General features: G+C 49.1%; 1 protein-coding gene across 3 annotated transcripts; it reads right to left on the reverse strand.

Annotated features, from left to right (window-relative positions):
- Positions 1-12,725: 12,725 nt before the first annotated feature.
- ARHGAP21 (Rho GTPase activating protein 21) lies at positions 12,726-163,873 on the reverse strand. Of its 3 annotated transcripts, XM_066585524.1 has the most exons (25): positions 163,630-163,873; positions 105,350-105,529; positions 98,351-98,375; positions 89,707-89,799; positions 89,545-89,623; positions 87,134-87,188; positions 67,318-67,347; positions 63,824-65,654; positions 48,579-48,737; positions 45,184-45,283; positions 45,052-45,097; positions 42,965-43,090; positions 41,363-41,659; positions 40,002-40,072; positions 39,786-39,904; positions 32,641-32,774; positions 32,409-32,564; positions 32,243-32,321; positions 29,684-29,757; positions 27,011-27,100; positions 25,839-25,964; positions 25,710-25,751; positions 22,903-23,008; positions 16,766-16,797; positions 12,726-15,294 (listed from the first exon to the last, which is right to left on the reverse strand). In XM_066585524.1, exons 1-25 carry the CDS (start codon positions 163,714-163,716, stop codon positions 13,624-13,626), a joined length of 5,808 nt encoding a protein of 1,935 aa, XP_066441621.1. In that variant the 5' UTR covers positions 163,717-163,873; the 3' UTR covers positions 12,726-13,623. The 3 variants fall into 3 exon arrangements, with proteins under 3 accessions (XP_066441621.1, XP_066441623.1, XP_066441624.1); XM_066585526.1 differs by lacking the exon at positions 67,318-67,347; XM_066585527.1 differs by lacking the exons at positions 67,318-67,347; positions 87,134-87,188; positions 89,545-89,623; ... (2 more) ...; positions 105,350-105,529; positions 163,630-163,873 and adding an exon at positions 66,633-66,941.
- Positions 163,874-288,358: the final 124,485 nt, after the last annotated feature.

A 288,358-nucleotide genomic window follows, 5' to 3' on the forward strand; every position in this document is an offset into this window, starting at 1 on the left:
GTACCGCCTCTAGCTTAGATACAAGATGAGATATGGGCGGGAATGAAGGCATATTGTTTCTGTATGCATGAAATGGCATCAGATGGTCCTCCCTACTGGTGGTCTGTCGGAGGTCCTGAGCCCAGTCACCTTGTGTGCCCCCATCCACTGGTCCCAACACCCCCTAACAGTCTGGTCAGACGCTCCTCTCTACTGGTGGTCTGTAGGGGGCGTCCTGAGCCCAGTCACCTTGTGTGCCCTCACACATCTACTGGTCCCAACACCTCCTAAAAGTCTGGCCAGAACGGCCGAAGGGGGACAATTCATCGATACGACCCTCCAGCTTCTCACATCCCAATAATGCGCCCCTCTCAGACTCTGGTAACGGGGTGAAATCTCTTCTCTGCGTCGTAGAGGAGTCTAGTGGTCAACAAGCTCTACACAAGTGGAAGAAGAGGTCACTACACACAAGGGGCCTCCGAGAGCCTCTTATAGGCCAAGGGGGGAACCACTTTTAGGGCCTCTGCTGACAAGACCGTCCATCTAATCACCACAACTCTCATCATTTACAGATCTGCCTGAGCTGAAGCTGCAAGACAGGTTTTACAGTAAAACACAACTTCTTCTGGAGGGCGGATTGTTTTTTTTTTACCAAGTGTATTTGACAACTTTGCATCTCATTTGGATGGAAGATTAGATTGCGGTGTATGTCGTTTGGCGCGGTACTTCAGTGCCATCTAGTGGCCAATTTATAGGTACGGCTGCAGATTGCAAAACTCTCACCCAGGAAGAAAAAAGCTGGCTCGCTTTTTCCTGGGGAGCAGTGCCTGACCAGTACGACTCCGATGCCAACTTGGCAATCTCCACAAGATCTGTTCCCCTCCAGGATCCGGCTATGGGCTCACACCCAGAACCCAGCCCTTGTCCAGCGAGAACACAGAAGGAGCTTCTGGAACATAGAATACAAGCCGGAGTAGCAGAATTCTACATTTAACCCCGTCTTATTCTTTAGGGGGCTTCTCACAGGTATTTTTGGTTAAAAAAAAACAATGATTTTTGATGCAGTTTTTGAGTCAAAGTCAGCAGTGGATCCAGAAGTCCTTCCTTTATATTTGCCCTTCGGCTCAGGAATAATGGTACATACTCCAGCTGTGCAGTAAGTAGAGTGGGGTTGTGGCATGCAGTGCATGGATGGAAGTGTCACTGGTCAGGAAAACACCCTAGGATTGGTGGGGGTGCCAGAGGTCCAATCCCCACTGGGCATGTATGGCATATGCTAGCATCTCAACATAAGTGGGGAGTATCCCTTTAAGACAGGACAAAAGAAAGTTAGACTTAAATAATAGTAGGAAAACCCCTTTTATTCTTTATCCACAGGAAGAGAGATAAATGTCTGATCATTGGGGGTCCGATCACTGGGATCCCTTATGATCTGCACACTTTGAGTCCTCCATGAGGGGGCAGCAGGCGCAACGACCTCTACAGTCACTTCTAGGGGATGGATGAGCTTCACAATCTTCCCATAGAAGTGAACAGAGTGTTGGCCACAGATGTACGGCTGCTGCACTCGTGCAGGTTCAGTGTGCAGATCTCGAGATCGTTAGGGGTCCCAGCGGACGGACCTCCAGAGTCACAAAAAAAAAAAAGTTTGTAAAGAGTTCAGCTATTTTTCACTTGTAGATTAAGTTTCGTTCACACGGCCGTATGCAATTCTGGTCCTTGAGGAACAGACCGCTTTCACTCTCTGCATGCTGCAGCTGTTTTTGTTGCGGACGCCCATTTTTTATGTCCGTGCGTCATCTGTGCGGCATTCGTTTTTCACATGAAAACCAAAAAAAACACTAAAAGGCCCAATTGATGTCAATTTTTTCCCCATTGTCCCCTGGCAACATGTATGAAAACGCAGCGCACACGCGTGTAATGTTTATATTCATTGCATTTTTTTTCCCCACTGCTGTAGAATCTCATGGGCGATTCCGGTCGGTGACTACGGAGCAGACTAGGATATGCTGCCATTTTTTACTCATACCACCGGTAACCACCCGTAGGAATAGCCCAATTTACTGTAATGGGTCCCTGTGCTGTCCGTTAAGAGAACGGACAGGACAGAGCCAGGACCACCACCCATGGAAATGGGCTCTTAGGGACCAAATAGACCACACCGCAACCCGCGCGAAATGCTGCACCAAAAGCTGCCGGCTAAGACCTGCAATTCCACATCAAAGCCTGGAGTCAGACCTGCTGTGGATTTTGGTATGGCGTTCCACAACTGTGGATTTGGCGGTGCAATTCCTTCCCTGGGAAAGGTCCATAAAGGGGTTGTCAAGAATTAGAGAACCATGGCTGTCATCTTCCAGAAACAGCGCCTCCCCTGGCCAGTGGGGCACAAAGAAATCAGACGCATTTATCTCGCTCTGTTCCGTCCCTTTAAATCACAATCTTGGAGGCATTTGTCATATAGTAGGGCTGTGAAGCAACATCGAAAATACATTTACTAGAGGAGGGTCCCAGTGCAAGGACAGGATGTGGCCCCGTACTAGCCAACAACTGAGCTCTCTCGTCAGCCGTCTATCAGATTCTTCATCGTGGACACATTTACAAGTAAGTGCAGTTATTTTGTTTTTATGGCGTTTCCCGGACCCGATGCGGATGCCCCTACAGGACGACTCACCCCAGCAGGCATTACAAGTACTAACCATCGTTTGGTGGAGGCGCACTTTAAATTCTTCTTCCAGCCCTCAGCAAAGGTTGCATGAATATTCCTCTTCCTGCGCAGTATTTCACTTCATGGAGCAGCAGTTTGGACTTCAGAGCTGCTCTTCCTATAGGACTTAAGTACAAGTGTCGATCACAGTTAGCCATCATACAGTTGGTTTCACGCTCCCAAGTGCCAACTAGGAATAGTACATGAGGGAAAGAATTCGCACTTGTGAGGTACAAGCAACCACAAGAGCCAACATGGTAATTTGTATACATACTAGGCACAAAGAAGTAGAAAACCAGCTGCGTACACAGACATGTCAAAAGTCCTGGGTTAGCGGTATGTCAAGTGATGAAGTGGCGCTACCTGTGGGGGCGGCTCGGGAATGTCCACACCTGTATAAGTTGTTATCTTGCGAGTGAGGTGGCACAATCGGCCAGCGGACTCGTGGCAAGGCGACGGGCAGTACCAGAGTCCGAACAAGGATGATAGTCGGTGCCAGACAGATGGGATGTTCCATTTCTAAAGCTGTGCGACATTTAACATCCTTCCATCCACAGTGCACCGCAAAGACATCATAGAAGGGATTACCACCCATAGGGGTCAGCACAGCGGTCGCCCACGGGTGCTTAATGATCAGACCTGGCAGCATCTGGCTAAAATTGTCAGTGAAAACAGACAGGCGACACTGGCAAAAATTCCATTCCCACCTGAGGTCCTGCACCGACAGATACCACGGGGCTGTGGTATGCCTCCAGACGTCTTCCATCCATTTGTGGAATCAATGCCACGTCAAGTTCCTGCACTTCACTAGGCTAGAGCAGGTCCTATATCATATTAGTTCCTGTCCCATGACTTTTGGCATTTCAGTGTATAACATGGGAAGAAATGCAATTTATAAGAATTGGATTTAGCAGGCGGGTCGGTTTTCTGTTAGTCCCAGAGCAACAGATGGAGAATTTCTCAGATAAGACAAGTGTGGGGATTGATACCTGAACACTATATAAAGGTAGCTGTAATCTCTATCAGCACAACTGACTAAGAACCTGATGGTCAGGAAGGCGGAGCTACCTACGGGAGGACAGATTTACATGCTACATGCGGACTTCCCTTACCGTGAAGCAGGGGTGGTTTGATCTAGAGCGGGGGCCCTGTCACTGACTCCCGCTAAGCACAGAGCCTGGGGGTAGTTGGGCCAGGTTTTGGAAATGAGAGCTCTGAGGGAGTAGCCGCTGATGGAAAATGTCCGGATTGGGAAACTACTGGGTAACCTCTACCCGGACCTCCCTCTCGAGGGGCACAAGCATCCAACACCCGATGCACCGCCAGCGAAAGTTCAACTCCAGATATGGACTCCATCTCAATCAATGTGCAATAGAACAGATTTTATTCTGCTTTTCCTCGGTCTCTTATACTGAAAGGGAATGTTCTATACAAAGCAATGAACTCCCCCTAAGATCGGGCCGGACAGACGTGGGGTCAATAGTGAACACATTAACAAAAGTCAGTATAATCCGATGGTGAAAACTCTATGGATGTGCTTCCCTCGGGCCGAGGAGTTTTATGAACCTGTCGGTGCAGATAAATAAGACAACAGAAAACCGTTTGAGCGCTCACCTTAACGGCGGCCGCACCACAGTTCGTTCAATCTCCAACGAGGAAGGTATCCTGGGGAAGAACCTGAGCTGACATTCCAGACTTTTTTCGTGCTCCGGCTTCCCAATATCGTCACACTTTAGAGAAAGGCGATCAGTGTGGGGCAACTAAATGCACGGATACGTTAGGAAGGAACCGCTGTCGCACTTGGCCTACGCTGGAGAGCTGTCCCACCCATCCGATTCGCATCAGGGTCTGACTTGCTCTGAAACCAGGGCACCGTTCCCGCCCGGTCTCGCGCACGAACCCTCGCTCCTCCTCCCATACGCTGCCCATTCTGGGGCCGGAGATGCGCTTTAGCATGAAAATATTTGGTCGAATAAAAGTTTGCATGAGCATAAAGTACACAAAACACGTCTAGGAGGATCCTACAACAGCAGCACAACATGGGGAGAGCAAACACGTGAGACTGCTGATGGTCCATTTACACAGATCTCAATATTGACAGCTAATAGTCTTCATTGTGCAGGGTGGACTTGGTGAGACATTTACAGAAGACCGATTAATGTCTTCAGGGCCCGATTGCTATGGACTTTCTGCAGGGGAAAAATCAGTAGCCGCCAAATCCACATAGCCGGATTTGGTCAGTATTTTGCATCAGTGTTTATAAGCCAAAACCAGGAGAGGATCGGAGAAAGGTAGAATGGAAAGGTTTCTTCTTGGAAGTTTTGGACGTCTCCTGGATCGCTGGCTGGAACCTTAGGAGTCAGTAATCATGATATCCTTAAATTTTAGTTAAAAAAGGGAGCAAGACCCAAGAAAACTCAGACCTCAAGGTTGGATTTCAGAAAGGCAAATTTTGATGAACTCAGAAAGAGGGTAGGAAGAATCCAATGGCTGGATGTTCTTAAGGAGAGAAATGTCCAAGAAGGTTGGGAAATCTTGCGAAGTGAGATTCTCAAAGCACAATCGTTACCAATCCTAAAAGAAGGAAAAATGGGAAGCATTTGAAGAGACCCGGATGGATGAACACAGAACTTGTACACATGTTAACGAGGAAGAAAAATATGTTTAATCATATGGAAAGAGGAGGAAATATCTAAAGAAGAATATAATGGGGTCTGCAGGAACTGTAGGGCAAGGGTCAGAAAAGATAAAACTAATCATGAATTGAGGCTTGCAACAGAGGCCAAAAGCAATAAAAAAGGATTTAGGAGGTCAAAAACAAAAGAAACGTCAAAGATGCTATTGGATGCTTACAGGATGAAAATGGTGAATTGGTTAAGAATGATGCTGAGAAGGCTGAACTTTTAAATTCCTATTTTGTATCTGTTTTCTCTCAGAAAGTAGATGGAACATCAGCTGATCTTCCCTGCGCTAATGGGGGAATACAAGAATGCAGGCTATCTGTAAGCAGAGAGATGGTGAGGGAACACTTAGCTAACTTTAATGAATTCAAGTCTCAAGGTCCAGATGGATTACATCCTAGGATACGAAAGGAAGCAGCGGAGGTAATTGCTGAACCACTCGCCATAATCTTTGTAAATTCCTGGAGAACAGGAGAAGTTCCAGAAGATTGGAAAAGGGCAAATGTTGTCCCTATTTTCAAAAAAGGGAAGAAGGTGGATCTAGGAAACTACAGGCCTGTGAGCCTGACTACTATACCGGGAAAGATCTTTGAACAAATTATTAAACATCATGTATGCAAGTACTTGGATGACAATGGAGTAATTAACCAGAGCCAGCATGGGTTTGTAACAACTACGTCATGCCAGACTAATCTACTTTTCTTCTATGACAGAATCACTGACTGGGCTGATCAGGGAGATGCGGTGGATATAGTAAATCTTGACTCTAGTAAACCATCTGACAAAGTATCTCATACCAGACTTATTGAAAACATGACCAAATATGGGATTGGCAAGGCAACTGTTAGGTGGATTCAACCTGTTCTTGGAGTTTTCCAATGTATTACAATTAGAGATGAGCGAGCATTGTCCTTAGCGAGTACCTGCCCGCTCGGAAGAAAAGGTTCAGCTGCCGGCGCGGGTGACAGGCGAGTTGCGGCGGTGAGCAGGGGGGAGAGAGAGATCTCCCCTCCGTTCCTCCCCGCCCGCCGCTGGCAGCTGAATCTTTTCTTCTGAGCGGGTAGGTACTCGCTAAGGGCAGTGCTCGATCGAGTAATTGCCCTTAGCGAGTATGCTCGCTCATCTCTAATTACAATAAGCTGGAGTCACATTCTGCCCGGGCGCCTGTTCCCAAGTGGCATGCATACTAAATGCCCTTCCTGCGCACCTCAGCTCTCCCTTACTTCCTGAGGCTTTAGGCATACTGCGCATGCACCTGGAAGATAGTTACAGTCGGCTGACCTCGGACGCAGTGGGCATAGCAATGCTCAAGGCGCATACGCAGTGTGGTAAGCCGCTGAACTCACAGCTAGTAGAGGAGAGCTGAGCAGTGCTGGAGCGCCTGTGCGGGATTTGCTGCAGCGTCTGTGCGGGATTACAGTCAAGAGGAGAAATCCCTATGCATGCAAATTAAGAACTGGATGAGCCCGGTGGGTGAGGGGAAAAACTGCCTTTGCAGCTCATTAAAATACAACGCGCAAAAACTTCAAAAGCAGTTGAGAGGCGCAGAGTCGCCCTCACGGTCTCCGGTATCTCCGCTCCTTTCAGCTTATTAGGCTCTTGGGCGCAGTTCTATAGACCGCAGGAAGTCATAATGTCCATGCTGAAACATCGGGGCAGGTTTACTATTCAAAATATGACTTTGCTGTCACATATTGCGCCTCAACGGTCCTGCATGCTTAGTGTCTAAAAAAGAATAGTAAATGTGGCGCAAACAACTCTTACAAGCGCTCTGATAAAGGGGGAGGTGGAAAGAGCAGCAAAAAAATTGCACCAAAATTTTGGCATAAACCCAGACCAGACCCTCTTAAAACTCAACCGCTTTACCGCCTGGCTGTGATGAATGTGGTTTATTTTACGACTCGTAGGCTAGTTTCACACCGCCAATCGGGATGTCTTCGTTCCGGCGATTTTTTGCGTCAGCAGTGCTTTTTTTTTTTTTTTTTTAAATCACACCATTTTTGTTTATCGCGAAAGTCAATAGAACTTTCTAGTTGTTAAAAATCGCATCGCGATAAAAAGGAGGCCGCATGGGGAAACACGGGAGTAAAAAAAACGATAGCGCAGAAAGATTTTTTGGTTCTCTCAACATCGCATCAGTGAAAACATGGAGAATCATTGGTTTCATAATCTGCTTTTTTACTGCCTCACATTGCACGGTTTTCTTGCCCGCGTGAAGCCACCCTTAAGGAGTGCTGTCTAATTATTGGGGCTCACATGGGTGTATGCGGCCCCCGTAATACACAGTACGCACATAACAGGAGGATGTGCTGCATAATTCCCATAACTTATATTGATACATAATAAAACCCAAAACAGGACATTTTTTCCCCATGGGCATTCAAAAAAAAAAAAAAAAAAAAAACAGGCAAGAGGCCCAATAGTAATCAATGGACTTTTTAGCAGCGCCCGGGCCGTGGGCCACAGACCGTCTAAAGGCCCCTTCACACCGGTGTTCTTGACGAAGATAATGGGGCTTATTTACTATCAATTTAATAAACAATATCTCTGGACGGCTGATTGATGGGTGCGGGCCTGTACCCCTTCATCGGTGCCATGTGTAGAGGAGGGGGGGGGGGCTGCTCAGGGGCAGCGGAGCCAAGTGCCTCATTACATGCTTTCTAGCTCAGATTTTTTTAAATATATACACACCCCTTTAACCCTTTCCAATCCAATGCCCTGCCACCCACACAATCCTTGACCCTTGTTTATTTTGGGTGGTAAATTGCTTTTTGGATTCCCTGGAATTAGTCAACAAAAACACATAAAAATGAGCCGTCAGGATGATTTTATTAGCCATTCCTTTGTAGGATGAGACCCAGCACTGGACTGGAAAGGGTTAAAGGTTCTCTTTTGTATGTTCGTCCTGCGTCATCACCTATTTTTCTGGGTTCCCCAGTTTTCTCCCAATCTCCCCAGCACATTGCTTAGATGGGGTAAAGTTTCTCCTCAGCGAGTGTATCTAGACTTATAAGGCCATGCATGCTTCTTTGTAAACTGTATGCAAATGGAGAGATGCAACACAACATCTACAGCGCCACCTATTGGAAAGCAGCATTCATGCAAGTTGCTGTAAGACCTTTTAACAATGAGTGCTTATATAAGGGTTAGACATTGACTTGCAGGAATGCTGCCTTCCAATAGGTGGCGATGTGGAGGTATCATTGCACTTTTCCATTTGCATACATTTCCCTGAGGAGCATGTGGGGCCTTATAAGTCTCCTCACTAGTAGCTCTCCCTAAGGAGAAACCATACTTTTACTGATCCACATCCTAAACATTTCAACCTGGCCAGCCAGAAACCAACCATACACTGATGAGGGGGCAAAGAACCCAAACCAGTCCGTCTGTACATGGTTCTCTCTTTCTTCTGGAGAAGGGTCTGGCTCAGATTCCCACTCATTGTTACTTGCAAGGCTTGTTAAAAGGTGTGACCCTGACTTGCAGGAATGGTGCCTTCCAATAGGTGGCGCTGCAGAGGCATCTTCCAATTTACACAAGCCAAAACTGGATGGACCCCAAATGAAGTAAAGGGTTAACCAGTGTCTTTAACTCCACCCGGTTCGCACGTACAATACTTTTTAGCGCCATACATTTCCATATGTGGTTTCAGACAGTGCGGTCAGCCTTTATAACGAGAACCCTTTCCATTGCCGCCGCACATGACGACTTCTGTATTTGAGGTTGTGTTTCCCACATGGCTTTCTTGTTGCAATTTTAAAAAGGCATTAAAAAAAACACCTCGTTAAAAACCGAATGCGCTTTGTGGACGCAATTTTTAATTTTTCAAAAGCGCCCATGTGAACCCCCGCTAACAGTCTTCATGATAGTTATGAAATCCATTCTGAGTCCCAGTCAGGACCACAGCGCTGCCTTTCAGGTACATGAATCCATCTTCAAGTGAAGACACTCCAAAATATACAACTAAGACATTAAAGTTCTCCACCAACAACTTAAAGGTCTTCAGCGCCTTAAAGGGGCGGTCCCGCCAACAAAACTGTTCTGAGAGTTCTTAAGACTAAATTCATAAAAGTTTACAATTGAAATGGTTTTTAAAAAATGCCCCCGTGTCCAAATATTGCTAAGAAATGTAACATTTAATCACGGGACAATCCCTTTAAAGTGCCTCTCTGGATCAAAGGACAAAACGTGCCTCCAGACCAGCGGAGGGAGTTGTATTACATGCCGGCCCTTAATTCGGTTTTGCTGACAATCCAGTTCTTCCTGAGACCCCACTTCATTCTTCCAACATGGCCATAGCATTCCTCGCTCCACTCCATGCACACAGTTCATTGGTAAACGGACACTGCCTGTAACTGTCTGATTGGCCAGTGCTAGTCACGTGAGCATAGTGGCCAATCAGAGCACAATACACTATGTTGTCAAAAGTATTGGGACTCCCACCAACCCTGTCCCATTAGGCAAAGGACAGATGCAAATTAGATTTGTGATCGTTAGGTATAAATGAGGAGGATCACACAAGTACAGACACCATGAGATGTCCTCAGTTATAGAGTTCACAGACTTCCTACGGGGCCCGGCGGCGGGAGGTCACCAGGTGTAGAGCCGACTACGGGGACCGGCGGGGGGGAGGTCACCAGGTGTAGAGCCGACTAGGGGGACCGGCGAGGGGGAGGTCACCAGGTGTAGAGCCGACTAGGGGGACCGGCGGGGGGGAGGTCACCAGGTGTAGAGCCGACTAGGGGGACCGGCGAGGGGGAGGTCACCAGGTGTAGAGCCGACTACGGGGACCAGCGAGGAGGGCCACCAGGTGTAGAGCCGACTACGGGGACCAGCGAGGGGGAGGTCACCAGGTGTAGAGCCGACTACGGGGACCGGCGGGGGGGAGGTCACCAGGTGTAGAGCCGACTAGGGGGACCGGCGGGGGGGGGGAGGTCACCAGGTGTAGAGCCGACTAGGGGGACCGGCGGGGGGTCACCAGGTGTAGAGCCGACTAGGGGGACCGGCGGGGGGGGGGGGGGGGGGGGGGGGGAGGTCACCAGGTGTAGAGCCGACTAGGGGGACCGGCGGGGGGGAGGTCACCAGGTGTAGAGCCGACTAGGGGGACCGGCGGGGGGGAGGTCACCAGGTGTAGAGCCGACTAGGGGGACCGGGGGGGGGGGGGGGTTTGGAGGTCACCAGGTGTAGAGCCGACTACGGGGCCCGGCGGGGGGGGGAGGTCACCAGGTGTAGAGCCGACTACGGGGCCCGGCGGGGGGGGGGGGGGGGTCACCAGGTGTAGAGCCGACTACGGGGCCCGGCGGGGGGGAGGTCACCAGGTGTAGAGCCGACTACGGGGCCCGGCGGGGGGGGGGGGGGGGAGGTCACCAGGTGTAGAGCCGACTACGGGGCCCGGCGGGGGGGGGGGGGGGGGGGGAGGTCACCAGGTGTGAAGCCGACTACGGGGCCCGGCGGGGGGGAGGTCACCAGGTGTAGAGCCGACTACGGGGCCCGGCGGGGGGGGGGGGGGGGGGAGGTCACCAGGTGTAGAGCCGACTACGGGGCCCGGCGGGGGGGGGGGGGGGGGAGGTCACCAGGTGTAGAGCCGACTACGGGGCCCGGCGGGGGGGAGGTCACCAGGTGTAGAGCCGACTACGGGGCCCGGCGGGGGGGGAGGTCACCAGGTGTAGAGCCGACTACGGGGCTCGGCGGGGGGGAGGTCACCAGGTGTAGAGCCGACTACGGGGTCCGGCGGGGGGGAGGTCACCAGGTGTAAAGCCGACTACGGGGCCCGGCGGGGGGGAGGTCACCAGGTGTAGAGCCGACTACGGGGCCCGGCGGGGGGGAGGTCACCAGGTGTAGAGCCGACTACGGGGCCCGGCGGGGGGGAGGTCACCAGGTGTAGAGCCGACTACGGGGCCCGGCAGGGGGGAGGTCACCAGGTGTAGAGCCGACTACGGGGCCCGGCGGGGGGGAGGTCACCAGGTGTAGAGCCGACTACGGGGCCCGGCGGGGGGGTCGTCACCAGGTGTAGAGCCGACTACGGGGACCGGCGGGGGGGAGGTCACCAGGTGTAGAGCCGACTACGGGGCCCGGCGGAGGGAGGTCACCAGGTGTAGAGCCGACTACGGGGGTCTGGTGGAGGGAATGTCACCAGGTGTAGAGCCAACAATGGGGTCTGGCGGTAGGATGTCACTAATCAATCAGTACAGACATCGCAGCTTCTGGACCTTCCAGAGTCCACTGTTGGCCATGTGATTAGGAGTTGGAGGCCATTTGGTGTGTGCGGTGCCGCCCCGTTCAGTAAGACCTCATAAACTGATGGAACGTGAACAACGAAGCCTTGTAGGAGCTGTGAAGACATCACACACACATTGTCTGCCCTCGATCAGGAGGTCTCACAGTACATTAGAACATCCATTAGTACCAGAACCCTCCGTAGGGAACAGCATGTGAAAAGTGACCATGGATGAGCAGCTGCACACAACATCACAGCAGTGAATGCACAGCGGCGTCTGTGGTGGTGCTTGGAGTGTTGGACAGATGAATCACAGTACACCATCTTCCAATCGGATGGTGGCACTTGGGTGCGGCGGTTGCTTGGTTTCTACGCGACGGCATTGTCCCAACAGTGAAGTTTGGTGAAGGTTCTGCTATAGTATGGGGGTGTTTCTGCTGAGAAGGACGAGGACCATTAGTTATAGTGAAGTCCACCTTCAACGCCAATGGGTAGAGAGACCTTCCGGACAATGTTGCATTACTTTGGCATAGGTTCATGTCTCTACCAACATAACCAAGCAGCATCTCACACAGCATGCATTGTTGAGTCTTGGTTTGCAGACATTCTGCTCCTTAAGCTTCATTTGACAGCTCAAAGTCCGGATCTCAATCCCATCGAGCATCTTTGGGACAAACTAGAACGCCGTATCCACACCCATCATCCCCTGCATCACTATCTAAACCTCTACTTGAGAAATTGAGGCAAATCCCTCCACACTTCTATGGGAATTTGGTGAAAAGCGGCTGCAGAGGATTACCTCAGTCATTGAGGCCAAAGGCGGGTCAACACCGGACTAAAAAAATATGACTAGAATCCAATTTCATCACCTTCTAGGTGCGCCCCAGTACTTTTGTGAACATAGTGTACGTTATCCAAGACCTCCAGTGCTCAGTGTCCATTGGGTATTGAAGAATGAAGAGGGGCCCCAGGAACAGGCAGATCAGTGGCTGAATTAAAGAGAAAGGACAGCAGCTGGTAATATAACGGCCCGCCCATTCAGTCCTAGAACAAAAGTGAGGAAAAAAAATGCAAACTTTTTTTTTTCTTTTTTAAATAACTTTTGTATTAAATACATTTTTTAGAACTTAAAAGAAAAAAAAAATCACCAAAACAATTTTATTTCCAGTGTTTAAGTGGGTATGCACACAGGCATGTACAGGATGGTATTAGATCATCATGCACAATTACGCTCTCTTCAATGAAAAGAAACCAGTTTCCCCCAGCAGTTCCTATCTACATGCCTATCTTACAACATTTATATCAAATCCGGTATCTGAAGAAAAGATACACAATGTAATATATATATTTATATATATTTCTATACACATTAAGTTATTACGGTATCTTACAGAAAAGATTAAAAATTCAAGTCACATAAAACTGTATTAAAAGTCGGTATATAAAAAATCTTGGATCTACCGGAATGCATAACGAATGGAAGCGCTGAGTCCACCTGTTAAAAATCGGTAAAATTTAATGAAATCTGAAAACTGATAAAACGCTCTGTTCACAACAGGTTTCTCCAATTAGCATGTAACAATATGGCACCCTAGCACACCAGATGAATTCATAATGAGGCACTTTTCTTAATGACTAAACAAAAAAAAGGGACATTGTTACATATGTTACATAGCGAATGTCTGCTAACAAGACAACCCGGGTTACAGAAGCCATGATGCACAATCGAGAAGCAAAAAAAAATAAAAAACGACTTGTCCAAATTTTGTAAGTCCTTCCATTGGAGAAGGTGTTTGTGTTGCGGCCACTCTGAAGACTTTCCACAGGGCCCGAGAATGAATTCAGCCCTCATTCAGGCTGCAGACGAGTGAAAATAAAAAAATAATCCAGGCACAGAACAATATAGATTGGAATTTTTACTCATGATATAGGCAAGCTTTAAGCTCACCGACTTGTCATACTACAATACAAGTTCCATCGGCGGCTTCGAGAGACTCAAACCACCCAACATGGAACTCAAGAAAAAATTGATTTGAAGTTCTTTAAAGGTACTGGTAGAAAGTAGATCTCGCTACCTGAGTACCGGAGAGTTTATGTGGGTGAGCGTCAACAGCAGGACTAAAGTTACTTTTGTTCTTGCTCTGGTAGCTCTCCCCATTTAGTTGATCGCTTGACTGTGGAGAGGTCAAGTCGGAAAGATTTTCAGTTCCGTCAGCGGAAGTGGCAGAGTTGACTTGGGATGACGTTGGGTTTGGTGGATTTGGCGTTGATGAATCGGTTAATTTAGTGTTCTGTAAAGCAGACTCCTCTAGATTTCCTGTACTGAGTTCAGATGTGCTAGTGCGTAAACGCTCTCGTGCAAGCCACTCGGAGATGGAGAGGTCTTGCGCTGGACACTTTGGTTTCAATCGATCCACAGCAGAACGTTCATTCTCCGTACTGCGAGATGCTTCGTGGACTTTCCAAGAATTTAAAACACTTATTTCCGCAAAGTCCTGCTGCCCTCCCAGTGTGTGCCGCCTCCTAATATTCTTCTTCTTTCGGTTTTCGTTGGCATGTGCTTTTTGACTTCCTATTCCAAACATATCATCAGCGGACGCTTTAAGGCGCAGTTTAAGCCTATCCGTTATTTTAAGCCTCCATCCGAGTTCGTGCTTTTCTGGGTCACCTTTTATGGACAAGTCTGTGTTGCCAGAAAGCATTCCTTTGTTGACTACTTCCGCAACGCTAGAAGAGGTTGGGGTTTCGTCATTTTTACCTTCAGTTGAACATTCGCTGTCCGTCTTTTGTCGTGTAGACTTTTTCCTTGATAAGGTATCACATTCAATGAGTTTATGAGAACTAAACCGTCGGCTGTCCATCCGAGGAGTTGCGCTCCCCTCGGTGCAGCTGGCACTTACTTCAGAGTTCCTTCGACTAGTTCGAGAGAACTCTTCCCCCTTCCCTCGATTTTGCCTATCGAATACGCTGTTTGAAGCATATATTGGAAAGTCCGTTTCACTGTCTGTTTCCATCGGCCTGCCCTCGCTTATTAATTCACTCCTTTCATCGTCGGCGTCGTCCCCTTTGCTTTCTGCTACAGACTGAACTTCATGGTTTATCAGGGTTGGTTCCAGCCCAACCGTGTATAAAGTGGATGATGTTGTCGAGTAGTCCGAAGTGATGGAGCTCACCTCTGCGGTTAGAAAGTCATTGCTTCTTACATCGGGGCTGATGATGATTTTGGGTTTAGGTCTGTGTGTGGAGGCCTGGGATGACGTGCTAAGTACCGTTCCTGAATCGGACATGCTCTCCAGGGAGGGGAATATTTTTTTGTCTTCAGACTGCACAGTCAGTCTTTGCCTCACGTCTGGAGAGCTGGTGGGCTTTAAAGGAGTCGTTGGCTCATCAGAAGGCGTACTGTCTTTTCTAGGTTTAACATCCACACGTGCATTCGAATCGTTTTTGCTTAGATTTTCTGTTTTCTGTAGCGTCAGTGCTTTGGGTTTTAGAGGCACATTGTTAGTTTTTGGAGTTTCACATTTGCTACCCTCTGACTTTCGCGTTTCGCGAGGAGAATGATCCCGCTTGTAAAATACATTGTCCAGCTCATCTTCGGAACTGCTTGGTTGAGGCTTGTCTTTTTGCTTTTTGCGCTTTCGACTGGCAGCAGCAAAAATAGAGGACACTAAGAGCTCTCTGCTATACTGATCTTTCCCAGATCCCCAAGAACCCTGAAAAAAATGGAGAACAAACTTACATGTAATTATCATTTTCTAGATAGAAGAAAAACACATTTTCACTCTAAAAACTTTGTGACGTTATTATATTCTCACCAAGTTGCCGAACATTGAAGACAAAAAAGGTACCTCTTGTAAAAAGGGGCTGTGCCAAGATGAACCCGTTCGAGAAGGTGGGGCTCGGGGCAATTAGTGGTTCGTCCAAGACACTCTGCACCCCTGGCAAATAACAGATTTTGCCAGGGAAAGCCCGACTGTTCACCCGAAGGGCCATCTTGTAATAACAGGATGGCAGAAGTTCTGCCAGCACAGGGGCCACCCTTACTGAGAGGTTCTCTGTTCCGGGCAATAAGCAGAGCATCGCTGCTCTATGAGGTTTAAATGCCTTAATAGGGCATTATCAGGGAAAAAAAGGATTTTTGCCTCATTTATTAAGGCGGCCTAAACTGGTCTTGTTACATGTACCAACCAATCAGTGCAGCTCAAATTTTAACAAACAGCTTAAAGGGGTTGTTGTGAACTATTATTGGGTACTTTGGGCCAGTTCGCTCATACACTGAGCTTATCTCTCCAGGAAGCAGACAGCTCTGTTCTGTCTGCAGTGACCAGACTTGGTATTGCAGGCTGTGTCCTCATTCACGTCAATGGAAACTTTGCCTGTAATACCAGGTTAGGTCACTGAGGTGAGAACGGAGCTGTCTGCTTCCTGCAAGCCACTAGTACACTAAACCAGAGAACAACTGATCAGCTGGGATCCCGGTCGGCGGGACCTCACTGATCTACTATTGATGACCTATCCAGTGGATAGGCTAATAGTAGTTTACAACTGGTCTCTTTAAGAAATAAAATCTGAGCTCCGATTGGTCAGTTTTTCCTCTGGCGCTTTTCAGTTTCCCCATTTTTTGTTTATTTTTGTCTTTTCTAAAGTTTAAGCCTGGAGTTACACAGCGACTTTAATAAAAGTAACAGGAGAATATATAACGTCCAACCAATTGTGTAACAATGCGACAGCCACAACTGATTCTTTTCACACTTCCATTAGGGCTGTCAGAGTAGAATTCCGATTCCGCACAGTTTTTGGAGCAGAACAGAAAAACATTTCCATTTTTTTCTCCACTGATTTTAATGGGTTTTGAAAAAAGAAAAACAGGAAGCAAATGGGAAGTTTTCAGTTTGCTTCAGTATCAGGTTCCCATTGAACTGCACAGAGCGCTGCAGACGGCCGGTCCGAGTACTGCAGCCCATCCTACTGCATGGAAAAACATCGACAGGGTTGCTCTGCACTCCGGCGGATCACAACGATGGTCTATCCAAACCATCGGCACTCAATGTGCAACCTCCGCAAACCCCAACTACTGGCAAGGGCTCTGCAGTTGTGGTCAGTGCTAGACGAAGACCAAATGGAAACGCCGACATCCGCTGAGGCTACAACCACCACAAATCCATGAGAATCCATGAGACCTACCTTAGATTTTGCTGAGTCACTAGTAGCGGAATCTGCAGAAAGAAATCACAAAAAAACAAAAAAAGGAACAAAGCGTCAGCGGCTTTGGAGGAGATGCACGATGGCGACAAATAATGCTAGGCTTCATGGAAAGGACAAGCACGGAACAAAATGTGTCAAAGCAAAAGAAAACAAAGGGGATAGTCATAGCTCACAGAAGATGCAAGCTTCACCACAGAAAGCCACCGCCATGAAAGGATGCTGTGATTGTAGGCAGAACCAGCTCAATGAGAGGAATGGCAAGGAACCCTGTTCTCCAAAATAACACAAAAATAAAAAACACTGATGTTTAAAGAGACCCAACTAAGCGGCGCTGATCTGCAGCGGGAGACCCCCCTAACGTAAGGTTCAGGCAGACTACTCTACAGACACATCCCTTACAGATACAAATTGCTAATTGGGCTTCATTTTTTAATTTTGTTTGTTTGTTTTTGATTGTAGAACTAATGAGAAATTGATGGTGATAAGAGGAAACATTTAGTATCTGGTATTACAGCGAGTTCCGAAAGTCTGCAGACTCTTTCACGTTGTTTAACTTGCACAAGGCCACAACAATGTTTAAAAAAAGTTCACTTTTCGTCCATCATTCTGCATGCAACACTCCACAATAAAGTGAAAAACAACAATAAAAATCTTAGTTTTACATTTAAAAAAAAAAAATTACAAAAATTTTCCATTGACGAAAGTACTCACACCCCATAGTGACACTTGAAAAGTAGCTATATCTCTTGTATCTCTTCATATTATATTTGAGATGTTTCTATACCTTAAATGGAGTCAATCACCTGTGGCAAATTCAGTTGGACATTAATCATCCCCCCATCTATATGAGGTCTCACCGCTCACAATGCATATCAGAGCCAAATCCATGAGGAGGGCAGAACTGCCTGTAGAGCTCAGAGACAGGATTGTGTGGAGGTGTAGATCTGGGGAAAGGATACAAAAACATTTTGCTGCCATGAAAGTTTTTAAGAGCCCAGCGGCCCCCATAAATCTAACTTGGCAGAACCACCAGGACTCTTCCTAGAGCCTTTGACCCCCAAACTAAGGGGAAGAAGAGTTTTGGTAAGAGAGGAGACTAACAGTCACTCTGGCTGAGCTCTAAAGGTCCAGTGTGCAGATGGGAGAAACTTCCAGAACATCAAACACACTGCAGCCTCCACCAATCTGGGCTTTATGGCAGAGCAGCCAGAAAGAAGCCTCCTCAGTAAGACACATGGAAGCCGCTTGGAGTCTATAACAAAGCACTGGAAGGACCCTCAGGCTGTGAGAAACAAGGTTCTCTGATGCCACCAAAATGGAAATTTTGGAACTCTAAGCGGGGAAAACCGGGCTACGCTCATCACCTGCCCAATACCATCCCTACAGTGAAGCCTGATGGTGGGGCATCATTTTGGGGTAGGGAAGACCGGTTAGGGCAGATGTAAAGCTGAATGAAGCAAATTATAAAGATAACGACAACCTGATCCGGAGCACAAGGGACCTCAGACTGTACAGAAGGTTCACCGTCCAACAAGACAATGACCCTAAGACCCTAGCCAAGAGGAGGGGCTTAGGTACAACCCTGTGAATGTCCTCAGTAGTCCAAGAGCTCTGAACCCAATGGGACATCTTTGGAGAGACCTGACAATGGCTGTTCACACCCAAACCCCCTCCAACCTGACAGAGGGCCTACAATCTCCTAATCCAGAAGTGAAAACCTTGTGGCATCATACCAAGAAGACTGGAGGCTGGAATCGCTGCCAAAGGGGCTTCCACTAACACGGAGTACAGGGGTGTGAATACTTATGGCAATGCAAAAATGTTGGTTTCTCATGTTTAAAACAATGTCCAAAGATTTCTGTTGTCACTTTGTCATTATGGGGTACTGAGTGCAGAATGGGGGGCCTTGTGCAAATTAAAAAAAATGAAATAAAAATGTGTTTTTACCCCAACATAAAATGTAAAAAACGTGAAGGGGTCTGAAGACTTTCCGGATCCTCTGTACGTAGGGATAACTAGGACTGGGCGACCGCTGTTATGGAATGAGGAATGAACACCAAATCGATCATAGGGAAAGAAAACTGAGGCTAGACAAGAATAAAGAGAGTAGAAGGGGGCTCGCTGGAGGGTCTACAATGTCAAATTGAGATGAGAAATTTTTTCTACGTAGGTAAATAATGCAAAAAGCTAAGCCCCATGCCACACCCCTTATAGACACATGGCTAATGCTTGTGACTAAGAAGGACTAGTAGACCATACCATGCTATCTCTCCTCAGGGTCTGCTTCAGAAATAACAAGAAACGGCAGAAAGACTTTAAGAAAGTAGCATTGATCTGTTTAAAATACGCTCAGCAGGAAAAGTAAAAAACTTGTACAGTGCAGGAATTTCTTTCAAATTAACGTCAAATAAAATAAAAGGTGGGAAAATATAAAAAAATGTCCATTTCACAAAAAACGGGGATTTCTGCAGACAAGGCAGCTACAATGTGGGCAGCAATCCTCCTTCTTCCTACAGTTCCAGCTGTCCATAAGTGACATCATAGAATCCACTAGTGACATCACTGTGTGAAAGACTCCTCCCATTTCGCCTGTTTACACATCAGTATAGAGTTGTTGGTGCAGTAAAAGGGAACAAAACAAAAGCAAAAGAAAAAGCCCTTAGAACCGAGATCTACGTGAAGAGATGTAGGTTAGCGCACTCTGCTGTAAAAGGTCCGGTGGACACAGTCATCGAGGACTTCCGCAAAACGAATAAAAGCAAGAGGTGGTAAGCCACATGCTTTTAGATGGGTCACGGAGATCCCAGGTGACGGCTGAGTTTACAATAGGGAGTGCAGTCGTCCTTATGATACACAAGTTTTTCAGGATGGGAAGTGATGACATCACTGCTGTGTTCTAAGCCATGACATCACAACTCATCCGCCGATGAGCTCTGACAACGCTCTGTGAGCAGATATCGATTACAGGAGTTTAGGTGCAACGCTCCAGCACTTGTGTATTGTAAGGGCGATATTGTTATGCAGTAGAACATGCTTGGTTAGTGCGATAGCAGGTAGGGAAAATTGGCCGAGAGCGCCGGTGATACTAGTACTTAGCCAAGGAACAGGTTGCAAGTGGAAAGATAGAAGGGAGAGTAACTTTAGTACACATGTCATGGCTGTCATTACACTTCTCGGCCGCCATTGTGTGGTCAGAAACCATATTCATCAACCTGAAGCTTACGAACATTGCCGAGCCTCAGTAATGTCACCAGGAAGGGGAACGTTCACAAGCTTAAAGTGACCCTTCAATATCAGGACTACACTGTCCCGAAGAGGAGGGTACATTACCTGCAGTTCTCTGCTGCCTCCGATTCGCCAGTTTTGGGCCCCATTTTCAGTTTCCAGGATGGCTACAGCCAATTTCTGACTACCTAATGTACACTGCTCTCTGATTGGCTGATCATATGAGCAGCTCTGGCCAATCAGAGCAGTTCCAGTGGATCAGTAGTCTAACACTACCAACACAAAGTGGAGATTAGGTGGTCTGAACATTGTTGGCCATGCTGAATGCCCAAAAAAGGACCCGGAACCAGCGGATGGGAGGGCTGGCAGAGTACTGCAGGTAATATACCCCGCCTCACCTTCTGTTCCCGGGGCAGAATTTTGTTCTGAAACTGGAGGGTCACTTCAAATGCTGCTTGAGTCTACAAAGTGGCTGACTTATGAGCCATTCACACTGAAACTAAACTATCAGAATTTAAAGCAGTGTTGAAGGATTGCACATTCTGACCCAATTTAGATGTCCAGGACAAGAAAAAAAGGGTATTGTCTTATTTTTCCAGAAACAGCGCCACTCTGTCCAGAGCTGGGCTCGGTATCGTAGCTTACGCATAAGTTAACCCTTACACCCCTGGCCACTGTGGGGTGAAAGGAGCGGACTGCCAGCATTCCGACTGGGTGGTGTGCAGCTGGCCTCCATCACCCCAGGACACAATTGAGAATGCCAATGGTTGCCATGGTAGGGTGAGCATAATGAAAGCTTTCAAGTCTGCCATGGATTGATGCCTACTAAACCCTGCTGGATCTAATGGAGGCGCTAGATCAGTGCTGAATAACGCCACCCTATGGATTCCGAATAAAGAGTTTTCATTTCTCCGCCTTCTCGTGCTAAGAGCACAACCCCTGTTGATGCGCGTCATTAGGGCATCAGAACATGAGAGCAGAGTCCTTCAATCATGACGCCCTCTATGACCCAGAACAGGTAACCGCTCAGGTAAGAGCTCCTCCCATTCTGTCAGACCTACTGGACAGCCGTTCATAGAGTGGCTGTCCTGTAATGCTCTGCGGCTGGTCACAGCTGTCCCTGGCAAAATCTGCTGATTGTCGGGGTGCCGAACCTAGAACCTTGGGCAATCAGCTGTACGCCACAGGCCTCGCATCTTAGCACATCGCCTTTAATGTTTTAGGGCCACCTTAAAGCAACCCTCTGGTCATGATACAGAACCAGAGGGGAAAGGGTACATTAACTAAACTTTTCCTATGCAATTTCTCCAATTCTAGGTCCCATTTTCAGCCATCCAGGATTGCAGACGCACTCTTCAGGCCAAGTAATCCTCAGTGCATTAGTAGTGTTAGACTACCAATGCACTATACCTGCTCGGATTGGCCAGAGCTGCTCATGTGACCAGAATTGGCCTACTACAGATAATATACCCACCGCCCCCTTTTGTCCCGGGACAGTATTTTGTCAGGAAAACCGAGGGTCGCTTTAAAGATACCCTCCAGTCCTGACAAACCAAGATGGCTGCGCCGCTGCTTGACTACACCACGCACACCATGCATTGATAGTCTAAGACGCTGCATGCTGGTCTGACCAGCTGGTGGCGCTCATATGGACAGCAAAGGCCAAAGCAGATGGAGGGTCTTATACTAATGATGCCCCGCGTGCATCAGGTAGTCAGAAGTGGTGCGGCCATCTATGTTTGTGCAGCACTGGAGGGTCACTAACTGCTATAACATAACAATGGCAGTAACATAGGGGTAATCTGGGTAGCACTCATCAGACCCTGAAAAATATTACATCACAAACAAATCTCCCGGGCCAATAGAACCCTGTTTTAGGTTGAACGTTGCTAAAATTTTGGCTTGGCATAAATGCAAACTGAGCTTTTAGCAACGTTCTACCCGAAACAGGGTCTACTAGTTCAGTTCACTCGACACTAGTCCTGAACACTGAAGTAGAACTGTCTAAGAGCCATAAAGCCCCGTATTACACTCAGATGCTCTCTTATGGCTCTTGGGCAGCGTTTTACATCAGCTGGAGGGGTTTTGTGAACTTCTAGTTTGGTGCGAACTATTTTAGTTAGGTTCAAACTTTTCACGAAAGTTCAGTGAAATGGCCAAATCAAACTTTTCAAAAGTTTTCTCATTACTATTTCCTAACCTTCCCCATTGCCTACCAGTAAGTACCCCGGAGCAGCACCCCCTGCACCACACTGCCTAGCAGCAAGTACCCCGGAGCAGCACCCTCTGCACCACACTGCCTACCAGCAAGTACCCCGGAGCAGCACCCTCTGCACCGCACTGCCTACCAGTAAGTACCCCAAAACAGCCCTCTGTACAGTTTCTGCAGCGCCGGCCTCACAGTCAGTCCTGCTGGACTGGATGCCCCACTACTACCCTACTTGCCTCTTCTGGATAAGATCCAGCTGTTCTCCAGCCGTACAACACTGCTTTAAATCCTAAATCTCTTTTCGCCCCATGCAGGTCATCACACCCCGGAGCATTGAAAGAAGAGAATACAGAACTTGCATCTGTAGCAATTATGGAGGATTAATACCAGTAAGCGCAGAACGCTACATTGTATCCCAGAGCAGCTGCGCAGATAACTAAACTAGTCTTAACCATTTGTGGCAAATAAAGGGATAATTCCACCCAAAACTCATCCCGGAATTCCAGGACCGCAGCTTAAGTTTGAGGAGGATCATCAGTATGGCGGCATCCATTGCTAGAGCCGTCCTCCAGCTTTGGGTGAAGTTATCGCTCGCTGTCTACAAGGAGTAAGAGGGATATAAAGCAGGAAGACAAGAGTGAAGAACCTAAGAGGCCGAGTGTCGCTTTAGCCTGCGGGTTACCTGATACGTCTCCGGGGGACAGGCCGGTCCTTCCAATGTTGCTGAGTAAATGATCTATGTTTGGCACTGGCTGAGACTCTACTGTGCTTTCCTCCTGTACAGCGGTCTACAGTCAACAAACAGAGATCTCTTCAACATCATCGCACAATGCAACGCCACGCGTCTAGAAATCTACAACACAGCAGTCACATCGCGGCCGCGAGGGCCATTATGGCGGAAGGGTTGGTCTCAGCACCTTCTGCTCCCATCGCCTCTCCAGACTCCTCTATTTCTTAGAGCTTCGTGTTGTTGCTCTGTTGTTCCTCCTGGTTACCATTCCCCATGTCTTGATGCCTCCTGCACACATCCTGGCATACACTGCTCAAAATAAAGGGATATTCAAAGGGATTATCGGTTACCAGTCATGCCCCCGATAGCGCTCACTGTGCTAAGAAAAGCAGCAGTACTTACCTGTCTGCTACTGCAGCCCCGCTGTGGTCCCGGTGTTGTGGCAGATGTCACCAAGTCAGGTGAAACAGTGTCTGGCTACATGGTGCCCAAAATGCAAGGACTGATGCCAGGAGAATGGGCAGTGGTGGTTCACCCTCAGATTGGCTGCATCTGTTAACATCGGCCACAACATCGGGACCACCACGTGGCCGCAGCTCTGGATCGAGACGGCTTATTATAGCACAGCGGACACTAGGAGGAATGTTGTCTGGTAACTTGGCAGCCACTTTGAATCGCACATTGGATCCCCTTCATGAGAGCAGGTTCACACTGCGCACATCTGTGAACACAAGGGGGCGCCAATGGTGCACCTGCCAGTTCTGATGTTCTTGGGCAAATTGTAACAGAGCTGCCTGGTGCCGAGCTGTGGGCACAGGACCCACTACAGGACGTCGGACCCTCATGGAGTCCGTATGACATTTGGGTCATGGTTCCCCAACTGCTTCTGCTTCCTGTCCGGTCGGATTGACGCCCCCGATGTGTCCGTACGCGGGGTCACACTGCGATGCAGAAGAGCTCCTGACATTTTGAGCAGCGTATACACACACTTCAGAGTCGCCATTTCATGTGGAATGTAAGTAACGACTAAACCAGACGGGTCAGGAGAGCCGACGGGCGCGAGGAGGAGCTCAGACCGCTATATGGGATGTTCTGTACCGCCCAACCCATGGTGGAAGGAAACACAGTGATGGCGGCTCGCACGGACAAGCAAGCAGCCAACTGTGTGCATGCCAAGTGTTCCGGGGAGAGGACTATCAGATGGCATGGAGCAGCCTATAAAACATTGGCTTTCTTGGTGTATAACCCACCGCACCGTAAATTAGTGCTACTCCAAAAATAAGGCGAAAGGCGCCAGCGTGGCCATAAAATGTAAGCGTGGATCACAAGTCACAGCTGTGTGCCGTATGCCCCATAGTGGTAGTAAATGCAGATGCAGCAGAGCTCATTATGCTACCAACACATCACAATATCATCTGTGGCTTAACGCTATATGGCGGCATTTTAAAAAGGGCCACGCGCTCCTCTATAGCTTCACGGGGGCGTCTCAAACGGAAACTATCCCACAAGATAGAGGACAACCAATCGGTGGGAGTGCTGGACCTTCACCGATCAGGAGACCAGGGGTCCTACGTGAGACGTGAGGGACTGAAGCGGTGGTCCCGCGTGTGTGGAGCGGTAGTGCGCAGTCATTGACGGCTGCAGATAGTGCCACCGCCAGGCCTGCGGAATGAATGAAGCTGCAGTGTGCATGCCTGACCGCTGCTCTAGTGATTCCCAGAGGTTTGTGCGATTGGTCGGACCCCCTGCTGATCAGTTAGTCATCCCCCTTCTCCTGTGGCCAAAGATGAAGGACACGGATCAAAGAGATCGGCACTTGTCTACCGAGTCTTTTCAGACGTTGATTCAAGCTCTGTTCGGAGACGTTCCACGATGGTTGTTGGCAGCGCCCGCTCTTCACGCCGGCATGTGTGCTACATAAATCATGCAACCACCTCCCAAACCAGCTTGTTCGTTGGATGGCCGGCAGCAGCTTCACAGGGCCTGATGATCGCGCAAAAGAGCATTCCATGCAATGTTCCTGCCCGATCACTGTGTAATAGGCCTTTAAGGGCCACTCCAGAAAAAACATTTTTCCATCCCTGCCCCCGTAACCTGATTGCCTGTCACATTCTGGAGGTCTTCTCTGTGTACTGCAATCACTTCCCTGCAGTGCAGCCTCCTGTCTGATACTCCTCAGACACCATCTTAAGAGATTTTGTTCTATCCTATGAAACTTCAGCGCAGCATGAGCTGAGGCTATACCATTTCTGCCTGTTGGGGGGACAGTTCGATTACGCCCTTCAATAGTCATAGCTACATAAGCCTACTTTTCGTGTTACAACCCCTTCAAGGGCTCGTTCACACTGCTGCCTTTGGGTTCTGCTCTTCTGCTCCATAAGGAATCATGGCAGAACTGAACGGACCATTAACTATAACAGTGTCCATTCTATTTCTAGCATGCTGCGCTATTTGGTCCCGATTTCTGGAAGACTCCAACGACTTATGTTTTGGCACGAGGGGAGGAGCTCCGTTTGCGGAGTGTTCTTACATTTCGTACTCACAATTCAGACCCAAAGCATATGACAAATTCAGCTCTGCTACATCTGCATTTGCACAACATATGACAGCTCTGTGAACAGAGGTTAGACACATCAGCTTTGCAGATACTTCGGCCGTGGTCCTTCCATTCACTACCACCACCCATCAGATTAGCGCCGTCTGTACGCCATCGGCAGCAGCGCTACATTACTACTCGGGCTGCCGGGCACAATACTTACAATTGGCTCGTCTGCACTTTCATCACTGAAAAACCAATCATGCTGGAAAGACAAAACGATAATAGAAGTGAGACGCGATATGAAGAAGCGGCAGCAGAGACCGCGGCGCAGACGCCCGGCGGCACTCACACATTGGATCAGGGTCTCCACGATCTTGTACTGGTCAGGCATGTGTGTCACCATGTGCGTCATGTTGTCCTCGGAGGTTCTCACCAGCGTTGGACCAAACACGATGGCCAGGTTCCTGGGCTCCATCTAGTCGGGGAAAGCATCAATGTGTCAGTCTGTTCCCACAAAGGAAGGATGCAGCCAACTACTGGCGGAAGAAGGGATTACAGCTTAAACGGGTAAATGCAATACTTCCTAATTAAAGGGGTATTCCGGGACTTCCGGTGAGCTATCCTCTGCTGTTCCTCCGGTCGTTGTCAGTGCAGTAGAGCCAGATGTAGTCATAGGGGCTGGAAGTGTAATAGCAGACTTCACTCCCATTGAAATCAGTGGGAGTGATGGCTCTGGTAACACTTCCAGCGCCTCCCAGAGGCCAGAGCTAGAAGTGTAATAGGAGGCATCTCAAATGGAAGTGAAGCCGGCTATTACACGTCTGCCCCTGATCAACATGACTACATCCAACTGTATGGACTACAGGCCGGACAATCAGCTGATTAGCAGGGACCCTGAGTGGATGATCCCAACCAATCAGCTATTGATCGATCGTAATAGTCCCAATATATCCCTGTAAAGGGGATGTCCAGTTGAAAACTACTGATGTCTTATTCCTTAGGATAGGCCATGAATCGCAGATCAGCAGGGGTTTACCACCTAGAGACCCCTGACAGTTAGCTGTTCGTCTGGGCTGACAGCTCCATTCTCACTACAGTGACCAGGCTTGGTACTGCATGCAAAGCTCCCATTCACTTCAATGTAAACTTGGCCTGCAATACCAAGCCTGGCCACTGCAGTGGGAACGGAGACTGCAGCCCGTTGAGCAGCTGATTGACAGGAGTCCGAAGTGGCAGATTCATGCCGAGAATCCCTTTAAGGTTTCCTTGCAGTTTTTTCTATACAGTATTTTCACTGAAACATCAGCTGTCGCCTTCAATCCAAAAAATGGCTACTACGACTAATGGTCTCTGCTCCCAGAATGCAATGCATGAGGCAGAATGGAGGAGATCAGCTTCCACCTTGGTGGACTCATTGCATGCATTTGATGGGCGGCCATGTATTTCCGTGGCTGCTATGTAATGCTATATGCCCTCTGCATAGTCTGACACCGCAGGGACTCTCCGCTTTGGACCAATTACCTTATTTTTCTCCGAATTTTCAGCCACGGTCTTCAGATGTGTGCAAAGGAACTTAAGAGTTTCATAGTGATGCTCCGGCAGATCGAGGATCTGAAAGAAAAAGTAGGGAATCGTTGTCCATGTGATAAGAGGAGCCGATATACACAACCCGACAGCTCGGCCCTATAGGGGGGTTGGCTATAGGAACAATCATGTATGGGGGGGGGGTCTACAGAAGCATCTGACCAAACCTCCTGATCTGCTACTCGCCCAACATCTCACCATTCGTGAAACCACTCCAATCACTAAAGGGGCTGTCCTACAAAATGAAGTCATTAAGGCAACTATCTTATCAGTGGGTGTCTGACCATTGAGACCCCCACTGATCATGAGAACAAGGGTCCCAACGGCCAAGCATGAGCACTGCTGCTTCATTCACTTCAACAGCAGTGCCAGAGATGGAGTTCAAGGGTTCGGATATCTCTGGCAGCCGCCATGGAAGTGAATGCAGCGACTGCACAGGGGTGATCACATGGGACCCGTATTCACATGATCGGTGCGAGTCCCAGTGGTCAGATGCTTACCTCCATCCTGTGGATACGGGATAACTTGGTTTTGTGGGACGACCCCCTTTAAGGGGATTATACATCAATTGACTTATCACATCTACTGGATAGGCGATACAAGTTTTATTGGTGGGGGGCGTCACTGCAGAGATCCCCACCAATCCCAAGAATGGGGGTCCTCTTTTCCCCTCCTCCTCTCGCAGCACTCCCTACAGTGATGGGGAGAATGAATGCAGCGGTGGTTGTACATGTCGCTCTATTTGTGGATGTGGAGAGCGCCAATGCCAAGTGGACTCAAGTAGACTTATAGGCCATGCAATGCTCCTCTGAGAAATTTGGTATGCAAATGGGAGATGGCGTAATACCTCTGCAGCGCCACCTATTGGAAGACAGCTTCACTACAAGTCAATATCCGATCTTCTAACCTTGTAACGACTGGGGATATAAGCCAAACGAGAGCCTTCTCCAGCGGTCTGCTTGGGCTGGATCCACACTGCACTCCTGCCCTACGTTTAGCTTGGTAGCCGAGAGAAAGCCCCGATGTTCACGCCAAAGACGTCCATCACCTTCCATTAGTAGTTGCAGGCAAAAGAGTGCCGTCTACGCCAGTCCGAGGCCAGGAGTACTCTATCGCATATGCTACATGTATACTTTTATTTATCATGGTAGCCTATGGGGACTGATGCAAACTGCGCTATCCGTAAAACACGCCATCAGCATGTATTCACTAAACTGATACAACTACAGCCTCTGGGTGACTGAGGGGTTAAAGGGGGTTCAGGACATTAAAAAATTCTAGAAGCTTAAAATTGTGTAAAAAATAATAAATCAATCAGCTTCTCCCGGCGGCTCCCGATCCAGCGCTGCAGCCCGCCGCACGGAATCCGGAAGAAGCAGCGTCCCATACAGTGTGTATGTGACCGCGTAACCAGTCACAGGCTTCAGCGGGGATTTATCCACGGCGGCGGGAGTCTGACTGGCTGAGCGGTCACACGGACTATGACCGGCACATGACCGCCCGCCCCTGCAGCGCCGGGCCGCGACCGCCAGAACAGGAGAGATTTCATTTGTTCTTAATTTCACACAATTTTAAGCTGCTGGAATTAGTTTTATCTCCCGGAAAACCCCTTTAAAGACAACCGACCGCGGCGTCCGTCCCCCGTAGGCTAGAATAGTCCCACAGGCACGGCATGAAGAGCTACTGAAACACCATATAAATGCATGCCATCATGGCCTACCGCCAACAACCCGCCGCGGCTTCTGGTTAATTGGGGGTTTTCTCCATTAACGGAGACTAAAACACACAACGGGGCTTATTTATCAATAAAAGGGGTAATTAGTGGCGATTTAAACCAGTTCCCGACACGTGTGACCGGCGCCATATCTATGGACGAAAGGTGAATGGCGTCAGAGGCCACGCCCACCCTCATAAGACTGGCAAAGACATGCGGAAATTTTTGTTCTTAATGGCACAAATCCGATGTAAAAATGTCGTTATTAGAGCAAGAATCTGACGGAAATGACGTCGTAAATAAGCCTCAACGAGAGCAGCGGCTCAGACTCATGGCTGGAGGCATGGCGGCTAGAAGATGTGATAAGATGATGGCTGAGAGGTTTTCGCTACTAACCAGGAAGTTTCAGACAATTATTAAACTTAGTGTGCAGGCGGGGGGGGAGGTGAGCTGTGACATCACCTATTGTAAATGGTGGAGATATATATATATATATATATATATCCATCCCCTCAGTGTAATCCTGTCTGTACAACGAGAGCATCGGCTCAGACTCATGGCTGGAGGCACTGCGGCTAGAAGTTAGTCAAGGCACACAGACAAGACCGCGTTACAATGCGTCAGATTCATCGCAGTCGCTCTGCTGATGATTCATCTATTGCTTTTTAAGCCTGTAGTCTAAGTTTGGACCATTAATTAGTTGGCATCATTTACGGGTAACTTGTGCGGCAAGTTAGGCCACGCCCCCTTTACTTTTGCACAAATCAGAAGAACTGCCAGAGTGTCTAACACATAGTGTGGCGCAGCACGCAAGACCGTTTAATGACGTAATTGACACCAGATCGCTGTCCTATCTGAATAGTAATGGAGCCCCGTCATTGTCGGGACGCACTCACCAGTCTCTTCAGCGCGATGAGTCTCTCCTTGGGATCTTCCTTCCGGTTTGCTTCAATGAAGTCGTTGTATCTGTCTGAAGACAAAACCCATATATTTACAGCTCATGTCGCCCCGGCGCTCTCCGGTCTACGGCAGCAGCAGCTCCGCTCTCAGACCTCTAGGCCCCGGGGCCCTTGGGATCTGACAATCATCTTTTGTTCAGCCCGCTGTCAGTGTGAATGCAGCTGGAAATGGCTCCGTCCAAACTGCAGCCGCCCCAGCTGATAATTAAGGCACAGCGCTAAGTAAATTCAGTGGGAGCTCGCCTGCGGGCCGGAGCCACAGTGCTGCAGATCCAGTTGTGTTGTGCCAGTCATATTAAAATTGCTACATCTGTTCATACAGTTGTCACCTCTCAGTGTAATCCTGCCTGTGATAAGATGATGGCTGAGAGGTTTTCGCTACTAACCAGGAAGTTTCAGACTATTATTAAACATAGTGTGCAGGCAGGGGAGGAGGTGAGCTGTGACATCACCTATTGTAAATGGTGGATAGATAGATATATATATATATATATATATCCATCCCCTCAGTGTAATCCTGTCTGTACAGGGAGGGGAGGAGGTGAGCTGTGACTATTGTGAATGGTGTCACCTCTCAGTATAATCCTGTCTGTACAGTGAGCGGAGGAGGTCGGCTGTGACTATTGTGAATGGTGGATCCTGTGTTATCTACATATAGGTGTCACCTCTCAGTGTAATCCTGTCTGTACAGGGAGATGAGGAGGAGGTGAGCTGTAACTATTATGAATGGTGGCTCCTGTGATATCCATATATAGCTGTCACCTCTCAGTGTAATCCTGTCTGTACAGGGAGGGGAGGAGGGGAGCTGTGACTATTGTGAATGATGGGTCCTGTGTTATCTACATATAGGTGTCACCTCTCAGTGTAATCCTGTCTGTACAGGGAGATGAGGAGGAGGTGAGCTGTGACTATTGTGAATGGTGGCTCCTGTGATATCCATATATAGCTGTCACCTCTCAGTGTAATCCTGTCTGTACAGGGAGGGGAGGAGGGGAGCTGTGACTATTGTGAATGGTGGATCCTGTGTTATCTATATATAGGTGTCACCTCTCAGTGTAATCCTGTCTGTACAGGGAGATGAGGAGGAGGTGAGCTGTAACTATTATGAATGGTGGCTCCTGTGATATCCATATATAGCTGTCACCTCTCAGTGTAATCCTGTCTGTACAGGGAGGGGAGGAGGGGAGCTGTGACTATTGTGAATGGTGGCTCCTGTGTTATCCATATATATAGGCGTCACCTCAGTGTAATCCTGTCTGTACATGTGGGGGGGGGGGGGAGCTGTGACTATTGTGAATGGTGGCTCCTGTGTTATCTATATATAGGTGTCACCTCTCAGTGTAATCCTGTCTGTGCAGGGAGGTGGAGGAGGTGAGCTGTGACTATTGTGAATGGTGGCTCCTGTGTAATCTATATATAGGTGTCACCTCTCAGTGTAATCCTGTCTGTGCAGGGAGGTGGAGGAGGTGAACTGTGACTATTGTGAATGGTGGCTCCTGTGTTATCCATATATATAGGCGTCACCTCTCAGTGTAATCCTGTCTGTGCAGGGAGGTGGAGGAGGTGAGCTGTGACTATTGTGAATGGTGGCTCCTGTGTAATCTATACATAGGTATCACCTCTCAGTGTAATCCTGCCTGTGATGATAATGAGATGACGGCTGAGAAGTTCTCCCTACAGAACAGGAAGTGTCAGATTAGTAGTAGGCCTAGTGGTCAGTGTGAGAACTGCAGGATTTTATATTTTTTTTAATATAGATTTTGACATCAAAAATGAGGGGGAAAACCACCACCCAAAACACTTAAGATTCTGACATAAAACTTGATGCGTACGGGTGGGGGTTTCCAGAAGGCACTCCAGTGCATCCTCTAAGATTAGGGCAGCTAACAGGGTTGTACAGAATTAGAATATGGCGGCTTTCTTCCAGGAATCTCTTTAGCAGTTGCTTGGTGTTGCAGCCAACTCCTGAAGTGTATGGGGCTGAGCTGCAACACCAGGAGTAACCTGAAGACAGGCGTGGCGCTGTTTTTCTTCTAATCCTGCACCATAAGTGACAATGGGAAGTAGAGTGGACCGACTTTCCAACCTTGGTCAATGCCGGTGTCCCTGTGCTTCAGAGAGACCGCAGGGCATCCCAGCAATCACTGCTTCAGGGCCTTCACACGGCAGCCATCGTGAAGGTAGGCAGAGTGACCCGGAGATCGTGCCAGTCGCATAAACAGGCAGTCGTTCAGAGACAGAGGACTGCCTGTTCACACGGTCCGATCGACCATTGATTCTGGACGACGAACGATAAGCAAGAGACTTCTCACTGGTTGGCGAGTCGCAGCAAGCGTTTACACTGAACGGATACCCCTCAGTTCATCACAATCAGCGAGGGGTTACAAGTGGGGGGGAAGGGTCACACCTCCAAGATGTCCGTGTAGCCTAACAGGGCATATGGAAAGGGTTGTCAGAGTCGGTACACACATGTAATGCCAACGTGAGGTCTCCTACCATTAGTAAACAGAGGCTCTGGAAGTTTCCGGAAGAAAGACTTCAGAAGACTGCTTATTACATTCAAGTCCCGCCATTTCTACGGTACAAAAGAAGCAGAGTTAAGAATAAGCGCGGCGCTTCTTTCCCGTTACGTCGGCTCCAGACCAGCGATTGACCAACGTACATCATCTTCCAGATCGAAGTCCGTAAATCCCTTGTTGAGCTCCTCCTGCATGCTGGCAATGGCGGCGTTGTTCCCGGGGACCCTGTAGATGCCGGTGTTCTCCAGCCCGCGCTCTTCCACCAGTTTACAGCAGATGTCCACAATCAGGGGGACGTACTGCAAGCGAAGCAAGAGCCGCATGAAGCGGAGAGATCGCCATATAGGAGCGCCACACGCAGGAAGCGGTACTTACCTTATTGGTCTGCGCCGGGGGACAGTCATCCAGACGAACGCCAAAGGTACCGCCCCCCGCGGGCTTCCTCTTGCGCATGATGTTGTTGATGCCGCGCCGCCACGTGCCTTTGTCTTTCGGCGGGCTCGTCTCGTCTTGGATAAGAAAGGCAGAAGGTTTACATGAACTCCATTACCTTGTAAACTCACTTGACCAGGAATGAGTGAGTCAGCCGCGCGCCGCGTCACCGGAGAGCCAGAAACACTCGTCCCGTACTCAACACCTGCGTTATATTTATTTTACATCACACTGAATGCTACAACAGCGGGCCGTCCGCAGACGTATGCCTACCAGCCAGGCCCTCCGGGCGCGGGGTTTGTGTGGGACCGGAGCCGATCCCACTTCACACGCGGCGGGTGCCGGACGTTTTGACAACCGACACCCACCCACAACAGCCATGAACTCGTATCACAGCTGTTAACCCTTTAAATGCCACCATCAATCACAAGGTGCCGTTCATTAGCTATGGTAGGCCAGAGTCTTCTCAAGACCCCCAGGGCTGCCATGAATCAGTGCATGTGGCATGTCTGTCAGAATGCGGTATAATGCAATACTTCGGTATTACATTAAGCTCTATGAGCGATCAAATGATCACAAATTCAAGTCCCCTGTGAGGTCTAAGAAAAAAGCTAAATTAAGTGAAAAAAAAGTTTATTACAAAAAAATGGTGTCAAAAATAGTTAAAAAAAAATAACCTTCAGGTCACTCAAAGGGATTTGAAGATGTGATTGTTCGCTCTCTGGGATAGTACACTGCATTACTGGTGTTCGCTCTCTAGGATAGTACACTGCATTACTGGTGTTCGCTCTCTAGGATAGTACACTGCATTACTGGTGTTCGCTCTCTAGGATAGTACACTGCATTACTGGTGTTCGCTCTCTAGGATAGTACACTGCATTACTGGTGTTCGCTCTCTAGGATAGTACACTGCATTACTGGTGTTCGCTCTCTAGGATAGTACACTGCATTACTGGTGTTCGCTCTCTAGGATAGTACACTGCATTACTGGTGTTCGCTCTCTAGGATAGTACACTGCATTACTGGTGTTCGCTCTCTAGGATAGTACACTGCATTACTGGTGTTCGCTCTCTAGGATAGTACACTGCATTACTGGTGTTCGCTCTCTAGGATAGTACACTGCATTACTGGTGTTCGCTCTCTAGGATAGTACACTGCATTACTGGTGTTCGCTCTCTAGGATAGTACACTGCATTACTGGTGTTCGCTCTCTAGGATAGTACACTGCATTACTGGTGTTCGCTCTCTAGGATAGTACACTGCATTACTGGTGTTCGCTCTCTAGGATAGTACACTGCATTACTGGTGTTCGCTCTCTAGGATAGTACACTGCATTACTGGTGTTCGCTCTCTAGGATAGTACACTGCATTACTGGTGTTCGCTCTCTAGGATAGTACACTGCATTACTGGTGTTCGCTCTCTAGGATAGTACACTGCATTACTGGTGTTCGCTCTCTAGGATAGTACACTGCATTACTGGTGTTCGCTCTCTAGGATAGTACACTGCATTACTGGTGTTCGCTCTCTAGGATAGTACACTGCATTACTGGTGTTCGCTCTCTAGGATAGTACACTGCATTACTGGTGTTCGCTCTCTAGGATAGTACACTGCATTACTGGTGTTCGCTCTCTAGGATAGTACACTGCATTACTGGTGTTCGCTCTCTAGGATAGTACACTGCATTACTGGTGTTCGCTCTCTAGGATAGTACACTGCATTACTGGTGTTCGCTCTCTAGGATAGTACACTGCATTACTGGTGTTCGCTCTCTAGGATAGTACACTGCATTACTGGTGTTCGCTCTCTAGGATAGTACACTGCATTACTGGTGTTCGCTCTCTAGGATAGTACACTGCATTACTGGTGTTCGCTCTCTAGGATAGTACACTGCATTACTGGTGTTCGCTCTCTAGGATAGTACACTGCATTACTGGTGTTCGCTCTCTAGGATAGTACACTGCATTACTGGTGTTCGCTCTCTAGGATAGTACACTGCATTACTGGTGTTCGCTCTCTAGGATAGTACACTGCATTACTGGTGTTCGCTCTCTAGGATAGTACACTGCATTACTGGTGTTCGCTCTCTAGGATAGTACACTGCATTACTGGTGTTCGCTCTCTAGGATAGTACACTGCATTACTGGTGTTCGCTCTCTAGGATAGTACACTGCATTACTGGTGTTCGCTCTCTAGGATAGTACACTGCATTACTGGTGTTCGCTCTCTAGGATAGTACACTGCATTACTGGTGTTCGCTCTCTAGGATAGTACACTGCATTACTGGTGTTCGCTCTCTAGGATAGTACACTGCATTACTGGTGTTCGCTCTCTAGGATAGTACACTGCATTACTGGTGTTCGCTCTCTAGGATAGTACACTGCATTACTGGTGTTCGCTCTCTAGGATAGTACACTGCATTACTGGTGTTCGCTCTCTAGGATAGTACACTGCATTACTGGTGTTCGCTCTCTAGGATAGTACACTGCATTACTGGTGTTCGCTCTCTAGGATAGTACACTGCATTACTGGTGTTCGCTCTCTAGGATAGTACACTGCATTACTGGTGTTCGCTCTCTAGGATAGTACACTGCATTACTGGTGTTCGCTCTCTAGGATAGTACACTGCATTACTGGTGTTCGCTCTCTAGGATAGTACACTGCATTACTGGTGTTCGCTCTCTAGGATAGTACACTGCATTACTGGTGTTCGCTCTCTAGGATAGTACACTGCATTACTGGTGTTCGCTCTCTAGGATAGTACACTGCATTACTGGTGTTCGCTCTCTAGGATAGTACACTGCATTACTGGTGTTCGCTCTCTAGGATAGTACACTGCATTACTGGTGTTCGCTCTCTAGGATAGTACACTGCATTACTGGTGTTCGCTCTCTAGGATAGTACACTGCATTACTGGTGTTCGCTCTCTAGGATAGTACACTGCATTACTGGTGTTCGCTCTCTAGGATAGTACACTGCATTACTGGTGTTCGCTCTCTAGGATAGTACACTGCATTACTGGTGTTCGCTCTCTAGGATAGTACACTGCATTACTGGTGTTCGCTCTCTAGGATAGTACACTGCATTACTGGTGTTCGCTCTCTAGGATAGTACACTGCATTACTGGTGTTCGCTCTCTAGGATAGTACACTGCATTACTGGTGTTCGCTCTCTAGGATAGTACACTGCATTACTGGTGTTCGCTCTCTAGGATAGTACACTGCATTACTGGTGTTCGCTCTCTAGGATAGTACACTGCATTACTGGTGTTCGCTCTCTAGGATAGTACACTGCATTACTGGTGTTCGCTCTCTAGGATAGTACACTGCATTACTGGTGTTCGCTCTCTAGGATAGTACACTGCATTACTGGTGTTCGCTCTCTAGGATAGTACACTGCATTACTGGTGTTCGCTCTCTAGGATAGTACACTGCATTACTGGTGTTCGCTCTCTAGGATAGTACACTGCATTACTGGTGTTCGCTCTCTAGGATAGTACACTGCATTACTGGTGTTCGCTCTCTAGGATAGTACACTGCATTACTGGTGTTCGCTCTCTAGGATAGTACACTGCATTACTGGTGTTCGCTCTCTAGGATAGTACACTGCATTACTGGTGTTCGCTCTCTAGGATAGTACACTGCATTACTGGTGTTCGCTCTCTAGGATAGTACACTGCATTACTGGTGTTCGCTCTCTAGGATAGTACACTGCATTACTGGTGTTCGCTCTCTAGGATAGTACACTGCATTACTGGTGTTCGCTCTCTAGGATAGTACACTGCATTACTGGTGTTCGCTCTCTAGGATAGTACACTGCATTACTGGTGTTCGCTCTCTAGGATAGTACACTGCATTACTGGTGTTCGCTCTCTAGGATAGTACACTGCATTACTGGTGTTCGCTCTCTAGGATAGTACACTGCATTACTGGTGTTCGCTCTCTAGGATAGTACACTGCATTACTGGTGTTCGCTCTCTAGGATAGTACACTGCATTACTGGTGTTCGCTCTCTAGGATAGTACACTGCATTACTGGTGTTCGCTCTCTAGGATAGTACACTGCATTACTGGTGTTCGCTCTCTAGGATAGTACACTGCATTACTGGTGTTCGCTCTCTAGGATAGTACACTGCATTACTGGTGTTCGCTCTCTAGGATAGTACACTGCATTACTGGTGTTCGCTCTCTAGGATAGTACACTGCATTACTGGTGTTCGCTCTCTAGGATAGTACACTGCATTACTGGTGTTCGCTCTCTAGGATAGTACACTGCATTACTGGTGTTCGCTCTCTAGGATAGTACACTGCATTACTGGTGTTCGCTCTCTAGGATAGTACACTGCATTACTGGTGTTCGCTCTCTAGGATAGTACACTGCATTACTGGTGTTCGCTCTCTAGGATAGTACACTGCATTACTGGTGTTCGCTCTCTAGGATAGTACACTGCATTACTGGTGTTCGCTCTCTAGGATAGTACACTGCATTACTGGTGTTCGCTCTCTAGGATAGTACACTGCATTACTGGTGTTCGCTCTCTAGGATAGTACACTGCATTACTGGTGTTCGCTCTCTAGGATAGTACACTGCATTACTGGTGTTCGCTCTCTAGGATAGTACACTGCATTACTGGTGTTCGCTCTCTAGGATAGTACACTGCATTACTGGTGTTCGCTCTCTAGGATAGTACACTGCATTACTGGTGTTCGCTCTCTAGGATAGTACACTGCATTACTGGTGTTCGCTCTCTAGGATAGTACACTGCATTACTGGTGTTCGCTCTCTAGGATAGTACACTGCATTACTGGTGTTCGCTCTCTAGGATAGTACACTGCATTACTGGTGTTCGCTCTCTAGGATAGTACACTGCATTACTGGTGTTCGCTCTCTAGGATAGTACACTGCATTACTGGTGTTCGCTCTCTAGGATAGTACACTGCATTACTGGTGTTCGCTCTCTAGGATAGTACACTGCATTACTGGTGTTCGCTCTCTAGGATAGTACACTGCATTACTGGTGTTCGCTCTCTAGGATAGTACACTGCATTACTGGTGTTCGCTCTCTAGGATAGTACACTGCATTACTGGTGTTCGCTCTCTAGGATAGTACACTGCATTACTGGTGTTCGCTCTCTAGGATAGTACACTGCATTACTGGTGTTCGCTCTCTAGGATAGTACACTGCATTACTGGTGTTCGCTCTCTAGGATAGTACACTGCATTACTGGTGTTCGCTCTCTAGGATAGTACACTGCATTACTGGTGTTCGCTCTCTAGGATAGTACACTGCATTACTGGTGTTCGCTCTCTAGGATAGTACACTGCATTACTGGTGTTCGCTCTCTAGGATAGTACACTGCATTACTGGTGTTCGCTCTCTAGGATAGTACACTGCATTACTGGTGTTCGCTCTCTAGGATAGTACACTGCATTACTGGTGTTCGCTCTCTAGGATAGTACACTGCATTACTGGTGTTCGCTCTCTAGGATAGTACACTGCATTACTGGTGTTCGCTCTCTAGGATAGTACACTGCATTACTGGTGTTCGCTCTCTAGGATAGTACACTGCATTACTGGTGTTCGCTCTCTAGGATAGTACACTGCATTACTGGTGTTCGCTCTCTAGGATAGTACACTGCATTACTGGTGTTCGCTCTCTAGGATAGTACACTGCATTACTGGTGTTCGCTCTCTAGGATAGTACACTGCATTACTGGTGTTCGCTCTCTAGGATAGTACACTGCATTACTGGTGTTCGCTCTCTAGGATAGTACACTGCATTACTGGTGTTCGCTCTCTAGGATAGTACACTGCATTACTGGTGTTCGCTCTCTAGGATAGTACACTGCATTACTGGTGTTCGCTCTCTAGGATAGTACACTGCATTACTGGTGTTCGCTCTCTAGGATAGTACACTGCATTACTGGTGTTCGCTCTCTAGGATAGTACACTGCATTACTGGTGTTCGCTCTCTAGGATAGTACACTGCATTACTGGTGTTCGCTCTCTAGGATAGTACACTGCATTACTGGTGTTCGCTCTCTAGGATAGTACACTGCATTACTGGTGTTCGCTCTCTAGGATAGTACACTGCATTACTGGTGTTCGCTCTCTAGGATAGTACACTGCATTACTGGTGTTCGCTCTCTAGGATAGTACACTGCATTACTGGTGTTCGCTCTCTAGGATAGTACACTGCATTACTGGTGTTCGCTCTCTAGGATAGTACACTGCATTACTGGTGTTCGCTCTCTAGGATAGTACACTGCATTACTGGTGTTCGCTCTCTAGGATAGTACACTGCATTACTGGTGTTCGCTCTCTAGGATAGTACACTGCATTACTGGTGTTCGCTCTCTAGGATAGTACACTGCATTACTGGTGTTCGCTCTCTAGGATAGTACACTGCATTACTGGTGTTCGCTCTCTAGGATAGTACACTGCATTACTGGTGTTCGCTCTCTAGGATAGTACACTGCATTACTGGTGTTCGCTCTCTAGGATAGTACACTGCATTACTGGTGTTCGCTCTCTAGGATAGTACACTGCATTACTGGTGTTCGCTCTCTAGGATAGTACACTGCATTACTGGTGTTCGATCTCTAGGATAGTACACTGCATTACTGGTGTTCGCTCTCTAGGATAGTACACTGCATTACTGGTGTTCGCTCTCTAGGATAGTACACTGCATTACTTGTGTAGTGCATTCTGCTAAGATATCAGCCCATTAAACTCTGCCGGAGGTCTAATAGGCCGAGTTACATGGCAGACATGGAGGGCTGTGTCATTAGTACCTAGCAATTGCTCTGCATGGTGCCAATTGGTGACAGAAGGAGCCCTGTCCCCCGGACATCTGCTTACATGCTGCAATTACAATTGGTTGCATATGGTATTGCAGCTCAGAAGCACAAGTGCAGAGTGATGAGTTGCAATACCAGCCATGGCCACAGACAAGAGTGGAGCTGTTTGAATGGAGGAGAGTAGATTTCTTCTCTCCTACAACACAGCAGGTACGCAGCACCGTCAGGATGAAGAAGTTCATCGCCATCTAAAATCAATGTAAGCCCCTTCTAGATCTTGGATCCGCACCTTTACTGAGCAGCTTGCGTTCAGCATCCTGCTTGGGGGAGTGTGGGCTGCGGATGATTGGTATACTGAGGGGCTGGCGGGGAGGTTTGGGAGATGGTTCCATTTTGGTATTGGAGGATCTAAAAGAAAAAAAAAAAAAAAAGGTGAATTATACAGTTTTTTTTCTATAAAAAGGAAACAACCATCACAGGGGGGTCTACAAACGACTTCCCGTACTTCATCGCTACGTTGTAGTCCTTGCGTTTCCGCTGTTCCTCTATCAGGTCCCGGCTCGCCTGGTTGGTTTCCTAAGTGGAGGAAAAAAAAAAGTTGCAGTTAGACATCTTCATAAACATGACTGAAAGTATACGACTACTGGGGGTCCGGGGGGGTCCAGGGGGCTCTCACTGCAATCTGCGGCTTTGGTCAAATCATCTTAAAAAGGGCTGACCATGTAACATAAAAAGTACTGGAAATCTTTTACAAGTTTCTAAGTGGAGCGGCATGGGGGGAAAAAAAAATCTTATTTTTACGGCAAACATGACGACGTTCTTCTGTGGTTCTGTACTTTGATAGATTGGATTTTTATGCAGGCGGTTGGGAAGAGGGGAAACTTTCATTAAGTTTTATTTTTTCTCAGTTATTTTTTGTAGTCCCCAGTGGGAAGTTGAAGGTGCGCTCGTCTGTTCGCTCATAGGGATAGTATTGCATTACACGGTGTTCTGACAGGCGGTCTCTATCTAGACATGTCACAGACACACCTTGGCTACCTGTCCTGACAGCCTTGGGGGCCTTCAGAAGACTCCAGGCTGTCAAGGCATCACAACGGCCCCTCCCAATCTCAACCACAAATTCAGACATTTGAAATGCCGCTTTCAGAACGGACAGCAACATTTAAAAAGTTAACAGCCGCAATCAGCAAGAGCGCCGATTGCAGCTGTCGGCGGCGGGTGTCAGCCGTCAAACACCCGCCATGTATGGAGCGGGATCAGCTCCTGCTGCATACAATACAAACCCTGGTGCGTGAAGGGGTTAAACTACCGATTGCCTAATTTCAGGATAGGCCGTCGATACTTGTGATTGTTGGTTGGCACAATACTTGTGCCGATCTGCTGTTCTGGGTATGGGCACTTTGCCTCGGCCACGCATCAGCTCTCAGTTCCATTTCCAGGCTGGTATTAAATGGCAAGGTTTCCATTCACTTCAATGGGAGCACATCGGCCAGCGTGTAGGGTCTAGGGTGGCGGACCCCAACTGGCGGGACTGTTTAAGCTACTCATGGCCTATCTGAGGTATATTTAAGTGGATTTTCCAATGTAAAGGATACCCCACTGTGTGCGCGCCTATATAGTGGGATAAGAGGCTAACACGCTCCCACTATAAACACTGCATACTGCCCAGTAGATGCTTACTTTATTTGGGAACGTGCGATGTCCCTGCGGATGCGAGGCGCCGCCCATCACTTCAGGAAAGTAACGATCGGCAAGTGGTTTCCACTGTTTTCAATGGGAAGCCTTGCAGCGCACTTGTGTTTTTGCCGGCCCCACTGAAAACAATGGACGAGGCGTTCCAAGGGAACCCCCAAACATGGGACATACCTCATCGTTCTGGTTGCCGTTTTCCCGAATTACATTGATCCACGCCAACATCTCATCTCGGTCTTCAGCTTGGAAGAGATACTCCCGGTTGGAAGTCGTTACGCGAAACACGTTCTTCCTCTTCGTTTCACTGTAGGATATATCCGCTAGACAGCCGGTGATGTTTATGGGCTGCTCTTCATCCGACTGCGAGGATGAATGTCCCGTCTGATCCTTCTTGTCCTTGTGCAGACATAAGGAGCTGTTGCGCAAGATCACGTAGACTTGCTTCCACGGCCTCATACTGCCACCGACCTTCTACAAATAGATACGAGAATCACACAAGGAGTATATAGGAGGTTCATATAGAATTGTATCATTGAAGAGGGTCTTCTGGGCTTTGGGAACTGATCACCCATACCTCAGGATCCCCGTCTATCAGCTGATCATCCGGTCCTCTGCACATTGCCATCAGTGGTCACAGCAGGAAGATGGTGCACAGGCGTCACTCCAGTGGAAATTAATGAGTGCGCCGCGATTCTCTAATGGTCACGACATCCTGCCCCAACCGTAAGAGAAGCGGGAAGTGTAAGAGGTGCAGCGCTACCATGGATTTCAATAGGAACGAAGCCGACACGCCCACTTCCTGCCGTGACCACCGATAACTATGTCCGGCCCACAGTGGGCTGGATGATCAGTTGATAGATGGGAGTCCTGAGCGGTGGACCCTCGATCTATCAACTGATGGCTTACTCATAGAATAGGTCATCAGCTCAAAAAAGCCCAAAATACCACTTTAAAGGTCAAATCCCCAGTCCGGAGGTGTGAAGAATGACGGTAACCAACACAACCTAAAACCACTTTACAAAAAAAAAAAATGGAATTCCTGAATCTAAAGTATTTAAACGGTCTCATGGACTTTTCAAACAAATTTGTGCTTAAATGATGGCCGATGTGATAACCAGCAAAAGTGAAAATCACTTCTACACTAATATATATTTCTAAAGTGCTGTCTGTTAGGGGTCTCCCTTCAAGTTTGCTGTCTGACTGTTGTCACAAAGTTCATCTCTAGTGAAGAGGAGAGTGGTAACACATGCTGCCCATAGAAGTCTATGGAAAGGTCAGGCGGGAGGAGACACTCACATACAGACGACGCTGCAGAAGCTAACTGGTAAGTGATTTACTGTCCAGCAGCCTCACTGCTCTGTGCTCTGTGTATAGTAGACATTAGCAGCAGTCTCTTCTCACCAGCTCAGACAACTGATGCAGCCTTCCTCATGCACACAAGGCAGTTTTTTTTTCAGAGAAATTAGGCACCTTTAAAGGGACGGTCCAGACACTGACTTGAGTGTTGGGGAAGAGGGGTTGGATCTCAAAACTGGTCTGATGAAAGTAGTAAACTGAGGAGATTGTTCTAAAGGAAGCACCAGCCCAGTACTAGAGCACCTACACTACAGAACCAGGAACAGGATTCATGGAAGGAGAAGACAGATTTTGACTTTTGCCCCTTTAATATTCTCCACCCTGGATCCCAAATGGGACGAGGCGACAGAAGGGCCAATGTGACCAATAAGCCTTCTGGACAGAATTAAGAAGGCGTTACCGATGTATCCGTTGCCTTACCTTCCCTTTATCAGTGATCAGCTGCCGGAAGTACAGATAACCTTCCTTGTTTGAGTCGATGAAGACATCGGAGGAAGAATCTTTTCTGGACTCGGAGTCCTCGGACGATGGCATGCTGTGGGGGAGCTGAGAGAAACCACATCTTTAGTACAAGCCTTCTTGTGCCAGGAGATGCGTTATGCCGATGTATATAAAGCGGTTGTCTAGGTTTATAAAATATCCTTTAAGCTTCAAAAACGTGGCCAGTTTTGTTGATGGGTTGTGCCTAGTACCGCAGCTCCACTAATTTACTCTAGTGAGGACGGACTGCAATACCAGACACGGCCCATGGACAAGAGAGGCGCTGAAGATTAAAAAGGAGGAAAAATACCCTTTTGCCAATAATTCAAGACAACCCTTTAAAAGCTCACATTCTGTCCGACCGCCGATGGTTCTACAGATCTGAACTCGCGGCACCATAGACCCTTATGGGGTAAATTTAACTCAGTAGAACCATGAGAGGGGCGACGTCTGTAGGTTCTCCTCGTTTACTTGAGTCATTCAGACCCCCCTTCCTGTCCAAAAATATACCGATAAATATAAATGTTAAGCCCCATTAGGGAATATGGACCATAATAGTCTCTGTGCAGCAGAATAGTCATCTTATTGATGGCTGCAGCACACAGCATGCCCGTAGGTCCGCAGACTTAAGATTCCATGAATTTGCTGGGACTCCAGACCTCACAATACGACTAATGCTGTAAGGCTGGTTAAATGGTTGTACATCAACTTATAGGATAGCAACCTTCCAATAGGTGGCACTAGAGAGAGAAGACAGGAAAATGATTTGCATATCTTTTTCCCAGGGATCATTGCATGGCCTTCTCTCCACAAGGAGAAACAAGACCCCATCAGATCTAAGATTAAGTAGATTTCCAATGCAGCAAAGACATCTATCCTCACAAGACCAGTCTAATACCACAAGACTTCCTGCCACAAAGCAGAGCAATGTGATTTTACACTGCATGGTGTGATCTTATTTCCACCTACAGACGCTCAGGCAGCCGAATATTCACCTACCGAAAACAACTGGACACCTGAGCAAGAATCACACATATATTTCCATATGTTAATACTTAGTGGGGCTCCTTTGGCCCTAATGACATTGGATGCTCTCCATGGCATTATCTCTACTAACATCTGATACACATCAGATGGCATTTCCCTCTATTCATCCTGCAAACATCTGTCAAGTTCTTTGTAAGATGGACGCTGTTCATATTTCCTGACCCGACGTTCCAATTTGCCTCAGAGATGTTCAGTGGGTTCAGGTCAGACTCTGTGCAGCCGGTCCAATCGTGGAACATCCATATCCCCAAACCAAAGTAACAGCGTTGGACATGTGACAAGGCTCGTTGTCTTGCTGGAGGTATGGCCGACCATTCCCAGAGTATTGCCACATTGTTGGCAGCACACTATTGCCTAGAATGTCAGGGTCACCGCCGTGTTCAGGGTTCTTGTTGCTACAACCAACAGACTGAGGCCATGCCACGTAAAACATCCCTAGACCATTAAAGAGAAGCTCCGCCGCACTTAACTGTTGGCACAACACACTCAGGCAGAAGACATTCCCCATCATCCTTCACACCCAGGTACGTCCATCTGATGTGAAGATGAAGTAGCGTGATTCATCTATCCATAAAACATTCCTCCATTGCTCAACTGTCCAATGACGACGCTCCTTTCACCACTGTAGACAGGCAGGTGTATCATCTTTGATAGAACTTGCCAGACATTTGCAGGATAAATGGAGGGAAACAGTAGCTGAAGATCTTTGGGATGAACTGGAATGTCTGATCGGGTAATATAAACAGTGTGCATCATCTTTGAGAGAACTCGCCAGATGTTTACAGGATGAATGGAGGGAAATACATATAGAAATAAATACTACTTGTGATTCTTGCTCAGGGGTCCAATTACTTTTGGCAGGATCGTGTATATATGTGCAGACTCTGCAGACAGGCTGTGCACCAGCAGGAAACCTACACAGAGGATACTGGGAGCTTCATGAATGTGCAAGTACTTTGTATATAACAGGTAAGACAAACCTTTATGCTTCTCTGCACAAGGCTGGACACTTGCTTCAGGGCCCGGCTGTAAGGAAGAGAACGAAGCACAATTAGAACAATCTGCTACGGGAGGAAATCCGTGATAAGGAATGAGGGTCTACTGCTACGTACGCCTTCCCGTCCTTGTAGTCATCGAGCCCCTCATCGCAGGATTTAGACCTTTCCGCCTTTGAAGTGGAATGGACATCGAGCGCGTTGGGCCGGGTCGGCTCTGAAATGCAATGAATACATTTATGTTCTAGTCTAAAGACCTTTCAAAAATAAAATACAGATGTAGCAGAGCTGACTGTGTTCTCGTGCCTCATACTAGGTGGAAGCCACAAAGAAGTTGGCCAATGACCAAGTCTATAAAGGTCTCTAACCTTCCATACATTGGATCCTTTGTACCAGAATTACAAGTCATCTCCTATCCACATCACCACCGGAGAGGGAAGAACTAGCAAAATCGATGGGGGTCTGCTAGATGACCACCGATCCCAAGAACGAGGGTCCCATCTACCCCATCCTTACTGCAGTGAGGAGGAGAATGAATGGATTGAGGGCCTGCTGGCCGAGCGTGGTGGGCCGTACATTCATTTTCAATGGGAATGAAAGTTCTCAGCAACAAGTTCTCAGGCGCTCGGATGTTTCGGTCAGCCCCATTGAAATGAACGGAGGGCTGACCATGCATGCTTGGCCTTCACTCACTGTGACGTCACCGGGTGGGAGGAGCGGGATCCCCATCCACAGGATAGGTGGGAGTCCCAGCAGTTAGACCCCCACTGATCAGCAGGTTATGCCCTATGGACATCCCGTGGACGGGGGTTAACTTGTCATTCTAATACAACCTCTTTAAAGTCCGGTGCGAGTCTATGTGGCCTTCATGTGGGCTGATTCAGACTAGTAGCTGACAGAAGATAGTTCATATGATCACTGGTACCCTAGAGAGCTTCATGATTGGCGGCAGCCCGGGGGGAGAAGGGGGGGGGGGGGTGTCACCGGCAACTTGTGCCGCAGAAAAGACTTGGTCACCTGATGAACAATCGTTGGTTATTGGCAGACTGGCGGCACCTTCACAATTACCGATGACCGGGCCGTGTAAATGGGCCTTTAATCTGCACCGGAATGTGGATTAGGCTAAAAATCAGATGCACTACAAAAGGTTTGCGTGTTTCTAAAGTTTTCCTTTGGAATCTCCAAAGTCAGAGGAATATGATGTAACGTCCTGCCGACGGCCGGCCAACACATTTATAACATACTGCAAAATCTGTTAGCTAAAGGGGCTTCCAAGGAACAAGTTTAGAACCACCAATGTCTGATCACTGGGGGCCAACACAGCTATCACACAACAGGCCACCGCTGGGGAGTTCTGGGGAATCCCTCTAAAGGATTGGACATGGAGCCGAGGAGATTGGTAGTTTTATGGGGAAAGACTCTGTAGAACTTGTCATTTATTAGTATTAATTCCTGCTCATTCTGGGCTTAGGAGTCCAGTGGGAGGTCCTATAGGGATAACTCCATGAGTAGGACCGCCCACTGGACTCCCAAAGCCCAGAATCAGCAGGGATTAAAATGAACAAACAAGTCTTACTGAATATTTCCCTACAAAACTCCTCAATCCGCTCAGCTTCTCCCGTTCTATAACGTGCTGCCTGCAGAGCGGACCGCATGGTAAATGGGGTAGGTTCCCCTTTAAGTCATGTGAGAGACAATAGACTTTTTTTTTTTAAGTTTAGGATGCAATAAAAGTTTGTGAACATCCAGATAATCACAGCAGCAAGACAAGAACAGATAACTGCAAGTGTCCGATGGAAGACGGGGCAGCGCAGAAATGTCACACGTGCAAACAGCCCTCAAAAGGATTAGACTGCCGTGAGCTCCGCGTGCCGCTGGGGCTTTAGTCTGTATCTCATCCCTCTAAATTTTATGCTGGTTAGTATCATGTGTTTTAGGACTTAAAGGGGTTATTCAGTTATAAACTCCTGATGGCCCATCCACAAAGTAAGCCATCAGTAGTAGAGCAGGAGTCTGCCACCAATCAGCTGTTCACTGGGCTGATGTGCTTGGGCACTGAGCAAATTTTTGCACGAAGCAGACAGCTCCATTCAAACTACAGTGGCCAGACTTGGTATTGCAGGCCAAGTTCCCATTGAAGTGATCGCCAACGAACTCAAGGATAGGCCATCAATAGTTTACAATGGAACAAGCTTTATAAAGGAAAAATACAAGTCGCAACCAAAGGTCCTCTTAGACAGCCGACTATTAGTCCATTGTAATAGGCACCGATGGACAAAGCATGTCGATCGACTCGGCTGCTTGTCCTCATACAGCTATCATCAGTTGGCTGCACATCCCCCTGTTCACACAAGATGACGAGCAACCATTTTTCTGCTGGCTAAAAGGACTAGATCAGCTGCCGAACGAGCTTCCGCTCGCTCCAGTGATCATTCGCACTCTTACAGAGCCCAACAATAGGGGGAAGCAAACGTTGTTCAAGCAAATATTCGGGCCTGTAAAAGCCTCGGTAGGCACGGTCTACATCTGAGTTGGGGACTCTTTTGGGATCACAAATCCAGTCCAAAATACAAAACAAGATTGCTTTAGCTCCTAGGGATAGTGTGTGCCTACAGTCACCATACAGCCTCGACCCGTCATTGGCTTACCCACATTAAAGATGCTGTCCAGCATTATTAATAATCTATCCTTAAGGTAGTCCATCAATTACATTAGAGAGGGTCTGCTGCCTGGGACCCCTGCCGATCAGCTGTAAGCAGGACCTTTGCTTCCTGCAGAAATCAGCTGAATTCATGAGCACAGACAGCTCTGTTCCCACTGCAGTGGCCAGCCTTGGTATTGCAGCCAAGCTCCCTTTCACTTCAATGCCTGCAATACCAAACCTGGCCACTGCTGTGGGAACGGAGTTGTCTGCTTCCTGCAGAAAGTAGCTCAATGCATGAGCATTCTACCATTAACACCTTGGCTTGAGCTAGCAAAAAATATATCCACCCTTTTTCTGACAAATATTGTCCCACTTTTAGCATTTTGTGGCAGGAAGCAGATTGCTCTGTACGTTGTGCAATGGTCCAGGTTGGTAATGTAGGCTGAGCCCTACTGTAGCGAGTGGGACTGCAATACCAACCTAGGCCACTGTGCAATGTATGGAGCCGTCGGCTTCCAGCAGCAGAACAGCTAGAAGTGGACAACCCCTTTAAGGCACATATAAAAGGAACTTCTGCAGGAAGGTAGGGTTACTGTGCGCTGGACAACTCTTGTCCATCCATATACTTTCATTCCTTAGAACATTCCTTGTAAGCAGAGAAGTTATTTTTGCCATAGTCTTTACCACTAGGTGGCGATGATGTACTCATTAATGTGTATTTTGTATTTCTACTTAAAACCTGTGCAAAATATTCTGCAGTTTTTAAGGAAGTGTGAAGGAGCTTCGCTGCAGTACGAGGGACGGACAAAGTCCTGATTCTGGAAGGCCAGATCTTCATGGAATATGTCAGATTGAAGTATAAGGTTACCGTGATCGTGCGAGTGGAGGCGGCGTAATAAAGGTGCAGACGACGTGGGGCTGGGAGGGACAGTAGTGATGGTCGGCGGCGGCACAGATGTGGTGGAGATCACAGCGGAGGCCGGAATGTTAGCGATCTCGTGGTCTATACTCGGACTCGTCGGCTCATCTGCAAGGGGAGAAGAGAGAACATTCCGGAGAATCACCATTAGCATATTAAAGGTTCCTTCACAGCAAACTACTTCAGTGCAACTTTTTGAAATTTTGTAGAAGAAAACGACATAAAATACAATAAAAATGGGAAATAAAATACAGCAAGCAGATAAACCAAAGCAGTCAGCGACTAGACAGCGGAGCGGACTGTGTCACCAGCTGAAGTGGCTCCGCCAAACCCTTCTCAATATATACAGACAAGGAACCATCACACCTGCCTCCACGTACCGAAATATTGATGTCTTGTTGCATCGCGGCTCTTCGATATTTTCTTGATTATTTCGGCATATCAGGGACAGACGCCGGGTGACAACCAACAGCGGCTGCCATTAGAGCGCCTGAACAGTCCCCGAGGAACCTATCCCATAATGCTGTATACAGTGACCGTAGAAAACCTGCTGATCTCAGTCAACTGCAATGGCTGAAGGGACAGATCAGCGGGGGTTAAAGTCAGAAAAACATTTTCCATTATCTTGCCTGACCAAAAGCGATCATTTTGAGAACTGCACAATTTCAGGATTAAAAAAAAAAACAAACATAAAAAAACAACTAACCTTGGAGGGAAGGGGGGGGGGGGGGGGAGAGGGGCGCGAATACTTCAAAAATTCTTTGAAAGCAATTTTAGCAAAAACTTTATTCTAGAAAGATCCCTTTCTAATGACATTCCCTTTGAGTTGATGTAAGCTGTTAAGCCTGATGGGGGCGCTCTCATATTGGTGGTCAAAAGACATCTTAACAAGGAGTCGCCTGGTTTAGACAACTTTTTTTGTTTAAAGAATACCCCAACAATAAGCTGATTGACGGTGGCGATGAAGGGAGGGATAGTTTGCCCCCACCCACTATTAACAGTTACTGGGGTGAGGGGAGACTCATCAAGTCTATATCGCCTCCATGTGGACCTTCTGCGTAATACATGGATGAGCAGGAAGCTGCAAGGAGAGACCCGCTGAGCTTCGACCGATAATGGAGCGTCCAAATGGGGGCTTTCCTTCCCCCCCACTAAATAACGGGATTGTTTACTAGGCAACTCCTTCATCCACCACCATGGCCCAATTGTGGGGTCTTCTATGACACCCCACAACAAAACTATTATAGGCTCCGTCAATGATAACTTTCCAGCTAGCTCAGTATCTAGGGCGCTCATCGGTATGGACAACCCCCCCATCTGAGCTCAACAAGCCCCAACAGATGACAGATGGAGGCCAACACCCTTATACGATCACCTCCTGACCCCAACACACCTTGAATGAACTTGTCCAAAAATAAAGCTATACCCCAAAGGTCCGAGGACAAGTGCTCGAAGGGCCAACATACCAATGCCATCTTCTAGCAACACTTCATAGAAGTCCTGACAGTCCAAGCAAGTCCAGCAAACGCCGGTTTCGACAGCCAGAAGCGCCATGGTGTCCTCAACAAGTTCTTCCACTCAGAAGCAGAATGACATCCATAGGGTAAAGCGCGGTCCACGGACGCCGCATGTAACGGCTACATTGGTGTAACATAAAGCAAAAAGTAGCAAGAAAAGAATGGAGAGCGGCGTGCGAGCTCCGGCGCATCCGAGGTGATTTCATCTGATGTGCGAGGCTCCACATCCAGTCCGGGAATATTAACAAGCGCACTTTTGTTCTGGCCTCGGCTAGGGATGCATTGTGCTTTTTTTCCACCACGAACAGATCACAAGTTGCTCTGTTTAAAGCGGCAATATAAATGGCGTGCTTCACAAAGCCGGCCCCGCAGACTGCAGCACAAGTTGGTACAAGCCGGGCTCAACGAATTAATGGAACGCATACATTTCCAAGAAGTTCCCACTGATGTATGGTCGGACGGTAGGCACAGCGAAGGTTAAAACACCCGACAGGGGAGTCTAGAAATGTAGGACTACCTGCACCTTTTAAAGGGAACCCATCAGGCACCTTGTCACCCTCACGAAGGGCAGCATATAAAGTCGTCCCGGACGCGCCCCCTTCCCGCAGTCTGCCAGCGCTCTGCAGCCCCATAAGATACAAAGAGAAGCCGCTGCACTCGGGGAGAAACGAGTCCAGAGTAATCTCGAGGCGCCGCTTCACCCACTACTCACCAACCATGGTTGGCGCTTTTCCAGCCATTAGACTGCACACTGACAAGAGTGTCAACCACAGGGGGTGGGCAGGGTTGAGCGGGTTGGTGAGGGCAGTATAAAGTGCCAGATAGGTTTCCTTTAAGAATGTGCCACTTATGTAGACAGTAAAATGTTCTCGGCATGAAGACTGCAGAAATGGGGCCACTCAGGTCCATGGACGGTATTTTAGAGCTGAGCTGCAATACCAGACATAACCTGTAGACAAGAGTGGCGCTGTTTCAGGGAAGGGGAGGGCAGGCAAGAATATCTAAAAAAGGACAATTCCTTTAAAAAAGGTTGTCCAGTTGTATACTATTGATGGCCTTTCCTTACGGTAGGCCACCAATGGTAACTCCTTTGGGGTCTGCCATCTGGGACACCCTTTGATCAGCTACTCTCAACGCCGATGTACTTATGCGCAGAGCAGATTTTTGCAGGAAGCAGACAGCTCTGTTCCCACTGCAGTGGCCAGGCTTGGTATTACATGTACAGCTCATTCATTTCAATGGGAACATTGCCTGGAATACCAAGTCTGGCCACTGCAGTGGGAACTGAGCTGTCTGCTTCCTGCAGGAATCAGCTCTGTGCACAAATGCACCAGTCCATTAAAATAGCTGATTGGCGGGTGTTCTGCTGTGCAGTCTCCCACTTAGTTACGATTGAGGACCTATTCTAAAAAGAGTTTACAACTTGGCAATCCCTTTAGGTACCGTACCACATTGCAGCCATATATAAAAACAATACAGAATTCAGTATCATTTTGGTTTATGCAATTCAATTAGCAGGGAAGTTTTCATTGGCCCCTGATGTGATCCAACAATGCCGTCTGCTGGACTACAGAACCGCGTTAACGTAGCTCCACTCCAATAATAGTCTCATGTCAAAGGGGTCATGGGGTAAAGAAAACTTTTTGGAAAGGTCCTAGCAGAACAATCTGCTTCAACAAATAAGAGGGTGGGCAGAATGGGGTAACCCCAAGAGTGAGAATGGAAACGGGCGCTCTTACACTGGAGGACCTGTTGGCTTGTGTCTTAAAGGAGGACCAATTAGAATTTAACCTTTTCCAATCCAATTTGTATTCTGGTTTTCATAGGGAACTTACTCTTTTTTTTCCCATTATACAACGGCGCTATCTGCTGGCTAAAGCCGGTACTGCATGAGGTGACATGTTGGATAGGCTCTGACAGCAGAGAGGCTGGCAATGTACAGTAAGAGAACCCTGACGGACGTCTTCCAACATCGGAGCTGTATAACCTTAAATCATAATGTCTTCAGACAGTGGATTGGAAAGGGTTAAGAGCCGCAGCATTTAACGTTTAAAGGGCGAGTAAAGTTATTAAAAACTATCATCATAGCGGCACATCAGAAATTTAGACGGGTGCAGAGACCCCCACCCATTGCTAAAGTGACGGAGCAGAAGAGCTCACCCGAGTGCCGTGCAAGTTCAACTGTTCCATCCCCGCTCATAGCGGTATACGGGCTCCATAGGAAGTCTACGGAATCCGTGCATCGCTCACGACGACAGACGAACAGGATAACGCTTGTGTCAGCAACCAGTGGGGGTCTCAGCACCCGGACCCTCACCGATCAAAACTTGTGATGTGCCACCATGACAAGGCAGACGCTTTTAACAAGTTTAGTTATACTTTAATTGCAAATAAATTGCTGACTGCTTCACTGCGGGGTTGAGATTGGCGCGGGTCTCCGCAGTGAGACCCTCATTGATCAACAAGCTATCCCCTAGTCACAGGACATCGTATTATCCCGCATTAACAGGTACAACCCCTTTAAGTGGGAGGGCAAAATGTTAGAAACAAAGGTGAAGTCAATCTGCGTCCGATGGGAGGCGAACGCCAAACTAGCGAACGGCGGTCTGCGAGGTTGTTGGCTACACCAGGCGGAGCGCACCAGAGCCTTCTCCACCCAAAACAGGATTCTGATGAGCCGTCTGCCGGATGACGTTCTGGTGCGACTTCAGTGCAGCGACGCCGTGCGTCACAGACAAGGTGTGGAGGGAGCTGAACCTTGTCCCACACCGCCAGGCGCGGACGGCGACCGTCTGACTCAGCTCGCTGTGCCAGCCTCATGGAGAGCAAACAAAGCAGGTGGCCGATAAATATCCACTTCTAGAAACCCGGAAGACGAAGACATCAGAGAGTTACTTAGTGAGCTCCCAGGGGTCGCAGCATTGCATCGTGGATGTAATCGGCCCGCAGGGATTCTGATAACGGTGTAATAACACGGCGCCATTAGTGTAATCACATATATATATATATATCGCCTCCGGTCCCGTAACGTCGCACGGCACTTTATTCAGATTTTGTTTTTTTACATGAGAAAGTTTTTGTCCAAGAATACACAAAAAAATGGGAAAAAAAAGTCACCAATCAGTATGGCGCCGCCGGGGTCCGTGGGATATGTCCAAGATGGCAGCGCAGCCCCGTTCTAGTGAATATATCAGCGGGCGGGCACGACGGGTTTTGGCAGGGACGGGCTGACTTGGAGGCTCATGGTGCCGCCTCTGAATCCAGACTGATGATTTGCATACTGGGAGAGCGACTATCAAAGTAAGAAGTTCTGCAAAGGAAAACTGTTTTTTGGGGGTAAAAGCATGGGTTCTGCGTGTGTCGAACTGCTTCACGGATTGGAAGGGATTTTTTAGGCGACAGAATCCCCTAAAACATTTTTTTTAAAGGATCACATAGAACTTTTTCTACCCATTAAATTAAAAACAAAGCAGATGGAACCGAACTGACCCCAACTGACCCCCAACTGACCCCAACTGACCCCAACTGACCCCAACTGACCCCAACTGACCCCCAACTGACCCCAACTGACCCCAACTGACCCCAACTGACCCCAACTGACCCCAACTGACCCCAACTGACCCCAACTGACACTTAGAAAACTCACTGAAATCAATGGGAAATAAAACTGAACCCTGGCAGACAACGATGTGAACACACCCTATACCCATGAGTTTTTGGGGTGTGGAAGGAAACCCAAACACCCAGAGGAACCCTAGAAAACACAAGGCCAACATTCAAACTACTTGCAGATGTTGCCCTTGGTTAGATTTGAACCCAGGACCACAACGCTGCCAACCACTGAGCCACCATGCTGCACTCTACGGAGCGGAGGAAAGATCTCAAGCTTCAAGAAATAGTCTTCCTCCACAGCCGCTTATATAGTCAGCTGGAAGAGCGGGACCAATTGTATTCAGCTGTAATATAAGCCATTCATGAGGCTGCGATAGCTGGGCGAGGGTCCTGTGGAAGCTCTAACCATGGCCATTACTAGTCATCAAGCCAATGCCAAGATGACCAAGACAAGGATTTCTGGCTGCCAAAGTTGATTCGAGGACTTGACTACTGATGTGTTTTTGTCTTTGCAGATGTGAAAAAAAAAATGCGAACCGGCGTTGTACGACTATAGATGTTGACATCTGTCACTGAGGGCTCTTCAAGAACATGAAGGTCATACAAGTTTCTTGTGGCCAAGTGTCCTACGGAGGAGGCTGCAGATGTTCACAAGAAGCTTTAAGAGTCACATCTGAGAAGATGATGAAGCACTTTAGGTTGTGGGAAATTCGGGTTGAGTAGTTTCTCCCGCCCGACACGTCCAAATATCCCCAACTCCTCCCACGTATTGTGAAACCAGTGAGCAGGTTAGGGCATTGGACCAAAGTTTCGAAAACTTGAAATTCAGTGGAAAAAAATTCTTCCTTACGATAGGCAAATGGTGTTTTTTTTATCCTGAGGAACAAAAAGAAACCTGTTTGTCCTCTTTGACTTCTTTGGATTATGTAAAAATGTTAGAAGAGCTTTACATCCTCATCTCAATTCACGTTCAGTTACATTTGGGTTGGAGCGGCACTTGACAAAATACAGAAATGAAGTAGAGGTGGAAGAACCTAACCGACAACTTCTGAGGGACCATCCATCCACCTCCGGGGCGGGCAACCGGCTAGAGATGTGCGGCCACTCCAGTGAATTGATTTTCCAACAACTATGCAACTACCCCCCCGTATATGCAAGCCGGCTATTACTACCCTGGTTACTCCTGTCTATAGGAGACTTCCTGGAGTCGTCCTCAGGTGGGTCATGTGAGCTCATTCTACTCGTGCTCGCCCATGTAAATTCGGCCTTGGTGCTGATGGTTAGGAGCTCCTGTCACACAGTTATACTAAAGGAGACCAACGCCATCCTCCTGACTGTATAATTATAGTCTGTAGCTTATTTAGGTGAATATAGAATACAGGAGGAAATGGAAGTTTCCTCCCAGCAGGCAGAGATAGTACGGGCTCTAGCTGGTGAAGTGATGCTGTGCTGATGGGAATGGTGGTAGAGCTTAGAGAAAGTGAGTAGGGAGAAGTCTCAGCATTAAGATGGTACCTGATAAGTATCAGATAGGGGGCTGCACTGCATGGAAGTGACTGCAATATACAGAGGAGAGCTACTGAGTGTGAGGGGTGCAGGGATGGAAGAATGCATTTCCACCGAGGGACCCTTCAACGATTCACCCTAATAAACTGGATTACGGTGAGGTAGTCCCTCTACTAGCAGCTCTCACATGTTGTCCATGCCTAACAGACAGCAATTAATTTGTGGGTAGGTGAGCCTTCCCTCCATGACAGCCAATCACTAGGGGTTCTCACATGGACGATCTTAGGTTTATAGCTACCAACATATTAAAGGGGTGGTCCAGGCACAAAAAGTTTGCAAAGCTGCTCTCCAGGCTGCACAAACCTTGGTCCGTGGTGATCGGACTGTGCAAACAAGCAGTTGTTACTCTATGAATGACTCCCATTTACGGTGTGAGGAGGCGGGCGGACCGACCGAAACGATCTCCAGCCAGCAACGCCTCCATTCACCCAGTGATGATTGCTGTGCATGAGCAGAGGAACGACTACTGCTAGGACGATTGTCGGGCGGATCTCTGCCCAAAACTGTCCCGTGTAAAAGGACCATAAGGCTGGGGTCACACAGGGCGGATTTGCCGCGGCTTTGCCGCCATGGCAAAACCGCCCGCGGCCGCTAAGCCCGGGATTAGCCAGCCATGTGGACGAGGTTTCTCAGAAATCTCGTCCACATGGGACGGCTAATCCGCTGCGGTAAATCCGGTTGAAACCGCGGCTGCGGCCGCCGCAGCCGCGGTTTCAAAAGAAGCAGCATGCTCATTCTTTTTTGCATTCCGCTGCGGCCGCGCTCTCCTCTATGGGAGCGCCGGTCGCAACAGAAGAGCAAGCGGCCGGACCGCTTCAAAGCCGCCGCGGCTTAAACCGCGAGATTTCCAACGGCAATCCGCCCCGTGTGACCCTAGGCTAACTGCACTTCCATATCAGTGAGACAAGTCAAAGGTTTTGATAAGTGGGGTCCCAGGTGCTAAGACCCCTACTGGCCGCTAAAATAAAGAGGCTGCAGCGCTCACATGAGCCCTGTGCCCCTCCGGCTGTTAGCGCTGCCTGTTGGCTCCTCTCTGCCGCTGTGGATGGACACACAGATGTCTATAGAAGTCTATGCATTTGTCACAGCTGCCAAGAGGAGCCGACAAGCAATGATAACCGCCAACGGGGCACGGGGTCGGGTGAGCGCCGCAGCTCCTCCAGTTCAGCCATCAACAAGGGGCTCGGCACGGATGAAAACTTCTGACATGTCACTCTGACAGACACATCGAGTTCTTAAAAAGTACAATTACTCTTTAATTGCAGAGCTCCCATGCCCACAAGAGGTGCCATGCCCACAAGAGCTCCCGGGTGCGGCAGTAGGAAGCGGAGAGCAGTGGGGCAACAGTGGATCAGGGAGGACAATATGGCTTCTTTTAGGTTTGGGCAGCTTTGCAAAACTGTGTGTCCAGATAAAGTCCCTGATCTTTGGTTGACGGTTCCTCCTTATGGGCACTCTTATATGACTTCTCGCTGTCAATGGGACTTTGGGTCTAGTTAGGATAAAAGTCATATCGATGGAGGGCTGACCACTAGAGCAACTGCTCACCTAGAGATTGGTGGCTCCTGGTCCTCAATCCCTGTAGAGAATTGGCTGCACATGCTTTAAGGGGTTTTCCCGCAACTTAAAGGGCTTTTGTCCAGTTGTAAACTATTGCTGGGTTATCAATAGTAGATCGGTGGAGGCCCACCGCCTGGGACCCTGATGCTTAGCAGTTTCTAGGGCCACTACACTTGTGCAATGACTGATTTCTGAAGGCAACACAGCTCCAGTCCCACAGTAGTGGCCAGGTTTGGTATTGCAGGTCAAGTTCCCATTGAACTGAATAAGACAGGCTGCAATAGCAAGCCTGGTCACTACAGTGGGAATGGAGCTGCTGAAACCCGCTTTGTGCACAAGCGCATTGGCCCAGCGGACAGTGGAACTACAGCGACCTACTACTGATAAACTATCCTAGCCCATTTACAACAACTGGACATCCCTTTACAATGGCTACACGACCCCTCTGTCCTTTTGGTAGCTGCTGACCAGAATAAGTGACTGCAGTAACCGTTCCCTTACCGTTCCGCTACCCTGATGCCCGCCGCACGGAGCCCAGAAGAAGCGGCAGACGGTCGCGTGCCGTACATTGTGCACATGACTGCTCACCACTCACAAGTGTCAGCATTGATTCTTCTATTGTTGAGGGTCTGCGTAACCGCTAAACCAATGAACGCCCGTGATGGCCCGCCGCTTCTTCTGGGGTCCGTACAGAGGGCATCAGGGCTGTGGCGCTGGACGAGGAGCAGCTGGGTAGGAGGGTATTCAGTTCTTAACGTCAAGCCCTTTTAACTTTTTTGTGTCTCAGAAACCCCCTTTAACCCACGACTATCCGCGTATTATGTGTGCGGTCACGTGTTACGCTGAACTGCAGCACGCCGCGCAAATCAGAAACAGAAGGACGAGGTTCTTGCTGATTGTCTCCAGGTAGCAAAAGAAAAGCAAAAACTAGAGAAAAAGGGAAAAAATATCCTTCAGGTGTCCCAATGCCTATCGAGCGACACTCCATCTTGGAGGAGGAGATTAACCCGCCGACCGCGTTAAGCAGGCCTCCCTTAATGAAGCTCGCGTTCTACACGGCCGCAGCAGCGAGAGTGAATTGGCTTTTATCTCCAATGGCCCGGCGCCAAGACACCGCAGAGGGCTGAGCTCCTGGCCCGCGCCCTGCCTGTCACACGTATGAAATACTTCTCTACACGCCAAACTCCTTTACGCAACATGTTATCTGTGTGTAACCTGCAGGCCTGTCGCGGCTCGTCAAGGGGGGGGGGGGCGATACGGAGGAATTCGGGCTGCAATGGTGGCATACGTGCCCGAGTGATGGGTGGCACGTGTCGTACATGGGAGGACTCGGACCTGTTTTCTATGTACAGGTGGCAGAGACAGGCCAGTCCCATATGGTTAACCCCTTGGTGACCACTACACGCCTTTACACTGACCTCATTAATAGGCTTTAAACCTGCACATACATCTATCTAAGGCGGTGGCTTGGCTGACAGCCCGGCTCCTGCTCTAACCGCCAGGAGTGGAGAAACCTCAGATCTTAGCAGTTTAACCCCTTAGATGCCACAACCAATAGCAACTGCAGCATTGAGCAGATGAGGGGGGGGGGGGGGTGACCACTCCTGTCATCAATCGGCACACCGTAATGTGATTGGAAGATATCAATGGGTTCCCATGGCAGCCAGAGGCCTGACTTGAAGTCCCCTTCAGGGACTAAGAATTTGAGTTAAAAAAGTTCAATAAAGTTTATTTATTCTTTTCTTTTAAAGAAACCGCTGTTAAAAAAAAACACTTTTCCCCACAAAAGCCCTTTTTAAATGGATATTTTTAAAGCAGCACATAAGTATCAGGTTTGTAACGACCCAGACAATGAAAAGATTTTATTTTTTGCACATGATCACAAAAATACGTTTTTTAAAAAGTATTGCCAGAAGTCATATTTCTTTGGTCGCCTCCTTAAAAAAAAAAACCCGATGACAAAAAGCAAGCCCCAAGTCACATGTACCCCAAAAAGGTGCCGATAAACACTGCGATTCTTCGAGCCCCCACATCGCTCCGTCACTGAATAACAATGCGCTGGTCCTCGGGCGCCGCGATACGGATACAATTCATGTTCTTAGACACGGTTATTTTTGTTTTTAAAGTAGTAAAAGGTTGTCTATAAACCCGGCATCGCGGTCACCGTGGCGATCCGGGGACGAAAACGGTTATATCTACCAAATAGTTAATGCCATGAAAACAAAACCCAAGAACATTGGCGGAACTTCGGGGGGATTTTTCCATCTTCCGCCTAACATTTGTAATACAAGTTGTGCAAAGCTTTATATGTCCCCCAGAGCGCAGCCAATAAAGACAACTTGTCCTACAAAAACATCGCATCCAGCGAGGTCAACGAGACTGGTCTCAGCAATGCAACAATGAAAATCACTTGGGCCTTAAGGCACAAATATAGACCGGTCACTAAGGGGTAAAACAGCATCCCGAACCCGTAAACCCTAGAGATTCATGGTTTGGGGGCTATTTTGGGGTCTTATGGCTTTTGGGACATTTTGGGGGTCTGGTTTAGATATTTTCACATAGTTTGTTATGACTAACAGTTTGTATGGAGGGGGGCGGCAGACTTAAATCAGACCACCCATCAATTAGTCAGAGCAGAAACCAGCTCCAAAGTTGCTCTCTGCGCACTTTACATACAGTCCATTAATTTAAACGAGTCCAGTGTAATACCTCATATGACCTGTGGTGGCACTGCAGAAAATAGACACCTGCTGCAGATTACAATTAATCTTTGATTTTTGAGGAACCCATCTAGCAGAGGGGGATTTTTATGAAAAATTATGCAGGGTGTTCCAAATTACAATATCATGCATGAGGTTGTGTTGTCCACTGGTTGCAGCTCTGCATTACAATGGGATGTAAGCCATCCAGCATACTCAAGGTGCAAAGCTGCGTACCTGCGCTGCCCGACACCCGGCCTTAAATGATCACTTTTCAACAAACTTGTGCTTATGTGAAAGTCTGTATGATGACCAGAGAAAGCGCAAATCACCATTTACCAAAAATGAGACACTGTGCTGGAAAATGCTTCCAAACTGCTGTCCACTAGGGGTCTCCCTTCTAATTTACTGTCCAATGCCTGTTGTCAAATGAAGTCAGTCTCTAGTAATGGAGACTCCAAGGCAGATAAGAGGAAATAAAGGAAGAGGATGCCTCATGCTGCTCATAGAATTCTATGGGGAGTTGAGGGGAGGAGGTAAGAAAGAAGCAGAGAAATACACAGATGTGATAATGGATTCACATGTTCAATGCTTAGAATGGCTGTATAATGTCCTCCATGATGCCGATATGAGCCTGTGTGTGCTATAAAGAGTTAGGAAGCAGAACTCGCTGTTTTCTTCATGTGTCGCGTATAGAAGACCAAGCAGCAATCTCTACACTCAGTGAAAACTGAAAATTTGAGACGCAGCCTGCAGAGTGGAAAATTGTGATAATTGCAGGATACAAGTCACATAATGACCGGCTATAGTGATATTCCTCATATACACACACGGCAGAGAAGTCTGAAAAGTTAGGTACACTGATGGCAACCAGATCCGGTGCACAAAACAACCCTACTAGCCACATCATGGGAGAAAACCTTTAGGTATCCCAAATCATCCTTCTCCAAAGGCACAGGGGTGAGTAAACTGACCCCATCTGTAGCTGCTACAATGAAACTACTTTCCACTGAATTGGGAGAGCTAAGAGTACAACTAACTCGTCCGTCTCCAAGCACTAAATGGCAAGTTCACCTTTACGACATGGGATAATATTCAGCGTATCGTCGTTAGTGCTCATCCCCCTGCACATCGCTCCCTTCTCTGAGACGTACCGTACATGAGGAGCGTTAAAGCGAATGCGTAGGTGGAACCATCGAGACGGACGTGGTAGGACACATTCATCACGGCAGTCAACATGAGATAAGCTGCGCTCACGCACAGCGTGGGCCGGAACACTACATGTAGCGCCGCACTTAGAGGAACATGATCTTGTGAAATAACTGAACCCAATGAAAAACTATTGCCCCACCAAAGGAATATAATGCTAGCTTCACACGGCCGAGCGTGATATGGGACACTGAATCCCAACCCCCATATCGCGCTCCCCACCATGTGAATGCCCCAGGAACCGCGGATGTCACAACTGTGGTAGGAGGATCGCAGAGTTCCCACGCAGCCAGATAGAACACGCCACGATCTGTTTACCGCAATGCATCGCGGTGCCACGCAGGAAGACATCATTCATGTGTATGACCCCATTCAAAAGAATGGGGTTCATATTGGGGTGTCTAAAAATCGCACAGCTGTGGGTGTAATTGCACCACCAAGAGAAGCCTAGAATTAGCAGCCAAGGCCGCCAGCTTGCATTTTGGTTGCTCTTGAACTAAGATCACGGGCTAATAGTGTTGGTGTAACGCTCTTCTACTTGATCCAGATCAACTCTTGCTGATCTTACATCAAAACTTTGGCGAAACCGGCCCTAAATGATGGAACCGCTGCCTGATGGAAAGTGAAATGACAATTACAGAGCCTATATATGGGCAGATGATATAACGACCTAATAAAACAGTCCTCAACCGGACTCCGTATGGTCAAAGATGCCCCCCACTCCGGTGTGCGATGACCATAGCCAGGTATGTGTCCCAGGATGACCTAACCCACCTGGTACATGGTCATGATGGTCTACCTCTGCTGGCACGCAGCTCAGATCAACTACTTCCTCTGTACCTGGTCCAAAAAGGATCTACTTTCTCTGGTATGTAGCCCGAGGTGATCTAGTCTTCGACCCATAAGCAGCCAATATACCTCCAAGTACAGCTCAACATGATTAATACCGCACACTCCACATGATTCTCCCCTTGACGTGTTTATGATTTCGTAAGCCTCTGAAACATTAGTAACAATGAGGTTCCTGTATCTACAGCAGGTGCAGCGATAGAAGATACAAAGTCCCAATCCCCGGTGATGACTAGTTCTGTGTAACCAACCCAGGGACAACGTTCCTTTAGGTTGCAATGTGTGACTTGACCCCAAACCCCGACCTCCTGCACGGCCCTGGTAAATCACAGACAGGGGTTTCTATAGAGTGGAGACCCAACTTGTACATAATATGGGCCATGTAAAAGGAGCCGCTTAGGCAACAGTCTACGGCGCCCGCTCCTTGCAGTCATCTAGGCACAACATCTAAGAGCAGATCTACTTGTGTCTCAGCAAGTGGATCCCACCTGCAATCCTAAAATATCCAAACACTAGTCATTTTAACCCTTTCCAATCCAATTTCCCTGCCACCCTTATTTATTTTCTGTCAAAAAGCACGTTGAGGATTCCTTGGAATTACTCCACAGAAACCCATAAAAATGACGTCAGGATGATTTTATTAGCATTTTTTTTTTTTAATTAATTTCCAGTCCAGTGCCGGCCCCTCATCAGACACCGGATTGGGAGAACAGATGACAAGTGTCATGGTCAACAGCCGCGAGTCCGTATTAGGGTGCTATTACATTGCCCCGGGTAAGACCGGTTACAAATTGCCGGGCTGCATCGGGGCTCGCAACTTGTAAGAAGGGCAAGTCCAGAGAGCAGCCTGGCAACTAGCGGTAAATCCCAAGAGTTCGCCTCAACTGTGTATTAGCACCTCTACAAAGAAAAGGTAGTTTGAGGACTGTGTATCCCTCGGCCAGTCCTGGGGTAGACGTTTGTCCTTATAATGTAGGATTGCTTTAAGGGGCATTCTAGGCTTTAACTGCTGACCTGTTCCCTGGCCCGCTGTCAGTGCGGAGGGTTGGACTTAGCCATTGGTGGTCAGAGGTTGAAGTCAGAGTGCCAGCTCCATACTCCCATTGAAATCAATGCCAGCGCCCATCCTACAATTCCTGCTCAGGAGATCATGTCCCGTCCTGAGCAGAAAGTCTAATAGCAGGGAGGCGCTCCGATTGATTTCAATGGGAGTGTGTAGCGGCCGACTCCCATTCATCATTAATTACTGATGACCTACCCAGGGGGATAAGTCTTTAAAGGAGATGTCCCGCGCCGAAACGGGTTTTTTTTTTTTTAAACCCCCCCCCCGTTCGGCGCGAGACAACCCCGATGCAGGGGTTAAAAAAAACACCCGCACAGCGCTTACCTGAATCCCGGCGGTCCGGCGTCTTCATACTCACCTGCTGAAGATGGCCGCCGGGATCCTCTATCTTCATGGACCGCAGGGCTTCTGTGCGGTCCATTGCCGATTCCAGCCTCCTGATTGGCTGGAATCGGCACGTGACGGGGCGGAGCTACACGGAGCTACACGGAGCCCCATAGAGAAGAGGAGAAGACCCGGACTGCGCAAGCGCGGCTAATTTGGCCATCGGAGGGCGAAAATTAGTCGGCACCATGGAGACGAGGACGCCAGCAACGGAGCAGGTAAGTATAAAACTTTTTATAACTTCTGTATGGCTCATAATTAATGCACAATGTACATTACAAAGTGCATTATTATGGCCATACAGAAGTGTATAGACCCACTTGCTGCCTCGGGACATCTCCTTTAATTAAAAAAGCCTGAAATACCCCTTTAAGGGTCCCCTTAATGTTTTTAGGCAATGTAATATTCCCCTCTAACATGGAGCAATCTGATGGGATGCAAATCACCATAGACATCATATATAACAGCTCATGTACAGGATACTACCACGTAGACCAAACTGATGGTTTTCTGCTGAAGACGCCCTTTAATCCCAGTTTACTATAAAATAACCTCTGACCGCTAAAAGGAAATTGTTCCGGGAACATCTAGTTATCAACTTCCCCAATTATTGAGGAGCCTCCGGTTTTCACAAGCTTCGCTCAAAAGACCCTAAACAAGCAGTAACCACATATAAAAAGAGTGCATCCAGTTCCAGATCCTTGAAATCAGCAACATTAATTAATTCGGACTTACCTATGAAGGGTATGGATGCCAATGAATCTCCCGGAGAGGTGGAACCAACGGCCTTCTTCCGCTCTATACTTTTGATTTTAACTTCTCTCCGGGCATCGTTGGGTAACCAGCAGGTTGTGTCAGTCACGGGTTCCTGATCATTGACGGCAAAGATGTAGGACTGCTGTCGTATAGGCTGGCCGTCAGATGGAGATTTATCCCTCAAGACCACGGGATCCACAGAATTAAACTCTAGACCAGAATGATGGACTTTCGTTGTAGGGCTTTGCCCATTTTGGGCATCCTTGATATCGGAGGTAGCGGTCCCCTGTTTCACAGGTCTGGTGGGAATCGGTGAAGAAGCAGCGATGGGAGATTTGATGACTACATCCAGATGTACATTATGAGCAGCCTCCGTGGGGGATGTTATCTGTACGTTTAATGGCCCGCTTCTGCTTATGTGGTTCGCCGCTTTTTGGTCTTTGACGATTGCATCATCCAAGTGTATATTAAGCGAAAACGGTTTGGGTCCATAGGAAGAACTTTTTACAGAATTAGCTTTAGAAAGTGGAAAGCTGGTTCTTTCCGACAAAGGCGGCCGAGAATGGGAGTATCTGCAAGAGGAACTCTGAAAGTTCCTCGTTAGCGGCGAACCTTTAAGGTCAGCAGGAACCTTCTGCAATGGATGTGCCGAGCCCAAAACTCTACGTCTGTGATCGGTATTATATACAATGGGTCCCATGGGGAAGTTTGGAGGTCTAAGGGACATGTGAAATGAATGTTGCCTAGATCGATCATAAATACCCCGGCGGTCATCTTGTTCAGTAAATCCCATCCATTTATAGTTGTGCTTTATTTCACCATTTGCATCACAAGGGTCACTGGTATAGGGATCTGCATTTTTTGTAAGGTAATCATAGGACCCCGTCCTATTGCTCCTGGGAATGACGGCTGGTGATGTAAGAGTGTCTTGGGAAGCACTACGGGGCCAGTCTTTCCAACCTTTCACAATGACTGGGTCTTCAAGCCTTTCCTGAGAAACGCTCCGCTGCCTGATTTCAGCAGACTGGGGAACCCTATCATGCGATGTACTTCGGCGACGGACCTCGACCGAAGAGCGTATGGGAGAAACTTGGCTGTAGTCCGTCGTATTTTGAGATGCGGCTCTAAGGCTGTCCAGTCGCTCTTGTATGGTCCTATGGCCGTACATCTGCATGCGTCTGTTGTCTATGTACTCTCTGTACGTTTTGTAATTTCTCCAGTCTATGTGCTGGTGAGAAGCTGAAGAAAAGTTAGTGGGAGACGGCGACTCCTCACCTGGGATAATCGCCCCAGGACTGCAAAGAGCGTCAACGTGCCCTCCATAGCTCGGAGGTTTGCTTTTAAGTCCGGCATCGACGGTTCTAGTTACCATCGACATGACAGGGGGAGCTGCAGAGGGGGGAGACGTGGTCCTTGGTTTTAGGAGTGCACAAGGATCACTCCGATGTGAAGGGCCAGCACTATTCGGTCTACTTGAAGAAAGCTCTACCACCTTCCCAGAAGGTACAATAACAGTTCTTACGGCTTCATTGCAGACGCATACAGCAGTGTTCGATTTCACAAGATCGGTTGGCGATGGAGGCACTTGGATTTCCACTCGGTGGTTTCTGTCTGGTTGTGCTGACGTTCTTACCGGCCGGACTGGTTGTTTAGCCAAAGACGTGCCTTGAGGTGAAGCTTCAGCTGGTTGGGCCATCACCGAAGGTGCAGACTTTACACGGGGATAACATATAGGTGGGGGTTCGGGAATATTGTGTGCATTGCCGCTGTAGGCTTCGTTTCCTTTCAGGTAAGCATCTTGGGAATATGCCTGGATGGAAATAGGGTGCAATTAGGAAGCGGCAACGAAAATTGGAAAAACAATTAAGCTACGGCGCCTCGGGTCCACCTGAAAACATTTGTGAAAAAGGAGTCTTCCAGAACAATATAAAAATTTAACTTTTTTTTTTTTTTAAAAAGAGGCCTTAAAGCGTCCCTCCAGGCCCAAGACTGATGGCCATACCAGCTTCTCTGACTACTTGAGGCACACTGTACTAGTATGCATCATTAGTCTAAGACGCTACAACTGCTTTGATTGGTCAGTGCTGCTCATGTGGACAGCACTGGTTAGTCAAATCAGCATGTGGTGTCTGACTACCCGATGTACGTTCTGCAGAGTATGCATTGGTAGACCATCGTCCTTTCTCCAAGCCCAGAGGGTCACTTTAAATTGAGTAAGAAATTGCATCCTCTACCCTATTCTTCCCCCCCGTCCAGCCCCGCTGCATGTAACCTGGAAGAAAGGGCGGTCAGTCATGTGACATTCATTGTGCAAATGACAGCTCAAGCCACTAAAAAGGCTTTAGAGACAATTCTTCCATGTTTGCTGAACGGTCATGTGTACAATGAATGGAAGTGACCACCTGGCGCTTCTTCTGGGCTCCTTGAGGTGGCACTGGGGCTGCGGCGCTGGACGGGGAGTGGACGGAATAGGAGATTAATCAATTTTTCTTCATTTTAAGCCAATTTTTTTTTCTATGCGCTGGGAAACTCCTTTTAATGCAGAACAGATGCCCATAGTGGTCTAGTTACCCTCTAAATGACGTGGCATAAATACTACAAAAATACAAAAATCAGCCAAGCTACATGCAATAAACAATACAAATAAGCATCGTAGTAAACCAAATTATTAATAAAATGGACTGATGGAGACGAGATCTACACAGATTAACCAAAACTGTATTTAGTCCAGTAACCAACAAACGTACGACAGACACATATCCTCCTAGCGCAATAATAGAGATCTTACCTTATGCCGCTTTATGGACTGACCTCTGCGAAAAAGCGTTAGACTAAACTTGCCCCGTTTTACCCATCTTCCTTGAGAATCAAAATGCACTTCAGCGATCATGGCTTAAAAAAAGCTAATTTGTCGTTCAAGGGGGGTGGGGTAGCTACTAGCTAGCTGGGAATGGCAAGCATTGGAACGTACAGAGGGACCGTCTACTAAAACCGCACTAAATAGGTTTAAATAATAAAAAAATAAATATAAAGGTTCCTGTACGGAGCGATTAAGCAAAAAGGGGAAAAAAAAGGCTGACTGCAGTGCCTGGCGACGCAGCGAGGAGAGGAGAAAAAAATGGATTTGGCGTCCTAAGGTATTTATATAGTACAGGTGTGGTATCACATTACAGCAGCCGGTGACACGCTTACTGCAGGGAGCCCGCCCGCCCGGCGGAGCTAAACGTGTGCAACCGTAAGCAGCAGAAACCCCTGAGCAGAGGGCGAGGCTCCGGCTGGAACCAGCAGATACAATGTTGCAGAAATAAACAAAATAACATAACATGGGATGTATAGACGGCGGCACATGCAGCTCCACAAGGCACAGACACGAAGCGCTGCTGGAACCAGTTCCGGTGTTAACGAGCAGGGATGTCAGACATATTAAATGAGGATGATACATTCCATAGAGACACGGCCTCGGTGCGTCTTACCAGAGCGGTGACATCCTTGGGAAACTGCAGCTGGGCAGGAAATAAAGCATAGTAAGAAAAGCTGCTTATTGGTGTAAAAGACTGAATTGTGGCGTCATATGGATGCCGGCGAGCTAAAAATACATCTACGCTGAAATCTGCGGAAGGTACCAACAAGCGTGGAGAGGGCGGCGGAGCAAACGATTCCTCCCATCTCCTCCTGAGGCTGCAGGGTCCCCCTCACATATGTCGCGGCTCTCGCCTGCTGCTGCTGACGGACGGCTGGCAGGCTACAGATCCATCCTCTGCCTTCTCCGGCGCAGCTTATAGATGACGAACAAGAATGCTCTATTATGCATCCCGAACAGCGCGGCTCCCCTACGAGCCGGCGCTCAGCTGACTTCCAAGCTGCCCCTTTCCCACATTCCAGCTAAAATTAGAAAGATGCCAGAGATTTCTTCAATGCAAACATCCAGGGGGAAGCGTGATCTGCGAGGATGGCATAGACATCTGCAGCAGACCTGTGGCTGCAGAGCCGGACTACAAGTCCCAGCAACCAACCAGTGACAAAATGGGACGAGCGATGTGAAATCCTACAGATAGATGCAGAAAACGGTTTATTAGCAGTCGGCTCTGGCATTCGCAGCGCGGTAACGTACGCACGCATTGTCGTAGGTAACAAGCCGATTTTGCCCTCGTGTATACACCACAATGGTTTTATTTTGTAAGAATTTATCACAGTGTGTAATACAGCAGGGGGAGACTGGCAGCATGTATTCAAATCCCCTACAGCACTCTCGCAGGAGAAATGGAGTATTGCACAGCATGGAACGGCAGAGTCCTCCAGGATCAGACTCTGTAGGTGCTCTTTGTAGGCCCCCATACACATTAGAGAAAAGTTGTCTGAACCTAGTGATTTCAGAAGGACTGAAACAGAAATTCTACAGGGGGTTCAAAATACTTTCCCTACAGATGAAATGAGAAAAGGGATCAGCAGAGTGAGTTAACAGCTGATACTCATAGAATGGTAGAGTTTGGAGGGACCTCCAGGTTGATCGGCTTTGACCCCCTGCTCAGTGCAGGATCACAGTCATCCCAGACAGATGTCTGTCCTTCTAGGAGAGAAGCCTGCGAGAAGTCTAGCTGCAGCCTTCTCCATTCAACAAGCTTCATGCAGATAGAGGATTCTGGAGCCAAAGCTGTCAGATGGCATGCAATGGGCCAGCAGCTATTCAGGGTGTATGGGCACCTTAAAGGGTATCTACCAAGATAGACTTATCACCTATCCACAGGATAGCTACAGTCTGATCGGTGGGAGTCTCACAGTGAGAAGCAGATAGAATGGAAAGCCATCATGTATGTGCAGTGCCATTCTTCATCCAATGGGACTACTGGAGACATCTAACCTCCACATCACTGCGGGTGGGTGTAGTGAGCTGGTAATGAGGGTAAGGGGGTCATGAGTCCTCCTTTCTCTGGATCAGTGGGGGTCTCAGCAGTAAGACTCCCACCATCAGTCATCTATCCCGTAGATAGGTAATAAGTCAACCTTGGTACAAGCCCTCTCACAAGGAGTATACAGTATGTCCTTACAGGACACATGAGCAGGGGCATCCTATGGCAAGGGGCAGGTAACCCCTTTAAAGCCTTGGCTGCCATCTATGGTACAGCCCTCCATGCCTCTCATGGGTAGGGTGCCTTTTACAGGTACACCCCTCCATGCCTCTCATGGGTAGGGTGCCTTTTACAGGTACAGTTACAGCTAATGATTGTATGTTGGGGGGTCCTTTGATCTGCGTAGGGGGTATTTGGCCTTGAAGTAATGGCATAAAGTACACGTCCCTCATCTTACACGTAACATTACTAGCGCTTTAGATTCTTACACTTGAAATATTGTCAGAGAAAAACTGGATGACATGCGAATTTCAATGGGGCTCCTCAGACAGAGGTTTCTTGCTAGTCTACACCATATACCAAGAAGTACAGTACTGCAGTGTAGTCGGTTACCATGGAGACCCATTGGTCTGTGCAGGAGCTGTAGACATACAACAGTTTTCTTAATACGATTTGCAAATCTGTTTTAGGTTATCATTTTGGAAACACCGGAGCAACAGAGAACTAGTAGTGAGGATCAACCCTCCCTTAGATAGGAGGCGCAATACGGCTGATGACATATTAAATATATAACGTAAAGATTTATTATTCCAGACCGCGGCGCAGCGGAGAACGCATCCATTAAATCAGAGGATGAGGAGGATTAAATGGACTCTAATCTCACAATAAACTGCGTGCCGATCACAGGAATACTCATACAGTAAACCGTCCACGAGAGAAAGCCGCCAGCATATGCCTGCAAGTGACCGCGGCGCTCCGGCTTACGCTCATCGGGGGGGGGGGGGGGGGGGGGGGGAGGTCTATTAAGAGATTGCTTTGGCATCCGGACCCGGTTTTGCACTTTTCACCATCGCCTGGACCTCCCGGGTACATCATCACTGTACAGCTGTAGAACTTTGCATGCATGAAGATCCATGGAGGTCAGACAGGTTGTCCGGGATGAGGTCACGGTCTCGCCGGGGAGCGCCAAAGTCCATGTGGTAAAGATAAACACATATGTATCCGTATTACACAAAGGCAGATATGCCATTCAGGACACTAGAAAACCTGCAGGACATCCGTGTGGAAGCTGTAATGACCGCTATACGGCCATCACCCGGCTCTCGCAGTCCAAGGATCTAGACTTATTAGATAGGAGGGTTGCTGGTGATCAGCTTGCGCCAACTACTCAAACAGCACCACACGACTCAGCTTCTTAAACTATAGGGAAAGGTGAGACACAGGGCTACCTGCAGTCACACCTGAATCGTAAGGTATCATTAAGCCTCCAGCTTTCAGCCCTGCCTTCAGAGTACAGAACTACCAAATGAGCTTATGTGTGACATACCGCTGGATGCAACCGCCACTTAATTACATGCATGTAGCAATCTGCAGGCCACTTGCACAATACGGGGGTCAACTTTGTGTCAGACGGAGATTTACTGAAAGGGAATGACTATTAGACTGATTGCTACAGTAATGAGAGCCATTGCTTAAAAAAATTTAAAAAAAAACGTCTAACCCTGAGGCAAGAAGCCAACGAGTTTCAGAAAACCTCCGCAGCTTCTGTATTTTTTTTCGCTTTCAAACCCTTTAAGGCCGGAGCTTTAGGATACAGACGGCGTGACTTCACGATCCCCCATGGAAGAAAAAATAGTAGCCATTACTTATTATAACTGCTCTGAAATCCAAGAGGTGACTAAAAAAAAAAGGCATGGTTTCTCCTTAAGGAGAGAGCCTGGAAGGTGTGAGGAGACAAAGGCCATCCATGCAAGTAGGAAGATTAAACAATGCCTCTACAGCGCCACCTATTGGAAGGCAGCATTCCTCCAAGTCAAGGTCAGAGGGAAAACCCTGGAACAGCCCATATGGTTCTCTCTTCCTTCCAAACACTGACTTTGGCCCCATGATGCGCCCGCCTCCACATTCCGCAGCAATAACCCTCCATGGCACGCTATGGAAAACTGCACACGAGCGGAAACCAATGGCGGCGTCCACGCGTGGATGAGAAAAAGTAAATCCCAGCATGCTTCATTCTCCTGCGGTTCCCATTGAAGTCAGTGGAAGCCGTCCGACCCACGACCGGTCTGCATTTGACATTGACGGCGGCCGTGAATTCCGTGGCAAAAGCAGGAGTTTAAAAAAATATATATTAAAAAAACCTGTACTGCGCATGTGCGCTGGGTCATGCAAAAGAGTCTTTAGCCGTGTCTGCAGAAGCTGCTATATCCCTACAAGTGACCCTCAAGTCCCCGCAGCCTCAGAATACAAGATCTCCGCATACATGGGTCCCAACAGGGACACTAACTGGGAACCAGATCCTAAATACAACGTATCACAGTAAGGGCTATTTACCGGAAGAGCCAACGAATCAGCACGCGCCTGTCATTGGTAAACCCTGTATTACTGAAGCTCCTGCACCGATTGGCTGTCTAGTAGCGCCACTCTACAGTGCGGTGCGGTACTACACGTCCTGTACGGGGATGAGCGGCCGCATATTACTGTCTGGTGCGCTGTGTGTTCTGTAGACTCTGGAGACGCTGCTGTCCTCACATAGGAAGTGATTTACATCCTGCAGCAGCTCTCCATTATATGCAAGGACTTGTATTGCCTGTATTCGTTATTCGCTTCATTTTCTCTAAAGTGACCATCCGCTAAGGAGTTTAACATTGATCTCTAAGTCAGTACCTACAGGAGATAATCACCTGATTTGATTTTTTGCTTTTCATCCTTTCTTGCTCCTTGGCTATTTTTTAGTTCATCCCTTTAGAACAGAGCTGTGATCTGTGAGTATAGTTTAGCTCTAGTGCACAATCTGAAGTAGTCTGGGACACACCCCCTTCTCAGCATTGGTTCAGGCTGCAGAGGAGGTCTCCTGAGCCAATGCTGAGACAGGGGCGTGTCCAGACTACTTCAGATTGGGCACTGGAGCTAAACTATACTCACAGATCACAGCTCTGTCCTAATAAGGCTGTATTCACACAGACTGGGGCAATATCGAGAATCTTAGACTGATATCGCGCTGGTAAACATGCAGGTTTCTATGGGCGTGTGATGCTTTTTGTGAGAACTATACGATTTGCATGCATGTGAAAGCAGCGAGTTATTTCAACTACCAGTTTTCCCTAGTATAAGGGGCTAAACATACAATGTTTCCACCATGTAAGGGTCGTCCCAGAACCAAGTAATAGTCTGCAGCAGGTTAATGGACCATATGTATATTACAGCCCGGGCAAGTGACGTACTACTGCTAACAGAGTGCCACCAGCTGATGAGTCAGACGAGCACCGAGACCCCCGGCAATAGCTAGAACAGGTGAGCTATAACCGTTGGATGCTACAGGTCAGACCCCAGGGACATTTGCCATCACCCACTCGGGTGAAATACGCCTTCAGCACTGATTTATCCGAACCCCTCAGAGATAACAAGTTTCGGTCAGATGGTGGAACGTCCCCCAATCCCATCAATACTACGATAATTCAAACTAGTTCTGCATTTAGCGAAAGATATTGGGCGGGCTGTTACTTTGTAGGTCCTTGTAGGGTATGGTAAGGGGAAGGGTAACAGATGAGACTCTGTACTTAACACTGGCTCACTGTAACAAACCCCCAGCCACAAGTGGACAGGGAGCACACGGGGTTACTGTGCCCAGCAGGCGGACAGTCCAGGAGACCCTCAAAGGATGGAAAGAGAACTAAAGGCCGTTTTCTTCAGATGAAGCCATTAAACAGCGACCATCAGAGGCAGATTTTCTGCCATTATAATTGAGACTGCGGAGCTGCGGTTTGATAAATACGCCCCATTGTGCTGAACACAAGGCTACTGTTCTCACCCGCACTGCAGCGGGCAGCGCCGTCCCGACAATTGGACTATAAGAGCAGATTATGGCGACTCAATCCTCTACTGATAAGAAAAACCGCCATTGTGCCCAACGGGAGCCCAAAGAAAAGGCTTCTATCCAAAGTTATGTTGCTTGATTGCTCCAAAACTGTGCTTTCACCCAGACCCCACTCAATGCCCAAGTCCAGCAGCCATAACTCCTCAGTGGTTCTGCTCCCGTCCTCTACAGGGAGGCAGTACTATCCGCACCTCCACGTGCCAGGAGAGACGGGGGGGGGGGGGGGGGGGCACAACTACCCGCACCTCCACGTGCCAGGAGAGACGGGGGGGGGGGGGGGGGGGCAGTACTATCCGCACCTCCACGTGCCAGGAGAGACGGGGAAGGGGGGGCAGTACTATCCGCACCTCCACGTGCCAGGAGAGACGGGGAAGGGGGGGGCAGTACTATCCGCACCTCCACGTGCCAGGAGAGACGGGGAAGGGGGGGGGGGGGGGGGGGAGGAGAGAACTATCCGCACCTCCACGTGCCAGGAGAGACGGGGGGGGGGGCAGTACTATCCGAACCTCCACGTGCCTGGAGAGACAGCGAGGCAGTACTATCCGAACCTCCACGTGCCAGGAGAGACGGGGGGGGGGGGGGGGGGGGGGGGGGGGGCACAACTACCCGCACCTCCACGTGCCTGGAGAGACGGAGGGGCAGTACTATCCGCACCTCCATGTGCCAAGAGAGACGGGGGGGGGGGGGGGGGGCAGTACTATCCGCACCTCCACGTGCCAGGCGAGACAGGGGGGAGGGGGGGGGGGGGGCAGTACTATCCACACCTCCACGTGCCAGGAGAGACAGGGGGGAGGGGCAGTACTATCCGCACCTCCACGTGCCAGGAGAGACAGGGAGGCAGTACTATCCGCACCTCCACGTGCCAGGAGAGACTGGGGGGGGGGGGGGGGCAGTACTATCCGCACCTCCACGTGCCAGGAGAGACAGGGAGGCAGTACTATCCGAACCTCCACGTGCCAAGAGAGACAGGGAGGCAGTACTATCCGAACCTCCACGTGCCAGGAGATACAGGGGGGCAGTACTATCCGCACCTCCACGTGCCAGGAGAGACAGGGGGGCAGAACTATCCGCACCTCCGCGTGCCAGGAGATACAGGGGGGCAGTACTATCCGCACCTCCACGTGCCAGGAGAGACAGGGGGGCAGAACTATCCGCACCTCCACGTGCCAGGAGAGACAGGGGGGCAGAACTATCCGCACCTCCACGTGCCAGGAGAGACCGGGGGGAGTACTATCCGCACCTCCACGTGCCAGGAGAGACAGGGGGGCAGAACTATCCGCACCTCCACGTGCCAGGAGAGACAGGGGGGCAGAACTATCCGCACCTCCACGTGCCAGGAGAGACAGGGGGGCAGAACTATCCGCACCTCCACGTGCCAGGAGAGACAGGGGGGCAGAACTATCCGCACCTCCACGTGCCAGGAGAGACAGGGGGGCAGAACTATCCGCACCTCCACGTGCCAGGAGAGACAGGGGGGCAGAACTATCCGCGCCTCCACGTGCCAGGAGAGACCGGGGGCAGAACTATCCGAACCTCCACGTGCCAGGAGAGACAGGGGGGAGGGGGGGGGGCAGTACTATCCGCACCTCCACGTGCCAGGAGAGACAGGGAGGCAGTACTATCCGAACCTCCACGTGCCAGGAGAGACAGGGAGGCAGTACTATCCGAACCTCCACGTGCCAGGAGAGACCGGGGGGGGGGGGGGGGGGGGGGCAGTACTATCCGAACCTCCACGTGCCAGGAGAGACAGGGGGGCAGTACTATCCGCACCTCCACGTGCCAGGAGAGACCGGGGGGAGTACTATCCGAACCTCCACGTGCCAGGAGAGACAGGGGGGCAGTACTATCCGCACCTCCACGTGCCAGGAGAGACAGGGGGGGGGGGCAGTACTATCCGCACCTCCACGTGCCAGGAGAGACAGGGAGGCAGTACTATCCGAACCTCCACGTGCCAGGAGAGACAGGGAGGCAGCGCTATCCGAACCTCCACGTGCCAGGAGAGACAGGGGGGCAGTACTATCCGCACCTCCACGTGCCAGGAGAGACAGGGGGGCAGTACTATCCGCACCTCCACGTGCCAGGAGAGACAGGGGGCAGAACTATCCGCACCTCCACGTGCCAGGAGAGACAGGGGGCAGAACTATCCGCACCTCCACGTGCCAGGAGAGACCGGGGGCAGAACTATCCGAACCTCCACGTGCCAGGAGAGACAGGGGGGCAGTACTATCCGCACCTCCACGTGCCAGGAGAGACAGGGGGGCAGAACTATCCGCACCTCCACGTGCCAGGAGAGACAGGGGGGCAGAACTATCCGCACCTCCACGTGCCAGGAGAGACCGGGGGGAGTACTATCCGAACCTCCACGTGCCAGGAGAGACAGGGGGGCAGTACTATCCGCACCTCCACGTGCCAGGAGAGACGGGGGGGGGGGGGGGGGGGCAGTACTATCCGCACCTCCACGTGCCTGGAGAGACAGGGGGGGGGCAGTACTATCCGCACCTCCACGTGCCAGGAGAGACAGGGAGGCAGTACTATCCGAACCTCCACGTGCCAGGAGAGACAGGGGGGCAGTACTATCCGCACCTCCACGTGCCAGGAGAGACAGGGGGCAGAACTATCCGCACCTCCACGTGCCAGGAGAGACAGGGGGCAGAACTATCCGCACCTCCACGTGCCAGGAGAGACCGGGGGCAGAACTATCCGAACCTCCACGTGCCAGGAGAGACAGGGGGGCAGTACTATCCGCACCTCCACATGCCAGGAGAGACAGGGGGGCAGAACTATCCGCACCTCCACGTGCCAGGAGAGACCGGGGGGCAGAACTATCCGCACCTCCACGTGCCAGGAGAGACGGAAGGGGGGGGGGGGGGGGCAGAACTATCCGCACCTCCACGTGCCAGGAGAGACGGGGGGGGGGGGGGGGCAGTACTATCCGAACCTCCACGTGCCTGGAGAGACAGCGAGGCAGTACTATCCGAACTTCCACGTGCCAGGAGAGACGGGGGCGCAGAACTACCCGCACCTCCACGTGCCTGGAGAGACGGAGGGGCACTACTATCCGCACCTCCATGTGCCAAGAGAGACGGGGGGGGGGGGGGGGGGGGCAGTACTATCCGCACCTCCACGTGCCAGGAGAGACAGGGGGGAGGGGGGGGCAGTACTATCCGCACCTCCACGTGCCAGGAGAGACAGGGAGGCAGTACTATCCGAATCTCCACGTGCCAGGAGAGACAGGAAGGCAGTACTATCCGAACCTCCACGTGCCAGGAGAGACCGGGGGGGGGGGAGGGGCAGTACTATCCGAACCTCCACGTGCCAGGAGAGACAGGGGGACAGTACTATCCGCACCTCCACGTGCCAGGAGAGACAGGGAGGCAGTACTATCCGCACCTCCACGTGCCAGGAGAGACAGGGGGGCAGTACTATCCGCAGCTCCACGTGCCAGGAGAGACAGGTGGGCAGTACTATCCGCACCTCCACGTGCCAGGAGAGACAGGGGGGCAGAACTATCCGCACCTCCACGTGCCAGGAGAGACAGGGGGGCAGAACTATCCGCACCTCCACGTGCCAGGAGAGACCGGGGGGAGTACTATCCGAACCTCCACGTGCCAGGAGAGACAGGGGGGCAGTACTATCCGCACCTCCACGTGCCAGGAGAGACGGGGGGGGGGGGGGGGGGCAGTACTATCCGCACCTCCACGTGCCTGGAGAGACAGGGGGGGGGGGGGGCAGTACTATCCGCACCTCCACGTGCCAGGAGAGACAGGGAGGCAGTACTATCCGAACCTCCACGTGCCAGGAGAGACAGGGGGGCAGTACTATCCGCACCTCCACGTGCCAGGAGAGACAGGGGGCAGAACTATCCGCACCTCCACGTGCCAGGAGAGACAGGGGGCAGAACTATCCGCACCTCCACGTGCCAGGAGAGACCGGGGGCAGAACTATCCGAACCTCCACGTGCCAGGAGAGACAGGGGGGCAGTACTATCCGCACCTCCACATGCCAGGAGAGACAGGGGGGCAGAACTATCCGCACCTCCACGTGCCAGGAGAGACCGGGGGGCAGAACTATCCGCACCTCCACGTGCCAGGAGAGACGGGGGGGGGGGGGGGGGGCAGAACTATCCGCACCTCCACGTGCCAGGAGAGACAGGGGGGCAGTACTATCCGAACCTCCACGTGCCTGGAGAGACAGCGAGGCAGTACTATCCGAACTTCCACGTGCCAGGAGAGACGGGGGACGGGGGCGCAGAACTACCCGCACCTCCACGTGCCTGGAGAGACGGAGGGGCAGTACTATCCGCACCTCCATGTGCCAAGAGAGACGGGGGGGGCAGTACTATCCGCACCTCCACGTGCCAGGAGAGACAGGGGGGAGGGGGGGGGGGGGGCAGTACTATCCGCACCTCCACGTGCCAGGAGAGACAGGGAGGCAGTACTATCCGAATCTCCATGTGCCAGGAGAGACAGGGAGGCAGTACTATCCGAATCTCCACGTGCCAGGAGAGACAGGGGGGCAGTACTATCCGAACCTCCACGTGCCAGGAGAGACCGGGGGGGGGGGGGGGGGGGGGGGCAGTACTATCCGAACCTCCACGTGCCAGGAGAGACAGGGGGGCAGTACTATCCGCACCTCCACTTGCCAGGAGAGACAGGGGGGGGGGGGGGGGGGGCAGTACTATCCGCACCTCCACGTGCCAGGAGAGACAGGGAGGCAGTACTATCCGCACCTCCACGTGCCAGGAGAGACAGGGGGGCAGTACTATCCGCACCTCCACGTGCCAGGAGAGACAGGGGGGCAGTACTATCCGCACCTCCACGTGCCAGGAGAGACAGAGGGGCAGTACTATCCGCACCTCCACGTGCCAGGAGAGACAGGGGGGCAGTACTATCCGCACCTCCACGTGCCAGGAGAGACAGGGGGGCAGTACTATCCGCACCTCCACGTGCCAGGAGAGACGGGGGCAGTACTATCCGCACCTCCACGTGCCAGGAGAGACAGGGGGGCAGTACTATCCGAACCTCCACGTGCCAGGAGAGACCGGGGGGGGGGGGGGGGGAGGGGCAGTACTATCCGAACCTCCACGTGCCAGGAGAGACAGGGGGGCAGTACTATCCGCACCTCCACTTGCCAGGAGAGACAGGGGGGGGGGGGGGGGCAGTACTATCCGCACCTCCACGTGCCAGGAGAGACAGGGAGGCAGTACTATCCGCACCTCCACGTGCCAGGAGAGACAGGGGGGCAGTACTATCCGCACCTCCACGTGCCAGGAGAGACAGGGGGGCAGTACTATCCGCACGTCCACGTGCCAGGAGAGACAGAGGGGCAGTACTATCCGCACCTCCACGTGCCAGGAGAGACAGGGGGGCAGTACTATCCGCACCTCCACGTGCCAGGAGAGACAGGGGGGCAGTACTATCCGCACCTCCACGTGCCAGGAGAGACAGGGGGGCAGTACTATCCGCACCTCCACGTGCCAGGAGAGACGGGGGCAGTACTATCCGCACCTCCACGTGCCAGGAGAGACAGGGAGGCAGTACTATCCGCACCTCCACGTGCCAGGAGAGACCGGGAGGACGTGTCTATATCATTCACAAGGAGAGAAAGAGAAACATGCTGTCTGTGCTTCCATGCTTTATAGTTAGACAGGGAGGCCGTACGGTATTTTAGGCGGTGGGCTTTACAAGGAAAGAGTTATGCCGTACTGCCTGCGCTTCCAAATTTTTTCAAGATACAGGTACTAATGCCAACATTGGAGTACAACTTTAATACACCCATTTATTAACAGGTTTCAAAACCAGACAGGAAAAGTCATCAATAGTAGATCAGCCGGGGTCTGTCACCTGGGATCCCCACCAATTAGCTGTCCACCGGGCCGATGCACTTGTGTATTGAGCAGATTTCTGCAGAAAGCAGACAGCTCCAGTCTCACTGCAGTGGCCAGGCTTTGTATTACAGGCAAAATTCCTATTGAAATGAATGGAAACCTGTGGCAACACCAAGTTTGTCCACTGCAGTAAGAACAGAGCTGTCCGTTTCCTGCAGAAGTCAGCGGAGTGCACTACTGATAGCGAACATATTGAAAGCAATGTGTCCATTTTTGTGCGCAATACCTGCCCATATCGCAATCGGTCAGATCTGTCATGTGACCATCACCCGTGTGAACGCACCCTCAGTCTCATGCTGAGCTCCGGCATTTGCCCTATGAACCAGGAGGCTCTGGATGAAGAGCGCTTGCAGGGATTTACAGGTTAATGACGCATAAATGTGTTCTGGACAGAGAACATTACCCAGCGCTCGGCGTCTAGAACAACGTGTAACAAACCCGCCAGCAGATTAATAATAAATCACACTACAAGTTTCTTCACCATTTCCGAAAAAAAGAAATTTGCAAAGCATTAAGTAGCCGGACAGAAAGCGAGCGGCTCATGCCTTATTCATGCGGCTGTTACTGGCGGCCGCGGGCCATCAGCGCTTTGGTTATGAGAATCCTTCGGTTCATCAGTTGCTGAAGAGATGATGGGGTTTATCCTCCGGAAACTAATAGCACATAACGTGCAGATGTAACACGCGCCCACATAGAATAAACCACAGCGGGGTCACATGACGACTGATAAGAGGCGGGGCTACAAGAGCGCCGCTGATGCCCCCCACCCCACGAGGGACACTTACATAGATGCCATCAGCAAAGGCAACATAAGGGCAGATTAGATGGACCACAAAGTCCTTTTTGTTGCCGGTTTCTCTTCCGTTGCCCACCCTCACCCCTTTAAGACGTTCGACCACTTAAATTAGTTTTTAAAAAAGCTCAGAATGTTTTCAATTAGTAAAAAAAAGTCATAAAACCTCATCTTATCGATCCCCCCCCACAGATCTCGTTCTGATGCTTCCTGGGGCCCCCGGGGGTTTTCATACCTTTTCTCTCCATTGACCCAGTCACGTGACTACTGCAACCAATCACTGACCGTCCTGGTCTGTATTGATTCAGACATGTGACTAATTCAGCCAATCAATGGCTGCCATGGTTTTTGTCTGCAGTGGTCATATGTCTAGGTCAATGAAAACCAGGGTGGTACAAAATTATTGCACTGCGCATGTGACTAATATAGCCAATCAGTGGCTGTCCTGGCCTTTGTGGACATGAACATGTGACCCCCTACAGCCAATCAGTGGCTGTCCTGGCCTTTATGGACATGAACATGTGACCCCCTACAGCCAATCAGTGGCTGTCCTGGTTTTTGTGGACATGAACATGTGACCCCATACAGCCAATCAGTGGCTGTCCTGGCCTTTGTGGACATGAACATGTGACCCCATACAGCCAATCAGTGGCTGTCCTGGCCTATGTGGACATAAACATGTGACCCCTTACAGCCAATCAGTAGCTGTCCTGGCCTTTGTGGACATGAACATGTGACCCCATACAGCCAATCTGTGGCTGTCCTGGCCTTTGTACACATGAACATGTGACCCACGACAGCTCCGTGTTGCCCAATAGGTGGCTGGGAACCCGCACTGCGCAGGGCAACACCGAGGATGGTCTCAGGGCTTGGCTGGGGCACCTTCACTGCAAGCATCAGTGGGAGCTGGGACCGGTAAACCGCTGCTAATCAGTGATGGCAGAGCCCGGCAATATACCATCACTTACTACAATGACAAAACTACCCTAAAGGCCGGCAACGCACGAACTCACTGAACTCAGACAAAAATATGGGAAGGGGCGGGTGCTGGCGAGAATACCTGCTCTCAGAGTACTTACTGATCAGGATCAGCGGGAGGAATGCAGGGTGTGTAGGAGTAATCAAATAATAAACCGGGACTGTCTGGCCGGCGGGTGACATCAGACATGACTAGTAGATCTGCTGCGCACTCCAGCAAGCATGATAGCTGCTAAAGAGCTTCTGGCACAATTGATGGGTGATCGTTAAGAAATCCTCAACTAGCTTGTCCCCCAATTGTAGACCTCAAGGGCAAGCATGGACTGGCGACCCCATCGTCTGCTATGGTAAGAAGGTTCCCCACCGCTGCAGTACTCCGTTGGGCTTTGGCAGTGGCATGCTTGTATGCCCATATACATGCACACACAGCCAGGCCCAAAAGAACAGGGCAGAGGCGGGTGATCAATGAAGTGTACCAGCTTCTCATTATTTTAACACGTTTCCTGCCTCCACAGTTTTTTTTTCAATGTCTCAAGACAACCCCTTTAAGGGTGTCCGGTGGTATTAACAGGGGGGTGAATAGTAATACTATGCAGGGAATATATGGTTGTGTCATGCGGCCTCCTTCATGGTCAGTCTTACACATGTGTGACCCGTGTGCTCACACAGAACACTGCCTCCCCTACAAGCTGGTGGCCAATCGCCCCCTTATCACCCTGGGCAGAGGATCTTCCTCCTTGCAGCAGTGTCTTGAGGAGCTACATGAATCTTCCTTCCTCTTCTTGACTGTCTTCCCTACTCTGATGCTCAGAGGCGCCACTATCAGCCCATCCGCGTTCTCACTACATAATGATTTGGCCCTGGAGGTGCATCTGGCTGCTTCCTGCACCAGCAGAATACAGTAATACTGCCCATCTTATTACGGCACAGGGGGGTCATCTATCCGGAGGCCGGCAACCGGGGGGGTCATCTATCCGGAGGCCGGCAACCGGGGGGGTCATCTATCCGGAGGCCGGCAACCGGGGGGGTCATCTATCCGGAGGCCGGCAACCGGGGGGGGTCATCTATCCGGAGGCCGGCAACCGGGGGGGGTCATCTATCCGGAGGCCGGCAACCGGGGGGGGGTCATCTATCCGGAGGCCGGCAACCGGGGGGGGGTCATCTATCCGGAGGCCGGCAACCGGGGGGGGTCATCTATCCGGAGGCCGGCAACCGGGGGGGGGTCATCTATCCGGAGGCCGGCAACCGGGGGGGGGTCATCTATCCGGAGGCCGGCAACCGGGGGGGGGTCATCTATCCGGAGGCCGGCAACCGGGGGGGGTCATCTATCCGGAGGCCGGCAACCGGGGGGGGTCATCTATCCGGAGGCCGGCAACCGGGGGGGGTCATCTATCCGGAGGCCGGCAACCGGGGGGGGGGGGTCATCTATCCGGAGGCCGGCAACCGGGGGGGGGGGGTCATCTATCCGGAGGCCGGCAACCGGGGGGGGGTCATCTATCCGGAGGCCGGCAACCGGGGGAGGGTCATCTATCCGGAGGCCGGCAACCGGGGGGGGTCATCTATCCGGAGGCCGGCAACCGGGGGGGGTCATCTATCCGGAGGCCGGCAACAGGGGGTCATCTATCCGGAGGCCGGCAACAGGGGGTCATCTATCCGGAGGCCGGCAACAGGGGGTCATCTATCCGGAGGCCGGCAACAGGGGGTCATCTATCCGGAGGCCGGCAACAGGGGGTCATCTATCCGGAGGCCGGCAACAGGGGGTCATCTATCCGGAGGCCGGCAACAGGGGGTCATCTATCCGGAGGCCGGCAACAGGGGGTCATCTATCCGGAGGCCGGCAACAGGGGGTCATCTATCCGGAGGCCGGCAACAGGGGGTCATCTATCCGGAGGCCGGCAACAGGGGGTCATCTATCCGGAGGCCGGCAACAGGGGGTCATCTATCCGGAGGCCGGCAACAGGGGGTCATCTACCCGGAGGCCGGCAACAGGGGGTCATCTATCCGGAGGCCGGCAACAGGGGGTCATCTATCCGGAGGCCGGCAACAGGGGGTCATCTATCCGGAGGCCGGCAACAGGGGGGTCATCTATCCGGAAGGCGGCAACAGGGGGTCATCTATCCGGAGGCCGGCAACAGGGGGTCATCTATCCGGAGGCCGGCAACAGGGGGTCATCTATCCGGAGGCCGGCAACAGGGGGTCATCTATCCGGAGGCCGGCAACAGGGGGTCATCTATCCGGAGGCCGGCAACAGGGGGTCATCTATCCGGAGGCCGGCAACAGGGGGTCATCTATCCGGAGGCCGGCAACAGGGGGTCATCTATCCGGAGGCCGGCAACAGGGGGTCATCTATCCGGAGGCCGGCAACAGGGGGTCATCTATCCGGAGGCCGGCAACAGGGGGTCATCTACCCGGAGGCCGGCAACAGGGGGTCATCTACCCGGAGGCCGGCAACAGGGGGTCATCTATCCGGAGGCCGGCAACAGGGGGTCATCTATCCGGAGGCCGGCAACAGGGGGTCATCTATCCGGAGGCCGGCAACAGGGGGTCATCTATCCGGAGGCCGGCAACAGGGGGTCATCTATCCGGAGGCCGGCAACAGGGGGTCATCTATCCGGAGGCCGGCAACAGGGGGTCATCTATCCGGAGGCCGGCAACAGGGGGTCATCTATCCGGAGGCCGGCAACAGGGGGTCATCTATCCGGAGGCCGGCACAGGGGGTCATCTATCCGGAGGCCGGCACAGGGGGTCATCTATCCGGAGGCCGGCACAGGGGGTCATCTATCCGGAGGCCGGCACTGGCCTCTTTAATGGATCTCTCCAGGACTGAACTATTGATGACCCGTCCTTGGGATAGGTCATAAACAGTTCATCAGAGGGGTCAGTCGCTCGGGACCCCCAGTGTTCTGTTACGCGTGTATGGAGCTGGAAGCGGATGGCTCGTACACATTACAGCGGCCCGGGTTGGTAATGCAGGCACAGATCCCACAGGTCATCGATAGTTCAGTCCCGGACAACCCCTTTAAGAGGGGGTTATTTGGATACAGTATATTACTTGTTATCTTGGCACTATGTGGCAAGTTTATTTCACCCAACATACGGCCATCTAAAATGACAAGCAGAAGCCCGTTACAACTTCACTTCCCACATCCAAAAAAAACCCTACAGGAAAACCGGACTGGTTGCTATGGGCAACTGCACCACTTTCACTCAAAAAATACCCTGTGTGGGCTATTCATAGTTAAATATCTGGATGAGCAGGAATGGAGAACGACAAGTGTAACGGATCGGGAGGAGATGATCGAGAGGGAACAGGACCATCAAAGACTGAAACGGACCTTTTCCAACAACGGAAACAATGAAACATGTGACTATAATTAAGGGGTCGTCAGGTTAGAAGGAACTCACAGCCAAAAGGGTTAAGACAAAAAAGGGCACTTACCTATCCGGTCTCTAACCGTGGAGGTCAGGTGACCACTGCCCGCCGGGAGAACAGGCAGTGACACTGCGGCTCTGATTGGCAGGCAGCAGTCACCTGACTTCCGCTGGACAGACGAGTACCTTTTGTTTGATTGTTTTAACCCTTTTGGCTGAGATTTCAAGGAGTTAATTCTAAGCAGAGATCCGTTAATCTACCGCCTCGCGCTACAAGTACAGCGGGTAACATGGAGGCGCGGCTCAGCTGCAGAACTAGCAGGTAGCGCCAGAAACAGAGGCGACCGCCGGCGATTCTCGTTGCATCGGTTGATGTACAAAACATACAGCACAAGCCTGTAATTAAGGAACGAGGAGACGAGGTTCGGGTATCCATGGCAACGAGTCCTCTGATTGACGGAGAACACGCTGTGAAGGCAGCTCCTACCAGAGAGTTCGCTTCTCACATGAAGCAAAACAGATCATTTCCGAAGGCTTCACCTGCCGCCGCGCCATTATACACAATCAACGTGGGATTGCCGAGGATTCGTCCCGGCGGAATATAAAGCCGAAGCAAACTAAGCAGTCAATGACATCCGGACATCACCGATCTGCAAACACACCATTGGTCAACGCAGGCTCCGCCCACAACACAACCTGGTTGGCAGGAACGCCGCCGTCGCTCAGGTGCAACCATGAATGTAGCAGTTTGTTATTTAAAACGTTTGCAACTGCAAATCTTCTAACCCCTCCTACTTCTGAGGTCGCGTTCGCCGCTGAAGCTCGTTCCAGACGCGTTCTGGCCGGTAGGTCTCCTTCCCCGCTGGAAGCAGAGCGCAGCGGTGCACCGAAGATATGGCTGCAAACGGTATGGGTGTTTTATGCAATGCTCAGCTGGTTTTAGTTTCTCAGCCCAGACGACCCCTTTAAGGGCGATAAGAGGGGCGGAGCAACTTGCTTGTTTTTTCTCTTTTTCGTACACAAAAAGATAGGAAGGCGCTGCCCGCCCGCCCATCACCAATCATATTAGCGTGGCGAGAGGTGGTAAAGCCCGCAGGCGCAACACTTCGTGCGTAAACGATCAAATGGAATTACCCGTTCCCCTTTGTTTGAAAACAGCCCACTAACGCGTTTCGGGGACGCATCCCCACGCAGAAAGGGAGGTGAAGTGCGGGAGGTCCTTGTAGAAGAGTTTGTCGTCGCACGGTGAAGGAGACTCCATTGCAAACACTTCCCACACTTCACAGCCATGTCTGATGGGGCTGCGCCCCCGAAACGCGTTAGAATGCTTTAGTGATAAAGGGGAACCTGGTAAGTCCCTCATCTGATGATTTATGGACCGGCCATGTTGCGCCCGCGGCCCACGGGTTTTACTTAAAATCCTAAATTCACATGCACTGAGATATTCCACAATGCAGAAGAGGAAAAGGTGGGTGGAGCCTGCAGCTCATGAATATCCAGGACTACTTCCTGTAGTCCTCCATGCATGTGAAGCCACTGATAAAATAGAAGTTTCTCCAGAACTACTGCACAGATCCCCACAGGAGACACATGCAGATAGGGGGGCGCAAAATGTAAAAGGGACTGCTGCAGGCTCTAGGGTGGGCTCACAATACAACTGCTATACTGATTGGAAACACACATGCTAACCATGTGCTTCTTTCATTCCCCCACCCATAGAGGGCGCTTCATTTACACTGACTAGGACTGAAGTTAGAGGCTTTCTCCAGGACTTTCACGATTGTTGAGCTATCCTCCGGATACATCAGGATCAATAGCAGATCAGTGGGGGGGGGGGGGGGGGGGGGGTTCACCGCTCGGGATCCCAGGGCCTGCTCTCAATGTGGACAGCAGATAGTGCTGTCTGTATCACAGTGGCTCAGTTTGGTATTGCAAGTGCAGCCTCGCTTGAATTCAATGGGGGATGTGACTGCAGTACCCAACTGAGCCAATGCAATGTTGACTGCGCCATCTGCTGCCAGGCTTGTCTACGGTGCCAGGAATTAGCTGATCCGCGAGGATCCTTAGCAGAAGACCCCGGCCAATCAACCAACGATGACCTATTCTGAGGGTAGAACAGTAAGTCTTGGAGAGCCCCTTTAATGGGAGCCGTGTCTGCATTACCAGCCAGGGTGGCTGCTGAGCATATGGAGCTTCCTGCTCTGTACAGACAGCCACCAGGGTCCCGAGCGGAGGCCCCCCACCACTCAGCCATTGACGCCTTATCCTAAGGTGGGTCCTCCATAGTTAGCGAGCTCTCTGAGATGTAAATGTGACGCTGGTTTTCAAAAGAACACACTTTTACAACTGCCCATCGGTCGTATCTGGTACTGCAGCTCCATCGGGTCTACCATGCAGCATTATCGCATAGGATCTCCGGTTTAGCATAACCGTACGACAGACCACCAATTTGTCATCTTTGGAGTCTCAATTGAGGGATTACACTGCCCCCTTCAGCTCAGTGGCAGGCAGAGCAGCATTCTATGTCCATGCAGTGGCAAATATTGCAGTGAACCTCCAGCGGTCACTGCGATACCTTCTGAGGTTGGTGTCTCCAAGGGTCGATGCGAGTTAGCGGTAAACCATTTAATGCTATGGAAGAGCATTTCCTCCTCATCTTCTATCAGCCTTAAAGGGGTCGCCCGAGCATTAAAAAAATAAATTAAATGGCCAGGCATATGGTAAAGTAATAAAAGAAGCAGGCGCCGATGAAGATCCAGCTATGAGCACAGACCAGACGTCATGTGACCCCTGCAGCCAATCAGAGGCCACAGCGTCACTGTCCCTAACTCCTGGGCCGATGCCAGAACATTGGATTGGCTGCAGGGGGTCACCTGACAGCAGGATCTTCACCGGAGCGGCTCCGCTGTCCCCAGAAGAGGAGATGCAAGTATGGCTACTTTTATACTCTGACAACCCTTTTAACTCTATTTCCAAGGCTTGTAAGGAGTGACAATGTGACAAGACGACGCTTGTTGGACCCCTCCTCCATATTGTGCATCTAACCTAGTCTGGGCCAAAGGACTCACACTATGGGGTTCAGGACAATCAGAGGCCACCACTATAACCGGTCATCCAACTTTCCGACCAATATGGTGGAGGAGGGGGGGTAGGGGGGCATGCAGCTGCAAACAGAGGCAAGTTTAACCTGCTGTTAGGAGTCTGGAAAAGCTGAGTGACAACTTGCAATAATCTCCAAGACAGTCTGAAGAGCGCATGATCAATCCTAAGGAGAGACAAGGCTTTCACCGCCATCTTGGCACCCCGAGCTACTCACCAGCTGGAGGATGTCTTCATCTTTTGGCATCACGCTAAGTTCCAGGGTGGAATCGCTGCAGAAAAGTGATATTTTACACTGTTAGGGTTGCTCTCCATTGACCGTTGTCTGCACAATTCTCATGTTACTGAATATTTCGCAGGTGCTCGTTCGGCCCAAAGACAACATTCTCCGGATTCTGCTGACTTAATCACCGATTTGCAAAATAAGACATTTTCCTCCTTGGAAACATTCTTGGTATGTACTAGTACAGAAAGCCGACACCAACACCAGGGGCCCGGCCACCATGCGCACAGTAAGGGGACACGTAGAGGCGGACTCCAGGTACTTCATGTTTCTTCACGTTTACACCCATCCACTAGAGCAGTGTTTCCCAACTCCAGTCCTCAGGGACCACCAACAGGTCATGTCTTCAGGATATCCTATGGTAAGAACAGCTGTGGCAATGTCTGAGGACCAACAATAATTACATCGCCTGTGCAACACTGAGGAAATCCTGAAGACATGACCTGTTGGGGGTCCCTGAGGACTGGAGTTGAGAAACACTGCACTAGAACTTTCAGCGTTTCTGAGAATGGGGGTCCCGAGTACCCCCCCCCCCCCCCCCCCCCGCTCCATGCTGCAGCAGCGGTCTCACTGGTGCAGCTTTACTCATTCTCAATGGCATTGCTGGAGATAGAGGACAACACTCCACTGTGTGCGTCAGACCTTATTTACATGAACGGAGCAATGACTTGTTCCATGACATCACTGAAGGTGGGAGGAGCCACTCAGAAGAGAAGGTACACAGGACCCCCGGTTATTTGGATTAGTGGGGGTCCAAGCAGTCAGACCCCCACCGTTCTACCAGTGGATGGGCAAAAACATGAAAAAACGCAAAGTGGAATACCCTTTCCACATCAGGGACATCAATGTGTCCCGTCAGGAAGCAGAAGTGATCGTGAATCCATTTGCGCCTAAACAGGTCAAATGGAAGTGCCAACAGGAGCGCCGGAGAGAAGACAGCAAGACCCCCACAAGGGACTGGAGACACTTCTCTCCCGCCTGACAGATTCTCCTCTAGTTCTGCGTGTTGCTGGTCACTACCGGTACATGAGGGGCTACCGGCAGCCCAATCAGGGTGTACAGGCAGTCCTCCTCCACCAGGATGGCACATCCATACACCACAAGGATGCCAGGGGTCGGGGCGGATAAGCTTGCCAATGCTTTAATGGCTACACGTTTCTAAGACAGATTGTTTGCTTCCTCAGGCCAGCCTACCAGACTCAAAGGCGTAGCCAATAAACGTTTTGCCAGCTTGTCCGCCCCGAACCCTGGCGCCCGTGTGCATGTCTAGTAGCGCCAATTTTCTCCTCTGTGCTGATCGCCTACGGACCGGCTTGTCCCAGAAGGCTGCAGCTTGCGGATGCTTTTCAGTGCGCTGCGCCGCAGCCAGGTGAGGGGCTCCCCACTTATTCTGCCACCACCTAGCTGGGGTTTCTGCACTGCGGAGCGCTGGATTTCTTATTGTAGCTACTGCAACAATTTGAACTATTTTGTCAGATCCGTTCCATAAAATCCAAATTAACAGGCATTTTATGACTTCTTTCAGGATCGCTCATCAATACCGGATTGGTGGGGGTGCAGCTGACCAGTGGGGGTCCCGAGCAGTAGAGGCCCACTGATCAGTCCTATCCTGAGGATCAGGAAACTCCTTTAAAATCTACTATGCTGGGTTCCTACGGGACGGCTTCACCGCGGAAATCTTAAGGTATTGCCATAGAGAGAAAACAGCGAGATTTCCGTAGGATAAGCGCAGCTTCAAAACCTGCGGGTTTTGGAACGGCTTTGCCGCATGCTTTTCGGTTGTGGCCGGCTCTCCCATAGAGAGGAGCGAGGCAACAACGGGGGAAAAAAAGAATTGACATGCTGCGGCCGGGGAATCCGCGCCATAACGCTGGCTAATGCCGGCTTGGTCGTGACGGATTGTCTGTCCCGTGTGGACGAGATCTTTGACAAGTCTCATCTACATGGCTGGCTAACAAGACGGACTCCCCGCAGCAAAATTTTGCGGCAAATCTGCCCCGTGTGAACCCAGCCTTATACTTTCAGGTTGTAATAAAACAAAACATCTAGGGGTGTGAATACATTTGCAAGACCCTATATACACATACAAGTATACACACCATCCGAGGAGCCCTCCTGAAACTTCTGTTTTAGTAGACAATTCCCCATAAACCAAAGGTTTCCTTAGAACTCTGTTTTTCCTCCTGGACACCGGTTGACAATTTTTTCTGTATCACTGTTCCTCTTAGTGGAGTAGTGACACCCAGTTGTCACTTTATTCATTTCCAGGAGGAACAGAGGGACAGTAACACAATTACAATGATTGCCCCAGTACTGTAAATGGCGCAGATCGTACGATAACATACCTGTTTTGAATTAAAGCAATGACTTGAGAATACGTCTTCCCGATGACGCTCTCCCCGTTCACCTTGACGATTCTATCCCCTAGGATCACAGAAGGATAAGCGTCACACGCGGCACCTCCGATGAGAAGCGTCCTACACAATCACACGGGTCACTATAATCACCTGTACACAAGCTGGCTTCGTGCGCTGGGCCGCCCTCCTTGACTTGCTTCACAAATATGGTGTCCATCGGCTCCAAGCGGTTCCTCGGTCTTCCTGTGAAAGGCAAACATACATAGTTAGAGTCGGATCCAGTTCTCACGCACACAACACATTGGCGCAGCATGCGGCTTCATACCCCGCACCAGACGAAAGGCCTCAGCATTCTGGTCGTTCGATGCATCTAAAATGAAGCAGCTTTGCAAAATCATTCTGTAGTTCTGTGCCGACGCCCTTAATGCAAGCCAATGTTTCTATGGCAACAGACTACAATTCGACCCCGTGTAGTCTGGCCCTGCAGTCAGATTGCCATTGGGCCTCTAGTTTTTGCTCACATACCATAGGTAATTTAGTAAGAATTGGGGGACAGGTGGAATCTACAATATGACTTCACTATCAGACTGTACAGGGTTTGATTGTAGTCTGTTACCATGGAGACACAGGGGTCTGCAGGGGAGCTTCGGATACAAAACAGTCTTGATTAGAATGGTCCTATTTGCAAAGCAGCTTCATATTAAGTTTTAGATGCATTGGAGCAAGTTGGTGAACCCCATATTTGAAGAGCAGCCGTACACCTTCAATAGCTGTCGGATTAACGTGCATTTGGCCAACAACTGTCCCGCCGCCTCCAACCTACAATACACATATATGCTCCATGAGCTCTCAAGGGGAGAGTGCAGTAAGCTGCTGACTCCTCTAGTGGCGGCTTATCTCCTGTGAGAACACAGGATCAGGCATGATGAATTTCAACAAAGAGGATGGATAAATATCTGTCTGGGATGATTTCGTGATCCTGCACTGAGCAGGGGGTCGGACCCGATGACCCTGGAGGACCCGATGACCCTGGAGGACCCGATGACCCTGGAGGTGCCTTCCAACTCTACCAGTCTATGATTCTATGATAAACCCAACCTTTCTTTCCACCATGATGCTGGGAGACCCCATACACATTAGATCGTGGGCCGCTACATACAAAACCATGAGGTTTGGCTGACATTTGCCTAATGTGTGTGGACACCTCAAAAGGGGAAAGGGGTTGTCTGAGTTTTTGGTTTTTTTTAACAAAAGGTGTCCCCTATGGCAAAACATAAGGGGCAGATACTAACCCCTCCCCGCTTCAGGCAAGTCCCCCACCGGGGGGTTCGGGCTGCAGTCAGTGTGCCATCCAGTAAACAGGCTGCTGCAGCCAGTAATAGAGCTTAGCAATCATTACTGAGCTCAGTCATTGGCTGCAGCAGCCTGTTTATGGGACCACACAGGGAGCTGCTAGCAGGGGACACACGGGAAGAGGAGAGTATCAGCTTCTTCATTAGGTTTTGCCATGGAGTCATTTGTAAAAAAAAAAATAAAAATAATGTTCATCTTCGACAATTCTTTTAGGGTGACCGCCCACTGGCGATGCGAGAATGAGTGAAAACGCATGATAATGAACCCAAGGATTTTCAATGGTTACAGTGAAACCATTGCTAATGAAAATGAAACTTTGCGCCCGGCCAACATTGAATGACAGCTGAGTGCTTCCTCTGATTGGACACAGCGCTCAGCCAATCAGAGGCAGCGCTATCTGGAGGCGGTATTTTTCAATCCCTGGGCTCCAGAACACAGAAGACTACTTCTGTGGGCCGGAGAGAAGAGCTGAACGGCTCTTCTAGGAGAGTTTTGTTTTTTTTCTTCACAGCTAGCCATGATTTTTGGGAAAGGGTTTAGATTTCAAAATCATTGCCGTGGTGGTGGCCTTCATCCATTGCTTTCAGTGGGGCTGCAGCAGTGCCGGCCCCATTGAAAGTAATGGGATAGCATTGCGGACCTCTTCCACAGCTGTGTACTCCCTATATTCTCAAAGGGGCCAGCGCTGCTGCCGCCGGCCCCATTAAAACCAATGGGCGATAGCGCAGATTTTTCTTTGCGATGCGAGGTTACAGTGAAAACATTGCCAAGGAGAATGGTTTCATCATCATGCTTTTTCCCTCACTCTCGCACTGCAAGGATGTTGTATCGTCAGTGGGTGTTCACACTTAGTTTCCGGTGCGGTGTATGTAGATGCGGACTACCACTATATCGGGCCAGGATATGACATGCATCCTGCATTTATCACCAGGCGCTCTACCCTCAGTTTGCTGCAGCAGCATGTCTGGGTGAGGGAGTTACTGCCTCCCTCCTTCCTCCGCCTCCATAGACTTCTATGGGCAGCATGAGTCACCCTCTACTTCCTGTGTTCCATCTTATGTTACTAGGGATGGAGTTTACATGGCAACAGCGAACAAATGAGAAGGAAGCCCCCTCCCTACTGGTCGGTGGGGCAGGATGGTGGCCTGGCCGGCTGATAAGAAGTCCGGGGAAGAGGATCAGACGGTACACTAAGGGCTCGCTAGGAAAAGGTAGCGGGAGGCATCCAATGGGGCAGCTAACTCCAGGAGATGCTTTTAGTGACAGGGAGTTTAGGGAGCGTTGTAATAAAAGGAGTGTCACTATAGGAAGATGGCAGATCCGGGCAGTCCGCAGCAAGTTATGGAGGTAGTTCTCATTTCCTGTGTTGGGCAAAGTGCTCTATGAACGCTCTGCCCAGACAAGAAGTAGTGGTCAGGGTGGTCTGGCACGGTTGCCCCTTCCCACAACTCTGGAGTATAAGAAGCACGAATGAAACAAGGTTTTTTTCTTGCTAAAAAGCGAGTCTTCTAGTCCAAATACAGCAAACTTTTGTAACCATTGTTTGTGATTTTTGACACAATGATACAGGGGGGGGGGGGGGGGAGCAACTTTGCCAACAGTGCCAGAAACCGTTCTGAGTCTACAGCTCCCATGCAGACAGAAGTGCCCCCATACTAACGTGCTACAAGTGGTCCGATCCTACATTACACCTCCTGTCACTGGACAAGTGCTGAACTTCTCAAAAATATCCACCCTCCCCCTTGGGGCTTCCGGGGTCAGTGCGGAGCGCCGGCCCGTACCGAGCAAATACCGAAGCTTAATGTGACATCATCTCAGGTTAACTGCCGTATCAAGAGTTAATTAATGAAATTTTGTGCATCCGCTCCCAGGGCCTCATCTGTAATCGCTGCATTGACTCGCACGCTCGGATAGGCAAATCCTGGCGACTGCGGATCAGATTTCAATGGATTCCTCGGTCATTGAGATTGATGAAGTGTTCGGGTTAAAGGAGGTTGCAGGCTTGTAGGTTCCCGAATATCCGGTAAAGTACGGAGATGTGGTACGAGTCCGAGAGCCGCCGGGCTCCTTTGAAGGCGCACCTGTCCTCCGCTTATTGCTCATCCCTAATAGAGGCCATTTATACCAATTCCGAAGGTCGCGGTGAAGGACCCACTTCCAGATAATTTGTCTGACTTCCCCTTTCATCTCCAGGATCGGTGACGGGTCACCGCAGCCTCCGGGTCACTTTCATGGGCGGCCAAAGACACATAACTATCCTAACAGGGTTTGCCATTGACTGCTTATCCTTAGACTATCAATATTGTACTGGTCGGGGCCCAACTCCCAGCAGCACCGCCTATGGGCCGGGGGTTTAACCCCTTAGTGACCAGCCTGTTTTTCGCTTGTTGTATTGCCATAACTCGTTGACCGCGCCGTAGGAGGCTTGTTTTTGGGATGAGCTGTATTGTTTAATGGCCACACGCTGGGGTACAGGCATCTAATGCAGAACAAAAAAAAAAAACTTTTTTTTTTTTTTTTACTACTTTTGCCTAACTCACATTTTTAGCGAATGTTTAGTTTTGCCGCCACGGAGCTGTTTTTTTCTTTTACAGGAAGAGTTGTAGTTTTTACTGGTACACCTGAGGTTCGTGTGGCTTTTGGATTGCGTTTTATTGCGTTTTGGGAGGTAAACACAAGAGAATTAACAGTTTATTGAGTTTAAAAAAGGGTTTTTTTGTGGAAATAAATTTTGGTTGGATTTTTTTGAAGTTTCAATTACCTTTCTTGCACGCTGACACTTGACCGGCGAGGTCTTCCCCATCCATAGACCGTATGAGGGCCTGAGCACGGCTGCACCGATTAACCCCCGATGAAATGACTCCAAAATATCACAATCATCTAAAAGGCGCGGACCCTCCAGCGACGGGACATTCCCGAGATGCCGGACTATTCTTAACTGCGACATTACTGACATCGGTAACATGACGGCCCCGCCGCGTCCCGGATCATTAGCAGGAATGCCGTACTGGTCAATAATATCTTATTACACGGCGGCCACAAATACATTTACAAGTAAAACAATGTAGGCTTAGAGCCCTGGAGGATGAGCGAGGGTCCGGGAGCGGCCAGGGGTCCGTGGGTAAGTCCTGGACAGGAGGGACAGCGGCAGCTATTAGACCCCTACGGCCTCCGACCCCTCGTGTGGCTCATCACGGGAGAGCTGTGACCCTGCGTCCCGGTAATGGACAATACTGCGGACACATTCAGCGCCAACTCAGGTGGCCAAATAAGAGTGTCAAAATGTAACGCTGCCATATCGGGGCACGAATGGTTTGTAATTTTCCCAAATTCCCGCTCTCTGTATTTACGCTGCGGCTACACGGCGACAGACTGAAGCCACAACTCGCACCATAGCCGCCGTCCGCGGCATCCTTACGTGAAGGAGCATGTCAGCACTGCAAGCTGCTGGGACCCGACCAAGACGTCCATCAGCTGCGGATTTCTTCTGATTGTCGGGTTGCAGTAACTTGGGGCTTAAAGGTCAGGGAACGGGGCCCGCTGGTTGTATAGTCACTGGGTGCCCCGTTGCCACGCTGCGCCCTCGTGACGCTCCCGCAGGGAACGCGACTGATGTCTCTCCCAGCATTTCTATGGGACTGTGTGGAGAGCGGCTGCGTGCGCACAAACTTCACGGGGACCGCAGGATTATTGAACAGCGCCCCGACGATGTTCACTACATTATGGGGCTCAAAGGCAAACGTGAAGCCCAGGGGGCGCTGTATGATACTCGCCAGACTCCATGTTCCTGCGTAATTTATGGGCCCTAAGGTCATGACCGCTCCCCTCCAACGGTGCGTCACACGCTGCAAAAATTGGTGGAATTTCTGCAACAAAGTTAGAGTTCCAGTCCAGTTACAGGAGAAAATCCACTGTGTTTTGTGGAAAAACTACAGCGTTTCTGCAATGTGTGAACCAACACTAAATGGGTTTTCTGAGATGACCCACCCTTAAGATAATGTATCTGCAGTCGGCTGAACAGGAGACACTTCAAACCAGGAACAGTGCTGTACACTTCATAGTGGTGATGCCCGGTATAGCAGCTTAATACTGCGAACTTGAACCACAGTGTCTCAGAGGTTCGCAGGCTTTCCTCGTAGCACTGGGGTCCCGACTTCAAGTCTACCCAATGGTAAACTCTGCATAGGGGTTGGTAGGTCCTCCCTGCCAGTGTGCAGGTTTCCCTTCAAATAGTTCAGTCCTCCCAAAAACATCCTTACAGACAAATCTAGACTGCAAGCCCGGGGGGCCCAATAATAAGCAGCAATCTGTGTACTGCACTACAGCATTTACATCCATCGCTATAAAGCTGATGTCACATGTAGCTGCTTCAAACTGCCCAGGGTCCCAGCCGGCGGCCCCCCACGATTCAACATGGAGGACCTTCCTGCGCAAACGCCAACAATACTTTAGTCTTGAAAAATCTTTTAATGCATTTGTGTGAAATTCTTAGAATGCCAACAATATAAACTTTTGCAGTAAGAAGAACATTTGGCTCCACCGGCCTTCAGATGGGCTTCAGTATCGGGGCTCATTCACGGAAATACCCTCCGTTTTATGCGCTCACTTTTTAGGCACGTAATACGGCGTGAATAAAACACGGTTACTTTAATGATTTTATTCACATCTGCAGATTATTCACGTTTTTCGATCACGTGGAAAAAAAAACATGCAGCATATTTTGGGCCACAGCAAGGACTGATATAGGCCATTGAGGTCAACGGGACCGCGGAAATCCGCACGCTACACGTATTCACTGCATATTAGCGCATAAGAACTCACGGGCGCAGCTGGCATGTCAATACGCAGCAATTATGCACACAAAAACCTTCTAGTAGGGCCAAAATAGGCAGCGAACAGGCGATTCTCTGCCCATGAATACCCTCCGTGATCACGAACTGCAGCCGGCATGCGCCTGTGTGAATGAGCCCTTAAGTGCGCCTCATGCGTCGCTGATTTGCTGCAGACTATCGTGGATCCGCAGCACATCGCACCCTTAATTGAAATGAAATTTTATGGGGTGAAACCAGCTGCAGATCGGCACCGAAATCCTGCGCTCATTTGCCTGAATGGCCACTAGATGGCGCTCCATCTCTAACAATAAGTCTAAAAGAAACAGAAGCAGCGATGAACAGAAAACGCGGCGACTTTATACAGAGACGTAGAAAAGAATCGGGCCGAACCCTCTAGACGACATCGTCCACCGAGCGCCTAATACCCGGAAACCAAAGGACAAATAGGGGGCTTATTCTCTAAAAGTGAAGATAGACGCGTCTTGGACCTAAACTCATCAGGAATTACAAGCAGTCGCAGCATCCTCCTCCTCAGACCACATCCACAGGCGCCCGGGAAGTCCAGGTATAGGAATCTAGGGGCAATACAGGGAAATTCAGAAAGAATGGCGCAAAAAAAGGAGATTTCTTCAAACACAAAGTGAGATACAACGGGCGGAAGCAGCTGGAAAAGATAGGACTCCAAGTGTTGGCGCCATTGGCGACAAGACATAAAATGCATCTCGGCTGCCATGGAATCGCTAAGACAAGATATGGCGGGACGGGAGCGCCACAGGATGTATATGTACGCCGAAGTGTGAGGGATCCCTATGGCTCCTGCCCTATACACGGCCAGCGTAAGTTGTCTAACAGCTGACACCCGGCCACAAACGTTGCGATCAGCTTTCACGCCGATCGCAGCTTTTAACCCTTCAATTCTGACAGCATTTAAATGCCCTGATTGGAGTTAGGGGGTCCCAAACTCATCCACCCCTTCCCATGATGGAATCCCGAGCTGCTGCCTTCCAGATGTCATGACAGCTAGAGAAGCCCCCAGAGCTGGATCTCTGCCTATTAAGCCGGGCCTGTAGCAAGACTTAATAAATTGCTTACTGCAGTATATATTTCTGCCAGTGATCAACCCGTTTCTCTTTAGTCCCCATGAGGGGCTTGAACTTGCAAAGTTTTAGGGGGAAAAAAGGGGGTGGGGGTCATTGCAAAAAAGAGAAGGATGCTAAAAAAGTTAGACAGCGGACCGGACCGGACCCCTGAGCGGCAGACCCCCGTCCCACTACTGATGGTCTATTAAGGGGATAGATCAGTTAAACTCTGGAATACCCCTTTAAGAGCCTTTTACAGTATAGAAGGAGCGTGCGATACTGCGATGTCGTATTTTTGGTGTTCACATGTTCGATATAAGCCGCGCCGGCGCGATAACAGGATTCAGCCACCGCAAGAGCCGCTCAGAACCTGTAAGAGGGGTGCATTAACCCCGCGTGTTGTCCATTGTCACCTGCTCTCCATATGGTAATTGTCAAGAAACAAACATGGCGTCGCCGCGGCCCGACGCACTAGAAGGAAGTCAAATAGACGGCAGAAGCTTTCAGACCTCTAAGTGGGGTTTTGCTTAAATAAATGGAACCTCCCTGAGAGGACAGGAAGGAACAGGAGATGCCGGACGAGGCTCTGCGCGCCAAAGACCTCTACAGCAAATATCCTACACGAAGAGGAGCCGTCGGCGGCCGCACATCACCACCCCGGCCTGTCAGCGCATCCCCTGCCAGCGACGTATAGGGGAAAAAACCAGAACATTTCGTGTAGGTGCAGACTGGCGGCTCGGCTTCCCTTTGGGCTACGGGTCCATGAAGTCAATGAAGCCGTCCGTGCGGGATCCGCACTAAAATAGAACGTGCTGCGATTGGTTTCCACGAATGCGCAGGAAGAAGCATTTTTACGTAGCATGTTACGAACTGCATGTGCTGCGGATCGCGGTCTGCAGTGCGAATCCGTTCATTTGCAGGCGGCCTAACAGTTCGTTACACCCCCAAAGGATTTTTGAGAATTTTTTTACTCAATGTAAAAGACAAAGACCTTTCAGCAGCTTCGGCCGACTCAAAAACCACCCGACATTCTGCTTGGGGCCCCAATCAGCTTTTAGCAAAGTCCGACCCAAAACAGCATTCGACTCTGTTGGGTCACTCAACACGTTTCCTTAATAAGTGGTCCCCTCTAGTACTGAAGGGGCCCGGTCATGTGATGTCTTAGGGTTCTATGCCCGCTTCACCGCTCTAGCTTTGTGAGGAAGAACGCATCATCTACGCCGGCACCGCCGCAGTCCACGTTTCTCCTCCTCTGCACCGTGTAAGGACAGGGATGGAGGACTATGGGACCGGCGTGGCGTAATTCAGCACACATGACCCTTTCTGATTTCTACAAGCAGAATAATGAATGCAGCTCTGAAGCTTACTAGAGACTGACAAGTATGTATAGTTTTCCTGTATGTGACCGGTTGGCGGATGTGCTTCCAGCCGGGGATATGACTCCATCCGGACCGTCTTATTGGCTGAAGCCCGGAGACACAACTATTCACTTTACATGACTGAAGCAAACAATCTGGCAGCTGAACTCACCTCCGCGGCCGCCGGAATCTTCATCCTGCAAGACATAAGAGGGGAAAAGAATCAGAACTCGGCTGAAACTCCTACAGTTCCTAATCAGTAAAACTTCAGCTGCAATAAGTGACAGACCGCAGTATGCGCAGCATGGAGGCCGCGGCACGACATGAGCAGCGGGCGGACCGGTCCGCTACAGAGGGGGACACTCCAGCACCCTCCCCCACAGCAGAACACGCAGGCCTTTCCATGAGTTGTGTCCGGTATCACAGCTTATCGGCTACAAGTCCCGAAGATGTTCTTTCTGGATTACTGAGGACCCACCGGGGTTCAGAGGGGTCTCATCGGGAGCAGGACTCCCCCACAGAGGCACTGCACCCTTATAAGGCACGGGTTTTTACTTATCTAATCACCAGGAACAAAGGTGTTTTTTTTTTACCTTTTTCTTCCATCATCTACCTCTTTAAAGGGGTTGTCCAAGTTACAGAAGTGCTTCCCGCCGCACCGGGAGGGCACCGCTGTGTCGTTTACAGGCTGCCTGTGACATCCCGTAAACCTGCTGCTGCAGCCAATGACAGCGAGGATTACAGAGTTCAGCCATTGAGCAGTCTACAAACAAGCTGCTGCAGCCTGTAAAGATGAAGTAAGCAGGCAGCACCAGCTGCGCGCCGGCGGCCGGAGAGGAGCAGGCAGCACCAGCTGCGCGCCGGCGGCCGGAGAGGAGCAGGCAGCACCAGCTGCGCGCCGGCGGCCGGAGAGGAGCAGGCAGCACCAGCTGCGCGCCGGCGGCCGGAGAGGAGCAGGCAGCACCAGCTGCGCGCCGGCGGCCGGAGAGGAGCAGGCAGCACCAGCTGCGCGCCGGCGGCCGGAGAGGAGCAGGCAGCACCAGCTGCGCGCCGGCGGCCGGAGAGGAGCAGGCAGCACCAGCTGTTTGCTATAGGACCTGTTCAGAAGCATTTCATGTAACTTGGACAACCACAAGGAAAGGCTGCAATAGCAGGCAGAGCTGATAGAAAGGCGGCGCAGTTTCTTTTCTGTAGATGGATTCATCTGCCCTATCATAGTTGTGTCATCCCTGGATACTTTCAATCACAGTCAACGAAGTTTTTCGCAATTCTCTTTATAAAATGAATGCCCCCCCCCCCCCCATGTACAACGCCTGACGCAATATACAAATGACATCCACACACCTAAACCGCGGCTCCGGATCACCCGCCCTCCTTGGACGGATCTCCATCTGGCAGGCGTTCTTGTTTTTACAGTCCGAGTCTCGTGTCATCAGGGAAATAAACATAAGGAGCTTTTCAGAGTTCTTCAGCAACGACACCAAGAAGCGGTCGCTGACTAACAATCCGCAGAAGGAAGAATCAAAAAGCCTTGGCAGAACGGCGAAGTACCGGAAGGGATTATCGCTTGTAAGACGGGAGCGTAAACAGCCGGAGCGGAGCCGCTGCATTGGAAGCTGACATTACTGCTGGAGCGTTTACATCCGATGACCCTCCATCTACAATACGAGGCTTTCCTGCCGCAGGATGTCGGAGCGCCGAGAGAACAAGCGGGGGAAGCGCTACAGTCAACAGATCAGCCAACTCTTGGCAGGCAGCATCCCCCGGGGTCCGCACACACCTGACCCATTACCTCACCTGTCTTACGGAAGCAGGTTATTTAATCCCGTAGAGGTGAATGGAGACCATGTGTGTCTATATACCCCAATGGCACCACGAGCCTCACCGGCCGCTCATTGCTTGGAGGTTGCCGAAAATGTCTACAATGTTCAATTCCACATTGATGTGCCAAAGGTCATGGGACAGGAAGGTCATATAGGACCCCTTGAGCGTGAGGAAGTACAGCAATTCGACATGCCATCAATTCCACAAGTGGATAGAGGATGTCTGGATGGATGTTGAGTGTCTCGATGCCCCACAGCTCCGGGGTATACGTAGTGCCAGGATCTCAGGTGTGAACGGACCTCTCCACCGGGCCCCATCTGAGGATCATGCAGGCCGGACCGTTCATAGAGACTCTTCAGAATGTTCAACCAATTCTGGACAACTTGAGCTTGAAGACCCGGTGCATTACCCTGCTGGAATATCCCACCATTGTAAGGGTACATGAGGTCCATTACAGACTGCAAATCGTCACCAAGCAGTGAAATGTAGTAGGGCTTTGGTCAATAACGTGTTAAGGTGGACCGGTGGACCTAATCCATGCTGCGAGAACACACCAGCCTGCCTAGTGCCTTGACGACCGCTGGCCCCCATGGCTTCATGGGGTCTGTGCCACAAATGAACCCTACCATCAGCTCAAAACAAATCAGTACCCCGAGTCATCGGACCACGCCACGTTGCAAGTCCTTTAGCGTCCAGGTGAGGCGCTGTGTCCGGCGTTGTGATAACAGAGGTGCTCTAATGGGCCTTCTGCTTCCATATCCTATGGAAGCTTAAAGAACGCTGCACTGACCTACATTCCCAAGCCGTCCCCTAAGGCAACACCAATTCATCATCACTTTACATACTGCTATCCCAGGACTTTTGGCACGTCCGTGGAGTATATTTCCTCCATCTGGTCAAGCAGAGGTCCAGTCATCTGCCCCCCCTTGCACGGACATACCATGCAAATTCAGGCAAGGAAACCGTACATCTTATAACATGTGGGGCAGATTCTGATAGGACAACCGCCATTGTACCAATCTCTGGGACAGTTATGTCTACCGGCAGTCTTGTGGTTACCATGCATGTAAAAACCATCGGCAGAACCCAAAGGCTGGACACCACAGTACTTATTAGATGGTCAGCCAGTGCCAGAGAAGCCTAACCCCCCCAACAGCAGACGACAGGGGGAAGGACCGCCAACACACCCAACCCTTCATTCTCATGGCGGTGGAGCTTTAAAAATGGCAAATTCTGCATGGATTCTGGGTGGATTTTTTCGGCACCGTGTAAATGATTTTCCTAAATCTCATTCACATCACCGCTACTCTAAGTGCTGCCGATTGTCTGTGCGGACAGCCTACAGGGAAAATCCGCTGCAAATCCAAGCGATGTGAACATGGCCTCAGGCTTCATGCACAGCGCCCTATTCAGGACCCGCGTCAGGTGGCATTTACAGGGTCATGGATCGCTTCAGTATAACACAAATGCATCGCAACACCTGCCATATGATGGAGGGATTCTCTGCTGAAAGCAATGCTACAGCGAGCCCCCCCCCCCCCCGCTACTGCTACAGCGAGCAACCCCCCCCCCCCCGCTACTGCTACAGCGAGCCACCCCCCCCCCGCTACTGCTACAGCGAGCCACCCCCCCCCGCTACTGCTACAGCGAGCCACCCCCCCCCCGCTACTGCTACAGCGAGCCACCCCCCCCCCCCCCCGCTACTGCTACAGCGAGCCCCCCCCCCCCCCGCTACTGCTACAGCGAGCCACCCCGCTACAGCGAGCCCCCCCGCTACAGCGAGCCCCCCCGCTACAGCGAGCCCCCCCCCCGCTACTGCTACAGCGAGCCCCCCCCCCGCTACTGCTACAGCGAGCCCCCCCGCTACTGCTACAGCGAGCCCCCCCCGCTACTGCTACAGCGAGCCCCCCCCCCCCCGCTACTGCTACAGCGAGCCCCCCCCCGCTACTGCTACAGCGAGCCCCCCCCGCTACTGCTACAGCGAGCCCCCCCCGCTACAGCGAGCCCCCCACCCCCGCTACAGCGAGCCCCCCCCCGCTACTGCTACAGCGAGCCCCCCCCCCCCCGCTACTGCTACAGCGAGCCCCCCCCCCCCCCGCTACTGCTACAGCGAGCCCCCCCCCCGCTACTGCTACAGCGAGCCCCCCCCCGCTACTGCTACAGCGAGCCCCCCCCCCCGCTACTGCTACAGCGAGCCCCCCCCTCCCGCTACAGCGAGCCCCCCCCCCTCCCGCTACTGCTACAGCGAGCCCCCCCCCCCTCGCTACTGCTACAGCGAGCCCCCCCCCCCTCGCTACTGCTACAGCGAGCCCCCCCCCCCTCGCTACTGCTACAGCGAGCCCCCCCCCCCTCGCTACTGCTACAGCGAGCCCCCCCCCCTCGCTACTGCTACAGCGAGCCCCCCCCCCTCGCTACTGCTACAGCGAGCCCCCCCCCCTCGCTACTGCTACAGCGAGCCCCCCCCTCGCTACTGCTACAGCGAGCCCCTCGCTACTGCTACAGCGAGCCCCTCGCTACTGCTACAGCGAGCCCCTCGCTACTGCTACAGCGAGCCCCTCGCTACTGCTACAGCGAGCCCCTCGCTACTGCTACAGCGAGCCCCTCGCTACTGCTACAGCGAGCCCCTCGCTACTGCTACAGCGAGCCCCTCGCTACTGCTACAGAGAGCCCCTACGGGGGGTGCAGAAGTCCTCACAATCGTGTAGGCGCAGGGCAAGCACACTAGTCTTACATTACACCCCCAGGCTTTATGGGCTTCGGCTTATGATGAAAATCCTACACAATCCCGTCAATGAAATATAAATAGATAGCAATGATGACATTAAAGCGACGCGCCGTCAGTCAGGGTGGCGATCGCTACTGTGAGTGCAGTGCTATTCTTCCCAAAGCCTCACTGATATTACAGGTACCTGTTCTAACATCACTATTAAACATCTAAGTGTCCCTTTGAAGAGCGGTGATCTGCATTAATGGCATCTGCGCAAACACTGACATTCTACGGATCTGAAGTCCGGGCGGCCATGATTGTGGCTTTGAAGCCTTTGACCAGGGCTTTCTACAAAGGAAACAGCAGATCATGCGTCGAGCACGTTCTATCCCCGAGGAGGCAACCAAACCGCCGCACGTCCAGAACGTATTGGGCCGCTCGCACCAGTGTTTGCAGGACGCCAATTGGAAATTGGAAAATGCGCTCTACATGCACGGGCATGCGAGTAAAAACGTGACAATACGCAGTTCCAACAAATCCTATTCACTTTTCCAGAAAGTGTCGGCCGATGCAGAGAAGAAAAAAAATGTGCTTGTGCAATTAACAGCGACTTAACGGCGGCAACAGAAGTAAAAGGCCGTTTTATAGGTTTGTCCGCGCGTTTCGCACTTCTGCCGTTCTATAATCCCAACCCCTGATGTCAGAAGGAGCCGTTCTGTTAGGAATATGGAGATCCAGGCCAGCACTTACTTATCCATGTCTGCGCACTCCTCGCTCATCAGTGTAGACTGGAGGCGAAGAGGACAGGTCTAAAAAAACAGAATGTTTCCATTCACTGACAGCAAGGTGTAATGCACTAATGGGGCTCCTTTAGGGCAGGCAGCAATACCCTATATATCACCAGACGCTAGATCCTGCAGGCGTGCAGATTAACGGCATTCCAGCAGGGCGCAGGAGAGAACTGTGCGACTAATGACGGAGCGTCTACACAGAGACGAAGGGTTAATCACCCAGCAGACACTTGTGCTGATGACATTGGGTCACATGGGATAGGAGTCCTGCTCCCTGCAGCTGCTGGAGGGGCGGGTAAGAGCCCGAGGGAGCGCTGGGTGGCAAGAATTAAATGGTGCATAGAAGAACGTCATCCCTGCTGACGGCACGGAACGCAGAAAGATGAAGAAAACCTCGGAAGACGGAGCGGTGGGCGCGACACGAGGGGAGAATGAATGAATATATATATTATACACATACATAAGCACATACATACACACATAAGCACATACATACACACATAAGCACATACATACATTCACACTCACTAATGGGTATCCATGCCAAAAGTGCCATCCCCTAGGCGTGCCTACAGTTAGTGTCTCCAACCTATGGTTTGCAAGCGGTTGCAACAACTACAACCCCCAGCATGTCCTGAGACGGCTGCAAGGAGCTGCAATTTTACGACAAGTTGGAGAGGACTAAAGATTAACCCGTTAATGTCGCAGCACATATCTGTACCCCCCGAGCCGAGCCCACTCCGTACACAGCCAGTGTCGGCCCTTTCACAGCGGACGTCCCATTTGCAATAGCCACAACCAGCGTTCACGTCAATCGGCTGTTAACCCTCTAAAGGGCCGCTCCGGTGACACAACGGAATGCTATAACAGTGCGGACGAGGCCTGAGGAGATTAGCTGTCATCGACAATAACTGCCTTGAAGGGGTTTTACAGGTCTACGGTCACACGGGGCAGAACGCGCTGAGGAGCGCCCACAGCGACATTCCGCAGGAGATGTAAATTTTGGTACAAAAAACGCGCCCCTCTTCAAATCCGCACGGTAAATCCACTGCAATAACGGACACGCTGCGGATTTAAGTTCCGTACCACAGATCTATTTCCGCAGCGGATTTTCCCCACAGTCCCACCCGTTGTGCTGCTGCTGTAGACGCTGCGGATATTCACAGCGGCGAGTCCAGAAGGAAAATCCGTGGCAAATTCGGCCCATGTGAACAGCCTAAAGCAATCCAGCGACCGGCTGCAGCGCCATCCAGTGGACAGGGAGATCTGATTCTCCGACTGCACCGGTAATGCCGGACTCACATGAATGGGTCAGATTCTGTACGCTGGAGCCTGGCCAGTGACCCTGCGCACGGCGCCAACATATAATGTGGGTGACCGCAGAGGATCTCAAGTGGTCAGGTTATTTTTTATTTCATGTGCCATGGCTTAGCGAGGATGTGGGTACCGGTGGCCCATGTGCAAAACAGACCATGCTGCAATTTTTCTTCGGCTCACTGAATAGGCATTTCATATCCATGAGTGTGAAGGAAAGATCGGAGACCCACGCCTTTCCATGCCCGCGTTTTATCGTGATCATCGAACACAGAATCCGCAATTCAAATCGGATCATGTGAGACCGGCCTTAGTCCAACACCAAGAACCGCCAGTATCAGGCAAACGGGCGACCCTCCGTGCTGCCAGCGTGCCCCCGGAGCAGCCCGCTCCAGGAGGCGGCACTAAACAATCCAGCTACAAATTACTTATTAACTGATTACTTCCCACCTGAAGACCCCAGAAAGGAAGTCTGCTAATAAAGCAAGCAGAGTGCGGAGGCGAGCGGGTCGAGACCGCGGATTATGGCGCTCACCTTTATCGAGGTCTGGACCGCAGACTCAGGCGGGTAAACAATGAAGTGCCTTAATGTAAAACCGAAGCCCTCCGAGGCCCTTCTCAACATGACCGTCTTCGGACCGGGCCAGCAGAAGACTTCCTCCTCCGTCGGCGATACCATCTCGCTGTGTTCTCGACCATCTTTGTTTTTCGACACCTAAAAAAGAGACACAAGAGGCGTTAAAAACCACTAAAGATCAGCAGTAAATAAAAACAAGTTGTCGTCTTATGAGGTCCAAGGAGGAAAAACCGACACATGCAACCGAATCCTAAATTCTCCTTCCGGTTGCGGTTGGGATTACGAAGCTTCGCAGCTGACACCCCTTTGTTCCATCCTGGGCTGAGGAGACTCCTTCCTCTGCCATGTCCAGAGCGCTGCAGACGGCAGCTGCTGCCCCGGCTCAGCGCTGACCTTTCGCCCCGCATCCCTCCCCCTTGAAAACAAGCCTGCATTCTGCAAATTCTGTCACCGGAGATAACAATCTGTATGTAGAACAAGTCATTAACTGCATCGGCTGACTACAGAGAGACACCGGCTGATGCCACGTCTCAGGGGGCCACAACTTGAATAAGACGTCTGAGATCCTGAAATTAGGAAAGTCTTCATCATCGTTACCAGAACTCCCCTCTAGTTAAAGGCGCGCTTCCAAATCCTTCAACTATTGTTCTTTAGAGACGTCCATCGACTCCCGGAGCGGCGCTCCTCCTATACAGCTTTTACTATATGTATCCTTCAAGACTGAGCCATACATCAACTTCAAGGGCATTTACTATTGATGAGGGGTCTACCGCTTGGACCTCCACCAGTCCGGGCTTCCGCATAGGTGAGCGGGGCCAGAAGTGTAATACAATGGCTTTGCTCCCACTTAAGTCAATGCCTTCTATTACACTTCCAACGCTCACCGTAATAAGAACCCAGAAGTGCAATGGAAGGCATCCCTCCCATTGGTTTCAAGTGGAGCAAAGCCAACGATCACACTTCCATCCCCGCTGCAAGTACGCACAACACTCATGTGAATAGAAAAGGGATTCTTCCTGCACACGAGCGGGGGAAAAAAAAACAACCAAAAAACGGCATGCTCCGATTTCCGCGAGGACAGTTTCCATTGGAAAGTCAATGGAAGCCTTCTGATCCGCGTCCCTTCCACAATTGCGGATTCCGCAGCATTGCTAGGTGATGACGCAGGAAAAGGAGTTAAAAAAAAATCTGCACTGCACATGCCCTACAAGAATACACTTATCGTGACCCCCGGGTCTTCAAGGTGTTGGCAGCCACTTCTTTACTGTGCAGTTTCCTTCGACTTAAATACACATTAAAGGAGTCCATTGCTTTGGACAATCCCTACTTGCTAGAAGGTTATGTTGACAATAAGCTGATTGGTGGAATTCCTAGCACTTTGCAATCAGCTGTGATCTGCAGGAAAACCTGCTAGTATGAAGTGTTCAATTTTCTTGCAGCTCCCCCAGAGGGTAAATGAAGCATTACATAGTGTCCATATACATCAATGGGTTGCCTGTGTAATTCATTACAGGATGGGTCCTCCAGAGCAGCATTCCCTCTTTGCAAATGTTCTCCGCTTTGACCAGGAGATGAGCGTCCTGAACAGGAGACCCCCTCTATTAACTAAGCATCCCTAATAGTGTATATGACAATGACTTTTCTAAAGTAGACACCCCTTTAAAAGAGGACATGCCATGGGATAGAGTCAGGAGGGCGGACTGCATGGTCACGGCTCTATGGCCATTAACCAGCGTACCCTATGCCGCCTCTTATTTTTTTCTATACTTATCACCCTTCGCCAAGACTGGCTCTGCTACCTGGCGCTGTCACGTGGGTGGTCCCCACCGCTCCCACTCAATACGTGGCACTGGACTGTCAATCAAGTGGGACATCACCCAACTGAGCAGTGGCGACCACCCATTATACACATTGGCAGGACTGGGGAACGAGCCCAAGAAAGGTGTTCCAGTGGAAAGGAGTAGAGTATGGAAAATAAATGGCTGCGGCTACAGAGCCATACACCCCGCCCCGCTGACTAGATCCCGTGACGGGTCCCCTAAGTGGAATGGAAAGGTGCACAGGGGGCGGTTTAATAGCCGGCTGAAAGGCCTTTTATGCCTCAACATTTGATAATTAAATCTGATGTCATTAGTGACATTATTGAACCTCTCAGCAATCCAGATGGGATTAGGAGGCGAGCGCATGCCGTCATAGAGGCTCCCATTGTTCTCCACACCCGAGGAAGTGGAAAATAAAACTCTTCTTTCAAACGTGTGATCAGTGCGTATCAAACACCGTCCATGCCAGGGCGCCACACAGCGGGCACAACAGGAGTCCAGAGTCCATCAGGTCTGGAATAAGTCACGTCGTCATCGGAAACGTTAACGATCTCGTTGGTTATTCCGGGCAGATTGCTTCTCGGCGAGAAATGTTCATTTGGAGTTTTAGAACTACGGTACATCCCAGAAAGAACCTTCGGTATTGGCGTCATACCACCGAGGAAGGTCACTAAAAATGGCGCAAACAGACAGCAAATGTGGTCCTTGGGGAGAATATACTAAAAGGGGGTAAAAAAAAAAAAAAAAAGAAAACAGAATGACTTGTACAAGTAGGAGCACTGTGTGCCGCCATGTGGTGCCACCAGTCTATAAGCAACGCTGCCAGTAAAACCACCGCTATACGGAAGCCACAATGAGCCTCATTTTGGTGATTTGTATGCCAGAAGACAACATTTAACATCACCCGTCTACATCAGGGTGGTCCTCAGTTGAGGGGCACCCGGCACCATGGGCCGCACCCCGATTTGTATGCCAGAAGACAACATTTACCATCACCCGTCTACATCAGGGTGGTCATCAGTTGAGGGGCACCCGGCACCATGGGCCGCACCCCGATTTGTATGCCAGAAGACAACATTTACCATCACCCGTCTACATCAGGGTGGTCATCAGTTGAGGGGCACCCGGCACCATGGGCCGCACCCCTGGGAGATGTCCGATGCCCTGATATCTTGGTGCAAGAGCTTAGAACATTCTACAGTCGCTTCGTCCTTCCACCAGTAGTGCCCCTCGGTACCCCAAGTATCTGCAGACTCCACCCATCCTGGGTATTACCGATCCTCGGCGGCCATGTTACTACAGCAATCCCTCCCCGCCTTTGAATACTGTTGCTGGATCCTGTGCAGCGCATGTAATATACAAGTTATATTGTCCTTGTATCACACGAGCTGCAATATAATTCAGGGCAATGCAAGAGAAAAAGATTTGCTATGATTGCAAATTATGTCGCCCAGAGGATGCCACGGCGGGCAGAACGGCGCACATACGGCCCAATACACGCATGAGCATCCAGACACCCGACCACCAGCTCCGTGCAGAAAACCTAGAGGTACATTCATCGTTACATTCTTGGATCACTCGCGGCGTGACCCGCGGCACAGATGACCTGTTCACACGGCCGATGGCGTCTTGGTGAGACGAAAACCAAGTGACTCGACAAGTGGGCGACTTCCCACTTCGTGTCGTTGGATCCCGTGTTTACATGAAGTGACAGTTCCTCGTAAGTCGCGCTTTTGAGTGATTTCAGTGACTAAAAATACCCTAAAAGAAAAAGCACGTTGCCCGTGGCAACCAATCACCGTGCAGCTTTTATTCAACAGCAGACTGCATGAAAGCTGCTTTGTGATTGGTTGTTATGAGCAACAAGCATTTTTCACTTCAATGTCTGTTGTCCATAGCGACCAATCACAGCGCAGACTTCACTTCACATTCTGTTCATTAAAATTAAACGACTTTGTGATTGGTTGCTACGGGCAAAAACCTTTTTTTTTAGCCCCTTTTAGTCCATAAATTTCCGCAACGGGCTCTTGTGATGAGCGGCGCTCCAGGAGGGCCCCTTCCATTTTCATCATGGCCGCCTGCAAAAGTGTAACGGAAACCAAACTCACAGAACCTAAAAGGAGCAGGCAAACACCATCGCCATAGCAACAACTAATACAGGCGAGTTAGTATGGCGGCGGCGCTACGTATACGGCACGGTCTAAGAATAGTAATACATAAGGTAGGATTTTTGCCTTTGGAGACGAGCTGCAGGTGACAGGATGCCATCTTCCTGCAGCTCAGCCGGATCTATTGGCAGGCGGCGCAGAGCTCCCCGATGGCTGATCGCATTGCATTGTGTCTCCATGGCAACAAGGGCCGGAGCCAACAATGTGGGAAGAACGCTGGCAGTCTCTGGTGACAAGGCCTCCGCAGCACAACGCCACCTGAGACGGCGAGGAGACAGATCCCTTACAGAGCCGCCGCGAACAATACTAGAGGCCTCAGGCCTCCGCCGTGACAGGGCAGATACAAGGAAGACACCCAGTGAGGCGAATACTAGAGGCATCCGCCATGACAGGGCAGATACAAGGAAGACACCCAGTGAGGCGAATCCTAGAGGTCTCCGCCATGACAGGGCAGATACAGGAAGATGCCTACCAGAGACAAATACTAGAGGCCTCCGCCGTGACAGGGCAGATACAGGCAAACGCCTACCGAGACAAATACTAGAGGCCTCCGCCGTGACAGGGCAGATACAGGCAAACGCCTACCGAGACAAATACTGGAGGCCTCCGCCGTGACAGGGCAGATACAGGCAAACGCCTACCGAGACAAATACTAGAGGCCTCCGCCATGACAGGGCAGATACAGGAAGACGCCTACCGAGACAAATACTAGAGGCCTCCGCCATGACGGGGCAGATACAGGAAGATGCCTACCAGAGTCAAATACTAGAGGCCTCCGCCGTGACAGGGCAGATACAAGGAAGACACCCAGTGAGGCAAATCCTAGAGGTCTCCGCCATGACGGGGCAGATACAGGAAGACACCCAGTGAGGCAAATCCTAGAGCCCTCCGCCATGACAGGGCAGATACAGGCAGACGCCTACGGAGACAAATACTAGAGGCCTCCGCCATGACAGGGCAGATACAGGCAGACGCCTACGGAGACAAATACTAGAGGCATCCGCCGTTACAGGGCAGATACAGGCAGACGCCTACCGAGACAAATCCTAGAGGTCTCCGCCATGACGGGGCAGATACAGGAAGATGCCTACCAGAGTCAAATACTAGAGGCCTCCGCCGTGACAGGGCAGATACAAGGAAGACACCCAGTGAGGCAAATCCTAGAGGCCTCCGCCATGACGGGGCAGATACAGGCAGACGCCTACCGAGACAAATACTAGAGGCCTCCGCCGTGACAGGGCAGATACAGGCAGACGCCTACCGAGGCAAATACTAGAGGCCTCCGCCGTGACAGGGCAGATACAAGGAAGACACCCAGTGAGGCAAATCCTAGAGGCCTCCGCCATGACGGGGCAGATACAGGAAGATGCCTACCAGAGACAAATCCTAGAGGCCTCCGCCATGACGGGGCAGATACAGGCAGACGCCTACCGAGACAAATACTAGAGGCCTCCGCCGTGACAGGGCAGATACAGGCAGACGCCTACCGGAGACAAATACTAGAGGCCTCCGCCGTGACAGGGCAGATACAGGCAGACGCCTACCGGAGACAAATACTAGAGGCCTCCGCCATGACAGGGCAGATACAGGCAGACGCCTACCGGAGACAAATACTAGAGGCCTCCGCCGTGACGGGGCAGATACAGGCAGACGCCTACCGGAGACAAATACTAGAGGCCTCCGCCATGACGGGGCAGATACAGGCAGACGCCTACCGGAGACAAATACTAGAGGCCTCCGCCGTGACAGGGCAGATACAGGCAGACGCCTACCGAGACAAATACTAGAGGCCTCCGCAGTGACAGGGCAGATACAGGCAAACGCCTACCGAGACAAATACTAGAGGCCTCCGCCATGACAGGGCAGATACAGGCAGACGCCTACCGAGACAAATACTAGAGGCCTCCGCCATGACAAGGCAGAAACGGGAAGACGCCTACCGGAGACAAATACTAGAGGCCTCCGCCATGACAGGGCAGATACAGGAAGACGCCTACCGGAGACAAATACTAGAGGCCTCCGCCGTGACAGGGCAGATACAAGGAAGACACCCAGTGAGGCAAATACTAGAGGCCTCCGCCGTGACAGGGCAGATAAAGGCAGACGCCTACCGAGACAAATACTAGAGGCCTCCGCCATGACAGGGCAGATACAGGAAGACGCCTACCGGAGACAAATACTAGAGGCCTCCGCCGTGACAGGGCAGATACAAGGAAGACACCCAGTGAGGCAAATACTAGAGGCCTCCGCCATGACTGGGCAGATACAGGCAGACGCCTACCGAGACAAATACTAGAGGCCTCCGCCATGACAGGGCAGATACAAGGAAGACGCCTACCGGAGACAAATACTAGAGGCCTCCGCCGTGACAGGGCAGATACAAGGAAGACACCCAGTGAGGCAAATACTAGAGGCCTCCGCCGTGACAGGGCAGATAAAGGCAGACGCCTACCGAGACAAATACTAGAGGCCTCCGCCATGACAGGGCAGATACAGGAAGACGCCTACCGGAGACAAATACTAGAGGCCTCCGCCGTGACAGGGCAGATACAAGGAAGACACCCAGTGAGGCAAATACTAGAGGCCTCCGCCATGACTGGGCAGATACAGGCAGACGCCTACCGAGACAAATACTAGAGGCCTCCGCCATGACAGGGCAGATACAAGGAAGACACCCAGTGAGGCAAATACTAGAGGCCTCCGCCATGACAGGGCAGATACAGGCAGACGCCTACCGAGACAAATACTAGAGGCCGCCGCCGTGACAGGGTAGATACAGGCAGACGCCTACCGAGACAAATACTAGAGGCCTCCGCCGTGACAGGGCAGATACAGGCAAACGCCTACCGAGACAAATACTAGAGGCCTCCGCCATGACAGGGCAGATACAGGCAGACGCCTACCGAGACAAATACTAGAGGCCTCCGCCGTGACAGGGCAGATACAGGCAGACGCCTACCGAGAAATACTAGAGGCCTCCGCCGTGACAGGGCAGATACAGGCAGACGCCTACCGAGACAAATACTAGAGGCCTCCGCCGTGACAGGGCAGATACAAGGAAGACACCCAGTGAGGCAAATACTAGAGGCCTCCGCCATGACAGGGCAGATACAGGAAGACGCCTACCGATACGAATACTAGAGGCCTCCGCCATGACAGGGCAGATACAGGAAGACGCCTACCGGAGACAAATACTAGAGGCCTCCGCCGTGACAGGGCAGATACAAGGAAGACACCCAGTGAGGCAAATACTAGAGGCCTCCGCCATGACAGGGCAGATACAGGCAGACGCCTACCGAGACAAATACTAGAGGCCGCCGCCGTGACAGGGTAGATACAGGCAGACGCCTACCGAGACAAATACTAGAGGCCTCCGCCGTGACAGGGCAGATACAGGCAAACGCCTACCGAGACAAATATTAGAGGCCTCCGCCGTGACAGGGCAGATACAGGCAGACGCCTACCGAGACAAATACTAGAGGCCTCCGCCATGACAGGGCAGATACAGGCAGACGCCTACCGAGACAAATACTAGAGGCCTCCGCCGTGACAGGGCAGATACAGGCAGACGCCTACCGGAGACAAATACTAGAGGCCGCCGCCGTGACAGGGTAGATACAGGCAGACGCCTACCGAGACAAATACTAGAGGCCTCCGCCGTGACAGGGCAGATACAGGCAGACGCCTACCGGAGACAAATACTAGAGGCCGCCGCCGTGACAGGGTAGATACAGGCAGACGCCTACCGAGACAAATACTAGAGGCCTCCGCCGTGACAGGGCAGATACAGGCAGATGCCTACCGAGACAAAAATACTAGAGGCCTCCGCCATGACAGGGCAGATACAAGGAAGACACCCAGTGAGGCAAATACTAGAGGCCGCAGGCCTCCGCCGTGACAGGGCAGATACAAGGCTGACGCGCAGCAAGGCAAATATTAGAGGCCTCCGCCATGACAGGGCAGATACAAGGCAGACGCCTACCGAGACAAATACTAGAGGCCTCCACCGTGACGGGGCAGATACAATGCAGACACCCAGCGAGGCGAATACTAGAGGCATCCACCATGACGGGGCAGATACAATGTAGACACCCAGCGAGGTGAATACTAGAGGTCTCCGTCATGACAGGCAAATACCCAATGAAGCAAATACTAAAAGCTTCCGCCATGACAGGGCAGATACAAGGTAGACGTCCAGCGAGGTGAATACTAGAGGCCTCCGCCATGACAGGGCAGATACAAGGCAGACGCCCAGCGAGGTGAATACTAGAGGCCTCCGCCATGACAGGACAGATGCAAGGCAGACGCCTACCGATACGAATACTAGAGGCCTCCGCCATGACAGGGCAGATACAGGAAGACGCCTACCGATACGAATACTAGAGACCTCCGCCATGACAGGGCAGATACAATGCAGACACCCAGCGAGGTGAATACTAGAGGTCTCCGTCATGACAGGCAAATACCCAATGAAGCGAATACTAAAAGCTTCCGCCATGACAGGGCAGATACAAGGCAGACACTGAGTGAAACGAATACTAGAGGCCGCTGCCATGACAGGGCAGATACAATTCAGACACCCAGCGGGGCAAATACTAGAGGTCTCCACCGTGACAGAGCAGATACAATGCAGACACCCAGCAAGACGAATACTAGAGGCCTCCGCCATGACAGGGCAGAAACAAAGCAGATACAGAGCGAAACGAATACTAGAGGGATCTTAGATTCCTGGGGTCAAGTATCCTCTAAATACGACCCCTACCAATAAGAAGGGAGGCCGTACTCTATCTCTAGGAGGCTCTCTCATTGGCAATCTTGCAATATATCTGACATCTTCAGAATCCTTGAGAGATGTCTCCCTTGGCATAGACCAAATCTCGTCTCTTTATTTTTAGTTAGACGAGTATCTCTAACCTTCCTTTTGTAATGAATGTGAAGAAACACACATCCGAGTCACTATAATCGAATTTGGTTTTGACGTGTGGGTTACACAATACGAAGAAACAGCAACCGGAGATATTCTACTCTTATGTACCCGGTGCGAGAATATATAATCAAGTTCCGGTCAACTGCCCAATTGGCCACAAGCAGGACCTGAAACTTTGGGGTCATCGTAGAGCACATATTTTTGATACCCACACACATAAGAGTGTGATTAAACACTTACCTTGAGTGACTGCCTATGGTGTGGTTGGATGGTCCACACCACGTCCTTTAAATCACCTTTGTTTTGTTTTACGTGTTGTGCCCCTACATGTATATTTTAATCGTCTGAATAAAAATAAACCTTTTACTCTAAGTCACCACTGTGATAGGGAATACTAGAGGCCTCCGCCATGACGGGCAGATACAAGGCAGACACCCAACGAGGCGAATACTAGAGGCCTCCGCCATGACAGGGCAGATACAAGGCAGACACCCAACGAGGCGAATACTAGAGGCCTCCGCCATGACAGGGCAGATACAAGGCAGACACCCAACGAGGCGAATACTAGAGGCCTCCGCCATGACAGGGCAGATACAAGGCAGACACCCAACGAGGCGAATACTAGAGGCCTCCGCCATGACAGGGCAGATACAAGGCAGACACCCAACGAGGCGAATACTAGAGGCCTCCGCCATGACAGATGCAATGTAGACACCCAGCGAGGCGAATACTAGAGGCATTCGCCATGACAGGGCAGATACGAGGCAGACGCTGGCATCCGGATGAGAACTCCCAGCAAATCTCGTCCATTCACATTTTTTCTACAAAAATGGATGCGGAAGTGTCGTAAAACATTTATTAAGGTGCGTTCAGACACGCAGATTTTGTTTGGGTTTTTGAAGCCAAAATTAGGTGAAAAATGATAAAGGAGAGAAAGACTAAGCGGGCCTCAGGGGCCCCAACAGGTCATGTTTGCAGGATAACCTTTATGCAGCTTTGACGCGGCCATGAAATCACACAGATCTCGCTCGACGGTGAGCCGTATTGTTTGTACTTGTATACATGAGTGGTTTTGGGTGGAATGACCGTGTTCCCCATCTAGGGGCGTCCCTCGGAACGCATCACCCGCTGTGTTTTCTGGCCCCATCAATAACGTCTCACGGAGTGTGATGAGAGGTTTCCGATTGAAAACGATAAGAAACGGTTGCCGACGCGGCTGGAAGCCGGAGAATCACAACCTGCCTGAAGTGATGGAGCCGTGGGTCCAAGGCACGCGCACAAGTGTGATATCGGGACAAGTTTAACTGCCCAACATCGCGCCCCGCCGGGTGACACTAGCCTAGGCCAAATACACATAGGCGGAAATCCTGTGGCGAGATTCCGGCATGCAGGATCCGACCGCCGTGTGCAGGAGGCCTTCATCCGAATACCTGCGGCAACGTCCGAGACGCTGACCAGAATTACAGTACTGAGGAAATCCTGAAGACCTGACCTGCTGGGGTGCGCTGGGCATTCAGTAGGAGCTACCGGGGGGCGCTATTGGCGCCATGTACTCTAAGGTGGGGAGGGGTAGCTACTAAAATCCACTGTGGATGCACAGCTGACGGCTGGTCAGAATTCGCCCCAACTGCGCGGGTTGAGCATAAATCCTACAATGTGCAGCCGTATTTCCTACAGCGCGTGTAAACGACCCCAGGAGGTCGGGCACTTTTTTTTGGGATCCATTCCTGGTTTTGTCTTTAATAACTGTATCAAAAAACCTCAACAAAAGCTGCCCGTGTGAACGCAGCCTTAAAGAAGCGCGCAGGCGGTTTTTCAGCTCAATCAGTATGGTAGTTATTGTCCGCCACACCCACTGGTTCCCAAGATGGCAGACCCCGCTGCAGAATTCACAGCACACAGTCTGTAGCTACCCTTACCACGGTTTATGCTGCGGGTCCGCACGCGGGTTTAGTCCTGTCCGCATGCAAAATCCACGTGCAGAATTACCGATGATTTTCCACATTAGTGACGTGACTTCTTCACACGGCAACACATTGGTAATTCTGCACATTGACTGGACTAAACCCACATGCAGATCCGCGCTGAACATTTCTGCCACGCTATTACAGGCGGTTCCTGAGCAGAAAAGGGTGCAGTCAGACATGGGGGTTTGGTGCAGATTTTGAGGTGGACTTCAAGCAGTGAAGACGCAAGGTGCCATTCGGTTGTGATGGCAGCCTTCTGCCTGTCAGAACGCAGTATAACATAATACTATAGCATGACATTATGAGCGATCAGGCGATCACAAGTTCAAGCCCTGTATGGGGACAAAAAAAAAAAGTCAAAATAAGTAAATTTAAAAGAGATTTTTATATAGATAAAAAGTTTTTTTTAAAAAGCCTTTCCCCATATTTATAATAAAGTAAAAATTCAAACTCTTAGTAGGCATCACTGCGTCCGTAACAATCTGATTAAAGTAGCGCATTATCTGTCCCACATGGTGAATGTAGTCAGAAGAAAACACCAGAATTGTGTTTTTCTTGAGCACCCGTCTCCAAGAAAAGAATTTAGCACAACTATGCCAAGGAAAAGCTACGGGCAGCAGAAAAGGTTGGTTTTTTTTTCCAAAGAGATTTTTATTTTGCTCTACTGCATAAAAAATAATAATTAAATGCTATATAAGTTTGGTATCATCGTAATCATACTGAATAAAGTGGTCATTTTTGCTGTAATGTGTACGCCATAAAAACAAGAGACCCCTCCCCCTCCGATACGCAGGGCCACAAGCCAGGGTCAGACTGAACCTGCTGCAGGCCTCCATGGGGTTAAAAATGGGCGCCCAGCCCAAGGGGTTAAACATGCTCAAGAATTGGAACGGAGTTGGAAAGTTGCAGAATGTTTCATTACAGAGCGATACAAAAATCCTGCGAGACGAGAAGCGGTAGCAGCGCTCCACCTTCCTGTAGGTCCCCAGAGCCTGCCGTGCCCGACAGCTGCCCACCTGGTCACGTACTGCAAACCCACTTTACATGTTCTCCCACATATCGCCCTCCAATAGTCATATTTATGTCCCCCTCCCCCCCAGTCAGTTAACAGATAAATTACTCCGATTAATTCTGGGCTGCAGCTGCAGCGCCCTGAGGAATCCCCCCGGGGGAAGAGACCAGCTAGGGCATATCCAGCCCATATGATATTACAGCTCGCTGAGGGGCTCCGATCAATACGGATCTTCATGTTCCACAGCTCAGCTGGCGGAGACTCCCAGCCACATCATATATACTCCTTCCAACAAGTATACAGCACTTCCCAGCATGCAAAGAGATGCAGAACAGAGACCACCGCACAAGTCTACCCGCCTAGTGTAATAAAGGCTTCAACATCTTCATTAAAGGGAAGACCAGCTCATTTAAAGGGAACCTGTCACCATGTTTGAGCCCCATAAACTAAATTATGTGGCTCAAAAATAAGGGAACGGGGGTCCGCAAAGACGTTTTATACTCACTAGGTCCCCCTACTTGCACTGCACCCCGAGATATCTGCGTGTGCACACAAGGCTCTGTGCACACACTGGTCTCTATGAGAGCGCACAGAGCCTTGTGCAGAGTCACGTCGATTTTTTGGGGGGACCCAGTGAGTATGAGACTGTGCCACAGACTTCCCAGTTCCCTCACCTTGGAGCGCCATAAGAGTTTATGGGGCTCACACATGCTGACAGCTTCCCTTTAAAGGAGTTGTACAGTTGTAGACTATTCGTTGTGATCCTCAGGCTAGGTCATCAGTAGTAGATCAGCAGGGTCTGCTCCCAGGAACCCCTGCCAATCTGATCTTCAGCTCAGTGTAGGATAGCACCGGCCCAGAGATTTCTGCAGAAGGCAGCCAACTCCGTTCCGTCTACAGTGGCCAGGCTTGGTACTGCAGGTCAAGCACCCATGAAATTAAAAGGGAGAGAGCTGTATTACCCAGTTTGTCCACTGCAGGGGGAACGGAGCTGCCTGCTTCCTGCAGAAATCAGCTCAGTGCATCACCACATTGCCCCAGAGAACAGCTGATCCGTGAGACGGACCCCCACCTATCTAGAATTGATGGCCTATCCTGAGGTTAAGTGATCAATAGTTTATGAGTGGACAACCCCTTTAATGAGGTCTTGGCTAATAGACTGGTGAATGCACCTGCACCCAAGAAACGTGCCCTGGTCATGTCTGGGTCTTCAATTACAAACTTATGTAGAAGGCTGTAGAGCAGCACATGGAGTGCCCTGTAGCTCCAAACTAGAGAGCCGCAAGGACTCCTTGTGCCACCCACGATACTCCATCAGATGCGGTATGTGGGAGCAGACACTCCCTTCCCTTCGATGCCATGCAGTAACTAATAAAGTTGGCCATACACCTTTACAAGCTCCATTCCTCCCAATCTCCCTAATAAGCATGTGGGGAGAAGCCGCTGCCGAGCCCCTCTAGATGTAGCTTATCTCCCCGAGAACAAAAGGATCAGGCACACTAAAATACAACTCCCTGATCATTACCACCCACGACATCTGCCAATGAGGGAGAGGGAGTAGGAAAGGGACAGTCCACACCCCCCAACACACTAAGCGATTGGCCAATCCTGCCAAAATAAGCGGGTTCAGCTGATATACAGCTGATGGGTAAGGCCACCTTAAAGGGGTTGTATGGCTAGAATTTCACTCTTTAAAATCAGAGCCGGAAGGGTTAAAAAAAAGGCTCTGATAAAAAGTTATATTCTAACCAGACAACTCCTTCCAATGCCATTGAGATACAATACTGCACAAATACTGGAGCTCAATGGCATTCTCTCAGCAGCTTCATGAAGTTTGACTGAGTCATGGAGGAGGGCCGCGTCCGCTTCACCCCGCCAGCAGCATGCAGTCTGCATGGGTGGGGGGCTGTCAGTCTGCATGACGGGGCAGGGAGAAGCAGGCATGGCCCCACCTCAATGACTGGGAGCTCAGCTCTAAATCAAACATGAACCTGGTGACAGAATCCCTTTAAAGTAATTACATGCCTGCAGCTTTAAGACTGAGAGGATAAAGCCGAAGAAAGTGGTCATGTGATTAAAGAGCTATCTAAATAAGTGAAGGAAACGCAAGACAAGCAAAGCGCTCAGAGCAGCCAACAGGGGGATTAAGCCGATCATCCGCGAGGCTTCAGGATGCTTCTTCACCAGCAGCTTCCCAAGAAAAAGATGGCGACGGTAACCTGCATGGACGCCCCTCCAAGCAACGCAGGGACGCTGCAGAAGCCATAGAAATAAGTGCACTACCAGGATCTGACCGACCACAACACATCCTTACACTAACATCTGCCCACCCAGAAGCCGGAGCCTCCCGGAGCGCGCTAATTAAAGGGCTTCTTCAATCTTCTCTAAAATTAGCCGGTTTCTCTTTATATTCCTGATGACAACGAGAGCGGCAGAAACCGAATATCTGAGGACATCTGGTGCCGCCGAGGGTGTCAGAACTCTACTGCGCTGCAGCGATGCAACCACGTGGGATGGGCGGCAGGTCCTCACCCCGGCAATGGTAGGAGGCCCAGTGACAACCACGCAGGGCGCTCTGCACTTCCCTTCCCCCGCAAGGTGAATGTGGCCAATATGATCATCAACTGCATTTAAAGAGATTGTCCAATTGTAACCCTTCTGCTGCTTTATTCTTAGGACAGACCATCAATTGTAGATTAGTGGGGGTCTGCCACCTAGGAGCCCCACCAATCAACTATCCCAGAGTGGGTGTACTCAAGCACTGAGCCGATTTCTACAGGAAGTAGACAACTCTGCTCCCACTGCAGTGGGCAGGCTTGGTATTGCAGGTCAAGTTTACATTGAAGTGAATAGGAACTTTGCATGCAGTACCAAGCCTGGTCACTGTAGTGAGAATGGAGCTGTCCACTTCCTGTAGAAACCAGCTCAGTGCAGGAATGCATCAGCCAGGCAAACAGCTGATCGGTGGGGATCATGGGTGGCAAATACCCACTGATCTACTATTGATGAACTAACCCGAGGATAGACCAGAAATAATCTACTAATTGACAACCCCTTTTAAATGTACTTCTAGGGCTCCATCCATTGTGAAACAATTCCTTATGTAAAACTATTTCCCTTTTGGTGAAGATACATCACAGCGGATTTCCCTTGCATTTATGAAAAGGTTTCTCCTTTTCAATGAGTATGGAATCTGCAAGATCCTCAAGACCCAATTTACACTAACAGATGATCGCTCAAAAGTTGCTCCAACGACAGTTTGAGTGATAGTTTTGGGTGATCCTCTCTGCATAGTCTATAGTAGCTAATTAGCTACTTAGGAGCTATGCAGGTGGGGTATTAGTGTATCTTGACGCCACCGGAAGTTAGGGGTTTCGTAGAATCCTAGAATGGTAGAGTTGGAAGGGACCTCCAGGGTCATCTGGTCCAACATCCTGCTCAGTGCAGGATCATTTAATCATCCCAGACAGATGCCTTGACAGGGTTTGACAGGAGGAATGCCCCTGGCACACCCCTAGCTCCCAATTGGCTCAAGAGCTGAAGGTCCTGGAAGGAGGTAAACTGGCTCCATGTCCTGCTTTTTAAGTGTAGGGAACCGCTGCCGGCTCCCTGGTGTTGTGCTTCAGTTGGTGTACAGCATGTGCGAGCTCGGGGACCGCCGCCGCTCTGTCCTCCCTGCTGCCAGCCGCTAATACAGCTGTAGAGGTGGGGGTGGGTGCCTTCTACGGCACGGCCGACAAAGCTGCTTCACGCCCCTGTGGCCTCCCTCATGCCGACCCCGCTGTGCACTTCAACACAGATGGGGGGTGCTGGCTTCTGGCTGCTGTCGAGGAAGGGGTTTCAGCTGCTTCAATGCTTGGCTGCAGCAGGGGGCCAAGATGCAATGGAGGTGCAGGACGGCGTGGAAGGGGTTTAAGGTGCCCATGTGTGCACCTGAAACGGTGGGCGGCCTGGATTACAGCAACTACAGCATTCTGGCCTGCCAGGATGTGCAGCCAACCCCGATTTCTAGCGAATAAGCTACAGGAGTTACCCCCCCCCCCCCCCCTGTCAATCTTGACTCCACCACTTGTTGATGGTGGTATCCAGATACACTAATACCTGCAGGTGGAGCGGGACATTGCTGCTATTGCTCGGCGAACAAAACAGCTGTTCTGCATAAGCAAACAGTTGTAATGTTCTCTGGGGTTACAGCTCACGCCCTGCTGTGAACTACCAGTGGGACACGAGCTGAAAGAATCTGATTACCGCTGCCGACTGTGATAACATCAGCAGTGCAGGCTAAGAGTTCATTGCTCAATTCTAGAAAACTAGAATTGAATGATGAACTCCTCGTGCACGAAAACTGCCCTCAAGTAATCCGCAACAGAATCGAACATTTATTGCGGATTCTGCCTTCGCCTCTGAAGTCAATGAAAAAAAATCTGCTACAAATCTGCAACATAAGTTGCGTGCCGCAGGTTTAGGGGAGGTTCCACACCTGCAGTGGGGGTTCCACTTTCATGCTTTGAGCCGGATTGGTGATGGAACCTCCATCTGGACGTCCAAAGCAGGCGTGGACGCGGCCGACCGTCTTCCTACCGAGGAAGATGAACTTATGTCCTGGGTGGGAAGCAGTTCTTGCAAACTAATGCAAGTTCACATCTTGTGGATGGGCGCAGAAGCCTGCAGTGAGAGCTGGCTAGGACTGGCAGCCGGCCACTGTTAACCACTTACATGCCACCACCAATGTTGATCATGGCATGTAAAAGGTTTTACAGAGTGAGGGCACGACCTCCAATGGCATTAGCCCTCCGCTATGTAATGGGGTCCGGCTCGGCCATGGCCAGTGATTGCTATTTAAAAAAAAACAAACCAAAAAAATGGCTTTTGAGTAGGAGAGATGAAAATCCTTCAAGAAATCATCACGTCTTTAGGTCCAAAATACGCCATAACACCAAGGGTTAAAAAAGATGCGCCGCAGGTCAAGCACTATGTGGAATTTAACAGAAATGTGTTAATGTCTCATTACTGCATCACAATCCTCTGCGCAGTTTTTGTGCGGCGATCCAAACAGAAAATCCACTAATCCGTCTCGTCGGCCCTCAGCTCAGAAGTAAACTCAGCAAGCAGAGATCTTGAAAACTAAGGAAACTATACTATGCTGGAGGATGGCAGAACGGTCACTGGGAACAATAGGAGGCTCCGGAGTGGCAGGGATCAGCTGCACTGTCAGACAGGTTTTACCCAGAAGTCTGTTTCAGAGGAGGAAGAGAGCAAACAGTAACAGTGGACGAATTCTACAGGATGGGGTGAACGTCTTCATCCAGAGACAGGTCGGGTCAGACCTGCTGACAGCTGTATGAAGTCAAGGCTAGACTAAGGGCTCAGTCGAGCGCCCGGCACAGGGGTGCAATTAGTTTTGGCTGCAGATGACTGGTTTCACTCTTTAAAAAAAAAAAAAAAAAAACAGACAGCCTGGAAGAGTTCAGTTTTGAATCTTGCAGAATTATGAATGCAGCTCTGGAGTATAATACAGCATGCAACTCAGGATCAGTACAGGATAAGTAATGTATGTACACAGAAACTCCAGCAGAATAGTGAGTGCAGCTCTGGGGTATAATACAGGATGTAACTCAGGAGCAGTACAGGATAAGTAATGTATGTACACAGTGACTCCACCAGCAGAATAGTGAGTGCAGCTCTGGAGTATAATACAGGATGTAACTCAGGAGCAGTACAGGATAAGTAATGTATGTACACAGTGACTCCACCAGCAGAATAGTGAGTGCAGCTCTGGAGTATAATACAGGATGTAACTCAGGATCAGTACAGGATAAGTAATGTATGTACACAGTGACTCCACCAGCAGAATAGTGAGTGCAGCTCTGGAGTATAATACAGGATGTAACTCAGGAGCAGTAGAGGATCGGTAATGTATGTACACAGTGACTCCACCAGCAGAATAGTGAGAGCAGCTCTGGAGTATAATACAGGATGTAACTCAGGAGCAGTGCAGGATAAGTAATGTATGTGCACAGTGATCCCACCAGCAGAATAGTGAGTGCAGCTCTGGAATATAATAGAGGATGTAACTCAAGAGCAGTACAGGATCGGTAATGTATGTACACAGTGACTCCACCAGCAGAATAGTGAGTGCAGCTCTGGAGTATAATACAGGATGTAACTCAGGATCAGTACAGGATAAGTAATGTATGTACACAGTGACCCCACCAGCAGAATAGTGAGTGCAGCTCTGGAGTATAATACAGGATGTAACTCAGGATCAGTACAGGATAAGTAATGTATGTCCACAGTGACTCCACCAGCAGAATAGTGAGTGCAGCTCTGGGGTATAATACAGGATGTAACTCAGGATCAGTACAAGATAAGCAATGTATGTACACAGTGACTCCACCAGCAGAATAGTGAGCAGCTCTGGAGTATAATACAGGATGTAACTCAGGATCAGTACAGGATAAGTAATGTATGTACACAGTGACTCCACCAGTAGAATAGTGAGTGCAGCTCTGGGGTATAATACAGGATGTAACTCAGGATCAGTACAGGATAAGTAATGTATGTACACAGTGACTCCACCAGCAGAATAGTGAGTGCAGCTCTGGGGTATAATACAGCATGTAACTCAGGATCAGTACAGGATAAGTAATGTATGTACACAGTGACCCCACCAGCAGAATAGTGAGTGCAGCTCTGGAGTATAATACAGGATGTAACTCAGGATCAGTACAGGATAAGTAATGTATGTACACAGTGACCCCACCAGCAGAATAGTGAGTGCAGCTCTGGAGTATAATACAGGATGTAACTCAGGATCAGTACAGGATAAGTAATGTATGTACACAGTGACTCCACCAGCAGAATAGTGAGTGCAGCTCTGGGGTATAATACAGGATGTAACTCAGGATCAGTACAGGATAAGTAATGTATGTACACAGTGACTCCACCAGCAGAATAGTGAGTGCAGCTCTGGAGTATAATACAGGATGTAACTCAGGATCAGTACAGGATAAGTAATGTATGTACACAGTGACCCCACCAGCAGAATAGTGAGTGCAGCTCTGGAGTATAATACAGGATGTAACTCAGGATCAGTACAGGATAAGTAATGTATGTACACAGTGACTCCACCAGCAGAATAGTGAGTGCAGCTCTGGGGTATAATACAGCATGTAACTCAGGATCAGTACAGGATAAGTAATGTATGTACACAGTGACTCCACCAGCAGAATAGTGAGTGCAGCTCTGGGGTATAATACAGCATGTAACTCAGGAGCAGTACAGGATAAGTAATGTATGTACACAGTGACTCCACCAGCAGAATAGTGAGTGCAGCTCTGGGGTATAATACAGCATGTAACTCAGGAGCAGTACAGGATAAGTAATGTATGTACACAGTGACACCACCAGCAGAATAGTGAGTGCAGCTCTGGGGTATAATACAGCATGTAACTCAGGATCAGTACAGGATAAGTAATGTATGTACACAGCGACTCCACCAGCAGAATAGTGAGTGCAGCTCTGGAGTATAATACAGGATGTAACTCAGGGTCAGTACAGGATAAGTAATGTATGTCCACAGTGACTCCACCAGCAGAATAGTGAGTGCAGCTCTGGAGTATAATACAGGATGTAACTCAGGAGCAGTACAGGATAAGTAATGTATGTGCACAGTGATCCCACCAGCAGAATAGTGAGTGCAGCTCTGGAATATAATAGAGGATGTAACTCAAGAGCAGTACAGGATCGGTAATGTATGTACACAGTGACTCCACCAGCAGAATAGTGAGTGCAGCTCTGGAGTATGATATAGGATGTAACTCAGGATCAGTACAGGATAAGTAATGTATGTACACAGTGACCCCACCAGCAGAATAGTGAGTGCAGCTCTGGAGTATAATACAGGATGTAACTCAGGATCAGTACAGGATAAGTAATGTATGTACACAGTGACTCCACCAGCAGAATAGTGAGTGCAGCTCTGGGGTATAATACAGCATGTAACTCAGGATCAGTACAGGATAAGTAATGTATGTACACAGTGACTCCACCAGCAGAATAGTGAGTGCAGCTCTGGAGTATAATACAGGATGTAACTCAGGAGCAGTACAGGATAAGTAATGTATGTGCACAGTGACCCCACCAGCAGAATAGTGAGTGCAGCTCTGGAGTATAATACAGGATGTAACTCAGGATCAGTACAGGATAAGTAATGTATGTCCACAGTGACTCCACCAGCAGAATAGTGAGTGCAGCTCTGGAGTATAATACAGGATGTAACTCAGGAGCAGTACAGGATAAGTAATGTATGTACACAGTGACCCCACCAGCAGAATAGTGAGTGCAGCTCTGGAGTATGATATAGGATGTAACTCAGGATCAGTACAGGATAAGTAATGTATGTACACAGTGACCCCACCAGCAGAATAGTGAGTGCAGCTCTGGAGTATAATACAGGATGTAACTCAGGATCAGTACAGGATAAGTAATGTATGTACACAGTGACCCCACCAGCAGAATAGTGAGTGCAGCTCTGGAGTATAATACAGGATGTAACTCAGGGTCAGTACAGGATAAGTAATGTATGTCCACAGTGACTCCACCAGCAGAATAGTGAGTGCAGCTCTGGAGTATAATACAGGATGTAACTCAGGAGCAGTACAGGATAAGTAATGTATGTGCACAGTGACTCCACCAGCAGAATAGTGAGTGCAGCTCTGGAGTATAATACAGGATGTAACTCAGGGTCAGTACAGGATAAGTAATGTATGTACACAGTGACTCCACCAGCAGAATAGTGAGTGCAGCTCTGGGGTATAATACAGGATGTAACTCAGGAGCAGTACAGGATAAGTAATGTATGTGCACAGTGATCCCACCAGCAGAATAGTGAGTGCAGCTCTGGAATATAATACAGGATGTAACTCAGGATCAGTACAGGATAAGTAATGTATGTACACAGTGACCCCACCAGCAGAATAGTGAGTGCAGCTCTGGAGTATAATACAGGATGTAACTCAGGATCAGTACAGGATAAGTAATGTATGTACACAGTGACTCCACCAGCAGAATAGTGAGTGCAGCTCTGGGGTATAATACAGGATGTAACTCAGGATCAGTACAGGATAAGTAATGTATGTACACAGTGACTCCACCAGCAGAATAGTGAGTGCAGCTCTGGGGTATAATACAGCATGTAACTCAGGATCAGTACAGGATAAGTAATGTATGTACACAGTGACTCCACCAGCAGAATAGTGAGTGCAGCTCTGGGGTATAATACAGCATGTAACTCAGGATCAGTACAGGATAAGTAATGTATGTACACAGTGACTCCACCAGCAGAATAGTGAGTGCAGCTCTGGGGTATAATACAGCATGTAACTCAGGATCAGTACAGGATAAGTAATGTATGTACACAGTGACTCCACCAGCAGAATAGTGAGTGCAGCTCTGGAGTATAATACAGGATGTAACTCAGGGTCAGTACAGGATAAGTAATGTATGTCCACAGTGACTCCACCAGCAGAATAGTGAGTGCAGCTCTGGGGTATAATACAGGATGTAACTCAGGATCAGTACAAGATAAGCAATGTATGTACACAGTGACTCCACCAGCAGAATAGTGAGCAGCTCTGGAGTATAATACAGGATGTAACTCAGGATCAGTACAGGATAAGTAATGTATGTACACAGTGACCCCACCAGCAGAATAGTGAGTGCAGCTCTGGAGTATAATACAGGATGTAACTCAGGATCAGTACAGGATAAGTAATGTATGTACACAGTGACTCCACCAGCAGAATAGTGAGTGCAGCTCTGGGGTATAATACAGCATGTAACTCAGGATCAGTACAGGATAAGTAATGTATGTACACAGTGACTCCACCAGCAGAATAGTGAGTGCAGCTCTGGGGTATAATACAGCATGTAACTCAGGATCAGTACAGGATAAGTAATGTATGTACACAGTGACTCCACCAGCAGAATAGTGAGTGCAGCTCTGGGGTATAATACAGGATGTAACTCAGGATCAGTACAGGATAAGTAATGTATGTACACAGTGACTCCACCAGCAGAATAGTGAGTGCAGCTCTGGGGTATAATACAGGATGTAACTCAGGATCAGTACAGGATAAGTAATGTATGTACACAGTGACTCCACCAGCAGAATAGTGAGTGCAGCTCTGGAGTATAATACAGGATGTAACTCAGGGTCAGTACAGGATAAGTAATGTATGTCCACAGTGACTCCACCAGCAGAATAGTGAGTGCAGCTCTGGAGTATAATACAGGATGTAACTCAGGGTTACAAAAGCCGCAACGGAAAAAAAAAAAAAATTACATGCTGCGGCCGGGAAATCGGTGCCGTAGCGCTGGCTTTACCAGGACAGATTCGCTGTTCCTTGTGGACAAGATTTTTAACAAATCTCATCCACATGGCTGGCTAATTCCGGGATTAGCGGCCACAGGCGGATTTGCCACAGTGAAATTTTGGACGGAATTTCCGCGGCAAATCCACCCTGTGTGAACCCAGCCTTATACTCCTCTCCTATGAGCGCCACGTCTACGGGAAAGCACTGGCCCACAATATAGTCGCCTTTTATGCAGGGTGACAATGTCTGCTAAACGCCACATAAATCGGTAGTGCCGACACTTGAAAAACAGCTTTTGCATCTTCAGTTTTCAGTAGAAGCCAGGCAGAATTTTTGGGGGCCATTCAAAATGCAGAATCAACGAAGCTAATAAACAAGAGTATCATAGGGGGGACACGATGTAGGACAGACAAGCCTACAGATGCAGCATGGATGCAAGACGGGGGGGGGGGCACCGCACGCTGCCACTATTCACATGGGACATTCCTGCCTATCTTGGGATCGCCGGGGGCCAGTGATTAGTCCTTCAGTAATCAGACATTTATCCCCTTTCCTGCAAATAAGCAATAAATACATTTAAAATGGGAAAACCCCTTTAAAGCAACCACTCAGTTTCAGTCCCAAATTCTCAGGACCAGAGGACGGTGCGGTATTTGCAGTAGTTCTTTACCAACCCTCTGATTTGCTGGTGGGGATCCAAGATGACCAACACACTCTTCAGACTACCAATGATCTATACCTGTTCTGATTGGCCAGAGCTGTGATCAATACTGGCCAATCACAGAGCAGTGTGTGCATTAAATAGTTAGTAAATTGCTGCACCATTTTGCACAAATGAAAAACATGGCCTTAAATTGGTGGACGGGAGGGGCGGCAGAGAAGAGCGACTGCAGGTAATGTATACTCCCCGGCGCCTCTCCTGTCCACAAAGCGGTGTCGGGACAGAGGGTCGCTTTAAGTATCTTAGCCATTAGCAGCCGTGCAGTGACGCACCCACAGGACTAAGCAGCGAGACCAACGAACAAACACATCGCCATCAGCTTGCCGACACTTTGCAGGGAGCAGCAGAAGTTCTCTACATTTCACAAGGAAACCTGAAAAAGAAGTGACAACCAGAAGAACGAAGATTACAAGAGGGCAACTTTATATTAGATGACTAATGCTGGAGTCGGAGACGCTCTGGGAGCATTGGAGATGGAGAACCCATCCCGGCGCCCAAGACCAAACCGTCTCCAGGAGACAGATACTTGGCAGATCAGGGCCGGCAGACGTGTTTACTAGCTGGCGTGTAGCAGGCAGATAATTACCATCTTACAAGACACTCTAATTAAGAATTCACTCAAGACTGCAGAACTAGAAGCCCTGACAACTGGAACGGGGGAAGATTCTCACTGGAAGCGGTGAGACAAGACCAGCCATCCTGCTCCTTACCGGACATACCTCCTCCTGGGGCGGCCATAGGCTCCTCTTAAATAGTGTGAAAACGCTTCACCGCCCACCGACACCCGCGTTACATGACTCAGCCGGCGCGTCGTGTGCTGTACTGCGCATGCGCGCCAGCATGGGATGCGGGACGTCGGGCAGCGAATCCAGAGGAGAGTATGGGGTCTCTGGGAGGGGGGTGTCGTGACGGAATCCGCTGCGGAATTCTGCTTGTGGAGCCCGTCACAGCCGTGGGCATTAGGCCTTATGGGTCCCCTGAGCAAGAATCACAAGTAGTATTTATGTTAAAACTTAGTGGGGCTCCTTTGCCCTAATTACAGATACTCTCCACTTCATACTTTCTACTAATGTCCGATGCACTTCAGCTGTTATTTCCCTCCAGTCATCCTGCAAATGTCTGGCAAGTTCTGTTAAGGAAGATGCATTGGCCTGTCTACAGCGATGCAAGGAGCGTTGTCATTGGACAGTTGAGCAATGAAGATTATATGCCGTGACAAATCACACTACTCCATCTTTACATCAAATGGAGGTACCCGGGTGTGGAGGACGCCTGGAGAACAACCTTTACCCAAGTGCGTTTTACGTGGCATGGCCTCGATCCGTTGGTTGTAATGACAAGAACAATGAACACGGAGGTGACCCTGACATTCTAGACAATAATGTGCTGCTGATAATGTGGTAATACTCTGGAAATGGTCGGCCATACTTCCAGCGAGACAATGCGGCTTGTCATGCATCTGTGTTATATTGGTTTGAGGATGTTCCACGATTGGACCGGCTGCACAGAGTCCTGACCTGAACCTACTGAACAACTGTGGGACAAACTGCCATGATGGTCAGGAAATATGAACAGCATTCATCTCCGTTAGATCTCACCAGATGTTTGCAGGATGAATGTAGGGAAATACCAGCTGAAGTGTATTAGACGTTAGTAGAAAGCATGAAGTGGAGACCATCTGATGTCATTAGGGCCAAAGGAGCCCCAGTAAGTATTAACATATGGAAACAAGTACGATTCTTGAGCAGGTCCTATTCTTGCGCGTGACATCCATGAGTCCTATTTTTGCGCATTGTGCGCGTGTATTTTATGCGTACAAGAACGCAGGCAGATTGGGCCGTTTGAGCGCCCTGCACAAAGAAAAGGATCTAAAACTCAGTTGCAAGAGAAACTAAGTAAATGTAACCACAAAATAAGCCATTCTGGAACGGAAGGAAGGTCCTAGCGCCTTATCTCAGCTGAGTCGTCTGCTTCCGATAGTCTGAGGCTCCTCGCTATATTGCAGCTCTGCGCTGGATTATCAGACTTTCTGGATGAGAGGCATTTCCCTGTGTGCCATCTAGTAACATAGTATGTAAGGCCGAAAAAAGACCCACGTCTATCAGTTCAGCCAATAAGCCCCCAAAGGCCAAAAAACCCCAATGAGGTAGAAGCCAATTTTCCCCATTTAAAGGAAAGAAATTCCTTCCCGACTCCAATATGACAATCCGAATAGTCCCGGATCACCGACCCTTCTGACGTAATCAGTGATACAACATGTAATATTGTAACAATCAAGATAGATGTCCAGACTTTACGGTCTGTGTTTCCCTGAAAATAAGACAGTCTTACATTAATTTTTGCCCTAAAAGAGGCGCTAGGTCTTATTATACTTACCTAGCAGGCTCAGTTCAGTTCCCTCCCCCGGCTCTCCGAGCTCTGACGCACTTCTTGCAGAAGATCACTTCCAGGGTATGAGATTCTTAAATCCCATCTTCAGGAAGCGATGGCTCCAATTGGCTGAGAAGTGTTCCAGAACCAATTAGTGCAGCGCTCAATGAACCAATGCGATGGCTGCTCAGCCAATCACAGCCATCGCATTGTGGAGGCCGGATTTATAAATTGGCTGAGCTGTGGCAATGATTGGCCAATTCATAAATGCCGCCTCCACTAGACTGTGATTGGCTGAGCAGCGGTCAAAGAACCAATCAATGCAGCGCTCGATGAACCAATCACAGCCATCACATTGGTTCATCGAGCACTGCATTGATTGGCTGGGAAGCCCTTGAGAACCAGAGCCATCGCTTCCTGGAGGCGGGATTTAGGAATCCTGTAACCAGAAAGTGATCTTCTGTGGGCAGCCGAGGACTGCAAGAAGTGCGTCGGAGCTCTGGAGAGCAGTGGAAGGGACCCGGACCGAGCCTGCTAGGTAGTGTATTCCTTTAATGTAATGCAGCTAGGACTTATATTTCAAGACTTCCAAAAATCCAGAAAAATCAGGGTAGGGCTTATTTTTGGAGAAACTGGGTATAAGTAAATCCGATTATGCTCAATGATCTTGCACTGCAGCGGCCGCTCACATCTAAATCGATAGTCCCACAGGACGCAGAGAACATTTACGGCCCAGCACAGGCAGCAGCAGACTTCACACAAGTTATAAGTTACAGGATCGAAGCACCATCAGGATGCATCATCATCATCTACTTAGAATCCGCCTTTCTGCCCGGCTGACTAGTTTACAGAACGGCGAATCGAATGGCTTTTAAAACAGACTTTGCAAAAGGCAATAATGCAGTTGCACAAGGAGCATCGACTTCCAATGTACAACAGTGAAAAAAAGCTAATAGTCATGATTAAGACAAAGCATCCGGCATTGGCCAATTCCCATCGACGGTATTATGTGTTAATCAGCGCCCTGCCGGCCCATTTAGGGCGCCATTTTAAAGTCTACTCTGGTGTATCGTATTGGCCGCAGCTGAAGCCCCATAGCGCCTTAAAAACAGGACCTACCAATAACTTTGGAATGAATCATTTTTCTTGAAACTGCACATTGTGACGTTCCCTCTGTTATTCCTCTTGGAAATGTATGAATAAATTAACCAGATGTTACCTTTCAGAGGAGTGCCCTTCACAGTGATACGGCCTCCACCGATTGGACAGAGTCAGACTATAGAGGATCACACCCCACTGACAAAGAAGCGTAACCTCCAGTTCTCAGTCTAGCGTTGCTACAATTGCATGTATGTGAAGCCCATGCCTTCCTATGGGTTCCTTCACACGAGATGTTTTGTAGCATGTGACAACCAGACACAAAAACCTCACGGGTCCCACAATATGCATGTGACCCCTGAGGTTCTGTAGCCCACGTTTCCCTGTGGAGTCTTCTTCTCTGCCACATTGCATCACACGAAAACGCGGTTTTTGTGCGGTACGATGCAACTTTGACAGTAGGAAATCTTACGGTCAAAGCCTAAACTAAGCCCTAACTGCAGGGAAAAAAGTAAAAAATACACATACATCACCCTAGACCCGCCGCATCTTATCCCCGGGTCCTGGCATGTTCTACTTTCTCTCTTTTGGCCGGGGAATGAAAAATGCCTGCCTTCTTGAAGCGCTGGCTGTGATTGGCTGACGCTTCGCCAATCACAGCCAGCGCTTCCAGAAGGCGGGGATTTTTCCATCCCCGGCCAAAACAGAAGGGGAAGATCAGTGCCGGGACCCAGGGAGAAGCTGCGGCTGGGCTGACAGCGCGTCTAAGGTGATGTACGTGTATTTTTTACTTTCTCTTCTTCAGCTACACAGCGTATTCTTGGGGTAGGGCTTATATTCTTATATTTTAAGCCTCCCCCGAAAATCCTGGCATGTAATGCTACAAAGTCGCGCAATTGCGTCACATGCGCGTTCGTAGCGCTACAAAATCGCACGATTGCCGCGAGAAGACGATGCAATATCAGTGTAATGAATGGCATCCATCAGCAAGGACTATGGCACCTTTTACAGGGCGTCCGTCAGATGACATGCATCATCGGGGCATCTGGGAGACGCAAACTTAAGGTGGTGGAAAGGTGGAGAACGGGTTCATACAAGATAGAGGCTCCACACAGTCTCCATCCTAGTTCACCGTCGGGAACACTCGTACATCGCAGTACAACCCCGAGCCACTTAAAGGGGTTGTCCCGCGCCGAAACGTTTTTTTTTTTTATTCAATAGGCCCCCTGTTCGGCGCGAGACAAACCCAATGCATGTGTTAAAAAAAAAACAAAAAACGTTTAGTACTTACCCGAATCCCCGCGCTGCGGCGACTTCTTCCTTACCTTACTAAGATGGCCGCCGGGATCTTCACCCACGATGCACCGCGGGTCTTCTCCCATGGTGCATCGTGGGCTCTGTGCGGTCCATTGCCGATTCCAGCCTCCTGATTGGCTGGAATCGGCACACGTGACGGGGCGGAGCCACGCGATGACGAGTAGAAGGGGGCGGAGCCAGAACACCGCTCGTGCCGAGACCCAAGAAAAGGGAGAAGACCCTTCTGCGCAAGCGCGTCTAATCGGGCGATTAGACGCTGAAGTTAGACGGGGCCATGGAGACGGGGACGCCAGCAACGGAGCAGGTAAGTGAATAACTTCTGTATGGCTCATATTTAATGCACAATGTATATTACAAAGTGCATTAATATGGCCATACAGAAGTGCTGAACCCCACTTGCTTTCTCGGGACAACCCCTTTAAGGGACATCAATCTGTGGAAGCAGAAGCAATTGGGAATCCATGTCACCTGCTCTGGAGTGCAGAAGAGACAGGAAGACCCCCAAAAGAGACTAGAGACAATTCTACTCCTTGCTGATTCTTCTCTAGTCGTGCTGGTGTCCTTGTACCTCTTGGTACATGAGGCACTACCTGCAGCCCAACCAGGTTGTACAGGTAGCCCTGCTCCTCCGGGCTGGCACATGCATACCTGCCAGAGAAAGGTGGTTTGCTGAGTCTTCCAGCACATGACTCTGGAGCAGATGGTGGGACACAGACTGTTACATGAGGAGAGCCAGACAGACTGGCATCAACCCGGCATCAGGACTGGATGAACAGGAGGAGCACCGCCAGAGGCCTACAGAACGACCTCCAGCGGCTACTGACCCAAGTGTCGTGCAGACTCCATGAGGGTGGCCCGAGGATCCTGCATCCTGTAGTGGAACATGTGTTCACAGTGGAGCAGCGTGATTGGCATTGGCCAGAAACCACCAAGACCGGCAGCTCCGCCGTTGGCACCCGGTTCTCTTCGCAGATGATGGCATGTCCACACTGAACATGTCTCCCGTTCTGCAAGATCTGCTGTGTAATTTACACATTCCATCATTTGTCTGAGCATTGTCCTAAGAGGCAAATTACCGTGTAAACGGCCGCGCCGCGCATAAATATTCCATCTTATTGCACTTTCCGAAAGTAGTTTGTGTGTTTTTACTCTGCAAATTGGTCCAAGAAGAGAGCATTTTGAGAAGCCACAGGTATCGCTCTGGCGGATATGGAAGAGTAATATCCGCCTGAGTATTCTGACCGTTAATTGCTGCGCTCACGGTAAAAAGCTTTGGTTCACTTAATGCTGCCTAATTACTTCCTGGCTCCGAGCGATGGAATGGACCTGCAGGAACGGCACTCGGATTATTCACGTACGGTATGAATAAGCAGCTGGCAAACATAATGGCTTTCAACACAAATAAAACCCATGGCGAGAGGCCACGGTATATGGGAGTATGGGAGAGCGTACAAACGTATCCGCGATCAATACCACCATCTATATAGAGGCGAACCGCCTGCACTTAGAGGGACAACTGCATTCGGCAGCCCTCCCTTATGCAGGTCGGAGTGGTGCAAAGTCCCAGACTAATCGGTATCGGAAATAAACGGTTGGAGGGCGCACACTGCAGTATTTGTGAAAGTCAAAGGTTCACATAAGGCAACGTTTAGGGCTCAAATGCCCTTTATCAAGCATTAGAGGAAACATCCAAAAGTGGATACAAACAAAAAGACTCCTGTGACCTGGTACGAAAAAGGGGACCTCAGTCGCCACCGAGTTTATGGTGCTCATAGGTTTGACGAGGTCCCTTTTTAATATATTCAACAGACAACGTGTTTTGAGAGTCAAAAATAAATAAAGATTCTCCACCTTATGTTGGTGGACCTACGAGAACAGAGGAGATCTACTCATGGTAGGCTGGGAACCCATCTGCAAGTTGCCCACATCCATGCCATCTAGAAGAGCCATGCCCAGCCTCAGCTTCATGAAGCAAGTGCCATAAATGGGATATCATTTGAGCTTCTTACTGCTTTGAGAAGGAACATTGAATTATTCTTTAAGGGTCCGTACTTCTACAATTCCACTCTAGCATTGCCAACTTCAGTCGTACACAAGACTGGTGGCATCTCCATAGACTAATCTGAACTCCAAAGGCATTGAGAGACGACACACAAGGGTTAACATGATTGGTGGGCCTTTTATTTGGTCTTTGAGCACTCTTATACCTACATAGACCCAGCCAACTAGATCAACCCGTAGTGTTAGGCTAAGGCTGCGTCCACATTTGTGCTGGAGGCAGGTCACACGATTATCCTTAAAGCTATGGAACCTCACAGTAGGGCACATTGTATGCCAGTAGGGTCGACCAAGTGTAGGAAAGCCACAACCCAACAACCCAAGTCTAAACATGGCACAACAAGCAATTTCCCATTAATTCAACACTAGTATCAAGTTCCTCGTTTTGATACAAGTTCTTTACTTATCATAATCACTCCGGTCCCAGGCACAAAATCAGATGGGGGGGGGGGGGGGGCTCTAGCACCTGGTTCAGTCACCAGTCCAGTAGTCACAGGGCACTGTAATGACTTAGACTACCCATGCCTCACCGGGGCTCCGTGTGCTCCAGTAGTCTATGTCCGCCTGGGGGCCCCAAAGAATATACAGATCAGGGTCCGAACTGGGGAAAGGCTGGGACCAGATGAAATACCCCCCACCGCGAGGGCTGCTTTAGGACAGGAGTTTCCTGTGACTGTCTAAATATGAAACATACGTCCCAATACATTTGGGGCATCCGTTGGAAGAAACCTCAAATCCACGCCAGCTATAAACCGGCGTATCTTTGGGTTGTTTATTCCGATTTCTTGCATTGGGTGGCATCAGAGTGCTGCACTAGTTTGTGGCAAGAGCCGTGCAAGAACAAGAGTCGCAGATTTTTACGCAAAAAAAAGCATGAACCAAAATGTGTGACTTTATGCCAGCAGACTGGGGCAAACACCTGGATAAACTCCCCCTAGAAAGGAGAGCAATGCTACAATCATCAGCAGTCAGCGCACCAAGCAGATCACTTCCAACGTGACTTCAGGGACAACTTTTTAGCAGTTTCAAATGGAAAAAAAATATTTTAAAAATCGTCCAAATTAGGCAAACTTTTAGGTAAAATGGTCAAAAGTAAACTTCACCATATTATACAAGGGGTATTCTCATCTTAAAGGGAACCGATCACCTATGATCTCCATAATCTAAGTTAGAAGGTCCCGAGGGGTCAGGGATGTGCTTTTGATACTCCTCATTACCGCGCTACTACCCGTGGAAGTTGGCACGTGGACGGTGCAGCGGACCTCTGTGCAGGCACCCAATGTTCTCTATGGGTGTGTAAAGACAAGTCCACTACACAGTCAGCGCATCGACTTCCAAGAACAGCAGCACAAGACGGGGGAGATGGGTAATTATAAGTAGATCCAGAGACTCCTCGGGACCATAAACTGACAGGTTCTCTAAGGCCCTCAAACCCAAACCCTGCGGATAACAGTATGGCCGGTGACTAACGTGTACAGGGGGTGGATTAACCTTCACCCAACAGAGAACGGGTTGAAAAAATATCGGTAATGCAAATTTCATCGATCCCCTTGCTTCCTAGGAGATAAGTCAGTACCAGAGCTCTCTGACTGCTGCTTACCTCCCATAATACAGGAACACTGTTTTTGCGCAGTAGGGTGAACCATTGCCAGACGATCACTCGACCAGTTGATGAAGCCCCATGGGCACCTTGAGAGATTTGTGGGTCCCACCTCCCGATCTCTGGATTCGGAGAATGAACGGCTGCAGGAGACTCTCCAGGTTTATGTACATAGACTGTAATCCTAGGTAATCCCATGCAGCTACACAACTTTCTACTATTTGCTTTCCAGGATCTGAGGTTGGTGAACAAACACATCGGAGGTCAAACCCTGCAGATCTACTTCTCAGAGGACGGCTCGCTACATTGTATCTGGTGGCCCATACAATGTATCCGTGCAGGTGAATGTAAACGACCGGATACAATGTGTTTGTTCGCTGGGATGAGAATTCGCTCTGGACTGATTTTCAGCCTTTGGATGTAAAGAAAAAGTTTTTTTTTTTCCCAATTCACTGCCAGCAAACCGAGATCTTGAAATTGTTGAGGAATTAGAGTAGAGTACACTGTTGACAAAGTATTGTTCCCCGCCAATGCTGCACTCCGGTGATGAGTATAAGAATTCACACGACCGTGCTTTCGGCACATACTACGCCTGTGACGCGCGGCCGCGTGACACGCAGTGAATGGAGCCGATGAAAGCAAGTGGACTCTCATTGATCCATTCATGTGTGTGTAAACACAGCTTGTAGAAACGCGAGGAAAGTTCACAGCACACTTTATTTCTCTGCCCACCGTGTAGTGTGAGCGAACGCAACGCTGTCCCTATGCAATACATTGCGTATTGGAGGCGATGAGAGAGTGTGGGGAATTCACGTGGGGGGGGGGGGGGCTGTTGGCCATGTTACTGTAAGTGAGTGGAAGCAAAGTGCTGTGGATAGCTAAATCCACAGTTCACCATCTTCCAATCAGATGGCGGCACTTGGGTGCGGCAGTTGCCTGAAAAGCATGTGACTGCATGGTCCCAACAGTGCGGTCTGCAGGAGGTTCCGTTATGGTTGGGGGGGGGGGGGGGGGGGGTATTGGCTGCTGGGAAGGACTAGGGCCATTGGTTTTAGTGAAGTCCACCCTCGGGTACAACATCCTGGACAATGTGGCATCACCTACCCTGTGATAAGATTTTGGTGCTTCCTAGGCTGTTCCCAACATGCCTGGGCACCATGTCATACGGCACGCAGCTTGTTTTGAGGAGCAGAACGTCTGCAAACTTCATGGTCCGGATCTTAAACACACTGAACATCCTTGGGACGAACTAGAATGCCCTGTCCACTGAACGCGCCAACATCCTCTGCATCACTTTCTGAAGCTCCTCCAGCATTGGAGACAAATCCCTTCGGACATCCATGGGAATCTGGTGGAGACCAGCCGCGGAGGGTTACTGCAGTCACTGAGGCCGAAGGAGGCCAACACTGGATGGAAAGAGGTCAATAAAACCCAAACTGCACCCCATCTGTGTGTCCAATACGTCTATCAACAATCTAGACCACAAAGTTACAGAACGGTTCACCAAGCAGTCAGTAAGCCTCATTACCCTACATCCACAGAGCCCCTTTAACTCGAGCTGCTAGTGACTCTGCAGTCCTGTACGAGACGCAGCCCAGCAAAAACCAGCACAGCGCCCTGCAGCCCCGAGCCGAAATGCATCCTAATCCTGAACAGCAAACTCAAAGTTGCTGCGCAAACAAGACATACGAGGACTTAAAGGCACCTTGATTACGATTGAAAGGAAACTTTAGGACTAAAGAAACCCCCATTAACAGAGGAGCCGCATGCAGCAGCGGCGTGAATCCCAGAGCAATCATACGTGAAATTAAGTAGCATCACCGCCATCCTAATACAACGATCAGGTAAATAAGCGTCGCGGGCGCCGCTTGGCATCCATCACAATCTATCCCACTCAAGGGGATGAAGACGTGAAGGTCATGGGAGCAGCAGATAGCCCACCGCTGCACTGACCTGCTTGCTCCACGCGCAGTACAGATTGCAGAAGAGGCTCCAGTTGGGGTTGAACATGCAGTCGAGGATCCTGAGCTGGGCCATGCTTCCCCACGGACGCAGTGTGCATCTCTGACTCAGCCGGATGGGGATAACAGAGCGATGCAGAGCGCAGACCTTCCTCTCTCTGACTCCATCCACTCAGCAGCAGCAGCAGCACTCGTTACCAATCAGAGAGTCCAAAGCAGGAGAGCCTGGTGGGCTGCGGGACGGGGCAGCTGATGGCTCACTGCTACAGTCAGGAGGTAGCAGAGCTGGCTCCCTGCAGTCCTCTGCAAAAGTGATAGTGCACCAGTATCCAGCCCCCCTGCATCGCTGTAGAACTTCATGTCCTAGAGACATTTTCTGCAGGTTCTAGCTGTCCTGCACCATATAGCAGAGCGGACCCCGAAGGGAGATAATCTACGGTCACCAGCTCTGCGCAGCTCGTTGCACATGACTGCAAGTTTATTATAAACTTTATTATGTATGATCGCACCAACAGCCGCTATTGCATCAAAAACGTATCACGTTTGGACACGCCAACCCGTCACCGTATGTTGATATAATGGAAAAAAAGTTTGGTCCGGTGTCGCCAGTAGAGCAAAATGTGATTGTTCCCAGCAAGAGAAACCAAGTCATATGGTAGATATGAGACCTTCTTAATAGCTAACAAAAATACATGATGTTATTGCGAGGTTTCGAACCTCTCAGGGCTCTTCCTCAGGCAAAATGAAATCGATCTAAAGAGGCATTATATATACACACATACATCCATACAAGGCACAGACATAGGTGTGATTAATTTGAGAATACTACAACAGGATGAGTAGTGAAATATGAAATAGTCACTGATAAACGGTATGAAGGTTTTATGGTCTCTGAATTAGTGTTAGGGGGTCACCAGGCCAGGGTGTTATCTGTGCTATAGATTTCTCATACTTCTCTCCCCCCCCCCCCCCCCCCACCCCCATTCACACATGAATCCTCTTGAAGAATTTAGGTTTCTGTTAAAAGTGGGAGTACAAACTTATAACAGCTTTTGACATTCTTTTACGGCTTTGTGATTTAAAATTGCCTTTAAGTATAACAACTTTCATATATTCTATATTGTGTCCAAGACTAGAGAAGTGCTCGGCCGCAGGTAATTGTCTTTCTCTGTTGTGTGGTGGTGACATCTCCTCCTCGCTCTCAGTTTTTGCCCTGTTTCTCCGACATCAAGGCCCCCAATCAGGACATTTACTGCCCCGGATCAGGTACACAACATCAGACGTGGAACATGTGAATGTCCCGGGACCTTATAGTCCTGCTGTGTGTTGGGCATTTGTATCCTGTCCGTGGTCAATATATGTGAGCAGGTCTTGCAGCTCCTTACATTACAAGGATAGGTTCCTTTTTGTGTGTCGGAGGGCAATACACTCCTGATAAGGTTCCTTGGAGACTTGGAGGTTCCTGTAACACAGAAGGGCATCCTGGTGGCTCTGGCGATTCCTGGGCATCCTGGTGGCTCTGGCGATTCCTGGGCATCCTGGTGGCTCTGGCGATTCAGTTTTCATTTGAGGTGGGATGGCCAACCTGATTTATGAATGTCCTTTTAAGATGGTATAGATGTTCCTCTATCTGTTGGGTTGGAGCAGATCCGGCTGTAGACAATGGACTTTTTGATGTGTTTAGGATGGGAACGGTCCCATCTGTGGTGTGTGGGCCGATCAATCGGTTTTCGGTACAGGGATGTCTGCATCGAGTTGTTCGAAATTTATATGGTGGTGTCCAAAAAGTTGATTTCTGTATGCGAGTAGCTTAATGTCAGGTTTATGGTGGGGTAAAATTGAATTTTATTAGTTCTTGTTCATGTGTCCAGATGGCATAACCCTGTCATCAATGTAGCGGAAGTAGGCCAATGGGTTGCTGGGACAGGAGGCCAGAAAGTCACTCTCCAGTTTTGCCATGAAAAGGTTGGCATATTGCGGTGCCATTTTACTGCCCATAGTGGTTCCAGTGAGCTGCAGGAAATAGTTGTGTGTGAGGATGAATCTAGTGAGTTGTAACACGGATTCAGCGGCAGCCCCATTGGCCTCTAGGTGTGCCTGGCAGGTGGTCAGCCCATCTTCATGTGGGATGTGGAGTCTTAATACTCCAACATCTATGGTAGTCAAGATGGCACCATCTGGGAGGGGACCTATGGCTGACCGCTCAGTAGGTCTGTGGTGTCCTACAAGTAGCTGGTTGTATTCCTCACCAGTGGTTTGAAGACGCCTTCCACCCATCCCGAGATTCCTTCAGTGAGGCTTCCCACACCTGAGATAATTGGCCTCCCTGGTTGCCAGCTTTGTGAAGTTTTGGAAGCATGCAGAATGTTCCAACCCCGGGGGTCTCCGGTATCAAGTCCGTACGTTGATATATAATGTTCCCCACGTTGCTCCTGGGTGTGCATATTTGTGCAGTGAAGTCCGGCCAACTACAGCAGGTGCCGGCACGTTGCACCCGCTGCAGGGAGGTAATCTGGCAAAGTGAGATCGGGAAGAAAATCTGTGAATTGCAGGGAAGGAAGCAGGTGTAGAGGGAATGACCAGACTGCCACAGGTAAGTACTCAGACTGGATCCTTCAGGAGAACTTACAGGGACGATGCACCCAGAAATGCACAAGGAATTCTGTACATTACTGTAGTCGTCATGTAGCAAAACGAAGATTTGCAGAGGAACACCTGTGAGGAGGGGTGACAAGTAAAAGAGAAGGAAGATTGCTGCTGCAGCAAGCCACCATCCAGCTGATATCAGGTCACTGCAGAGTCTGAACTCTTTTCTCAAACTCTGCAATAGTCGCACTGACCAGTAGGCCTGATAAAAGTCTAACACAGCTCCCCTCCTCCCCTCCCTGCACACTGACCAGTATGCCTGAAGTCTGATGCTTCCTGTTCTGTAGAGCAAACACAGGATCTACCGTTCACAATAAGTGAGGTCACAGCTCACCCCCCCCCCACCCCCCATCATAGACAGGTCCCTGAGCATGCCCACAACATTCTCCCATAAAAGTCAATGGGTCCCTTTCATTTCCGTGGCAAAGGCGACACTAACTGTGCGGATTCTGATGGAGAATCTAGTGAGGATTTCCTGCTAGGGCCTCATTCACAAGGGCATCAATACGCTCCGTATACTGATCCCCATTGGACCGTTCAGACCAGCATGAAAGAGTGCAGTGTCTGCCATTTTGGTCCATATCACATAACGAAATAGCCAATTGCAGGCAACAGGATTGCGCAAATACACAGAAACTAGACGCACGCTAAACGTGTATTCACGCATACAGTCAATGGGATTGGCTTGTGTTTTTTTTTTTTTTTTAATGCATGCAAAATCACTTCCAGAACTAGCGGCAGATGTGGGGGGGGGGGGGGGGGATACGCAGCTTTTCATTCTGTGATTACGCTGCATATTCACACACAAATTTGCACTCGCCCGTGTGAATGAGCCCTTAGGCCGCTCTTGCATGAAATCGGCAAAACGCCACAATTTTATCGCCATTTTTGGACGTAGGTTCTTCTAATCGGGCTCCCTGGGAGAGCTATGTCACAAAGTGGGTGACCGCTGGAATGCCCATGCTGCTCCAATTCAGACGGCTGAGGAGTCCGCGGACGTACAGCGCCAGCCAGCCGGGGTACTTCACACCAGAAAGGCTTTAGGCTGCGGTCAGACGGGGCGCAAATCCTGCAGAATGACTGAAGTGCGACTGCATGGAAATTTCACGAGATTTCCATGGCAGAAAGACAGCTTCAAAACCCGCGCCGTTCGCTGTATTCTGCTGCGGCCACCTCTCACCATAGAATAGCGATACAATTGACATGCCGCAGCTTTAAAATCTGCGCAGCATGTCTCTTTCGGCGCAGTTTGGCCACAACTGTTCGTCCACAGCATATGGATGAGATTCTTGCAAATCTCACCCCCTTTGGCGCTTCGGCTCAGGTTTAAGATCGCCAGCGAAATTTCTTTGTGGAAAGTTTGCACGAAAATTCCGCCCTGTGTGAACTGGCTTTATTCTCCAACTTTTGCAACTGAAAGATGGGGGGAGGGGGACATCTCGAGAAGGAAGGTCGCTTTATAAGACACTCGTTGGAGATGGATGCACCTTGATGGTCCAATACAGTTTCCACCGATCTGCCTTCCAGCTTAGTATTGGCTCTCGCGCCCGGGATCTGAAGCCTCTCCCTCCATCCATGACTTATGGGTCCTGCAGCCCTTGCAGAGGCAATTATGTATTTAAACCTCATTAGATTTCTATCAAAGGAGCCTTTGATGAAACAATGATTCAACGAATGGCTGTGATTGGTTCCTTGAGCGCCGGCTCTGATTGGTTCCTAAGTTTGCGTCTCAGCCAATCAGAGGCAAAGCTTCCTGGAAGCGGGGATTTTCAGAGTCCCGACCAGGCAGCTCTGCAGGAGAACTGCAAGCAACTGCGGGGAGACGACCGGAGAGGTGATGTATTTATTTTTTTCCCCAGCTAGGGCTTCAGTTTAGGGCTTGTACAGTAGGATTTCCATGTGGCTCCAGGTGTCCATGTTATCTCTATAGAGGGAGATAAGGAGTGGCAGCAGGATGGCCCAGAGGCGGCGATGCCCCAGGCACCAGAAACCCGATGAGGTGGTACTTCAGACGCCATGAAGTCGAAGAAAACGGGGTTAGAAGAAACCATGAAGCAACCACAGCTGGAGGGCTCTGTAAAGGTCCACAGAAGCCCCCATCACCCGCCCGGCCCCCTCCCATCGGCACGCCATCATCCCTGGCACGCCACGCTTACACAGATCATACGTGTGAGCCGCTAGCACTCTTCTCTCAAGCACGAGGGCAAATAATGAAATCTTCATTTGTAGCAGAAAGCTGCCAAAGCTGAAGGAATGCAAGATGAGAGAAACCACGGAGTAATGAGCGTTCCAGAAGAATGTGCGAATGTGGGAGGGAGACGAAAAAATCTGCATCTTAATAACATAGTAGTCCAAGTGGCTTCTCAATTACAAACTTCAAATTAAAGGGCTCAAATAAGCCAATTTATGACTACAGAACACAAACATACAAGAGGCAGCCCAGCAGCCATCGGGAGATGGTGGAGCGGCCCGATGCCCACCGGCGGATCTGGATTGCGGAACCCGCATCAGACACCCACACGAACGATCAGCAATTCAAGCCGTCCTAGGCCGCGCGGGCGCACACACCTCCCCGCCGGCGCGCACACACACACACACACACCTCCCCGCCTACTAGGCCGCCCCGAGCGCGCGCGCGCACACACACACCTCCCCGCCTACTAGGCCGCCCCGAGGCCTCGCGGGGGCGCGCGCGCACACACACACACACACCTCCCCGCCTACTAGGCCGCCCCGAGGCCTCGCGCACACACACCTCCCCGCCTACTAGGCCGCCCCGAGGCCTCGCGGGCGCGCACACACACACACCTCCCCGCCTACTAGGCCGCCCCGAGGCCTCGCGGGCGGGCGGGCGGGCACGCGCACACACACACCTCTCCGCCTACTAGGCCGCCCCGAGGCCTCGCGGGCGGGCGCACACACACCTCCCCGAGGCCTCGCGCACACACACCTCCCCGCCTACTAGGCCGCCCCGAGGCCTGGCGGGCGGGCGGGCACACGCACACACACCTCCCCGCCTACTAGGCCGCCCCGAGGCCTGGCGGGCGGGCACACACACCTCCCCGCCTACTAGGCCGCCCCGAGGCGTCGCGGGCGGGCGGGCACACACACCTCCCCGCCTACTAGGCCGCCCCGAGGCGGCGCGGACACACACACACACACCTCCCCGCCTACTAGGCCGCCCCGAGGCGTCGCGGGCGGGCGGGCACACACACCTCCCCGCCTACTAGGCCGCCCCGAGGCGTCGCGGGCGGGCGCACACACACACACACACACCTCCCCGCCTACTAGGCCGCCCCGAGGCCTCGCAGGCACGCGCACACACACACCTCCCCGCCTACTAGGCTGCCCCGAGGCCTCGCGGGCGCGCACAAACACACCTCCCCGCCTACTAGGCCGCCCCGAGGCGGCGCACAAGCACGCACGCACGCAACCTCCCCGAGGCCTCGCGGACACATACACCTCCCCGCCTACTAGGCCGCGCCACACACACACACACACACACACACACACACACACACACACACCTCCCCGCCTACTAGGCCTCGCGCACACACACACCTCCCCGCCTACTAGGCCGCCCCGAGGCCTCACGGGCGGGCGGGCAGGCGCACACACCTCCCCGAGGCCGGGCAGGTGCGCGCACACACACACCTCCCCGCCTACTAGGCCGCCCCGAGGCCTCGCGGGCGCACGCGCCTCCCCGAGGCCTCGCGGGCGCACGCGCCTCCCCGAGGCCTCGCGGGCGCACGCGCCTCCCCGAGGCCTCGCGGGCGCACGCGCCTCCCCGAGGCCTCGCGGGCGCACGCGCCTCCCCGCCTACTAGGCCGCCCCGAGGCCTCGCGGGCGCACGCACCTCCCCGCCTACTAGGCCGCCCCGAGGCCTCGCGGGCACACGCACCTCACCGCCTACTAGGCCGCCCCGAGGGCACACGCACCTCACCGCCTACTAGGCCGCCCCGAGGCCTCACGGGCGCACGCACCTCACCGCCTACTAGGCCGCCCCGAGGCCTCATCCACCTCGCCGCCTACTAGGCCGCCCCGAGGCCTCGCGGGCGCGCACACACCTCACCGCCTACTAGGCCACCCCAAGGCCTCGTGGGCGCACACACCACCGCTCACTAGGCCACCCCAAGGCCTCGTGGGCGCACACACCACCGCTCACTAGGCCACCCCAAGGCCTCGTGGGCGCACACACCACCGCTCACTAGGCCACCCCAAGGCCTCGTGGGCGCACACACCACCGCTCACTAGGCCACCCCAAGGCCTCGTGGGCGCACACACCACTGCTCACTAGGCCACCCCAAGGCCTCATGGGCGCACACACCACTGCTCACTAGGCCACCCCAAGGCCTCGTGGGCGCACACACACCACCGCTCACTAGGCCACCCCAAGGCCTCGTGGGCGCACACACCACCGCCTACTAGGCCGCCCCAAGGCTTTGTGGGCACACACCTCCCTCACCGCCTACTAGGTCGCCCCGAGGCCTCGTGGGCGCACACACCTCACAGCCTACTAGGCTGCCCACAAGTCTCATGGGCGCACACACAATGCCACTTGCTAGGCCACCCTGAGGCCTTGTGGGTGCACACACCTCACAACCTACTTCTGTTGCCTTTAGCATTTCACAGGGGAAGGAAGAAATGAAAATATTTGGAGACCATGTGATTTTTCTTGTTTTGGCCAAGTATCTTCTGCAGAGACAGCGAGCAGCAGCCCACAATGTGTTGTCATCACTGAATGGAATTCTGTTCCCCTGCTCAGACTTGCAAATTGCGCCCCCCCCCCCCCCCATAGTGCTGCTCCCCCCCCCCCCCCCCCATAGTGCTGCTCCCTCCCCCCCCCCCATAGTGCTGCTCCACCGCTCTAACCACAGCGGGCAGCGCACCAAGGATGCACAGCGAGCGCAGCCACTGACAAGTTTGGGAAAGAAAAAAAGGAGCAGATGGTGAGAATAGTAATACACTCAATAGATCTTTATTTTAGCATACTCCCCCCTCCGCTGCCCAGAACATTTATTTGTGACCTGCTGTCAGCCCCTCAATGAATGCGCTGCAAGAATAAGACGGCCGGACCCCTCCAGGTCCAACACAATCCCCACAGCGAGGAGTTGGCACTGCGGCCAGTTTGTATTCTGTAAGGTAGAAGCGGGCAGGCTGACCGGGTACAATGCCAGGAAACAATGGCGTCGGCTGCACCTGCTCCGGAAACATGGCAACAGAAAAACCGTGCAACTTCACATCCATCGTCCCAACGTGCCGCTCAGAGGGTGGAAGAATCCGTGACCGTCTCAGGCTGCTTCTTGGCATCACCCTAAGTGACCTCTTGGCTCCCTCACCAGCTGATGTCACGGCAAACTACGTATTCCTCCTCGACGCGCGACAGGCGAACTTGGATGTGGCACCATGCGCCCCGGGGTCTAATCCCGTTTGTGAAGAGCAGAACAGACGACTTTTAGGGACCCTTCACGCGGGGTGGAAATGTTCCGAAGGACGCAGCGGAATGCCTCATCCAGATCCGCAGATCTACAGTAAAGACGGATTTGGATGCGGAAGACTTTGTTCATATGGTGGCATTTTCCATGCGAATTTTGCCTCTAAGACTGCGTCATATTCTGCATCTTTCTGACACTGATCTGTGCGCGGATTTGGCGCTGTCAATGGGCACAACACCAACACTTTTTTTTGCGCTTCCCTACTGTTAGTCCGCAGGACAGTCCAGTGTAAAACCCATCCAAAAACGGTCATCAGAGGTCCTGTGTGCGCCGCACCGCCTCCGCCAGACGGGCCACGAGGCGGAAGTTAATAAGTTACAAGACTGACACGAGGGCTTATTCTGAGCACTTGGTGGTTTTGCAAAAACCAGATGTTTCCTTTCAAGACTCACCGCAATTTACATATTCTGGTCAGACCTCCTCAACAGGAGACATCAAGAAGTGCGAGGAGCTCGAGGACAAGTCTCCAGGGCCGCTCTCTAGGAACATCGGAATCGTTCCATTTATCGGATTCCCTGCGCAATTATGAGGGAGGACTGGAAAAGTCCAGGACGAAAATAAGGGCCCCCCCAACCCCACCCCACTTCCCCCATCATTGTCCCGATGCAAGGACTCTCCAAGGCAACCATTCCAAGTCGCCATTAGCCGACTATCCGTAAGCAGTGCATGGCGTGTTAGGATGGGGATGGTGCCCGTTGGGTATGAGGGGGAGGCCGCTGGACAGTAAAGGAGCGGGCACACGTAGCGGCAAATATCTGCCTGTATATGAACATTTATGCCTGCAGAAACCAATTAGCAGACAGATCGCTCGTCAGTCACATGATCTAGTGAGAATCCGAGCGATCATCATCCCATGTAAGAGGGCCCTAAGGCCGCGTCCGCACGTAGCGAAGTCGGTACAGACTTTAGTGCGGAGCTGCAGCATATTGCACCCTTCAAGCTGAGAGGGTGAAAACTGCTGCAGACAAAAAAAGGGGGCAATTCTGGCGTTTACTAACCGTGTCGGACAAGCAGTGCGCTCCTTAGTCTGATCGGACTTTTATGGACGCACTGATATAAAACTTTTTAGACTCCCTTATATTTTTAGAGTCCCCATAGAGGATTTGAACTTGTGATCGGTGGATCGCTCCTCCAGTATAATACCATGTGATTACATCATACTGCTGACAGGCTGCTGTGGCAACTGAACAGCACCCCGCAGGCAAAACAGACTTGGGCATTTGAAGGGTTAACAGCCGCAATCACAGAGCGCTGATCGTGGCGGGCAAGGGGAGGCTGTCAAAAACCACTGGCACTCGTCATGTTTGAAGCGGGATCAGCCCGATCCTGCTCTATACAAACCCCGCGCCCCCATGACTAGATATATGCCCTGTACCGTTAAACTTCTAATACTTCGTAGACGCAAAGATCCTCCTCCCCGATCCGCCAGTCTTCACCTCGGGGCTTCAGCCCATTTGCAGGTGAAGAGCTGAAGCTCAGCAGCAGTGAGCAGCTACGCTTCAGGGGCTACTCCCCCTTCCTCAGGCCGGAGGAACTCCATGATGGACACAGATAGGATTCCTGATGCGGCAGAACAATGGCGCCACGCCTGTGACTACCGCGCAATAGACAAACTGATGAGGAGGAACAAATGCCTTAATGTGTTAAGCTTCACTGTCTTAAGACCCTTTTATACACGCAGATGTGCTGCAGGCAATCATGGCATGTGTGTACCGATCGTCACCCGGTCTACCTTGACGGACAACCCACTGGACGTGTGATATCGCCAGCTCCGCCAGGGAGGACATCCAGTGAGGCATAATGGACCTAACTGCAGCCAAGACTGAATGACTCATTATCACACTGGCTCCGCCCACATGACTCTTAGTGAGCAATCTACATATATCAAGTGTCTTATTATAATGCTTTTTTATACAGCATTCTGAGATGGACAGTTGACACCAAACGCTGAGAACAGCGCCATCCAGCGGCACAGAACATGGCGGCGGGTTAGATGACTGCAACCTAGTGACAAGTTACCTTTAAGAAAGCATTGTAAATCCCATCTACGCTTTCCGCTAAACTTGCCCGCTGCGTTCAGCTATTCTGCACGACTCGTCTGTCAATCTTCTGTTGGTAACAAATGTCATTTTTAATAGACTGGTTGTCTAATTACCGGAGCGGCTGCGAATGCGGCATCTGCGATGACATCTACGGACGAGAAAGTCACTGTTCATTAGGACTGGAAGCCCGACAAATCCATTACCGCCACTGACAGATCCTGAATGGGCGCCGTCTGTCCCCTATCCAGGGTACGGAATAATTCTGATCGGTGGGACCCCCAATGACTGAGAACGGGGGTGCGAAGGTCCGTGCATGGGTCCGGCACTGCAGTTCCATTCATTTTAATGGGAGCGCTGGAGATTGTGAAGCGCTTGGACTCTGCCATCTACTGTGCGCCAACTGAAATGAATATGGCACGCTACCCCATTCATGCAGGGACTTCCTGACCCTTGTGCTCAGAAAGGTTAGGGGGTCCCGGCCCTTAGACCCCTACCAATCTGAAGGTTATTCCCTGCCCTGTGGCTAGTCTACTGCGGCACAACTCCTTTACAGGCACAGTCACATGTTGCAGTATTGGCGCGGACGGTCTGCAGCAGAAAATCACCAAAAACTACATCAAAATACTCAATACAAATAATTGAAATCTGCTGAAAATCTGTTGAAACATCAAGAAATTGCCCAAAACGGTGTCGATTTTGATGCGAATCCGCCTTGAAGTCCACGTAAAATACGCGGCGGAGTTTGGTGTGGATCCACTGCAAAAATATACGATATACGAATGAAGCCCTAAAAAGATCGGTGATAAGTCTGATCATGGGGGTCTCATTGCAGAGACCCCCACAAACAGGTAATTGTACCCATCCGCAGATATGCCGGAGTGAATGCAGGCGGTTACATGGGGGCAGCAGCGCCATTCCATCTCCTCACCGCAGCGAGAGAGGGGGACCTGCTCTTGGGATCAGCGGAGGTCTCCGTGAGACCCCAATGGTCGGACTTTCCTTTAAGGCAGAGGATGTTGTGAAGCTTCTGGAAGTCACACGAAGTCGATTCACCCAACTGCTGTAGCCACCAAACCCGTCCGATCGTCAAGGTCCTACTGAGAAGGCGAGTGCGCCTACGAGGCGCAGGTTGGCGTTTAGCTGCGCCTCGTCCAGTATCCGTATGTTCCCTCTTCCCTAATAGAGCTGAAAGCTACAGAAATAGAAGTGAAATACAACGCAGAACTAGAACTTCGCCGCGCCGACAGCTCACAGGACGATAACGGCCGAACCGGCAACAATCGCCAGCAGCCACATAAATCAGACGGAATTCCTGGTTGGTTATGAATAATCATCCGGTCCTCCGTCCCGCGTGGAAACATTCCTTCACCCTCATATCATGCAGGAGTATCACATCCCGTCAGCCCCGGCGCGGCCAACGGACCCAGAACAGCCCCCCCCCCCCCCCCCAACGTAACAAACGGGAAGTAGCAGCAAAAAAGTAGCAAAGTGTAAAAGAGTAACAGTTTAATAGCAAGAATCGGCGCACGAGGCAAAATACACGGCCGTCGGCAATCTGCCAAGTTTTTAGTTTTTTTTTTATGTTTAAGGTTCAGATTTAGGGCTCATGCAGACGGGCGCATACAATCCCAACTTGTTAGAGCACGGTTTTTACGGTGTATTTGCGTTTTTCATGCGCGTGCGGTCTTTACGTCAGTACTGCATCCTCACACTGGGCAGGTTTTTTTCTCCACAACCGGTCCATGAAAACTAAACGCTCATCCACATATACCAGTGGTGGTGTATGCGGTCCGTATTACTTCCATAAAATATACAAAGACCCCCACTGATCCTGAGAATGGGGGTCCCTCTTTCAGCACAGGCTCCGGCACCCACCCGCACTGGCGTGGAGATGAGCGGCGGTCACACATGCATCACTCATTTCACGCCCCTCGCATGTTCAACCGCAGCGCCATTCCATCTCCTCTTCAGTGCAGGGGGTGCTGTGAGGAGAGGGAATCCCCGTTCTCAGGATTGGTGGGGGTCTCAGCAGCGAGAACCCACCGGATTTTTATCACCCATCCTTTAGATAGGCCATGAAGGCCAATCTTGGCACAAACCGATTAAGGCCCTCAAACATTAGTGCTTGGCAATCTGAAGCCATGGATAACAGCGGGGCGAGAGGAGACTGATGCAGACTGGGGCGGATGGGGACGCTGAAGCTCAATGCCTGATCCTTCAGTTTGCTGTGTGATGAACCAGCCCAAGAGCCGATGGCCGCGGCCCGCTTCGCTAAACACGCAAACGGTCAGCCGGGCCTTCCTACATATATAGGGGAAATAAAATAAATGGCCGACAGCAGTTGAAGACGTACGGGCACCATAAGAACCAATAAGTTATTTACCTGCGATCGAGTCCATCCCCATATTATACCCTTTGGGTCCCAAACACCCACCTGTACTACAGATCCATGGTGCTATGCCTTAGACTTCCACATTGAACAGTCACGGCATTAGGAAGAGCTGGTGCGCGATATCTAGTGATCAGTAACGCGGGACACGTGACGGCCGCATCGCGATCTGCTCTCAGATAATGTGCCAACCCATGCACCACGCAGCAGAAGTCAAGACTTGGCAGTCATGGGTCAACGTAGTGACTGACTACGGGTAAGTTGATGGTGCCCAGAGGTTTGGAGCCAGTACTTCTGGAACAGTTGTACTTGTTGACCATTTTTGAACTACAGTATCAGGAGTGTACAAGACTGGCTGAACGACAGAAGATCACAGCGGCAGGCCACATGTGGTTGATCCTAGAAGCGAGCATTGGCTGGCACCCCTGGTATCTCCACAACAACGTGCCACAGTGAGCCACCCAACAGCTGTACAACCGAGGGGAAGCTAGAAAAATTTCCACAATGACCATACGGAGGACTTGTGTCAACTGGGGTTAAAAAGCTGAAGATAGACAAGGGCGTCCCTTGTGACCCTGCGTCATCGCCAACAATGCCTTGATGGGCCCTGGAAAGAAGCCAATGAACCTTGGACACTTGGTTGAAGGTCACCTGGAGTGACGAGTCCAGTTTCCTACTGAACCATACGGATGTCAACTACACATCTGGTATAAAACAGCATGAAACTGTATCCTGTGGGTATGGCATTGGGGCTCAACAGGCCAGTGGTGGCGTCATGGTCAGGGAAGGTTTTCCTGGCATGGCCTAGGACCATTGGCCATCATAACATAATCCTTGAATGTTGAACACTACAGTTGGCTGACCATCTGCACCCATATCTTCAGGAAGTCCTCTACGACCACAGTGCCATCTTTCAACAGGACAACGCCATCAAGCTTAGATCACCCAGGAGTGGTTGGAGAAACACAACAATGGATTCTCCACACTCCCTTGACCCCCAGACTCACCAGTAGAGCCCATTGGAGGTCTAATGCAATACACCTCTTCTGGACAACACAAAGAATTTAGTGAGCGACTCCAACGAGCCACCGGGACTTCTTAATAAAGTTGGATGTCGGCTGCGATTATTCCAAAAAGGAATATGAGCTACCTGGCATCCCAGGACGCGTCCCACCCTATGACATCAGATTCCTAAGAAACAAGCAAAGAGTGAGAGTGACTCACCTGTCGACCAACGGCGTGCCAAGGTTCAGTGAAAACAAGCATCGCCAAGTGGCAGATCTATACGTCGTGTGCGGCGAGGCGGCACTAGATGGAGCACGTCAGCATTCTGACACGGATTCTGAATGTTCTCTGCATCTGACTAATGAGTAACAATCTTCCCACGCGAGCACAGAAAGTGTCAAACGCCAAAGCTGATAATTGCCAAAAGTTAAACCACTCCCTTTTTTATTTACAGTCTCCTATTTTTTGCTTTTAAGTCATGGCCTCGCACATTATACTTATTCCTTGTGCAACTCTCATTACAGATCTGCATAAATAGAAACCGGCCCAAGGCCGAGACTACACCTGCGAGGCGAGAGAGGAGAGCAAGGAAATATTAGTGGAGGCAATCGGGATTCTCATCCACAGATGTAGCTCCCTGCCCGCGAGGGGCGGGTGGAAGGGTCGCACTCAGATGTAGCTCCCTGCCCGCGAGGGGCGGGTGGAAGGTTCGCACTCAGATGTAGCTCCCTGCCCGCGGGGGGCGGGTGGAAGGTTCGCACTCAGATGTAGCTCCCTGCCCGCGGGGGGCGGGTGGAAGGTTCGCACTCAGATGTAGCTCCCTGCCCGCGGGGGGCGGGTGGAAGGTGCGCACTCAGATGCAGCTCCCTGCCCGCGGGGGTCGCACTCAGTAGAGGAGACGCTGGGAAAAAACAACTTAACTCATAAAATTCAGCCATGAAATTATAGATCCTAGCAACAGGAACGAACAGACGTTTGACGGGAGGCCCTTGCCGACTAATACCCTGTTTTCCAGGAATACACATTGATGATTGAAGGCCCCCGCACCCATTAGACTTGAGGGTATATTTACACGTAGAGGAAATGCTGCAAAATAAAAGCAAATTCTGCAGCATTTCCGTATCCTAAATGGAGTCCGCAGCGGCGCGGCGCTCATTAGAGGCCGCCGGATGCCTGGTTTAGGAAGCGCCAAGGGCGCAAAGACTTCAGAGGTGAAAAGGGGTGCAGTATCTTCCGAAATAGACAGCAGATGGTGCAAATTCTGACTGTCTTTTGCGGAACTTATGTGGATTTTGCCTCAGAATTCTCCGCTGTGGATTTTATGCATCAACATACCCTTAAATGTCCAAACCCACCGACAATGGCCGAGCCGGACGTCTAACCCGCATGTGAACAGCTCAACTTCTCCCCAACAGAGTAGGAGACGACGCTTTGGGGACGTTACATTTCAGCGCCAGATCCTTTTATTGACCGAGACCCAAACGTTGGGTCAAACGTTCATGGGTACGGCGTCTTCACCAGGAGAGGGGCTGTCCCACAAATGCCACTTATCCCTTAACCTGTTGCTGATTGGTGGTGGTCTCTGCCATGACCCTCACCGACCTCAAGAATGAGGGTCGCATACTTCCTGACTGAGGGTCTACTGCCCCTCCACCTACCAGTTACCCGGTAAGCAGACAACCTCTTTAAGAACCCTTCCACACGGGCCAAAGAATACGCCTCCAACCAGCCGATGAACGAGCAGACAGCCCGGAAGATGCCCTGCTGTACGGTGAGGAACCATTTATACCCACATTCGCAATCCTGCAAATGGCAGAACAAGCGCCCAACATGCTATATTGTCGATCGAGTATCGGCTAATATTACACACCAGCAGAATGAAGCAACAGCGGATTCTTAAGCCTTGTCGTAGACACGCTCACATCTATACTCGCGGCTGCGCCTCATGCTTCAGATGTCCGCGATCCCAGAGACAGGACGGTATTGTGTCACCTCGGAAAATCGTCACAGCATAAGAAGTTGGTTGTCACTGTGGCTCACAAGTAACCCATCCCAACCACACTGTCCGGCAAACCTATACCCTCCTGGGAACTAGAGCCAGCCCTTACAGGGAACCCTCTCAAACCTTCAAAATGGCGACTTCCGTTATATTAAAGGTGATCGCTGTGCTGAGTCGGGGACATCCCTTTCGTTACTCGCGGGGAGACGGATAGTCACAACACTCATGAAGGGTTTCCTATACACGTTCTCTGTAAGGAAGCAGGTGAGGCCGCGCATCAAGGCGCCGCACAATTCAAGGAAGCTTGTACTTGGTGATGTAACGTTCGGCCCTCAAGGGTATCCATGTCTAAAACTATCATGGAAGAAGCAATATAAGAACTGTGTGACTTACTGAGGTCTACGGTGACATTACTAACCCGGAAGTAGTCAAAAGGGAGACGCAGAAAAATAAATTATTGCCAACCATTTACTTCTCTGCACAATACTGATAGTGAAGGCCATTTATTTTACTGCAGGCTGTAAAGTGAGATGTTTGTTGGTTGAACCGGTCTGCATTGTAGTTCAGCTGGCCGTCAGATATCAGCATGTGGACGGGCTTTAAGACGATGGCGCCCCTTCGATACCAGGCATCATCTCTCAGAAAAGGAGCAAAACAGAGCATTTGCCCATTTACTCACTTCTCTGCCATTTAACCCCTCAGGTGCCGCAGTCACTGCTGACCGCAGCATCTAAGGTTTCTTGCAGAAAATTATTTTTCACCTTACAGAAAGCTTTAAATATTGAAAAATAAAATGAAAACACTACAAATAATTTGTGTTGCCGCATCTGTAACAAGCGGGGCTAGGAAATATCACGTGTATCCAGCACTGGAATCGAAAAAACTGAAGAAAATGCCAAAATAGCTGTTTTCTGTTTGTCTCACTTCCCCAAAAGAGGAATAAAAGTGGATTTAAGAAAGTCCTAAACCCGAACCGTCGGCTTGGTGAGAGTTTAGTTTTCTTCACTTTCATAAACTTTCTTCCTAACAATTTACAAACAAGTTTGCACTTCTCCGCTCTGCAGAAACATCAAACCTGGAATGTCATCCATCCTCGTTACCAACACGACAGAGTAAACTCTCAGGATAAACACTGAGCACGATTGTCTAAACATCCCCAGCAGGTATCCCCCAGAACAATGGGGTGCGAGTATATAAGGAGCTGCTCCCTCCCGCCCCATATATCCGCCCTCACACATCCAGCCAGCCGCTCAGCCATTGTTTGCTCAGACGCCTTCAGCTCTTCACAATCTCTCTAGTAGCCGAGCAAACTTCATATCCAGAACTAACAGCTCAAAAGTGAAATCTGCGCCTCCGCCACTCACGGATGGACCGCCCGGGCAATGCCTCATGGTATAAAGAGGGCAATGACACCGTCTGCAGTGGAGGATCCCAGATGTGTATCTCCGACACCAGCCGCTGTGAACGCACGCATCGCGCATAAGCTGCCATGTACGCACGGTACAGATTATTTTATTGGATGCCTCCATATAGAACGGCGCAGAATCTGAGTACAATATTGGTCCGAGTTTCACGGCCCGGTATCACACTCGCCCCTGTGTGAAACTAGCCCTGGGTGACGCTCCCAGCGGACAGACGCGCTGAAGATTTTCCATCCAGATTATCCAGTTCTCACCCGGACGGGCAGAGAAGCTCCGGAGCAGAAATCGTTAGTGGAATCGACGGTAACTGCAGATTTTGCAGCAGATTCCCTGGTTGACCGGAACGTCTTCCTTTATCTTTCCCATTTCTTTTGGATCCACTCCCGGCTTTCAGTAATCAAACATTGCCACAAAAAAACTGTGTGTGATGCCAGCCTGATGCCAGCCTTCTCCCATCTCCCAGTGGCGAGGGAGTCACATTACAGGCAGTTTGTAGGGTCGCTCTGGTCTGGAGGGTTCTTCGGGCTTTTTATATAAACTGCATCCCATCAGCACCAATCCGAGCGCTTGAGCATCACTTGGCCGCACACAGTAGACCGCCGTCCGCTGAGCAACGGATTGGCCAACAGCTATCTAAAGGGATTTCTACACAGCCCTCTGATCAGGCAAGAACGTTCACAGGAACACGCAAAGCCGACAGCCATGAAACACTACAACGAACAAATCTCATGACCGACGGCCCCTCGGACGTCCTGAACTAGCCTGTGTGACGGCCAGGCAAAGAGCGCCAATCTCATTGGTTGGAGCTTCTTACACCGCTTAGACCAAGAAACGTAGAAGTACCACCATCACAAAGGACGGCCGTCGGGCACAGAAGCGCCCAACAGGCCACCCAACGACCATCGCTCGTGCCTTCATACCGGAGACAGTCATCCAGTGATCGGAGGTGGAGCATCGGGGATCTCAGAAAGCCTTTGTACAGAGGATCAAACCGCCCCACCAAAATCAGCGGGTACGACGCCTCTACGGTCCCATTTGCGCAGGCAGTTTCATTGTGTGAAATATGCAGCTTTTCACACCAAAACAGGATATTTGCGGTGGATTTTTTTGTTCTTGCCTCTTTTTTGTGCACGTATTCACAGCGCGTTTTTAAAAGCACGCAAAAAGCACGAGATGGTCGCACAGACTTCCCTCGCTCCAGGCGGACATATACGCGTAATCCCATGGACTTTAATGGGCCAAACAGACCGCAACAAGCTGCATATCAGCGGGGTTTATGTTGTCCGTATGACGCAGTCTGACAGTGTGAATGAGCCCCACATCTTCGGCTGGGCTTCTCGCCAAAGCTACTGCTCTCCTAGGTCAATCTGAATGACAAGTCTGGGATGTTGTGAGAAGCCAACAGACGGACCCCCTTCACGATTGTGGGGTCTACCGGGCTTCGGTACACAATTCCATGCTTTACCGGACAAAACTGTGCGCCGGATGTCCAGGAAACGCACGATGCCCGAAGTCACCTGTACGATCGCTCTACACCAGGCGTGCGGATCAACGACCCCTCCGCTCACCAGCCGCGCCGACCGGCGCTACGTAGACACAGATAGTTCCCTTTCCCCAGAAAGAAGCCGGAGGAGATCTCAGGAACGTCTCCAGTAGCTGCGGATCCGCAGGGAATCGCCTGAGCGCCGCTAGAAGCCGCGTCCATCACAATAATCATCCAGACTTGTTACTGTAACCTCCACCCTCCGCTGACACTTCCAGGACCGGCGAGCCGCACATCTGCCAGGTCACCGCGGGACGCCGCGGCACACCCTTTACGGGTCAGTGACATAATAAGCAGCAGCCTGTCGACACATCCATATCTGCTCAGTGGAAGCGCCCGACACCTCGTACAGCGAGGAGGATCCAGCAGCAGACGATGCCATCGCCCCTCACTAGTACTCATTACGGGTGAAGACCGAGCCGCTGTGAAGCGAGATAACCCCGACAGCGGCATACCGGTGGGAAAGAGCGGTTACGAGGGTCGGAGAACAAGGCTGCTTTCTAACAGCGCCGCACCCGTCCGTGTCTGCATCTCATTACAGGTCATTCTTAAAGTGAATGGAGCTGAGCGCAGTACCGCACACAACCTGTGGCCTGGTATGGCGCTGTTTCTAGAAAGCGGCCATGTTTTTCCTACAGAACATAACCCTACTAAAGTGTAATGCCTGATAAGCGCTTGGTCGGCAAAAGAGCGTCAGGAGAGACGGCCGGGAGAGCGGGGAGTCGTACGACAGCAGAAGCCTTTCGCCGGAGGCAACTGGACTGCGTACTCCGGCAGCATCAGCACGATATGGTAGTACGGCCAAGCAGTCGGCCCCTCCGCCCGTAATCACAGATGTCTGGCAGTCCACCCGCCTCCAGTCGCTGTAAACAGGCCGTCCTTCATAGATGAGCGATAAGTTTGTTTGAACGGAGCGGCCCAGGTGAACAGGCAGTTGCCCATCTATGAACGACGGCCTGTTTACTGTGCATGGAGGTGGTGGGCCGTTCACTAGTGATGATGGTTCATGGGCGGTAAATCACAGCGCCCGAGGGGTCGTCCTGGGTACCATCACCCGTCCGGCGGGTTCACACATTGCGGATTAGTTACAGAATTTCCAAGTTACAGCAGAAATCCGCAGCGCCCCCCCCCCCCCCCCCCCGCTACATGTGGGCAGGACCTGCTTCAGTCCCACTCACTAGTAAGGCATCCATAACTCAACTGCGAAGGGAGACGAGCGCTCGCTGCACCCGCCAGCCTGCATGCAGGGATGCGCCAACCCACGGAGTGCAGGCATGCAGACCAGGACTCTGCGGAAGCACATGGAACACTCTGCTGCTGCTACAACATGACATTTACAAGCGAGCGTGACGCCGGTCAGCGGGCGCCGGGTACTTTATAGTGAACTGGGAAAAGTCCCAAACCAAATCCGGCTCCGTGCAGATTACTTCCTCTCTGGTTTGGCAGCAGCCGCAGTCTGGGTGTTATTGGAGATGGAAGCCTGAAAACGTGTGTGAAGCGAAGTGACCGCGGCGTCCTGACTCAGCCGGTCGCACCTCCGCACAACCTTTGGACGCTCCTTTTGTCAGCCGTCAGTGTGAACCGCCCCCTCCGCGGAGGGCAGACAACTTCTTGCCTCTTCCATCAGGCACTTGTGTAGAGGATATAGGGAGGGAGGAGAAGGGACCCCTGAAGAAAGGACCCCTAGAGACCACCCATGGCCCTCCTGCTAGCTCCCCAAATCCATGCCACCCCTTGGGGGCTTAATCACACCTCAGCAGTAGGATTGTGCGGGGTCTCTGTCTACCATCCTCTCCAATCACATAAGTTGTGGTCAAGGTAACATCCGAGGTCAGGACAGGAGAGGATGGGAAAGTTGAGTGTGAAGGCATGGGTCAAACTACGTCAATCAGGAAACAATCACACCCTTCCAGACCCTCCTGTCCAAGCATTCTCCAGCAGGGGAGGGGGCCTTAAATAACCAGGAAAGTGTCCGGACTGAATGGGGATGGAAAAGCTGGGTGCACATGCTGGCCCTTTAAGGAGAGCACCAGGCACAGGCGCCTTGTAAGCCTCACTGATCGCACCAGCCACACAGAAGGTTAGGAAGAAAGCTGCAACCGGTGGGCAATACAGGGCAGTGAGAGGAGCCCCTGGCTGTGGCCCGCACCATGCGGACCCTCTGAAGCAGTTATAGCCTCACCCACAATCTGCGGAAATTAGCCCAAAACTCGTGTGAAAAGGGACATGTGGTGCGGAAGTCGATTCCGCAGTAAGGAAACTTTAAGCCCTTTTCCGGGGTCGGAAGGAATACACGAGAAAACCCGCATGGGCAAGTCTGGAGGGTTTCCGCTGCGGATATTCCCCGTGTGGCGCCGGCCTTACATTACGTAATGGACCTTCTCCAAATATACCCGGCACAAATAAAATACCCCGGCGTCACGACTGGGGTACAAATGCTGCAGCCAGTGCAATACCTGAGACAGCCTGCAGACAGGAGGGGCGCTGTTCTCTAGTCCCATACAATCTATATATTAGGTGCATTAGAAATATGGTCCCCAAAATACTGAGCTACCCGTCCCAACAGCGCTGGAATGGAAGCCGCCGCCACTGACGGCTTCTCGGAATCTATACACAATCTATTTTGGCGTTCCTCGGACTTGAGGTGCGCGTTACGTCTTCCAGCATGACGCCCGCGGCGGAGGAAATATCACCGCATTCATCTAAGTAACCGCGATGTTTCCTTGCCGGATTCAGCGCGAGCGGCAAGAAGGACGCCGCGCACTTGCCGAGTCTTCATGAAAGAAGGGTTTATCCTTAAACGGCCGGTACCGCCACAGACGGAGTTCACCAGATTATGTCAAGCAGTTAACCTGCTTCGCTCCCCCCGCCGCCCAGGGCTGTCCGGGTCACAAGTGATATGCGCCAAAAGAGAGTGACGAGGCGCTGAGCATGTGACAGCGTCGTGCAGGCCACCGTGGAAGATGCGCAGCCGCCGCTGGCGAGTGAGGGGTGTGAAGTCACTGGTGTCTCCCGACAAGTCAGCACAGATCCGTCCTGACAGCCGTCACAGCACATCCGTGTAGCAGAGCCGCGGCACGTGAAGGAGGCGGCGCGGACTGGCAGTCTCATCAACACAACGTGTCCCATCAGGTGTGTGGAGGTCATGGAGGCGGCCACCTACCTGCCGCACAGAAGCCGCTGATTACAGGCGCCGCTGATCGTCCACCGGTAATTCTCAGAACAGGACAGATCATTAAGGTGATTTCCATTAGACGTTCAGACGTGCGGCAGGGACATCCGCAGACGCCTTAACCCCTTAGTGACTCGGCCAGAAGGGCCTGTTCTCTGCGCGGCGAACTGTGGTTTTTAGTGGCACCAGTTTTGGGTTCAGATAATGCATTGTACAAGTTATTTTTTGGGAGGGAGAACCCCTCCCCCCCCTCCCCCTCAGTTCTGCACATTTTATTACAGCGGTAGTCATGCAGCACAAATTACGCATTTTTTTCCTGTACGATTACAGCGCCAAAGCCATATTTTTTTTAGGTTTTTTTTTTCCCCCCTTCTTATACACAATACAACCCTTTATTTGGAGTGTTTTTTTGCATCCCTGCGCCCAAAGTCCCAGAACGTTCTCCCTGTAGAGGACTGCAATGCTACAATCACACTGATAATACACCGCAGTACCTCTAACATGGATTGTGACGTGAGAAGGGTTACCAGCGGGGATCGATGTTCTCACCAATCCCTGCTGTTGGTGGGATGCCAGCTGTCACTCATAGCTGGCTCTAACTGCGGATGGCACGGGCGCAGCGTCTGGGCACATGGGATGGAAGTTTGCGTCCATTCACGGGTGACCTTTTCCAGGCAGGACGTATATTACCGTCCAGGGGTAGGAAGGGGTTAAGGAGAGCGATAAGCTCTGGACCCTCCAACGCGGATAGAAGATTCCAGTAAGGGCGTTGTCTACACGGCCCGTCGTTTCCCCATCAGCCCCTTTGGGACATCAAGGAGCCATCGCTCATTCATCGGCTGACGGCGTCTTCTGCGCGACCCTAAAACCGCTCACTTGTCTGCCCCCCTGTGTAACCTGGAAGACTGCAGCCGACTGGCGTAGGGGGACGGACCACCGCAGTAATAGCCGTTTGTCCTAAAACGCATCAGGGCGCCAGAGGACAGACTGACCCCATTACAGACGGGGGTCCGACCGATGCCATTCAGTAGCGTCATACGACATGAACGAGCGCTCCTGTTCCGGGCGCGCGAGGGGAACAAGTTTTGGCTGAGGTGCCCGTTAGCGCCAGCAGACTTGCCCGTGTGAACGTACCGCAATCAAGACTTGTGAATCGTCAACCGTGAATGCCGGGCTGCAAGTGATGGGTGGCACTACCCGCGCTGGTGGTCCGGCCTGCAGACCCCACAGAGGCATCTTCTGCTCCAATAGGATTGCTAGATCTGCTGTGGGGCCTGTAGGTAGTACCCGGCGGCGCTCCGGACTGATTCCTGTGGTGGGGCACATTGATCCAGCGCCCAGACAGCGACGGGTCACTCGAGGCGAGACGCCGGAGCCTCCTTCACCTGCACTTGGCACCAAACAGAAACACAGGAAACAATGTAACATATGGCGGAGCGCAGCGATACAATGTAACAAAAACATGACAGCCGAAGCAACAACCTGTCCACACGACCCCAAGAGCCATCCGGGGGAACTACAGATGTAGCAACAAACCCCTCCAAGAGGTTCTGCAGCAGCCGTACACAACCAGGCAATGCATGCCGATTACTCCTTTAAACCCTCCTTACGGGGGTCTTCACTAACGCATCTTATGTCCCCCCATGGTGTCTTTCCAGAACGGCATCCAGAGAAGTGACAGCAAACTAAGAGCCAGGAGGGAGATCCGTGCGCCCACAAACAGCGCCACTGCTGCCCACAGGTAGAGTCTGGTACTGCGGCTCAGCTTCACGAACCTGCAATACCAGACGCAAACTACGGAGAAGAGGGGCGCCGTTTCTGGAAATATGAAGACTATTCCAGTGCGCTGCTGCACTACTACAACAGCAACCAATCGGTCGCAAATGTCATCTAATCACCAACCATGATGGCCGCCGACCGCTCCCGCGGACAGTCACAGAACTGGCGCTACACACTGACCGCCCTGGGCTTACACAACCAGGGACCGCTGCGTGGCCCCCGACCGCCCCCATGGAGCCCCGGAGAGTCGCAGAAATCCATCAGCGCTGAGTTTTTTGCAGCATTTGACTCCGCCGGTTTTGCGCAGTCCCATGGCAGCACAGCGGTCTTAGCCTGTGACTGGGGTCATGTGACCAAATTCAAGATCGCCTGCGACCGCCCAACCGGCGCTGAACCTGGCGGAGGCACGGGTCACAAAAAGATAATAAAAATTCAGCCGGATGGATTTCTGCGATTCCACGGGGATCCGTGGCGGCGTGGGGGGAGGGGGGTGTCGGTCACCGGACTGCGCAGGGATCATTGGTCACATGACCCGGTGTCACAACGGATCAGCGCCAATACGACTACAACCCTCATCGGAGCAACCAGTCGTAACGAAGCGCTTAACACCCGGACGGAGAACTGGCTTCTGTCCAAGAGCGATTCAGTGACATCATTACACGGCGAGCGCGAGATCCGTACGAGAAACGCCGATATCGCACTTATAACCTCCCGAATCTTCTGCATGTGAGATAAATATCGCGAGACGCGTAAAAATAGCGCGATGTCTCCGCAAAAGCAATGGAAACCACATTCAGCTCGCATTTACAGGGCCGACCGGCGTCGCACTCAGACCGCAGTTTTGCCCGGGCGCGTTTTCTACGGCATCGCAGACAAATAAACGCTGCGGTTTTTCAACGGTGTGAAAAAATAAATAAAAATACGACCGCCCCGTAAAGAGACGCAATCAGGGCGGCGCGATCTTCTCACGGGCGATTATTGGGCATTCCGCAACGCATAAGAGTCAGCTATAAAATACAAGCGGCCGGAAACATCCGATCAGAGACCAGCGGGGCATCAGCCGGCGGCACCTGCTGGCACCAGCACAGGAACAACGAGGAATGAAGCAACCAAGAGGTTCTGCAGCAGCCGCTGCCCCTGCAGCCCGGGCACACCACTTGTCTGATTGCACCGGCTGCCCAGGAATAAAGGGGAGGAGCCACAACTTCGGGGGGACAATGGGGGCCATTCTGGCACAGAGGCCACACAGGGGGCAGCTTTGTGTAGCCGGGAGCTGCTAGAGAACTACAACTCCCAGCATTCCCTGCAGGTGGCCTGTTCAATCCCTGGGGAGAAGGAGGGGGGGTTCTCACCTCCTCGACGCCCGAACTGCTAACGTGCGCCTCCTGCTGTTCCCTCTCGCCGTCCTCCTCAGGTGGAGCAGTCCGGCGGCTCGCCATGGTGAGGATTCCCGCTGAGAATTACAAAGGAGACGCGAAGGAGTCCACATTGGAGGGAAGGGGAGAGCGCGGGGACCCGGGGGAGGCGGCCGGCTCACCGGAGAGGAGCGGACATCGTGTCACCGCCGCCCGGCCACAGAGTGTGTGTGAGCCAGAGGCGCTCTCACAGTGGGAGGGGCGGGCCGGCGGAGCGTCGACCAATAGGGAGGCGGCGAGCGTGTCATCCGCCCCGCCCACTCCTATTAACCTCTGGGGGGCGGTGGGAGGGGAGGGTTTAACGCTTTCACGTGTGAGTATGGAGGGATGCGGGAGAGAAAAGGTTAAGGAAAAAAGAGGGCGGGGAAAGTGACGTCACACACCTGAATGTTTAAAATGTGGGTCGGGGGCCGCAGAGAGCGGGTGTGCCTGCAGTACGGGCGGAGAGAGTGGGAGGGGGCGCGCCGGGGAGTGGTGGCTGCGGCCTGTCTGCTTGCTGTCAGTGAATGGAAGCGCTAAGCCGGGAGTGCGTTCACACGGAGGTGCGGACAGCTGGCGCTTGTAGACCTGCGGCGCCCCCTGCGGCTCGTGGCAGGATTGCATTGCTGAAAATGTGTCAAACTTACTTGGAATTAATAGGAAAAATGTATCAATCCCGCTGGCGCAGGAAGCTCCCGCGTACGAGGCGGCGCCGCCCTCTGGAATCAGCGTGCTCAACTTCCACGGACGGGAGAAGAACCACTGAAAACCGCGGCTATCCCTGTGCGCGCCGTGCGTCAGCCTGCAGGGGGCGGAAATGCTGCGGAATGTGCGCCGCAAATTCTGCAGGATTCTTGCATCCAGAGCCGAGGGCCGCCTGCACACGGGCGGATTGGAAATGCCGCAAATACCGCCTGTAGCATGCAGCGCAAAAGTGATTCTTCCTGTGTGAGAGCGGAAACAAACCGCAGCTCGCTTCATTCCCTTTAAATTCCGCCTGTCCGCATTTGACGCTCCAGACGGGCCGCGGATTCTGCAGGAAGAGCAGAAGTTTAAGATAAAACAAAACCCGTACCGCGAATGTCTCACGGCGAGCCGTGCGAAGCGTCCACGGTACGGAAAAGAAGAAACCGCAGTACGCGTGGATGATGGCCGGGCGCAGGGGCGGATCCTGCTGCGGGCTCCCGAGCGCTGAATCCCAGCCAACCGCGTGCAGCCGGTCAGTCGGCCCTATCGCTGCATATTGCGACTGGATATCGTCGCCGCGGCTCTTCTGAAGGTGCAGCGTTCCCCTCCGAAGTCTTCGGCTGTGCGCCCCTCCTTCAGCGCCGCTGGTCAGGTGATGTGAAAGGGACCCGCGGCGCTCACTACGTGCCACCGCATCCCCGTGTGTAAACGTGGGGTGCGTCCACACGGACAGCAGAAATCCGCACGGACGCCCCCGGAACGTGTTCTACTCCTCTGTCAAACTCGCGCAAAAGTAAAGCGTGCTGCGACTGCTCCGTCTTGAAGCCGCACTGAGATCAGTCGCCATGTGACCACACCCATTACAGATGAAGGCGCCGTGCGCATTGCAACGTATGAAACACGCAGTTTCCTTGCCCGTGTGACCACGCCCTCTGCGGACGGCGCCCGTGTGACCACGCCCTCTGCGGACGGCGCCCGTGTGACCACGCCCTCTGAGGACGGCGCCCGTGTGTTGTGCGTACTTTTCACACGTGTAATAAGTGGCACATATGTATCTTACATGCGTAAAATGTGGTAATAAATGGCTCATACTCTGATTGGACCACAGTCACTAGCGGGGTGCCACAGGGTTCAGTATTAGGCCCCACTCTGTCCAACATATTTATCAACGACCTGATAGAGGGGCTGCACAGCAAAATATCAATATTTGTAGATGACAAAAAATTATACAATATAATCAATGCAACGGAGGACAATGTGCGGCTACAAACGGACCGAGATAGGCCGGGGGATCAGGGGGGGGGAATGGAGGTCAGTATCGATAAGACTATGCACATGGGCAGGAGGAACGGATGTCACCAATATACACTGAATGGGGTACTGCTAGGGAAAAGGGATATGGAAAAGGATCTGGGGGTATTAGTGGATAATAGACTAAACTGGAGTAACCAATGCCAGTCAGCTGCTGCAAAGGCAAATAAAGTCTTGGGGTGCATTAAAAGAGGTATAGGGGCGAAGGACGAGAACATTATCCTCCCTCTATATAAGACACTTGTCAGGCCTCACATGGAATACTGCGTACAATTCTGGTCACCGGTGCTCAGGAAAGATGTCACAGTGCTTGAGGGAGTTCAAAGAAGAGCAACTAAACTAATACATGGAATGACGGGACTGGAATACCCAGAGAGGCACCAAAACTGGGATTATTCACCCCGGAAAAAAGATGGCTAAGGGGCGACCAAATAACCCTGTATAAGTACATGAGGGGACAACACATGGATCTCTCCCAGGATCTGTTTATACCCAGGACTGCGGCGGTAACAAGAGGGCATCCGCTACGATTAGAGGAAAGCAGGTTTCATCACCAACATAGAAGGGGATTCTTTACTGTAAGAGCAGTTAGGCCGCCTGCAGACGAGCGGGTCGGATCCGGCAACGAGAAATCTCTCCGCGCGATCCGACCCAAGCGCCTGCAGGGACGAGCGCGTACTCACCCGCGCCTGGCGGCCCCGGCTCTTTGATGTGCCGGCTGCCGCGCAGCCGGCGCATGCGCAGACCGGAGCCGGCGGCCAGGTGAGTGCGTGCCCCGCAGAAAATTAGAACATGCCGCGGTTTGTTTGCCACGCGAGATTTTGCGCGGCCAAACCGTGGCCGTCTGCATAGGAGTGCGTATTGTAATGCACTCCTATGCAGACTTTCAGCGGCGGAAATCCCGCGGCGGGATTTCCGCTCGTCTGCAGGCGGCCTTAGACTGTGGAACTCTCTGCCTGAGGACGTGGTGATGGCAAAATCCATAGAGGAGTTTAAAAGGGACTAGATGTCTTTCTGGAGAGGAAGGATATTACAGGATATAAATCTTAGGCTAATTGTCAATCCGGGTATACAGGCAGATAGGAACTATTAGGGGTTGATCCAGGGAACAGTCTGATTGCCATTAGGGAGTCGGGAAGGAATCTGTTCCCCAAAAGGGCTAATTGGCTTCTGCTCTGGCCGTGTATAGTGCGCCCGCGGTCTGGACCGTCTGACTGTACATCTCGCCTCACAGCGGCTCCTGCTGGAGGATATAGTCGATGCACTTTATAGCGCCTGTTGTTGACGGGGTCATTCGCACGGGCGTCTGCATTTTCAGTCCATAAAATCCCCCTCTTCACTCATTTGCGCGCTGCGTGTATTTTTTAATACGAGGGCGCCGTTTTTATTCCGTCTACCACATCTGCATTCACTGCCTTTCTGTCATTGATATGACTGCTTCCTGGCCCCGTGAAACGTAAATGCGTATTTGCTGCGTTTTCACAGTCCACTTTATTGCGCGAATATCGTCTGTAAATATGACCGCGATCAGGACGTCCCGCGTGAGAAGAACGCACAAATGCAGATCAATGCTGATCGGATTCCATCCGTAAGAAAGTGCAGCAAGCTCTGCAAAAGGGATTCTTCTGCACACGAGCGGACGCCAATTGTGGCAGCACGCTCCATTTTTGCACGGCTCCCGCACGGACGACTTCCATTGAAATCAATGGACGCCGTCTGACCCGCGGCCACAATTGACATTGCGAACAGACCACCGATTCTTTGGGAAAAGCCGGCGTTAATGATGTAATATAGTGAAAGGGATTGGAGGTGTGAGCACAGGCTGCTGGTATAGGACCTGTGATGACATCACTGTCATTGCTTACATGTGTGTGTCACACAGCACACACAGCTCTGCTACATGTGCATGACACACACACACCACACAGCTCTCCTCCATGTGTATGACAAACTACGCACGGCCTTGCTACATGCGCGTGACACACACAGCTCTACCAAATGTGTATGTAACAGCTCTGCTACATGCGTGTCATACTTGGCATGCGCGGCTCTTACATGTGCGTCACATATAAAACACACTCTGCTAAACACGTTTGACACACAGCTCTCCTTCATGCACGTCACACACAACATAGACAGCTTTGCTACATGCATGTCACACACAGCTCTACTACATGCGCATCACACATAAAGCAGAGTTGTGTGTGTGTCACACACACAGCACGCATGGCTCTGCTACGTGTGCGTCATACACACCACACATGGCTCTGCTAAATGGGTGTGACACACCACATATGGCTCTTCTACATGCACATTACACATGGGATACATGGCTCTGCTACATGCACGTCATACACAGCACGCATAGCTCTGCTACATGCACGTCATACACAGCACGCATGGCTCTGCTACATGCACGTCACACACAAGTCTACTACATGCATGGGATATTCAGCAGACACAGCTCTACTACCTACATTGTTCATTGGCCTCTGCTGGTATAGAATCTGTGATGACTTCACTGTCTTGTGATCAGGGTGGGCAGGGCTAAGAGACGGTGACTGATTACATGACGGGTAATCACAGGTCCTGTTGACACACGGCTGCTGTCAGGCTCTGCATGTTTTATGCTTTAGGACCTGCAAGGATGTCACTGTCATGTGATCAGGGGCGGAGCATGTGAAGCACTCACACACCTACAACAAGTGGTCGTTAGCACTTCGATAGACACCAATTATCAGTTACATCCCTCCCCTAGAAGGAATATATATTATATACACACTCATTGTCAGTATCACCCGACCCCTAGATGTTGTCAGATGGATGAAACCTTCTCTGTGATTGTAACATTGATAGAAGTGATTACAGTATCAGAGCAAAGGCATCATTTATTATGAAAACTGACCCCTTGTAGGGAGGCTCTAGTATCCTGTTGTACCGCCTCTAGCTTGGATACAAGATGTGATACAGACAGGCATTGAGCCTCTAGTATCCTGTTGTACCACCTCTAGCTTGGATACAAGATGTGATACGGGCAGGCATGGAGGCTCTAGTACCCTGTTGTACCGCCTCTGGCTTGGATACAAGATGTGATACAGGAGGGCATGGAGGCTCTAGTACCCTGTTGTACTGCCTCTAGCTTGGATACAAGATGTGATACAGGGGGCATGGAGGCTCTAGTACCCAGTTGTACCGCCTCTAGCTTGGATACAAGATGTGATACGGGTGGCATGGAGGCTCTAGTACCCTGTTGTACTGCCTCTAGATTAGATACAAGATGTGATACAGGTGGGCATGGAGGCTCTAGTACCCTGTTGTACCGCCCCTAGCTTGGATACAAGATGTGATACGGGTGGCATGGAGGCTCTAGTACCCTGTTGTACCGCCTCTAGCTTGGATACAAGATGTGATATGGGGGGCATGGAGGCTCTAGTACCCTGTTGTACCGCCTCTAGCTTGGATACAAGATGTGATGCAGACTGGCATGGAGGCTCTAGTACCCTGTTGTACCGCCTCTAGCTTGGATACAAGATGTGATACGGGCAGGCATGGAGGCTCTAGTACCCTGTTGTACCGCCTCTAGCTTGGATACAAGATGTGATACGGGCGGGCATGGAGGCATACAGGTTCCATATGGTATCCAGTGGCATATCGCTCCATATTTGCTGTAACTGAGCCTCTAGATTGTCCATAGTCATAGGCCGTCGAAGTTGGCGTCGCAGATGGTCCCATACATGTTCAATTCATGTAGTGACTGGGCAGCCACAGAAGTGTGACAATGTTGTGGGGGCTCCTGGGACCCCCTTGTGTGTGCGGCCGAGCATTATCAGGCTTGGAAGTCGCCATGAGAGGAACACGTGGCTGCAGGATGTCCTGAACATATTGCTGAGCTGTCATTGTCCCTCGTACCACCACTAAGGGGGACCCCAGGCCATCATACTAGCCGTGGGGGCAGTGTGCCGCTCCAGAGCAAAGGGAGGACTGGGGTGCTCCCCCCGAGGTCTCCAGACATGAACACGGCCGTCATCAGCGCCCAAACTAAACCTGGATTCATCGCTGAAGACACCCGGTTCCCCTGCGTAGCGTCCGGAGGGAGGTAAAGTACTTCCTGGTGGGGTTGCTGCATCACTGGTGGTACTGGGGGCACTACTACGATTAAGGCCCACCAGCGAACTATGAAGTATCTTTATCCTATCTTCTGTTGTGTAAATCGGGTGCATCTTATAGTCTGAAAACTACAGAACTTCATACATTCCAAACTGTAGGATCCATTTAATGAACTCTTGCAGTTCGGTGACATTTGTCCAATCTGCATATATACAGTACGTGTAGTGCGCTCTGTGCTGACAGCGCTGTATGGGGGCGGCTGTAGCATTTTGTGGCCATTCTGTATATTTCTTGTCAAAATTCAAGTGGAGGAAAGTAGATTACGCTTCCCCGTACAGATCGCCGTCACCTCCCGCTGCAGCCAAGTCATCCACATTGATGCTTTTCTGTCTGAGGCGCAGCGTCCCCCCAGACAATGGCTGTGCCCATACAGGAGGCCACATTACCTTCTGATGCCGTGTGTCTGGGATGCCCGCTGTGCTGGACCCATGTCTGCTTCAGCTGTGACTGGCAGCAGGTGCAGAGCGGCGGCTCCCCGGGGAGGTCTATCCCCTCCGCTCGCACCGGCTGCAGCACTTGTGGCCAACACAAATCTGCAGGAGATCAATCTTACAATCCTTCGCTAGCTTTCTGTGACCCATCAGCACCAGCGCCCCCACCCGAACCGCGTCCGTTACACCCTGAGGTCTCCTGAATCCAGGCATGAAGTTAGTTAAAGGGGTGGTCTCGCGAAACCAAGTGGGGGTATACACTTCTGTATGGCCATATTAATGCACTTTGTAATGTACATCGTGCATTAATTATGAGCCATACAGAAGTTATTCACTTACCTGCTCCGTTGCTGGCGTCCTCATCTCCATGGTTCCGTCTAAATTCGCTGGCAGCTTGCTTTTTTAGACGCGCTTGCGCAGTCCGGTCTTCTCCTTTCAGCACGAGCCGCTTCAGTGTGCTCCCCGCTACAGCTCTTCTGCGCATGCGCAGACGAGCTGTCACTGCTCGGGAGCGCGCTGGAGCGGCCATTCTGTACCTTCCTCTGTTAGAGGAAGGTGCAGAAACTGGAGCTGCCGTCCGGAGAAGCCGCCCAGCTGTCCTACCGTCCAGGTAAGTGATGGGCCGGGGGGGGGGGCTGCCGCTGCGCCGGGGGGGGGGGGGGGGCTGTCGTCGCTGTGATGCGCCGGGGGGGGGGGCTGCCGCTGCGATGGGGGGTCTGTCGCTAGGCCGGGGGGGCTGTCGCTGCGATGGGGGGGCTGTCGCTAGGCCGGGGGGGGCTGCCGCTGCGATGGGGGGGCTGTCGCTAGGCCGGGGGGGCTGTCGCTGCGATGGGGGGGCTGTCGCTAGGCCGGGGGGGGCTGTCGCTGCGATGGGGGGGCTGTCACTAGGCCGGGGGGGGGGCTGTCGCTGCGATGGGGGGTCTGTCGCTGCGATGGGGGGGCTGTCGCTAGGCCGGGGGGAACTAGCGCTGGGCCAGGGGGGTAAGTGATGGGTCGGGGGTGATGTTCACTGACAGGTGAAGGCCCCGGAGCCCAGCGCTGGGCTCCGGGGCCTTCACCTGGGCTGAGGGTCTAGCGCTGGGGAGCCGGGAGCGTAGCGCTGGGGAGCCGGGGGCTAGCGCCGGTTACCTGCTGCCTGGCGGTGGGTGACTGGTCGGCGGCTGCGGGGCGTCTGGTCGGCGGCTGCGCGGCGTCTGGTCGGCGGCTGCAGGGCGTCCGGTTGCCATGGAGACACAGCTGGCAGCGTCTCGGGAGCGCGCACGTCGGGCTGCAGCGAGCGACGGGGAAAGAGCCGGCGGCCATCTTGGGGAAACTTTTATAAGTTGCTGAAACGCTGGAACGGTAAGTACGAACCAGCTAGGAAAGTCATTTACAGGGGTAATTAGTAATGTATGTTTAATTAGGGGGATTGGGCAAAAAAAAAAAATCACTGCTTCCTCGAGACATCTCCTTTAAGAGAGAAGCTTACTGTGTGTAAATCAAACACATGGCTAGACTAACGCTGCACTTCCCGCTGGGACCGCGGCCGGGCGCGGCGGCATCTGGCTGGATATTAAATATTAACATTTATGAGGCGTCTAATTACAGGACATTTCCAATGCAGGACAGTTAGGAGGTAATAAGCTAAAATGAAGAATATCTATCTATCTATCTCACATCTATCTATCTAATATCTATCTATTGTGTTTCCCCGAAAATAAGACAGTGTCTTATATTAATTTTTGTTCAAAAAGGTTTAACTTTTTTACATGTATAGCTTCCTGGACACTATTTAAATTGACTTTTTTAATTAACTGTTAGCAGGGCTTAATTTTGGAGTAGGGCTTCTATTTCAAACATCCTCAAAAAGCCTGAAAAAACATTTTGCATCCTCAAAAATTCTGGAAAATCATACTATGTCTTATTTTCAGGGAAACAGGGTATCTATCTATCTATCTATCTATCTATCTATCTATCTATCTCTCTATCTATCTCATATCTATCTATCTATCTATCTATCTATCTCCTATCTATCTATCTATCTCCTATCTATCTATCTATCTATCTATCTATCTATCTATCTATGTCATATCCATCTATCTATCTATCTATCTATCTATCTATCTATCTATCTATCTATCTATCTATCTATCTATCATCTATCTCCTATCTATCTATCTATCTCCTATCTATCTATCTATCTATCTATCCATCTATCCATCTATCTCCTATCTATCTATCTATCTATCTATCTATCTATCTATCTATCTATCTATCTATCTCATATCTATCTATCTATCTATCTATCTATCTATCTATCTATCTATCTATCTATCTCATATCTATCTATCTATCTATCTATCTATCTATCTCATATCTATCTATCTATCTATCTATCTATCTATCCATCTATCTCCTATCTATCTATCTATCTATCTATCTATCTATCTATCTATCTATCTATCTATCTATCTATCCATCTATCCATCTATCTCCTATCTATCTATCTATCTATCTCATATCTATCTATCTCCTATCTATCATCTATCTCCTATCTATCTATCTATCTATCTATCTATCTATCTATCTATCTATCTATCTATCTATCTATCTATCTATCTATCTATCTCCTATCTATCTATCTATCTCCTATCTATCTATCTATCTATCTATCTATCTATCTATCTATCTATCTATCTATCTCCTATCTATCTATCTATCTATCTATCCATCTATCTATCTATCTATCTATCTATCTATCTATCTATCTATCTATCTATCTATCTATCTATCTATCTATCTATCTATCTATCTTCTATAGCCGTCTATCTCATATCTATTTCTCTGTCATATCTGCCTTATCTCACATCTATCTATCATATCCTTCTCATTTGTATCTGTCTATCTCATAGACCTGTCCTATCTCTATCTCTGTCTCCTGTCTATCCATCTATCACTGCAGCCTCCACTAATCTGGGCTTTATGTCAGAGGGTCCAGAAAGAAGCCTCCTCAGTAAGATACATAGAAGCCGCCTGGAGTTACCAAAAAGCACCTAAAGACTCTCAGACTGCGAGAACCAAGATTCTCTGATATGATGACACCAAGATAGAACGTTTTTGGCCTCAAGTGTTCTCTCTGGAGCAAACCAGGCGCCGCTCATCTCCTGCCCAATGCCATCTTTACAGTGAAGCCTGGTGGTGGGGCACCATGCTGGGCGAGGGGATGACTGATCAGGGTAGATGGAAAGCTGAATGGAGCAAAGTACAGACATAATGACAGCCTGATCCAGAGCGCGAGGGACCTCAGACTGGGCAGAACGGTCACCTTCCAACAAGACAATGACCCTAAGACAAGACAACACAGGAGGGGCTTAGGGACAACTCTGTGAATTTCCTTGAGTGGCCCGGCAAGAGCCCTAAACCCAATGGGACATCTCTGGAGAGTCCTGACAATGGCTGTCCACAGACGGCCCCCATCCAACCTGACAGAGGGCAGAAAATCCCCAAATCCAGGTATACAAACCTTGTGGCATCATCCCCAAGAAGACTGGAATCACTGCCAAAGGCTTCAACTAATGCTGCGTTTGACGGAACGATTAGCTTTCAGAAAATCATTCAAATGAATGAAACTGAATGATTCTACAGTTTGAACGCGAGCCAACAACTGAACGCCGAGTGAGAATCGCGCTCTTCTCGTTCGTTGTGCAGATTCAGCCGGCATACAAACTAGCGCCGATTCGGGCTCTTCTCGTGTGGGTGAAACACCGATGGCTGACATTGGGATGGGAAATACGGAACGACTGGTGAACGGTAATTGTGCAATCTAAACAGGCCGCACGAACGCGGACGGGCGGATGATGGTGTCACCCGCTCATTCGCTGGGGCAAACGAGAATTGTGAGATTCTCACTCCCGTAAAAGGTGCGTAAACTCTGAGTACAGGGGGCGAGAAGGTCAATGAAAAATGTTACCCTCTCATTAAAAGTACAAAGATTCCGCCCATTCCGCTGTCACTTTGTCATTATGGGGAACGGAGTGCAGAATGAGGGTGCATTCACACGACCGTATATCGGCTGGGTATTCACGCCGGCCGATATACGGCGTCTCTCTCTGCAGGGGGAGGAGGCTGGAAGAGCCGGGAGCAGTGCTCTGAGCTCCCGCCCCCTCTCTGCCTCCTCTCCGCCCCTCTGCACTATTTGCAATGAGAGGAGGCAGAACGGGGGCTGGGCTAAGTTCTGGGAATTAGCTCCGCCCCTGTCCCACCTCTCCTCATTGAAAATAGTGCAGGGGGGTGGAGAGGGGGCGGGAGCTCTGTGCACTGCTCCCGCCTCTTTCAGCCTCCTTCCCTGCAGAGAGTGACGCCGTATATCGGCCGAGCGTGAAAACCCAGCCGATATACGATCGTGTGAATGCACCCTGAGGGAGGAAAACCTTTTATTATTTTTCACTGTGACACAAAGTAACAAAATGTAAAAAAGTGAAAGGGTCTGAAGAGCTCCCAATTTACCGTAATTACAGATAATATTATTTAATTATCCTTTTTCCCAAATTGGCCCCAATAAATGCATTTTTAAATAATTCCTTTCCTATATTTTCCTTTCTGCTTCAGACGATGCCTGGATTACGCCGCGGTCATAGAGCCATACATCAAGTATGAGGATCAGCGATTAATAAGCGGGGGCTTCTACGGGTTTTATGCCACCTTTTTGTTTCCCAGGATCCTCAGGGAACAGTTAGAAAAAAAAGAGGACCGATCTTTCTTTCTTTCCTGCAAAGACCAAAATGCTCTGTGAATTAATGAGAGCAAATAACTTCCACTTTTCAGCCTGACAGATCCCCCGCTGCCTCCCATTCTGTGGACTGCGCTCCTCCAACCATCGCTGCCACAGTCAGCGGCAACCAAGGAAGCCAAGTCGGCTACAGAAATAGATCTTTTTAGCACCTTCCTTGAAATTTGTGATCCTAACATTAAGAATAGCATCATACCCGTCACCTGATAATGATCTTCAGGACACATTTCGGAATGATGATTATCACTTGGGGCCGGTGGGGGAGGGGGGTGTCCTGATTAGCTGTTCCATTAATCAGGTGGAGCAATTTACATATTATAGTATTAATAAATTGCTAAATTAATTGAGGACAGGATGACCGCAGCGCGGACGATGCTTATCTGTCCAGCCTTACATAGTAACATGGTATGCTAGGCTGAAGGGAGACCATGTCCATCTAGTTCAGCCTCTTTCCACTTCCCTGTCCCCCCAAATAAGAAAAAAACAATATATATTGTACTGATGTTCTGGAGCTACGAGGGTTAATATCCTATTATAACGACAGATGCTTTCCTACTATTTACAGAAATTCCCAATAAGGCCCCCTGTCCACAGTAGTTTATTCGCCGGCGGTAAACGACCAGCGAATCACGCCGGCCGACGCTTCCTATAGCATTGCTATGGAAAGCGCCGACACCTGTCCATGAGCAGAGAATCATTGCGGTTACCTGCTCGTGGCCAATTGCCCTCATTCTCCGCGGTCAGCCTATCTATTAGATAGGGCTCCTGCAGCAGAGTTTGCCGCGAGGATACCGCATCGCCCGTGGACAGGGGGCCTAAAGGTGTAGTGGCCCAGTGGGTCCTACGGAACACTCACAACACACTTGTCCTGTCTGTATGCTGTCCATGGATACAGAAGGTGCCATCTGTGGGAGAGACCCTGTGTGTCCCCTTCTGCTCTAAGCATAGAGTTCAATACTGATGTCAGCTGGTCTCTCATTGGCTGACAGACAGGTTTAATTTCACTGGTGCAGAGTCCAAGGGCGGGAAAAAAAGATTAGTCCTCATGCAAGAGTGGGAGGAGTTCAGAAGTGCGGGAAAGAAAGAGGTGATAAAAGAGAGTGAGAGTGAGCCAGACTCCATCAGTTGTGAGTAAGGAGACGTTGCAGTTCTGCTGTTGGAGAGCAGGTGTCAGTTTCTTCTCGTTTGTCACCCGAGGTAGAGTGAGGTGAACAACCCACTCCCTTGGCATCCCACAGCAGAGAAAGAGAAGGACGTTTTAGAGGTTCATCTTCCACAAACAGTGAGTTATATAGCTACCCAGTGAAATCAAAGCCAGGATTAGCATACAGCCACTTGTCCCTCTGCCGCATAATATTATTATTATCCTTCAGTTTAACTCAAATCAATCATTTATCTAAATCCACTAGTGGGGAAATTGTCTTGTTAACCATTCTACAGTAAAGCAAGGGAGAGAGCTTAGAAGTCAGCTTGTCATCAATTCAACACTGCTACATCTTCTTGTACTCATTGCCTGAGTACTTGCTACAAATACGTTACAGAGCACTGTTACCTAAGTTGTTACTGAAGTTAGTAAATCTGCACACTCAGATTACTGAACTACCCCTGTGACTAGTCATGTGACTTTGTAGCACTTCTTTTGCCAGTATTTTTGAAGGAGCTTAAAATATAAGTCCTGGCTACATTTAATAAAAGCAATACATTACCTAACAGGAAACACTGGCTGAAGACTACAGACAAGGGGGCTGGAGCTTCAGGAGGAGAAGTGCGGACAGCGACTGTTTGGTAATATATTGTGGTTTTTTTTAATGCAGTTAGGGCTTATTTTAAGGACAAACAGTAGGACTTCCTACAGTAAAAGTTGCATCGCACGAAAACCGCGTTTTCATGAGATGCACTGCAGCACAAAGGAAGACTCCATAGGGAAACATGGGCTACAAAACATCACAAGTCGCGGCTGTATAGTGCATGCCATGATTTTTTTTCTCTCGCACTTAGCAGCCTACAAAACATTGCTCATGTGATGGAACCCATTGAAAAGCACGGGCTCCACATACATAAGATTGGTAGCGCTGTCAGATCGCGTGATTTTGTCGCCCATGTGAAAGAAGCCTTAAAGCTGTGTAACACGGGTATTAGATTAAACTCCGAAATATTACATGGACGGTTCAGATCTGATGCATCTGATCGGGGATTGGGCAAAGTTGTGTCAATTTTAGAATGGGATACTAGAGATAATGAAATATATAACTAATTATAGGTCCATCAGCTGTTCGCCAGGCTGCTGCACTGAGCTGATGTCTGCAGACCACTCTGTTCCCATTATAGTGGCCAGGCTTGGTATTATACCCATTACCTTCAATGGGAACTTTGCCTGTAAAACCAAGCCTGGCCACTGCAGTGAGAATGGAGCTGTCTGCTTCCTGCGCAAATCGCTCAGTGCATGAGTGCACTGTCCCAGCCAACACCTAAATGGTGAGGGTTTTGGGTGACCGACTTGCACCGATCTACTATCAATGTCCAATCTTGAGGATCAGCTATCAACAGTTCACAACTGTACAATAATTGCAGTATCTCTCTTGTGGCCCGTAGAACTGATTACCGTTTTCTCTTCAGCGCATTTCTACTCAACTATGATTAGGTCCTGCATCGGCAGCGATCGCTGGGGCGCAGCCGTGGGGTGCAGGAACCCGTAATACCACCTGCATCTTGATTTGCACTCCGGCTTCAGGCCATAACCTGCGAGAGACCACCATTATTAGCTGGGTTGGGCACATACTCACCTCCTCCGTCACTCCTCCGCCGGCTGCTGTAATTGGCGCTGCTGTCTCCCGATGGCCTCTGGGTTATGCAATGATGTGACAATCACATGATCGCTGAAGTCAATTCCGCAGGAATTGGGACAGTATTACTGAATGGAGGCAAAGGGGGTTTTATTACTGAGTGGGGGCATGATGTTGCTAAGTGGAGGAACGTTTACTGCGTGAGGGTCACTGTAAACAGCATTTACTGTGTGAGGCCTACAGGGGGTACAAATATTGGGTCACTACTACTGTGGGGGGTACCACAGGTGGCATTATTACTATCTTGGATAATATAGAAGGGAGGATTGTGTAATGGTGTAGGTAATGTAGGGAGGGTGATGGAAAAGCAAAAAACCAAAGATGTCTGTGTGTCAAATTTTGCAGAGACAAGCATTGGCTGGGAGAAGTTGTCATGGCGGTGTGGGCCAGATACAAAGAAAAGGGGAACTAAATGACTTCAGTCAGAGAGGGCATCACTTGTGATGTCACTAAATATAACTGTACTGTAATCACATATATGGTCTGCAAAGCACATATGTACAGCCGGTATATACCATTATAGGATCACCGTGTGCTCTGCTACAGATTTACTGCTCCATGTGTCATAACACACTGCAAAGGGGCCACTGAGACTCCATCGCCCAAAGGTCTAAATAAACCTGGAGCCGACCCTGAATACTGGAAACCTAATAACCAACCAAACTTTCTAATGAAACCTCCGGCATCGCATGAAGAACGTAAAATCCAGAAGAGAAAGAAAAGAAACTGTTGGCGGATCAGAGAATGTAGCTTGAAAATCAGGGCTGCACATCTCGGGGGCGAGAGCGGACAAGATGGTGCAGCTGAGCGACCAATTCATCACAAGTACATGGAGCGCCGAATTAGAAATTCCGCATTAACATATCAATGCATTGCAGCCCCCTGAAACACAGAGCGGATTAACAGAGCGCCTCACACAAGACCCTCCAGCACTGAGGGGGGGCGGGAGAACAATGCCTCCTCCACAAGCTGAGGGCTGGAGGAGCGCAGCTTTCCCTCCACTCGTCTGGCTTATAGGACGTTGGACAGGAGTGGCGCTGAAGGCATCAGAGCTGCTTTTTGTGTTGCTTCACCATTCAGTATAAGAAATCCTAAAAATGAGCCCCACCATATGTCCATTACAGCTTAACGAGGGTTGCATGGCGGTATATGGTGCCGCCCTATTCTGCAGCTCTGCACGCAGATTGCATTCAGTCACATCTATTCCGCACCACCATGGGACGGCTAAAGTCATTATATTAGACAGATACAAAATCGGGAGTCATCTTCATGCAAAGCCCTTTGTTTTTGAGGTAGAGGAAGAAACACACCTATACATGGGGGAGTCAGAAACTCCATGGAGATACTATTAACCGTTGTCACAAGCAGAGGCGTACCTTCAAGCTTCTGGGCCCCAATGCAAAACCTGTAACAGGGCCCCCAACTATAATGCTTTATTCATAGTACTGGGCTCCCTATATGGAGAAGAGAGGCCTTATGGGCCCCCTAAGGCTCCTGGGCCCGGGTGCAGCCGCATCCCCTATAGTTACGCCCTTGGTCACATGCATGGGCAGCCTTAACTACATGCAACCCATGTGGTCGCACAGGGTGATGGCCACCAGCTTGTATGGGAGGCACCAGGTGGATGTAAGGTTTAGGTTCACCTGGCCAGTTAATGGTTTTGTTTTTCTTTGATGAAATCATGGAGTTGGAAGGGACCTCCAGGCAGGGGGGTAACTATAGAGGGCGCAGGGGATGCGGTTGCACCCGGGCCCAGGAGCCTTAGGGGTCCCATAAGGCTTCTCTTCTCCATATAGGGAGCCTACTACTATGAATAAAGCATTATAGTTGGGGGCCCTGTTACAGGTTTTGCATTGGGGCCCAGAAGCTTCAAGTTATGCCTCTGTGCAGAATGGTTTAGGTATGGCTACGGGTACAGATACAGATAGAGGGGGGCCCAGCTTACCTTTTGCATCAGGGCCCCTGAGCCTTTAGTTACGCCCCTGCCTCCAGGGTCATCGGGGCCAACCCCCTGCTCAGTGTAGGATCACTAAATCTTCCTAGACAGACATCTGTCCAGCCTTTGTTTGAACACTTCCATTGAAGGAGAACTCGCCACCTCCTGTGGTAACCTGTTCCACTCATTGATCCCCCTCACTGTCTAGTATCTAATCTGTGTGTCCTCCCTTTCAGTTTCATCCCATTGCTTCTAGTCTTTCCTTGTACAGATGAGAATAGGGCTGATCCCTCTGCAGTGTGACAGCCCTTCAGATATTTGTAGACCGCTATTAAGTCTCCTTTCAGCCTTCTCTTCTGCAAGCTAAACATTCCCAGATCCTTTAACCGTTCCTCATAGGACATGATTTGCAGACCGCTCACCATCTTGGTAACTCTTCTCTGAACTTGCTCCAGTTTGTCTGTGTCTTTTTTTAATTAGGGTCTTAAAACAGAATTTTCTGAAGCTACATAAATCATCCTCCTCCTCCTGGCTTTGGCTTCTCCCATCTGATGTTGTGAAGCGCTGCTATCAGCCATTCTTAACTCCATAACACAATTGCTTGGTTCTAGTGCTGTATTTATGTTATTAGCCTGATTCTGGTGCTGTATCTATGTACTGAGCTTGGTTCTGGTGCTGTAATTATATATTGAGGTTGGTTTATGCTGTATTTATGTTATTAGCCTGATTCTGGTAAAGTTTTTATTTACTGACCTGTTCTAGTGTCAGTATGCTACTACGTTGCTGCTTTCTGCATACAGACTGACTATCAGCGCAATATATGTTTTTTTTCCCCTTATGACTGGGGTGTGGAGGGTACCAAAAAAATTAAATACTAGGGGCATTTAAATTAAAGCCAGCCCTGGTCACATGACACTGCCACATTATTTGTACTGGAGTCTTTCACCGGTCTATTTTCTTAATGGGAAGGTCATGTGACACCAGACAAGATTCCGTACGACCCAGAAAAGTGGTTTCCATTGCTCTTTACAGAAAACAATTATCATTCGAATTTAAATGCTAATCGTTCAGTGTGAACGCAGCCAACGCTGAGCCATCATTCATTCGCTTATTACCCATCATTCATTTCATACAGGCGTGAAAATCATCGTTCACTAATCATTCGGCTTAAATACTGATCATTCAGTTGGTCTCATTCCTGGGAACAGAGGATGTGAACGATTTATCTGCCTGTATAAACCGGCTGCACAAGCGGATGAGTAAACTCTGACATCGGACGTTGGTGTGAACTATAAGTCTGTGCGCGGTGTGACCGTTGGTGTGAACTATAAGTCGATGCGCGGTGTTACTGCTGCGGTGAACTATAAGTCGGTGCGCGGTGTGACCGTTGGGGTGAACTATAAGTCGCTGCGCGGTGTTACTGCTGCGGTGAACTATAAGTCGGTGCGCGGTGTTACTGCTGCGGTGAACTATAAGTCGGTGCGCGGTGTGACCGTTGGGGTGAACTATAAGTCGGTGCGCGGTGTTACTGCTGCGGTGAACTATAAGTCTGTGCGCGGTGTGACTGTTGGGGTGAACTATAAGTCTGTGCGCGGTGTGACCGTTGGGGTGAACTATAAGTCTGTGCGCGGTGTGACCGTTGGGGTGAACTATAAGTCGGTGCGCGGTGTGACCGTTGGGGTGAACTATAAGTCGGTGCGCGGTGTTACTGCTGCGGTGAACTATAAGTCGGTGCGCGGTGTGACCGTTGGTGTGAACTATACGTCGGTGCGCGGTGTTACTGCTGCGGTGAACTATAAGTCGGTGCGCGGTGTGACCGTTGGGGTGAACTATAAGTCGGTGCGCGGTGTGACCGTTGGGGTGAACTATAAGTCGTGCGCGGTGTGACCGTTGGGGTGAACTATAAGTCGGTGCGCGGTGTGACCGTTGGGGTGAACTATAAGTCGGTGCGCGGTGTTACTGCTGCGGTGAGCTATAAGTCGGTGCGCGGTGTGACCGTTGGTGTGAACTATAAGTCGGTGCGCGGTGTGACCGTTGGGGTGAACTATAAGTCGGTGCGCGGTGTGACCGTTGGGGTGAACTATAAGTCGGTGCGCGGTGTGACCGTTGGGGTGAACTATAAGTCGGTGCGCGGTGTGACCGTTGGGGTGAACTATAAGTCGGTGCGCGGTGTGACCGTTGGTGTGAACTATAAGTCGGTGCGCGGTGTTACTGCTGCGGTGAACTATAAATCGGTGCGCGGTGTGACCGTTGGGGTGAACTATAAGTCGGTGCGCGGTGTGACCGTTGGTGTGAACTATAAGTCGGTGCGCGGTGTTACTGCTGCGGTGAACTATAAGTCGGTGCGCGGTGCGACCGTTGGGGTGAACTATACGTCGGTGCGCGGTGTGACCGTTGGGGTGAACTATAAGTCGGTGCGCGGTGTGACCGTTGGGGTGAACTATAAGTCGGTGCGCGGTGTGACCGTTGGTGTGAACTATACGTCTGTGCGCGGTGTGACCGTTGGGGTGAACTATAAGTCGGTGCGCGGTGTGACCGTTGGGGTGAACTATAAGTCGGTGCGCGGTGTGACCGTTGGGGTGAACTATAAGTCGGTGCGCGGTGTTACTGCTGCGGTGAACTATTAATTGGTGCGCGGTGTGACCGTTGGGGTGAACTATAAGTCGGTGCGCGGTGTTACTGCTGCGGTGAACTATAAGTCGGTGCGCGGTGTGACCGTTGGGGTGAACTATAAGTCGGTGCGCGGTGTGACCGTTGGGGTGAACTATAAGTCGGTGCGCGGTGTGACCGTTGGTGTGAACTATAAGTCTGTGCGCGGTGTTACTGCTGCGGTGAACTATAAGTCGGTGCGCGGTGTGACCGTTGGGGTGAACTATTAGTCGGTGCGCGGTGTTACTGCTGCGGTGAACTATAAGTCGGTGCGCGGTGTGACCGTTGGGGTGAACTATACGTCGGTGCGCGGTGTGACCGTTGGGGTGAACTATAAGTCGGTGCGCGGTGTTACTGCTGCGGTGAACTATAAGTCGGTGCGCGGTGTGACCGTTGGGGTGAACTATAAGTCGGTGCGCGGTGTGACCGTTGGGGTGAACTATAAGTCGGTGCGCGGTGTGACCGTTGGTGTGAACTATAAGTCTGTGCGCGGTGTTACTGCTGCGGTGAACTATAAGTCGGTGCGCGGTGTGACCGTTGGGGTGAACTATAAGTCGGTGCGCGGTGTGACCGTTGGGGTGAACTATACGTCGGTGCGCGGTGTGACCGTTGGGGTGAACTATAAGTCGGTGCGCGGTGTTACTGCTGCGGTGAACTATAAGTCGGTGCGCGGTGTGACCGTTGGTGTGAACTATAAGTCTGTGCGCGGTGTTACTGCTGCGGTGAACTATAAATCGGTGCGCGGTGTGACCGTTGGGGTGAACTATAAGTCGGTGCGCGGTGTGACCGTTGGGGTGAACTATAAGTCGGTGCGCGGTGTGACCGTTGGGGTGAACTATAAGTCGGTGCGCGGTGTGACCGTTGGGGTGAACTATAAGTCGGTGCGCGGTGTTACTGCTGCGGTGAACTATAAGTCGGTGCGCGGTGTGACCGTTGGGGTGAACTTTAAGTCGGTGCGCGGTGTGACCGTTGGGGTGAACTATAAGTCGGTGCGCGGTGTGACCGTTGGGGTGAACTATAAGTCGGTGCGCGGTGTGACCGTTGGTGTGAACTATAAGTCTGTGCGCGGTGTTACTGCTGCGGTGAACTATAAATCGGTGCGCGGTGTGACCGTTGGGGTGAACTATAAGTCGGTGCGCGGTGTTACTGCTGCGGTGAACTATAAGTCGGTGCGCGGTGTGACCGTTGGGGTGAACTATAAGTCGGTGCGCGGTGTGACCGTTGGGGTGAACTATAAGTCGGTGCGCGGTGTGACCGTTGGGGTGAACTATAAGTCGGTGCGCGGTGTTACTGCTGCGGTGAACTATACGTCGGTGCGCGGTGTGACCGTTGGGGTGAACTATAAGTCGGTGCGCGGTGTGACCGTTGGGGTGAACTATAAGTCGGTGCGCGGTGTGACCGTTGGGGTGAACTATAAGTCGGTGCACGGTGGGACTGCTGGGGTGAACTATAAGTCGTGCGCGGTGTGACCGTTGGGGTGAACTATAAGTCGGTGCGCGGTGTGACCGTTAGGGTGAACTATAAGTCGTGCGCGGTGTGACCGTTAGGGTGAACTATAAGTCGGTGCGCGGTGTTACTGCTGCGGTGAACTATAAGTCGGTGCGCGGTGTGACCGTTGGGGTGAACTATAAGTCGGTGCGCGGTGTTACTGCTGCGGTGAACTATAAGTCGGTGCGCGGTGTGACCGTTGGGGTGAACTATAAGTCGGTGCGCGGTGTTACTGCTGCGGTGAACTATACGTCGGTGCGCGGTGTGACCGTTGGGGTGAACTATAAGTCGGTGCGCGGTGTGACCGTTGGGGTGAACTATAAGTCGGTGCGCGGTGTGACCGTTGGGGTGAACTATAAGTCGGTGCGCGGTGTGACCGTTGGGGTGAACTATAAGTCGGTGCGCGGTGTGACCGTTGGGGTGAACTATATGTCGGTGCGCGGTGTGACCGTTGGGGTGAACTATACGTCGGTGCGCGGTGTGACCGTTGGGGTGAACTATAAGTCGCTGCGCGGTGTGACCGTTGGGGTGAACTATAAGTCGGTGCATGGTGTGACCGTTGGGGTGAACTATAAGTCGGTGCGCGGTGTGACCGTTGGGGTGAACTATACGTCGGTGCGCGGTGTGACCGTTGGGGTGAACTATAAGTCGGTGCACGGTGTGACCGTTGGGGTGAACTATAAGTCGGTGCGCGGTGTGACCGTTGGGGTGAACTATAAGTCGGTGCGCGGTGTGACCGTTGGGGTGAACTATACGTCGGTGCGCGGTGTGACCGTTGGGGTGAACTATACGTCGGTGCGCGGTGTGACCGTTGGGGTGAACTATACGTCGGTGCGCGGTGTGACCGTTGGGGTGAACTATAAGTCGCTGCGCGGTGTGACCGTTGGGGTGAACTATAAGTCGGTGCGCGGTGTGACCGTTGGGGTGAACTATAAGTCGGTGCGCGGTGTGACCGTTGGGGTGAACTATACGTCGGTGCGCGGTGTGACCGTTGGGGTGAACTATAAGTCGGTGCGCGGTGTGACCGTTGGGGTGAACTATACGTCGGTGCGCGGTGTGACCGTTGGGGTGAACTATACGTCGGTGCGCGGTGTGACCGTTGGGGTGAACTATAAGTCGCTGCGCGGTGTGACCGTTGGGGTGAACTATAAGTCGGTGCATGGTGTGACCGTTGGGGTGAACTATAAGTCGGTGCGCGGTGTTACTGCTGGGGTGAACTATACGTCGGTGCGCGGTGTGACCGTTGGGGTGAACTATAAGTCGGTGCGCGGTGTGACCGTTGGGGTGAACTATACGTCGGTGCGCGGTGTGACCGTTGGGGTGAACTATACGTCGGTGCGCGGTGTGACTGTTGGTTGCAACTTCTTGAATTCTTAAAATTGAAAATGTCAAAAGTTCTGTTCAGTTTCTTTGGCACGATGTGCATGAAATGAAATATTTCTCTTGTGACAGATTCATATGACTGATCCCCGGGAGGTGAGGAGGAGCCCATCAAACCACATAAATGACGCTCTTTTGTAGACACTCCGGACACAAGGTTGCCGATTGTCGATAATTTGTTTCTTCTCTAAATATGTGTGGAGACCTGGAGTCACTTTGTGTCCCCCCACCTCTCAAGCTACTGGAGTGAGTTTGCAACAAAGTTACAGCAAACATAGAGTGATATGCCTCCCTGCCGTCTGTATCACATCTAGTATCTAAGCTAGAGGCGGTACAACAGGGTACTAGAGCCTCCATGCCTGCCTCTATCACCTCCACACCGCCAGCTTGATTCCTTTCAGAAGGCTGTGCGCTCATACTTGTAGATATGATGGGTGGAGTATAAGAAGAGGCTCCTCGAACTCCATGTCACTTAATATAACAGGGTACTAGAGCTTTCATGCCTGCCATTATCACATCTTATATCCAAGTTAGAGACAGTACAACAGGGTACTAGAGCCTCCATGCCCCCCGTATCACATCTTGTATCCAAGCTAGAGGTGGTACAACAGGGTACTAGAGCCTCCATGCCCCCCGTATCACATCTTGTATCCAAGCTAGAGGCAGTACAACAGGGTACTAGAGCCTCCATGCCCACCTGTATCACATCCTGTATCCAAGCTAGAGGTGGTACAACAAGGTAGTAGAGCCTCCATGCCCATCCATATCACATCTTGTATCAAAGCTAGAGGCAGTACAACAGAGTACTAGAGCCTTCATGCCTGCCCTTATCAAAACTTGTATCCAAGCTAGAAGTGGTACAACAGGGTACTAGAGCCTCCATGCCCCCCGTATCACATCTAGTATCCAAGCTAGAGGCGGTACAACAGGGTACTAGAGCCTCCATGCCCCCCGAATCACATCTTGTATCCCAGCTAGAGGTTTTACAACAGGGTACTAGAGCCTCCATGCCCCCCGTATCACATCTTGTATCCAAGCTAGAGGTGGTACAACAGGGTACTAGAGCCTCCATGCCCCCCATATCACATCTTGTATCCAAGCTAGAGGTGGTACAACAGGGTACTAGAGCCTTAATGCCCCCAGTATCACATCTTGTATCCAAGCTAGAGGCGGTACAACAGGGTACTAGAGCCACCATGCCTGCCAGTATCACATATTGTATCAAAGTTAGAGGCGGTACAACAGGGTACTTGAGCCTTCATGCCTGCCATTATCACAACTTGTATCCAAGCTAGAGTTGGTACAACAGGGTACTAGAGCCTCCATGCCTGCCCGTATCACATTTTGTATCCAAGCTAGAGGCGGTACAACAGGGTACTAGAGCCACCATGCCTGCCAGTATCACATCTTGTATCAAAGTTAGAGGCGGTACAACAGGGTACTTGAGCCTTCATGCCTGCCATTATCACAACTTGTATCCAAGCTAGAGGTGGTACAACAGGGTACTAGAGCCTCCATGCCTGCCCGTATCACATTTTGTATCCAAGCTAGAGGTGGTACAACAGGGTACTAGAGCCTCCATGCCCGCCCGTATCACATCTTGTATCCAAGCTAGAGTTGGTACAACAGGGTACTAGAGCCTCCATATCAGGTGTCGATTCTCCACAATAAATGATGGTTTTGCTCTGTTATTGCGATTACTTACTTATATCAAAGTTAGAATCACACAGAAAATGTTTTGTTCAACTCCATCAACTTCTAGGTGAGAGATTGGTTTGACAAGGGGTGAATATAAGGGGACCGCCAAAAAATAAATATATATATTGTGAGACAGGCCTTCAGGGGGTGGGGGCAGCACAGACACTCTGGACTAGACAGATGATAAACTTACTTTAGTTTATTTCAGAAGACAAATAGAAAAAGTCCATTTCAACATAATAAACAAAAAGGTGCACCATGCAAGGTGCTCAGGTCCACACAGCAGGATGGTCAGGTCCACACAGCAGGGTGCTCAGGTCCACACAGCAGGGTGCTCAGGTCCACACAGCAGGGTGCTCAGGTCCACACAGCAGGGTGCTCAGGTCCACACAGCAGGGTGCTCAGGTCCACACAGCAGGATGTTGCTCTCTCCTCAGCTTGCCAGACACTGACTCCCTGGAGCTGCAGTCTTCTATGTTGCAGTAACGGGGTCAGTGCCTACAGCTGAGCTTCCTGAGAACTAGGGTGAAGTTGTGGACTGGACCACCACCCTGTCCAGACTAAGAGCCTGGGAGGGAGATATATGCCATCCACAATGTCACCCTTTAACTGCCTACATAATATATATATATATATATATATATATATATATATATATATATATATATATATATATATGAGTGTGTCATCTCATGTAAGGCCGGCACTGAGTCTTGGTACAGAGACGTCATATGGTTGTAGGATAGCGCCTCCTTAGTTAGGACCTGTAGGGGCTGCATGTATAGATGCACGGGGTCCATGACCGGGGCTCTGCCGTGTAACACTTAGGATTGGTAGACGCTGTGTAAAGTAGCGCCTTCTCGTGCGGCTCGCTAATGTCGGCTTTATGTGTAGTTACACCAAGAATTAGCTTAGTTTGCTTTAAGCATTTGACATTTAGTGTGAGGCTGGAATGTGAGTTATATAACTGCCTCCCAGGCAGCGAAATGTGCAGCTGAAATTCTTATTTCTCAAGTTTTTAAGTTGTCTCCTTACAGAGCCGACCGGTCATTAATAGCTAATGGGCGGCTGCCAGCGGAGGGGGAAGACATTGCAATAGTTAGTGGATTAATAATAAAAGGGGCATGCATCCAAAGGAAGTCCGTTAGTGGGCGCTGTAGAAAGGCGTACGGGCGGTCATTAATGGGTTAACAGTCTCCAACCAACCTTTATATTAAGTATGCCTCTAATATATCCAATAAACCCGTACAGTTAAAAGTATGTGAACCTGCTTGTTGAGCATGCTCACTACCACCAAGGCTGTTCACACTCCAGTAATAAGAGTCAGGGTGCGATCACATGATTTACTGCGGATTTTGTCGCAGATTTTGGAGCGCATCTGCAGTAGATTTAATCCTTTCAATTGAAATCAAATCGACAGGGTGAAATCTGCCGCACATCAGCGACCCGTGAACGCACACTAATAGTGCAGTTGAGTGTTGATGTGTAACGGGTGGAGGGTACGTGACGGGCGGCGGCGACAGGCCAAGGCTGAGGTAGCGCTTAAAAAAAATGTTAATATTCACTTTACTGAATGGATAGAATTAAATGCTGTCGCTCCATTGGAGGGTTTGATACGTAAACCTTATGTACTGTTTAACCGGAATCCACACGTTAGAATATCTATATGAGGGTTCACGACAAGGCACTTCAAACATAAGTAACACCTGTCCTCCTAGCACTCCAAACTTATCCTCCTACTCCCTACTATATTCTCGAAGCTCCGCAGCGTGACAACATCGCGGCTTCATGTAGTGCATCAGAGTACACCACCAACAAAGGAGTCCCGCGTCATTGCAGAATCAGCGCACCGTAGGTGGAAAAGAACATCTCACCTACACTTCAATTAGCGCTGAAAGCCCACTGCTACAAAGTGCCTCGTCCCCCGTCACGAACACATAACAACATAAACCAAAAATTAGCATCGCAATTCCCGCTTTACACTGGATTCCAGTCCCTTTGGGGGAGATACTATCCCATTCTACATTCGTCCGTCAGTCCCTAGTGTGCGCACACTAAATGGTCGTTCGACCTGTCTTATGTGTCCTGCAGCTTGGGCGTATCTGGATCCATGGCGCAGAATGGCGCTGTTTGCTTCTTCAGGGACCAAGTCATCTCCAGTCACTGAGACCTCTTTTCTTTCCACCTTATTTTATGTAATTTTCAGCCCCAGGTCATCAGGCCCTTCTGTCCGATCAGTAGCTAGCACTGCATTGCAGCAGCCCGAGTACATATTGCATCTAGTTAAATGGGAGCTGAGCCTGCAGCACCAACCTAGGCCACTGTAATAAGGACTGAGCAGTCTGTCTCCAGCGCCCTCGGCACCGACAACGGGCCCAGCAAACCGCTGATTGGCTGGAATATTGATTGACGGATCCTTGCTGATCAACTATTGATGATCCATCCTGAAGATAGGTTATCAGTGGTAATAGGCGTTGTACCAGGATCACAAGTTAGACCCTATTTATAGGATAGGGGGTCGGGGCTCTCACTGCTGAGACCTCCACCAATCCTGAGAACGGGAGTCCCTTGTCCGTCTCTGCCTGTCCCTGCAGGTCACTTCACTCCTCCACAGTGACTTCAGAATGAATGGAGTGCTGGCGGAGCATGTGCCGCAACCGTCGCTCGCTTCATTTCAATGGGTCTGACAGAAATACCCAAGAGCTTGCCACCCGGCTATCTCTGATAGTTCAGTTGAAAGTGAATGGAGCGCAACCGGCACTCCATTGAGTCTTCTCCTTACTGTGGTGGTGGTGGGAAGGAAGGGGGTGCAGTGAAGAAGACAGGAGACACGGAACTCGTGATCTTGGGATTAGTGGGGGTCTCAGTGATGAGTTCCCCACCTATCAGCAAGTTATCCCCTCTTCCCTGGATAGCCTGTGGATAAGGAATAACTGGTAAACCCCTTTAAGGGCTCATGGAAACAGTCCTATTACTGCTACATAGAAGCTGCTTATTGTATGGAGTCATACTAGGACACCCATAGAGGTCCACCCCAACACTCTCCCTAAAGACGAGACCCGGTCACTGGATCCGTCTTACCGGCATCTTCGCATTTTGTGGAATGTAGAGTTTGTTGTTACTTGTGGCATTTTGATGAGTGGAAAGATTCAGCAGTTGGCAGAGGGGAGAGATGAGCAATGTGGTGAGATGGCGCTCACTAATTAGATGGGAACATGAAATTTCACATCATTTACAATCTTAGTTAAAATGAGTCATCCGGCAATGCAGATTAGTCGCTGACTGGGAGTGTAAACACCATGTATGCTAACGAGCCGGAGCCCAGAGATGCGCCCACACTTCCTATATTTCCCCGGTTACACGTAGGTTTTGGCAAGTCATAAAGATGAAAAATCACCAACGGTTGTGATTTCAGATTATATCCCACCAAGGATGGAGACCCGGAGCAGAGGTATAACTAGGAGCTGTTTGGCGAAATCTGAAAAAAGTCCACTTACCTACTATGTGCCCTTTATAATAGTGGCGTCTTCTTATGTGATAGAGGGACTTTTAGGCCTCCTGAAGCTCCAGGGCCCGGTAGTGACTGCAACCTCTGTTATTGCTATGCCCCTGCTCAGACACCTTGTATAGACTCTTCCTGATCAATATTTTATGACACATGTAGTGGATATACAACTGGATTCAGAGGCACATTCAACCATTGTAGTCAAGTTACAGCTTCTGCTACCAAAACATTTAGCAAAAACACTCTTGGAACGCACCTTGTCAAGATACCCTAAAGGGGTTCTTCCAAGAAGACCATCCCTGTCCATATACCAATGAGCCCTTAAATCTCAGTGTAATCCTGTCTGTAGGGAGGGGAGCTGTGACTATTGTGAATGGTGAATCCTGTGTTATCTATGGTGGATATAGTTTTTCTTGACCTTAGTAAAGCATTTGACAAAGTATCTCATACCATACTTATTGAAAAAATGACCAAATATGGGATTCACAAGACAACTGTTAGGTGGATTCACAACTGGCTGAGTGATCATACTCAAAGAGCGGTTATAAATGGCTGCACATCCAAGTGGAAGAATGTATCAAGTGGGGACCACAAGGTTCTGTCCTAGGCCCAGTGTTGGTCAACATTGTTATAAATGATCTGGAGGAGGGAATTGTGGGAAACTGATCGAATTTGCTGACGACACAAAGCAAGGAGAGATACCTAATGCTAGGGAAGCGAGAGAAGGGATTCAAAAAGATGTAGAAAGGCTTGCGCAGTGGGCAGTGACTAACAGAATGGTATTTAACAAGAAGAAATGCAAAGTCCTACATCTGGGCAAGAAAAATGAAAAAAAAAACACAGAATGGGAGGAATTGGGCTAAGCAGCAGCACATGTGAAAAAGACTTGGGTATACTAATAGATCACAGACTGAACATGAGTCAACAATGTGATGCAGCAGCCAAAAAGGCAAACACAATTCTGGGATGTATTAAGAGAAGCATAGAGTCTAGATCACGTGAGGTCATTATCCCCTCTACTCTTCCTTAGTCAGACCTCATCTGGAATACTGGGTCCAGTTCTGGGCACCCCACTTTAAAAAAGACAGACAAACTGGAGCAAGTTCTGAGAAGAGTTCCCAAGATGGTGAGCGGTCTGCAAATCATGTCCTATGAGGTACGGGTAAAGGATCTGGGAATGTTTAGCAGAAGAGAAGGCTGAGAAGAGACTTAATAGCGGTCTACAAATATCTGAAGGGCTGTCACACTGCAGAGGGATCAGCCCTATTCTCATCTGTACAAGGAAAGACTAGAAGCAATGGGATGAAACTGAAAGGGAGGAGACACAGATTAGATATTAGACAGTGAGGGTGATCAATGAGTGGAACAGCTTACCACGGGAGGTGGGGAGTTCTCCTTCAATGGAAGTCTTCAAACAAAAGCTGGACAAATATCTGTATGGGATGATTTAATGAATCCTGCATTGAGCAGGGGGTCGGATCCGATGACTCTAGAGGTCCCATCCAACTCTACCATTCTATGATTCAGTGTAATCCTGTCTGTGCAGGGAGAGGAGGAGGTGAGCTGTGACTATTGTGAATGGTGGCTCCTGTATTATCTATATATAGGCGTCACCTCTCAGTGTAATCCTGTCTGTGATGATAATGGGATGACAGCTGAGACGTTTTCTCTACAAAACAGGAAGTGTCAGACTATAATTAGGCATAGTGGTCGGAGTGAGAACTGCAGGATTTTTAATAAGTAAGCAGTCATGTTTTTCTAATCCAGTAAACCCATTTAAACTGCTTCCCAAGTAGCGCCATACATGCATGGCACATGTCGGGTGTCACTGTATAGATCTGGCTTGGGAGCTGAGACCGCTCCATGTATGTCAGGTATTGGCGATCTTTAACAGCTGACACCTACCTGCATGATTAGTGATTATTCCAATCGCAACTGTTGACCCTTTAAATGCTGCTGTCAATTTTGACATCAGCAATTAAATGTCCCGATCAGAGACTTCACATTGGGAAATGTGAAATAAGAAATGTTTCATTTGGGTATCAGGCAGCCTGGGGCCTTCTGAAGACCTCTAGGGCTCTGATGAGTTAATGTGACCTGTGGCACCTCTTAATAGGATGCCACTCAGAATACAGTAAAAGCAATAAAATGATCCACAACTCCCCTGAGGACTAAAAAAATACAAACTTAAGTAAAATATTTTTATTGTTAAAAAAAATATTAAAAGTTATAAAAAAAAAACTTTCCCCAATTATTGTATAAATGTTTAAAAAAATTAAAAATTGGTATTACTGTGTCTGTGAAAGCCCAATTTATGAAAATGTCACTTTATTAATCCCACATGGTGAACACCATCAGAAACAAATAGGCAGCGGCTCTATCTCCAAGAAAATACTGAATTAATAAGCTAACCAAGACTCACATGTACCCCAACATGGCACCAATAAATCTACACACAGTCCTCACACAGCCGATCAACAAAGAGCTAAAAAAGGTCCGGGGTCAAAAAATAGAGACAGAAAGTAAATTGTTTTTTAGAAGTTATTTCATTTTTTTAGTCATACTACATAAAAAAAAATACTGTATATACTCGAGTATAAGCCTAGTTTTTCAGCACTTTTTGTGTGCTTAAAAAGCCCCCCTCGTCTTATACTCGAGTCAGGGAAAGGTTTAAAAAAAACTCCATACTCACCTCCCAGCCGACATCTGTGTGGTGCAGCAGGCTGCTTGAATTCTCTCCGCTGTCATTCCCCGCCATCCAAGCTGTGTAAGTAAGAGCTGTGATTGGATCGAGCGCCAGCCAATCACAGCCGGCACTCGATCATTCACAGCCAATCAAGCTGCTTTAGAATTCTCCCCACTGTCCTCTCCCTGCTCAGCTTTCAAATCCCCTGCCGTCAGCGCTGTGTACGTAAGTGCTGTGATTGTATCGAGCGTTGGCTGTGATTGGCTGGCGCTCAATGCAATCACAGCGCTGACAGAGCCAAGCAGAGAGTACGGCGGGGGATGATGGCGGGGAGAATTTAAGCAGCTTGTCGCATGGACACAGACACCAGTTGGGAGGTGAGTGTGGAGGTTTGACTCGGCTTATACTCGAGTCAATAACTTTTCCCAGTTTTTTGTGGTGAAACTTATTGTCTCGGCTTATATGCGGGTCAACTAATACTCGAGTATATACGGTAAATTTGGTATCGCTGTCATTCTACAGAATGGAGATAACGCAGCATTTTTACTGCATCGTGAACGCTTTAAATATAAAATGCCGCTAAAAATGATGCAGTTGCATTTTTTTCCATTTTGCACATCTTAATTTTTTTTACATTTTTTTCAATACACTATACGGTACATTAAATGGTATCACTGAAAAATACAAGTCGTCCTGCAAAAAACAACAAGCCCTCATGTCGATGCATTACCGGAAAAATTAAACCAGTTATGACTTTTTGAATGTGGTTAGATAAAAGGCCAAAGCAGGAAGGGGTTCATTGTATTTTGCCGATTACATCATCTTCTTAGATTCATGCCCTAATTTCTTGCTTCTTCGCTCCGGGACTCTCCTTCCATAACGTCTCCAGCCATCCCCGGTGTTCGGTGCGCTCCTCCTGTAATGGCAGATAAAACTCCCGTCTTATTTCACAATGTCTTCTTGGCTGGTAAGGGTCTGTTTTCTGTCACGATCCAGTAGGATATGGATTTATTGTCAGGCAGGATCAGACAGGAGCGACTAATTACCCATCATAGAAGTATTAGAGGTCAACAGACAACACTGGCAATGTCAAATCTGTCATCTCCTTGATTACCGTCAATACAATCCTGCAGACCGCGCCGGTGATGTAGCGCTGGGCTCGAAGTGCACGCTTACCTTTGGTGGCTTATTAGTGGATTGCAGAAATAGCGATTCCTTCATATCTTATTATTGATATACAGATACACGACTGCAGAGAGACGCGTTTCGAGCACACGGCCTGTGAATCCTTCTGTAGCCCATCAGCTGCTGCTGACCATTGCTGCTCGTCTTGACTGGCCGGGCAATAACATTGGGCTGATATTTGCAAAATCAGATCATGTGTGTTCAACTGGGGTCCCAGATTCAAAACGCATCAAGGACTTCATCTGCATGGACTTTAAAATACTCCATACAGGTGTTACACTTCATCAGATGTGAGCCTAAAACTCCAGTACTGCAAGGCTGCAGTACTAACAACTGAGTCACCACACTTGTTATTTCTGCTCCAGAGGAGAAGAACAAGAAGAATAAATACAAAGAGAACATTAAAAAACTCCATCCAGATGTTTTCCCTGGTTAGAGCTGAACCTAGAATTCCAGTGCTGCAAGGCAAGAGTGCTAATGACACAACCACCATGCTTTTCTTCCTGCACTTCATTCTTCCTGCTTTCTTCTTCTTCCTTCCCCTCCTCCTCCAGAGGAGAAGGAGAAGAAAAAGTGAATGAGAAGGAAAGGGGAGAAGGAGAAGAAGAATACATATATGTAAGAGGGAAAAGGAGGAGAAACTGAAGAAGGTGATGAAGGAGAATGAGATCTTCGTTTGTTTCTTCTTCTCCTGCTCTGGAGAATGCAGGAGGAGGAAGAAGGAAGAAGCTTGGATTCCAGGTTTACGTCTGACTACGGACAATATCTGCATGGAGTTTGTATGTTCTCTTTGTGATTATTATTTTTCTTCCTCATCTTCTCATCCTCTGCAGAAAGAAGGAAGAAGTGTGGTGCCTTAGTTGTTAGTACTGCTGCCTTGGAGTCCTGGGTCCAAATCTGTCTAACGGCAACATCTCTATTGAGTTTTTATGTTCTATTTGTGTTTATTTCCCTCCTTTGGAGACAAAAGAACAAGTGTGGTGGCTCAGTTGTTAGCATTGCTGCCATACAGTGTTGGTGTTCTATGTTCAAATCTGTCCAAGTGCAACATCTGGATGGAGCTTCTTCTTCTCCTTCTCCTTCTTTTCAGTTGCTGCACTGCTGGAGTTCTAGGTTCAAATCTATTTAAGGGCAACATTTATATCTCACAACAGGCCTGTTCGACTGTTTGAATCACTTGTAGCGTGCACACCTGCCTTCAGTTTGAGGCCGGCCTCACTTACAATACGTCACGTGGGATTACTCACTTCTAAGGACCCAGGCTAGTCCAGGGTCAGTAGCGCTCCTTTACAATGGTTTACAAAGATCCTTGTAGCAGTCATCTTACCTCTCCAGGTTGGGCCGTAGCAAGGTCTCTCCAGACAGTGTCAGTTTTTCTCAGGCCTCCTTTTAGCAGGCTATTGTGCCTCTCCTGGCAGCTCCCTTGCAGACTATTGCACGTTTTTCAGCAGCGGCTCCTCCGCTCCAGCCACCACACTCTGTCTCAGGTCCCCTCTGGCAGCCATAGCAGCACCTCTGCTGACAAGTGCAACTCACTGCCTGGTGGTTGTTGTGCCTAAATTCACAGCCGTGCACCTGAATCTAGTGCATGGCCAACCTTCCCTTCACTCCACTCTCATGTCTGATAGGAAGGGACAAAGCTGTTCCAAGCTGAAGTGGCCGCTCATCAGCTGCTGGGACCCGCTATAGTAAGAGGGGAAGAGCATGGCATCCCTACCCCACTTACAGTTGCACTATGGGTCCCTACAGCCTGGAGCTGGTAGAGAACTGTGCTGTGGTCGGTGCATGAGCCCAACCTCAACTGACCTCCATCATAAAGGGAGTGATTTGGACAGCTGATAAAAAGCTAATTCTTAAAGTCATTTTCAGCGGGGTTCCTTCATTGTAAAGTAATCTTGCACTTTAATTCTACACTTTAACTTCTCAACCCAAAAGTTAATTTTTACCAACACAAGAGCCACATTCCAGAGTCGCTCAGTACTTTTCATTCCCTTTAACCCGTGCCGTCAGCTGTGCCACATTATACACCCCAGTATGAGGAATGAGGCAAGAATGCAGACTCGGGAGCTGCAAAAGGAGGGAGGAACCAAATCATCCATTCTGGCTTTCCAAAAGCATCCCTAAATCTGTTATCCAGTCATCAAGCACATACATGTAAACATCGCCCACCCCAAAGCAGACATGGAAAAATAGTAACTCACATGACACCATCAGGGCTTAAACTTCTGTTCATAGTACAGGACTAAGAGGGTCGAGTAAGCAGCACTCCACACTGTATCAGTCATTGGGTCTCCAAGTCATAACAACATTCTTCAGGGTCACTTCTTATTAGTGTGCGAATGACATGAGCAGAGGGCTGGTGACACAAGTGTCGCGGGGTGTGGTGCGGATGCAGATTTCAGGATACGGTGCAGCAGACGGAGTTACCAAAAACATACAATATTTATTTAGGAACACAGGAATGTAGGTGAATAACAGTATAGGAATAAGTGAGCAATCTAATTGTCACTGTGTGCTTACGTAAGGCTATCTACACAAGCGAAATACTAGGAATAATACTCAACGCCGGAATGACGATAATAGCAATACTTCAGCAACAATATTAATGATGCTTGGTGAAGGTCAGTCCTTGTGACTGAAATACAGTTCACATAATACAAAAACACAGCCCTGCGGAAGGTTGTCACTTCACGACTATTAACTCAGTGCTACATAACCGGACACACAAGTGAACTCTGCGTCTCTATTCCAAGGGCTCGTATTGGTGTATCACTTTTGTCTCAGTCCATAACCTGCAAGCAATGTCCCTTTGCTTAGTAACTGCTGCAGTGTTTCCCTACACAGCAGGCCAGTTGTGTGGCTGATCTAGTCCCTAACAGTGTGCACACTTATTGCTTGTGTTGAAGTCAACCTCACTTACAGTTTGCCGCTTGGGATGAGAAGAGTTGCTGTCCAGATGCTCCCCTTAGCCGTTCTCAGGTTGCTCAGTCCAGTGACACGAGGCCTCTTGTAAGAGCACTTGCTGCCTCTGTCCTCTCTGCAGATCAGTGCACATTCACTGCACAGCACCCACACTAGGGTCAATGCAGCACCCAGATGCTGGTCTCCTCAGACTTCTAGGCATGTGTCCAAATTTCTATGCCTCCCATAGCACTGACAGTCAGAGCTCTGCAGACTATGACGTCTCTTAAATGGCCCCTCCAGTAGCACCTCGAGCTAAAGCAATGCTATCTATATTCTCCCTGTGGAGCAGCAGCAGTAATTATTTTTTATGTTTCCAGTATTAACCAACCATCCAGCTCCCTCTGGGCATGCTCAGTTCAGATTGTTGCAAAATTGTTGCAACTCACAGCAGGGCCATTTCTGTGGCAACAGTTTAACTCTTTGGGGAAGTACCTTACACAAGTAGCAACATACGATACAGAGGATGGAGTAAACTGAGAGCAAAGAGATACAAGCAAACTGAATTTTCACCTGCACTTATTTAGACACTATATGTTCCCATTTCTGCCTGGGGCGATGGTTAGTGGCCGGATTACACATAGACTATAGAGTTGGCCTTTGTGGCATTGATATTGCTAACAACCACTCTGTAGGTTCCCTACAGAGAATAAAAGACAGTTTAGTTATATCATGCATTGTCTTGTTGGCAGTATGGCCGACCATTCCTAGAGTATTACCACATTGTCAGCAGCACATTATTGCCTAGACTGTAAAGGTTCACCTTTGTGGTTCCTGTCACTATAACCAACGGGCCGAGACCATGCCACGTAAAACACCCCCAGACTATAATGACACCTCCACCGTACTTAGCTGTTGGCACAACACACTCAGGCAAAAAGCATGCTCCACACCCGGGTACGTCCATCAGATGTGAAGAACGAGTAGTGTGATTAGTTACTCCATAGAACGCTCTTCCATTACCCAACTGTCCAATGGCGACGCTCCTTGCACCATTGTAGACGGGCCGATGCATTGCACTTCGTAATGGACGACTTGTGTGCAGCAACATAACCCATATACCCAATAATGTGCAGTTCCCATCACAAACTATGGCTGACACCTCCAAGGGTCGGCATCTCATGTAGCATGGTGGAGGACACGTGACATGCTAATACGACAAAATCCATTCTACTGCTAGAGGGGGTCCAAAAACTTCAGGTAGGATAATGTACGAAATTAGAGGCATGGTATGGACCACAAGAGGTATGTGGGTGACTTAGGCTGTGCAGAGCCACCATACAGCAATGTCCGTGAGCCCAAACAAGTTCTTTTGGGTCTGAAACTTCTAGGTTTGATAAAAACTGGGTGATAACCATCTTTAACAGAAACGAGTCTTTGTAACATTCGACCTATTTGTCCATTACAGTCAATGGAAGAATTGAACGATGAGGGATGTGGATGGATTTGCTGCAGACGTCGCACAATGTCTTCTTGTAAGTCACTTTCATATGTTTTTGGAATAACAACAAACCCGTTTGCTCGGCTCTGACATTCTGGGACAATAGTCTGGCTGCAAGACACTGGAATGTTATGAAAGCAAAATAATTACATTCCACTGGGGCTGATTTCCTTTCTGGCTTGATATTTGGGGAATATTACTGAGAAAATAACAAAAATAAAAACAAAAAGTTTAGGCAATGTAACTAAAAACCATGTATACAGTATGTTCAGCCTACTTCATACATTCTACATCTATGGTCCATGCAAGGAAATGAAAGATATTCAGCTATAGAATGTAGATATTTCTACCTTTTCGGGAGTATTCTGGGATTTTTACTATTGATGACCTAACTGGGATTCACTATTGTAGACTTATGCTCAGGATAGATCATGAATAACTGATCGTCAGAGGCCCGCTGCTTGAGATCCCCACCGATCAGCCGATCCTTCGGACTGTTGTCTGTGCAGCGGTGCCCAGTAAAACAGAAGATATCGGTCCCATTGATTTCAATGGGAGTGTAGCCGTCTATTACGTTTCCCACCCTGACCACTGATACGAGCGTCCAGCCCCACTGAACTGACAACAGGCTGGAGGATCAGATGATTGTCTGGGATCCCAAGCCACAGATCTCCCTCCAATCAACTGTTAATGACCTATCCTGAGCATTGGTAAGCAAGAAACAATCCAAGAGAGGTAATCAATATTAAAAGCTCTGGAACATACCTTTAAAGATGTTGTCCCACAAAAGGAACTCCCCTCCTATCCATAGAATTGTGGATAAATATCTGATGGATGGGGAACCAACCTCTGGGCTCCCACCAATCATGAGAACCGGTGTCCTGAGTCCCCGAATGACTGGAGTGTTCATCACACATGTGCACTACCGCTCCATTCACTTCTACAGGAATGACGAAGGTAGCCAAAAACTTGTGTATCCACTCCTTTTCAAACCAACCCCTCTGCTTAGAAGTTGTCGGAGGGATGAAACCTTCTCTGCGATTGTAACATTGATAGAAGTGATTACAGTATCAGAGCAAAAGCATCATTTATTATGCAAAACTGACCCATTATAGTACCCTGCTGTACCGCCTCTAGCTTGGATACAAGATGTGATACGGGCGGGCATGGAGGCTCTAGTACCCTGTTGTACCACCTCTAGCTTGGATACAAGATGTGATACGGGGAGGCATGGAGGCTCTAGTACCCTGTTGGGAAGCCTCTATCTTGGATACAAGATGTGATACAGGGGCATGGAGGCTCTAGTACCCTGTTGTACCGCCTCTAGCTTGGATACAAGATGTGATACGGGTCAGCATGGAGGCTCTAGTACCCTGTTGTACTGCCTCTAGCTTGGATACAAGATGTGATACGGTGGGCATGGAGACTCTAGTACCCTGTTGTACTGCCTCTAGCTTGGATACAAGATGTGATACGGGTGGGCATGGAGGCTCTAGTACCCTGCTGTACCACCCCTAGCTTGGATACAAGATGTGATACGGGTCAGCATGGAGGCTCTAGTACCCTGTTGTACCACTAGTAGCTTGGATACAGAATGTGATACGGGTGGGCGTGGAGGCTCTAGTACCCCGTTGTACCACCCCTAGCTTGGATACAAGATGTGATACGGGTCAGCATGGAGGCTCTAGTACCCTGTTGTACCACTAGTAGCTTGGATACAGGATGTGATACGGGTCAGCATGGAGGCTCTAGTACCCTGTTGTACTGCCTCTAGCTTGAATACAAGGTGTGCTGTGGGAGGGCATGAAGGCTCTAGTACCCTGTTGGGAAGCCTCTAGCTTGGATACAAGATGTGATACGGGGCATGGAGGCTCTAGTACCCTGTTGTACCACCTCTAGCTTGAATACAAGGTATGCTGTGGGAGGGCATTGAGGGTGTAGTACCCTGTTGGGTAGCCTCTAGCTTGGATACAAGATGTGATATGGGGGCATGGAGACGCTAGTGCCCTGTTGCACCGCCTCTAGCTTATATGCAAGATGTGAAACAGGCGATCATGGAAGCTCTAGTATCCTATTGAGCTGCCTCTACATTGAATGCAAGATGTGATACAGGGGGGCATGGAGGCTCTAGTACCCTGTTGTACCACTTTTAGCTTAGATGCAAGATGTGAACCGGGGGCATGGAGGCTCTAGTACCCTTTTGTACCACCTCTAGCTTGGAAGCAAGATGTAATATGGGCCGGCATGGAGGCTCTAGTACCTTGTTGCATCACCTCTAGCTTGGATGCAAGATGTGATACAGGCAGGCATGGAGGCTCTAGTACCCTGTTGTACCACCTTTAGCTTGGATACAGAATGCAATATGGGTCAGCATCCAGGCTCTAGCACCCTATTGTACCACCTCTAGCGTGGAAGCAAGATGTGATATAAGCGGGCATGGAGGCTCTAGTACCCTGTTGTACCACCTCTAGCTTGGAAGCAAGATGCAATATGGGTGGGCATGGAGGCTCTAGTACCCTGTTGTACCGCCTCTAGCCTGGATGCGTAATGTGATACAGGCGGGCGTGAAGGCTCTAGTATCCTGTTGGGATGCCTCTAGCTCGGATACAAGATATGATACAGGGGGCATGGAGGCTCTAGTACCCTGTTGGGCTGCCTCTAGCTCGGATACAAGATGTGATACAGACTGGCATAGGGGCATACTGGTTCCATATGGTATCCTGCTGCATATCGCTCCAATTTTGCTGTAACTGAGCCTCTAGATCGTGCAAACTTGTAGGCTATTGAAGTTGACATTCCAGATGGTCCCATAGACGTTTTTTTGGCGATCTATCTGGCGACCAGCTGTCATTGTCCCTCAACGGCTACTAGGGGGGACCAACTGTCATATGTGATGGCCCCCTAGACCATCACACCAGCAGGGGACAGAATGCGGCTCCCATCAAAGGCAGGATTGGGGCGCTCACCCTGAGGTCTCCAGACACAAACATGGCCATCGTCAGCACCCAAATTAATATGGGATTTGTTGCTGAAGAGAACTCCGTTCCCCTTCATAGCGTCCAGTCTCATCGTTCACGACATCACTGCAAATAGAGACGATGGGGGGTGTCAAAGGCCGAACACGTAATGGGCGCCATGAGACCAAATGATTTTCAGCCAAGTGCCTGGAAATGATTCTAACATACACAGGGGTGTAGCGATGGCGCCCCCTGTCTCTGGCTGGCAGACAACGAAACAGTTGGAGCTGCTGGTGTTTGTCGGTCGATCAGATGATCCTCTCTACTGGTCTGTCGTATGGATAAGGAATAAGTTCTTTTCATGGGACAACCCCTTTAATCCCTTTGTGCAAGAGGGAATACATGAATGCGTCTGGCACCGGGGGGCTTGTATGGAACAAGGCCAGGCGCTGAGCCCGTGTAACAGAGGCGACCATGTACCCAGTTGTTTTGCTATATTTCCTGCACTATTACTTTCAGGCTGCAGTCATATTTCCAGAAGCAGCAGCGCGATCACACAGGAACAGTCGGCAGGGTCGAAAATAGGTGGCCAAAAGTGAGGGCTGCATATAATAGACTGCTGAGGTGTGCGCTGCGTGACCGAGCAGAAAAAGGGAGCACCAAAAAGGAACAGTTGAGTGACCTTATGGACAAAATGGGCAAGCCGGAGTGTTTGTGCGGAGGAATTCAGGTCTCAGCCATAAAGCTAGAGGCGGTGAAACAAATTGATGTGGACTGTTCCTGTTAGGTCATGTGATGTCACCCGCTGCTGCTACCGTTGTTGACTACTGAAACATTTCTGCCGATTTGTACTGTTCTATTGGTAATAACATTTCAAGCAAAGCAAGATGTGGCCTAGATCGAGTTCCCTGCCACCACTCTGTTTTCTACCTTGGCACCCACGCTCATGGAAATTCCACTGGAGGTATTCCCCCATTCCAAGAGACCTCCATGCTGACCAATGTGATAACTTGTTGCACCTGCTCCATAACCGTCGGTAGACAGCTGAATCCATTAGCAATGGTTGCAATCAGCGCTAGAGACGACTGTGGCCGGCAATACCGACCCAAGCTGCTGCAATGTGGATAGAACTGTCTACTTCTGGCTATATCGGCACTGACGGAGGCCCTGCAAACTGATGATCGGCAGGGATTCAAAGCGGCAGACCATCGCCAATCAACTATTGATAATCTTTCCAGAGGAGATGTCATCAATAGTTAAAGAGATATGCCAAAATTGGCTTTTATCACCTATCCATTGGATGGGAAATGCAAGTCTGATTGGTGGGGAATTCACTGCTGAGACCTCTTCCAATCCCAAGAATGAGGGTCATGTCCTCATCCCTGCCTTACAGCAGGCCTATTGCACCCCCACAGTGGGCAGTGGTTGGACGGTTGAGCTGTCTCCCGCAGTGCCACAGACAATGACTAGAACTGCACTGCACATGCTCCAGCACCGCTTTAGTCAATCTCCCCCTTACTGTTGGGGGTGCGGTAAGTCTGCAGTGCCAAGAAGAGGAGAACATGGGTTCCCTGTTCTCAGGATCAGTTGGGGTCTCCGTGGTAAAACCCCCACCGATCAGACTTTTATCAGCTATTCTATGGATAGGCAATAAAAATTTGGGACAACTCCTTTAAGTTCCAGAAAATCCCTTTAAGTGCTGCTGTTATTTCACAGGTTTTCCCTACACAGCAATTAGTCAAGTTTAACAAGGTCCAATAAATTTCATTACAGATTGGACATCTTATCATCACATTTTTGCCTACATTTTAAGGAGGACCCATCAAATTAAAAATGCTGTCCAAACTACTGGGATAGAGCAGGAGGAGCCGAGTAGACTGATATATACCTTATGAGGAAAGAGAACTTGTGCTTTGTACATTTACAGACCTGCTCTTTCTATGTTTAGGAGTCCAGTGGGCGGAGCAATCAGTGATTGATAACCTTCCCTGTAAGAGTGCTCATTCAAAGATAACTGTCAAGCAGAAAGCAGGACCGCCCACTGGACTATTAAGTATAGCGACCATGTTCCCATGGTGGGCAGCAGCCAGGTAACTGCTGGGGAGAAGGAGAGCACTGCAAGCCAAGGCCAAGTAACTGGAGGACCAGAGGGCCCTAATGACCCAGGGGCTGAAGTTGCACCACTTGGAAGAAGAGGGAGTTTGCCTACCTGTAAGGGACTCGGTCCCAGAAGTCTGCCGCTAACGCCATGAACCTGTGACAGGGATCAAGCTGCTAGATATATATGAGACTGGTCTCCAACCGGATGTTGTAGTTCATCCCCTTAAGCGACTGTGGTGATCCGGGGCTTATGATGACGCTCTGCTTTATGGTTAACCGGTTATGAGGAGGCTACATATTAGTAATAGTAACATAATGTGATCTGTGGAATCCCAGGTGACGGGAAGACGAGGCACTTAGTGGTAGGGGTGCTAGGCACCGATAATAATGTATGGCTAAGAGAGCGATGTTCTGCATTCCACGCAGAGTCTTGCACTTAGGGTGCGTTAGCCCGCCATGTGTCGTACGGAGTATGATGATGATGGTGGTTAGTTACGGATGAAGATGAAGTGCTTTGCCAATCGGGAAATGATGTAGATGTGAGTGTCCAGTCTTGTTAAAACACGTAACATTTTAGTAATTTGCGCCTTCCTGTGAAGTAGCACCATGCGGCGGTAAAGTTTATCTTAGGTCAAGAAGTATCCTTCCTCCGTCTGTCAGCTGCCGCGCCGTCACAGGACCTGCCATCCGGGCGCTGAACCGCGACCCGTCTCACCTGCAGCTTGGATTGAAGTCTCCTTCTGATGGATTCCCTGAAGTCTCCTATATTTGGACATAAGAAATAAAGGAAAACAATCACCAAGTATTTTAATCCTCGGCTGATGACTTCACCATCCCTCTATGAAAATACAATGTACGGACGGGACATGCCGCGCTTTGTTTTAAAATGAAGTTTCCATCTTAGACTTTCTGCAGGGATATTAGTCAGCTTCCTGTTTGGTAATTCCGATGTCAACAGGTTAATTAGCCCCGCTCTGCAAATGTTTGGTTTGTAATTAGCTCTAACATGGAATGCCATTGATCACTGCACTAGTACTGCACTACATAAGTGTAATGGGTGACCCAGGTCAGAGTTCACTTCCCCAGGATTGGCTGATGGGTGTTGTAGTCTCTGGGGGTCATGAGCCTACCTGTAGCTGACCAGGATCGGCTGATGGGTGTTGTAGTCTCTGGGGGTCATGAGCCTACCTGTAGCTGACCAGGATCGGCTGATGGGTGTTGTAGTCTCTAGGGGTCAGGAGCCTACCTGTAGCTGACCAGGATCGGCTGATGGGTGTTGTAGTCTCTAGGGGTCAGGAGCCTACCTGTAGCTCAGCGTTCTCCAAAGGGTGTCCAAGTCATCCGCGCAGCTCTGGCTGTTCACGACCGGTCTCCCACTATTGGTAACCGCCACTCCTTCCGGCTCTCTGACTCGGAGCTGACATCATCAACTTAATGGGTTTTAATGCAGTCTATGGGGTGATTGATTTCTCCCTGGTCGCTGGGGTGGCACAATCGGTTGAGTACAGTCAATCGTCCCCAATTCACTAACTCGTAGGCACATAGGATGTCTCTCTATCAACTCTCAATATCTCTAACCTGACTCACTCTGCCAGGGGACGGGCACCGCTCTGCAATATATACCGGACCCTGGTAGGGTGGTGGGGATTTTTGTTGCATTGCACCAGCCATGGGTTGCCCTTCCCAGCTTCCAGGGGGCACAATAATAAAACTAATGTTACTAATAGTTTTTAAAGATACAGCACAAAGGAAATGGCCAATGGCTATACGCTCGACACCGTCTTACACAGCGGCTGGTCACTGGAAGGGCCAGCATGGGTTGGTTGTTCTTCCGTTGGGCAGTGTATGCTTACTATTAGTGTTGCTCATTGTGACCAATCGGGCAATTGAGTCAAACCAATTTTACAAAATTGAATTTGGTCATCCTGACCCCAATTGTGCTAAATTTGCCAGAAAACTGTTCTACAAATAAATGGGTAGAGATGTGTGTTCTATGAATGTGGCTCAGTTGCTTTCTTGAAGGGTGGGGTCTTATGTTCAAATCCCATCAAGGATAACCTCTACATGTATGTTGCACTTGGTCAGATATGAATCTACAACTCCAGCACAGCAAAGCAGCAGTGCTAATACCTGAGCCACCACTCTTGTCTGTTCCAGTGGAGGAGAAGAACAACGCCAACAATAAACACAAAGAGAACATAAAAACACCACCCAGATGTTGCTCAGATGTGAACACAGAACTTGAGCACTGCAAGGCAGAAGCTCTAACAACTGAGCCACCATGCTTGATCTTCCTTTTCTGGAAGAGGAGGAAGAGAAGATTGAGAAACGCAAAGAGAGAAGCCCATACAGATACTGTCTTTGGACAGATCCGAACCTAGGACCTAACGCCACACTGTGCAGTCCTGCTTGGGTGAATGGTAGGTCTAAGGCTAGCTCACCAACAGTTTTGAACCTGGAAAACCTCTTTAAACCTTTGCAGACCACGAGCTTGTATGAGAGGTCACATTTATTAGGACTCCACCATTCGTTCCACCCTTAATGTTGTGCAGATAAATGGCGCAGCCCGGCCGCATTACATGACTCAGAGCTTGGCAGATGAATGCAGTTAGACAAATCTGGACCGTAAACAAATCTGTCATTTTGTGCTATTTTAGTATAATGTCTGTTCAGCTTGTGCGCTGCTTCACCCCCGGGAACGCAATTATGTCTTTAATATTCGCATTGCGCACCTGCTGTAAGAATTTGTACCTTATTTAGCTGTTTTTATAATTCCGTCCATATGCTTCACTGGAGTCTCATATTTTCTACTCTTTACTTCATTATGAATTAACAGGATTCCCCATATATCGCTTTTATTGCTTGTTTTACGTACTCTATTGATGAATATGCTTCCCTTTCTTTATCGGCTGATTATGTACTTTTGATTTATAATCTTTGTTGAAAAACAATCCAGCCCCCAGAAGAAGTCATCTTGCTGTAAACCCATCCTGTGAATGATGGGAGTTGTGGTGATTAGATGGACGGTCTTGACAAAGGCCCTATATTGGACCAAAACGTCGTCATGGGAGAATAAAGAGTTCTGTATTTTTCTTCTACGTCTTGATGCTGCCATTCTTTATTCATTATTGACATTTGATACGGAATTGGTCTTATCCGTAGACGGCTGCTGCATCTCCTACCAGGATCCAACCACAGGTGTGGGTTTATGTTTTTGTGCTGCTAGCAACTTACTATATAGATGGACAGTCTTGTCAGCAGAGGCCCTAAAAGTGGTTCCGTCCTTGGCCTATAAGAAGCTCTCGGAGGCTCCTTGTGTGCAGTGACCCCTTCTTCCGCTTGTAGAGCTTGTTGGCCACTGGACGCCTCTACGACGCAGAGAAGAGACCCCGTTACCAGAGGGGGGCGCATTATTGGGATGTGAGAAGCTGGATGGTCAGATCGATGAATTGTCCCCCACAGGGAAGAATAATCCTCGGCTGCACACACAAGGGGATCACAGGAAGCCCCGACAACATTGTCACACTTACATGGCTGCCTGCTCACCCGATTTATCAGCAATATGGAACCATCTAGGATGCCAACTTCTGTAGTTTACAAGTTTGCACGATCTAGAGGCTGAGTTGCAGCAATTGAGGAGCGATATGCCGCAAGATACCATGCAGAACCTGTATGCCTCCATGCCCGTCCGTATCACATCATGTATCCAAGCTAGAGGCGGTACAACAGGATAAATTTAGCAATTCTTACATAATAGGACATATGATGTGCGGAGTCCCAGAGCTCAGACAGCACACAGTCAGGGCATCTGTGAGCTGTTCAATGCAAGTTGTGGCAGAGCACTTCAGGTACAACTCGCATTGTACATGTAAATACAACCTTAGAGATACAGACAGGCAAGACTCCAGCGGCAAAAGAGCGCAAAATTTGCGTCATTGAGCAGCAACAAAACATCTCCGGTCAGATGGATCCAGATTTCTGTTGCTCTGTGCTGAGGGGAGGTCATAATTTGGCACAAGAAGCATGAATCGCTGACCCCTTCCTGTCGGCTGGTCAGAACATGTCAGCACCGTCATCTAATCTGCGGCCTCTACAAGAAGCTTCCTGTCCGCAGGGGCCGATATTCCTGCAGAACACTGTAATCACCCAGTGGAATCTACTCCACGACGAACTGCTGCAATCCTGAAGGCTAAAGGAGTCCAACGCACTACTAGATGGGGGCTCTAATAAGGGGGTCACTCAGCGTATATAGTCATGCTGTTCAGTCTACTGTCATATAATCATCCATAGTTGTATCTATTAGAACTAGAATCTAGTACCGTTCACATGAGCCTTTAAGAAGTTGTTGAGGATTAGAAAAAAAACATGGCTGCTTTCTTCCAAACTCAGCGCCACCCTTGTCCGTGGGTTGTGTCTGGTATCGCAGCTCAGCCCCCATTCACTTCAATGGAGCTGAGCTGCAATACTACACACAATCCTGTGAACAAGGGTGGTGCTGTGTTTGGAAGAAAGCAGCCATATTTTTCTAACTCTGGACAACCCCTTTAAGATAGCAATCAGGAGTTCTGGATCCCGTGGAGTATGTTCTATCTGTACCAGCCAAGTGGAGATTTTATTACAATGTTCCCATCACTAAAATAGTTAAAGAGATATTTGGAAGTTCCTCCATTGACTTGTTCAGTGGATTCCAAATTCAAGACGGCTCTGCTGCATTCTAAAGAGAGGGCAAAAGAAGTTCAGCCAAAGTTTAGAGGGGCAGAAAATAAAAGCACAGGCTGTATGAAAAAGAGAGAGGAATGAAGAAAAATAGAAGAGACCTTTGTGGACCTTGTATCTGCAACGTGTGTAATTACAATGGGGTATATTATCCTGGGTTTATTACACGCTAATATAAAAGGTCATTCCGTGATAACTGCACGTGCAAATCCCTGAGAAGTAACTCTGGTCTGCAGGTACTTCACATCAATGGAAGAGCAACTCTAGAATATCACAGAATTCACTATTATTACCTGAACTCCGTGTGATTTAATTAATGGTGTAGTAAATCTTCACTCAGCACTTCAGTAACAGCGGCCATCACACCTCCCAAGTATCGGCAAAAGCTTAAGGATTCTTCTGGTTGGGGGTCATTCCACTGTTTCCTGCTGAGTGGTCTCAACACTGAACATTTCCATCTTGCTCACTAATATCCTTGGGTCTCTGTGTTGCAGCCGCCTCCTTCGCATCCCACCAAAGACTTCCTATGGGTTCAAGTCAGGTGACTGTGACAACACCCCACAATCTTCCAGGACTTCTTCTGAAGCCTTGGTGGACGCTGAGGTCGTCTTGGGATGGTTGTCCTGTTGGAAGGTCCAATGACACCCAAGCTTCAGCTTCCTCACAGAAGACATGACAATTTCTTCCAGGATTCCCTCATACTTGATTGAATCCATCTTACTCTCCACACATTGCAAGATTCCAGCGCCAGAGGAAGCAAAGGATCCCAGAGCATCACTGACCACTGCCATGCTTCACTGAAGGCATGAGGTTCCATTCATGCTTCATTCTTCCTCCTCCACGCACACCACTGATCCAGAGGCCTAAAATGTTCCAGATTTGTTGCATTGCTCTACAGAACATTTATATGGTTTTGAGCATATTGGAGGCAACTTTTCTTGTTCTTTGGGTTAGTAGAGGCTGACATCTTGAAGTTTGGGCATGTAACTCTTAAGCATTTCGGATGTGCCCTACTATCCACATGGAAACCTCAGTGCTGCCACCAGATCTTGTCGCAGGTGTTTTGCAGGCACTGGAGGGTTTTTGATCACCAGCCTCCTCAAAAATCTGGTGCAGCCGGCGATAGCTTCATTTTTCTTCCATGTCCTGGTAGTGTAAACATTGTCCTTTGACTATGAACTTCTGAGCTGCTTCCTGCTGTATCTCTGGAACATTCACCACCGTTACTATCTTTTTTGTATCCTTTTCCCTATCTATATAGGCTAATGATCTGTTCTATAATTATTTGGACCCCTCTTTTGACTTAGCCATATTTCTAACATTCAATTAAATGTCACAACCGACAAGTCCCTCGCCTGTCCAGGTATTTGGTGTGTTTTATCTCAAGCACACCTGATGCAACTTATGCAGCCCTTGATAAGGTCGGTGTGCTTGCTATAACACCTGATTTGCAGAGGTGTGCCCTTGTCGCGGGTGTTGGTATCACAATGTAGAATCAAGATACGGTGCAGCAGAAGGAGTTACAAAACTATACAATATTTATTTACAAAGAAATGACATTATGTAATGTTATATCAATAAGCAGTTTAACTTTTACTGTCGATTCACCTGAATCCTAGGATCAGTAATACTTCATGCAGAATACAAATTAACAGTATTGTCGAAAACAATATCAATAGAACTGTAAAGCGATCAGTCCTGTTACACAGAAATATAACTAACTTTGTCCTTTATGCCACTTACACACATGACGACGGCAAAACGCTGCGATTTTACAGCCATTTTCAGACTCCAATAGCAGTTTTTAATGCATCCCATCATTGTGATGGGAGATGGGTGACGAGGTGATAAAAAGTGTGCAAAATAGAGCAGACAGCGCTATGGTAGTCTTAGAAAATACCACGTTCGAGCGCAGATCTGCAAGGCCCAAATTGAAATCAATGGGAGCATTGTACTGCGATTCCATGGCGATCAAAACGTTGTGGTAATCGTGGTAAAAAGTGCATGTGTGAGAGTGGCCTTAAGGGGTTAACGCTCTACTGCTAGCAATACAGTGCACTTGGCACAGCATTCATACCCCCAGCCAGTATAACTGTATCCTTAATCACCGCAGGCCTCCAGGTTAACTATTGTAACCTAGTGTGCACATGTATTTATTGTAGACCGGCCTCACTTACGGTTGAGTTGCGCAGAAGTCCCAGTCGGACACAGTCCCGATGTCTCTAGCAGGTTGCGGCTGCAGCACTCCTTTTTGGTAACAAGCTGTGACCGTCTGGTACTGGGTTGGAGTCTCTTGCATTGCAACCTATGTAGTAGGGCGTAGTCAGGGGAAGCCAGAAGTCGGAGCACGATTGGTATCTGTTCGGTTGCAGAAGAGCAGGCAGGCGGACAAAAGAGCGCAAAACTTGTATCACTGCGCACCATAAAAACATTGTCGGGTCAGATGGATTCAGATTTCGGTTGCACTGTGCTGCGCAAGTCATGTGTGCGGCAACACATGGCTACCTACAACAGATTGGTACAGCGTATTATGCACACAAGACCCACCTAAACTTTTAGGCAGTCACTGCCGCTTCCCCAATGTATAGAGTGCAAAAACTGGCATAAGAACAACCATGAGCTGCAATATAAAATGAGCCCAGTTGGCGGGTACCTCGCAGTTGACCTGTCTTTGGCATTATAGTCCGAACTTGCTTGGATCTCTGGAAGACAGTAACATCTATTTGGCAGGTTAGCATTCATACTGTAGTTATTAGCAGCTGTATATGGGCAGTGTATGCACTACTTACCTGGCATTATCTGGGCACTGTATGGAATGGTATAACCAATTTTGTCCAGTGTAAATAAACTGACGGGAACAGAACTTTTGTGAGACAAGGACTTCAGAGGTGACCGTCTCCCATATTCACCCCTGTGGTGCCGTCCAGGTTCCGTCATGGTTTCCATCCTCATGAAGTTTTCATGCATTGACAGTGAAGAGCTGGGATGAAACCAGTCTGAGATAAGCCTTACCCAGCCACTGTATGGCCTTCTATTTAAAGGGGACGGTATACTCAGTTTGGATATTGTTCAGACAAAGTTTAACTTGTCAATGCGTTAATACAAAGTTCTGTGTCTCAATATATTTGCCTTTTCGATGGAAGATAAGATAATTTGTTGTAGAAAGTTATCACTGTTAAGTTAAACTCTGCTACATCCGTGCAGTCATCCTCGTGGTGTACGCACTGTATGGACAGTATGGCACAATATAGTGTAGCTGATGTGTAGTCTGGATCTGCTTCTGTATCTGGTTGCTGGGCGGCCCAGTTGGTTTGGATACAACATTGCAGTTCTGTAAGCTGTGGGATAATATTTATCTGAATGCTGTAAGTGTCTTTAAATACAATGTTGCAATTCAGCTGTCATCTGCGGCTCACTATCCGAGTGCTGCATAGCAACCGATTTGGATACAGTGTTGCACTTCACCCATGCAGGTCACCATTCATCTGGGTCTGGTGGCACTATCCATGTGGATGCCGTAGGTTACATGCCAGCTGTTAGTCACTATTTTAGTGTTGCATGGGGCTGCTTAGTTAGTTGTAATTCACCTCTGTAGGTAAATATTTATCTGGGTGCTGCGTGACAAAATGTATGCAGTCATATTGCTGTAATTAACCCATAATCCGGAGATGACTATTTGAGGGCTGCCTGGCAAAATTCATTTAGCTATAGTATTGTAACTTACCTCTGAGCTGTAGGTCACTATTCTTCTGCGTGTCGCATGCTACTCATGTGGATACTCGAAGTAATGGAATTTACCATTGAGCAGCTGTGCTGGCCTTAAGGTGCTTTCATGCAGGACAACCTGTTGGGCGCCAGATGCCGACAGGTTGTCCCAGCGATAATCGATCTTTTACACGGGGATGATCAATAAAGGTGGCCAGGCATCGTTCCGACCCGCCTGCCTCCATTCACAGTAAGCAAGCAGTTGTTAATAAGTGAACACTCCTCTTACACATCCATAGGAAACACTGTACTTCAATGGAAAGGTGATTGGCTGACTGGACTATGACAAAACAGACAGACAGCCGAACAGTCCATACTGCTTGCCAAATCACACCGTAACAGACAGCCCCAGAATTAAGCTGATATAAATACGGCTCCAGAACCAAACTCATAACATAAATACAGTACTAGAGGCAAGCTGATAAATAACGCATGGGAACCAAGCCTTTAACATAAATACAGCTCCAGACCCAAGCTCTGTACAAATACAACCAAAATTCAGCTCGTAATAGAAGTACGGCACCAGGGTCGAGTGCATAACATGATTACATTAACAGAATTAAGCAACTGTGTTGTGGGAGTGCTGATGTGTTTACAGCGGCGCCCCCAGAACATCAGAGGGGAGAAGACAGAGCCAGGAGGAGGAGGACGACTCATGCAGCTCCACAAGACCCTGCTGCACAGAGGAAAAAGATCATTTGCCAGGCGAACCTAAGGGGGCAGAACGTCTCTGGTCTACACCCACCTGGTCCTGCCCTATAAGCTGGTGGCCGGTGCCCTGTGTGTCTGCAGTGGTCACACGGAGCTAAGGCCGGCCATGAGGCAGGAAGGTCACTACCGTGTTTCCCCAAAAATAAGACAGTGTCTTATATTAATTTTTGTAGAAAAGGTTTAACTTTTTTACATGTATAGCTGCCTGGACACTATTTAAATTGACTTTTTAATTAACTGTTAGCAGGGCTTACTTTTGGAGTAGGGCTTATATTTCAAGCATCCTCAAAAAGCCTAAAAAAATCATTTTGCATCCTCAAAAATCCAGGAAAATCATGCTATGTCTTATTTTCAGGGTATGTCTTATTTTCAGGGAAACGGGGTATTTATCTGGGTAATACATGGCAGTATTCACTTGTCCAATGTAAAATACTAATTTGGGGGGGGGGGGCATAGCAGTAGATTCCTCTGCTGGAGGAGTGTAGACGGAGATATGCCCTAGTTCTTCTAACAGAACAGCCAGACGTACGGCTCGAGATCGCTCTACGGCACCTCGTCACCTACTTCCATCTTCCAGGTTGTAGACTGCGCAGCGCTGAGATTCTACGACGAGATGCATTGCTCTATGGGAATACTTTCATGTATTTGGGCGGTTATAAGACCCAGAGCCAAGAATTGTTTCAGAAACTGTATAAGATCTTCCATTTACGGGTCATACAAAGGTTTGCGCTGATAACTATCGCCATTCTCCGTTTGTCCGGCGTGAATTAATAAAGGAGCTGCGCTGAGTCCGAGTGATGCTGCTGTGTATAGAAGCCGCGCCATGAATGAGCAGAGCGCCGTCATAGCTCAGTAATGACAAAGATGCCATTAAACAGGAGTGTGATGTCTGCAGTCAGGCATCTGATGACCGCGTCCTGCATGCCGCCATTTACTAATGAACGGCCCATTATGTGTTGATACTTCTGACCTCTGTTTATTTTCTTTCTCTGATTTCATTTGTTTTGGGTGTCGTACGCGAAGACGAGCCGGAGCATGAAATGTCAACGTATGTGGAAATACCAAGGCATGGTGATGAGACAGGATGGCGGAGTTAGCGAGTGACACGGAAAAGCTATACACCGAACAGCCACTTTATTAGAACCCCCATCTAGTACTGCGTAACAAACCGCAGCTTTTCGTCGTGGCTTCGTTGTAGATTCCACTAGGTGATGAGGGAATATCAGCGTCCTCCATCACCATATTGTGTCCGGTGATCTGATATCAGCGGGCTGTCACTGCTATTAGTTATTGCCTCCAGAAGTATTGCAGTGTATTATACAAGTGATAAAGCAATCACAGACCCAAAATAATAAGACTGAAATTGCACAGAAATAGAAGACATTGATCTGAGTGGAGATATTCACATGGGCGGTTTTTTACTTGAATAGGCAGTCTGAGTAAAAAAAAAAAAAGATACTCGACGAATGGAAATCGATGATAATAGCAAAAATCCATGAGAATTACGAGAAAATTGTACAAAAATCTGAGTATTTTTTAATGATATGAATTGTCTGTGTGAATACAGCCTAAGGGCTTATTCATAGGAGCGTATATCAGCCAGGATTTCACGCCCAGACTATATGTGCTGCCCCTCTGGTACATTGGCTTGCAATGCATCAGTGCACAGGGGCGTATATCTGCGGCGTAAAAGCACCCAACTAGGAGCCCCCAAACCGCCGCCGGCAACTGCATAATTTCCTATGGGAGCCTATACTAGCTGCCGGAGAAGGGAGCTGGGAGGAAGTTTAGCAGCGTGACTGCTAAACTCCCTCTCCCTTCTCTTCTCCTCCTCCTGCCCCTTGCGGCTGTTTGCAATGGGAGGGGTGGGACAAGGGTGGAGCTAAGCTCCACCCCCTCCCATTGCTGCCTGGCGACAAGGGACGGGGAGGTGGTGGGAACTTAGCTTCGCCCCCTCCCAGTGCAAACAGCTGGAGGGCAGGAGAGAGGGGGGGAGAAGTGGGAAATGTAAAAGTTGTCCTTGAGATTCTCTGGCGCAACTTGCGTCAAACAGCACTCAGACTTCCCTTCGATGAGCTGAACACCTCACATTGGCATGCGCTATTCTCAGACAAAAATCGGATATGCTGCGTTTTTTTTTTACTTGGCCTATCAATCTCAGTAAATCGTAGTCTGTAGGCATACTGCCATTCCAATGAACGGGTCCTATTTGTGCAAGTAGCCAAAAAGTGATAGAAAGACATATGTACCCCAATGTAAAGTACAGCTCCCTGCACACAATAAAGTCCTCACACAGTTCCGTCAAAAAAAAGGTAAAAACGTATTTAAAAAAAAATAATATTTGTTTATTTTGCAAAAGTAGTGAAGCAGAATTAGCGCCATACATTCGGTTTTGCACTCATCCATATCATTTAATGCACAGTGCATCCCATAAAAACAAAAAAGGAACAAGAGCCAAGACAGTATGAACCCCAATCAGCTGGCAAGGGATGGCTGGATCCCCCCTAAGGCCTCATGTCCACTAGCTAAATGGAATTGCGGATTCCGCAGCGGATTTTGCGCATAGGGAATCATTGGCCATCCGCGGTCCATTAAATTGATTTTTGCACCCGCGGATGGCATTTTAAAAGAATTGTGTTTTTCACACAAGGGAGAAAAAACGTGGCATGCTCCATTTTGCCGCGGATTCCGCGCGGATCGGCAACATTGCTATCACATTGATAGCAATGTGTGCGGATATCTGCATGCAAAAAAAATACCATTTAAAGCAAATCCGTGTGGATTCTGCACCAATTGTATTTTTCGAGTGGACATGAGGCCTATGAAGCCACCCTCTGTCCCCGCACTGGAAGGTGCAGGTGGTATATTGCCTGCGGTTCTCTTCTGCCATTCATCCGATCTGCTAGTTTTGGGTCTCCAAGATGACCAATGCAATCTGCAGACTACCCTATCCCTATATTGCATTGATGATGTGAGACTACTAGAGATCAGCGAGCGTACTCGGTAAGGACAGATGCTCGAGCACCTGCCTGCTCGCAAAGATTTGGGTGCTGGTGGGGGTGAACGCTGTGTTGCGGGAGTGAGCAGGAGGGAGCAGGGGGAGAGAGAGAGATCTCCCTCCCTTTCCCCTCCGCTCGCCCCCGCCGGCACCTAAATCTTTGCAAGAGCGAGCAGGCAGGTACTCGGTAAGGACGGTACTCGCTCGAGTATCTGTCCTTACTGAGTATGCTCGCTCATCTCTAGAGACTACCAATGGATTACACCTGCAGTCTGAGTGGCCAGAGCTGCTCATGTGATTACAAATGGCCAATTAGAGAGCAGTTCGCAGTCTGCATTAGCTAAATAATGTTGGAGTAGTCCTTTAAATGTAGAATAAGCAATAAAGTTACCGGGATCTGAGTTCTCTCATGCCTCCAAATTAATTAGTGATGATCATCGGAGAAAGAACAGCTTTGTGAAGTCACCACTGTGCCCTTTCTGAGGAACCAGCTCAGGGTTAACTTTATTCATAGTGCAAAGCAGAATAAAGAAAAATGTAGTGCTCCAATCTCAGGGGACAACTCTCTAAGTTACACCCTGTTGCAGTAGAAAAGTAGTGAATCATTACCAAAGTTTAGTACTGATAAATCAATAATGTGAGATGTGCATTAATTACATTGGTAAGAGTACAGAATGTGGACACTGAGTAAGTATGGTCTCCAGAAGACACTCAAGCTCCCTTCTAAAAACGACACGCAGCTTTTAGGGGTTTCAGACTAAATTGTATTAACATGATATAGCCAGAGGTCACCTAATCGCTGCAACCAATCACAAACTGCAGCGTCACTGGCATCATGGAGCCCAGGATGAGGGCTGATGCCAGGAGAATGGCGGGTGACGCTGCAGTGATTAGGTGATTTCTGGTTACATCATTTTCCACAAGGAACGCCAGGATGACGGCGGTGCTGCTGTGGCGTCAGATGATGGGCAATGACTTCTATAGGGTGATGTTGTCCACCCTTTTAACCTCTGCTTGCCCAGCCTCATCATGACCGCACTATGCCCAGCTTCTGGCCTAGCTCCATGCACACATGACTGCCGCCTCCGGAGGTGCAGTAGGCACCTCGCACCTCTTCTTCACCGGAGCCCAGAACAGACCAGCGCCTTTCTTTTCATCTCTCCTTTATTTCCCTCTTCTCCATCTTCCTCTAAGTCCTTTCATAATTGTTATGTAAATCAGAAAATCGGTCACACTTAAATTTGTAAAGCAGATGGCACAATCCGGGCATTAGGGGGATTATAGGGGCGATGCACGCCTGAATTTAATGAAATGTTATACTCGGGATTATATCCGCTCGTTTCCAGTCATCTCGGAATATTATGAAAGCGTCCTCTTCTATAGCCGCCGATTCTGCATCTCAAAGGTCACTAACGTCTATTCTTCTCGGCTGACGCTGGATTTGCCACAATGCAGTTTTACATATTCCGATGGTACAGGGGCGAAGAAAAGCCGCGCAGACAGTGTATAATTCTGCATGACATTACCTTCCTGGGGCGGCACGGAGTTACCCGCGGGCGAATCTAAGGAACGGAACGTGCGGACGGCCGAGACATTTCTTCAATCGCGAGAACATTTTCCTTCAGAATAATTATGGCGGCGGCTGTAACCTTTTATAGAGACCCCTCCCCCACATCGTTACATGGCGCTTCTGTCTAACCGAAGAAATGCTAAATTAGGCGCTAAAGCTGATTGATGATTAAAGGATATTCCACTCGTATGTAAAATAACAGCTGAATGGATCCCATCGAGGCTGCCATGTTACACTTCTCTGAAGTGAACCAACCAGTCTTAAGAGATGAAATGCTGCAGCAGTCCGTAGTAACAACATGAGGCGCTGCAGCAGACTGTAGTGACAACATGAGGCGCTGCAGCAGTCTGTAGTAACAACATGAAACGCTGCAGCAGTCCGTAGTAACAACATGAAACGCTGCAGCAGTCCATAGTAACAACATGAAATGCTGCAGAAGACTGTAGTAACAACATGAAACGCTGCAGCAGTCAGAACAAGAAGCACTGCAGCGGTCCATAGTAACAACATGAAACGCTGCAGCAGACTGTAGTAACAACATGAAACGCTGCAGCAGACTGTAGTAACAACATGAAACGCTGCAGAAGACTGTAGTAACAACATGAAACGCTGCAGCAGACTGTAGTAACAACATGAAACGCTGCAGCAGACTGTAGTAACAACATGAAACGCTGCAGCAGTCTGTAGTAACAACATGAAACGCTGCAGCAGTCTGTAGTAACAACATGAAACGCTGCAGCAGTCTGTAGTAACAACATGAAACGCTGCAGCAGACTGTAGTAACAACATGAAACGCTGCAGCAGACTGTAGTAACAACATGAAACGCTGCAGCAGACTGTAGTAACAACATGAAACGCTGCAGCAGACTGTAGTAACAACATGAAACGCTGCAGCAGACTGTATTAACAACATGAAACGCTGCAGCAGACTGTATTAACAACATGAAACGCTGCAGCAGACTGTATTAACAACATGAAACGCTGCAGCAGACTGTATTAACAACATGAAACGCTGCAGCAGACTGTATTAACAACATGAAACGCTGCAGCAGACTGTATTAACAACATGAAACGCTGCAGCAGACTGTATTAACAACATGAAACAGCTGCAGCAGACTGTATTAACAACATGAAACAGCTGCAGCAGACTGTATTAACAACATGAAACGCTGCAGCAGTCAGAACAAGAAGCACTGCAGCGGTCCATAGTAACAATATGAAACGCTGCAGCAGTCCATAGTAACAACATGAAATGCTGCAGCAGACTGTAGTAACAACATGAAACGCTGCAGCAGACTGTAGTAAAAACATGAGGTGCTGCAGCAGACTGTAGTGACAACATGAAATGCTGCAGCAGTCTGTAGTGAGAACATGAGGCACTGCAGCAGTCAGTAGTAACAATATAAAATGCTGCAGCAGTCTGTAGTGACAAAATGAGATGCTGCAGCAGTCTGCGGTCAGAACATGAAATGCTGCAGTAGTCGGTAGTAACAACATGAAACACTGCAGCAGTCCGCAGTAACAACATGAAGTGCTGCAGCAGTTCACAGTAACAACATGAAGTGCTGCAGCAGTTCACAGTAACAACATGAAGTGCTGCAGCAGTTCACAGTAACAACATGAAGTGCTGCAGCAGTCTATAGTAACAACATGAAGTGCTGCAGCAGTCTATAGTAACAACATGAAGTGCTGCAGCAGTCTATAGTAACAACAGGAAACGCTGCAGCGGTCTGTAGTAACAACATGAGGCGCTGCAGCAGTCCGTAGTGACAATATGAGGTGCTGCAGCGGTCTGCAGTCAGAACAAGAAGCACTGCAGCAGTCCATAGTAATAACATAAAAAAGCTGCAGCAGTCGGTAGTAACACAAAATGCTGCAGCAGTCCACAGTAACAACATTATGTGCTGCAGCAGTCCACAGTAACAACATTATGTGCTGCAGCAGTCTGTAGTACCAACAGAAAACAATATAATATAGAAATAAAGATGATGACTACAGCTCCATCATCGCAGTGTAACCCGGCTCTGCCAGCGGCGGCGGCTGCTCATACCTGTCACTTTGCTCTGTCCTTTATACTGCGGCGAGCCGTCGGACATTTTTTTAACTACTGATTTTCTCACGTCATCGCCCGCAGAATAAAGACGTTACTTTTACTGCACCATGAATGCCATAACAATTAAATCCCCCCCCCCCCCCATAGGAGAATTGTGTTTTTTTTCCCCCCATTTTATCCCATTTAGAGATTTTTTTTAAGTTTTCTGATATGTTTTTTGGTACGTTTAATGGGATCATTGAAAAATACAACTCGCCCTGCAAAAACAAGCCCTGTCACCCAGAGGGTGGGAATACCGGAACTGCAGCATGTGACCTGGACAGGCGCATCGATGACCCGCGGACATGAAAGGGTTAATCAAGCGCTGCCCAAAATCCCGGAAATTACCGTTGAAATCTTGCAGCTGCACGACAAACGCCACAATAGAAATATAGACAAAAACTGTTACAGCGTAATCACAATAGAAGCCGACATCTGAGAGAAAACACAAGTCTGCTGTCAGATCTGCGTAGAAGAGCGCAGCGTGTAACCGCAGAGCCGGAGTATTATGACACATTCGCCACCGAGGGCCGCCTGGAATAAAGACAAGGAGCAGAGAGCGGCGCACAAACACTATTGTCACAATGAAGGCGAACATCATTACCTCAGATCAAAGCTGATAACGGAAGGCGCAGACGATTGTGACATCATCAGTATGATGACATCATCAGATGACAGCAGGGGGGTGAGACTCATTGTCACTGAGGGCCACATCAGCTTTCTGGGTGCCTTCAAAGGGACGTTTATAGGGGCTCGATCACACGGGCGTATTTGCACTCCATATAACGCACATAATACGCCCAGCATTGATTTGCATCGGGGTATCAGACATGACTTATGTCACGCACATGCGCTTCTTCAGATCACCGTATTTGCATGCGTAATATATACACGTGCGAAGCGCCGGGAATAGAATCCATTAACGTCAATGAGTTCCTTCTCATGACCGTGTTTTGCGTGTACATTTCGTGCGCACGCAAAAAAATAGGACCTGCTCTATCTTTCTGCATATTGTGCAGCTAAGGCCCTAAAGAAGTCTATTGGAGGTGCGCAAATGTGCAAAACGCTGTGCAATTCTGTGAAAAACAGAACACATGAGGACCTCATTACACTAGATAGCATTAGGAATCAGGGTGGGGGTGTTTTGTACGCGCATGTAAACATGCGAAAGAAGTACGATGCTGCATCCCAATATGCAAGCAAATCTACCTCGTTCATGGCGCAGATGTAATTGCGATGAAGCGTGCGCAATTGTGCATATCATCGCCTGAATAAGCCCTTATATTGGTCCGTTTAACGGACAGAAATCGCTCATTAAAGTCAATGGGATTGCGTGAATGCTCAGTGACACTCAGCATACTTGCGAATACACATGAAGGTAGGAGAAATCTACGGGACCTTCTGGGGGGATTTTGCGCACGTAAAAAAAAGCAGTGAATACGAATGCTACAAAAAATGCAAGAAGGTCCAAATACAGTGAATACAGACAGTTTTGGTCCATGAAAACACTGTGTATTTCACGAACGAAAGCTTCATACTCTTCTGCGAATGAGCCCCAACTAACTAATTATTTAGATGACCGAATGCGCAAAAACGCTTCCCGCAGCGCAACGTATTTGCACATGAACGAGGTTTTTGAAGTAGGTTTCCGTGCATATTGGCGCATAGTGATGTACTTTCTGCGTACGCAGGGTCAGTTCCCACGTGCGGCACATTTCCGTAGATTGAAAGACTATTTGGCCTAATGAGGCTCAGAAGTGTTTTTTCCCACATTTTGCGCAGTATTTCACGCTTCCGCTTGTGTATTTGCGCACCTCTGTTACATCATAAAAACCAATGACTACTAATAATTACTGTTGTTACGTAAAAGAGCTGTTAATAGCGTCCAGAACGGATGTAAATATGTACGCTTCTACCTAGAAGTGGGGAGAACACTGATGCCCACTGTTAACCCCTTACAAGGTTGATTGCAGCATGTAAAGGGTTTCACAGAAGGAACATCATCAGCCCACCACAATATCATGATGGAAGGCTGAGGTTGCCAGGATGCCGATGCCCGATATCTGGGTCTGCCATGGGCTCTGATTGCTGGCAGAAGTATCACTGAGGTACTGCAATATATTATCATAGCGATCATAGGATCATGGGTTCAAGTTCACTGCAGGAACATAAAAAAAGTGTCAAAAAACTTTTTCGCCCACTTTCCCAGAAAAAGAAATGTCTATGCTTGGTATTACCGCATTCATAACAGCCGGTACAATAAGTTGGACACCTTAAAAAAAAAACAACTTAAAGCAGATCCAAAATGCTTATTTTGTTTCCCAGAAAATGCAATAAAATGATCAAAAAAGCCGTATGCACCACAAAATGGTACAAATAAAAACTACCATTCGTCGTGCAAAAAATAAGCCCTCACGGGGCTCCATCATGGAGAAATAAAAAAAGTTCTGGGACTTTTAATGCAGTAAAGAAAAAACAAAATAACAATTAAAAAAGAGGGTTTTTACTGTGCAAAAGTGGAAAAACCTAAAAAATTATAACATATCCCGTCATTTATGCTGCATGTTTCATGCTGTAGAAGTAGACACAAAAAACAATGGCAGGATGGAGGTATTTTTTTCCCTTCCCTCCAAAAGATGTATTAAAAGTTAAACAATACATTATATGTACCCAAAAAATGGTACCAATAAAAACTACAGCTCGCCGCGCTAAAAACAGGTCGGCGTCCGATCAGGTCGACGGGAAGAGAAAAAAAAGTTATGCTCTTAAAACGTGGAGATCTACAAACAATAGTTGCATCCTTAAGCCCCAAATAGGCCGTGTCCTTAAGGGGTTAACATAGTGTGATCAGAGCCAGATCAGACCAAGGGAATAACCGGCGTCCGCTGAGAGGAGGAGCCGGGACAAATGTTCACAAAATAAAGGCAATTGGCTGGCTTTATTGTCCCACCCCTCATCCAACCAATCCACCCATACATAAACAGGGAAGTGCCTCCTGTTGGTGTCTAACACCAAAACCACAGTGAGCAAAGAGAGGGTCCTGTGCACCGGGGCTGATGGCGTGATGTCACCCGTCCCTGAGTGCCAGTCGGTGCTCCTCCTTCTCTTCCTCCTTCTCCTATTCCTCTTCCACTTCCTTCTCTTCCTCCACTAAAACCACCTCCTCTTCCTCCTCTTCCTTCACTTACTCCTCCTCCTTCTCCTCCTCCTCTTTTCTTCTTTCATATTCTTTAGGCATAGGGCAGACCTTGCCCATGCACCGGGCCCCCTGGCAGCGGCACCACTCTCAACTGTATCCGCGTCCTCAGGCTGCTGATAGAATTAAGAAGTATTGAGGACCAATAAAACAAGTTCTTCCGCTCTCTTGTGAGCCCCATCGCTCTGGTCACTGCATTTCCCCTCACTTCTGGGTTCAGTGGTCACGTGTCTGTCTAAGCATGATTGCTGTGGCCAATCTCCTGTCTCAATACCCGTTGAGGCTGTGGATTGGCCATGTAAGTCATGTGCTTAGATGAATGTGTGACTGCCGGACACCGAGGAGTGCGGTCTACTGGATTCGCTGAGTCTTAGTGTCAATTATTTATTTTGCTACAAACAAGTTTGTGGGCGGAGGGCGCCAAGCGGCGGTGGAGGGGGGCCGTTTCAATCCCCCCCGCACTGTGCACATTTGAATATTAATACGGTCCTGATGAATATAGTGATAACCTCCTGTTATATTTACAAGGAGCCCCATGAACTTGGAGCAATTGTTTTCTACTGAATAGACCGTGTAATCTAAACCACATGAGTGCCCATCCCCCACCCTCGTACCATTCCAGCACTTCATGAAAAATGTCTCTCTGTTTTTCCTCTAAATATTTGGCATTTCTTTGGCGCAGACATAATGATGAACTCTGGTAGTGAAGAACAATAATGAGGACATTGATGAATAATATAACTGAACGCGTCTTGTGTTAACAGATAGAGCGTTCTAAGTCAGACCGTGTCCGCGTCGCCCGCCAAGTCACATCTTCAATATTCAAGAGCCGGAATTATGTTTTTAGATATTTTAGAAATTAGCTTGTTCTTCTTAGTTATTTTGGACCTTAATTTACTTAATTTTAAAATATAATAAAAAATAAATAAAAACCCTCCAACCTTATCTAGAGAGTTTCTATACAGCCCACTTGTAACATACGTGTCACATAGTGCATCACATCCCAGTGACTGCAGTGTATGGTCCCACGCCCTATACTGAGACTGCACAGCGGCACATATTGTAGGGTCATAGACACTTTGAGGTAAATTTCCTTGGACCAGCATTTTAGAGGTTAATCTAAGTTGATGTGGCACTACTGTTACGGTCAGATGGCACCCTGTGCAGAATTATGTCTGTCCCTCCCCACATTATAATAAAAAACAATATATATTGCACTAATGACAGTCTGTTTGTATAAAATACCAGCATATCCACACCAGAACAGTTGAGAATTAATACTGTACCAGAACCAAGCTCATAACATAAATACAGTACCACAGTCAACCTCAGTACATAGATACAATACTAAAACCAAGCTCATAACAGAGTGTGAACCAATGTCAGTACATAGATACAACACTGGAACCAAGCTCATAACATAAATACAGCACCAGAACCAACCTGCGTACAAAAATACAGCACAGAACAGCTCAGTAACTAAATACAGCACCAGAACCTAGGTCATAATATATATGTCACCAAAATCAAGGTCATAACATAAATACAGCACCAAAACCAAACACAGTATATAAATACAGCACCAGAACGAAGCTCATAACATAACTACGTCACCAGAACCAACCTCAGTACACAGATACAATACCAGAACCAAGCTTCTAACATAAAGGCAGTTGCAGAACTAAGCTATTGTGCAGCCGATGGGCTGACTGAATATCAGAATGAAGGAGACAGAGCTAGGAAGAGGAGGATTCATATAGCCCCACAAGACGCTGCTGTACCCAAGTGTGAGTATTGTCCCTCGCCTGGTGCAACTCTCTACAAGCTGGAGGCTACAACAACTGTGAAGTGGATTCTCATGCTCCCTACTCACCTGACCTTACACCTAATGATTTTTGGATTTTTCAAATGATAAAGGACGCTCTCCGTGGAAGTGTTCGCAGCGGCCATGCAATCAATCAGACGGATTTCATGAAAGTCATCATGAATCAGGACGGTCGATTTCAACTCCCATTTAAGTTAATGGGAGAAAAATAGTTTTCACTAATCTGCCCTGAGAAAGTCCCCAATGCAGCCAAAGCGTTGTCAAAATAATGTACCGTGGTGTAAGGTTCAAGTGTAGCCCCGGGGTGTCACTGAATACAAAAGGCGGCCCATATAGGGTGTCTTAGCTCAAAAGTGTACTGCTTGTTTTGAAAGCAATGGCGGCTGAGCATCCGGTACTGTGGGTTAGCATAGAGCATCTCATTGCAGAAGGCGTCTGGGTACACTAGCTCGAAGGCCAGCATTTCCATTGCCAGCAGCTGTGTAATACTTGCGTTCCGGCTCTGCGCTTGTGGATGGTTGGGGGTGGTATTTTCTTGGACAACCTAATTGAGTCCAACGAAGAGTCTGCTTAATGCTACCATGAGTGGGGGATGGCAACAATCTGTTATAAATCACAAAGATCAGCAACACACTTCACACGTGGTAGCACCACCAAATGTCTCAACCCAGCAATGGCGCTCACCTGCACATAGTCCGAAAGTAATGCAAGTGTTGTCCAATAACGTGTCCACAACTGGCAGACGAATATGTGTTCCTCTGGTGTCAGCTGGAGCTCGTGTATTTTAACTGTCAGGCCTGTGTTTAAATCACTACCCGCGAGCACATGTTAGGCCTTTTCCTGAGGTCCTACCTCACTTACATATCTCCAGGTTGTTCGTACTGTAATGTAGGTGACAGGTCTTTGGATGTCTATTGGCGGACCCCAATTCACAGAGCTGCAGGACACTGAATCCTTTGTTGCAGTCTCTCGAGCTGTAGTTCCTGCAGCTTTACTGTCTCAACGATGTTGGTTCTGGTGTGTTATGGAAGTGCACTTCTCAAACACCAGCTGCCTCCTTTCTTGTGCCACTGTCCCTCTCCAACATGTACAGATTCTCCAGGACACCTTCTCTATGCCTCCCCAAGCCAGCTCCTTGCTCTTTAGGAAGCTCTCTCTTCCAGCAATGCAGTCTCTCTTAGGGCTCACTACGACTGTAATTGCTCTCCAGCTTGCAGCTCTCTATGATCTCAAGTCCTCCAGATCTCCCACCTGACCTCTGCAGCCAATGGGAAGTTGCATACAATAGTTCACAGAAATACACAAACTGCAGTTATGTATGACAGCCAGTAGAGGTCGCCCTTATACCATCCAGATTACATAACTATAGGAACCATAACAGCACAAAATTGAACCTGGGCCCCCTCCTTACACATTCAATGTCCTGGTCTTCTCCCTCTGGTTGTTTGGACAGCCTGGTTGAAATCCATGAACTGAATAATCAAGAAGCTCTTCAGACCACGTGGACTGGTTCAGAGGGCAAGCTGTCAGACAATTTACTAGATAAAAAAGTACTGCATTCAGCACTTTTTCTTCTGGTATTTTGTGTCGGATCAATGACAGAATCTCCTGCAAATAATTTGTAGTGGCCGGACTGGCGACTTTGAATGGTGCCTGAGGCTGCTGACATGCACTGTGTGTATTTACTGTTTCCCTGTTTTTTTTTGTTTTTTTCTTTTGTTTTATATTAACCAAAAAAATCACTGCCAACTAAATAAGCTGCAATCCCTGGGCAGTATGATACGTGAGAACAGAAGGCCACACAGTGCAGCTTGTATATTTGTGCACTGTCCCTGTTTGGCACAGTGTAATTGAATTCTCTAAACCCCACTGCTAGCTGCGTAGGGTCTGCAAATAATTTGTAGTGGCCAGACTGGTGACTTGGAACAACATCTGAGTCCACAAACAAAGAACTGCAGTAGTCTCCATGCAAAAGCGTAGTTTGTCTGTCTGCTTTACACCTTGACAGCAGCAGAAATACCTCCTCTCCCAGTGTACAAACATGATGCAGCTTCTTTCTCTGCTCCCTCCAATAGAACCTGTTTTAGTTCTCTGCTGGTATATGAGCTTTCACACCAACAACAATATATCCTCTGTAGAATATCCGTCTCTAACAACAGACCACATATTATAAAGGCGGTGCAGCTTCCTATCTTGTGCTCACCTGAAAATAGCTGCTCGTTACACTGTGCCTATGTTATATATGGCCAGGTCATGTGATACAGGCGTCCAATGAAACTGCTGCCCATATGCAGGATGGAGGACACATTTGGTGACATCCGCAAGGCGCCCTGGCTGCCTATTGGTTCCACACTGACCTCTGCAGCAGGCATTATGGGAAAACAGAATTACTTTTCTAGTGATTTTCACCAAAATAGGTTCAGACTAACCCCATTTCATTTTGCCAATCAAGATGAGCAACACATATCAATACATTAGTCTCCCTTTAGCTGGTTTCCACCACAAAGCAGCTCCATGAAGCAGGGGTGCACCTCCATGAACCAGGGGTGCACCTCCTCCATGAAGCAGGGGTGCCGCTCCATGAAGCAGGGGTGCACATGTTTTTGCATACAGCTGCATAGTTTACGACCAATAAGTTGCCGGAGTCACTTCCATGAATGTCTCTCTTTGTTACATCTGAGTGTTATTTGGATGTTTCATCCTTTGCAGCATCAAAAGCTTCTCCAATCCACAACGTGACAACAGCCAAAGATTCTCACTCACTCCCTTTCATAACCCATCTGTGCAGCGATGGCGCCAAAATCATCTGGAGGTAAAACTCAATAGTAACAAGTCTGAACAGAAAACCGAACAGATCCTCCCGTTACATCACACACACTAGATGCTTCTGAACTGCTTTAGTGTAGTGCGCCCGACAGTCAACACTTAGCCCCACCCCCTCCTTGCTGGGCGGCGGAGTGGGGAGGGGCAGGAGGCTGGCACCCGCCAGCGCTAGTCTCAGAAGCGCTGACAGGTGCTGTTTGTTCTCCTCCGCTGGGCCAGAGGCATGTCCTGGGAGGGGAGCAAGTAGCAAGGGTGCCCGGTGCCATGTAGAAGCCCCTAGGCACCACCATTTGGTGAAGTTAGGAGATCCTGCTCCCACCAGTGAGGTAGCGGTGACATGGCTAGCGCTTAAGTACTACAAAGCAGGGGCGTAACTATAGAGGGCGCAGGGGATGCGGTTGCACCCGGGCCCAGGAGCGTTCGGGGGCCCATAAGGCCTCTCTTCTCTATATAGGGAACCCAGTACTATGAGTAAAGCATTATAGTTGGGGGCCCTGTTACAAGTTTTGCATCGGGGCCCGGGAGCTTCAAGTTACGCCTCTGCTACAAAGACTTGTCTCCTGATAGGGAGTAGTCAGGGCCCCATCTCACCCACCTCGGGAGAAGTGTTTTGGAGCCACAGAGGCGCAATATAAATAGAGAGGCGCCACGTCACTGCTGCAGGACAGCAGAGTGCAGCAGAGCTGTCAGTGCCCACATCCTGGCAGCGGCCACGTTTGGGGCAACAGAGCGGGCCGTATCTCCATCCTTGCGTGCAACGAAGGACCAAAAAAAAGACCAAAAGGCCCTGATGTCCCTGGGGACTGAAAATGACGATCTGGACGCATGTCTGGGGTGAAGCGCCCCACAGAGTGTGAGAGGAGCGGGAGTCTCCCCCCCTGTATTGCCAGACACTGTGGCGGCGGTGCAGAATATTCGCCATGGTTGCTGCAGCAGGAGAGCGAAGCAGCGAAAAAGGTTTGCTTTAGCCTAACTGGACATCGACCCCCGGAACAATATAAGACTAAATCTCTGACCAGGGTAGGGGTGAAATGAACTCCTGGGAATGTGGTATGTTTAGCTAAGGTGACCAGATTTTCTCAGGGTTGAGGCAGGACAGAGGGGTGCGGTCAGGGGCGGGCGTTTCACTGTCATAAAATGGCCAGAGTGGTTTCATAGACAGGGAGCAAATTCTGCAGCATTTCCTCTTCCAAAAAACAGTCAAAATCTGTACCATTTGTGCAGATATTGGCTGGAGATAAGCCGCGTACCTGCAGCTGAACGTATACTATGCGGCGCTCCCCTTCACCTCCTCTGAGCGCTCCCCACTATCCCACTCAAGCAGATGCATGTTCTATTACAGCCACTGGACCGGGTATCTACCATTACTACATACATGACGCGGCTCTCATTGGGTCGGGAACGCTCAGACCTCCTCCATCGCCTTTCATGTGGCCGTTCAGCTTTACTCGCTCAGTCAGTAACATGCATAGAGCTGCGGAGGGGAGAGGTGATGCTTCGGCTCACAGATGGCTCGCGTGGTTTGGGATTATATTTTCTGTCCGCCTGCCATGATTTTCTCATGTAGCATTGGATGGGTTCCATCCCTCCCAGCAGACTCCTCTAATGACCTCCAAGTGACCATTTCATACATATTGTCCAACATTTTGGCTTGCAGCGGTCCGGACTGAGGCTCCTTGCTTGCTGTGAATTGCTCCGCTTTTCTTCGCTGCTCTTTGCTGGCTTTTAAATGGCTTTACACAGCAGAAAGGTTTATGGATGGAAACACGGAACATTATAATGACCTCTATTATACAAACTACACATATAATAGAGACCGGAGGGCTGGGGGATCGGTCACCAACAAAGGCACAATCTTCTCACTAACAAGCCTTTTTCAACATTGTTCAGCTATGTAATAATAAATATTTCCTACTAGAAGACCATTTTCTGGAGACAGAGGATATTTAAAGGGAACATGTCACCATTACAAATGGCCGCGAACGAGTATGATGTGTGGATAGCTAAAGAGACACGGAGTCCAGTGACGTAATCATCATCTATGAACTCACTTTCACTCCCTTTGCACTAAGCCAGAAAACGTACCATGCTCTGTATAGCAATACATCCCCCAAGGCCTTCAGAGATCTAGTACAGCAGGACTTCTAGATGCTTCCCTAGTATGGAGAGTACAGAGTATAGAGAGCGCAGTACAGAGTATAGAGAGCGCAGTACAGAGTATAGAGAGCGCAGTACAGAGTATAGAGAGCGCAGTACAGAGTATAGAGAGCGCAGTACAGAGTATAGAGAGCGCAGTACAGAGTATAGAGAGCGCAGTACAGAGTATAGAGAGCGAAGTATAGAGTATAGAGAGCGAAGTATAGAGTATAGAGAGCGAAGTATAGAGTATAGAGAGCGCAGTATAGAGTATAGAGAGCGCAGTATAGAGAGCGCAGTATAGAGAGCGCAGTATAGAGAGCGCAGTATAGAGTATAGAGAGCGAAGTATAGAGTATAGAGAGCGCAGTATAGAGAGCGCAGTACAGAGAGCGCAGTACAGAGAGCGCAGTACAGAGAGCGCAGTACAGAGTATAGAGAGCGCAGTACAGAGTATAGAGAGCGCAGGCCATTTGCTGGACTGCAGTTGGGTGAAAGTGAGTTTGGAATCTGTCTCTTCAGCTGTGTGTCACACAGGGGATGTGGATCTGCTGAGCCTCCAAACTGGTGTGACGTGGGGCTGGATCCAGGGCCAGCACCTAGGGGTCCCCAATATTCACTCCTCAAGCCCACTAGTTGGGTTCTTGTCTTTGCTGAGGTGATTCCCAGACCGTTACCCTGGAAATAGTCTCAGTTAGGAGGTAGCTGAGATACTTAGTCAGGTTTTTCCATAGTGGTGGAGATAGAGATATAGTCGAAACAGGTTGAGGTCAGGGCAGTGAGATAACTTGCAACAGACAGAAGAATGTGTCGTCAGATAACAAGCCAAGGTCAGGAATGGAGAGGTCAGGAAAGTTGGATAGTTCAGACATGAATCAAATACCAGGAGATCAGGCAGAAACAAACTTGCACCTTTGCACAGCATGAAGACTGATTGCTGAGGCACCTACTGGTGGGTGGAGTAGCCCTAAATAGCCCAGGACACGTCAGGATTGGTTGGAGATGGGAAAGCTGGGTGTGCATGCTGGCCCTTTAAGGCTTGATGTACACGGGCGGGTTTGAACTGTGGAATCTGTGCGGGTATCCCGCACGGACGTTCCGCAATTCAAGCTGCCCATAAGGATGCATGGGCGTCCGCAGCTTCATTAAAGCATCCAGTTTTGTTTTGCGGAGCTTCTGGTGTGGAAAGCAAATCACATTTTGCTGCGGATCCCGCATGGACAGCTTCCATTGAAGGTAATGGAAGCCGTCCAATCCACAGCCCGTTCGCAATTCAATTGCGGACAGGCCACGGATACAGCGAGAATGCAGGAATTTAAAACACGTGTCTGCAGTACAGAAGAAAGAACAGCTGATCAGTGGGGGTCCTGGCCGGCGGAACACTGCTGATCTACTATTGAGGGCTTATCCTAAGGATTATCCATCATAGTTTACATGTGAACAACCCCTTTAATGTCTCAGACCCGGAGCCCACTGGAAGAAGCTCTGGTACCTTGGGGTCTGACCCTGCTGGACGCCCAAAAGAATCCCGTATATATCATCTTTCAGGAGGAGTGGGGATATTTGGGCTACATGCAGTCACTCCTAGTTTCTCCGATCGTGAGTAACTTTGGGCTGTAACTTTTATATGATATTAAAACGAAACATTTGAACGTGAGCTGATCTGCAATATGGAACCTGGGGAAGTGAAAACACTCCATGTCAGTATAATAAGTATCCCCGTTACATCATATCAGTTATCACTGACCGGTAAAGGGCAGCCGGCAGCAATACAAATCAATGTAGTTGGGGAAAAACTGCACTCATATGTGTTTTATAGCTTACTGAGATCAAGAGATAATCACAGTACAGATGGGGGAACACTTTTATGGTGCTTAGACAGTGTTATACACCAGCTTTTGGGGTATTGGTGAAGTTTTGGTTCAAACTAATATGGCCGAACCAAAATTTGACGAACTGGCTGAAATGAACTTTTCAAAAGTTTGCTCAGCCATAAGGGGGACAGAACCCAATATCAAGCTGATTCTGCCGCAAGCCTTGACCTTGTAGCCAAGATTCTGGAGTCACTGAATGGTAAAGACTTCATTGCCAAAGTACTTGAAGAACGTTGCAGCATTCCTAATCTGTGTGCTTTCCCACATAGCTGGTTTTGTGCAGATTGTGTCCCAGATTTTGGTGCAGATCCGCAGCAGATTTCACTTGTTTCGTTTGTGCAAGTTGCATGTACTGTGATCCTCACAGACGTCAGCAACACGTCAAACCTTGACACGATTAATGTCTGCAATGGACCAATATACGAAGACACCAACATGTGGAAAACACTGATATAGGGGAGGGAACGCTCTCAATAACCAACTTCAGCTTGGAGGGTCCTGCCTAATGCCATGTGATCATCCCAATAGGGGCAGCCCCATGTCTCAAACCTAGGGGACCCCTAGTTGGAGAATAGGGGAGGGTATATAGTGGATGGATATGCTATCTATAGATTTATCAGAGGTAGGGGCCAAGGTGAATAAGCTCTAGAGTAAAAGTATCACCACTGGTACTTACCTAAAGATGACCGCTGCCACACCAAACACCACAGGCAGGAAAATAACCAGCGCCCATGTAGAGACTGATTGGCTTCCATTATGGCTGGCTAGGGGAACACCTCCCTGTCTACTAATCAGTCTATACACCACAGGAGATATTATAGCAGAGAAGAAGGGAACGTTAAACGCTGAGGAATTCCTGGCACACAACACCTAAGGGAACTTCTGCAGTGACAGGAAAGAGGCAATCATCAGTGTCAAGTGCTGAATGACTAAGGAACATTTGCCGAAGGTGCGATTACATGGGCCGGGGCTGGCGTAGTGATGCCACCCCGGCTCCACTTTCTGATTGCAGCCAGTGCGCCGCAAATCACCCTTTTAGTTGAATTCAAATTGAAAGGGTGAAACCTGCTGCAGATCCACAGCAAAATCTTCAGCAAATCAGTGAGATGTGAATGCATCCTAAGTGCGCAGTTGTACTCATATGTCATATATGCACCACTCAATATCCGAATCCACATTCAAATCAAATTTTAAGCCCCACCCTTATTCACAAGGTACACCCACAAAACCTCCAAGAAATGTTCATTTTGGGGTGCAAATGTATAGGCCCCACCCTTCTGCGTACTTGCAATGGTACCAAAAGGTCCATGACTTCCGGACTCACTGAAGGGTTGATGTTAGCATGTCACCCTGGATGATGTGATGTGCCGGATGGCACATGTGCACTGTAAGCGCTGGACACTGAGGGAGTTACATCTCCCTCTGGTGTCAACGCTGATCAGCCGGCTGGGTTGCCTTTCAGTTTAGTTCAATCCTCTAGTCTTTAGTTACAGGGTATAAGTTAGTTTAGTACTAGTGGTTCACTTAGGTTCTTGGTTTTAGTAGTTCTCATAGTGATTGCCAGTTAGTCTCAGACTGGTTCCAGTCTCTCTCTCTCCCAGAGTGGGGTTGTCCATTTTTGGGCGGGTGCTCCGCTTAAAGGACCAGTCCAGTCTGGGTGATTCTGGCAAAAAGACTCATAAAGTTTTCTATATCCAATCATTCACTAATCTAGTATTTTAAGTCAGTCCGGTGTTCTCGTTTTCTGGTCGGACCTTGTTTGTAACTCTGAAACTTGTCACCTCCAGTTGTGCAAACTATCATTTTAAATGTGATAGGACTGTTTCGTAGGACAATCCTGCAGAAAACTAGCCTTTTAGAAGGCATACGAACATTATGCCCAAGTTAGACCCCATATGTTTGTCATTTACGCCACATTTATCTGTTAACCTCCATTAAATATGGTAATAAGATTATAAAAGTATAGAGAGAAATAAAACCACCATAGCAGAAGGATATGAGAATAGAAAGTGTCAAAACAATGTAAATTGGCCGCAAAAATATCATAAGCTACAAAAACCGCCCACAAGATGCCATATTAATACAATATGTTACTGTTAAAAGATAAACCACCATAAGAAGAGAGACGAATGTATCCACACTAATATTAGAAATGCGGAAGTCACTCTGTCCGTCTGTCTGTCCGTTACCTTCTCACGGCTGAAGTGATTTTGCTGAAGTTTGGCAGGGAGATCGCTGCATCCTGAGGAAGGGCATCGGCTACGTTTTATCCCAAATTTATAGAGTTCTCTAGAGAGTGCGACAAGACAGACTTATTTGGCGATGCACAGACACACCTCCACTCCGCAGCCAGCACCATGTGGCGAGACGGAGGGGAAAGGGGTGCACATTAGGGGCATAACCATAGGGGATGCAGGGGATGCGGTTGCACCCGGGCCCAGGAGCCATAAGGGCGCCCATGAAGCCTCTCTTCTCCATAGAGGGAGCCCAGTACTGTGAATAAAGCATTATAGTTGGGGGCCCTATTACAGGGTTTGCATGGGGCCCAGGAGCTTCATGTTACGTCTCTGGTGCACATCATAAGCTAGGCCTACACAAACGGGCAGACACGTGAGGGCAGACATAGTTGCCACACGGATCTGATTATTAAACTGGCAGGGATATCCCGGATTAAAACTTGAATGAAAGACACATTAACATGGCTTGAGATTTTAAAGAAAATGCCGGTAGCAGCCAATCAAGCTTTTATTATACCTCAGCGGTATAAGAAATACCAGCCAATCACAGCGCAGCTTTTATTATACCTCCGCAGTGTAAGAAATGGTTTCCTTTTGATAACTGTATTTCCTATCGATTTTTTGGTCTTCTTTTAATATACCACAAGTCAGATCCATCGAGTAATTCTAGAGGACCTCCAGCTGTGGAGCTTACTAGAACCCAAGAATCTGATGACCTCCCGAGGCAAGAAGGCATCAATAAGATGCTCTTAGAGCAGTAGAGACCTCAGATCATCTCAGGCCCAGCGGAGTTTAGGTTATGACCGTCACGCGTCTCTCAGAGCTGCAGAGACATTGTAGCAATGTCAGGTCCGCTGAACCTTATATACTGACCATCACACATCTCTCAGACCAACAGATACATTGGAGCAATGTCAGGTCCGCCGATCCTGAATGCTGACCGCCACACTTCTCTCAGAGCTGCAGAGACATTGTAGCAATGTCAGAACCGCCGAACCTTATATACTGACCGCCACACGTCTCTCAGACCAACAGATACATTGGAGCAATGTCAGGTCCGCTGAACCTTATATACTGACCATCACACATCTCTCAGACCAACAGATACATTGGAGCAATGTCAGGTCCGCCGATCCTGAATGCTGACCGTCACGCGTCTCTCAGACCTACAGATACATTGGAGCAATGTCAGGTCCACCGATCCTGAATGCTGACCGTCACGCGTCTCTCAGACCTACAGATACATTGGAGCAATGTCAGGTCCGCCGATCCTGAATGCTGACCGTCACGCGTCTCTCAGACCTACAGATACATTGGAGCAATGTCAGGTCCACCAAACCCCAGATGCTGAGCGTCACGCATCTCTCAGACCTACAGATACATTGGAGCAATCTGACGCCCGCCGGACCTTATATACTGACCGTCACGCATCTCTTAGAGCTATACAGCAATTCCACGCAGACGAAGTCGCAGGTGACAAGCTATATAACTCACAAATAGGACAACAAGTCATATATAGATACAGGGACAAATAAAAGCCCAAAACAGCTAGTAAAATAAATCATGTAAACGTGTGAGCAAAAATGTAAAGCAGAAGAATATTTAGCTCAGCAGTCGGGGGCTCCTCACAGCAAGACATCGGCGTAGATCGCCTTCATGTGGGGGTGGAGTAAAGATGAAGGCAATCTGTGCCGAAACGTAAACCAGGGCTGATGTCTTGGTGGAGGAGTCCTTGACTACTGAGCTAAATATTTCTCTCCTTTATATTTTTGTGCATACATCTAGATTATTTGCTGCTAGTTGTTTTATACTTGCACTACAATTTGTCCCTTTATCTATGTATGACTTATTATACAGGGGGTGGACACAAATATGGAAATACCATACGAGATTCATGCCTTACATGGGATTATAAAGCATACTTCAATAAGACATGTAGAGACTAATTTTAAGTGGAGATAATATGACACTGATGCTGCCGGGCAGAAGTGAACAGCCGAGCCACGAGGTTCCATTGGTCAGGGGTTTGAGCCACTCAGCTGCTGTTACCAGCCGGATCCCAGAGCAGGGCAAGAGGTGAAGTAAACACAAATTTGGTGAAAGATCTCAGCCAAGCTGAGGTTAGAAGGGCAGCTCTAATGATTAAAATCCTATTTTGTACAATGTTTCCATATTTTTGTCCACCCCCTGTATATATATGATATATTTGTCTGAGGGTTCTTCATCTCGTCTCCACGCTCTTCTTATGGTGGTTAATCTTTTTCAGATATTTTAATGTGTTAACCATAAAATATTGCTTTAATACGGCATCTCGTGAAGGTTTTTTTCTTGGTTTTTGAATATGGGAATAGTATGAGATCGGGGCAACTTGTCTTCCTTTCCAGCAGAATTATGTTTTATTTTTAACCACTTGAAGAGATTTATTCACAGAGCCGATTTCTTTTCTCACTTCTGGGCCTTTGTGCCAAAAATAAATCCCTTTTCCCCGTATACATTAGTGTATTAAGGAAATCTCTGCAGCACAAAAAAATGCCGCCTGGAGTGGAAGCGGGCGGAAAATAGACAAAGTGTAATAATTACTCCCAGAGTCGTCATTTATAGAAGTTGGCCGAGAGAGAAGCTGAGAAGTCTTAAACCTTCTCCGCCTTGCGTGAGTCAGAGCTGAATGCACTTGATAAACATTAGGGCGTAGTCCTCCGGTCGAGCACAATTTGCCGTGCCAAGGTTATTTGTTTTCTCTATGAAGTACGACCCGATGGTAATATCCCAGTGCAACGTCTTATTGTTAATTGGTTTTCTCCTTTCTTGCCCATAGCAAGTGCGGTGACCTTCACTCTTCAGCTCGTAAACACAGGAACTGCTTATGTAATAGGTGACGATGACATCATCGCTCCACACTGCCACCCTGCCTGCCTACTGCTGCGGGTGGCGTTGGGTGTCACAAGCCCTGCCATGCTTATTAGACCAGCCGCTTCGGGGAAGGTGCAGATAAAGTTAGTTGCATGTGGTATATACTGATTCGAGTAGCTATGCAGCATGAAGGTCGTGTAGGAGCAAGCCCGGATAAACCTACATGTCTTCTGCGCCGGTGACTGAATGTAGGGCGACCCCGTTTTTGATGTGAAGGCGGCAGGTGTGTCGATTTTAATGATGTGAGTCAATGTTTTATAAATAGTTCACTTTGTGACAGATTCCTACGCGATCCTTGACTCCCGTCCGGCTGTATTGGTGGATGATGATGATGTCATCAAAGCATAAAAAGTCTAATATCCAGCAGGGACCAAATTAAAGGGATTATCACATAATACGATTACATGGAAATACGAGCTCCTGAGACGCCGTCTTGGATGAAATCTTTTAGAAGGGAGGTCCAATTATAACAAGCCTAGTATATACTATCCTACCCAAAGTTATTGGACACCTGAGCAAGGCTTACATAGGCTTGTATGGGAAAGTGCGCACACGGCACTGCGGGGAGGGTCGAATTTGTAGTTCTGGCGCGATCTTCAGAGGGGACGCCACTGGATGACGGAAGCGGATGAGCATAAAAAATACATCACCCGACTTCCTGTCATGTCCCATAGCAGCAGCATAACTTAGTTGATAGTGCTGTGGGGACGTGACAGGTTCCCTTCAACACATTCAGGAAAAGCTTACTCCACACCCAGGTATCTCCATCTGATGAAGACTGAGTAATGTGATTCGTCACTTCATAGAAGGTTCTTCCATTCGTCAACTGTCCAATGACAACGCTCCTTGCATCATTGTAGACAGGATAATGCATCATCTTTGAGAGAACTCATCAGACATTTGCAGGATGAATGGAGGGAAATACCAACTGAAGTGTATTAGTAGAAAGTATGCCACAGAAGGTATGCGATGTCATTAGGGCCAAAGGAGCCCCATTAACTATTAACATATGGAAGTAAATACTACTTGTGATTCTCGCTCAGGTCTCCGATTAGCTTTGGTAGGATTATGTAGATTACAAGTGGGACTGGAGAAATGAAAGAGTGTTGACAAAAGCAGGGCTGTGCACCGAGGACAGGGGGGACATTTAAACTTTACATATTAAATTGTAGAACATTGGAGAAAATGGACACAGAAAAGGACTTGTTGGTGAATAATCAACTGAAATGTGTCGACCAATGCCAGGCAGCTGCTGCAAAGGCAGGTAAGACCATGATATGTACCAAAGAAGAACAACTCTGCACTGAGTATTCCCTTTATTAGATCCCTGACTCTCCCACGGTTGGCAAAACAGAAACACACACTTATGGACAGCGCTCCGTGCTATAGGCGACAATGTGCCACAAAAGGAGAAGTGTAAAAGGTGGGGACTTACCTGGTGCCTAGTGGAGGTACCCTGGGGAACCCTCCACTAGCACCTAGATGTCCCAGATCGCATGTAGACGCATGATGGACCTCTGTGGTGGACCTAATCCTGAGGACCAGGAGAGCTGGCCGGGACAATCCGCTAAGTAGAGCAGTTATGGGCAACCTTTTGAGCTTGGTGTGTCGCCAAAAAGACGAGCATAACTTGGGTGTGTCACTTCAATTCATGGTGAGATGGCGTTCCTTATGTAAATTAAGATGGCTGCTACTATTTCTAATAGCGGGAAACGGCATCCATAGCGCAGGCCCTCGCCTCTCCTAGGCTCCCCTTCACTTATCTCAGTAAGGATGCTGGTGGTTGCTGGTAATGGCGATCACAGAGCCCCCAGAGATGCGTCCCACATGGCATTCCGCTGCTCCCTGCTCTGCCGGCCAGAAGTGAGGTCAAAGATTCCCCAGCGGCCTAACTGGAAGTCCCAGAACTAGAGGCTCTGTGCCGGAGTTGTGTTGTTTTGGCCTACGGACATCCGACACAGTGTCTCTACACTGACGCTCACTCTGCTGCGGTCCCTGCCTCTTCGGATGCCGCCGATGGCTCCGCTGCCGACGCTGGCTCTCCTCAGCCCACAAACGCCCCCAGCCAATCACAAGATGAGAGCGCTAATGAATGTCAAACTCCTGTATTATGTCGCCACCCCTAACTTCCGGTGGCAACATAATACAAGAATACTGTTTTATCCTCAGCTACTGCACCTGGCTGTGCAAGAGCAGAGGATGAAACATCCTTCTCGGCATGCGGCCCCTTACTTCTCTGTATGCGGCTGCGTTTCAGCGAAAATGGCTACGCGTGTCAGTGCTGACACGCGTGTCATAGGTTCGCCATCATGGAACTAGAGACTAGTGGCAGGCGGCAACAAACTGTGTAGATAGGAGGAAAAGCACCCCGCGCTCCTTGTAGACCACGTCTAAATATCCACACACAAGGCTGGATATAATCTTTTTATTGGGTCATGGGACCGTAATGCAACGTGTTTCAATGCTTCCAATAGCGTCTTTATCAACCTCTCACCATTGGAGCTTCCCTATATTGGAAATTCTCCCCGTGACGCCGGAGTGCAGCATAAAATCACATGACACAATTTCTGTGGATCAGTTTCAGTGTAAATCCACATTAGATGGGAAATCCAGCGATCGGAGCGACATCCAATGAGGCCGGTCATCGGTGCGGGACTAGCCAGTGCCGGGAGTTCACTGCCAGCCGTGGGGGGTTTCTTGTGTTACGGTTTGGAGAGTATACAGAGAATGGCGCGATCGAGGAAAAACATCCACTGAAAGTGGGTCCTGTGGACAGAAACAACTTAACACCAAAAGGGGTCGGAGGAGGATGTCAGGAATCGTTCTGATGAATAGGAGCTCCAACAAACGTGTCTGAAAGCACAATTCACTGTTCCTCCGCACGGATGGGTTATAACAGCAGGCGACCAGTTCCAGCGCCATTGTGTTTAAGAGAAACAGAAAGACTTCAGCGGGCAAAAGAGCGCAAAACTTGTATCACTGAGCAGCAGGAAAACATCTCCTGGTCAGATGGATCCAAATTTCTGTTGCTGATGGGAGGTCAGAATTTGGCGCAAGCAGCATGAATCGCTGACCCCTTCTGGTCGGGCAGTCAGAAAATGTCAGACCGCCACCTAATCTGTGGCAACTACAAGAAGCTTCCTGTCCGTGGGGGCCGATATTCCTGCAGAATGATTTCATCACCGAGTGGAATCTACGATACGATGAATTGCTGCGGCTCTGAAGGCCAAAGAAGGTCTAACGCTACTAGATGGGGGGTAATAAAGGGGCGGTCAGGGTGTACATTCAGGCTCTACAATGAATATTCCATTAACTAGAAGATGCTTTGAACACTATAGAAGCAAACATCGGGCCCCGCACCTCCACACGGGGCCCTCTACACCCCCCATAACATGATAATCCAGCAGCCATTAATCCAGAGAGTACAGATAAATCAGCGCGGTGTAATAATGTAATATAATATCATCCACCAATGAAACGACTGCTGTGGGCGAAGTCCATGAAGAAGGGCGATAATGGAGAAGCCTGAATAATTAATAAGATATGGATTTTATTCCACTACCATGAAAGATTCATCGAGGTCACCACACATGAGCATGATTACACTTTTATGGAGTGAGCCTCCCTATTAGGAACAATCAGGGCTGTTTATAACAATATTGTTTGAACATAAAATCCTTTAATCCAGCATCTTGTATTCCGGCATGTTTCTACCGCAGAACAGCGTGAGCATCTTTATAGGCTGGGGACACTTTGGGAGGCAACATTTTTCACTTGCATGTATTCTGGGCTGACACTCATTTTTATAATGTTTTTTTTTTAAAACATTTTTATTTGTCTTCTGCAGCTTCTGTATATCACTGTATGTATAAACTGCAGTCTGAGGCTCCAGGAGGTCCGGCAGTGAGGCTGGACTGATGGTTCAGATTCCCTCTGTTGTCTCCTCTCCTGCATCTACTTATCAGCTCATTTATAAGATAATCTGGACTGCTATTTCACTTCTGCAGTAAAGTTCTTCATTCTTTAAAGGGGTTGTCCCGAGGCAGCAAGTGGGTCTATACACTTCTGTATGGCCATAATAATGCACTTTGTAATATACATTGTGCATTAATTATGAGCCATACAGAAGTTATAAAAAGTTTTATACTTACCTGCTCCGTTGCTGGCGTCCTCGTCTCCATGGTGCCGACTAATTTTTGGCCTCCGATGGCCAAATTAGCCGCGCTTGCGCAGTCCGGGTCTTCTGCTTTCTTCTATGGAGCCGCTCGTGCCAGAGAGCGGCTCCGTGTAGCTCCGCCCCGTCACGTGCCGATTCCAGCCAATCAGGAGGCTGGAATCGGCAGTGGACCGCACAGAAGAGCTGCGGTCCACGAAGACAGAGGATCCCGGCGGCCATCTTCAGCAGGTGAGTATGAAGACGCCGGACCGCCGGGATTCAGGTAAGCGCTGTGCGGGTGGTTTTTTTAACCCCTGCATCGGGGTTGTCTCGCGCCGAACGGGGGGGGGGGGTTTAAAAAAAAAAAAACCCGTTTCGGCGCGGGACATCTCCTTTAACCCTTGGTGACGCGGCTATTTTTGCCCGATTTTCATCTCTATTTTTCAAAAGCCATAACTTTTTTATTTCTCCGTCTCTGCAGTCGTATGAGGGCTTGTTTTTTTGCATAGCAAACTGTAGTTTTTATTGGTGCCATAGACTGTATTGTAAAACTTTTATTACATTTTTCATGATCGCAGGGAGAGAAAACGCATCAATTCTGCCATAGATTTTTTTAAAGCGTTAATTATGCAGCATAAATGACACAATACATTTTTTATGCGGTCCGCTACGGTTACAACAATACCAAAATTCTTATTTTTTTTAGGTTTTTCCACTTTTCCGCAATAAACCCCTTTTTTTTAAATCATTTTTTTTTCTAAATCGCTGCATTCAAAGTCCTGTAACTTTTTATTTTTCCATTGACGGCGCTCTGCGAATGCTTATTTTTTGCGAGACGAGCTGTAGTTTTTCTTGGTACCATTTTGGGATACATACAGCTTTTTTGATTACTTTTATTGTGTTTTTGGTAGGAGAATGCTAAAAATTAGCCTTTTCCTCAGTTTTTTAGGGTTGTTTTTTTACACTTTATGCCGTGCAGGATAAAAAGCAGGTTCATCTTATTGTATGCGTCGTTAAGGATATGACTATACTGAATATGTATGATTTTAATTTCGAAAAAAAAATTTTATGCTAATATGAAACAAAACAAAAACATATATTTTTAAAAAATATTTTGTACATTATATTTATCTTTTTTTTTTCACTTTTTATGTCCCTGTGGGTGACTTGCACCATAGCACCTATGCTCGCTATGATAAAGCATTGCTTGACTTCTGTCCTGCAATGCCTTATCGCTTGTTACAGCGATCACAAGCACTGGCAATGCAGGACGCTGCTATCTGATGTCCTGTAGCCATGGTAACCCGTCGGGCTCTCTGCGATGATATCACGAAGGTCCGATGACGTCATAGAGGGAGCACTCCCTCTGTGAGCCCTTCACATGCCGCCATCTACATAGATCATGGCAGGCAAGGGGTTAACAGCAGGGCTTGCTGTCCCGATGCACCCCCGCTGTTGCAGGTGGAGGCTGGCTATCCACGACAGCCTACTCCCGCTGTCGGATAGTGCGAGATCTCTTATGATCTTGTTCTATCCTCAGGGCATAACTGTACGCCCTGTTGCTCCAAGTACCTCTCTGCCAGGACGTGCAGGTACACCCTGTGACGGGAAGGGGTTAAAGGAAGTTTGTCACCTAAATTTGACCTGGTAACCCAATATACTGTTCTGCATGCGATGTCATAAGGAACCCAGCGTACCTTTACCTTTTGCCAAATTTCTCCTATGTGAAGACATTGCCCAATAAGTTTCTCCTGCGCTACATGCCAATGAGCCCCAGATCATCCGATGAGCCGTCCGCCTATGCCAGGAGTCCGGCTCTCTTCCAAGCTTTTCTGCTAAAAACTGCCCCCTTTCTTGCGGTGTGACGCATCTAGCTCCTCCCACTGGAGACATCATGTGTACCACCTCCAATGCGCCTGCGCCACACACCTGCGCAGCGACTTAGTTCTCAAGTCAGACTAACGCCATGCGCTTGTGCTGTCATCAGTGTGGCACAGGCGCATTGGAGGTGGAACGTATGATGCCCACAGTGGGAAGAGTTGGTGGCATGACTCAGAAAGAAAGGGGCGGTTTTTAGCAGAAAAGAGCCGTACCGCTGGCAGAGGTGGACCGCCCATCAACGGTCTAGGGCTCATTAGCATATGACGCAGGTCAAACTTATTGACAGATATCTTTGCATAGGAGTCACTTTGGCAAAAAATATCAACATAAATATAGAAAACACGAAGGGATCCCGACTCCATCCCTTACACTACAGCCGTGCTACATCGCATCCTAACGGGAGTGAGTGCGGGCGCAGTATTGACTCAAGAAATCCATCATGGGCACCAATGTAAATTCTGTAACAGGATTCCCACCCAACATGCTCCATTTATATTACTGCTGTTCGTATGTGGCAGGGGGGGTTTGGGCACCAGGGCCTGGATGTGAGGGCTGCCACTGTAGCTATGCCCTGCTAGACCACCACCGACCGCTGCACCACAGCTTGTAGAAGTAAAATTGTTGCCTTCCAAGAATTGGAATTCACGGCAACAAATCTCCTTCTCTATGCATTATTCGCCAGAGATCCGAAGACGTGGAGAAGGACAAGGTTTATTGGTGGCAGAAGACGTCTCAGGAACCTGCAAGTCACGTCGGCTTTGCTGTATCCAGCGAGGCTTCGGCTGCTGGCCTTCACTACAATGCATTTTGTTGATGATCCCAAGCAGAGGCGTAACTTAAAGCTTCTGGGCCCCAATGCAAAACCTGGAACGGGGCCCCAAGTATAATGCTTTATTCATAGTACTCGGCTCCCTATATGGAGAAGAGAGGCCTTATGGGCCCCCCAAGGCTCCTGGGCCCGGGTGCAGCCGCATCCCCTGCATCCTCTATAGTTACGCCCCTGATCCTAAGTAAGCCCGACTGGACAGATCTTATGGGCCCCCCAAGGCTCCTGGGCCCGGGTGCAACTGCATCCCCTGCATCCTCTATAGTTACGCCCCTGATCCCAAGTAAGCCCGACTGGACAGATCAATGCCAACAAGAAATAAGCCTTCAATAAAGTAAGAAGTGCTTCACTATAAGGAAGAAGCTTCAATACCTTACTGACTGTCGATGACATCGACTGCTTACTGTTCACTAATTCCTCACTACTCTAGTCTTTCATTCTATGCCCCCTTCTCAGCCCCCTTTTTTTTCCTTCACCCCTTTCCTTTGCCCCCTCGTTCCCCTCAGCTCTTCCCCTTTCTTTACCCCTTTGCCTTCTTTGAGTGGACATCGGACTGGCTTGATTCCTTTTGCAGTTGGCTCACACAGGTGGATTCTAATTGCGGAATCCGTGATCGGCGTCTGCACGGAGGATCAACGCAATACGTGGGCATTGAAAAGCATGTAAAAATCGCTTTTTCGCTCACACTCGCAGATACGAATTGTGCATCAACGAACGGCGGAGGAATCACAGCATGCTCTATTTTGCAGTGGATTCCGCACGGACGGCTTCCATTGAAGTCAATGGAGGCCATCCATCTCACAACTCATCTGCAATACAAGGAAAGAAAGTCAAAGAGCCGCCGGCCGGGTTCACAGTTGGTATCTGCTGCGGGCCTCCCACATATGGAATCTGGTCCGCCCATGTGAGCCCGGCCTCAGAGTTTTGGTGTAATGAAAATGAAGAGGATAGGAGTTAGCATAGTACCTGTATTATATATATGGTTACTTATAAGGTACAACAATGAAAACCATTATTAGAACGGCTCTTCACAGGATCTGTATCTTGTAATGCTGCTGTAGACTAAGTGGTGGGTCAGCCCCAGTCATGTATGCAAATATAAGTGGAGATATAGAATTGGGAATTATATCCTCCTTTTGAAGGGTGGTAAGCTAAGGATTTATTCCAGAGACACATTGGAGGGGTCCCTAAATATAGGAGGTGCAGCTCACCCCAAATGATGTTATACTCAGCTCGGTAAACGTTTTAACCATGCAAACAAAAGAATTAAGCATCTATCTTGGATTTATGGCACGACTTCCAGGCATAATATAATTATATAAGATTGTTTATTGCCAAAGATCTTTCTTTATTAATAGAGATGAGCGAACGTACTCGTCCGAGCTTGATGCTCGTTCGAGTATTAGCGTGTTCGAGATGCTCGTTACTCGTAACGAGTACCACACGATGTTCGAGTTACTTTCACTTTCCTCTCTGAGACGTTAGCGCGCTTTTCTGGCCAATAGAAAGACAGGGAAGGCATTACAACTTTCCCCTGCGACGTTCAAGCCCTATACCACCCCCCTGCAGTGAGTGGCTGGCGAGATCAGGTGTCACCCAAGTATAAAAATCGGCCCCTCCCGCGGCTCGCCTCAGATGCGTTCTGACATAGTTCAGGGACAGTGCTGCTGGTGCCGGAGCTGCTATAGGGAGAGTGTTAGGAGTATTTTAGGCTTCAAGAACCCCAACGGTCCTTCTTAGGGCCACATCTAACCGTGTGCAGTAGTGTGGAGGCTGCTTTTTGCAGTGTTGCACTTTTTTTTTTGTATATCGGCCGTGCAGAGCATTGCGCCCTGCAGTAATTATACATAGTCCAGGGCCAGTAGTGGTGAGGCAGGGACAGAAGACATATTTAGTGTATATAGGCAGTGGGCCTTTCCAAAAACATTTGGGAAAAAAATCTATTTGGGCTGCCTGTGACCGTCCTCAGTGTACTGGGTCTGTGCTGGGGGTAGTTGTCCTAATTCATACGCAGCCAGCTAAGTGTTACAGCAGGCTTGCGCAAAATTATTTCCTGGCTCTGCTGTGCGTTCCATAAGCGAAGTCAGCCTCCAACCACAGGCCAATAAGCGGCACATTTAATTACAGCGTTCTGTTTCTGCACTACTGGTAATACACCATGCTGAGGGGTAGGGGTAGGCCTAGAGGACGTGGACGCGGGCGAGGACGCGGAGGCCCAAGTCAGGGTGTGGGCACAGGCCGAGCTCCTGATCCAGGTGTATCGCAGCCGACTGCTGCGGGATTAGAAGAGAGGCACGTTTCTGGCGTCCCCATATTCATCTCACAATTAATGGGTCCACGCGGTAGACCTTTATTAGAAAATGAGCAGTGTGAGCAGGTCCTGTCGTGGATGGCAGAAAGTGCATCCAGCAATCTATCGACCACCCAGAGTTCTGCGCCATCCACTGCTGCAACTCAGAATCCTCTGGCTGCTGCTCCTCCTTCCTCCCAGCCTCCTCACTCCACTACAATGACACATTCTGAGGAGCAGGCAGACTCCCAGGAACTGTTCCAGGGCCCATGCCCAGAATGGCCAGCAATGGTTCCTCTCCCACCGGAGGAGTTTGTCGTGACCGATGCCCAACCTTTGGAAAGTTCCTGGGGTCCGGGGGATGAGGCTGGGGACTTCCGGCAACTGTCTCAAGACCTTTCAGTGGGTGAGGAGGACGATGACGATGAGACACAGTTGTCTATCAGTGAGGTAGTAGTAAGGGCAGTAAGTCCAAGGGAGGAGCGCACGGAGGATTCGGAGGAAGAGCAGCAGGACGATGAGGTAACTGACCCCACCTGGTTTGCTACGCCAATGAGGACAGGTCTTCAGAGGGGGAGGCAAGGGCAGCAGCAGGGCAGGTTGCAAGAGGCAGTGCGGTGGCCAGGGGTAGAGGCAGGGCCAGACCGAATAATCCACCAACTGTTTCCCAAAGTGCCCCCCTCGCGCCATGCCACCCTGCAGAGGCTGAGGTGCTCAAAGGTCTGGCAGTTTTTCACTGAGAGTGCAGACGACTGACGAACAGTGGTTTGCAACCTTTGTCGCGCCAAGATCAGCCGGGGAGCCACCACCACCAGCCTCACCACCACCAGCATGCGCAGGCATATGATGGCCAAGCACCCCACAAGGTGGGACGAAGGCCGTTCACCGCCTCCGGTTTGCACCGCTGCCTCTCCCCATAGCGGCGGCGGCCCCACGCTACTCAGTTCCCAGTCGCCACTACTTTTCCCGATGTGCTGTCCCAGCCCTGCACGACCACATCTCCCGCAACATTGTACGCGCCCTCACCAACGCGGTTACTGCCAAGGTCCACTTAACAACAGACACGTGGACAAGCACAGGCGGGCAGGGCCACTACATCTCCCTGACGGCACATTGGGTGAATTTAGTGGAGGCTGGGACAGAGTCAGAGCCTGGGACCGCTCACATCCTACCCACCCCCAGAATTGCGGGCCCCAGCTCGGTGGTGGTATCTGCGGCGGTGTATGCTTCCTCCACTAAACCACCCTCCTCCTCCTCCGCAACCTCTGTCTCGCAATCAAGATGTGTCAGCAGCAGCACGTCGGCAGCAGTTGGTGTCGCGCGGCGTGGCAGCACAGCGGTGGGCAAGCGTCAGCAGGCCGTGCTGAAACTACTCAGCTTAGGAGAGAAGAGGCACACGGCCCACGAACTGCTGCAGGGTCTGACAGAGCAGACCGACCACTGGCTTGCGCCGCTGAGCCTTCAACCTGGCAAGGTCATGTGTGACAACGGCCGTAACCTGGTGGCGGCTCTGCAGCTCGGCAGCCTCATGCACGTGCCATGCCTGGCCCACGTCTTTAATTTGGTGGTTCAGCGCTTTCTGAAAAGCTACCCCCACTTGTCATACCTGCTTGGAAAGGTGCGCCGGCTCTGCGCACATTTCCGCAAGCCCTACACGAACGCTGCCACCCTGCGCACCCTGCAACATCGGTTTCATCTGCCAGTGCACCGACTGCTGTGCGACGTGCCCACACGGTGGAACTCTACGCTCCACATGTTGGCCAGGCTCTATGAGCAGCGTAGAGCTATTGTGGAATACCAACTCCAACATGGGCGGCGCAGTGGGAGTCAGCCTCCTCAATTCTTTACAGAAGAGTGGGCCTGGTTGGCTGAAATCTGCCAGGTCCTTGGAAACTTTGAGGAGTCTACCCAGATGGTGAGCGGCGATGCTGCAATCATTAGCGTCACCATTCCTCTCCTATGCCTCTTGAGAAGTTCCCTGCAAAGCATAAAGGCAGCCGCTTTGCGCTCTGAAACAGAGGCGGGGGAAGACAGTATGTCGCTGGATAGTCAGAGCACCCTCCTGTCTATATCTCAGCGCGTTGAGGAGGAGGAGGAGGAGCATGAGGAGGATGAGGAGGAGGGGGAAGAGACAGCTTGGCCCACTGCTGAGGGTACCCATGCTGCTTGCCTGTCATCCTTTCAGCGTGTATGGCCTGAGGAGGAGGAGGATCCTGAAAGTGATCTTCCTAGTGAGGACAGCCATGTGTTGCGTACAGGTACCCTGGCACACATGGCTGACTTCATGTTAGGATGCCTTTCTCGTGACCCTCGCATTACACGCATTCTGGCCACTACGAATTACTGGGTGTACACACTGCTCGACCCACGGTATAAGGAGAACCTTTCCACTCTCATACCCGAAGAGGAAAGGGGTTCGAGAGTGATGCTATACCACAGGACCCTGGCGGACAAACTGATGGTAAAATTCCCATCCGACAGCGCTAGTGGCCGAAGGCGCAGTTCCGAGGGCCAGGTAGCAGGGGAGGCGCAGAGATCAGGCAGCATGTACAGCACAGGCAGGGGAACACTCTCTAAGGCCTTTGACAGCTTTCTGGCTCCCCAGCAAGACTGTGTCACCGCTCCCCAGTCAAGGCTGAGTCGGCGGGAGCACTGTAAAAGGATGGTGAGGGAGTACGTAGCCAATCGCATGACCGTCCTCCGTGACGCCTCTGCCACCTACAACTACTGGGTGTCGAAGCTGGACACGTGGCCTGAGCTCGCACTGTATGCCCTGGAGGTGCTTGCTTGTCCTGCGGCTAGCGTCTTGTCAGAGAGGGTGTTTAGTGCGGCTGGGGGAATCATCACGGATAAGCGTACCCGCCTGTCAACCGACAGTGCCGACAGGCTTACACTCATCAAGATGAACAAAGCCTGGATTTCCCCAGACTTCTCTTCTCCACCAGCGGACAGCAGCGATACGTAAGCAATACGTAGGCTGCACCCGCGGATGGAAGCTACGTTCTCTCTCACCATCAAAAACGGGGACATTTCTGCTTCATCAATCTGTGTATTATATTCATCCTCCTCCTCCTGCTCCTCCTCCTGAAACCTCACGTAATCACGCCGAACGGGCAATTTTTCTTAGGCCCACAAGGCTCACTCAAATAATTTTTCTAAACAATTTGTATACGTTTTAATGCTCATTAAAGCGTTGAAACTTTCACCTCCACCAATTATAATTTTAACTGGGCTGCCTCCAGGCCTAGTTACAAATTAAGCCACATTAACCAAAGCGATTAATGGGTTTCACCTGCCATCTTGGTTGGGCATGGCCAATTTTTCTGAGGTACATTAGTACTGTTGGTTCACCAATTTTTTGGGGGCCCTCGCCTACAGTGTAATCCAATTAATTTTTTGCCCACCTGCATTAAAGCTGACGTTACATCAGCTGTGTTGGGCACTGCAATGGGATATATTTATGTACCGCCGGTGGGTTCCAGGGAGCCACCCATGCTGTGGGTGCACACAAAATTCCCATTGCGGAGTTGTACCTGCCTGTGACTATTTATAAAAAACCGCAGTCTGACTGGGCCATGCAGACACCTTGACAGAATGAATAGTGTGTGGCACATAGGTTCCCCATTGCTATGCCCACGTGTGCAGCTCCTGATGGAGGTGGCACAGGATTGGATTTCTCATTGCTTCTGTACAGCATTGTGGGCTATCGCCCCGCCCCTTTTAAAGAGAGTTGCTGCCTAGCCGTGCCAACCCTCTGCAGTGTGTGCCTGCGGTTCCTCCTCATGGCAGACGCACTTATAAATAGACATGAGGGTGGTGTGGCTATGAGGCCAGCGTGTGGCATGAGGGCAGCTGAAGGCTGCGCAGGGACACTTTGGTGTGCGCTGTGGACACTGGGTCGTGCGGGGGGGGGTTGGGCAGCATGTAACCCAGGAGAAGTGGCAGCGGAGTGTCATGCAGGCAGTGATTGTGCTTTGTTGGAGGTAGTGTGGTGCTTAGCTAAGGTATGCCATGCTAATTAGGGCTTTTCAGAAGTAAAAGTTGCTGGGGGGGGGGGGCCACTCTTGCCGCTATTGTGGCTTAATAGTGGGACCTGTGAACTTGAGATGCAGCCCAACATGTAGCCCCTCGCCTGCCCTATCCGTTGCTGTGTCGTTCCCATCACTTTCTTGAATTGCCCAGATTTTCACACATGAAAACCTTAGCGAGCATCGGCGAAATACAAAAATGCTCGGGTCGCCCATTGACTTCAATGGGGTTCGTTACTCGAAACGAACCCTCGAGCATCGCGATAATTTCGTCCCGAGTAACGAGCACCCGAGCATTTTGGTGCTCGCTCATCTCTATTTATTAATTAAAACCAGCCTATAAACGCGTTTCGAGGTTTAGTGAACCTCTTCCTCCCTACTTGCTGGGGATACAAGTCCGGATGCTGACAGTCTATCTACCAGGGAGGATCATCCAGACTTCTATCCCCAGAGAGTACAGAGGAAGAGGTTCACCAAACCTCGAAAAGCGTTTATAGGCTAGTTTTAATTAAGAAATAGAGATTTGGGGGCAATAAACAATCTTATATAATTATATCATGCCTGGAGGCCGCACCACATGCCCAAGACATTTTTTGTTCATAATGCTGGTTGGAGTGACATGGCGGTTGGGGGTTTTGTTAATTGTTTTTCTTCAGTGTGGTGATGGCTGCAGGTGATCGGCCAACACTCCTTACTTGGGATATTAGAGGAATGGGAGACCCGGCCATGTTTATCTATATGATGCCTTTTCTACCAGCAGTTCTGTGTCTTTGAGAGACCCATCTGCCTGCAGACACTCTATGCCGCCTACTCCTACAAGCTATTCTGGGGGGTAAGTGTCCTTATCCGCAAATCAATCCCTTTCACTTGTATACAAATAGACATTGATGACGAAGGGAGATATATTAGTTTATATCACGTTGGTCAAACTCAAGGCTGGTGGGCTGAAACTTTCCGGATTCAATGTGAGAGGCCATAGTTGTTAGCAGACTCATATAGGCTGATCTCCCTATATGCTAGTAGTCATTAAAATAATTGCAAAGCCTTGGGCTGTACGTCTCTCCCAAGTGATAACCACTATTATTCATCCAGATCAAAGTGGCTTTATACCTACAAAGTCTACAGCAATCAGTCTGCGGAGCCAGTATGAGTCTACAGATTCCTGATGATGACTCCGGTCAAAGAGGGATTTGTTCTTTGGATGCAGCCAGGACCTTTGATAGTGTTGAGTGGGAATTTCTATGGGCCGTGTTGTTCAAGACGGGCTTTGGGGACTTTTTCATACATACTGTAAGATTATTATATGCTAGACCGATGGCTACAATACAGATTAATAATCAACTGACCGAAGTGTTCGCGTAAAGTAGGGGCAGACGGCAAGCTTTCTCCTAGATCCCCTGCTTTTCACGATTGCAATAGAACCTCTAGTTATATACATACGGGCACATGCTGGCCTTAGGGGCTTCTGTCATGGGGTTGTGGAGGATAGAGTTGCTTTATATGCTGATGATATATGTCTGTATTTGTTGGATGCACACTCTTCACTCCACAGTGCTATAGAATATATACAGGGTTTGGGGCAATATTCTGGATTATCTATAAATTAGTCAGAACTGTTACCAGTAGATAAAGAGGATGCAGAACGTGATGAAGAGAAAACTCCATTGACATGCACTGGAACGAGGGCCCATGCAACTAACGGCTCACACAAATATTGGTCGATGACCACGGTAAAAGAAATTCTTTGTGACGCCAGTGCCTCTAAGTATGACGTAACATCAGGACAAAATAAAGAGTCAGTAGTCAAAGCGTTGTTTGAACCGGAGGCACACGGTTTACTTAACACTTGTGAAGTTGGGTTCCAATACATACTGCAATAGTCTTGGGTAACAACAATTTCACAAGTTTTGCCATAATGGACAACGATAATCCTTTGCTTGCTAACTCTCCTTGTTAGGCACCTGTATCCCTAGAGGCCCCTTCTTTAAGGGAGAGGTACTGTAAGGGTTGTGCTGGCTGGGATCTGTTGTACCACATAGGTTTCTAGCAGCACAGCCCCACAGGTGTGGAATGATTGAGCTGGCTCGGTGTGGTGTTCTCCTGCTAGCCAATCACCACCAGTCTGCTTGCAGATAACTATCTGCCCTCTGCCTGTTTGGTTTTCCTGCACACTTGCTATAGCTGATCTGTATCTTGTCTGACTCTCTGTTTTGGGTCTGTTTCCTGACCTTCTGTCCTGTATGAGGCTTCCTGTATATCTGCGTCTGTTCTTACGTTTATTTTCTGTCACCTTTATGTCAATTAGTCTCCGCTCTGTCCTGCATCTGTCTGCTGGCAGCTCCATCTGGTTCTGTCTGTGTGCCAGTTCTGTCTGGTTTTGTGTATGACTCCTTCAGGGATAGTCAGGTCTGAGGCTCCAGCACGGGGCGAGGTGATCGCCTTGCTTACAGGTAGGGTTCTACCATTCTCCCTGCAGCTTGGGGTCAGTTGTCTTGCTAGTGTTGGGTCCCGCAAGACAACGAGGAGTCTTGTAGTGGCTTGCAGGCTTAAGTGACTTGGCCAATCCATGAACCAATACCTTATACTTTCATAGCATTTCTATCTATTATGTGTGCTAGTATGCAAGGTGAGTGTTTGGGTCCAGTTGGCAGTCATTCTCTCTGGTAACGTTCGTGTGGGCCCAGTGCCACTTGCCCACGTGAGCGTAACACGTTGTGGCCGTCAGTCTTAGTTATCTGAGAGCGAGTATCGGGGAGCGTACTTGGGCCACTGGAGGGAAAACCAGACCAGCTCAATCTGTTTTACAGACCTTCTAACTGTTGACCTAGTCAATGTGCCGTACATTCACTCACACTAGGTGCATCCTCCAACTTGAAAATGTGGAGTCTGCTCTGACTTGAAGTCTCAATTTAAGCAGGAGAGTTCATAGAATTCTCCGATGGACCTCTCTCTCCGCTCCTGTCCCTTCTCTCTTTCCTCGGAGGGGTTGCTACTGACCCTAGGTGGGGCAGACTTGAGCTCAGCCTGCACGACTTTGTGGAGGCCTAAGCCCACTCCATATATCTCCCTGCTCTGACTACATCTCTCTTCTCTCTTTTTCCTGCTTCATTCCCCTACCCCCTCCAACCAAAACCCCCCTTCAAAAACACTGACCATTGACGCAACACAGCGCAGGTTAGGGTAACAGAGGTACCGACGCATTTAAGTTCGGTAACACAGACACCCGACATTGACCTCTGGGAACCTGAACAGGCAAACACACCGCCATTACCGACAGACACACATAGACAGTTCACATGAGGAAGCCAAACTAGTGCTGTGGGGCCCCTGACTCTGGGCCACTACACGTGTGTCCATATCTGTGCTAGACTAGCAGCCATTAAATACAGAACCGTTGTTACTTAAATTACATAGCATTTTCATGGACTGAAACTGTCCGTATTCAATGTGGTCTTTTTTTGCACACGTATTCACATAATCGGGCAAAACTAGAAGGAAAACTCGTTAATATATGTCTATGGAGGTAATTTTGTTTGCTTGTTTTTGTACTACTGTTAAGGCCCTTTTAGACACAACGATTATCTCTCAAAATTCACTCAGAGGTAATCTTTTGAGCGGTAATCATTGTGTGCATTTACATGGCAAGATCATCGCTTAAAATTCGCTCAAACGTCACTTTTCATAAGCTCTTAAGTAGCTAATTAGCTACTTAAGAGCTTATTAGTGTGTAAGTGAAGGCTCCTACTGTATACAGAAGCTGGAGCGCTGTCTTCTGTTTACAGCCTCTGAGTTCTCGGAGCGTTCAGCTGGTATCCAGCTGAGCGCTCCGAACGAGGTATGCAGAACACAGCTGGAGCACTGTCTTCTGCATACCCCTGCTGTGTTCACGGAGCACCCAGCTGGTATACAGCTGAGCGCTCTGAGCAGGGTATAAAGAAGACAGCTGGAGCGCTGTCTTTTGCATACTCCTGCTGTGTTCTCTAAATGGGATACCAGCTGAAACAATAGTATCTGCGGTATCCCGCTGAGAACTCAGCGGCGATCCTGATAAGACTCAGCTTGCTGAACGACAACGATGAGCGAATTGTTAACAAAAACTGCATGATGTCCGTGCGTTTAGGCACGATTATCACTCAAAAGACGGCTTTTGAGCGATAAGCGTCGTGTCTGAATGCCACATTAACTATAGACTATATATACTCACATACTGTGTATAAGGACACTGACCAGCTTCTCAAATCTAGATATATACTCCAGTTTATCAGCAGGAAACGATTGCAATCCACCTCATCGGGCATCAGTAGGGGAGTCACCCCTCGTGGAACGTCATGACATCGGACTTCAAAAACACATCTGAAATTTTTGCAATGAGACGAAGTCGTTGGTGATTTTTTGGAGTCTTTGCTTATTTCCTTAAATAATGATTTCTTAAACAATATTTTCCCAAAGTGTTATGCAGGAGCGGACATCTGGCTGCACTAAATATCTTGGAGATTAACATCTCAGCGCTCCTGTCATCAGCTTTATAATACCCACACATGGAACAGAAAAGACTTTATCCAGAAAATAAGAGCGGATGAGCCCACCAGCTGCTACAACGCGACTCAACATCATCACCTCGCAGCGTCCAAGGGATGATTGTGTCTCTGAAATAAGATTATCTGCCATCTCGCTCCACTGTAAAGTTACAGCTCCCACTCCTCAGCTTTCACCACACACCAATATACAGGGTGAGGCAGAAGTCTGGACACGCCCATTGAACTGCTGTAATAATAAGAAAATTGACTTCCAATGTGTGAAAGTATTGGGAGGAAAGCTACATTTGGTGCAGGAGACGTTTTCAGTGGCCATTTTGAACTTTGCTGTACTGAATTCAGCTCAGATTTTTCAAATTGGAAGGGGGGTCATGTGATAAATTAGTCTTGATAGGAATTAACTCGGAAATACACGGGAAGTGCCAGTTTTACCCCATCTTTACTTGTTTAGAAGGCAAATGAGGGCAAAATGTGCTAATGTGCTTCACTTGATGTTTCCATCCTTCTGCCGGACGCACATGGATAAAGCATCATTTATGCGGGATGACTGTCGGGCAAACGATGCCTGACACTGAACCCTGCATGTACTCACTCACGTGTTGTTGCAAATGAGCGAGTATTGTTGGCTTGCAGCGGGGCGGCTGGAGGAGATTTCACTCCTCGCTCTCCCCCTCCCCTCTTCATTAACTAAATACAGCGGCTGTTCAGTACTGAATGGCTGCTGTTTACACTGAACGATCATCACTCATTGTTTAGGCTGCATAAAATCCTGAACGATGATCGCACTGAACGGCCGCTGTGTTAAGTGAATGGAGAGGGGTGGGGGGAAAGCGAGGAGTGAAATCTCCTCTAGCCGCCCCGCTGCGAGCCAACAACACTCGCTCCATTGCAGCAGCACGGTAGCGAGTACATGCGGGGACAAGTGTCGGGCAGTTCACCGTGCAGAGGTGCATCTGCATTTACAATGTAATAAACCAGGAATAGCCTATCTGTTATAGAGAAGTAACCCATCCGGTTCTGCAGGAGAACTTGTCTATCTTTCCACTCCATGAGTAATAAGGTCCCTGCTACCAGGATAGCTCCCATTTATAGAATTGGCTGTCACTCCTCCTGACTTGTCTGTTTTGGTAAATACTTGAATTGATCATAAAGTAGCAATTCGAAAGTATCATTTCCCAGAACGGTGTCCTCTGTGATCCTTCCTAAAACATATGAATACATTGACAGAGCATTCCTCTGGCCAGCGGTGTAGCAATAGGGGTTGCAGTTGTGCCCCTCCTCGCTACTAACGGTAACACTGCTGGGCTGTCCGCTCCCTTGGTGCTCTGTGCCCGGCTGTGCGGTGTGAGCATGGACGCTTCCTGCTCCATTACACAGTGCTGCAGCAGCCTGTGAGGTCCCGTAAACAGGATGACTGCAGCCTGTCAGCACAGACCCGCTGCAGAGAATGGAGCTGCGGTGTTGGAGCCATCGGGATATGATTATTATTTTTATACAATGGGAACCGGGAATTTAGAAACAATTTATAATAAAATAAGAATAAATGAACTCAGACTAACCCCTTAAGGGCCACGAACGGACCTCTATTACTTTGTGAATATTGGGAGGTATTATGACTTTTCTGGGGCACACAGTGGGCATTATTACTTTGTGGGGGGCACAGAGGGGAGCTATTACTATTTGGGAGCACAAAGCAGGCACTGTGTCTTGAGGTGGTGACTATGGGGGAATTATTGCTGTGTGCAAGCAGTATTACTTTGTGGGGCGCAGAAGGGAGCGCTTTTCCTGTGGGAGACATTAGAAGCGTTGAAGGTAGCGGCAGGATGGGAGGGGGGTGCAGAGATGAGTTATAGCTTTAGGAAATCTCTATGACCAGATGGAGAAGAAGCAGAAAGGGATCAACACCAATCAGAGAAGATGTTACTTGTGATCGATGGAGGTAACTGCACTGTAATCACTATTACTTTGTAGAACTGGTATCTGACTTTTATATGGTGACTGCATTATATGGCAGTTACTAGAGCTGGGCTGCTATATTTAAGGCCGACTGCACATGAGCGGGTCAGATTCTGGATGCGGGAGCCCATAGCAGAATCCGACCCTGTGCCCAGCCGTCTTCTACGCGTACCTGCTTCTTGTCTTCTTTTCCTGTGCTGCGGATGGTTCACACGGCTCGCCATTGGACGTGCGCAGTACACGTTTTGTTTTTTTTTTAACCCTGCTTTTCCCACATTGTCGCTAGGTGATGACGCAGGTACCTACAACCTTTCCGCAATGCCAATTGCGGAAGGACCGCAGGTGGGACGGCTTCCATTGACTTCAATGGAAGCAGTCCGTGCAAAAATTGAACATGCCGCGATTTTTCCTCCGTGAGCTGAAATCACAATTGATGTCCTCTTGTGGGCAGGAAGAAGCGCTTTTCCATAGCATGTTACCAACGGTATTTGCTGCGGATAAGCAATGCGGACGGCTGACGTGGATTCCGCAATGCTAATCCATTTGTGGGCAGCCGGCCTAAGTTGTTGTGTTATAAGGGTCCTTATAGATATGCTGTCTGATTACATATAATATGTGTATGTATTATCAATCATGGCCTGTAGCCATGCACAGTAACTGCAGGAAGGAGTTTGGGGGGGAAAGTGGCCATAGGTGGTCCAAGCTGACCCTTTGCACCCGGCCCCATGAGACTGTAGCTCCTCTGACATATACAAAAAGCAGCGCAACGTCATTAAGGATAAATAGGATTGATCATTAAGGAGTTAAATGGTAACTAACAGCTTTGCTCTTATATGATAGCCAATGTGATAACTAGAAAAAGTGCAAATCACTTTATTTACCTAAAATGTCATTTTGTGCTGAAAAATAGCCACAGGAGGTTTCCCTTCAAATTTGTTGTCCACTTCCTATTGTCAAGTAATGCCCATGTCTAATACCAGAGATAACAGGATGTGAAGAGAGAGATGACTCAGGATGCACATATATGTCTATGGAGAGAAGAGGGGAGGAGTGAGCTGCTTGAGGGAGAGAGAATCACAGCAATCTTGCTGCAGCTAATAGTAAGTGAATTACAGCTACTGAAATCACATCTCTACTGCTCAGTACTTCTACATGCTGACATAATTCAATTGTGTGTGTTACTGACAGAGAGCAGAATCTGTTATTTTCTCCTATGTGTGCAATGTATGGAGACATCATCGCAGCAGTCTACATCCACCAGCTCAGAGAGTCACGCTCCTGGTCTGGGACAAGATCAAGTCAGAAGTAGCTATAGCTCCTATGCAACAATATTTGAGTGAGGCTCAATGTGTGCAGTGTATGGAGATGACATACATAGCAGCAGTGTAGACCCACCAGCTCAGAGATAAGGAAGTAGACATTCTGTTCCCATATGTGTACAGTGTATGGTGACATGATAGCAGCAGTCTACACCCACCAGCTCAGTGAGAGAAGAGATCCTGCTCTCCTATGTGTACAGTGTATGGAGACATCATCACAGCAGTCTACACCCACCAGCTCAGAGAGAGAAGAAGAGATCCTGCTCTCCTATGTGTATAGTGCATGGAAACAATCATCCCAGCAGTCTACACCAACCAGCTCAGTGAGTCACGCTCCTGGTCTGGGACAAGATCGAGTCAAAAGTAGCTATAGCTCCCATGCAATAATATTGGAGTGAGGCTCCCCTATGTGTGCAGTGTATGGAGAGGACATACATAACAGCAGTCTACACCCACCAGCTCAGAGATAGAGAAGAGATCCTGCTCTCCTATGTGTACAGTGTATGGAGACATCATAGCAGCAGTCTACACTCACCAGCTCAGAGATAGAGAAGAGATCCTGCTCTCCTATGTGTACAGTGTATGGAGACATCATAGCAGCAGTCTACACCCACCAGCTCAGAGATAGAGAAGAGATCCTGCTCTCCTATGTGTACAGTGTATGGAGACATCATAGCAGCAGTCTACACCCACCAGCTCAGAGCTAGAGAATAAGAGATCCTGCTCTCCTATGTGTACAGTGTATGGAGACATCATAGCAGCAGTCTACACCCACCAGCTCAGAGATAGAGAAGAGATCCTGCTCTCCTGTGTGTACAGTGTATGGAGACATCATAGCAGCAGTCTACACCCACCAGCTCAGAGATAGAGAAGAGATCCTGCTCTCCTATGTGTACAGTGTATGGAGACATCATAGCAGCAGTCTACACCCACCAGCTCAGGGATAGAGAAGAGATCCTGCTCTCCTATGTGTACAGTGTACGGAGACCTCATAGCAGCAGTCTACACCCACCAGCTCAGAGATAGAGAAGAGATCCTGCTCTCCTATGTGTGTAGTGTATGGAGATATCATAGCAGCAGTCTACACCCACCAGCTCAGAGATAGAGAAGAGATCCTGCTCTCCTATGTGTACAGTGTATGGAGATATCATAGCAGCAGCCTACACCCACCAGCTCAGGGATAGAGAAGAGATCCTGCTCTCCTATGTGTGCAGTGTATGGAGACATCATAGCAGCAGTCTACACCCACCTGCTCAGAGATGGAGAAGAGATCCTGCTCTCCTATGTGTACAGTGTATGGAGACATCATAGCAGCAGTCTACACCCACCAGCTCAGGGATAGAGAAGAGATCCTGCTCTCCTATGTGTACAGTGTATGGAGACATCATAACAGCAGTCTACACCCACCAGCTCAGGGATAGAGAAGAGATCCTGCTCCCCTATATGTACAGTGTATGGAGACATCATAGCAGCAGTCTTCACCCACCAGCTCAGAGAGAGAGAAGAAGAGATTCTGCTCTCCTATGTAGGAAGACTACCTGGGGAGGAATAAGTAAATATTGATTTTTTTCTCTAATGACAAAACCTTACTAAGGAAAGGTGAGAATTAGATACACAGCCTGTAGAGGGGAAAACTGATAATTACTGTAAGATGCAAGTCATATAATAGCCTGGTATAGTGCTCTACCTCACCTACACCCCTAACAGTTTATTCTGAAAAGTCAGGCACGATTTAAGAAATTAGATCTGAATTTCGGACCTTAAAATGAAATGCTTTGAATAAGCAGACTTTCACAATAAGATGTACGTAGCTTCTAATAGCGAGAGAATTTTCACCCAAAGCTCTTTCTACAGTAGATACAAATTGGGGCTGTTGTGTTAGAGATTTCCTCATGCAGAAGTCATCATAAACAGAAGTAAAGTCTTCCAGTCCTGCTAAAACCATTGGGTTAGGATGCCAGGATGTGATCTTCATGGAGAGATGTCAGTGTAGGCCACACAACGAGATGAGATGCCATCCCATTGCCTCCAGCCATGAATGATTGCCAAGGCATTGTGTTGTATCCACCTCATGTTAGGGGAAAACATTTATTTTCGGCTGGGGATACTCACCTCCATATACTGGACCCATCAGTTATACAGAACATGTTTATGTTCACTATTTATTGCTTTACAAACTGGGTTCTTTTGGTTGCACCCCGGCCCTATCATCTAGAAATACTAAGGAGCAGGTAGTTTGCGTATTTACTGTAAATTGCAGCATTTTTTAGGGTGCATGCACACGTGGCGGGTTTGTTGTGCATTTTCAACAGTTGAAAAATTTTTGAAGCATCAAAACTTGATCAAGCGTAAATATAGGGGTTGGCCGAGGTGGTGGTTGGGGTATGTACCTTACCACCAGGGAAATCGATGAAGCCAAGTCCACTGGCTGTGAGGTGGGAACCTTGTGTTGGGCCTCAGACGCTCTCCTCGGCGTCATAGTCCCCTTCTCCACAGTAAGGGTCTCATGTTCAGGTTCAGGCTACCTGAAGTCCACTGGAGGTCTATGGTGGGACTCGTTAAAATGGGCCCACAAGAGCTCCACATATACAAATGAAATTCAAACTCCCGACTCATCCTGGAACGCATTTCAACTTTCATTGTGAACTTTATATAACAGGAGTGTCCGGCTCAATAAAGCATAACAAAGGCATACATCGCCCCACTTTTCCTAGACCATAACTGGCTGCAAGTTCTATGAACCGCAGGGACTGCAAATAAGATACAGTCCCTCTTTAACTCTGCAGGGCTCCTTCAACACAGAAATTGGTTGTCCTTTTCCAGGATCACATGCGCAGCCGCTCAGTAACAAAGAGGTGAGGAAAAGACTTGATCCGGACATTCAGGAGACGGAGCTGAGAGTCAGTGCAAAGGGGCCACTCTGGATTACCCACTCTACGTTCACCCACAGGGTAGTTGGGTCTGGTGTCCCCCTAGGGGAAAGATCCGAAGTCTGCATTGTTGCATGCTCTCTTCCAAAACTTATACTACATTCTGGCCGGATTCCGACCCGAGAGCTCTGCAGACATCGGGAGGAGCGCCGCTCCGCAGCCATCGGGAGGAGCGCCGCTCCACACCACAGTCCTAGCTACCACTCCAGGCATTATTAAAGATATATTACACATAATACAACATTCCCGAAGCCCTGTATGTCCCCCCCCCCCCACAAGAACACAAAAACGACTTTGCCATTCAGATTGTATCAGATAACCGCGAACTGCTATAAAAGTATCCATTTCCGACAGAGCGCCACACGTTGGCACACAGTGTCCCTACTGCCCTTCAGTGTCATCGTACAGCCCATTGCACACCCATGGGACCTTAGTCAGCGATGTCTCCAGCGCTAATCTCAATATCAATGGATAACATGGAGATTCATTATTGAGCCGCTAAATATTATTAATGATTACGAGTTCGGCGTGGAATGTGTTTTCTGAAGGTGGAGCTCCCTCCTTGAAACAACCATCATGACACTCCTAGAAACCTTTTAACAGTGTCATTTGCTTAATCACATCTTCCCTGTATATTAATCTCAGTTGATCATTAACCCTTGGCTAACAGGCACGCTGTTGTCGCCTTAGCTGAAAAATACCATAGAGCCAGCAACCTGCGCCAATTAAGAGAGCCCCAATCAGAAGTTGTCATGTGACACTTGCTTATATTTAGGGGGGGGGGGCGTTTGAGAGCGGCGCTCTGTAAGAATGTTACAGGGCTGCTTTCACATTCTATTTTTCTGTCTTTCGCTGGTTCCGTCCCGGAACAGAAACATAGAGGTCAATATATGAGACGGAGACCTTTTTGGTCTCCGTTTCACAAGATTTCTGTCCTTGTCCGATTTTTTAGCGGGATAGCAAATTGCTGAGGACAAGGCTTTTCTATCCAGCTATAAAGACTGGCAGGAATGGAAAGAAGTCTCCACTTCACACAATAAACTATGTGGTTCTCTCCAGGTTCTGTCCTGGTTTCGGACGTTGCACCGTCTGCTGCGTACAAGTTGGAAAGCTGAGATGGAACTGAAGCTGGACGGCAGAACCTCGTGTAGAAGAAGCCTAAATCGTCAGAATATCATGAATATCGCATCAGTGTTACAGATCAGTAAGGGCTTAAACACCAATAGAACAGAGCTTGAAAGGTCAGAAGAAGAAAAAAGCTCTTAACCCTTTGCAATCCAATTTTGGATTCAGGGTTTCCTAAGGGGCTCTCTCTTTCTGCCATTATACAATGGTGCCATCTGCTGGCTAGAGCCAGTAATGTGGTATGGGACATGCTAGAGAGACCCCCTGACAACAGAGCGGCCAGTAATACCGTGTTTCCCTGAAAATAAGACAGTGTCTTATATTAATTTTTGTTCAAAAAGGTTTAACTTTTTTACATGTATAGCTGCCTGGACACTATTTAAATTGACTTTTTAAATTAACTTTTAGCAGGGTTTAATTTTGGAGTAGGGCTTATATTTCAAGCATCCCCAAAAAGCCTGAAAAATCATTTTGCATCCTCAAAAATTCTGGAATATCATGCTATGTCTTATTTTCAGGGTATGTCTTATTTTCAGGGAAATGGGGTATACAGTAAGAATACCCTGCTGGATGTCTTCCAACATCAAAGCTGTACAGCCTTCAATCAGAATGTCTTCAGACGTCAGACAGTGGATTGGAAAGGGTTAATGAATCTGATGGAAGAGGCATGCTGGGTTCTTAATGTATTTGATACACCTGTCTGAATAGACCCATAGAGTACATTAGCTCCACACTGGGGCTCATTCACATGTGTATATTACCGATGGGTGTTCAGGTTTTTAAAAAAAAAAAACTGCGCCAATACATTTAAATGGTTTTATTTACATTTCTGCTTTTTTATGCACTTGGTGTTTTTTTTGCAACATGCAACATATTCCAGCCGGTATTAAGTATTGTTTTTAGCCCATAGAACTCAATATGGTGTTCATTTCTGGTATAATTTATGCCAATTTCTGGTGTAATTATACATAAACGTGTTGTTCTGGAGCAGCTACGCCTCCTCCTGAAAGCCACGCCCCTATAAAAACATTAAGATTGCAAATTTTTCCACAAATACCCACTTACACAAAAATTTGGGATTTTCTTTTTTCACCAGAATCAGTTTTTAAAAGGTTTTGTGAACTGCCCGTAATGTCAGGCCTCTAACCTTCCAACATCAGACCTTAGTGAGGTCAGCTATGGCTGCGGTGTTACCACATAGAAATAAGACATCTAGAAATGTAAAAGCAAAGGGATTAAAAAGAAATAACTGGACAGAGGATGGAATAATACAGATTCCAGTACTCACCCATTATCTCTCTTGCCACTTTAACACAGCTGCTGCGGTTACTTGCAGTACCCCCTTTCACCACTACCAGTAGAAGATATTTTTCATAGATAATAATGCAACAGCGCCCCCACTTCTAACTTTTTAAAACTATTTCTTATATAACGCTAACCAAGGCCATAACTACAGGCTCAAGGGCCCAGGTGCAAAAGTTTAGCTCGGGGCTACCGTGCTGCCTATAGATGCAAAATGAATTTGTATACATGAACTAGCCCCTTGGCGTTATCTTTCTAGACATAACTCATTTCCTGGGCTACATGAAAATTTGTTTGTAGCCCCTTAGGCCACTCTCACACACACACCACTTTTTGCCACTACTAGCGCGGCGTCCCAAGCGCCATGTTAACTGCAGTATAAGGGTGACTACCCACTACAGTTTTTTTTCACTGCGAAATTTGCTGCTTTTTTTCTCTGCAGGGGTCTATGGGACTTGTAATGTTAAAATCGCGATCACGCAAAATTGCAATTTACCACGAAATCGCGATTTTGCGCGATCGCGGTTTTAAAATTACAAGTCCCATAGACCCCTGCAGAGAAAAAAACCACTGCGAATTTTGCAGTGAAATAAACTGTAGTGGATAGTCACCCTAAGGCTGCCATTGATTTTAATGGGGTTACTCAGACCTGAGCTCAAAGCGGTGTTTCTAATGCTATGATTTTCGAAAGCTGGCTGTTCTATTTTTGTGTTTTTGTGCTTTTTAATGCACCTCCTCACCCATCACAATGACGGGGTGCATTAAATAGCGCTGTCAAATGCTGTACCATGCATTCAAAAGCGACGCTCAAAATTGCGGTAAAAAGCCACGATTTCGAGCTGCGTTTTCTGGATGCATGTGTTAGAGTTGCCGTAGGGTGTTTTCATGTTTTTTGTTGTATTTTTGAGTCATATTTAAGAAAAACATATAATAATAATAATCTTTATTTGTATAGACAAGCTTACATATTACAAGTAATGGGGGGATACAGAAGGTAAAGGGGCTGGAGATGGGCATGGTATGGCAGGGTGGAGTGTGAGGGATTCTATACACATAGACAATGGTCAGACATTCAGCCATGTGATGGCAGTATCATTATGACTGCAGGAGCGGTTTATGATGGCTAGCAGGGATTGCAGTCAGTAGGTCAGGGAGCATGTTATTAGGCAGAGTACAGAGGGGTTTGTTTAGGGGATGCGGTATGCCTCCCTGAAGAGGTGAGTTTTTAGAGCACGCCTGAAGTTCTGCGAGTCCTGGATTGCCCGGGTAGCCTTTGGTAGTGCGTTCCAGAGGACAGGTGCTGCTCTGGAGAAGTCTTGGAGGCGGGAATGAGAAGTTCGAATTAGAGGGGCACGCAGTCTAGTTTCGTTAGCAGAACGGAGAGCCCGGGCTGGGTGATGGATTGAGATGAGGGAGGCGATATAGGGGGGCGCTGTACTGTGGAGGGCTTTGTGGATGAAGGTAGCGAGTTTAAATTGAATTCTGTATTTAACGGGCAGCCAGTGCAGTGACCGGCACAGGGCAGAGGCGTCCGAGTACCGGCTGGACAGGAAGATGAGCCTGGCTGCCGCATTCAGGATGGATTGGAGAGGGTAGAGTCTGGTGCGGGGGAGGCCGATCAGCAGCGAGTTGTAATAATCGAGCCGGGTGTGGATGAGGGCAGTAAGTGTTTTTAACGTGTCCACAGTGAGAAAAGAGCGGATTCTTGCGATGTTCTTGAGGTGCAGCTGACATGTTCGGGCCAGAGATTGGATGTAGGGGGTAAAAGAGAGATCAGAGTCAAATATGACCCCAAGGCAGCGGGCGTGCTGGGAGTTATGGTGGCGCCACACACTGAGATGGAGATGTCAGGATGAGGTCGGTTAGTGGAGGGTGGAAATACCAGCAGGTCAGTTTTAGAGAGGTTTAGTTTTAGGTAGAGAGAGGACATAGTGTTAGAGACAGCGGACAGACAGTTAGTGATGTTTTGGAGTAAAGGTGCAGAGATGTCACGGGAAGAGGGGTATAGCTGGGTGTCATCAGCGTAGATATAAAAAATGCATGTGCTATTCAAAGACCACATACATTTTTAAGAAACTGCATGCACTGTTAATGTATGTGTATTTTGATGTGTTTTTTTAATGGTGTAAATTGTGCAATTATATACAGTATATACAGGGAGATGCATTACTTATACCAGTGATAGATAGATATGAGATAGATAGATAGATGTGAGATAGATAGATAGGAGATAGATAGATAGATAGATAGATAGATAGATAGATAGATAGATAGATAGATAGATAGATCGATCGATCCCCGGACCACTTCTCTGTGCGAGGAGAGCAGCAGAGCACATAGATGTGTCCGCCATACACTGTGCCAACAGGAGCAGCTAGGTGATGACATCATCATCCTGCTCTGCTCACTCCGTGCCGTGCATCTGCCTCCCTCCTCCTTTTTTTCTCTGCTTCGGCTTCCTCTCCAGCTGGTTGCTGTCAAAGAGCTGGGGTCCAGGTAACTGGAATTCCCTGAAATTACCCACAACCCCTGTTCCTACCTACTTGCCCCCCTGGGCTAGGCCTCAGGGCGACAACTGGGCGACAGTCTCTAGGCTCACTAGGAATGCGGGGCAGGGAGTCAGACTAACAGACAAATATAAGGAAACAAACAAACACAGAAGCAGGTGAGGCAATCCGGGTCAGCAACTAGAGAGAATGCAGTACAAGGGGTCAGGCGAAGATGAAGTCAGGGTCCAAGCAGCAAGTCAAAACAGAGCATCAAATCAGGCATACTCGGGTGTATTTGGAGACCAAACATACACTGGCAAACCTGAAGGAAGCTGAGCAGTTTAAAGGCTGTCAGAACTCCTTCCCCAACAGCTGATTGGGGCGGGGAGCCTGACAGCAGCAGAACCCAATTACAGGAGGCTAGGAGAACAGCCCCTGCACCTGCAAAAGTCAAGAGGACAGAGCAAGCACGCCCTGAAGTCAACGAGGACGCGGTGCGGCACGGCCCTTGCCACGTCCCAGCAACCCGGCTACCTAGGAACCCGCCCCCTGAGCACAGGAGCGCATGCCCAGAGCCGGCGTCCTGGACTATGGTGGCCAAGGGAGGTCACCAAGCTCCTCTGTGCCGCACCACTGCAGCCTGGGTAATAGGACCAGCAGTGCGGGCACGGAGACCCCAAAAGCTACTGGTCCTGACAGTCACACTGTCAGACGCGTGATTGGTGTGGTGCTGCCGACAGTGCGACCAGCTGGCAATTCACTGAATGTGCATTTGTATTTGGCGGAGGGTGGCCTCTGGGCCCACTCAGTGCAGGGTCCTGGTCGCCATTGCGACCCCTGACATTATGCCTAGTACAGAGTAAAAGCTCACATCAGTTTTGTTTCCAAAGGGACTCAAACTGAGGCAAATTGAAAGATACTCTTTGCATTGCTGATGTAGCAGCAGATAACGAAGTGCTTCCTTCTTCTCAGTGACCCTTCTGACCAACCATTAAGAACATGTATGCCTAAAATTTCACTTTTTTAGTTTGGAAAACAATCTGATGAGTGTGAAAGATATTAACAGCCCGGTGGAGTTGTCCAGTTGTGAGCTATTGATGGGCAGGCCATCAATGATACATCAGTTGCTCATTGGGATGATCTACTTATGCACTGGGCATCTTATATTGCCTGTAATGAAGAAAGATCACTGTGTTAACATGAAAAAAAATTAAGTTATGTTGAAATGAAGCACAACATTGTCTTTTTCTGGTGAAATTCCCTGCCAGTTTGATATATCACACACCTACCTTCCTATTGAAAAAATTAGATTTGAATCTGAGGGCGGAATTCAAAATGGCCGTCATGTTGGCGATGTTTCCTAACAGGTTTCCCTCTTTCCCTGCAGCTTGTATGCAAACTTGCACCATCGTCTGCCAAATAGATTTCATTCTACATGGGTGTCTCCATACTTTTGAGGCACCCTATATTTAGGTCATAAATGTCAATTGTGGACCGCCTTAACCTTCATGTGTACTAACACTAACTTCGTGTATATATCTCAGGCAGTACAATAATACTCCTGCCTGTGTTTACAGTTATGCCCCAGCCTACAGCTATATGGATCTCTCCTGAATTCCAAGTTTTCTTCTTGGGTGGAGGAGCCATTTAAATGTACATTGTACAATATTCAAGAACAGTGGGGTCAAATTATTTTTCAACGAGGGCCACAATAGCCGTATGGTTGCCTTCAAGGGGCTGTTTGTAATTGTAAGACTATTTTAAAGTATATATTAAAAGGAGGGGGAGGGGAGAAGAGACGGACCAGAGCAAGGTTCTGGTCCAGAAGTATTGGGGCACAAGTCCCCCAACACAAACACCGGACTCTAAACTGCCACATAGTCATAGAAAACGAAAAAGTTAGCAGAACCTGGTGAAAGGTTTCCAAAAAACTCCTATATAACACAACGTCCTCTCTGCTCCGTGCAGCAGGCTCACAGGATACGGACAGGCGGGCTGGAACAGACTGACCTCTGCAGGCTGGTAGCGAGCACCGGCCGGGATGTACAAACTTCCTCACAGTCTGAGCCTCGGCAATCAGCGCTGCACTGCAGGATGGGCTCAGCAGGGGAAGCAGACAGGGGATGCGCACCAAAGGCTTCGGGGCTGCAGTAAGAACCGCAATGCTCAATTGGCATGCACCCAACACCACAGTCTAGGACCAAGATGGCGCCTGTGATCCCGGAACCTATGAGCGGGTCATAAACAAGTCCACAATGCACCAGAGGACCTTCCTGGCACAGCACAGGACCCACCAATCTAGAAGAGTCTCTTCTGCATCTGGATTATGCGGATAACTTGAAATGATGTGGCGGGCCAGATTTGGTCTGCGGACCTTGAGTTTGACATGTGTCCTAGAATATACTTTACAGGTAGCCCAACATGTTTCTGGTTACCTAACAAAACACTTACCTGCTTGCGTGACTCCATCCATAATTATAAGGTAATGGAGTAACAGCGGATTAATTAGTTTTGCAAACACGTTCTATACATGGAAGCTCTGCCAGCTCAGAACAAAGGTCTTTATGCTGCATTGGATGATTTCTCCATAGTAGCTCATTTTATACCCTTACAAGGTAGTTCCATCTACAACATACGTGACAAGTGTACCGCCTTGTAGAAAGGAGTAGAAAATCAGTTACAGGACCTCATGGGGCTAAATGCTGATGACCCCCCTAAGGATAACCCCTTTAAAAGTGTGGAGGCAAAACTAGAAATTGGGACTCCTATCTTAGAAAAATGAATCCTGATGGATGCCGCCAACTCATGGGGCGCACCACTGTGCCAAATTACTGTTTCCCATCAGGCAGTGTGTTGGGAATTGCAACACAACCCAAATAGCAGTGTAAGTTGTTTACTCTTTGGTGGTATTTAGACTCAGTATGGTGGCAGTATTCCGTTTTAGTATGGTGGTATTATTTAGTCATGGTATGGTGGTAGTATAAAAGGGGTTTTCCAGGGAGATTACTATTGATGACCTATCCTCCGGATAGGTCCTCAGTAGTTGATCGTCTGGGGTTTGCTGCTCGGGACCCCAACGGATCAGCTGATTGTGATCCCACTGACAGCGCTGCAATTACACAGAGGTCGGAGCGGAAGTCTCTGCTCCGATCTCCGTGAAGTGGCTGGGGCTTGTAACTGCAGGCACGGCTCACGTTGATTTCAATGAGAGCCACACTTGCAATTGCAAGCGCTGGCCACTACATAGAGGTCTAAGTAGAGGCTTCAGCTGATCGCTGTGTAATTGTGGCGCCATCAGCGGGTGCACAATCAGCTGATCCGTCGGGGTTCCGAGTGACAAACCCCAGCCGATCAACTTTTGATGACCTATCCTGAGGATAGCTCATCAGTAGTATTCTCCCTGGCAAACCCCTTTAATTCTTAGCCTGGATGAAGACAGACAGACCAACACGTTATCTACCTAGTCTCCCCCTCCCCCCCCCTTAGACCACTCCACAAATAACCTGGCTACATGGTAAGACTGTAGTGTGAGTGACACTAGCCATTCCTAGTCTCAACACGTCTCAACCACAACAGGGTCCAGATGATAATCCCACTAGGAAAGTAGATGTAATTGCTGGTGGACATGTAGGTGGTCTGTATGGCTGGACCCTACAAATCACTTGCTCTGTCTTTGGCAATAACAGAAGTTTGGCACATAATTGTCATTATTGCGCAGTGTAGCATTTGACTATATGTAGAAAAGTAGATTACTTGGACGTGCCAAAGTGGCAATCTCATCTGAAGCTTGGTACTTGAGACAGCCCAAAGACCCCTCTGTCACATAAGAGGATACCATTTGACCTTTGATACTTGGGGGCTCAGGTACAGTTTTAGTACCAGGAGCTACAGTATCAGACATAGCCGGGCATCTATAACTGACACCCATGTGATTCTTTAGGTCTCCCTTTAGAACACAGATCTTGCCCGCAAGCAATAAAAATGCTTAAAAGCTGCAATGCAAAAAGTTCCAATGTTCCATAAGAAATGCCTCCATTGTTTGCCGGCCCCAGGTATTATGTGCAGAGAGATTCAGGGACTGTACAGTTGTTTTCAATGCGCACATTGTGCTGACGAGACAGTGGAAAAAAAAGAAGTTCTCCCCTATGAAACGCTCACAATACAGGTGCCAGGAGATCATGGCTCTGCTGACGTCTGCATTCCTGTCCAGTCAATGGAACATTTTATGAGTTGCAGGCTGAACTTTTATGAATAAGGAGAGATCTGTTGAGTTATCTGTTAGCAGTTTCCACAGATAGGTCCCTTCATTAGCCGGCCGGCCAGCTGTCTGTGAAGTGTGGATGTGCAGCCTGACGTATGAACCCTTGTTATCCATTCATTCCATTGTTGCTTCCATAAAGGTCACTATTGTAAAAAAAAAAATACTCATTACTTGGGTTGTAATTCGCAGGTTTATGGAAAGTCGGTTGACCTTTGTAAGAGGAGAAAGCCTACACAAATGGGAAACAGACTGTAACCTAACCGAAGGACTAGTGTTGAGTGAACCCAACCAGGAGAACCCTGTTTCAGGTCAAACTTTGATAAAAGTTCAATTCTGTGTAAGGGGGAAGCAGAAGATCGGGCAACGACCTCTCTTTGCCTTGTCCCCTCTGCTTAAGTACCCGGCAGGGAGGAACTGCGGGGATGAGAGGAAACTGGTGCTTGCCAGGACCGGTCTAAGGAGCCCTGACAAGTGCTGTTTGTTCCTTTCTACTGGCCACAGCCATAGAAGAGGTTCTGTAGGCGGCATAGAGGCTATTTACAGGAGGCTACACCTTTCATAGTGACATGAGCAGTCAATTACCATGTCACTGCTTAGAAGACGAGGCCCTCTGTTAGGGAAATGAATGGAAGGCCCTTTGGCACGATAGGTGTCCTGTCCCTGAGACAGAGACACAGGCAGAGTCGCCAGCACCAGCAGTCCAGATATATTCATTGTGGGGTTACACAGCAGGTAGTCTCTCCATCCTGGGAAACGGGTCCTGACATCTCTAGGGGTCAAAGATGGCAGGGCGGCTGCATCCCTGGGTGGTAGTTGCCTGTAGCTTGTGGGAGGAGAGAAAGTGTCAGAAATCAAACCCGGGACCTCCTGTACTCCAGTCAGTAGCTCACACTACTGACCCATCCAGCCTTTGGACAATTCCCCTGCATAACTCTCTGCCTTGTTCCCAGATCTCACAAACCCAGCCTCTGTTCCTAATTAGGCTCATTATAAAAGCCTGACCCTGCCACTGCACCAGCACGTGATTATTGTACTTCAGCTGTGATCAAGCTCCTCTTCTCCTCCGCCACAACAAGCGACCTGAGACCCCCTCATACTGACCTCTGGCTTTCCTCCCAACAAAAATACCCACCTCCTCCATTCGACTGCAAACCCGAGATCACCTGACTCTGACCTCTGGCTTCCCCCTGACTACTCTCTGGACCTGCACGATAACTACACCCGTAGTAACAAGGCTAACATGGGGAATGCGGGGTATGAATTACATATTGCATCCCCCTCATCATGGCCACCATAGTAGATGAAGAAGCTGTATTAGTAGTTTTTCTGCGCTTGGTCAGGTTTATTGTAGCATGAACATGGCAGCTCCATGTGAGATCCTGAAGTTTGTACGTAGGAAATCCTAAAACAAAAGTTTTAATTCTTCAGAAAGTTGTTTGAATACATTTTGCCCTGAGCAATATCTGATTATAGACCGTTCTAGTCTCATCCCAGGAAGGTCTCCAGGAGGAGATCCAGAACTCCTGCCCCATCTCTCTTATGCCTCCACTGGATTCCACTTCCAGTAGTTTTCTCTTCCCGTTATTAGGCTTTCGGATTGTTAGAGATAGGCCAGTTGCAAATAATAAAAGAAGTCTCCATAGACGGTGACATGCACTTTACATCTACTGCGCTCCGGATTTTAATAGTTTTTGATAGAAGCCAGATGCTCCGTTTTATTGGATTAATTTTGCATCTGATCCAGAAAGTAGTGGGCTGTGACTTCTCACAACAGGCCAGAAAACACATTAAAGCGAGTTCCTGTTCAACTGTTATTGTTGGTTGTTGACTATCCCTTGGTAATTCTAAAGTTGAAGGGAGTGGTCCTCCAGCCATTGTCTGCCTGCAGACACTGAAGCAGAAAGCACTGCACGTTCACTGACTCCGATGGAAGAATCTGCAGCTGCAGACTTAAAGGCTTCCCTGTTGATGCTCCCCATCCCTGCGCTCCACCGGCCAAGACAGGACACATTGTATTCTTCCACTTTTTATCTTACTCAATGAAAAGCTATGTGTATAAAAAAAATTATTTTAGTCCTTTTTTTTCTTTTTTTGCTTCCTTAGTTTCTTATGCCTGGAGTCGATGCTAATTATCTGGCCAATCACGTCTTAAGGGTGTGCGGCCGGCAACATTGTTCTGTGATACAGAGAGCTTAAGTGTAAAAATATTTATTGAACTGGCTAATATGCAGGGTGATTCAAAAGTCAGGGCCACTGGGAATATCTCGTGAATGAAAAGAGTAGGAAACTTAAATGGGTGGGGGGGATTTTTTTTGGCACTATGGTGATGCTTGTCGGCCATCTTGGATTTAGCCCAAGAAACTTCAATGGAAAGGGGGTCATGCGATATATGATTTAAGGAAACAACTTCATCAGGAATTGATAAGCGCAGTTGTTTTTTCAGTACCTGCAGACATTTTCCAGTTATGGCTGACGTCATGTTCACTATTAATAATGTTGTTATGTTGAATATATCTGATATGGAAAACACTAATCGCATGTCTTTTCGGGTACCAGAAGTTGCTGTTAAAGAGGTTGTCTAATTGTAAATTATTGATGGCCTACCTTCAAGAAACATCATCAATAGTAGATCGACAAGACCCCCGTTGATCAGCCTGTTCACCAGGCAGGTGCTCTCATGGACTGAGGCAGGAAGCAGACAGCCCTTTCTCACTGCAGTGGCCCAGCATTGTATTGCTACACAGCTACCATTGAAACGAATGGGAACTTGACCTGCAACACCAACCCTGGCCACTGTAGTGGGAACGGAGCTGTCTGTGGCCTGCAGTAATCTGCTCAGTGCAAGAAGACATTGACCCAGAGAACTGTTGATCGGCAGGGGTCCCAGATGGCAGACCTTGCCAATCTACTATAGATGATCTACTGCAGGCCATCAATAGTTTATAACTGGACAACAGCTTTAACAACCCAGGAGAAAATTGAGATCATCCTTAGGGTGCCCACCCACTAGCGTTTTTTTACTGCGAAATTCGCAGCGTTTTTTTTTTTCTGCAGGGGTCTTTGGGCTATGAGACATGCAAAGCTAAAATCGCGATCGCGCAAAATCGCGATATCGCGGTAAATCGTGATTTTGCGCGATCGCGATTTTTACATTACAAGTCCCATAGACCCCCTGCAGAAAAAAAAACCCTGCGAATTTCGCAGTGAATAAAAACGCTAGTGGGTGGGCGCCCTAATGGTGAATAACAGAAGTTGACGTGAGGTGGCCGAGGCTTTCAATCAAGATCACTCAGCAAGGCACCAGTGAGTGCAGGAACTGTCAGGAAACTGGTTCAGTAAGTGTTCTACAAAATTTCCCACTTGTATCTCTGTTCGTTCAGAAGATATTCATCATGGCCCTGACTTGTAAATCACCCTGTACAAGAGCCCCGGACAATTAATTTGAGCCCCCAGCCCTTTAATGATTGGCTCTTCCATGTACGGAAATGAGAGCTGTGATCCAGTAGTGCAGCGTAAAATAACGTGATAAGTGATTTCCGAGGATCAGTTTCAGTGTGAATCCACATTAGATGGGAAAATCCAGCGATTGGAGCGACTTCCAACAAGGCCGGTCATCGGTGCTGGGCTAGCCGGGGTCTTACTGCTAACTGTGGGGTCTCACTGCCAACAGTGTGGAGAGCATGCTGAGAATGGTGTGATGAAGAAAAAACATCCAGTGAAACGGAATACTGTGGATGGAAACAAGTCATCGCTGAAAGGGGTCAGAGGAGGATGTCAGGAATCGTTCTGACCAACAGGAGCTGCACAGTCGGGAGCAGCTGAATACAACACTGGAGCTCCAACTAACGTGTCCGAACGCACAACTCACCGTCCCTGAGCATGGATGGGCTATAACAGCAGACGACCAGTTCCAGCGCCATTGTGTCTAAGAGAAACAGAAAGACGAGACTCCAGCGGGCAAAAGAGCGCAAAACTTGTATCACTGAGCAGCGGGAAAACATCTCCTGGTCAGATGGGTCCAGATTTCTGTTGCTGATGGCAGACAGAATTTGGTGTAAGCAGCATGAACTGCTGACCCCTTCCTGTCAGCTGGTGGAGGTGGAGTAATGGCTGATTGAGCTTTGTCATTGGCTGCAGCTGCCTGTCTACGAGATGTCACAGGCTGACTGCAACCTGTAAACAATACATCACTGGGGAGACCCTTTACCTCCGGGGATCTTGCAGGGAGCCGGGAGAGGTGAGTATGAGCTATTTATTATGGAGGAAATATCCCTTTAAGAATTAACGGGGGATGCTGAGAGAAGACAACAGATTTATGCAGCCAGTGGTTGGGGTGCGTCAAAGACAATTGGCAATGACATCGGGACGAGACTGTGGAAAGGCCAAAGCAGCAAGGAAGGAGGGCGGCTCGTTAGTTCTGCGATGCTGGTGAGAGTGATAACGGGTCTGGTCACCTTGCTGCCACCAAACAGGGACATTTATTATAACCTGTACATGAAAGAGACTGCGCTCCCATTTAAATAAAGTTTGTTTGATATGCGACCATGTGGTGTCATAGGCAATCCTTCCCGGCATCGCGTATGATACCCCGCCATCTGTGCAATCAGGTGTTCCATCAAAAGTATGAGGCGGCGAAGTGGAGTTTGGTGTAAATAGACATGAAGGAGTTACCGCAGAAAAGCCGTCTTGGCGATGCTTCACCGGCTCACCATCTGCCCGTTAATACTCCTGACCCAAGTCTTACTTTAGTGGCCCTCAGCCTGTTAGTACGGCCAGCCTAGAGGGTTAGGTTTGGGCCTACAATCCCATCGGGTCACGGCAGCACTAATTACACTGTTTTACCAAAGTAATTGGACCCCTGAGCAAGAATCACAAGTAGTATCTATGTCCATATCTTAATACTTCTTAACCCGACGTTCCAGTTCATCCTAGACACGTTCAGTAAGTTCAGGTTGGACTCTGTGCAGCCGGTCCAATCGTGGAACATCCATATCCTCAGACGAACATAAAACAGTGTTGGGTGTGTGACGAGGCGCGTTGCCTTGTTGGCAGTATGGCCGACCATTCCCAGAGTATTGCCACATTGTCAGCAGCACATTATTGTCTAGACTGTAAAGGTTCACTTGTGGTTCCTGTCACTATAACCAACGGACCGAGACCATGCCATGTAAAACCCCCCCAGGCCATAAGAGAACCTCCGCCGTACGTAACTGTTGGCACAACACACTCCGGTAGGCAGCGTTCTCATCATCCTCCACACCCAGGTACCTCCATCTGATGTGAAGATGGAGTAACGTGATTCATCACTCCATAGAACGTTCTTCCATTACCCAACTGTCCGATGACGACGCTCCTTGCACCATTGTAGACGGGCCGATGCCTGGTGCTTCATGATGGACGGCTTGTGTGCAGCGACATAACCCATATACCCAATAACGTGCAGTTCCCGTCATAAACTACGGCTGACACCTCCAAGGGTCGGCATCTCATGTAGCATGGTGTAGGACACATGATATGCTAATACGACACAATCTATTCTACTGCTAGGGGGGCCAAGTACTTCTGGTAGAATCATATATATTGGGAACCAGCTGCAGTCAGGTCTGATAAAATGTCGTACTCTTACAGCGTCCCCTATAGGTACTGCTACAAAAGTACATTCCTGGCTGGTAACCTTAAGAAGAAGCCGCCCGCTACACAACGTTCCTGGAAACAGACGTAACGGAAATGGTGAAACAGAATTTATAATTAAACCCCATAATTGCCCGACAAAAGGACTTTTATTTTTAGGTGATTTGCCCTTGAGGGAGCGTCATGCCAGTCATAGCAAAAATCACTAATTTGTCTTGTACTTTGCCATAAATGGGGAATTCTTCGCTAATTATCCTATAGCGCTACAGTTATAACAGCTGGCGTTACGGAATACTTTTTAAGGAGGTCTGAAAGTAGTAGCAGTCAGGTGAGGAGCTGAAGGCTCAGGGCAGCCAGAAGATAAGGGGCACAGGCTCCAAGACTCGTGTGTTACCTCCCAACCAGAAGAAGAACAGATATATACTCATATATATATATATAGTATTCTCAAAGACAGCATATCTGTAATACAACTTTTAGAACACAGCGGGCTTAGATACAGCAGCTTAGCTCTAGTGTGATCCAAAGAATGCAGTCACCATATAATAGTCAGATACCGGCTCTATACAGTGATAGTGATTACAGTGCAGTTACCTCCAGGGATCACAAGTAACATCTTCTCTGATTGGTGTTGTCCATTTTAGTTTTACTTTTCTATATATCTACACAGATTGCGATGAAGACTTCTTCTAGCTTGGACTCTTCTCTTTAATTTTCCCCATCCTGACACTACCCCTAGACACAGTAATAATGGTCCTCTGCGTGCCTCCACACAACTCACGGTGAGGTCTCTGAGCCATCTCATATTATACACATTGGTCCCATCGTGCCACCACACAACCCACAGAGATCCCTCAATGCTCCTACTGTGCATCCAAAGTAATTGTGATATAACATCCCCCCTCTCCCCCGAGGTCATGGCACCGCAGCTCTGCCCAACATCTGCACTCATGCAGCACTGCTGGCTGAGCCGTGTAACTCCTCTTCTCAGTCACCTGCTATCAGTACAATATAATGGCAGTGATGCCGGCCCTTGTTACCACAGTGGTAAGGGGAGCCTCCAGGCCCCCTGGATAAGGGGCCTGGTCACAACTGTGACCCCTGCAACCGCTATAGCTATGCCACTTGTAGCAGTGAGGGCATTTCAAAAGTTTTAATCATTGGGAGTCTGAGTGTTGAGACCCCCACCGATCAGTAGAATGAAGCAGCACTCATCCGAGCGCTGTCATTGCTCAATAGCTGGAGACTGGCCCATAGACTTTGTATTGAGCCCGTCTTCAGCTAACCGGGACAGCACTCAGATGAGCGCTTCAGCTGCTTTATTCTAGCGATCGGTGGGAGTATCAGCAGCCGGACCCCCAGCGATCAAAACTTTTGACATGCTCCTATGACAAGTCAAAAAATTTGGGGAAAGTACTATTACACTTTAATTTAGCTTTTTTTTTTGCTTATTTTGCCATTTTCCGTTCTGTAAATCCCTTCCGGCCCGTTAGATATGGCACATGATAAGTTTATTATTAGTCCTCAGGCCGGGTTTTTCTTAGTGACCGTGTAATTAGGTTTTAAATAATATTACAGACTTCACGGAGGAGTAAATTAGCCGCTAATCGGACAGAATATATTTAGCATGAAGTCACCACTTGTAATCGATGTGATGTTAATATTAGACTCATCCGCCTTTTGCGCTGTTTACCCTTCCTAATATAGCGCAGTCTCTGGCGACTTTTCCATTTAGCAGTAAGAAATCCGTCAGTCATTTGTTTTCCATTCCGGAGGTTCCCCTTCTGAAGGCCGCGGCGCCGAGAACGACTCCCACAATTCAGTTGTGTCTGGGTTGTAGGTCCCAAAGACCTGGGGGTAATTCCCACTGGGGTATTCTCAGTCCGTGTGCTGCCCGAGTCTACGACTGGACTCTGACCCGTAGTAGTCAGCGTGCCAATTCACACATCCGTTTTCCACAAGTATACACAGGTCGCGGGAAAAAAAGGCCGCATGCGCAATTCTAAACCGATCAATGTACAAGACTTGGCCATCCAAGTCAATGGGAAGGAAAGGAACAGACAACATGTGGATGCCGTGCGGCATTAATCCCCGTCCGTTTCTCGCTGTAGTCTAGATATATATTCTGCCGTTCTAGGACAGGTTTCCACAGGCTGCACGGACACAGGCCATTTTGTGACATTCTTGGACAACCCCTTTAACCCATTAGGGACTAAGCATTGTAAATAGAGATGAGCGAGCATACTCACTAAGGGCAATTACTCGATTGAGCATTGCCCTTAGCGAGTACCTGCCCGCTCGGAAGAAAAGGTTCGGCTGCTGACGGGGGGCGGGGAGCGGCGGCGGAGAGCGGGGAGGAGCGGAGGGGAAATCTCTCTGCCTCTCTCCCCCCCGCTCCCCCCTGCTCACTGCCGCAACTCACCTCTCACCTGTGCCGGCAGCCGAACCTTTTCTTCCGAGCGGGCAGATACTCGCAAAGAACAATGCTCGATCGAGTAATTGTCCTTAGAGAGTATGCTCGCTCATCTCTAACTGTAAATATATGGCGCTTGGTGCTGGGCTTTAATTTCATTGTAAAAATACTGCACAGGACTAAAGCTCCTACAATCTAGCAGCAGAAGGTCGGGTACTCAGATGTCCAAGACAGCCGAGGACCCGAAGGAGAAGACAGAAGTGGTCTTTAATGGCTTCCACCTTCTCTTTACAAGCTACCCTGTTTCCCTGAAAATAAGACATAGTATGATTTTTCCAGAATTTTTGAGGATGCAAAATGATTTTTCAGGCTTTTTGAGGATGCTTGAAATATAAGCCCTACTCCAAAATTAAGCCCTGCTAACAGTTAATTAAAAAAAGTCAATTTAAATAGTGTCCAGGAGCAGCTATACATGTAAAAAAGTTAAACCTTTTTGAACAAAAATTAATATAAGACACTGTCTTATTTTCGAGGAAACACGGTATATAGCGCTTTCTGCACGGGACCTGGCAATAACGTTATCAGTGGCGACCCCCGGCATGTCAGAGACCCCACAGCAGCTCTGACAGTGACTACTGTCACACCAGGGGGATGTTTTCCCCTGTAACTGGGGCTCCTATGGATGCCTCAGCTACAGTGGATGAGTGCAAAAAAAAAATAAATTTGCATTTTGAATCCCCAGAAATCTTAGATGACGTCACGGGGGACACAGATGTTTTTTTTTTAAAAAAAGATACTAAATAAGTTAAAAAAAACATAGAATAAAATAAAAATATTCACATAAAGAAAATGACCCAACGCCGACAGCATCCTAAAGCGTCACCATATCCGCCCGGTAATCTGAGATTATACAAACTATATAACAAAATGGTGAACTTATTCCTGAACTCTATTTTAGCATAAATGTAATAATTTTAAAATGAAAGAATTATAAATTGAAACAAATATATATATTTTTCACTTTTATATACATTGCCACCAATAAAATGAAAATACAATTCTGCAAAAAAAGTTTTCAAAAGTAGCCCAATATGCCTAAAGAATAGCTGCAAAAATAATTGTGACAGCCCAAAAAACCCACAATAGGGTAATAAATCAACCACTGGGTCCTGAAGGGGTTAATCCTATTGATGCTTTCAGTGTTATTGAATGGAAATCCTGTAGGATGCAGAATAAACCCTGTAGATCCCTGTAGATCCCATAACATCTAACGTCCTTAAATGCCTAATGGTTCTGAGGGCAAATATTAACACAGTATGAGGGGATTGTAGAGTTTAGAAAGCCCCTCATATACAAGCCCCTTGTATACTCTCTCGGGGAATTCTGTATTCATAGAGGGGGATCCTCTGTTCAGGACGCTCATCACTTGCCCAGAGTGGATAGCAGATACTCAGAGGAGGACCCATCCTGTATTACTTAGACAACACACTGATGCAAATAAACACTATGCAATACCTCATTTCCCCTGTGGGGGTGCTGCAGGGGAATTAATTTATGGTACTACCAGATTTCTGCACAGATTACAGCTGATCCTTTGGGGTCTCAACAGGGAGGAACTTAATCATGATTTTTTTTCCAAAGACCCTTTGACAAGTAGGGATTTTCCAAAATGGAGAGTTCTTTTAAGTAACTGAGAGTTACAAATGCTTCATGTTCCCGATATATCCGTTCTCTAATATCTTTATGTTAAAATATATCTCTAAAGAGCTGATCCAGGGAATCAGAGCTACAAGAGGGGGTATGGTCTCTTTGCCCATATTCATTTAGGTGTAAGGGGTTAAAAAAGTGTTGAGAGGGGTAGACGTTAAAAGGACATCCAAATAGGAGAAGCTCTGTGGCCCCCCGCTAAGTGTTGGGATAGCACTATACATGGAGGCCACAATATAGCTGAAAACTGCACTGACTTCTGCTAAAACCGCACATTGGTGTTGTTTTTGGCCAAACAGTGTCCACCACATGTAGCCTTACCCCAAAGCACCCCCGGATGTATATGTAGGAAGAAAGTATTGCTATATATGGTATAAGTGATCAAGCGCATGCAACTTCAAGTCCATCGGAGGGGGGGGGGGCTAAAAAAAGGTAAAAGCAAGTGAGAAAAGTTTTTTCTAGAATTGTAAAATTTAAAGGATATCAAAAGTGTAGCCCCCCCCCCCCCCTCCTTTTACTGTAATTATGATACAAAAACCAAAACCAAGACACCCAAAACATATTTGGTATCGCTGCATTTATAAAGGTCAGATCTATAAAGGTAACTCATTATTTATCCCACATATTAGGCGTCATTAGAAAAATCAAACAGCACAAGAATCGCGCTTTTCGGTAAAAACAAAATGTAATAAAACGCAATCAAAAAGTCGTATACACTCCTAAATGCTACCAATAGAAACTACAGGACGTCCCGCAAAAAGTGAGCCCCCCACAACCAGGTCGACGGAAAGATGAAGTTATGGTGGCAGAAAACTTTCTTTATTTCAAATATATTTTATTTTTGAAAACGTAGTTCAGCAAAAAAGCGCTATAATTTTGGTATATTTGCATATTTGTCATAGTTGTGCTGACCCCCAAATAAAGGCATCATGTCACTTCTGCCGCCGTGTGTGCGCCGTAAAAACAAGACCCCCTCCCTAAAGATGGCGAAATTGCAAGTTTTCACCGTTTCACTCAACTTAGAAATTTTTGAACGTTTTTCAGTACATTATACGGTTCATTAAAATTGTCATTGAAAAACACAACTACGTTGACGGGAAATTAAAAGAGTTATGATTTTTTGAAAGTGGAGAGGAAAAATGAAAAAAAAAGGGGGGCCGAGTCCTCCAAGGGGTTGTCCAGTTGTCAACTATTGATGGCCTATCTTTAAGATAAGTCATCTATAGTAGTTCAGCAGAGGCCCTTTTGCCCCGGATCCTCACAGATCACTTGTTCTCATGCACTGAGCTGATTTCTGCAGGTAGCGGACAGCATTGTTCTCACTGTAGTGGCCAGGTTTGGTACTACAGGTAAAGTTACGATTCTCGTCAATGCCTACAGTACCAAGCCAGGCCACTACAATGAGAACAGAGCTGTTTGCTTCTTGTCGAAATCAGCTCAGTTTACAAAGCCACATCCTCAGTGAACAGCTGATTGGTGAGGTTGCAGACACTCACTGATCTGTTATTGATGAGCTATCCTGCGGATAGGCCATCAATATTTAACAACTGGACAGCCTCTTGAAGGGGTTAATATAAAGTACTATACAAGTAGTGCGTGTGCATCTCACATCACAAGTAAGAACGCATCCATGGAAATTCTAATGAAATCCATTGGAATCTGTTGTGTTATTCGCATTAAATAGCAAATATAAACTGTAAGGTTAAATATAGACGTATTCTCATCGCTTCCCCCGCAAAGCGCGACACTGACTCTTCCCAGCGGCATACGGAAGCTTAGCCTTATAATGTATGTGCAGTGTGCTTGCAACGCAGTACCAGTGCTGCGGGTTGCATCATGAGGATAGCCGCGACCTGGTGCATATTATCATATTACAGGTACCTGTTGTACAGATCCATCATATGACGCGTAGCTGTTCTTGTATATTTCCAGCTTTTAACCCCTTGAGTGGCGGGTTTCCTACCACCCTGTCGTGCCCACCAGGGCAGGTTATTTAACCCCTTGAGTGGCGGGTTTCCTACCACCCTGTCAGACCCACCAGGGCAGGTTTTTTAAAATGGTCTAATCATTGAATTTCAACTAATTTTGCAGTTGCGTCTCAAGAGCCATAACTTTTTCATTTTTCCATTGACACGGCCATATAAGGGCTTGTTTTTTGCGGGACAAGTTGTGATTTTTTAAACAGGGGGGAGGAAAAAAAGAAATGGGGAAAAAAGAAAAAAAGGGGCCATGTCATTAAGGGGTTAAATAATGTATTAACTTCCTTCTCTGGGTCGTGACGCATGGATACCACATGTGTGATTGTATTTTTGAATTTTTACCAAGTAAAGGGAGACAAGTGTTTTTATTATTTTTTTACTTTTTTTAAAATTTTTGTCCCTTTAGGGGACTTCCACAGGGACCCATCAGGACCCCTGATCACATTCCAGGGGTCCGATGGTGACAGCCCTTTACATGCTGCAGTGACAGCCCTTTACATGCTGCAGTCACATAGACTGCAGCATGTAAAGGGTTAACACAGCAGAGATCGGAGGTTTTCTCTGATCTCTGCTGTAAGAGCTGGTACCTAGCTGTCCTCTCACAGCCAAGCACCAGCTCTCCCTGCCACAGAGACCATCGGCTTGCTTCTGACAAGCAGATGGTCTCTATGGCAACCTGTAAACAAAACAGGAGATTGCCGGCAGATTGGCAATATCTTCTGCTGGTTTTTCAAAGCCCTTGCTTTGTTCTCTCTGGGTCTGTGCAGGCAGAGCACAAGGTCACAGCTTGTGGCATTGTGCTCTGCAGCTCCCATAGTGATGCATAGCCCCGAAATCTTCCGGGCTGTATCGCTATGAGCAGTGGAGCTCGTCACGGAAAATTTCCGGGCGTGCCACTCAAGGGGTTAAAGGACGTCAGTTAGCTAATGTTTGCATATAAAACTCAATATACCGACACATGACCGATTGAATGATGGTTAAAACGGTACCATTACCACTGTGCACTGTGGCCCCCATCTCTAGATAAAGGCTTCTGCCACAATATGGAAATTAGCCTCAGACCATCTGATGGGCGGTTCACATCTGCCAGCGGTCTGGACTTTCTCCCTTCGTCTTCTGCTAAAAACACCCCCTTCTATGTTGATGTATATGTAGTACCCCAGAGTTGGCTACTCCAGCACTTTCTGGGTTGACTATATTCTTCCAACAGGTCTTAATGAGATGTTTAATAAGTGTAAAATGTTATGGCGTTATTGTTCACATTTCTCCACTGTAATGTGTGTTCTGGTAATATTCTCCAGCCCCTGGTGTGTACAGGTCACCTAGCAACAGTCAGGGGAATGTTTAGCCAGGCTTAGCAAAGAGTAGATAGCCTGGGATTGGTAGCCTAGATCCGCATCACAGTTTGAGCTAGCTTGGCAGTATAAGGGCTCCCACACACTTGCGATTGCGTTTTTTGTTAACACGATTGTCAATGGGACTTTTTAATGTTAAAAACGCAACGCAATGCACCAAAAACGCAGTTGCATGCGTTGCGTTTTTTGTACAATAGAAAGTCCCATTGACAATCGCGTTAACAAAAAACGCAATCACAAGTGTGTGGGAGCCCTAAAAGGTAGAGAGTGGGCGGTGTTATGGAGTTTAATCCAGGTCTGGAGAGAGTCTAGTCCAGGGGAGCCTGAGCTAAAGATCGGGGAGGAACCAGGATATCATCTTTACTCCAAAGTCAGTGCGGTGGGAAGGAAAACATCTAAAGTGTGAGTACTAAGAGCCAAGTTATTCTGGAGAGCAAGAAGAAGAGAGAGATAGAGAAAAAGGGGGAGGAGAGTTCAATAAGAAAAAACAGAAGTCAGAGTAAAGAAGCAAGTCAGAAGCAGTCAGTTCATTGTAATCACAGCCACAGAAGTAAAGCTGGAGTGTCAAACCAGGAGGTCAAGAAAGTAGAAAGTTAACTCTCACCTCCCAAGCCTAGTGTCAAAGGGTCTTAATCCACTTCAAGTAAATGTAATTCAAGTGTGTACTTACTACCAAGAAAAGAATTCTCTCTCAATTGAACTGTTTTCACAATAAAGTCTGCTTCCTGGAGAGCTTCCCACCATCCATAAAAGCTGCACTGAGGTACCACACTACACCCCCAGGCCAGCCAGGACTACTACCCCCCTTTCTGTTTAGTTCTCCAATTTTTTTGTATTTTATTACTTTGCTTGGAACGGGTCCCTACCCGTACACGGCGTCACAACAAACTAAAATCCTGCCATACCTGACTCCTCGGGTAGCACACAATAAGAATTGCCAATATAATTTTCAACTGCAGTAGTCTCAGTCCCAAACCCATTCTACCACTTTTCCAGGAGCAGCAGAGCCACTGTGACTACCATCTAAATTTCGTCTCGTTTTTTTATCCTCTCCCGGGTCTGGGCTGCTGGAGACGTTATGCATTCCATGTACAGCGTGCTTGCACCACACTGAGGCTTTGGGCGCATGTGTGTGACTCCTACTCAGCATGAATTATGTCCCACACATGCTTTTTCCTCAATGCATTGCAGACACACCATACGTCGAACGTATGATGAGTCGTGGAAGATCTAGTGCCCTGTTGTACCACCTTTAGCGGGGATACAAGATTTAATATGGGTAGGCATGGAGGCTCTAGTACCCTGTTGTACCGTCTCTAGCTTGGATACAAGATGTGATACGGGTGGCCATTGAGGCTCTAATACCCTGTTGTACTGCCTCTAGCTTAGATACAAGATTTAATACGGGTAGGCATGGAGGCTCTAATACCCTGTTGTACCGCCTCTAGCTTGGATACAAGATGTGATACGGGTGGCCATTGAGGCTCTAATACCCTGTTGTACTGCCTCTAGCTTAGATACAAGATTTAATACGGGTAGGCATGGAGGCTCTAGTACCCTGTTGTACCGCCTCTAGCTTAGATACAAGATTTAATACGGGTAGGCATGGAGGCTCTAGTACCCTGTTGTACCGCCTCTAGCTTAGATACAAGATGTAATACAGGTGGGCATGGAGGCTCTAGTACTCTGTTGGGCCACCTCTTGCTTGGATACAACATGTGATACGGGCAGGCATGGAGGCTCTAGTATCCCGTTGTACCGCCTCTAGCTTGGATACAAGATGTGATACGACCGAACATGGAGGCTCTCATACCCTGTTGTACCGCTTCTAGCTTGGAAACAAGATGTAATATGGGCGGGCATGGAGGCTCTAGTACCCTGTTGTAGCACTTCTAGTTTGGATACAAGATGTGATACAGGTAGGCAAGGAGGCTATAGTATCATGTTGTACCACCTCTAGCTTGGATACAAGATGTAATATGGGTAGTATGGAGGCTCTAGTGCCCTGTTGTACCACCTCTAGCTTGGATACAAGATGTTATACTGGTGGGTGTGGAGGCTCTAGTGCCCTGTTGTACCACCTCTAGCTTGGATACAAGATGTTATACTGGTGGGTGTGGAGGTTCTAGTACCCTGTTATACTGCCTCTAGCTTGGATACAAGATATGATACAGGTGGGCATGGAGGCTCCAGTACCCTATTGGACCGCTTCTAGCTTGGATACTAGATGTGACATGTGTAGTCATGGAGGCATACAAGATGTGATACAGGTAGGCAAGGAGGCTATAGTATCATGTTGTACCACCTCTAGCTTGGATACAAGATGTGATACAGGCGGACATGGAGACTCTAGTACCCTATTGGACCGCCTCTAGCTTGGATACTAGATGTGACATGTGTAGTCATGGAGGCATACAAGATCCGAATGGCATCCTGGTGCATATTGCTCCACAATGCCAGTATTGCACTTTTTTGGTCACCCTGTCTCCAAGAAAACAATTAAATAAAAAGCGATCAAAAACTTATATGTACCATAAAATGCTACCAGTAAAAACTACAAGCCAACTTGCAAAAACTAGCCCTCGTACAGCTGCATTGTCATAAACAAAAAGTTACAGGGGTCAAGAGGTGGCGACAGAAAATATATATTTTTTAAAGCCATTTTATTTTTTTCAAGGGATTGTCCAAATTAAGGAAACCCCTGTCTCCGGGTCACCCCCCCCCCCCCCCATTAAAGTAACGAATCAGCAATTACTCACCTCTCTCCGCTTCCTAATCGTTCCCCGCTGCCTGCTCTGGTCTCCACTGTCTTGGTTTATGGGCTGCTGTGACGTCCCATTAACCTGCTGTAGAACCAATGACAGCGCTCAGCCATGATTGCCGAGCATTGTCATTGGCTACTGCTGACTGCAGCCTGTAAATTAATGTCAGAGAAAGACCAGAGCCGCCGGTGGAGGACGAATGGGGGAGCAGGGAGAGGTAAGTAACTGCTGATTTGCTAGTTTATCACATCGGGACCCAGTGACACAGGATTCCTTAACTCAGCCATCCCCTTTAAGTACTATGTAACGGTTAATTTCTCCTCTAGAGGCGCTGCAGGGAATTTGAACACTTGCTGTTGTGTTTTCCTACATATTACAGTTGATCGCTGACATTCCGAGCAGCAGGACACAATATGATCAGCTAATTATTTAGGAATCCTTCTGAAAAAAAAGGAATATACAAAGCAGAAAACCCCTTTAAAGGAAATCTGTCACCATCACTGAGAGCACCATCAGGTAGAGCCGGTCACACTGATTACAGTGTCTGCTGTGTGGATCTGTGCAGGAGTTTTGGAGAAACTTGCATTTTATTACCGCGTTTCCCCAAAAATAAGACAGTGTCTTATATTAATTTTTGCTCAAAAAGGTTTAACTTTTTTACATGTATAGCTGCCTGGACATTATTTAAATTGACTTTTTTAATTAACTGTTAGCAGGGCTTAATTTTGGAGTAGGGCTTATATTTCAAGCATCCTCAAAAAGCCTGAAAAATCATTTTGCATCCTCAAAAATTCTGGAAAATCATGCTATGTCTTATTTTCAGGGAAACAAGGTAGTAGCAACCAGGCACAAAACTAGTCTTGCATATTCATGAGCTGCAGGGTAGCCATACGCACTTCATTAACCAGCCAATGATTGGCAGCTCTTTCCCTATGCACAGTAATAGGCAAACAGTCATTGGTTAGATGGTGGGGTGGGTGGAGCTAGGCTGCAGCTCATGAATATCCAGGACTATTTCCTTTATTCCTTTATGAATGTGCTGCCATTAATAAAATGTAAGTTTCTCCCAAACTACTGCACAGATCCCACAGCAGACGTATCAGCGAGCCCTCAGATAGGGGTGCAAAGAGACAGTGATAGAGCCTCTTTAAGGACTGTCCTCAGTGTAGCGTTATGAGATGACCGCGTAAAGACGGCAAAACTGACGTGTTCCCTGTTACCGGCCATAAAACGCACATGAAGCTCTGTAAAGCGTGACCTCATGTTTCCATCATTTTGCATTGTATCTGCTCTGCCAAATTAGAAAAGTGAACTTTCAGGAAACTTCTGCCTGTTTGGATCTGCTACCTTGGCGACTGGAAATTTGTAGCTACAGAATAAACCTGAAATAAGAAACCTCAATTTCAATAATTTTCTGATGGAGAAACTTCCAGATGTTGCTGTGTGCATCGAGCAAACAGCGCGGCGGATTGTGAGTCATTGGGTGTAACCATCCATCATGTAGCTGCCGAGAGATACTAGATAAAGGCTCAAACATTCCAAGCAATCGGTGATCGCCATTCGGCATCCATCTTGGCTTCTTCTACTTCATAACCTGAAGTGACTTTCCTAGTGAAGAAATGGAATTATTTAGCAGTCCGCCCTTTTAGGAACGTAGGTTGACTAGTCCAATCCATAAAACCTGCGGAGACGTAATAAACGGCTTCATGTTTGGAAAACAGCAACAAGAAATGTCAAAAATGTAGTTTGCAAATTATTTTTTTAGCTTCGGGGATCGTAAGAAATTCTCTGCAGTCTTGCAGGAGCTTTCCCCTGCGCTCCTTGTTGCCCCTACTTAACAATGTTCTTTGCCCAGTAGGAGAACAGGAAGAAGTGACAACCACTGTCAGTGCATTTTGTCTTACGGTTGTCACTTTTCATGCCTATTTAGCCACCATTTAGACAACCGCAATGCAACCGCGTCCAAGATTAGAAAAACATGGCAGCTTACTTCCCAAAAACAGCGCCACACCTGACCATGGGTTGTGTCTACTATTGCAGATCAGAAGGGCCCTTTAAATACCTGACTGGGCCCAGTGCACAGTTATTAACCCCTTAGTGATGGGGCCTATTCTCAACCTAATGACGATTTTTGGAGGAATTTCATCTCCACTTTTCAAAAGTCAGAACTTTTATATTTTCCTGACAGCCATTTCAGTCAACTTAAATCCGGTTTCTGCCACCACCACTGCCACCAGCCCTCTGATTGTACATTACTCTGCACTCCTCCCCCTTGACCAATCATCTGCTTGTACATTACTCTGCGCTCCTCCCCCTCGACCTGTCCTTTGCTTGTACATTACTCTGTGTTCCTCCCCCTTGACCGATCCTCTGCTTGTACATTACTCTGTGTTCCTCCTCCTTGACCGGTCCTCTGCTTGTACAATACTCTGTGCTCCTCCCCCTCGACCGGTCCTCTGCTTGTACAATACTCTGTGCTCTTCCCCCTCGACCGGTCCTCTGCTTGTACATTACTCTGTGCTCCTCCCCCTCGACCAGTCCTCTGCTTGTACATTACTCTGTGCTTCTCCCCCTCGACCGATCATCTGCTTGTACATTATTTTGTGCTCCTCCTTGACCTGTTCTCTGCTTGTACATTATTCCATGCTCCTCCTCCTCGACCTGCCCTCTGCTTGTTCAGTACTCTGTGCTCCTCCC

Source organism: Eleutherodactylus coqui, chromosome 12 (assembly GCF_035609145.1).
Source record: "Eleutherodactylus coqui strain aEleCoq1 chromosome 12, aEleCoq1.hap1, whole genome shotgun sequence".
Taxonomy (NCBI): domain Eukaryota; kingdom Metazoa; phylum Chordata; class Amphibia; order Anura; family Eleutherodactylidae; genus Eleutherodactylus; species Eleutherodactylus coqui.

Coding starts and splice junctions, on each gene's coding strand:
- ARHGAP21 (XM_066585524.1), bottom strand. CDS start 163,716: ATGGCGAGCCGCCGGACTGCTCCACCTGAGGAGGACGGCGAGAGGGAA. Junction 45,284..48,578: donor CCTCCACTCGCACGATCACG/GTAACCTTATAC, acceptor ATTGCATTTCAG/AGCCGACCCGGCCCAACGCG. Junction 32,322..32,408: donor ACTTCGATCTGGAAGATGAT/GTACGTTGGTCA, acceptor TTTGTACCGTAG/AAATGGCGGGACTTGAATGT.